The sequence below is a fragment of the Strix uralensis genome, chromosome 1 (assembly GCF_047716275.1).
Source record: "Strix uralensis isolate ZFMK-TIS-50842 chromosome 1, bStrUra1, whole genome shotgun sequence".
In the NCBI taxonomy this organism is placed as follows: domain Eukaryota; kingdom Metazoa; phylum Chordata; class Aves; order Strigiformes; family Strigidae; genus Strix; species Strix uralensis.
In genome coordinates, this window is record NC_133972.1 from 35919926 (window position 1) to 36208283 (window position 288358).

Below are 288358 nucleotides of genomic sequence, written 5' to 3' on the forward strand. Positions count from 1 at the left end.
TCTAACGTGCTTTCCTAATGCTCCTATTTCTCTTCTGCTCCTTGCTCTAGATGTTGGTTTTTCCATTTCTCCAAGCTACTGGATTCAGTGCAGGATTGAGCAGAGAGGAGCAACACCTAGGGAACACAAAAGGTGATCTGTTTCACACTGAAAAATCCCAGATGCCAAATCCCATGGTTACTTTACAGCTGAATTCCTCCTGGTTGAGGATCCTCTCTTCCATAAGGAGCTGCCAATTTGGATTTCTAGGTTGTGGCTTTATCAATACTGTGTAGTAAATGCTTAGAAGCTGGTCTCTTTAAAAAAAACACAAAACAAAAAAAAAACCCAACAACAAAAAAACCCCCAACTCCCTCAAAATTTTAACAGTGCATCAAATACAACTTCAGTATGGTTGAATTATTTGTATAATTCCACAGGACATGAACAATTCTAACAGTTTTTCTTCCTTCAGAGCAATTAATTCACTTTAGAGGAAGGTTAATTACAGGCAGTCAAGCTTCCCTGTAGCTGAACACTGACTTTCCTGGCTGCTGCCCCTAGCCAGGTACAGGGTTGCTGCTTGGCACCCTTTGTTCTTACCATCTTTCTCCATCCCCCCACTGCATGGTGTTGTGCACAGGATAATGCACTGAGTGCTCTGTTCTCCTTGGCCAGAAGAGAGGGAAAAAAAAAGTAGAGATAACAAGTCTTAACCTTATTTCACGTTCCAAAGCCTTTCCTCCTAATATATTGGTGGACATTTGAACAGTGAAGATTCCAGCCTCATCCTGATGGACCATGTCCAAAGGAACGTCTAGCAGGCCTGCTCTGTCTCTTTAGAGCAGGTAAGGAAGAGTTATTTACCAAGCTGAAGACTAGCTTCTTGCTTGTGTCAAGGTGTCCTTCATAAGTTTACAACAAATATAAATAATAAAGTGACTGATGCCAAATCTGCTTGAGGAGCGATGACAGCATGAGTAACCACGGCTGTCTCTGTGTGGCTGGGGTGGCCCTGACTCTCCCTCCGGTGGAGCTGGCTCTCCCAAGGAGTGTTTGATGCCATCATATTAGCTGCTAGTGCTGGAGGGAAAAGGTAGCAAGGGCAAAGCTTCACTAAAAACCAAAAATCTAGTGCTGGGCTCACATTCACAGTGGAACATGAAGTGTAGGGATTTTTTTCTTGCTTTAAAATAAAACATCCTTTCAAAGTCTAGGTTTCAAACAGTCTTATAGACAGTGTGTTTAATTTCCATCTACTAGAGGCTAGAAAGGAACCAATGCAGCAACACATCTGAGGATTTCATAGAAAGGACACAAGAACAGTACGTCTTCAAAATATAAAAAGACAAAACCTTATGGAAGTTAACAACTGGACTAGATCTTGATATAGCTGAGAATGTTCCCTGGAAAGGGAAGTTCATGCTGGGACAGAGTCACCCGATGTAGTGGGAATGTAGGAGGTCTGGATTCAGTTCCTTCCTCAGCCTGCGTGGGTAACCTTGGACAGAATATTTAATCTCAGTTTTCCATGTATGAAGATGAGGTTAATAAATACTCTTCTTCCATAATTTTTTTTAATTTGGCCTGTTCCAGCTTTGGAAGACAGTGGGCGATTTGCGAGAGGATCTGTGAAAGATGATTAAACAACTTTATATAAATCTATAAATAAGTTTATAAAGTCTATGCCAGTACTGACAGATGCAGAACATACAAGAGCGGCCACACGTGCACAGTGATATCCTTAAGGACTAGTCTATCTGGTCCCAAGCAGATATTGCAGCAGAGGACACGTTTTCAGAGAATCCAGTTCTGGAAATAAAACACCAAGAGGTTTCTTTCTCACATGGACAAAGATGATGAAGGAACAGACATCTTTCTTCAGTCCAGGGAAGGGGCTGAGCCCCATTTCTCAGCCCATGCTTATCCCACCCCATCTGATGTCCCCACCCCAGTGCTGTTGGGGAGGGACCGTGGCTGGTGGTGAGCACCTGTGCAGTGCCTGCAAGATGCACATTGCAGAGCAGTTGGAAACACATGCTCAAATGCCAACACTTTTAAAAAATATTACAGAATCCATGTTTTAATATTCCCTTAAACTTCTGGGTTTTAGTGCATCTTTGATCGTACCACACAGTTAGTTCAACTCTCCAAAGCCAGAGAAACCTGGGATCTTTGCTACAGAAATCAGGATCACTCAGGACAGTGATTATCCCTGGGTTAATCAAAAAGCAGTTGTACATCCCAGTCCAGAGGCTGACCATACAGTCTAGCCCACAGACTTCCCACCAGTAGCACCCAAGTGAGCTTAGGCTTGCTCTCCCCTGGCCAACTCCCCAGTGCAGCTGCCCGCTGTGAACCAGGGATCCCTGGGCTGCAACCATCCCCTCCTCCCAAGCTGGGGGGCTGCTGCCACTGCCGTGGGCAAGGCCTGGGGGATCCTCTCTCCCACCCGTCCCTGGGAAAGACAGAGCACTCTCCCATTTCTTTGCTCTCTCAGCCAAAACCAGGGCTGGAGCATTTCTAAGCTTGAAGCATTCATGCAGCTGAGCAGTGAGCAACACGAGCCGGGAGCACCCTAGGGACCCCCACCCTCTGCCCCACCACTTGCAGGGGAAGAGGGAGTGAGAACTGCAGCCCTGAGCCTGCTGGGGACTTAGCAGCTTCTTTCCCTGCTCTGGGGCAGCTCCCAAACCCACCAACCCAGCCATGCTGTGAGCCCAGCTGCCCCAGCGGCTGCCTGGGCAGGTAGGACTGGGAGTAACTGGTATCCTGTTTGGGTTGTGGGGAGGGGAAGCATTTGGAAAACTTGGATGTGGCCATTGAATTTTGTTGTTTCAGTCCTGTGGGAAGGTGTTACTTGTGCTCCTGATTTTTATTTCTTTCTAAATGGCCAGAGGAGTCCAGAAGTGAATGAACAAAAAAATAAATATATTTCTTGTGAGGGTGCCTGGTTCCCACCTCTGAGAGGGGAGCACAGAGGGACAGCCACCCCAGCATCTATGTCTGCTTCTGCCTCCCAACAGCCAGCCCCCTTCCCTCTGTGCTTAACCCCCACCTATCCATGCCTTCCAGTCTGCTACCTTTTTCTTTTCTTTACAGTTTGAGAAAGAGATTTCTGTATTGCACCCGTGGGAGAGAGTCAGCGAAGTCTTCATCCGAGGCACAGGGGTGCTGCAGCACAGCGCTGGCTCCAGGTGAGCCTGCACAGTAGCCAGCTGGCATGGAGGGCGAGTTCCGGGGGCTCGGACCCCACACCCAGGCACTCCCCAGGCTTTGCTGCCAGCCCCTCTGGGCTGTGTCCAGGTAAAATACCAAGTGATGGTTTGACATCTGCTACGTGTACCCCCAGATGAGCAAGGGATAAACATGCTGTCACTGGCTTTCCATGCCCGCATGCATCTCAGCTGTTTCCAAAAGCAGAAAAGTGGAGGTTTTTGCTCAGAGCCTGGTGTGGTGAAACAGCCACGTCAAACCCTGATCAGAGTGGACACGTGAAATCCTGAGCCCTGGCTGGGGAAGAGACGAGAACAGTGAAACCAGGAGGCTGATACCCAACTAGGATGTATCAGAACTTCAAACTGGGAAAACTTTGGATGAAATAATTCTACCTGAGTTCCCAAACTGCAAAAAGAAACAACTTCTCTGGGTAATAGTGGATTTCCAGCTACTCACTGAAATTAAATCTTCATCACCTGTTAGAACAGCACAAGGGATGCAAAGGCTAGCAACCCCCTGCTTCTTCATCTTTTTCTCTGTGACTGCTGCAAGTCTTCTTTGACTAAGAATATCATTAATCAATTTAATTAACTAATGGAGGCAGGTAGCTGGGAAATTGCTAGACCTGTGAAGGACATGCCTGTTTTTTAAATGAAGCCCTCACAGTGGACAGATCCTTGCTTAATTATTTCCTCCTTTAGCTTCTTCAAAATATTTTCCACTGTGGGCATTGTACAGTTCTCCCTTGTTACAGTCCTTGCTGCAGCCACTAGTGTCCCACTTTCTGGGACATTGTAAGCTGTGTAGGAAACGGGAAAGTGGGCGAGGCATCTCTAATGCACAGGAGGAGTAAGTAAGCAAAAATAATGAGAATTAAGTAGATAATGGGACTGGAGTATCCAGGGTGGGGGAAGTGTGGAAGAACCAGCTAAATGAAGACTTAGCTAAAGTTTGCTGCAAAATGGGCAGGTCAAAACTTATCTAAAAGCAAATGCTTTGTTTTCTAACTGTGGACCTATCCCTCTGCAAGGGATCCTGAGCCCAAACCCCATGGAGGAATGATCAGAAGAGCTGATGGTTTTGCACTAACCTGCCTCAGAACATGGGGATTTCCATGCACAAATGTACCTTTGAGGAGGTGGAGACCATTAACATCAGCTTTGGAGCTTAGCAGGGCAAGAAAGACAATGTGAGAGAAGGTTTTTTAATGAGATGGGCACCACAGAGATCTGGAGGAGGCAGATCTTCAGGCATCCTTCAGGCATTGTCACGGAGAAGACTCCTTCAGTAAGGCTAGAGATGAAGGTTAGGTTAATGACAGACAAATAGGAACTGTCATGTCCTGCTCTTAGTGACATCTGTCACTCAAACACATTTCTTATTGCTCCACTGTGACATGAGGAGCAAAACAGGGGCTCCTTTCCCCCTACCCTGTGGTCAGAAAACTGCTGACTGTCCGCAGCAATTGGGACTCATCCTTCCAGGCAGGAGACAGCAAGAGTGACTCAGGAAGCATAGCTGTGATCTGAGTTACTGCCTGACACCCCATGTGTCACTGGGGGGAGGACCCCAGCTTTTGCCTGTCCGAGTAGGACTAAACTCTGCTCCAGCCTGGATTCAATCTCTTTTAAAACACATCTTTGTCTTTTTCTTGACCAGAACATCTGGTGATACCTGTTTTTTAAGGAAATGTTAGTGGTGACTCCCTTTCTTCTGGAATAGGTGCAGTTTCTGTAAATCTCTGACATCTGTTAGTCTGCCGAAACAGAGGTGCAAAGAGAAGGGAGGAGGAGGAGGAGGATGGGAGCGGGAATGTATCCCACCACTCGCTTCCTGGAGACAGCTGCAGCTTCTTCTGGCTCACTAGAGCAGTAGACTGGGAGGTGTGGTAAAACAGAGTGTAGTATTTATTTATGTTCTTATTTTTAAACAAAACTGGTGAAGTTCAGCCATCCTCAGCAAAGTGTTTTTATTTATATAAAGTGTAGTAACCGTCTGAATGGCAATGCTCAGTTCCAAGTCCACATTGCCTGGAGTAATCACTCTTAGAGAGTCATCTCACCTCTGCCTGTCCCTCCCCTGCCCTGAAAAAAGCACTGAACAGTATTTTTAAACCAAGATGTCATGGTGTTACCCTCTTTAAAAAAGTAGTCCACATACCAAATACCCTTTCTGAGACAGTGTCACTGTCTCTCCACACAGATAGGCTGTGTTACCCTGACGATGAGCTGGGCTGGGTTCGCAGAGGATGAGCAGAACAGGTCTGATGGCTTCCCACCTCTGTGCTTTGGGTCTGGAGTCGAGACACTGTTTTGGTCCATGGCTTCCACACAGAGTTCAGGCAGTGTGGTCTGTGATGTTAAGCAAAACTGCTGACACGCCAATCATGTAAGATATCCCCTTTGTAAGGAATGTATTTTTACAGGAATTAAACCCATTGCCTATGCTGATTTTTTTTGGCAGAAGGATGAAGAAGCAGAGAAGTGTCTCAGGAGTGCTCTGTGTGTTGTCTGAGTGCTGTGAAAGTGTCATTGCTACCTTCACAAGTTTGGAAACATACTTGTTGCTTGCAGGTCGTTTGAGTACAGGAGTTCCCCTTTAGTAACATCATGGCAAAGTTTGCACTCTTACAAGAACAGTGCGGTTCCAGAGGTGTAACTGGGATGGTTTACAAGCACAAAGTTACTCGGGTGTTTGATGCATATCACAAGGACATATCACAAGGACACTATAAAATAAAACCCCCTCCAGCTTCTATAAGAGCTTGCTCCCTTTTGGGGATTGGTCTGGGTGAATTTTCCTGCAACACCTTCTCTTTTCTTACCCCTTCTCCCCTTGTCCTGTAAAGCGCACAGAGGGAGGGAGCTCAGGGAGTGTCCCTGGAAGCACCACAGATAGATAGCTCGTTCCTCCTGCCCAGCTGGCCTTCCTGCTCTCCTGGCACAGACCTACAGTCGCAAACCCTCCAACGCCTGTTGTCTGTGTCGTAGCAATCCCTGTCCCTCTCAGGAGGAGCATCTGGCTTCTGTCCCCTGCCCTCCCAGTTCCTCTGGCCGCACAGTGCCGAGGGAGGAGCTGCGCCCCCCCCAGCACGAGCTTGTGAGCCACCTCCACGTGTCACCCCGTGGGTGATAAAATGATGGCTGTCTCTGGCAAAGTCTGTGTCCCAGAGATGAAACCCACTCCCTTCTACAGCTTCGGGAGGAAAAAGTAACTCCTGGCTGCTGCTTCCGTCGCAGCACGCCTCATGGGGAAGCTTAGCAAAACCGAGGGAGAGGACTGTTATTGACTGTTATTGAACTGAGAGCAGCTGCCGATGGATCCAGTTCTGGGCTTCACCACCCACCTACCCCATCGGGACTGGTGAAATGGATCTGGGGAGGTAACCAGGGTCTAAGAGCAGCGTCTCTGCTCGGCTTCCACTGAGCCTGGTGAGCAGCAGAGAGGATTTCTATTCAAATAGCTATCTGAATAGCTAAAATCATCCTCTGCGGCATGTGGAAATATAAACCTTCATTTTCCCGCCTGCTAAAGCCACCTGCTGTTGTCTCCTCCTGTTTTCTACTTTTAGCTCATTAGTTCCACCACAACTACACTGTGATGTCTCGCTGCCTTTTACCGAAGGCACGTCAGAGGCAACTAAATGCATCCGAGCAGCTGTTTGACCCGTTTGCTGCTGAAAAGCAGCACGGACCAGTGTCGAGTCCCTGCTGAATAACAGTCCCAGGGAGGAAGCAGCCCCGAAACTCTGATGGCTCCAAACATTACCAAGATCTTTCTGTCACAGTCTCTTCTCTAACTTCTTCTGGGTGAGAAAGAGGAGCCTCCATGGCTATAGTGATAATTTTATGAGTTGACTTCTTAAATATCAGCATGACAATTGCTCATTGAGGGGTGCTTGCCAGCTTACTTTCTTGACGGTGATATCCATGCAAAAACTTCCCCTAATCTTCTACTAATCAGGAGGAATGTGAGTGGGACTCTGAAGAGCTACCCAAGGAGTTCCAAAATTTCACCAGGTGCATTAGATCAGACTTAATGAGGGAAGGCTCAGCTTTGATTCCCTTCCTTAGCTGGGAAGGTGGTCTTCCTCTCTAACAAGAGAGAGCGTTATCTAAGTCAGCATCGCCTTTATACTCACCTCCTTGACAAAGATGTAAAAGAAAAAGTGTCATGCAGAAGAGATTGAGTTAGTCAGGATTTGCTGGTCGTCTGGGTGTGTGGCAAAAGCTGAATGGCATTCATGAGCTTCAGCGATGGGAAGAACAGTGAACACACCAGAAGTGAAGAGAGAAATGAGGTGTAAGGAAGGTATTTCTTGTTGCTTTGTAAACCGTACTGGAACATGGACAAGGAGAGAGGAAAACACATTGCAAGGCTGAAGACGGCAGTGCAAACTGGAAAATTCAGAAGTAGCTCAGGAAGTGACTGAAGAAGCAGGAAGGAAAAAGGAAAGGAAAGGTATGTGGGGGACACAGGGAACAGATGAAACCGGAGAGCAATGGTTTGTGGAGAGAGGAAATTCTGGGACACACCAGGGGACGATCACACTGAGGTGAGAGCAGGTGGCTGTGGAAATTTTGTGACTGCTGCCTACGGAGGAGAGTGGGACTGAGCAGGATGAAGATGCAGAAGACATTATGCTTGTCCAAGAAGTCACCTCTGGTAGTGGATGACACTACCTGGAGCTTTCTGCTTTATCCACTGTCCGCATTCAGCGCTAAGACTTTCCCTACCTGCCAAGCCCTCTCATGTCCCCTTGTCTCTCTGCAGCACTGAGAACTAAGTCACCTCCTCACCTCCAGCTCCAGTGAAGTTTCTTATTACAGAAAGTTGTTTTATGTTGAATCCATTTGTATGGTATTTTGCTGAGTACAGACTATTAACATTTGAATCAATAACCATGGAACTTGTAAAACTGCAAAACAGCAGAGAGATTTGCAGAGAGGAGAAGGTGATGTTTACAGTCCTAAAGGGTTAGCAATAGTAAAGAAGCAAAACTTCAGTTTCAGGGAGAGCTACAGAAATATTCTTTATTTTTCTTCTTGCAACTAATACCTTGTTTTTCTTCTGGAGTCAGACAACTCTTTACTGAGTGAACAATATGGATTTTTCACTACTGCCCTCCTCCTTTTTTTCTTTACTTTATGCTGGCATGAATTCACTCTTCCTGTCAGACATCAGTTAGTGCAAACCCACAAAGATCTCATCTGCTTTTAACTTCCTCTTCTCGGCTCAGGGTCTGCACTGCTTCTTCTCCAGCATAGTGCCAATTTCTTGCCAGAAACCAGTTCTGCTGTAGCTAGCATCTGCCTGAGCTTGAGAGCACGCTGACCCCAGCTTTTCCGTCGGCAGCAGCTCCCTGAGCCCACAGCTGCTCCACCCAAACCTCTGGTGAGACGTTACCACCACTGGAGACCTACTCACAGGAGATAAGTCATCAAAACAGAGCTGTAAAATATCCAAGCTCTGCTTTTGAAGAACAATCCCCTGGAGGGACTGTTCAAGCACATTACATCGAACCGGTCTCTCATCACCCCTGCTGCTTCTCTGCCCTCTCCAAAACCCGATTTGAACACACAGGGTTTGCCTAGAGCAGCAGTAAGGCTCCAGCAAACCCTGACTTTCACCAAATCTGTTCTCAGAGGCAAGTGGGAGCCCTGCAAATGAGGAAACCTACAGAGGCATGAGGATTGCTTTTCCCCATAGTTCATTGCCTAAAGCACCATCATATCTGTGCTGATGGGAACAAGTGTTGCACCAGCTGCTGCGCAGGAAAGTCTACAAGTGGCGTACAGGTAGAAGGCAGTGCCCTGCACAGGGCTCCCAGGGCATGAGCGGTGCATAGAAATCCTGACAAAAGACTTCACTTTCTGACTTCAGCCTTCTGGCATGGATCAGGATGGTGTCAAGATAAAACTCCTACCAGGGGTCATGGGTACAGATTCACAACAGGACTGAAGCAAACTCCCCTTAAGGAGCAGAGGGGTGGAGGCACAAAATACTGTTCAGTAAGGGGGAGAGGGGAGGGAGGCAGGGACAGAGATGGAGAGACAGGGGATAACAGCTGGGGAAAGAAAATTGGGTGGGAGTTTAAGGTCAGTAGTTGAAAAGGGAAGCGGGGTGGAAGTAAAACAGATGAAACAGGAAAGACATGGCTACGAGCTGGGCAAAGGAAAGTGGACTGGGTATGAAAATAAGCAGCACCAGAGGTTTCTCATGCTTCTTCTGTGTAAACAGTCATCAAACTTCACAGCTAGCTGCTTGTGTTGAACAGCAAAGATCCTGTTGCCCTGAAAACACGAATGCGAAGGCATCAGAGAGGACAGGACTGTATTTTACGAGAAGAGATGCTGAACAGGTCTGCAGTGACTGTGCCAGTACCTCGGGTGTGTTGAATCCAGGCTGTTTGTGGGGTATGGCTCCCACAAGGTGACTTGCTCTCTGTTTTAGCTCTCGCTACTCTCTTCCCTTTGGCTTTTGCTGGAAGAAAAGGAAACACTCTGAAAATCATCGCCTAGGACATTAGTCTTTCTAAGATGAGATTTATGTATAGCACTTGGGAAGGATGGTGTGGTTTATCTATGCAGGGATGTAAAATCCACCTTCTTGGGAACCACACATGTACACACTCTTCCTCTGGCTCCACTATCTTCTCTTCAAGACCACAGCCAAAGAAAATAAGAGAAGCCAGCACCCCTGCTAGGGGCATATGTCTGAATAGGCACAAGCTTAATAATGTCCCTATTTAAATATGTATAGAGCCAATTGTGAATTGTTAATGTAAAGCACGAACAGGCTAAAACATTTTGGGGTGGTTTGGCTTTCCCTTGGTGGCGAGGTTAGAGCACCTTCCGCGAGGTCAATGCAAAGGAAAATATTGGTGTATTCCCTTCTCCCGCTGCTTTGAAACCAGGATCTCTGTTGTTTTTATTCCCGGTCTTTTGTGACTACTGCAAAGGAGCATCGTCCAGAAGGCACCGTGCGCTTGTTCCCCAGTGGCTGCTGCCCTCCCGGCCCTTTTCCAGCCGGGGGCCCCCCGCCGCAATCTGCCAGCCCTCCCCGGCCCCGGCGGGGGCAGCCGGCCTGGGCGGGGGGGGAAGGGGCTGGGGAAGGCTTTCGGTGGGGTGTGAAGGGGCACCGGGCGGGCGAGGGGGGATGGGAGAGCAGCAGGCAGCTGGGGAAGGGAGGGGGGCCCCGGGGGGGCCACGCTGGCGCGCCCCGGGAGGCCTCCCCGTGCCGGCGCTCCCGCCGCTGCCCCCCGGGCGGAGCCGGCCGGCCCGCAGCCCCCGCCCGGGCCGCCCCCAGCCCGCGGGAGCCGCGCGAAGCCCCACCGGCCATTTTTTTGAAGGGAGGGCTCCCCCGGCTTTGTCTGGGTGGCCGGCGGGGGGGCGGCGCGCCCCGCGCTCCCCGGCCATGTGGGGTTTGAGGCTGCGAGCGAGCCAGCGACCCGGAGGGGGAGGGGGGGGGGGGCGGGGGGCGGCGTGGGGGGCTCCCCCACCTCCCGGGGCTCTTCTGCACATCCACGCCTGCGGGCAGAACCTCACACGCGATTTCAGCGCGTGAACCGCACCCCTCTTCCCAAAGCATCTGACCGCTGTTGGAGGGGAAGGGAGCCCCGAGGTGATCCCACGAAGCGCCCGACAACCCCAGAGCCACCTTCGTCCCCAGCAGCCCCGCTCCCCGCTTCTGCTCACCCACCGCTTTCCCCGGGGGTCCGGAGCGACGCCAACCCCGGGCATCGCCGGTGCAGCTCTGCCTCGCCCAGCCCTGCCCTGCCCTGCCTTCCCCGGACAGAAGATGTCTTTCCTGCCCAACTTGCCCAAGCAAGCCGGTCCCCTGCCTCCCCTGACCCTTTGGCAGGTTGTTTAATTGATCCTTAGGAGGCAACTGTTGATCTCAAAGGGGAAAAAAGAGAGGAGAAAGTGTCATCTACTCCTTTTTAAAGCCTCCCCACTCGGTTTTTGGGTACATTGTAGGGTCGTTGCAGTCAATGCCCCACCTACTCAACTGGACATCGGTGAACCCAACTCACCCCAAAGAGTTTTCTGTCCAAACGCCCCGCTGCAGGGGAATGGGGCCGACGTAAAACCAAGTTCCACTACTGCCCTTAAATTATCTGTTAGATTGGCCATGTGTCTGCAGAACCTGTTTTATGGGCTTGTAAACGCCATTAAATCTGTTGGGTTTTAGCAGGTAATGCACATTTCTATCCAGCCTCAATTCAGGGACTTCCATAGTAAAACAGGAATACAGAAAATTTACATTTTAGAGTTAAAATGGTGTATCTGGAGCCACCTACCACCCACAGTACCAGCGTAGATTTGACTCCATCAGTGGGGCATGGCTGTTCTTTTGGAAAAAATACTACATGATGAGTGGAAAAAGGACAATTTCCCCCATTCCCAAAGGGCAGTTCTCTGTGCCCACAGGCAGGTGTTTTGGGATGTGTCAAAGAAAAGGCAGCATTTCATCTGTGATGCTAATGAGCTGCACTGGCCACTATTGCTCTATTTTTCCTCTACGACTTGGTGTCTCCAGTCAAAGGCAGCCCCACCACGTCTATCCAGGATATTCCTTACAACATTACACTGTTCAGCTCTTTTTCCTGAGAACTGTTGAACTTCTTCAATGAAGAAATTTGCCAGAAAGGTACCCCTTCCTCTTTTAGGACAACTCTTTACTGTTAAGAGAGATTATTGGCCACAGCTGAAAGGCATGTAAGATTTTGTGTTAATATAGTCTCTCTCGGTGCTGTTTTCTGGTTAATTTAGTTACATATAGATCAGAGTTTAAAATAGCAGCTAACCATAATGCAGGTTCTCACTCCAAGGCAAGGAAAGGTTTTTATCTGTCACTTGATTAGTCATTGATGGGGATTTCTAATGCAGTCAGGAGCACAGTATTTTGTCATATCTAAAACTTATTCCCAATTTATTTCAGGGATCATGTAAAAAGAGTTATGAGAAATAATGGATTTCCTAGAAAGACTAAGTGCTGTATTCAGTATTTAACTGCAACAAATGCTTCACCTCTCATGCAAAATAACAGAACACCCCTTTTATTTTACTCCCTTGTTACTCTTTCTTGATTTTTTTAGTTTATTTCTTAATTTTAGATGTACTTGTTCAGGATTTAAGAAATGTTTGTATTCTTAAAGTGTATAAAAAGAACATGAAGAATAACAAAAGAAATAATCTATGAAGTTGGTTGTGAGAAAAGTTTTTAAAAAACTTATCAGAAAATGTGTTAGTAAAAAATATTGGTAAATTAACACTTTAGCAAGAACAAATTAATACAGGAGAAAAACTATACACTTACAAAGTATAATGCAGATCTCAAAGAAAATATTAGCTTTATTATTTTAGAAATTTAACAGTTTTAAAAATAAACCCTCGATTTAGTATATATTCTTAAATTTTGACTATGGGTTCTACATGTATGATGTTTACAACTAGAAATAGTAATTTGATAACCAGATCTCAAAGGTGTTCAGAGCTTTCCACTGCTTGACCTACAACTTCAGAACTGCAAAGCAAGTCCTGGCTTGTTTTGCCTCTTCACCAGGCTCTGCAGAAGTTTTAAGATGAGACCATGCGTGCACAGATACAATGTCTTATGCTATAGGTTTCCAACAAGGTGTCCAGTATTAAAAAAAAAAAAAAAAAAAAAAGAAAAAAGAAACAGACCTCAACATTTTGCACAAGAATAAAACTAATCAATTGCAACTTCATTTGCAGCAGATGGAAACAGTGTATGCCTGCACAATAGGGTTCTTGTGGGGATTTCAGGTATAAAACCTCATATCTTTTTTCACTCCCTTTTTCACTCATAATTTATAGAGAAAACAAAATCTTCCCTTAGGCTACAGTTTGTCAAGTTTTTTTTTCTTCCTGCTCAAAACAGTTTCTAAGCTGTCTGGAAGCATGTATGGGGCAAAAAATTGTTTTTCTTACTGGAAAAGAAAGGGTTGTTCCCTCTTTCCTAATTATTAAGACAACTGAATTTTGAAACTTGACATTTTGCTGCTTCTCATTGGAATACACCCGTGAACCTCTTCAAAGTTAGTTTTGAACCTCTGCAAGCTCCTTACAGGACATGGCAAAAACCATAAATTAGGTTGACAGCATTTGCATCCAGAAAACTGATCTGGTTTGTTCTGTTTTTTCAAAAGCCAGCATTTGAAAATCCCATTTGCAGCTCTCAAGCATAACCTTTTAGCCAGGCCAGGGAGCGATTTCCTAAGAAACTGAGCGGGCACCTGTTGGCCTTTGACTTAGCGGAGCCAGGAAACACTTTTGTCTTATTCTTTCCACTGCTTAACTCCCTCTGCCCACACTTTTTTCTTTCTCAAAGTAAATAACCACAACTTGCTGAAAACATACACACATTCAAAACTAGCAACATTTGAGCTAGTTTTAGCTTTCCAAAACTTAAGACAGCATTAAAAGTGTGCAATTAAAATTAAAAGGTCAGGCTATAAAAAAGTTATTCAATCAAATAATTAGACTATAGTACTGATATGAAACATCCCCATTTATTCTTATCATCTTAGAAATACAGAATTAATTATTTTGATTTTTTTTTTTTTACTTTGAGAAAACTCTATTTTTACTAACTTGCCAGCACTGCAGGAATTTTAACTAGAATTTCCTGAATTTCAGCGTTTAACTAAGCAACTTGAACACTCAATTCAAATAGGTTACTTTACATCTGTGTTTCATTGACATCAGAACTGATATTTGGATTTTTTTTGTTTTGAAAAAATAAGATCATTTTTTGACTAGATCCATATTTCAGTTCAAAATAAGAATTTCAGCACTGAGCATTAATATTAGGAACCCACACAAAGCTAAAACAAAAGGGTACAAAACACTTCTGAATTTTTCTGGATCCATCATTTAATGTAATAAAGTAGATTGAAGCATACAATTAACATTTTTTTTCGCCCAAAGAACGAAAACAAATTTTGGCATTTCTTTGCTAACACAACTTTGGCTATATTTTTACATTTTTAGCTGATGGCAAATAAGGTAGGTATTAGCCTTGCCTCTAGCTGTTGCCTATGAGAATGTTTCACTGACTGTTTACATATAGGCTGGGGCTTTATCACAGGTCTGATGCAAGAAAGCTGAATTTTTTCTCTGGCCTCTGTGACCCCATTATGGTACTTGTTAGTGTGCATTCTGTGAGCTCAGCCTCACTCCTACAGCACAACTATACGTTCAAACAATGGACTCAAAACAGACTTGCAAAAAATAGCTTCAAACTAGACTTGCAGACCTAGGTTTATTTAAATATATAATTTGTTTCACATTTTCCTACTTGATTCTCCAACTTTGGTTTAAGTAGTACTTTAAAAGCATTTAAAAGCTCAGATAAACTGTTTACTGTTGCAAAACTTTACAGAAACCAAAAGCATTTCTTGAAGAAAAACTTGAATCTGAAATTTGTACAAACTACTACTTAGTCTAAGATATATTTGTGTGCCTCCAGTTGTATCAAGGATTGCTCAATTGAGATGTAAATTGAGCTTTAAAACAGGAATTAATTAGCATGAAAGTAACGCTATATGTATGCACTTCAATTTTGTCAGACTAAGACTTGTATTTATTTTCACAGGCTATGCCTTATGGGGGTGCAGCAGATTTTTGTTTTACAGATCTCTCTTCTCCTACTTAAATACTTACTTTTGTAGAAGTTCTAGTTACTTAGCTACTTTTGGTAATAACTAGGCTGTACATAAAATGTTTTAGAAAAAAATAAGGTCAAACTTCATTGACCAGTTAACTGTCAGAGAACCGTAACTTGGGGTAAAAAAAAAAAAAAAAAAAGGTATTTCCTTATATAAAAGATTGTGCCAGCCATTTTATGCTGACAATACTTACCCAAATAGATCTCTTGTAATAAAAGTTCCCTAACATTTTATACATAAAAATACGTACACTATATTAAGGTAACCCGTTGCAAAGGAAACAGTTATATTGTGTGGCTTTCAGGAGAAACACAAAAGACTAAGCCTATTTTATTTTAACCAGATAAAGAATAACTGAAACAAACTAATGAAATTTTTCAGATATAAGCACTAATGTCTGCAGGAGGAGCCAACAATCCTGCAGCTCAACCTTCAGCCTCACAGGTAATTTAAAATTACCATATACTCTATAATTCACAGGCTCAACGATTCAGTCTGCTTAAGAAACAGAGCAGAAACAAAAACTTGACTGTATTTAACATTAGGTTGCTTTCTGATCTTGAGAAAAATAATAAGTAGGAAATGATAAAATATATACTGTGTTGGGAAAACACATTTTAAATACAAACATTCATGACCACGTTCTTCAAAGGATACATGTATTAATGGCCAATTTAAACAGCTATTTTCATGAATGTTACACTGAAATTGAAACACTTATTCCTGATGAAATTTGTAAAAGGCATAACCAAAATCTAAACCAAACTATTGCCTGAACTGGAAGGCAATGAATTCTTATCAACCTCAGGCAACAGAATAAATATATTTTAAGATACTCAATCAAATTAAAACAAAAAAATTAATAAAGTATAAAACTTCATCAGCTAGCACCTCCAACTTTGTTTTAATATAACAAAATAACTAATTTATATATTAAAAAATATTTTTTTTAATACTAAAACCAAAACATTGCAGAGTCTCTTCAAAGGCCAGCATTGCACCAGAATTTTTATAGGAAAAGAGGTGGAGATTTTTTCTTATTAATAAATAATGGCTACTTGGAAGGAACTCTGTGCATCAAAATCTAACCACTACCAGGTATTGAAAAGCAAATTTAACATTCCTTCCCTATAACTTTAAGATATGGAAGGTCCAGGGGCTGAATTCACCATAGACCTATGATACTGCTAGCTGAAAACACCACTATCGTACTAGTAAGGCAAAACAGATTCTGGAGAGGAGGGTCTCATTGTTCTCGCCAAAGGGATTTCATGCTTGGGTTGCTGCCCCATTTTACTCCCTTACTGGATATTTTTTTTTCCCCCTTTGCAAAAGATCTCCTTGATCAAAGGAGAAGCAAACAAGAAATATATTCTGATTTCTCCAAAATGTAAGAAAATAAACCAAAACAAAAACAGAACAAAACCCCATCTGAATCGAGTTAAAATACACTTAACTAGTGAGAAACACTTTTACTTCTGAAATAACGCCTTCATTTTCAGTTCTCCACGCCTTGTAAAAGCCCCACAAAATATTTTGTAGCTAGAGGAAGCCATATTGGCAATTCTTCCTGTCACTTGATCAAATAAACTTCTGAATTTGTCTGGCTGCATTATACATGATATATTTATCTTTTCCCTACATTCTCTTTCCACCACAATTGCAAAGATCTCAGGTTTCAGATATCAAACTGAAATATGATAAGTTCTATTCCGAAAGTCCCATTTTAAATCCAGCTGTGCCAAGCAAAGTGAACACTGATGAAAAGTTCATGTATATAAGTATTCAAAAAAGACTGTAAGCTATTTTCACATAATTTAAAGTACGTGATCAGATTTTTGTTTTGCAAGATCTGTTTGCAAATGTTTGAAAGCTGAAAATAAGGTAAATGAGCAATCAGTGTTTGAATAAAGAGATCCCTGGACAAAATGGAAAAAACCGAATACTTACTTTCAAATCAGCATGCAGAGAAGCATTCTAAGCCACAGTCACAATGTTTTATATACCAGAATACTTATTTAGAAATTGTTTGTAGTATTTTAATACCATAATACTGTGATAACACTGCATTACAAAATAAAGAATTCCTGTAACTTTCCGGTGAGCAAAACAGCACAGACAGCTAACCTCTTTAGAATGCTTTTTTATTGAAAAAACCGTCTCGAACAGAGCTGGCTACAATATTAATCTCAAGCCCTAAAACTTCCGATGCAACTGTGTAATTTATTTCTTTCACTTCACGTCAGCACAGCCGGCCGCCGCGCTCCCGGTCCCTAATTCCCCGGGTTTTGCCGTATTTCGCAGCCCCAGCCCTGGGGCCGGAGGGGAGCGGAGCGGGTCTGCGGGCGCTCGACGGGGCGCCTCGCCCGCCCGCCCAGCCGGGGCGGCGAAGAGGAGCCGAGCGGAGCCCGCTCCCCGCCCCGGGAGCCGAACCAGCCGCCGGCACCGAGCCGCGGCCGCCGCCACCTCCCCGAGCCGCCGGGGCTGGCTGGCGGTGCGCGCAGCATAAAGGGCTGCCAGACCCGCCGGTAGCGCCGCTCCAGCGCCGCCGGGCCGCCCGCCGCCGCCATCCCCCAGACCCTGGAGACCCACCGTCGCCCCGTGGCTCCCCAGTCCGGGCACCCCACGGAGCCGGCCCGCCGTCCCCGCTCCCGCTCGGCGCCCGCGCCCCGCCGCTCCTTTGTTCGCCGCCCTCCCGGCACAGTTGCGGAGAGGCGCCCGGGCCCCGCCGCTGAGCCGGAGACCCCCAGAACCGGCACCACCTCTGCGGCGTGGCACCCACTTACCGCCTTACAAAGCCCCGGCCCGCCGCCGGGAGGGAGGGAGGGAGGGAGGGAGCGGACTGACTCCCCCCTCCCGTCCCTGCCCTGCCCGGGCCGGGGCCGCCGCCGCCGCGCCCCCCGCCCCTCGCCGCGCCCCGCCCCCCGCCGCTCGGCCGCCGCCGCCGCTTTCGCGCCACGCGCCGCAGGGGCCGGGGCGGAAGCCAATGGGCGGCCGCGCCGCGGCGGCGGGCGGCGCTGGTAGGCGCAGGGCGCAGCCAATGGGAGCCGGCGCCGCGCACACGGCCCGCACCGCTTTACTACGAGCGACTATGGCCGCCCCGCGGCTGGGCGCGCGCGGGGCCGCCCCGCGCCCCCGGGGCTTGGCGGCGCCTCGCGGCCGCGGCGCGGGGGAGGGGCGGGGCCGCCGCGCGGCGGGGCGCGGGCCGGGAGGGGGCGGGGCCGCCCCGTCCCGTCCCGTCCCGTCCCATCGGCGGGGTCGGCCGCCCCGCGAGGACCGGCGGCGGCTCCGCGCCCGCGGCGCCGAGGGGAGGCAGGGCCGGCGGCAGCAGCGGCACCCCCGCCGTTGTAGCGGCGGGCGGAGGCCGGGAGCCCAGCGGGTGGCCGCCCGGCGGCCGTTAGGCCCCGCGGCAGCGCGGGAGGCGCCCGCCGCCCCTGCGCCCCGCGGTGGCTGCCCGGCCCCCGCTGCCCACCGCGTAGGCAGCCGCGCCTCGGCCACAGACCCACGCGGGAGCCTTCCGTGGGCGGCGGTAATCCAAAACAAAAAAACCAACCCCAACAGCAAAACCGCCCCCAAAAAAGACGTTTGATGGTAAATGTCGAGGCTGCGGACGGTCCAACGTGCTCCACACCCAGCGGGCGCTGAGGGGGGACCCCGCGGGAGCGGGGGGGAGCTTCTGGCCGGGGGAGGGGGCAGGGAAGGAGGGAGGAAGCGCCCTGCCCGCCCGTGACCGTGGAACAGGGCGGGGGACGGACACGGCGGAGGCTTTCGGTGTGTCACCCGGAGGTGGGAAGAAGCACATGGTTGAGTTTTAATTCTAAATGGCAGACTGTCGTAAAAGCCCTTGCTAATTAAAGATTGGCTTTGCTTCCCTGGGTAGAATATTTATGTAAGTATTTTAATGTCTTCTTGGTTTGGGTGGGTGATAAACATAAACATTTGAAATACAGAAAAAAAAATAAAATTTATAATGCCTTTTCTTACAGAGGTGGCTCGAACAATACGTTAACTGAGAGAATGCTCTGGTGTGAGCTCATGCATTTGATTTGTGACTGCCAAAATAAATTACATCTCAAATTGTAAAACTATATTCTCAATAACGTTAAGATTTGGGAGCGCCCAGTTGATTTGAACTGTGTTCATCCACACAGTGAAGCGGAGATTTGTCAGGCAGCATGAGCAAGTTTTTGTTGTTGATTTGCCTTTTTTTTGGCATTCAGGATTTGGATTTACTCTTGAAACCACTAACCAACCCACACTTCTTGACAAACAAAGCTATACATTATTTAGGTTTACAGAAAATATTTCAGCTTATTAGCAAGATGTTTTCAGAGTACCAGAAAAAGAGTATTGCTAATAAGCAAGGGGTTTTTTTCCCAATCATCTGATTACAAAGCGGTTTATGATGTTGTTGGACAACTGATGCATATTGTTATCATGAACTCTCAATCTTCATTTCTTAATTAAAAAAAAAATCTTCCAGCAAAACAGATTATCAAACTAGAATATTAAATGAAATATATGCACCCTCTTTAGCAGTTTTGAGAGGAAATGCCAGATAACGCTATAGACCAACCATGTAGAAATGAGCACATGCAGACTGCCTTGTAGATTCAGTACAAATCACATTTATACAGAATGCCATTATTCTGCAAGAACAGTGACTGATTCCTTTCACAAGTTTAACTCAGAATTCAGTAGTTTGGAGGGGGCTGTTTTTAACTTGGACAGGCAGTTGTTTATTTTAGCCAGACTACACAGGACGGGGTTATGAAATACAAATTCATTTAGGAAAAATGCCACATTCAGCATCGAAAAGTCATAACAGGTTAATACCGTAGGAAAAAAAAATATTTCTCTCTATCCCCAAGATAATTATTTGCCAATTTTCTACAAAATGGAAGTTGTGATTAAATTCTGAGGAGTGGAGCACGAAACACTCGCTTTCCTCAATCGCAAGCTGACAATTAAAAGTTCAGAAAAAACGACACTGAGATTAAACAATGGGTTGAAATCACAAATATTAGTTTTTTTCGGTAAGCCAAGCGCTTGGATGCACGCAACAAAAGGGCCGTGCTCCCAACTGACTGCAACATTCCCCCAGCCCCTGATGATTCCCAGCGGTCTGGGGCTCCAGCCCTCATGGCGAGGACATGTCTCCTTGCATCATACCACCACAGGCGAAACCTTCGCGACTTGCTTTCTTCCCCCGCGCCCCCTCCGAGCCCTGCGTGCCACCACCACCACCGCCACCACCGCCGCCACCACCGCCGAGCCGCCGCGGCCGGAGCCCGGGTAACAAAAGCCGGCCCCCCGCACGGCTTCCAAGGAGATTTAAATCACCCCTCTTTAATTGTATACTTGGTAGAAGTTAGCCACAAAACTAGGAAGCGTCCCTGTTTACTACGGATTCCCAGACGTACTACAGGACATGTGGAAATCCATTCACTGCTCACTAATAAAAGTATTTAACCATTTTCCATGGATATACCTATTAAAACGTACCGCAAGCAGCCTACCACGGAATAAATGAAACCTTCGGCTAAAGTGCGTTGAATTATTAAACAAAACCTACTAGATCGCTATATTAAACACAGTGCTGGCTTTCATTTCCGTATCCTTTCTTCATCTTCAGGCAACATTTTGTTTGCACTGGAAAGGCTCCACACCCCCAAACCCCTCCCCCACAAGCCCACCATTGTATCTGTACGAATGTGGGGAATTATGAATGGTTCCTTAAACCGGGCCGGGGGCGGGGGGGGGGGGGGCGGGGGGGAGGAGGGGGGTCGCCAAATCCCTTTGTGTGCCGTTACCAGCCGAGGGCAACGGTGCCTTCGCGTTTCCCCCCGCGCCGTCCACCATTACGCGGATGGGAAGGGAGCGTGGTCCCCCCCGCCCCTCCCCGGGACGGGCAGCGCCGGAGCGCGGCTCCTTCGTCCCAGGACTCTCCCCTTCTTCATCATCCCCCAACTGTCCTCCACCCCTTTGTCTTTTTTTTTTTTTTTCCCCTTCTTTTCCCCTCCTTCTCTTTCTCCTCCTTTCCGAAAGGCTCAGCGCAAGGGGCACAGCGAGCAATGCAGACACATTACCATATGGGGCTCCTCCGCGGCTGGAGGGACCCTCCGCCCCCGCCCCGCGCAGCCCCCCCAGCACGCAGCCGCGGCAGCGCTGCGCGGGAGCGGATCCCCGCTCTCCCCCTCCGCCTCCCCCCACACCCGCACCCCCCCTCCCCCCTCTTCTTCTTCTTCTTCTTCCCCCTCTTCCTCCTCCTCCTCCCCACCCTCCCCCCCGACCCATGGTGCCGGGGAGCGGGATCGCCCAGGCACGACCCCGATGAATAATCCCCACAGCCTGGCACGGCGGGGGAGGAGCGGGGGGGGGGGGGGGGGGGGGGGGCGGGCATTGCGGTGCCTTTTCCCCTCCCTCCCCGGGATCACACCCCGCTCGCACGGGGGGAGGTGCGGCCGCCCAGCCGTTTTTGGGCGGCGGGGGCGAGCGGAGCGGACTCCCCCGCTGGAAGGGCAGAGGCGGCGTAGAGCGGAGCGAGGCCGGCGCCCACCCAACTCCGGTTTCCCCTTCCCCCGCCTTACGGCCCTCTCTAAACTTGTCCTGTCCTGTCCAGCCTCCCCTCTCCCCGTCCTTCACCCCGGCCCTCCTCCTCCTCCGTGAGTGTGTGTGCGCCCCATCCACTCGCTAATTGAAGAGCTGGGATTCCTCACGTGAGAAGTTGATTTGTAGTTTGAACACGTGGCTCATTCAAAAAGCCGGAATATTCAAGTAAATTTTTTTTTTCTCTCTCCCTCCCTCCTTCCCTCCCCCCTCCCCTTCTCTGTTTTTTTTTTTTTTTTTATACTGAGAGGCGGCGCCTGCACGCACGTAGTGTGACATTTTCATAGTCCGCCTGCTGCTGCCAAAGGGGCTTGGGGGCAAGACAAAAAAAGTAGTTTTTTTTTCCCTCCCCTCCTCCTTTTCCTCTCCTCAGCCCGCCATCCGCGGCCCCGGCGCTGGGTGTTTCCCCCGCGCCCCCCATGCGCCCGGGTAGCACGGCAGGCACTTAGGGCTCCCGTTTGGCTACGCTTTTTTTTTTTTTTTTTTTTTTTTTTTTACCCCTTGAGAGAGAGAGGGAGGGACACAAGCTGCAGATCTGATTTTTTTTTTTTTTTTCCCTGTCCTCTCTCTCTCTCTCTCTCCTTCCTCCATCGCATTTTGTTTTATTTCCCCCTTCCTCCCCACCTCCTCTCGCAAGACGAGGGTTACAGCCCGCGGTGCGCGCCTCCCCGAGCCGCCAGGAAGATGAACAAGCTCTACATCGGCAACCTGGGCGAGAACGTCAGCCCCCTCGACCTGGAAAGTCTCTTTAAGGACTCCAAGATCCCATTCTCGGGCCAGTTCCTGGTGAAGACGGGGTATGCCTTCGTGGACTGCCCCGACGAGACCTGGGCCATGAAGGCCATCGAGGCACTTTCAGGTGAGCGGCCCCTTCCACTCCCCCCTCTCTCTGCAGCCCCGACGGTTCCCGCCGCCCGCGCTCCTCCGCGGCCGCGGAGCCGCTGCAGCGGCGGGCTGGGCCGCGCGGCGCCGCCGGTTTGGGGGGTGGGGGGAAGGTTGGGGAGGGGTGTCCCTGCCCCCCAGCCCCCAGGTGAAGTGCAAACTGTTGTTTTCCCTAGCGGGGCCGGAGCCGCCCGGCCTTCCCGCGGAGGCTTTGCGCGGGGCTTGCGCGGCGGCGGCGGCGGCCCTCCGGGAGGGGCCGGCCCGGCGTGGCGGGGGAGTGGGGCCGGGGAGGGGCGGGAGCCTGGGCCCACGGACCCGCGGCGCGGCGGCTCCCATGTTTTTCCACACCCCACGGCCAGCCCTGCCCGGCCAGGGGCCCTCGCTGCATTGAGGGGGGGGGCGGGCGGCGGGCGCAGTGAGGCGGAGGCGGGCTGCGGGCGCGGAGCCTTGCGCGGGGTGCGCTGCGCTCCGCGGGGCAGCGGCTGCACACACTATACACCCCCTCCCCCCCCCTTCTTGGGCACAGCTGGCCCCCCCCCGCAGCCCCTCGCAGGGGCCGCCTCCCCCCGGAGCGGGCGGGGGCTCCCCGCGGCTTGGCGCAGGCCGCAGGGCTGGGGGCGAGCTGCCGAATTGCCCCAAACTTGGGAGGGGGGGGAGCCCTACCTGCCCCCCCCGCCCTGCGCTGCTCTGCTATTTATTTCGGTTTCTCTTCGCTGCTCTCATGCACCCATCACCGACTCCAGCAGCGCGCCGGCTCCTGGCCCCGACATCCTGTTTTTGTGTGCTTAAAAAAAAAAAAATAAATGAAATTTTTTTCTTTCTTTTTTTTTTTTTTTTCCGCGTCAAGCGGCTTTGCGGAGGTCTGCTGGGAGAGGCTCCCTCGGAAAAGATGGGCTCGGGCTGTGTGCTCGGCGTCTCGTTTCGGCTCCCTTCCCACCCGCTTCCGCGCAGAAAACCGCCCGAAGTTGGAGGCCCGGCGGCGGGGCGGGGGGCGGCGGAGCCCCCGCTCTCCCTCCCGGGGCCAGGGCCGAGCCCGGGTCCCGCACACGGCGTTTCACGGGTCGCTCGGGGCTGGCGCGGCGGAGGGGGCCCCGCTGCGGGCGGCCCCGGCTCCCCCGCTCGGCGGCTCGGCCCCGGGCCCCGTCGCCTTCCCAGGCGCCGGGTCCTCGCTCCGCCGGTGCCCGGGCTGCCGATGAATGGGCGATAACATGTTGCGCTCCCGTTCCCGGCTTTACACCCCTGCAAACCCCTCCGGGAGACGGGGGCGCGCAGCCGCGCTCAGATATTTCCCCCTTTCTGTTTCTCTCTGCAGGTAAAGTGGAGCTGCATGGGAAACTCATAGAAGTTGAACATTCAGTCCCTAAAAGACAAAGGTAATTTATTTTTATTCCCCCCTCCCGTCCCTTTGCCCTCAGTTACCCAGTGAGAAGCGATTGGAAAAATGCTTAGGTTTGTGTTTCTTTTCCCTGTAGATAAATGGACTGCTTTCTTAAACCCACAGGCGTGCACTCTGTGCTGTCCTAGAGGTTTTCTAGAATCACCCCATGTATTTCTAATGTAGCGTCTTGGCCGGGCAGCCAGTGGTAGTATCTAATTATATTTTTTTTTTTTTTTAAAAAAGCCTTTTTGTGGGAGAAACAAGTTATTACGGTCTGATGGCAAATGACTGCAAAGATTTTAAAATTTAAAGTTCCGTGAGAAGAGTTAAAATCTGGGTGTTAGCAGGAAATGAAATGTGGTGCTGTGAACTGCATAACGGGCAAGCACATGAGCTGTGCTCCAGCAGCAAAATCATCTTGTAAATATACTGGTATACATATTTTTTTGATCCTGCCATGTTGGAGTCTGCAGCGTTTTATAGGCACGTAGTAGAAGTCTCATCTGTATTTGAGAGGATTTTTCATCACTATTTTGAGCTGGTCTATAGAAGCAGCAGGAAGAATGACTTCTTCCCAATAAGGACAGGATTTATGCATCCTTAATTTCTAAACGTATGTTTAATTTTTGCAAAGCAGTAATTTTGTTGGGCCTCATGTAAAGAAGCAATACTTACAATAAAGCAGGGTAGTATTTTTATACTGCCTATAGCAATTCAGCCTGTTTCTTTCAGAAATATTTAGATTATAGAAAACCTGGCGTGCACTAGACACTAAAAGCAAAATAGATCAAACTTTCCACGTGCTTGTTCCTGTACTCCATTATTCAATCTGGGAAGTATGTCTGTCTGTGTAACTTTGTTAGAAGGGGCTTCTACTATTTCAGGGTTATTTTTAAAAGCACAGTCTTTTTGAAATAGTTGATTTGAAAAGGTGTAATAGCTGTCTTGATGGATGTTGTATCTTGGTATTTTGAGAATTAGAAGTTTAATCACTATTTAGTCTTAGAGGAAAGCTTCATGTGAGAAAGTGAGGATTTTTGCTCTAGTTAAGGAGGGGGGAACACCTCTCTGAACCAACTCATAGCATGTTAATCTTTATGGTTATATTTATTTGATACTTTTCATTGGAAATTAATATGCTGTATATGCTCTTTCTCATTTAATATGCAAGGTATATGGCTTTGATTTACAGTAGCCTATATTTCAGATCTTTTATACATAAAAATTCTGTTGTAGGTGGAATATATTTTTAGATTTAAGAAGAAAATTCCATGGGACATATAAGAATTGATAATTTCCTATTAGTCTCTGTAATAAATAAATTTATTATCATGCTTATTAATCTTAAACTTGCACAAGTAGTATTCTATTTATGCTGTTGAAAACAAATTCATTTCACTCATATAAAGGTAAATTTAAAATCACCGGTGCCCCCCCACTTTTTTTTAATCATTGTTTAATGTGTTTAAAAGTATTTTCTTGTGCTTTCAGCTGTCAGCTGAAATGGTGTAAAAGTCCGTTCTTCATATTGGGTAGCATGTCTTCCTATTTGTCTGAATTAGCAATTATCAGAAAAACACATCTAACTTCTTGAAAAGAATTCTGCAATGAACTTAAGCACTTTTCTAGGCATCCGTTGCCTATGTATAGGCATACTGAAAAAATTTGGAATGTAATTGTATCAGCATACCCATATTGCTTCTCCCAAAGCCCTTATTCGTTAAAACACTGTTTCATCGTGCAGTATCATCTTGGAATGTATTAGATATAGTTCAGATTTATACTGCTGTTTAACAGAAAATTAAATTGCATTTCTCATAACTGCACTTCCTTCCCCTTTGTTTCCGTTCCCCCTCTCCCAAAATCAAATATAGAAAGCCACTTAAAATTCATTCACTGGCCTCCATATGTAAAAGTGACTCTCATTCCTCTTATAGATGTCTAATACTTTTTTTTTTTATTGGGGGGGGGGTGTGTGTGTGTGTGTCAAAAAGTTGGAGACTTCTTCCATGTCTGTATAAACATTGTTTACTGGGTGTGTATTTAGAGTTGTTAGGTACTGTAAAAACAGAGTTTTCAAATGTTGAGTATTTTGGTAAAACTGGTTATTAAGATGCTTTCAAAGTAACTTATTTGAAGTCTTTGTATCTTTTCACACAAGGGAAAGGTGTCGACACAGCTGGGTGTGGGGGGGTGTTGCTCACTAGGCCCACCCAGTGTGTTTGCATGCTGCAGAGCCGGGGAGCGCTTTCCAGAGAGCCCTGTACACTCCAGTGTGGGAGATACAGTTAGAGAGGTGACGCCATTAAAAAAAAAAGTGAATGTGTCAAGTCTGCCTTTCAGCATGAGTGTACAATTAATAGTTTGGTCAAATGATTACTTCATAAGAGCAAAAGTTGTTTTGTAGTGCACTGAAATTATTCAATACATTGTATTGACCTCTGCTGCTGTGAGGCTGCTTCATAGAGAGTCCTAGCTCCCTTCCTTACAACCTCCTTAAATACGATTTTTTTTTTTTAGTAGAGTGTATATATTATCACTCACAAAGGTAGTTTGTGGGTATCTTTCTTCAGAGGCAGCTGAGGTGCATGGGAGGAAAGGGTAAGGATTTGGTAATCCATATCCTTGTCACATAAAGGAAGGTCAAGAGGTGGTGTCAGCTAGGGTTGCCATAAAGTTGAGCTGAATCCAGAAGACGATGGAGTGTGCCTGGCTTGTTATTCAGGGTGAAATTCTTGGGCCCAGTAGTCACTGCATTCCAGGCCTTGCTGGATCTTCAGATTTGAAATGGGCACACCCAGGTTTGTAAAATTACCTTCCTACCTGCTGTGGAATGGAGAGAGCCGGTGTGTGTCTCCTTGTCTCCTCCCCCCCACTCCCCCCCCCCCCCCCCTCCCCCCTGGAAGCATTTAAAAACAGACAAGGGGATACACTGCAGTTGAAAGAAGGGGCCTGGTCAAGGTTTCCTTGATGGAAGGGTGGAGAATTATTCTGGGGGAGGTGCAAAGTATTTAATAAGCTCGGAGTAGATTCCTGACTTACTATTGAAATCTCAAGGGAATGCCAAAGGAATGCAGCATTTCTGCATTCAGACCCCTCGGTGTGGAGGAAGGCTATTGCAGTATTTAAAGGTTTAGGTCACTTTATGCGAAAGTTGAAGAAGGTATTGTAATAATTCGGACTGGTAGTCATGCTCTGTGAGGGAAGGCAGGGTGCTCTTAGTTATGATTGCTACTTAGATGGGTTTTCTTCTCCCAAAGTAGCAATGTGGGAGGAGGATGGTGGCAACCCATGAAACTTGTGGTGCAAGGCTTTGGGTACTACCTTGCTGCAATCCAAGAGCAGCTGGTATCTTGCAAGGTGATGGATGCTGCAATCTGATTATTCAACTGGCCCTGATGTCACTTGTGTGTGATGAGGGGGGAGGGCAGGTGCTAACTGTGGGCACCTGGGGATGTGCCTGGTGCAGCTTCCTGGCCCTGACTCCCGTGTCCAGGTGGGCTTCCCACCCAGACGTGGTCCACCATGCCTCTTCCTGGGGCCTTCAGGTGCCTAAAATGCTCAGAACACCTCAATTGTGGCAATGATGAGGTATCTTTCCAATTAGAAGCTTAATTTTCTTCCCCCCACCCCGAGGGCTCTTTGTTGAGAAGATAAATTCACTGCATCTCTTCTGGGGGGGTTCGTTTGGGAGAGGAGCAGGAGAAGAGGGTAGCAAAGGTGCATCTTGTAGGTAATGTTGCCTCTTAATGTGCCATGCTATGGGGAGCACAATGACCTGCCAGCTGTGCTTCATCTGTAATACTGAAGTATCCAAAGGCTGATTTGAGGAAAACAGGCCCAAAATCCCTTGTGCAACCATCTCTGTTCTGGGGTGATCATTGTGCTGCTGGATGGGCATCAGATTTTATTGTTAATTTTCAGTATAATGAGGGCTTGTATCTTGTGTGTGCAAGGTGGTGGGAAATGACTTTGGAGGCCGAAGTATGTATGGTGGCTGCAGTGGTCACAGTTAATAAAAAAAAAATAAAATTCAGTGGCATTGATTTTTAGTTTGGTTTCTGTAAATATCAGGTAGGAAGAAACATGCTAAATGTAAGAAGACATGATAGAAAATGTCATTTATTAGCTGTATTTGTGTTCTTTTCTGCAGAAAGAGGTAGAGGACCATGCCTTGGTCCAAACTAGAATGTTTTTGAGAGTGAAGGTCCAAAACTATGCATAGTGATTTGGGGGTTTTATTCTATGTTTCCACATTTATTTTTGCAGATGTGAACAGGAAATTAATTTTTTTCTTTTTTAATCTTTGAAAACTTACAATTAGAGTGGAAACAAACCTGGATACTTGTGATGATTCTTATATAGACAACGAATTGTTATGGCAAGAACAGATAATTCTTCACTAATCATGTTAACTGTTATGTTGTTGGAAGTTTAATTTTTATAAATTCTCATACTGTTTGATCATTTAAAAAAAAATTGTTTCTTGTTGCAGTTTTAAAAAATAAGCAGGAGTACATGAAACACAGCTCTAAAAGCATGTCCTGAAAGGGTGGTCCTGCACTTTTTTCTACCTTCGCTTTATAGAAGGTACCCTGAGAACATACTTGTAGTGAACCTTAAATTGTGTGTAGATACAGTGAATTTTGAAGGGGTGGAATAAAAAAATAACATTTTGGAAGTGTAATTCAAGGGTAGTAAAATATAATCAGGAAATGTTTAAAATTTTTTTATTTCTCCCTTTTTTCCTTCTCAAGCATGGGGTAATAACATTTTCCACATTTCTGAGACCTTGAAGGTGGTATTTTTTTAAAATGGGGCTGTGTTCATTTCAGTTGCTCTTTTAAGTGCAGAGCATAGGACTCTACAGTGCTGGAGTCCTTTTATGGCTTCTGGCTAGCTACTGGGTGGACTTCAAATGCGTAGTTTTGACCCGAAAAAATCTTAAATGGCCTGGGATTTACCTACTTAACAGAAAATGTGAAGCTTCCTATAATGGCCATGAGAGAGGAACCCAGGCGGAATTAAAATACACCTAATACTTAACCACGGACAGGGCTAGCCCTTCAGGGAACCTCACAAAAGAGATTCCTCACTCCTTAAGCCTGCTCCTCTCCTTAATGTCATCTCAGCTTTTAGGATTTTATCCTCCTGGGATTTTGGTAACAAATACATAGTGCCATGGACTACAGTTAGAGACTCTTTTCTGGTGATTTCATCCTTACACAAGCCCCATGAGACGGGCCCAGGGCAATATTGATGTAGGATTTTTTTTCTTGTAACTTAAGAGTCAAATTTATTATTGGAATTTGATTATTCAGAATCAGTAAATAGATGGAGAATGGGTGCAAAAATCAAATGCTATAAAATCTAAGTAAGGAAGATAACTTTCATGTTTTACAGAGGGAGAGGGATAGATAGAAAAGTTTGTATCGGATTTATGCACTTAGCATGTAGTTCCAGTGTGCTTCAATACAATCCTCTTTCAATGTGTGTTCTCTCATTTTGTTTTCATATGCAAAAAGTTTTATCTGCATGTCAGTCCATTCTTTACCTTGAATGATGCAGAGTATAGAATTATGTTATATGCTAATTACTGTTGAAAGCTGAGATAAAACTATAACTCTTCCTTATTTTGTTTAGAAATGTGACATTGTTATCAGAAATACCTGTGTGTTATTTTATAGTTTTAGTCTGAGGCTTCCATTCTTATCTTTTTTCTTTTTTTTTTTTTCTGGGTATGTCAAGTGTATACACTCGTATATCATTTCATTCTGTATCTTTGCTGTATGAGTCTTACATTTGCTGTCTAAATAAAGAAAAATTTTGTTGAATGAGCCATCCAAAATCTCCCCAGATGTCCAGGTTTGGGGTGTGCTGGGGAGATAAGTAAGCCCAGTGCTTACTGGTGCTACCCATCCTCTCTGGGCATGTTTATCCATGTGGGTACTTCAGTGACAGTTATTTCTTCTCATCACCTGGAGTAAGTAATTTGGCTTTGAGAAGTTTATGTATGGCAGCAAGAGTTCCTGTGTGTTTGAGTATGTTTCAGGTAACTAACAAAAAAATATATTATTGTATTCTCTCCTGGTTTTGCTTCTTTCCAGATCTGCAATATAGGTTTGTGAGTGTGTGTTGAAAGATGCACATGTTTAACCACAAAGAAAATCTTCATGTTTGCGGTTGGATACTTAGCAAATAAAGTGTGTTACCTAGGGTCAATATTGGGGTAAATGTTAAAATGCTGTATATGTAATGACAATAAGAGTGGGACCAAAAAAGGTGGTGTTCTCAATTTTTTTTTTTCTGCAAGTACATTGAAACTTCAAAATGGAAAATTATATTAAATTATAACATTAAATGTTATTTTGCTGAAGTGTATTATCATGGCAGCTGGCACAAGAGAAACCTGTAGTATAAATGCTGACTCCTGTGCAGTTTAACCCTAGCAATGTTCCTCCCCTATTGCCTGCCTCTTCATGGTGCAGTGGAATCAGCATCAACTAAAACTATCCTTTTTTTAAATCTGGATGGATGGAAAGCTGCCTCTAACAGGTGAAATAAGGCATTCTGTATTTTTAATTAAATTAAAATTTGGATTAAGAGCACAGATAACAATGAGTCAAAGAGGGATCTGACTCTTCTTGGGTATGGGACTAAATATTAAAACAAACCTGTCTTGAAATGAAAGGTCTTCAGCTGGGAAGGGCCTTACTCCATTTTGATTTTTTTTTTTGGTATCTTGATCATTCTGTATCTTGATCTGTAGTCAGATTGGTGAGGAATAAATGCAGAGAAGTGTTTCAAAGAGAATGTGTATGTGTCTGTGTGTGTGTATATATATACACACACATGCATTTCAGAAGATTATATTACCATAAAATAATTTGTAGTTTAGGAGACCAGCTAAAAATATCTGGAGAATTTATAAAAATAGTAAGGTTGGGGTTTTTTTGCTAGTACTAGTACACTTGAACACAACTGGAGCTGAATGTTCACTTTTGAAAGATTAACTTTCATGCTCAGCTGAACTTTAGGAACGCTATTTTAAAATACGTAGTCCACACCGTGTGTCTAATACATTTTTTCCTCTTTGTGAAAATAGCACTGCTTTATTGTTTTGGTAAATTGGTTTTATTTTTAAATATGAAATGTACAGGTCCTGTAGGTTTTCTGCCAAAAATGGAGTTCCCTTCAGTTTAATGGAGCCTTAAATATTGTAGTGCAGAAATCAAAATTCCAGATAGAGGGAACTCTAGTCTGTGTGAACAAAAATTTCTATTGGAAAAAAAAAGTCTTAAATTATTAGTTGGGTTCACAATTACTTATTTTACTGAAACTTCATGTTAAATGGTGGTTAGGAATGAAGTAAAAAGCTTGTTGCATTTGGATTTGAAATTATCTGTTGAATATCTAGCATGCATGGATCAAGACTGGACTAAAATTATCTAAGAATAAGCAGGGCTGGACAGCTAGCTATGAGAAAGAGGGGGTGAAAAAACAAAAAACCCCAAGCACCTCAAGTGAGTGTTACTGTGCCATTGCTCCACACAGCTTTCATCCTGGGGCCTGATCCTGGGCGCACTCTGCCCCTTCTCCCCTGCCCTCAGAGGAAGTCCCCAGCATGCTGCGGGGAGGCTCTTGGGAAACTGAGTTTGCAAAACTGCTCTAGCTTTGACAGGGAAAATGCATATATCATCTAGCAAAGGCAAAAGATACAAGGGTCTGTTTTCTAAAAGCGGTTCTAAAACAATTACAGAACAGATCATCCAGAAATTTATTTACAGTGAGAGAGTGGATTATTTGGTTTATACACGTAGGGCAGATTCTCTATGTAATGGTGTCTTCCTGGTTATTGTGGAAGAATAGTTCAATTCTTCCTCCTACATCTAGAGTAAAAATTTCAAAACAATGTCTCTTTGGGATGGTACTTGTAAAACATAATCAGTAGGATGTTTGAGGAATTTAGGTAGTAGTTTAATCCAAGATAACAGACTACACTTGTAAACCATGTCTTTTTCCTAATGTGAATTAAAACTCTGGTAAATGTGCTTTAAATGATTTTTCCAGTGAAAGTTTTGTGGCAACCTCAAGTGTGTAACGGTTGGGGGGGAAAAAAAAAATTGTCTGTCTTGGAATATTGTTACTAATCTTGAAATGATTTTTCAGATGAGTTTCCAAACTGTATATCAGCTTGCACAGGTTCCCCTTGCCATCGAGGTGCTGGTCTGTTACAGATGTGTAATGTTGCGCTGTAAAGAGCACACGGGTCTTTCCTGCCAAGGGAACTGGATCCCTGAATGAATCACATCTGTCTTTGTGGAAAAACAGCACTCCGGTGTGCAGAGGGAGCTATTCGTCAGGGTCAAGAGAGGGATTCAATGCTAAGTGTCTTTTAGTGGTATTGACCACAGTGGGTGCTGGTGCTGGTCAACAACAAGAGTTCTTACAGGGTGAGCATTGCATTAATAGAAGTTCAGTTATTTAAGCAAATTCTAGGTGGTGGTGGACAGCTGTGTAACTTGGTGACAGAGAGCTAAAATCTGCCATTTCTAACAAGGAGGTTACTCCTTTTGACCCTAACAGAAGTGTTGGAATATCTCAATACTTGTTTCACAATTGTATGAATTTTGTACCTGCATAGATATTTTTAATGTAGGTTAATTTTAAGTAATGTGCAACTTTCAAGAATGATAAGCATTTAAAACTGTCTACAAATTCAGATTATTTTTTAGTTTTAAATGCTTCCTAGGAGACGATGGTAAGCATGTGCTCTGTAGATTTACTAACACTTAATGAAGGAATTGGAGGATCCTTGGGTACAGTACAGGTATTTAAATTGCTTCTAATAACCTGTACAAAATACATGAGAAATGGACAGCTCTTAAAGCCAGAGCAGAGATCTCTTTAAAATACTGTGTACTCATCATTAAATTTCTTTTCAGAGGTTAATGCTGGTGCTGAGTAGCAGTGGTGTATAATTGCTCTTATACTGCTAATACCGATTCATTCAAGATGCACCAGAATGCTTATTCTATTAAATCATCTTTCTTAAAGACAAGAACACCACCATCCCCCCCAAAAAACCCCCAACCCCCCCACCCAAACACCCTACATTAAGTTATGATAATCAAAAAGTAATCAAAAGACCCTTCATTTATTTATGAAATACTAAGTTTGTTTCTCATTGGTGGTCTGAGTCCTAACAGCAAATGGTAACTTGTTTTGGGTTGCTGCTTATTTTGTTTACATTAACAATGTGTTTGCTTAGAGTGAGTTATTACCTCTACTTAGAAATTTTCATTTTTTCTGTTATGCAGTTGAGAGGGAATTTTTATAAATAATTTGATTTCTACGCTGGCTGCTCTCTTAAACAAGAAGTGACTGTTGACAATGCCCCAAATTTTGCATTTAACATAGAACTGTGAACTCTTACCTGAAGCTGTGGAGTACACCCCCTTTGTACAACTGGACTTGATGACAGTTGTTCAGTTAAACTCAAATCATGAGCAACAAAATTATCTTTTCAGGTATGTAGCATGTGATTAACCCACATAAAGTTGAAGCTACCCATCACTCCTTAAAAGTGGTGATCCCAATCTTGGGTAAAGATTTATCATTATAATTTGTAGAGCCCTTCAAGCTTTTAGATTGAGTTAGATTGCTTTACCTTTATGTTTGACTAGCTTCAGTAATATCACAAAATTGCATTCACTTGCTGTGATTGGCTTTTGTCTGCCTCTGTGGCAAATAATAAGCTTATGTACATTGCTTTTCTTCCTGGCCCATTTGCTCACATCACCTGATCCACACAGTTCACTTACTACGACTGTTACTGGTTTTGCATACGTTGGATTAAGTTCAGCATCTTAACATGAAAATGCTACTTCTGAATGCATGAACGACAGTACAGATCCAGCATTGCACGTGTGGTTACGTCAGTCTCCCGCTGTATAGCAGTGCTGTGTTTTGTACTGCAGCTCTTCAAAATGGCTTTTCAAATGAAAGTTCAAGCTATCTTAACTTTTTAGCTAAAGAGTGTTGTTGGAAATCACACATAGTTCTGTATTTCAGAAAGCTGCCCTTTGACATAGTTCTGACTTGTGTCACTGAGGGTATCATTTTGGGTGGTACCCTTTTTTTTGAAAAAAAAAAAAAAGGGGGGGGGGGGGGAGAAAAGGCAAGGCGTAGAAAAGTCTGTCCAAAACTTGGTCATGTTTCACCACGATGAAGCCCTGCAAGTTCCTGATGAAGAAATGGCGTTTGAGCAGTGATAGTTTTCTGGAGGTGGCTGTGGTGTATGTCCTGCCTGGTGAGGCTTGGGCTAGATGAGGAGAGCTTTGCCTGGTTTGGGGGGGCTGAGCAGGTGCCCTGACCTGTTTCGTTTTCCTCTAACATCCAGCTCCGTGAACTTTCCTTGCACTCTGTGGATAACGTGCATGTGGTTACAAACTATTAAAGCATGTCTTTGAGGTTTGGGGGAGGAGAGGGAGGGAGCGACTGCTTTGTTTTGAGGCTTTTGGTAGCTCTGGTTCTGGTTGTTACTGGTAGTTGTGCCTCATTGTGTAGTCCAGTACTAGGCACCAAGCTGGTGCCAGCATGGTTTGAAATGAGCTGATTTTTGGGGGGTAATGGTGGGGGAGATGAGTGGAGACATACGAACAGCAGTGTTAGCAAAAAACGATCAGTAGCCCCTAAAGAAGGACGAGTACTTTCTGTGGTTGAATATTTATCTTATAACATCATAGTCTTCCTTATGCTGATTTTTTTTTTTGTAATTCTGTATTTTTAGCTTTCTTCTGCTCTTATTTCTTTAAAATGTTTTTCTTAAATCCTCAGTTGTTAGCATATCTATATGCAGATGGAACAGTTCAATTTCAAAGCTTTGAAAGGCATATTTAAACTATGCTAAGCTATGCTCAGGTAAAAGCAACTTGATCTACTAGTGGGGGCAGGTACCACTTAATTTAGGTATCTCTGTTAACAAATCAGTAGTGTATGATTGTAAAAATAAGATAGTAATTACTGTCTTGGTGTGATAATAAGTTTGCACATCTGTATACAAACTAAAGTCGAAGTAATTAACTGCTAAATAATTTATTAAACTTGGTCAAAATTTTCATCATCACTCATATAAACTTTGTTCCTAATCTTGATTTAAATATCTAGCAAAATGTTATGCATGTGAAGACTGCAAGTTACTAAATGCAAATAACCTTGATGTTAATGATGATTACCTTGTGAATTATACTTATGAATTAACTGGTTAGCTGTTGCATGGTATAGGCCTTTTCTCTGCTTTGAAACTAAGTGATCCGAATTCACAATTTTGCTCAGTTTAATGCAGAGTGAACCAAAATAGTGTACATGTTACCCTATGTAGACAGTGAGGTTTTTGGCGCAGAGATGTAAACTCTATTTTTTTGTGCTCTGATCATAAGTGTATTTAAATCCACAGTGACAGTGAAAAAGTCAACGCCAAATGTGATCTTCATTCTCAAAACATGCACTATATTCCATGTTTTCTGTAAAAAAGGAAATGAAAAATAATGAAGTTATTTGAAAGGTGATAGTGACTATCCTGTAATTGCTTTATATGCCACTTCTGAAAGTCATGGCAGTTTTCTTATAGCATTATGAAAGCAGGGGAAATTATTAAATATTAACTGTAAAGGTTACTAAAGAAAATATACTTACACCTCTTATGCAAGTGATTTTTCAGCATAACTTGCCTTTGAAAGAAATTGTAATATTGAGATGTTGCATAATTTAAAATTTGTGAACAATTAATTTTAGCTGTTGATTTTTCCAGTTGAAGAGAATGAAATGATACTCTAAGGCTTTCATCAAGGCCTGGTGTGAAAGCAATCCCCGAGCTTTCATATAATATATGTAGGCCTGTGTGCACTAATCAAAGGTGCTATGGCAAAAGCACAGAAGATTGTTTTGGTAATTTTTAAAAAAGTTTAATGAAAGATATAATCAACAGTATTTCTATTAAGTAAATGTAAAAAAATTGCAAAAGGCTCTTTACACACAAGTTGTGATAATTTAACTATGTCAGTACAAAAAAGGAGAAAATAAGCTTTGTAGACAACAGAAAACTTTGCATTATTACTTTAACATGTTTTCAGAAGTTAATTTATAAAATTAATTTTTTTCCAGTAACCTGTCTTTAGATCAAAACTTAATGTAGAAAATATTGTGTATATGTGCAAAGTGTGTATATTATTTAGCTCTATATCCCAACTGGAAGATGGTGCATTCTATACTTTGAGGGTATAAAATTTTTTGAGGGGAGAGTACACACTTGTTCTAACATGTAACTTTTTGCTGTAAGTACAGCTATGAAATAATTTTATTTGATGCTGTTCTGTCCACACATTTTTTTTTTTTGTGTGTGTAAATGAATAGGATTTCATTTTCTGGGGAAAACTCTTCAGAGAAAATTACTTTAAAAAAATTACAATAATGTCCAAAAATCATAAGCCTACTTTGTTTCTCTTTGCAAGTAATTTAAGTAGAGAAAAGCAAAGGCTTCTTTCTTTTTTAATTCTGCATCTGGTGATATTAAGCATAAAAATGGCAAAGCCGAAGAGCAGAGTGGTCACTTTCTATGACTTTTGGGTTTTGACAGGGCAAGAGAAAAGAAGGAACACTATTTGGTGGTGAAAGTGCAAAACCCACACATTCTAGCACTCCTCAGGTAGAGGTGTTATATCTCATCTGCTTTAGGTCACTTAATCAGTTGAAGGCCATGTGGAATTGCCATTAGTAAGGGCTAGCACTTGAGTGCTATTTCTTCTTGTTGGTATTCAATTAGTTCAACAGAGTGTACAAGTAAAATAATTACTAGAACATCAAAGCAAGAATTGGTATCTGTGCAGTGTCTTAGTTATCATGTGCATCAGTTTATACTTTAAAAGTTTCTGTTTTTTTTTTAAACTTGTGTGAATAAGGTTTATTGTACTGAATCCTTTGAGATCGAGGAACTTGTTTTAAAGCAAAAATAATAGGAAATGTACAGTAAATCTGACATTCTGTTGTAAAAGTTGTGAAGGATTCTACTTAATCTATTCTTGTTAGTGTGGTCTAGAAGAGTTAAAAGAAGCTATTTGTCTTGCCAGTGCCTTTCAAACTTTTCTTGGTTTGTCTTGAGATTGAAGGGTGGAAAGTAGTAATGAGGAAATAGATTTTTTTTTTTTTTTTAAATCAAAATCTTAGCCACATGAGCAGGCTAACTGCAGGTCTTTGTTAAGCTTTTCTAGAACATCAGATGATAAGCATAGTGTATTTTTTAAATGCTCAATTATGTCAGTATAAAGCTGTCCTCTTGCAAGGTTGAGTAATATACATATTTATGAAACAAGTAATAAAAACGGAAGCTTTGGCCAGGATGGATGCAAAGAAAAGCCATGTATGCATGTGCATGTACACACAGACATCCACTACATTCTTTGAGGGGCTTTAAACACTGGAAAGAGCCTGAAATGTGTGGCTGTACATTTGAAAGTGTTGGTTTACTCTGTGGTCTTGTTAACTCTGCTTTTAGTTTATTTTGTTCTTTTAAGCACAAGAACTTTATTCATATTTTTGGTTATTACATAGACAGTAGTCTAAATGAAGTAGTTTGCCCTTGTTAATATCCTTTTATATCATAGAAGAGACTTGAAAATGTTAGCAAGCCTGTCTGTTAGCTGAAGTTTACATATACACTTAAAATCAGACTAAGCAAGATTTTAATTTACTTTAGTTATAGCATATAAGCTTTTTGAAGTTAGATGGTGCTTTCAGCAGCACAACTGTTTCAGTGTGTTTCCATTTCCCAGACCCCACAGGATCTTCGTTTACTAAGATCGTTTTAGGAACTGGAGATTAATTTGTATCATCTTTTGGTAGAGTAGCCTGAGAGAGGCAGCAAACAGGCTTTTCTTTAAAAAGTCTGTGTGTGGGGTGAAACAGCGAGGCAGTGGAGGAGTACACGCTGGGATGAGTCCCTGAACTACCCTAACACCTCACTCAATTCAAGCTCTCAAGAAGCTTGCTCTCAACCTGAAAGGTTTAAATCAGATATTTAATAGCAAAAAAGTAGAGAACAGAGGTCCCTTGCTCTCTGAGCCTGTAGCATGCTATAAGCGTATACACGCAGCAACTCCTGCTATTTTACTTCAAGCCTTCTTTTGCTCCCTCCCCACCCCCCAAACCAGAACTGATTCTGACTGGTTAATTTGGAGCATATAGTGAATTTAAACTGAGTATGAACAACCTTAGTTTCACTTGAGCGTGACCTGAAAGAGACCAAAATGGGTTAGACTCCTTGTCTGTAGCTGTGGCATAGGGCATCTGGAAAGCATTTCCGATGTTCTCTGCAAACACTGGTTCATGGTTGAGGAAGCTGGTGTCAGCAGCATGGTGGCTACTGAGTTTGTCTATGAATGCTGCTAACTTTATTTAGATACTTCAATCTGAGAAAGGATGAATCACTGAGCTGTTGTTAAGACAAGATCTAATCTAGTGCCATACTTCCCATACCAAAAAAAAGTTGCAAAAACTTTTACATTGTACATATCTGTGTCACTTAGTTCCATTGAGTTTCTAACTGATGAGCAAACTTCTGTGCAGTAAGTGATGGTAGTAGAGAAGACATGGAAATTAAAAACACTGTGAGGGTATATCCAGCAGATGCTTTGTGGAACGAAGTATCTTGTTGGGTTTTTAAATTATTTAAGTCTTGGTACCCTTTTTTGCTTCAGAAATGACATAGAAGTATCCTATACCATTTCTTTCTGCTCCCTGAGCTCTTTAAAAGGAGCCAAATTCACTGAAAATGAAGAAGAAGAAGAAAAAAAGTAGTAAATTCCTTCTTTTCATTTCCCTATCTAGAGCTCCCCAGTCCCTAACTTGGCCATGTATTGCAAGGACATCATATGCAAGTTTCAGTCCAGAGCTGCTGCTTACAGCTGATGTAAAACTTCACAGTTAATCCATAAGGGAAATACTGACTGCTCCAGCCAGCAGCCCCTGTGGGCACTAGGAAAACAGGTGAAGGGAAAGAAGAAACCTTTAGCTATTTTGGTGGCCGAAGGAAAGGAGGGATGGGAAGGAGACAGATAAAAGGTGAGCATTGTGTTGTCATTAGGGAATTACTAGTTCATACTGGTTAGGATTTTAAATAGACAATTTTTTGCATGTTTAGAAGCACTTTTGTATTTAAAGATGTTATTTTCAGTCTTCCATATACCTCCTGAGTGTTTTTACTTTTATCCACATCCTAGTTAATTGCAAGTTAGTGGTGGGGTGGGAGAATAAATGGCAAGTGACCATAGCTCTAAAATGTTTGGTCAACAAAATCAGCTCAGTGGTACAATTGTTTAAGGGATACAGACCCCCTGCACTGAGGAGGAGGTGGGAAAGAGAAACTGTGGCACTTAGGAAAAACCTAAACACCACTCCTCTGCCCCCCAGCCTGGGAAGGGGGGAGAAGAACAACCCACCCCAAACCAACACAAACAAAAAACCACCATTTCAGTTTCTCCAAAAAACTTTGGCATGAGTGAAAAGACCTGAAATGTCAGAAGCCACAAAGGTAGATCAAAGTCCGTTTTCCTAAAGGACACTGGAACTTCCCATTAAATTTAAAGCAGTGCTTAATTCTTTAATTAAAAAAAAAATCTTAACAGCCTTCTCTCATTAACAACACCTGGAAAATGAAAGTTTTTTAAAATGAGAAATTCAACATTAATATGGTAATGGCAGAAGCTTTAGAATTTTCTTTTAAAAATGTCTTTCTGGACCACTCAAGGGAATTTACAAATAATGAATATAAGCTTTTAGTCTAATTAGTGATGTGAAGAATTGTCGAACTGAAATCCTGAAGCAAATGGTAATAGATGAAAGCATACTATCTGGCTAATCTACATAAACATAAGAACTACAGTCAGTCTTACACTGGTTGATTTACCGATTTGGTACAAAGTAACTTGGATGTGCCACTATAAATCTCCTGGTTGTGCTTCTTGAGCTATCATATCCTGTTCACAAATATCCAGGTCTCTGTATTTGAGTTTGTCCTGCAAGGAGAGGGCAGGCCTGTGCCCAGTTGTTTGGCAGGTGGCTTCAGGGAGTGGGGCTGTATGGTGTACTGGCCCCATGGACAGCCTTCTGATTGTTTGTCCTGGTGGAAAGTAGTAAGCAGATGCGATGTTTCGCAGGCACTGGTAGGAAATTTGATCATCGGGACAGAGGGATTGGTGAGGTAATCCAGGAGCCAGATTTTCATCTTGAATGCTGAGATAATACACCTCTCCAAAGTGGCTACTTTGGTGGGTTGTATGTGCAAAATGAAAGGGGAAAAGTGTAGTTAGGAGCCAACCATTATGTCTTGTATGAGCTTTGAGAAAAAATTTTCTTTGTCTAAATTTTATGGAAAATCCTTATTCTGAGGGGTAACACAGAGTGCTTTTAAATCCAGGTCTGGGATTAAATAATGAGGCAACACAAAGAAGTATTGCTGCAGTTTGTCTGTGGTTTAGCCAAGCTTTGTGTGCTTGAATTGCTGAACTGGGTCTGAAATTGGAGCAGTAACATTTCCTCTTCAAGTATTCTGCTGTCCAGATCAGTGTGTAAAAATAAAAAGCGAAGTTTGTTAACAAGTCAGTATTTGAAACCATTCTCCTTTCTTCTGTTAGTAAGGCATCAAGATGAACTTTCTGGTTCACAAACTAATGGCCTGATTTGATAAAATACAGTAACTGTGTCATCAGTGTGCCTTGTAATATACACTAGAAATTAATTACCTTTTAACAGGAGTGGTACAGAAACCTCTGTCACTTTTACTGAACCTGAGTGGATTTTTAACAGAAATTCAGTATACCTTATTTTTAGGTAAGGAGTGTGACCCTTTGCTTTTGTATTTATCAGAACTACTTGTTAGGAATAAGCAAATTGAGATATATGTACATACACACACAATTATATATGATTTTATGTATAGAAAAGGATAGCTTAGAATGCACATTCAGTAAAATTTATTTGGATGGACTTATTTGTTACGTGCTTTCAGGATTCAGATGTGAACGACTTAAAAAGACTGAAAAGGTTGCTTAAACCCCTCGTTTGTATGAGGTCAGGACGCAGGCAGAGACTGCAGCACCTCTTACAAGACAAGCTACTCCAGTGGCTTAATCTGTATTACTACCTGTATTTACCGCAAAGAAATTCCCTTCCTCACCTTGTAACTAAAAAACTGCTGCTGATGTTTTCCTCAACTGTGCTAATATGAATTGAGAGCTAAGGATTGTTTGTTTTGTCCTGTAAACCTGTTTCCTCCCCACTAGAAGAGCATTAAAAACACTGATTCACTCTGTTGTGATCAAGCATCAGCTACTTGGAGCAACCTGAGGGGGAGAAACTAATAAACTCTGTGTGTGGGGGTAGCTTTGTGTTGGGTTTTTCTTGCCTGTTTTTATTTTGCTAGCTGCAGAGTAAACAATAAGACACCTCTCCTTCCCTTATAAATTCAGTTGATTACCAACAGTTTTCCATTTGGCTATAGGAGTTGTTAACTTTGCTTCTATGGCTGTTCATGTCAGGACTTTGTATACAGAAGTTGTTTCTTACCATATGGTATTAGCCACAGCCCATAGTGTGGGTGTTTTTTTTGTTGTGTATTGTTATTTTTTTTTAATATTTCATCTCCAGATGTCTATGTTAAGCTTGTGTTGTCAGTGAAGTAAGCTTGAGAAATTATGGGGTTTGTCTTCATGCAGGGAGAAAGAGGGTTGTTTCAGTGAGTGGGTTTACAGGGGCGTTATGTGTATTTGTCAGAGCTGGGGGACTGTGAGCTCGGAGGCAGCACTGGGGAGTTAACAACACTCAGAGCTGGTGGATATTGGCATACTCTGTGTCTGTGCTGGTGGTGTGAGGAGCCAAGACTTTTTCCAGGTAACCAGTGTAGTAGTGCTTACCTAGAATGGATGAAATGAATAAGCACATTCCGAAGAGTGGAAAAGGTAGACCATTTACTTTCTATCCCATAGGTATTGAGTTCAAACAACTGAATGGACTAACATTGCCGATGTTCACTTGATCTCCTCTCAAACATGTTTAACTCTTTTTACCAGACTCTTGTTTAAAAAGAGTAGGTTTGCACTGTGCTGGTTTAAGGCATTAACATTGTGTGTAGTTAATATGGCTGTTGAAATAAGAGACTGTTACGTGGCGTTATTGTTGAGAAATGGGAATCAAGGAGCAGAAGGCAGCAGGTCTCTGGGGGGAATGAGGGAGGATGGTGAGAAGGGTCTGATAAGAGCATGGGTACAAGAAAGTGTGGAAGTGCAGTTGCTTTGATACTTGTATGTGTGCTCCCCTCTGAAACAGTCAAATTTTGACACACCTATGAGATACAAAAAAGTTGGAACTGTGAGCAAAAGCATGATCCTTTATTGTTCTTTGCTTTATAATTGTCTATCTTCTGTGTTTTTTAAAATTATTATCCCTTAAGGGAAGGTACAAGTCTTATGTGATTTGCCTTTGCTAAATGTGAGATAAAAGCATACAGTGAGATTGTACTATTGAAAGTGTGTGAGATTTTATTTAACACAAGGATGCAAAAATGGACAATTTTCAAGACCTTTTTAACCCAAGAGGATTTTGATAGGTTGAAGAAAGTGATGTATATAGTGAAGGCAGAGAGAGAAGGAAAGAGTACATATAAAAGAAAGAATGCTGAAATTGTGAGGTGGTGTCTTCCTTCCTCCCATCACCTTTTTCCTAAAACATTTAGTATTGTTTCTTATGTGTGGAGGGTTCTCATGGGTCCAGAGCACTAGCTGTCTCTGTGCATGTGTTCTCTATTTACATATGAGATCACTAAGATGGCTTTTAGTAAATTATCCATCTTTATGGTGCTTTGCCCTTTCTGTCTCTGTGCACACATGTAGCACAAATATGCTGCTTTCCTCGTGAAGGGGCACAATGATGTATTTTTGTTTTACCTGATTTCATTGTTGCAGAGATTTGCACGTCCCCCAAACATAAGGCTCAATGTCTCAACATCCCCAGAATAAATATGTTGATGTTCGGTCATCAGCAGCGGTTTGAAGTAACTGAATCCAGTTACCTGTATAATACTTGAAAAGAAGAATTGGAATATGTGCAATTCATCTAAAGAAAAGCAAATTATTGCCAAATAATTCCTTATGGACTAACTTTATATAGAAACTAGAGAAGTCTGTTTTCTTCTTACTCAATAAAAGGTGTGTCTTTGAAGAAGAGAAACAAGTGGGAATACCTGTTCACATGCTGTGAACTATAGGTAGCTTTCAAAAACCTTCATGTGATACAGATCACAAAATTTTTTTCAGTTGACGTCTATTTGCAATGCCTATTTAGAATGGAAGAAATGAATGAGGAAATCTGACTAAACTGGAAAAAGTGCATACACAAGACTTATATGAGTCGCATCGAGATACACTGGCAAAGTTTTATTTACTGAAGATTTATTAAGTCTAGGTGAGCTATATATTAAATGAAAATATCATAAGAAAATACCTTCATGGAATTTGAAAGGACTGTTTCTTGTCTTACATACCTGGTATGACTGCAAGTAGTTGTAAAGTAATGAAACTTAAGATTATTTCAAAACAAAATAAAACAAAACTCTCTGTAGGTTTATGCTGCCTGGGATGTGATAGCTATAGGAGCTTTGCATATACTGTACTTTGCTGAAGAAAATAGTTACAAGGAAGATGGAAAACATCCTAAAAGAGCTGACAGTGTCTGAGATGAGAGAGTATTTCCAGGAAGCTGCTCCTATATTTCTCTCTTTCCTTTCCCCACCTATGGTGTAGAGTTTTGTCCCTGTGCAAAAGGATGCTTTCTGAAGTCAGAACCCATCCTCATGGAAGCTGTTGCCACTCTGGTAAATTCAGTCAGACACAGCTTTGTCCCTTTTTCTTTGCTGTACGTTTGCATTTGGTTTGGGGTTTTTCTTGAGAAAGTTGAGAGCTGATTCACGTGCACACAGTAGAAGGGACTGCAAATAGCTAATGCTGCTCTGCAGCAAGGAGCTGTACGGGGCTGCCGAAGTGCAGGAGAAGGACGGGAGGAGCGATGTCTCCGAGAGGAGCTGCGCAGGTTATCGCAGTGTGTGGGGGATTCCGTCTCTCCTCGCTGCTAGCTCAGTGCTCGTTCTGGTCCTGGGAACACAAAAACACTTTTGTCATTTCTATCTATTCTTTCTGTGTGGGGAGGATGGCAGAGGGGGGGAAAGGGGTTACAAGCTTTGTGTATTTTTTAGGTAATTTTAAGGAATATCTTTAGGTTTGTTTGTTTTTTTTTTTAATAGGAGCTGATAGTAACTGAAATGGAGAAGTCTCAAAGGTGCTCGTGATCTTTTATTTTGACACCGGTTCTGTGCGATTCCTCTCTTGGCCATGCAAAGCTTTATTCATTTTTTTTGCTATTGCTAATTGTGATACAGCAATAATGTATATATATATAAAAAAAATGTTCACATGCATCAATAAACACCAGACTTCAAACTTGTGCATTGGGTGACAAGCTGAAATTAATTGCTGTGCAGCCAAGGGACTGATGAAGGTGTAAATACTTTCAAATTAAATGGTTCATATAGCTATTCTTGTATTTTTGAGGTGACCTTTCAGTTTTGTACAATAGGTGTCTCACTATTGCCATAAACTGAGGTGCACAGTGGGACTGTACCCGTTTTGTACTTGGCTTGCATTTCCTTTGGCTCTTTATGAATGTGGTAGAGGAACCGGTAATTTTAAGGTGGCATTTCTTCCTTGGTCCTCTCCCTTCCTCCTCCTCCCCTCTTTCAGGATGTTCAGTTATTTCTGTGCTACAAATGTTGGCTGACAGTTGTTTTAAATTGTGTCAAACTCTTCAGTCCCTCGAAGTCATGTGGGAAGAAGAAAAAACTCCAAACTTTGTGTTACATCCTTTATTGTTGAGTAAATGTAGAGATTGCTTAAATGTAGAGATTGCTTTTTTTGTGTCCATCTTTCAGGTGTTGGGCAATAAAGGAGAAGATATGTAGCTTTTCGTTCTGAAATGAAATGTGAGTTGGCAGTTGTGTGCATGAAATTTGTGTATGTTCTTCTGGAAAGGACACTTCCCCCTCTTCTCACCAGTGGATATACACTTCTCAGTGTGAGCATTTGTTGCTGAGTTGTGGTGAGACCTGTTGTTGGTCTGCTGGCTGGGCTATTGCGCGCTTGGATCTTTCTGCGAGTGGCACTCCTTGCTACGAAACTCATGAATTTTAATTTGAATCTACAAGTGTGAGAGACTAATGGCATGACACAGTTTGAAGCACATTGAATAGCATATTGGCTGCCAATTTTGTGGTTTGGGATTTTTCTGCATTAAAACTTCCCAGTATTTTTAATATTGAATGAACATCCCCTTTTATGTTCTACTTTAGGACCCAACTTTCAGGTTGCTGTGTGAGATTATTTTGGTATTTTAGAGCAGTACATTGCTACTTTAGGGCGATTGTTTTGTAGTGGTATCACTAGCCGAGATTACAGTTTAAGGAAATCTTTGCAGACTTCAAGAAAATTTTCCCCCCTCCCTATTACAGAGAAGCAGCTCCTGGTTCTTTCTTTGCTTTATTGGAAATGAAAGCTTAAATAGGGTTGTGTGCAGTTTGAGTTTTTGTTCTGCCTTCCTCGCCTATTTGTATGATCAAATGCTGAAATTGGCTCTTACTTGCTTGAGAGGGAATGAAAACAGCTGAGAAATGCTGCACAACTGAGACCTGTTCATCTTTTCTGGAGAAAACACGCTTGTCGCTTGATCTTATGGTCGCCGTAGTGTTGGGGGTGACACCTCCATGTGAGAAGTTTGGGCAAGGTGGCTTTGTGCTGTAAGCTCTGGCTGCGCCCCCAAAAAAGCCTGTTGAGAAGAGCATTTCAAGATGTAAAACACTCACTGCAGGCCTGTGTGGGTGGTGGTGGTGTTAGGGAAAGGAGTGTATTTTAAAAGGATCTGAGGGGGAAAACGAAAGCTTTCGATTTTATTGCTAGACAGGAACATCTCTAACTTGTTTTGTTGCAAGATTTTACTGGCCTGTTTAAGTTTAACAAACTTCTATTCTGTTATAAAAAGTCCTTAAAATGTGAAATGTTTTTCTGTGAGAGGTCAGTATTGAGCAATTAAAGCCCTAAGTAAAGCTGAGTGTTTGAACACAAGACACTTTAGCTGCTTTGGTGAACCAAAATGCAGCTGAGATTCTTCTAAGCTAGACCACTCTGTTGTCCCCTCTCCCTTCCCCAGATCTTCCCATGCTAGCCAGACTGACCCAACCAGCATGCCCTACCTGAGCCCAGCTGAAACTGTGTTAATCTACACATTCTTGCAAATCCCAAGGGTTTTGTGGCATCTCTGGCATTTATTTGTTCTCTCACTTTGGGGGAAGGGAGGAGACAAAGGACTTGGCTGTGAAGGCAGCCAGCACACTGTCAGCCTTTGCAGTAGCACTTCAAAGTGAATGTTTTGTTTACTAGATAAGTGAAAACTGATGTAAATTTGGGGTGAAAATACAAGGAATTTACTGATTCTTACCCCTTCCTCCCAATCGGAGATGGAGAAAGTCAACCATATAAATGTTAGAAAATAGGCTGTCATTAGGCTAACAAAAAGCTTAATACTAAAGCAAATGTTTTTATTCAAATTTATATTATCTTCCTTGAAGGGATGTAGAATCCTGAAGTATCATCCGGGTGAATTAAAAGAAAAGTGGAGGGGAACGCAGTAGGAATACATAGGATTATCACACCCATTTATTATGGAGACTGTTAGATACTGAAGGCCTTAACATTGAAATAGAAATAGTCTTCAAGAAAAGTGGAGATTTTATGAAATGTAACAGCTGTCAAATGTGTAACAAGTATTTCTGTAACAGCTCTTTGGACTTGAAATGGTTTTGACCTGACATTTCTCCCCCCCCTACACCCCGTGATTTTTTTTGAGTTGTATATTTGGTTTTGCCCCTCTTAGTACAACAGATGCTTAAATGTACGACACTGCTATGTATAGTCTATCTTGCAACAATGTTTTCTTTCTGTTTTTTCTTAAACTATTTTCTTTAATTTATCTGCAGGAGTCGGAAGCTTCAGATCAGAAATATCCCGCCTCACTTGCAGTGGGAGGTAGGAAGTTACTTTAAAAATTGATATCTGTGCTTAAAACCATGTTTCTGTTTCTCTCTTTATCCACAAGACTTTTCCCCTTCCCCCACCTTTTACTTGCTTTGCACACACCACCCATTCTGTTCTGGGGAAAAATCCTTTGGAAGAGGGAACAATAGAGCCTTCTAAGCAATTCAGATAACTGCCTTCATTTCTGCTCTCCGAGTTAACCATGAAAAATGTTGAAATGGATTCTTTGGTGAATGCTGACTTCCTGATGCAGTCTCTTTGACTGAAAGCTGGTCCGTTTTGGACCTTGCTGGTGCCTGGTGTATGAGTTCAGGAAACTTAACACAAGTTCATATATAAATACCTGGCCAAAACCTTTACAAAAGCAGAAATTTAATGCTGATCATTTTTCTTTGATTTTTTTTTTTCATTTGTGTTTTTGTTTTTCCTTGCTCTTCTATAGTGGTGGCATTATGGCAAATTGTTTGTTCATGCTGTAATGGCTCTCACTGATATATTGTATACTTGCTGTTCACACTCCTCAAATAGTGTTACAATTTTTGCAGTAGATGGGCTACTGTGAGAACGGATCTGTTTACTGTTTTTTCTACCTTGTGCGTGTTTAAAACGTTTTTGCGTTTTGCTAGTGATAAGTCATCCTTTTGCTTGAGGGAGATTAGATGGTGGAGGGTTTGAGGATAAAGCTCTGGTAGCATTCTCTGCGCAGGTTTGGTTTGTCTTCATCTGACTTTTCATCTGCAGCTACTACTTTGCACTGCCTGCTTGTTTCTTAGCTTTGGAGAAAAACAGAGGCACTGCTCTCTCCAACCTAGGCTGTCAACCACTGGGTTCTGTAAGATATCGGCACACACCACCTCTCATGGCTTCAGTCTGTCCTTCTGGTTTGTGCTGTCCATATAAGCCTTTCCTCTGCACTTCTCAAACCTTGTGCTCCCCTCAGTGGAACTGTATCCACCTGATGCCTTTTATTTCAAGTTCATAACTGCTTTTTGTCAAACTTTTGGGAAGACTAGTAATAGAAATGGTGGAGGGTGGCTGATTTGAGGAATAATTATTTTGGTACAAACTTGCCCTGAGGATTTTGTGTAGGAATAGTGAGTATCAGAGCAGAGGCATATGAGTGGGAAAAATGTGAATAAACACCGATGTAAGCACTGTTGAGCAGAGTACATCAAAATGCTTTCACCTGCTTGTCCCTCCTTACATGTATGCAGCTATTACTGCTTGTATGTTACAGGTATCTACCCTGTTTCCTATCTGCTCACTGATTTTTAAATTATTTATCTCTCCTTCTCCGTTGCTGCAGTTTCTGTGGTGACACCTGGTCTCAGACAGATGTTCCCTCTGCCCCACTTTTTGAAACACAGTGTCTTCCTAAAGTTCCCAAGGAAGAGTTAAAATTGTCCCTATTTGTCATACCTTTCCCAAGGTTGTAATCTCAACCTTGCCTAGATGTCCTGAAGTTGCTTGTACAGACCTGGCCCTTTGTCTGGGTGCAGAATTTAGGGGGATGAGGTCCCAAAATAATGTCTACAATACTTTTGCATTCTCTTGTGACATTAAGGCTGCTTGCCAAGTATGGTTTGTCTACAAACTTCCTAAAGATTTTCTTTGTAAGTGCTGGTGTTCTGTCACTTCTGCACTAAGCAGGTAAGTTCTGTGTGTTCTCAAAAGTGTGCTGATGACAAAATACAGAAGCTGGTGATTAAATCAGGGAATTGTCTTATGTCAAGTTTACCTTGGGTTCTGGTATTTATTTATTTTTTTTTTGGTGCTTGTAAAAACTTCCTTTGAGCTCCATAACAAAGTTTTGGATGATTCCTCCTTAAATCAAATCTCTTTTGCAACCAGTTGCTTGGTAAGGAGACTAAAAGTTTATACATACAGAGAGGGATTTATACTGAAGCAATGTTCTTGCATAATGTTTTCTGAGGCGATGGTGTGTGTGCATGCACGTGTGGCAGCTGGAGCATTTTTACTTAAATTGTTTCTTATAGTCCCTCTGTGCCAATCTGCTTGCCTCATTGCTCCTTTGTTAATTGCTTGAATCAAGACTGACTTCTAATGGGTGTGAAATCCTTAAAACCAAACAAAAAAATACCCACTGAAAGATCTATAGGTTACTTCAGTCTATCAGACCTCATGTATGTTTGATATCGAAAACACAATTAGTACCCTGCAACACCTTTCTTTTTACAGTGACATAGGGATATGACAAGAATGGAAGAAGGATTAATGTTCTTGTGAAATTTTTTTCCTAGTATAACTGTTACCAGGACGGCTACCTTATTCTTTGCAGAAGTATTTTATTCAGCTCTGAAATAATTGTCTTGTTTTAATTTTATTCTTTACAGAAAACAAGCATTTTACATGGGAAGCTTACAGGTGTGCCCCTAGCAGTTGGTGTACATGTCTCTAGTTTGGTGTTTTGCAGATGTTCTTGTGGCCAGCATGTCACACAGTGGTATCTGTAAGTCCTGCGCCACGTGGGACTGGGACCCAGCGAGTGTCTCTGTGCACACTCACACCCAACAGAGATGGTTCTTGGCTTATAACAAATCACCCACAAAACCTCTTATTATAAGAAAGGCATTCATAATGTTCTGAAATGCAACTCATCAGGTTTGGAGAAAGTAGGCCTGGAAGAGTGGTGGGGATGCTGGTCCCACAGGAATGCAGCCGAAGTGTTTGTAGTGTGAAGTGTAACAGTTTGGTAGTAGATCCCACTCCTGAGCACCCCAGAGAATAGTATTGCCTCCTGGTTTTCAAAACCAGAAAACCTTTCAGGGACTAAACTGAAGTTTAATCTGAATTGAGACTGTTTTGCAATACATCAGCTGAGGAAGGTGCCCCACTGTTGATAAAAGTGCTTTGTTCCCCACACAGATGGGAGGTGTCTCTTAAGATTCATGAAATGCTGAAGTAAATAAGTTTACTGTGGAAACTTTGAAACTGTTTCACTGGTATACCTTAGCTTTTGAAGAGGCATGTGCACCTATTTAGTAAAATCTAGTGCCTTGTAGTAGCATAGAAGAGAGAAAACATTGAACTTTGGTGTTAAGGAAACCTTGACTTCCCCTTGGAAGAAACTGGGTATCCTGAAGACTCCTGTGAGGTAGGACACTTCACCCATAGTTATTACATACAGATTGGGAAATAAGCAGTGGGTGCAAATGGCCACAGAGTAACAAGCGTTTATTAATAAGACTTCTCATGTACTTTTCAAGTACAGAAATTCAAATTAACTATTTGCTTTTCTGGAGAAAAGTCCTCGAACTAGTTTTCTTCTTCACATATGTTGAAGTTACTGAACAAAATATTGACTCTTAAAACCAGCCAGAGCAATTGGACTTGTAGTTGTTTCCTCTGGGTAATATAAGAGTTCACTGTGTACTTATCAGACTATCATGGTATAAGTAAAAAAGGTAAGATAACCCTTTTAGACCATATTCAGGGCTAAGTGGTAGAAGAAAGGCAGATAATGACCTGCTATAATCTGCTGAGTACTACATTGAAACAAAACCACAGGGTTGCTATATTCAGGAGCTCACTCTTAAAGTGCAGCTGGAAAAGATAAAATTCTAATGTATTCCAAGGCATTCAAGGTTAAGTATATACAAAACTTGCCTGGTAATTAATTTGAACTTCACAAGAATATTTTTGGCAAGGTTCTGCAGATTTCTATACCTGTGGGTTGGGTATTCTTGTACTCCTTGCCCAGCTAGGAGAAACTGGAGGTGGAGGGAAGGCAACATCTCTGTCCGAACCAAGAAAATTTAGGACTCGGACTGAAATTGGGGTCTGGACTGGTAGGGGCTTATCCAGGATCATGTTCTCTACTCATCTAGGAGGTCACTTGCATTTTTCCCTCGTCCATCCTCTGGGTTTGAGGACTCTGGACCAGTTCCATAAAAGCATCATCATTTCTGGAATGCATCTTCTTCCTTTTATTCTGTTTGCATATAAATCACATATAGAGGTGGTTATATCAATTTAGTAATTTGAAGGACATGTGCATGATCAGATTTTATTTTTTTAATTTGGTTTCAGCTGTTATGATGCTTGCTTGAAGCAAGCCATCAAACAATGAGTACACCTTTTTAGTGATAGGTGTGTATAATTCCTCCCCTTTCCTCTCCTTACTCATCAAATACAAAGTACAGATTGATGGTAAAGATCATGATAAGTGAAGGATTTGGCACACCACCTTTTCCTCTTCTCCACACATACCAGCCTCATAGGAGAGAAGTGCCCTGGTTCTATGGTCTCTGCAGAAAAGTAAATCAATCTCTATTACTTTTTCCTGAACTGCAGTCTGCAACATACTGTTTTGAGTCCTAATATGTGACTGCAAGTGATCTCTCACTTAGCTTGTGAGTATTCAGCACTGGAGGTGTATTTACAAGACAAGATGATATGCATTCTAGAAGGAGGTCTAGGTGTGGTGATTTAAAACTGAAGTACCTGGAGTTTGTTTCTGATTCATCGTGATAGGGATCCAAGTAGAGCTCTTCTGAGAAGAAACTGTTATGTGAAATGTTACCTTTCTTCTTTCTTTTAAAACATTTTAAAACTAGCTTCCTCAGTGTAGAAGATGTTTTAAGAGATTTTCTTTCAAATATTTTTTTCCATGTTTAGTGAAAAAAGTGCTAGAGAACAGACTTTCAGGACACAGATGGTGCCAGAAACAGCACTTGCTGGCTCAGCAGGAAGGTAGCTGTTGAAGAGTTCCCACTTATCTTCTGTGGGCTTATTTCCTTATCAGTTTGTATGGAGCAGAAAAACAGATAAACAGATACAGTGTTGATGAACTTCGTAACAAAAAAGGTAGACTAAGAGCCCAGTCTGTGGAGTGTGAACCTGTTGAGTGAGCAGAGAAGTAAGAAAAACATTGTGGATGTGTATTTCTAGCTTTGCCGAGAGACTTGCAGGTTGCTTTTGGGGACAGAAATGTGTGGGAAGGGAGGTCTGATTTAGCTCTTCCAAAGGCAAAAGGATGTTACTAAACAGGGCTTGCTTTTCCTCACTTTTTCATGGAAATGAAAAACAAAGTTTCATAGTTATGCTGAGATGTCTGATGTTTTAGGTTCTCCAAGCAGAAGTAGTAATGGAAAAGGATTTCTGGATCAGGGTTGCAATGTGAGTGCAGGTTCTGTATTGAGATTTCTGTCAATGCAAGAGTGGTTTGAGCCATCTCCACCCATCTGCATGTTTTGTAAGACAACTTTCAGTTTCTGTAAAAGAATTGAGACTGATTCTGATTGTGAATAAATGTTGGTAAGTCTTCTAACAGTGTAAATAACTGTTTGTCCTGAGGATTTGTAGTAGTTTCTGTTGCTTCTTTGATTGAAACAGCTAAACTGGGTGGGGTGGGTTGTTTGTTATTTGTTTGTGTTTTTTAATCTAGAGATGCAGTGTAAAACCCAATCTTGCTGAATGGTTACAATGCAGTTCATTCTAGAATACCAAGGATATGAAGAGAACAGGTGGGGAACTTGTGGGTATTAAGAAAGGAAAAGAAAAACTTGAAACCATTGCAATTAAGAATAAATGAGGATTATACAAAGCAGATTTTGCACATAAAGCAGGATGTAAAGGGGAGATGTAGGAATGAGCTGAGCTACAATGACAAGAATTCTAGAAGAAATATAAATCAACAGTAAAGAGATTAAAAAAGTATTGAAATATGATCTTTCACCTCAAGACTCCTCCAAGAATCCTAACTTAATGTAGTGCTATAAAAATAATGTATAGCTATAAAAATGCTAGCAGAATGCTAAGCATGCACAAATTATCTGCTACTGTATACTAGGTGTGAGAATCTCTAGTAGGGATCTTTGTTTTCTGTTTCTTCCTCAAAGTGCTACATCAGGCACCAAGCTGTACTTTTTGCCATTTACTAATAGTCCTCCTCAGCAGGAGAATGGAGAACATGTTAGTCTGTTTTCTGCAGCAGCTTTTTACATATTTGAAGGCCTGTGATGTTCAGGCAGGGTTAAAGAGAAAGTTTAAATCCTTTCAATCTCTTCTCTGGACTGTTCTTAGATCTCTCACCTGGGAAGTCCCATAAGGCTTCTCCAGAGTTGCTTCTGTAGTTTTATTTTCTGTAGCTTAAGATCACTTTGGGCTCTTATCTTGTTCTCTGGTATATTTGCACTCCATTTCAGCCTTGTGCCATCTTCAGATTTAATAAACAGAAACCTGATATAACACTAGATGTGGTGGTCCCTGCAAACCCAATGAAACAGAGCTCTTTAGTATGACAGTAGGTTGGTAATAACTGTTACCTGGCAGTGATCATGAGGTCAACTTTTCGCCTGCTGTTGTAGTGTTGGTTGTGTTTACCTTATGAGTCTGTTGTAGGGGGACAGTGTCAAAAGCCTTCTGAAGAGAGATACCCACACACATAGACTGTGAATTATGTTCTAATGAGAAACTGGAGAGATTTATCAAGAATTATGCACATCAAACAAAGGTTAATGTTAACTACATTAGAGAGTAGAGCAGTCCCTGGGGCAATGCAGAGCCCCTGGGCAGCACTGCCTCCTCCAGGTGTTGATCCTATAGCCAGGGGAACATGGGGGCTGCCTTTGCTCCTCTCTTGCCAAAGAGAAAAAGAGAGGCTACTGGTCTTTCCTTTCTGCTATCTGCCCTGGCCCCATACTCCAAATTAACTATTTTGCTTGAGCTGCAGGTATTTCCCATGGTCTAGCTGGGCTTAGCAGCAGGTGAGTCAGTCTGACATAGGAAAGTGACCATGTCTGTGTCAGACCACCCAGTTTTGCACTTAAGACATACTGGCTTATGTTGGGATTTTAATTGCCTGGCTTAATTATAGGGGGTGATATTTACAGGTATATGTGAGGTAATAAACACCTTTGCAGGTGTTTAAAATACAGGGTGTGGGAGTAAAGGTCCTTGGATAAACATGCAATAAGCATATTTCTCACTTAGAATGATTTATTCATACGACTGTGTTGGCTACAGCAGTGCTGATAATCGCCTTACAGTTGTTATAGACAAGGGGAAAAATCTAACAGGGAAAGTAATTTTCTTTGAGAATTGTACTACAGCATTTTTTAGTTAAATCGGGATCTTATTAAAAGTTTTATCAAACATTTGCACCCATTTAAGAGTTAATATCCCAGGTGCCCCCAGTGAAGATACTTAGGTAGCATTGTATTAATTAACACTTTTTAAATTTATTTTGGAAGCTTGTATTGTACTAGCTTAAGTAAAGAATAGATGAGTTAGAGGTGAGGTCAGGGCTCTGTTGTGCTGAGCACCTAGAAGATACAAAAGGTGGTCTTCCAACCACAAGAACTCCACATAATGTTAGTAGTCTGCTTCAAAGAAATCAGAAGAGTCACCAGGTCAGAGATGGCTTGACTGACACAGTTTAGAGGTGTGAAGTTTGCTCTTCCTCCAGGTGGCTAAGGTGATAAGTTGAAAGAATAGGAAGTGGAAGATTTTGGGCTTGTGCTGAAGGAAATGTGGTGTTGTGTGGTTGTTCAGGCAGCCACTTTGACTTGTGTAGCAGAGGCAGGAAGGTTGACTGAGCAACTTTTGAAGAAGGTGCTGAAGTGCCACAGCTTTTTGACCAGAATATTAAGCAGGAAAAACTGGCTTCTCTGAACATGCTGAGTAGTAAGCTGCAGTGACTTCAGGGCATGGTTTGTGAGGTGTTGATCAACCTTACTGTAAAGGGGACAGGACAAAGGGTGGAGGGAAGCACCCACTTGGACCTGAGACTTTTAATCTCTTGTCTCATCTGAGTCACACAGCTTTGTGATTCAGGGAGTTGTCAGATCTCCATGTTGGAGTATGAATGCTTTTGGCTGTAATGGGCTCTAATGTCAAAGCACAGAAAATGAGTGAGTGAGTTTTAAGTGTTAAATGTGGCCATTCCAACTAAGACACGCAGGAGCTTTATGTCTTTGGAGACTGCATTTATGGGCCTATATCTTATTTTCCTTCCAACATTCAGTGGGAGGAATAGCTAAGTGAAGGGGTTAAAAAAAAAAAAGATTCAGCATGACTGTTTGATCCAAACTCTTCCCCCCATCCAAATGTGTTCCATTGTCCTGTGACTGAGATGAAGAAAAATCTGTTTTCACGACTAGTTTTTGATCTTCTAGGATAAAGGAAGGCACAACCTGTGATCCCTTAACTTTTCAGAAATGTTCTAATACTTAAAACAGCTGCTAGTGTGCAAGAATTTTGGCATTGTCACCATGGGGTTGGTTGGCACTGTTAGAACACTGTGTTGCTCACAAGCCTACAATAATATGGTTACTTGTTTAACATGTCACTAACAGTGACTCTAAAACTTGAGAAATCTTAAAAGACACACAAAGCTTGCTTGGTTCAAAACACTTTTTGGGAAGCCAGCCACCAAATCTTACTTTTTATTTGCAATTCTGGAAAGGTGTCTGTGAAGACCTTTGTTCAAGGGCACAGCTGTCAAAGTCTTGCACCCCTTAGCTATAATTTTTACTTAAGGAGTCACTTTAATCATGTGCAACCTTTTTATCCAGTGTTGTGACATACCCTTTCATAGAATTATAAAACCATTCAGGTTGGAAGGCAACTCAGGAGATCTGTAGTCCAACTTTCTGCTCAAAGCAAGGTCTTTAGCAGAAAGGTATTGAATTGAAACCACATTGCTTAGGGTTTTGTCCAGTCTTGGAAACCCCTAGGAATGCAGTTTGTGCAACCTCACCTTGTGGTGACCAGTTCGAAGGATTAAGATTTCTGCTAACAAGAATTCTTTTCCTTATACCTGGTGAGGACATCTATTGTGTCAGCTTAAGCATAATGTCTCTTATCCTTCCACCCTGCACCTTTGGGAAGAGCCTGGCTCTGTTTGCTCAATGACCTGTGGGGCAGACTGCTGCTATGCTTCCCTCAAAGTTGTCTGTTCTTGGGTTCAACAATCTCAGTTCCCTCAGATTCTCCTTACTGGTGAGGTACTCCAGCTCTCAACCATCTTGGTGGCCCGTCACTGAACTCATTCCAGGTTCTCAATGTCTTTCTTGCACTGGAGGTCCCAAAACTGGATGCAGTATCTACATGTGATTGATTATCTCCTTTCACTCAGCATTCATTAACTTTCTTCCATCCATTTCCTGTGCCCCTGTTAATACAGTCCAGGTTGTTGCTGACCTTTGCTGCCAGGACACAGACCTGGCTCACGTTCAGCTTGCTGTCCTCCAACACCCTGCATAGTCTTTTCAGCAGAGATGCTCTCCAGCCAGGCAGTCCTTAGCCTGTACCAATGTGCAAGAGATTATTCCTTCCCTGTTGCAGGACATTGCATTTGTCCTCGTTAAGTTTAATCAGGTTGCTGTTGGCCCATTCATCTACCCTGCCTAGGTCTCTTTGCGTGGCAGCTCTGCCTTCTGGCATGTTGACTGTTTCCCTCAGTTTGGTCTCATCCCCAAACTTGAGGAGGGTGTGCTGCAACACCACCTCCAGGTCGTCGACTAAGATGTTAAGCATGATGGGCCCTGGGACAAGCCACTTGTTACTGGCTGCCAGGTAGAGTACTGTCCTCTGAGCCCAACTGTTATTTGTTATAGTGTTATTACTGGAAATTAATCTGGATGTGGAATCTCTGCCAGTTTGTCACCTGCATGCATAGGAGGGGAAACATGTCTGGAAATGGTATTGCATCTCTGCAGATAGAACTTAGGCTGCATGCCATTGCTGGCTAAATTTCCTTAAACAAAAGGATATATTAACCCATGGTTCAAACTACCCTTAAGTGAGACAGCCCGGAAGTGAAATAAGCAGCATCAACTCACTGGTGCTTTATTTCACATGTAATCACATGATCTTGTTTCTCACTGGTACTCTAATAACATAAAAAACAAACCACCAAGGGACTACTTGGTGAAAATTGTAGCTTCTGAAAACTCTTTATGATTTGAATTAGCAAGCTGTAATAGAAGTCCCAAAGTATGTTTTTGACCTATGAAAGAATACACTTTTTGGTAAGAATGTATTCTTATCCCCATCTATTGATGTAGCTTTTCTGTGAGTAAACTTAGTCTCTCCTAATTAATTATTCATGCTGCCTCATACCTTAAAGCTTGTTCATTTTAGTTTTTCTCTGAAATAAGGAACCAGTAGTTCTTACTGGTGTTGGGTCTTTTGTGGAAGTGCTGGTTTTAGATGCTGGGAGTGCAGCCCAAAAATTCCTGATGAAATTAGATGGCAGAACCTTTTTTGTTGGCATGTATGAAGTAGCTGGTAAAGCAACATGCTGTTATAAACAAAAATGCACTTCAAGTGTTGTAAAATTAATGTGATTAAAAAACTAGTTACTTATGTCCTGCTCTTGGAGAAGTTCTGAAGTAATTTCAGTTACCTGCCTTGAAAGAAGATGTCACTAGCAGGGACTGTCTCTTCAGACTTACCAGTTGTATAATTTGAAAAGAATTGAAGGAAATGCATAAATGAGTTGTGCCTCAGGCAATAATAAGAGAAATGTTATGAGCTCTTGTTGATGGTAGCCAAAGGAATAGAAAAATGTTAACTTCAAGTGGCCTCAATGACTCTTTTCTTAATCCACTTAGTTTGTGCATAAAGAATATAAAACCAGCAACACCAGGTCAGAAGAAAGGTTTATGTATAGTCCTGTATCCTACCTTTGCTGTGCCTTGGAAGGGGTACAAGAATAAGGACAAGGATATAGTGATAGCTCACCAGAGCAGTGTCCTCCTGACTTTCAGCATTTTGCAGCCCTGTTAACCTACTGACCCAGAAACGGTGCCTTTGTATTTGAGAAAGTCATCTAGAGTTTCTGCAGACATGTTCCTGGACCAATGCAAACTCCTAACATCCACAGTATACTGCAGTGAAGAGTTGCATGGTTTTAGGGCATGTTGCAGGAAGAACCGTCTCATCTCACATGCTTTGAACTTCCACCTGCCGCCCAGGTTCTGTCTTGGAGGGAAGAGTGAATAGTAGTAGCTCCATGACCTTTTTCTCTATTTCCCTTATTATTTTAAGGACCTTTATTCCTTACCCTTTTCTTTTCCAGGCTGAGCAGCCATAGCCTGCTTAGTTGTTTTTGTGTGGAAGCTGTTCCCCATCCTTTGATTATCTTTGTCCTATTCTTGGGAATTTTACAGAGTGATTTGGAGCTGAGGGACTGAATCTGCACACAGTTATATCATTCATTTTAGGTTATTTCATTTTATGAAGGTAGTTGCTGTTGGAGGCCTCTGTGTATCTCTTTCGTTTTGCTCCTTTTAAAAAAAAAAAAAAAAAAAAAACCAAAAAAACACCAAACAAAACCTGCAGTGAAACAAGTGGAAAGCTGGTCAGAGAATGGGGCTTGCTGCTTATGTCTCAAGAAATCACAGACTTTGACAACCATGGGAAAAATTGACGTTATCAATAGTTTAGATCCTCCTCTGGGCTTGCTGCTGGTTGCCAGGAAATATTACATTTGAATCATATGTGTACCACATGTTGACCTAACTTTATGCAACTGGCTCTTGTGTGGAGGGAGGGAAACAAAATGTGCTTATTTCCAAGGGGCTGGCTAGTTTCAGCTCAGCTGATTCTATAAAGCAATGGTAGTCAGCATGTCTCTCCTCACACTTGTGCTTAGGCGTGTGGGATTTTTTTGTCTTGTTCGCTAAACAAGTAGAAAGTGTCTCTCAGGCTACCTATCTGATCAGCAAGTCTGCTGAGACTATTGCAAAGGCTGTGATGCTGCTGCAGCTACGTGTCTCCTACAGCCACTTGTACAAGCACTCTGCTTCATTGTCTCTGTGTTCCCCTTTCTCTGTGACAGTTTTGGTTGTGGTCTTGAACTAGACCATTCAAGACTGAGGCCCCATCCATCTTTTCTTACAGCTCCTACTTGCTTTCATCTAGTGCTACAGAAAAATGTTGAGTTATTTCTTGGATGCATAGGGAAAAGGAACAAGGTGAGCTCAGCTGCATAATATCCTGCAGAAAGAGGGAGACGCATGACAGGCAAGCAGTGAAGCTGTTGTACCAAGCAAGGGGAAACACCACAGGCTTATGGGAAGGCAAAAGATGCCAACACAATCTGCACCTGCATTCTACCATTTCATCCAGCAGCTAGTGCTTACTCCAAGAGTCTGGATGCTGTGGCAGGTCAGATACTGGCTGCTGGGTTGAGGCCTTGGAAAGTGGCAATGAGGACATGAGAAATAGGTAGGAGATCTTTAAGATGTAGGTGAACACCAGCTGAGCCAAAGGCTGCTGAGCAGGGGGAGGGAGATGAAGTTATGTTAATGTATTTCCTTATTTAAGCTTTTGTGTTATTCTAAAGCCTGAAACTCCCTCTGATCCTGTGTCCCAAATTGGTAGCCAAGTACATGTGGGCAGGGAAAGAAGGGAATGTAACTGGAAATAGCTCCCTTATTTTCAGATGCTTTGGATGTTGTGGCAATCAAAAGGGGGGATGTGACTAAAAGTCATCAAAACCACTTCCAAGCACATGCCTTCTAGTGGAGCAAATGAGCAGGATTTTAAGAATATAATACAAACAGGAAAACACTCTGAAAACTCTATCCCACCACTAACTTGGGGGGGAGGGAAGATACATTAAAACTATCCTTGCAAATAGCTGCTTTGTTACAAAGCCTAATAGGGGATTGAATGCATGTGTAAGAACCAAATCCAAATCAACATTTCTTGGGACACCTTTTATTGGGTGTTGGGTTTTTTGTTGCTCTTAGTAATAGTCAGGCTGTTGTTATGTGAGTAGTAGATAGCTATTCATGCAACACTTTCATTTATTTGCTCACATAGTTCCCTTACTGAACTCATAGTTATCCAGTGTGAGCAGCAACCAGGAGGCCAACTCACGTATGTATTCTTGGAGGGTTATAATAATGTACCAGTGGCTTCTAGGTAGGTGTTCCTTAGTCCTTTGTTGCATAGGATGTGTAATTAAACCTGTAGCCTTCATCTGACTGCATATAGCAGCTGTCACTGTTTTTATATTTGGTCTGAGTTACCAGTCTGCAGTTGATGTTAGTGAGTGCTAGTGTCCTTGTGTGGGTTCAGCAGGCTTTTGGTCTGGGAAACTTTCACATACTGCCTTCTCAATACACTTCTCCTTTTCTTGGCCTGTTCTTTTCTGGTAACTGTTTCTCCATCCAAATGTGTGGAAGTCTACAGGAACCATTCATGTGAGCGTACACTGTAGTGATGTTTATTATCCCAACTACAGGACTTTTTTTTTTTTCTCTTTTTAAATATGGGACGTCTGTGGACCTGTAGCATTCTTGCAGGTGGTGTGACATCAGCTCATTATCCCTAACTTTATGATTTGTGGGTATTGGTTGTTGCACCCCAAATGGTTGCTGGTTTAGGTTACTGTTGCAGGCTGGGATGACTTGTTAAATACTTGAGTGACTGCATCTTTATAGGAAACTTTCTTGTTGTCCCTTCATATCAGCCTCTTACTATATATTCAGTAACTAGTGTGCATTGTAATCCATCAGTAGGTTTGGGTCTCATACCCAGAAGGCATCTGTTCCTGGTGACATCCTGGTTTTTATACATGTAGTAAGTAGAAGAAACAATGCAGTGGTGATGGGATATGGAAGACTTGAAGTGGCTTTGTGTCTGGGACTGCAGCGGGTGTGTGCAGAGGGAATTCATGCTAAATTTGTGATTGGGACTCTTCCAACTGTGCAATCTCCAATGAGATATGATGGACTATGAACACCTTTAGGAATATATGCAGGTAGCTGTATAGCAGATATGAACTTCTCTTAGCTATGCTGTGCATACCTACTACAACCAGCCCTCAGATCTCTGGCCCACAGCTGACTGGTTGTGAAATTCATTGTGGGATCTAGAAGGAGTGTAGAAGGACTACAAAATGTATCAGAAGAGAACCAGAACTTTTGCTAGTTCAGGAGTTGGGGGCGGGGGAGGGAAATCTGATGTTGCTGCTAGGTGTTATAGATAAGTGCTCATGGCTTCCACTGCTCTGCTACATGACCTAGCTTCTGGTCTAAGCCAATGTTCAGTGATGCCTTTGGTCTCTGTAGAAATGCACGTGTTGGCGATTGCTTTGTGTGGCTGTATGTTATGAAAATAATTTCTGTCTTGATGAAACAGATAGGAGAGCTCTCAAAGTAGTGTCATTACCTGACTAACAAAATATGTTAACCTGCTTCATTATGGAAGTGTGAATTTATTTACAAAATAGAAGCTATGCAATGCTCTGTTTCAGCTTGTCAAACTGTGGTGTTGCAGCTTCCCTGGCTTGCGTGAGGCATTGATGTGCTCGCAACTGCCTTTTGCTTTGCTGTTTAAAGTCTGCAGGCAATCCTCTCCTCTGTTCTTTTGCGAAGTTGTCTGTTGTAAAAGCAAAGACAGGAAGGGTTTATTTTCTTACGGGAATACTTGATTTTCTGAGATCATGTATACCTGCATGTCCAACAATTCCCATTAGTTTGCCAGAACCAACCTGTTTAGTGGCCATCCTTCTGCTTGGTTGCTCGTTTCCATTGTGAAACTGTTATTAATTTCTCCACCCTTTAGATAGTGCATTAATACAGCTTCAGAGGTGAGCCAAGCAATGGGTCAATGAGACTGTAACATGTAAGGGATGTTGGAGGCTCAGCCTCCAGTATCCTTGGACTACGTTCAGCATTGCTCCTAATCCTTCTGTGTGGTAGTAGCTTCTGTGGGATTAAAAGCACTGCCCTACTACATGTAGCTTGTTAGATGCCTGTCTTCTGCTTGACAAAGAAGGTACAATACTGTCTTTTGCGTTTTTGTTGCAGCAAGACCAGATGCTTTAGTAGTTGATGGGAGCTTCACAAATGGAGAAAAGACCTTCTGGAGTTGAGATTAGGGAGGGACTTTATCAGGTCTGTCTGTCCATATGTGCTTTCTTGTGCTTGGGGTAGTGGTGAACCTGAAAATTTGCTGCTGGCGATGCCAGGCTGCTGATGCAAAGCTGCTTGGAGCTGACCCCAGGCTTCTGCAAGGCAGGAGGTGTTGTCCTGGGCTGAAGGGCAACAGTTTTCTGGTGGCAGAGCACAGAAGTGTCTGGGGTGCTCTCCTGTCAGAGATCACTTCTGCTGCTCCTGACAGCCATCCCTTGTAGTGCCCTGAGCCAGGAAGGGTCACCATGTGCACATGAATTACCCTGTTAGTGTGGTCACAGGTAAGCACTTCTGCAGCATGAGCATATATCCAAGCATTTTTAAGGCCCATTTAAAAAATATTTTTAATAAACATGAATACCACCAATAAATGAAAAAATCATGGAGCTTCTCATTTGCAGCAGAATTTGCCCCTTTCAGAGAAGCAGGTGGGTACAGGTTTTGTCAAATGGTGAAGTGGAAGTGAAGTTATATACTGCTTTCTCTATTGACACCAAAAAAAAATTGTGTTTGGGGAGTGAGCAGATTGTAGACTGCACTGTAATTAGTGGAGTGACAAATCTGAGCTGCAGTGGCATTTGACACTTGTTCTTTGGATTTCTCGTTTTAGTGGAAGTAAATGCAACCAGAAGTGATCAACAGCTGTTCCAGCAGCACTTTGACTACTTGCTAGTGTGTATGTGGTAGAAATGGTCTCTCCAGCCTTCTTACTTCTAAGCAAATTCAGGTGGTTAGGTTTGGGACAGACGAAATTTCCACTTTGCAAGTAATATGAAAAAGTTGCCTTCGGTCTCAATGGGAAATTTTCAATGAGTAATGATAGAGGTAGTGTGCAAAATGTAAGAGTGGGCACTGCTGACTCTTCTGCCAGAGTGCAGCACGCATGTGCGGGAAAACCCCTTAAAAAAACCCTACTCACTTCTGCAGCACGTTGGCTTGGTTCATTGTTGCTGCTTTGGGAGCAAATGTGCTTTAGCAGTACTTTGTGGTAAAAGTGAAGAGTTTGAAGTTTTTGAAAGTGTTGAAAAAGGAGTTCTTGTTGAGAGTATTTATCTCTTGTGATCTAATTGGAGCAAATAAAGATACCAGTTTACTTCCTCATAAGTTTTCTCTCATTCAGGCAATGGTAAGTTTATAATCAAGCGAGGGATCATTTTAATAATAAGTTGCAGGACAGTGATATCACATTCAAATTGTGACTAACAAGTTAATTATAGATACTGTATATTAGTTCTGCTTTTCTTTTTGACATCTTAAACTTGGCAAAAGAAAAATGTAGATTGTAAAAAAAAAAAAATTTGAAAATTGAAGTCTCTAGTTGAGTTTGAACATCTCATGCACAGTTACTTAAACTTTAAAAAAATGCTTTTAAATAGATCTTCCCAGACTGTTAGTCTGATGCCAGATGAACAGTTCAGGGGTATTTCTATAAATCAGTAAAAGAAAATTCTACCATGAGATGAATCTCAAATTTTGTCTGCAAAGAAGAAAAGTTAAACAAAACCGAAACACCCCCACAAAAAACCAAAAAGCAACCAAAAAAACCCCTTCTTTGCCTCTCTTGAAAGCTGCTAATAAGCATTTTCATAACATTATCTGAAACAAAACAATTCTGCTTGTCCATGAATTATTCTCATTTGAAGCCCCTGCCTTCCTCCTTGCAAAGTATTTGCTATTCACCAGTTCAGTTTCTTTTTTCAGCGCTGAGCAAAAAGCAAGCAGCATAAGCTTCCATTAACTTACCTGTTTTCTAACCTTTCTGATGTTGATGTTAGTAGAAAAGCAAGTGCAGGTGATGCACACAATCCTGTTGCACATGAGTTTGTTTTTTCAGCAGGCAGTTTGGACTGTGGCTTGTAGGCTTTCAAACTGACTCAAACTATTGGGTGAGGCTTTGTACCCGAAGGCTTACTGCCCCAAAATAAAACTCCTAGCCTGTGAGCCAAGGTTCTGTCCTTTTTGGTGGATAAGAGTGCTCTGTAATTTCCATTTTGCTTTTCATTTCAACTCATTGTTGGAGGAAGCTGCTTTCTTCTTCCCCCCCCCTATTCTCTAATCACAGCAGCTACATGGTAACATCCTTATGCTGTATTCTCTGGATACTAGAGATCCTCCCGGGATGTGTAGGACCTGCAGCTTTCCTGGGGCTCTTGCTTCCATCAAAGACCAGGGCAGGGGTAGGGGCAGAGGGCATCTCTTATCCTCGTCCTCTTTGCTGGGGACCAGTGTCCAGTCACATTGGTATGGGGAAGAAGATGTTTTATGAGCTTAAACTAAAGAGCTTTGATTCTGTGCACATGGATTTTTCAGTTTTTGTGATATCCTGATGCCGAAGGTGTAATGCTTTCCAAATCATCTGATAGCAGAAAGCTGGAGGATACAGAGACATCTACCATACCAGCAGTGCTTGAAGATGCATACAGCAAAGGGGTGGGCAATCTTAAACCTATTATTTTTTGGGAATATGAGGAATTAGTAGCTGGAACTATATAATTGTGAGTGTTTATTCTGCAAGAATAGGTAGTCTTTCTGAGCCCTTTGGTTTCTCTTGTTCTGCTAAGAACATGACTTAAAGTTATAGAAACACCATAGTTGTTTGTAGGCTTAAGAAATACTTATGGACAATGTTGCAAATGTTACTTTAGACTTAGTAGATGACTATTTCACTAGCAACTTTGTGGATGCTTTCTATGAATTCAGTCTTAAATTCCTACTTCTATTTCATTTCAAAGAAAACTGGAAATAAGTTTCTAAAATAAAAAAAATTTTCTGTATAACTAGAATTGCAAGGAAGTTTTATATTGTACTGATGAGTACAATTTATATTGTACTGATGAAAGGAGGTGTTCTTAATACAAAGCTTTTATATTCCATGTTAACCCACAACAGGCATCTTTGTGTCTTTGATAAATGTCAGCATGTCTATCAGATGCACACAAGATCCGAAATTATTAAGATTTGATATGTTGTGGCAGTCTTGAGAATAAAGCTATAATCTATATAATACTCTGCCTCTATCAACTGTTTGTGGTCCATTAAGAATGCAAAAATCTACAAAATTGAATATAGAGGAGGGAAGTCACCATAAGTAACCTTACGGCTCCTAATTCTCTGTTACTATCAAGTCATACTGTCCTATGGTTTTAGAAGAATATCAGTTGAATTCTGGGGCGTGGGAGGGAATAAAATAAAAATTATCAGCACTACAAATGCTTCCTACAGAACTGATTGTGGGTTACATGGTTCTGCAAGCCACTTCTGGAATCAAATTCTGGAGGGATTTCTTGCAGTTCTGCAGATGACCTATCTGTTCAGAAAAAGCACGAGCAACGCTTTCCTTGTTTACACTTTTCCAGGTCTACCTTACCTGGTTGTGTTCATAAAGCTGCTTTTCTCACCCCACTGCATGTCTTGTTGCTGATCGTAACTGATTTCTAGTGATCAAAATGTTCTTGCCAAGGTATGGTGATCACCTGAACAGAGGTAACTATGACATTAACATGCATTAACTTCTCTTCTCCTTTATTTTTGCTAGCAATTTAATTCATCTTATAGCTGTCTCTTGCATGCTTTTGTGGCTTTGGCATATCTGACAGCATATCTTGCAGAAGCATTGCTTTTCATTTCCTTCTGAGAGCGATCCAGATGTAGCAATGTTGTCTAAGGAAATCCTGCTGCTTGACTTTGGCTGCAGCTGTAAGGGGGTCATTAACATGGTCTTCACTCCTTTCTGTTGTCCTGTGCTATTGTAGCTGTTGTTTCCTCTGTTGTGTATCTGTTGAGCAGCCCACCCCATTGCAGTTTATTGGTGAGAAGAGCTTTACTCCCGGGAGCAAGAAGACAAAAAAATTGAAGAGGAACTGTGGGAAGCTAAAACACATAGCTTCCTCCTTTCTGTTTCCTTGGGACATAAAATACAGAGTCACTTTTGAGTGCAGATGAATGTTAAATTTGTTTCTTACTCCTAATGGTTATTTCATCAGAATGATCACTGAGTACTGGCAGTACACGTGCTATCACTAAAATACACGACCCACAGAGCCAGCACTTTGTAGACTACACATACTATGGTACATATAGCTTGCACTGAAGTGGTGTGATCCACATTAAATCTGTTTTGAGTTCATAAAGAGTAATTTGAATGAGCAGAGCATTTATTTATTAATGTGTGCCTTGTAAAAGGGTGGTGATATTTCAGTGATTTCAATGGAATCTGAGGTTGTGTGTGGATGCAAGACTCTCTGGAAGTAAAGGTATTTGTCATTGTGGCTTTCTAGTTTGGTTTAGGTGAGGAATAAAATTTCTTTTTTAACATTCCTGAAGTGTGTTGGGTATTTAGACGTTCTTGGCAGCCCCCTGTTGCTCACAAAGAGTCCACATCGTGTTTTGCAGTTCTTCATAGCTCCTTCTGCAACACTCGAGGGATATCTGCACTCCTCGTTTTGTAACCTGTAATACTTCATTACGAAGGCTGCCCACATCATCCTCCCCTGCCTTCTCTGGGCTGTGCTGCAGCTGATGGGGCTTGCCACAGAGATGTGGTTTCCATCTTGGCAGGAGTCCTCTGGGTGGGTCTTGAGGCGTGCAACCCTCCCTAACACCGGCAGGCTCCCTGGGTTCGGCTGAGGCTGAGATGTTCCTAGAGTGCGAATGCTGTATTTTGTGTGATCTGGATTGGGAGACTGCCCATTTGGCTACACCTCTGCCTCTCTCCCTCCCTCAGCGAGGGCCCAAAATAAACATTGCGCAAATAGTGTGTCCCTCAAACAAGCAATCAGTGAAAATTGCTAGGCTTCCACTAAGATTAAGACTAATCAAAGTGGGCAGTGATTGCAGGAGTTGATCTTTGCTCAGAGTTTGTTCTAATGAAGTCTTTGCTGCCCCATGAAGGCACAGAAAAAATATGAAATGACACAACCTACAAAAGCTTTACCACTAACTGTGTTTTATGTTGTTCTGCTACACCATGATCTCTCTTGGTCTCATTTATTTTGGTGGAATGTCCTTCTGGTAAAGAGGAAAATTTTGTGTAGGCTAAGTAGGAGACATTTTTTGCTGTGAGGTGAAACAAAACCTCTATGGTAAATGTACTTTAAAATTGTCATTAGTGAGCAAATCTTTAAAAAAAGAAAAGAAAAAAAAAAAGGATTTAAATCAGTGTATTCCTGTGTGGCTCTAGTTTAAGGGGGGAAAAATAGTTTGTATTGGAAATGTATACAGTTTCATTTTATGAAGTCTAGTTTACTGTGTGAATAATTCCCTATAAATATAGCTAGTGATTTAAGAGATGACTCATTAATGGTTTAAAAGCAGTATAGTAAAAAGAAACTTGGTTGTGTGTGTGAGAGCTATTTTTGTGTAGTGTTTTTTTTTTTTTTTAAAGTTATTTTGGGAGTTACTTCCAGTGGAATCCTTCTAACCATTCTCTATGGTGTAACCATGACTGCCTACCTCACCGGTTTTCTCTTTGCCTTTAATGCAGTGGCAGCAAACTGGGAAATGTTGATGTCAGGAAAGTAAAGCATGGGCAAATGTACAGCTTAAAGGAAGGGCTAGAATGAAGCCAGTCTTAACATTATGGTAACTTCTGTTATTTGTTGCAGTACTAGATCATATCCTGTTACTGTACTGAAGTCATGGTTAAAAGCCAGTGTAATTCTAACTTCTTGTATGTCATCTCAGTGAGTGAGGTTGTTGGCTTGCCTAACTTAATGCATATAGTTTTCCTTCCCTTTATGTTTCAGTGATACCTGGTTGACCAATTCCACTACATATAGGAAAATTCTTCTCGTTGAACACTGGTAGTAATCTTAACAAGAAGTAGTTCAGCTGTCATTAAGCTTGAGAAGAGTTAAAGCTCTGCATCTGTTCTTATATTTGCTGTAATACCAGTTCTTCAGAGTGAGGCTTCTTTTTATGAGTAGTTATATAAATCACTCTGTTTTATTTGGCACTTTGCTGAGAGTATTGGACTTAAAAGCAGTATGCATATCTTCTAAAATTTGCATCAATATAGGAACTAAGTTACACTGATAAAAAAATTAATGTATTTAAATATCAGAGAAGTGTCACTACCTGTTCATTCTTCTACAAAGGCTTGTCTATGCATGAAGTTTCAGGAAAAACAATTAATGGAGGCTGGGTTCTGCACTCGAGCAATGTGTCTCTTAGGAATATTGTTGCCTTCACATCTTCCAATTAGCAGAACTTAATTCTAAAGATAGGCATTTAGGCTGGGCTTAAAGTAACGGGAACTCCAAATTCAGTGACTCGTGGGAGGTTCTAAACCAGTCTGCTTTTCTCAGCCTTGCTTCTTCATGTGTGTATAATCAGGTCTTGAAATCCATAGTGCTTTTCCATTATTTAAAAAATGTAAACGGTTTTGGGTGAAACTTCTGTCAGACCCTCTGCTCATCTGAAAGAAAAACCCCCACATTTTCAGAACACTTCCAATGAAGATTTAGAGTATTAACTGAAGTTTTAAAATAAAACAGTTGCCTTGTATAACATTGTAATATTTTACTGCTATTAGATCAGAAACACTGATTTATAAGCAAGCTATTGATTTGTTGGACACTTAGTTTGTTGACAGTTTTAACAGATGCCACTGAAAAGCTGGTGCATTTTGTATTAAGACAGGTAGTACTCTTAAATCAATATTTGCCTTCTTTTTCTAGGTAAATTAATTCAGAATTAAGAATTTGTTTTTTGAATTACCTAATAGTTTGAGGCAAAGTGGAAAAATAACAAGCATGTGTGTAACCTTGATTCTTTCAACCTTATGCAACTATATACCTATTCCCCCCTATTTTTTTTTTTTTGCTTTCCTGCTGCTTTTCCCCTTTGCTGCTGCTGCTTCTCTTCTCTTATTCTTGCCTGCTCTCCCTGGTCTCCTTCCTAGCAGAGTGAAGCACTGATCAAATTGGCTCCCATGTGCAAACCCCCCTCTCAAGGGGGTCCCAGAGGGGCAGAGCTGGAGGGCCAGTGGCACTGGCAGGCTTTGCTGCTGGCAGGGGATAGCTGTGATGTTGGGACTGAGGGTTAAAGGTGGCCTGGGGTGAGATGATTTGTGCTTTTCGTGATTGGGAGAGGTGGGGGCAGAAGGGCAAAGGTAACCACATGCAATACTTGATCTCAAGGTTTTTAGGGCAACGTGCAGCTAAGCAATTAGTAGCTGCTTGGGCTTGGAGGGTAGATTACCTCTGCCTTTCACCCCTCGGTTTTGTGGGTTTTAGCTGGGTGTTTTTTCAGCAGGAGGACATCCAAAAGCTTAGTAAGCGTTGGACTCTCCAAACTGCAGCCATGTGGATGCTCACAAAGCAGCCACGCTGGACTAGTTTGTTAAAATGTAACTAATGGTTTGTACGGATCACCTGAGTAATAATACAGGAATATGACCACATTTAAGTATTTCAGGAGAGAAGCTGTAGTATGGGGTTTAAGCCTATGTCCCACTTTGTTTAAACAGGCACAGAAATATCTTGTAACTCAGAACTGTTTTTTGGTTTCCTTTATTGTTTCAGCAGCATGTTCTGTGTAATGTGTTCTCTATGAGTGAGTGTTGAAACTGAGGTGTTGTTAGGCAAACATCTGTTCCTATGGAAAATTAATGGGTTTTATGTTGCTCAGCAGCTTATTTACTAATGCAGCCAAAAAGGAGATGCAAGTATCTTCTCCTCTCTGCCTGTGTGCCCCCCGCCCCCTCCAAGTTGTGCTTGTTTGCTCACTTTGCTGGCAACAGTAATTTTACACAGCAGTTCCTGTGCTGTCCTTATTTACTGTTCTTAAGAACATCACACTATGCAGGTAAGTCACAGCATGCAAGGCCATATGAAGCTGTTAAAGCAACACTGTCATTCTGGTAACACTTCAGAGCCATGTCTGTCTGCATCTTGTGATGGCCGCTCCTGTCTTCCAACCTTGTCTTTTTTCCTGATCTTTGTATGTATAGCACTGGATGTAGTTGTCACAGGTACCAGCTGTTGGAGTATATGTAGCCTGGGACCATGCTGGTCAGCACACAACACTTAATGATTCACTATCTTCTAGAGTTTAAAAAGAAAAAAAATTGTAAAGATATTATTGAAAATCTTGTGTAAAGTTTCCTAAAACATAACTTAAGGTAGTATCTCAAACTAGTGAAAACAGATGATGAAGTCAGTGTAGTTGTGAAGAGTTTCTGTACAAGTAGAACATTCAAGCAAACTGGCTAGTTGGGTTGGGTTTTTTGTGGTGTGCTTTTTTGGTGTGGTGTGGTTTTTGTGTTTCCCCCCCCACTCCAGATTCTGTCTTCTGACTTCAGTCGTCCTAGCAGCCAAACAACTTCCTCCATTAGGACTTTGGAGCACATGTAGCAGCTAATGTTGGTATCTTCTAACGAGATCTTTGTGTTTAGAATGATCAGAGGCTACTAATTACCAGCTCTGGTATTTCTGTTCTTGCAAACATGCTGAGGATGATGCAAACCATATACTTACTAAATTATAAGGTTTCTTGGTGGAATAGGCACTGACATAATGAAATAATAACCAATTTTTGGGTACAGAAACTGTTTAGTACCCTTAGGTAGAATACTGCTTTTCTACCTTTGTCCTGTTTTTGTACCTTTGTCCTATTAAAATCTTATTTTGTATTTATTGTTGCTTTTATTGCCATGTTTCAGGTGGCTTCATAGTTGTTCTGTTCATTTATATATGGCATATCCTTTTGCTAGCTTTCTGATTCAACCAGTGAGTGTTTGGCTATCTGACCTTGCCTCTGCCAAAGCATTTGTTTAACTGCTTGGAGATGGCCTAAGCATAGTTCTTCTGGCACCCCTGTGCCACTAGAATGGAGGAAAAATGAACTTACATTCAGTTTTCCATACTTTCATAGCAACCTTGTGCATCTTTTAGTCCTTGTCTTCCTCACTGTATAGCTTATTAACTAGTAAGTGTAAGGATAGTCAGTGAGTCTGCCAGTGTTGCACAGTAAAGAATTTGCTTGAAACTATTCAAATGATATTTCAAATAAAGGACACTTGCTAGTGAAAAATGCAGCAAACTTGCCTGGGAGAGTGATTAGAGATGGTTGTGGGTGTATAGATATTACTCAAAAGTAGAAAGTTAAGCACTGTACTTATTGGTAAAACCTTTGTGGTTTGATAACTATTTCTATTAACAAACAAGAGCTACCAGATGATGCATGGCTTTACAGTATTACGCACTGTGGTCTAGTTTTGGAAGTATTGAATAATACTAGAAATGGTGACCAAGATGATAAGATTTCTTGCTTCCTTTAGATGACTCTACAGACTTTCATCCACAGATGAAACATTTTTCTGGGTTTTTTGAACAGCTGATGCTAGAGGTAAGGAAAAGTTTGAAAAATAGTCATATGTGAAACCTAAAAGAGAAGACAAGTGGGGAATGCAAGGCTTTTTACAATGGTTCGCTACTCTTTTTGGTTTTTTTGACCCTTTATCATTCTTGTTTATCTGAAATGTTTACTCTTCACTTGAATGAAATTAATTTAGTCCATTTGCTTTCAGTTTATACTGCCCCAGTCCTCTCATGCTGCTTCAGGATTTTGAGTGCTATGCAGCCATTTCCTTCTGATATCATCAGAGTAGCACTGAGTTCCGGGGCTGCCCCGGTGAGTCACCCAGTAAAACCGAAACAGTCCCATGAGATTCAGGCTCATCTATCTGTAAATAAGCATGTGCTTGTCTACCTCGTTTTTCCTGTAAACTGCTGAAGCAGTGAAAGTGCTTTCTAGGCATGTGCCCTTGACACACAATGCTAAAAATAGGGCAGTTTGACATCGCTAGAGACTCATAGCCTTCCTAGTTGTCTAAAAAGATGCTCCCCTATTTAAGCAATCATTTGAATGGCCAAGGTTTTTTTTTTCTGAAAGTGAGTAAATACTCTCAAGTACTCAGATGTTCTGGGTTTTTTGTATTTGACTCTAATACATAGAGCTACTGAATTTATTTCTTCAATATCCAAAAATTTAGGTGGCATGTCTATTCATAATGCTCTCAAGTAACTGTATAATCTCACTGGGAGAGAGCAGAGGTTGGTTTCAGTCTTTTTAAGGCATCTGTGGTTTTTCTTTATGATGTTGGTGCTTTTCTGAGCATTTTTAAGCACTGTTATTCTTGCTTGTGAAGTCACATCATTGTCTTTCACGCTGGTTATTGTCACTGTTACTGAAACTACTTCAGATGCAGTTGAAACCTCGTTAGAAGAATAATCAGTTATATTAGCCAAAGCTTGTCTATTTTTATGACTGCGCTTTCGTCACGCCTTTCTTCCCAACGAGCTGAACTAGTTAAGCCCCTGAAAGCATTTCACGCTGTTTTTTACCAATGTGACACCATGTGTATCACGTGAAGGTTGCCATCCTCCCTCAGATGTGTTCCTCAAAACCTGTACTTCGGACCCATGCGGTTTGCTGTGTTACCAAATGGCGTTTCCCCGGGTCCTGCAGGAAGCTATCCCTCAAAGCACAGCTCAGGACTGATTGAAGTACAAAGCCTGCAGTAGAGCCTGAACCAGACAGGCGGCTTGCTGTGCTCAGAATAGTTAGGGGGGTGTTTGGAGCTGGGTGTATGAGTCCTGGGGGAAGGGGAAGGGAGATTTATTTTAACTAATGGTAAGCTTTATGTAGTTTGCTTCCTTCCTTCCTTTGCCCCCTGCTTTACCTTTATGGTAACAGGATACAAGTTACTGTTGCTGCCCAAAAGGAATAGGTGTTTTTGCCCCAAATTGTCCCCAGGGCGCCTGTGACAGGTGGCGTGGTGGTGGTGTCTGGGTGGCACACGGATGGGCAGTCTCTGGCCAGGGGAGAGTGCTAGGGCTGCAGCTCAGCTTGCTGCCCTTAGGGTTGGCTGCAGTGCAAGGAGCTGAGTGAGGACTCGACCTTCACCCCCCAGCATGGAAGGAAAGGAAATGCGGCACGCTGGCAGCTGGGAAACCTTGAAGGCAGTGGAGCATAGTGTGTGGGGATGGGGACAGGCTGAGCAGCAGCACAAAGGGCTGGACTGTGAAAGTGTGGGGGGATGAGACCAAGTGCTGGTTTTGGCAGGGCAGGGCTTCATTTTGCTAGTTTGGTGCTGTTGTTGCTGATGAGAGCAGTGGTAGGGATCTCATGGCCTCCTTGCATTGCCTCGCTGTTCAACCTCCCGTTCCCTAGATGCAGTTGTAGCCTGTTTACTGCTCACCAGATCCACTGCTGAGGTGGAGAAATTCCCTGTGCCCACTCTCTCTCTGCTCCCTTGTATATATCTGCAGATGGGAGACTTCCCTTAGGCTTCTTTTTTGTTGCTGGCATGACTGTAAGTCTTTTGGTTGTTTCTTGGAGGTCATGTTTTGTGGGCTTTGGAGGCCTCTCACTCCTGTGCTGCAGATGCCTTCAAAGCAGTCTGTGTGTTTCTTCAAGTGGTGGCACATGGTGAGCAAGCAGGGCTCTGGAGAAAGACCAGATAGGACTAGCTAGGGAGAGGGAAGAGCCATTGCAGGTTCAGTGCTGGGAAACAGCATTTGCAGAGAATCTTGTCTCTGTGAATATAGTCTGGCTTATTCCAAGCTGAGTGCCTTTGCAAACAAAATAGCTCTTGGTGCTTGCACTGTATCCTGCCTTATACCAACTGTTAGTGTTGCACAGGATTCCTTGACACCTATATCCATCAAACTCGAGTGAATTTCACTTTAAAATAATCCAAGATCCTTGAGAAAATGAATGTTTAGTCTCTGTACTTCATCATTCTCTATTGCCTTAGAAGCAGAACTGAGGAGTTTGCAAGCTGTGCTTAGTCTCTTTCCCAGCTTGATCCACTATAAAGTACAAGTTACTCAGCATTAAAAGACAGAGACCAGGCTGTAAAGCAGTCCAAATTAAGCTGTGCGTTTCTAAATTATGAATAATTCTGAAAACCCTGTTGTATGAGAGAAACGCTTGTCCCTGTTTTGACATTTTTGAATCGAATGCAGAAATGGTGTATGGCTGGGACAAAATAAAGAGGAAGAAGAATGTGACTTGTGGTGCATGAAAATATATTTTTTCACTCCAATCTCTCACAGCTCATAAGCAACAATCTAAAAGGAGAAGAAATACAGCTTTAAAGAAAAAAAATATCCATGGGCAAAAGGCCTTCCTTTGGGAGCCAACAGGTTGACGCCCTTGCTGGGTTGGCTGTACGGACGCTTTGTAAGCAGTAGCATGGCTCACTTGGTGAGACTTGGGGCCAGCTGCCCTCTCCAGCCGCTCGGCCCACGATCACCATCTGCCATGGCTCTTGGCATCGGCCACCGCAGGCTCAGCCGGAGCTGTGGTGTGGAGCCGCGGTGTAGGAGAGCGTGGGCTGCTGCCGGTGGAGCTGCAGGCACACGTCTAGCTCCTGCCTCTGACTTTCCTCCCTCCTCTCTCCCAGTTGTAAGGCAGCCTCTCCCGTCTTGCTGCTCATGTGCCCACTGGCCGCTTTGCACTGAGGTGCATGGGCAAAATGAAGCTCTGCCTGACGTGGCCGCCGTTACCAGGAGATTCTGCATGGGAAGTCTTGAGGTCTGTTTTTTTGTGCTCGTGTGCTGTGAGCGCAGCCTCCTCAGCACGGATGATCGTGGCAGGGCATGAGCTCATTTTCATGACACTTCACACAGCTGTGTGAGGCTCAACTGCTCTGTCTTGTCACCAGCTTTGTGGTCTTTCTAGCTTTTCTGGGGAAGTTATTGTTGTAAACAGGCATGTGCTTCACATATATGGTTTTGTGCTGGTGTTTCTAATGAGGGAAGAACATTACATGCTACACCAGTAATGTGCATTGCAGTTGATATACAGATGGTCATATCCTCACGTGGTCTGTTTCATACTAGATTTACAACTGCGTGTTCATTATTAGACTTGGAGCGGTGTGTGAGTGGTGTTCGTGTAGTTGCCCGTGTATTTAAAGGTTACACAGATACAACTCTTTTTGGTAGTGCCTAGTAGAGGGCAGCTTGCTTCATCTAGCAGCTGACACTTCAGAAAAATTAATCCCAATATACTTGCTGGGGTCTTTGGTTTTCTAAAGCTAAATAACTAAGATTGGACCCATTTTTGAAGGTCTGGAATATTTGCTGTTTCTGCCAAGAAGGGCAGGGGTGCTGTGAGCTCTTCTGCTGACTTGTTCTGGATTAAGGAATTTAACTTTTGACATCCAAGTTGGAAAACTATGCTTTTTTTTTTTTTTGATCTGATAGTTTGGTGGTTTGTAACCACTGTTACAGCACAACTTCTACTTGCATGGTGTAGTTTAGAAGTATACACAATGGAGCATTTATTCAGTTTTTATTATTATTGGCCAGTGTGAGGAGGTGATTGTATTTTAGATGAGAAAACATAATATTTCATCCTCTCCACGCATAATTTACCACTTGGAATTTTGTAATTATGGTTCTAGTTAAGCTTGCAGTTGGTAACTCCAGAACTTGAACCATTTGTCTTCTCTAACGGTTAGAAAATGAGTGTTTAATTTAATGGTTTATAGTGACCAATGTCTTTTTCCTCATGGTGTAACAAATGAAGGACAGACATACAGGTAGGTATGCTTGTAGCACTTCTTGGGGGTGATGGGCTGGTGATGTGTGCTTATATATTGCAGTTTAAGCTTTGTAGCTTTAAAGCTGGAATTGCAAGTTTTTTCCAAACTTTTCTAAGCAAATTTAATAACTTTATTTTTCAAAGCTGATTACAGTTAAGCATAAGGCATTTTGTAGTCCCTGCTAGTGTATCTCAGTGCATCTGTTACAAATGCAGGTTGTCTTCTGTGGCATTGCTACAAGTGATAAGGTGTTTGTTGTTACTTGCTGTTCTGCAGTCCTGAGTGCTAAGCTGTTTATTGTCAGTTCCCATTGCAATATTTATAGACCTGAAAAAAATCAATGGGAAAAAATTAATTTAAATGCAAAAAAAGCCAACCTCCAAACCTTCACTACCCTTTAGTATTTACAGCTCCATGTAACCTTAGCATTCACCAGATCTAGAGCTTTGTTCTCCCTTTTTCTTCAAACCACTGCATACCTACCTGATACTTTTTCAACAACGCTTTTCATCTCCATTTAAGAGCGCAATAGAAAGTAGATTTTGAAAAACTAAAGGGGAGGAAAATGTCTAACTTCTTGTAACATTACTTTTTTTCCTTACATATTTTGTATTTTAACTGCAAGTGTGTTTACACAGCTGCCTGCATTCATGTACATGTCTGCTCCCCCAGTATGTGAACTGTATAATAGATGGATGATATGCCTATGCACTCAAATAGAGATTTGTATTAACAGATCATGTTTTGCTTTATGTCCCAGTTTCTGTCTCTTAATGCTGCATAACTTGCACTTTATATTTGGCTCAAACTGGGAATGAAACTAAGGTACTGTTTCTAAAGCAATAGAGAATGATGAAGTGCAGAGTCTAAACATTCACTTTCTGAAGTCTCTTGGATGATTTAAAAGTGAAATTTATTCAAGGATTTGATGGATATAGGCTTACTCTAAACCAGTTACTGATATATCAAATTATATTTGTAGAGACAGGAGTTTTAGCAGATGATATTTTCCCAGTGCTGAGTGGAATGGCTTGTAGGTATTTCCCTTCGCTTCATACTGCCACTGTCTGTAAGGTGAACATCCTCCTCTCAGCTAGTCCTGTCATGTTAGTCTCTTTAGCCAAGTGTCTCTCAGGACCCCTGGGTTTGCTTTTTGTGTGCCATTGTAAGAAGTATGTGCACTCCTTTGAGGGCATCTCTATAAAAGCTGTGGTGGTATGGGAAGGGTGTCTCTAGTGGTGAGTGTCTAAAGGTCATCCAGACTTGAAATTACTGAGGTATATCTGATTGTACCTTATGCTGTACCTTATGCTGGGTAAAATGACTTGTTTAGATCTTGAATAGCTCTGGTGGTGGTGATTCATATAGCTGTCTGTTTTTGGAATTTTGGGAGGGGATATACCAAAAGTCAAAACCAACTTCAGTCAAAGATCTAATTCATTAGACAAATCTCGGTTCTGAAACCAGGTAGTTGTGGCTGTCATGGAATAAGTTCTAGACCTGGTCTTCCAGCTGCAGTCTTACTGTGGTGTGAACAGTGGTGGTTGGATTGACTGGACTTCAGCAGATATGGAAGGTCATTAAAAGCACTTGAACTTTAAGTCAGTGCTCTTTGGAAGCAGCTTTCACTGTGTCTGTATTGACATTGTTCTCTCTGAAGTAGGGGAGGGGGAAGACCGCAGGTGCCTTAATGTTAGGGTAAGGGAACACATGTACACGGTGTGTACATGTACAGGGTTCGGGTCTTCAAGTACAGGGTGTCTGTGTCTCACGGTAAGATGCACATGAAACCTGACAGTGCATGGGGTTACTATACATCTATACATCTGTTTCGGAATTAGTCATTTTTGGTGTTTCTATCACATTGTAAAACGTCTCCTGGTAGACCTGCTCTCAACTGCTGATTTGAGTTCAAGTCATGTTGTTTTCCATTTTGACTGAGAAGTATTTAATTTTTTATGTCTTCAGGAGGCCAGCTTGAGCTCTATTTATCAAATAGTTTAAGCCTATGATAAGATGCTGAATTCATTAAACAATATTCCATATGTCCTACCAGACTTTGAGATGTCACTTTTTAAATGAGCCAATCATGAGTGAAGTGAACATTATTCATCTTATGCTAATGCTACACAGAGTTCTTTGAGATGTGTGTGCTGTGCACACATCCCACAACCTATATTTTTATGCCTGAAGCAGCTTCTCATATCAGCTTGCTCTTCCATGCTCTGAGTCCTTCTAGCCTTCAAGTGGGCGGGATATGAATGAATATGTATAATGTTATGTGTGTATATATGCCTATGTACACAGAAATATGTAAAGAAAGCTATTTAAACTTTAAAAATAGTAGTAGTCAGCTGCACACATTCAAGCACAAGCAGCTGTAATCCACATCTGTAGCGGTGGTAGTGAAGACAAATGCAGGCATGTGGAGAGAAATGGGGGCTGGACCACCTTTGTGAACAAATCTTTTAAATTATCCTGAGGATGGATTTGCTAGGACTTATGTCTGTCAACTGCAGAAACCAGCTTGAATGTTCTTCTAAGAGGATTCTAGGAGAATGTACCAACACGGTTAATATGACAACTATATTTGTACTTGTGAAGTACTTCTGTTTTCATTACCATACAGTACAACTCGAGGTGAGTAAACCACTGTCTTCATATTCTTCTTGTTAAAGCCTGCTTCTAGCATTTCTCCTGTGATGAAAATCCAGTTGAAGGCATTGGTACCTGCACCTTAACAAGAAGCTGATGAGAGGAAGGGGGTAATGCTTATTTGTTGGCTTTTTTAAAATTAAGGACTTGATTATTTATGTAACATGTAGTCACAAATGTAATCAAAGTGCAGATAAATCATGCTTCCCTTTTCCAGAATTTAGACAGAGATCTCTTATTGTTTCCTGATTTCTTGTCTGAAGGTATAAAAATACCACAAGTACTGAGACTTTTAAAGGTAGCTTTAATGCAGCCAAAACAGTGAGGAACATAATATCGTACAGGCATCTTTGTTCAGAGACCTAAGTTCTCTATCAGTGAGCATTTCTTCTCTAGCTAGATATTAGAAAAAAACCTGATTTTATTGAGCTAATTTTGCTTTTTTACTTTAAAAAAAGAGTGGGGGGGAGAAATGGGGTGAGGTGAGTGATTTCTGATTTTCTCCCCCACCCCCCCTTAAAAAGCCTATTTACTACGTTTCAGCTCTTTGTTATTGCTTAGTTATGTCATATTTGATCTCTGCAAGTATTATTCCTGTTCTTGTAAATATACTGAGAAAAAAGCTTCTCCCCTTAATTTTTAGGCAAGACTCACAGATGGAAAACAAACCATAAACAAAAAAAGCATTACCGTTAGTATTGATGTGAGTTCAAGGGAATGGTTGCCAAAGTGGACCAGTTGGTCCATCAGTACAGAAGGTGGGTCTTTTTCCAATCTAGAAATAGGTTGCTGCCATTTTTGTATGTCCATCCCTGTGATGATTCTTCTGAAAGGGGCAATTAAAAAAAACCCATATAAAATGAAAATGAAATCTGTTTGTCTCCATGAACATAAAATGAACTCTTTTTATAAGTTTAACCTCAGAAGACTCCAGTTGACTGAAATTGGATATCAAAGATTGTATCCAAATGGCTAGCAGAAAAACAAGAGTCCAAGCTAATTTTTAAAAGTTAAGTTTATCTGTGACAATGCCTGCTGTGCACTTCAGGAGCTGCTCTGGGATAGCCAGTGCTGATACAGGTTAAGGGACACCCTGCATTGTACTGGTGGGAGACAATACAAGGAACAAAGCTGGTATGTCTTCATGTCATTATCTATTCGTATTTTCAGAGCGTTAACCCTGGGGTGATTCCTTTATCATACTGGAAAGCATGAGAGCCTTTATTAAACACAAAGAGGACACACCTCCATGCATGTTGTAGTGTGCAGAGGCAAAGTGTGTCTGCCTTAATTGTGCTTTTGTTCCTGAACCCCCCCGAACCTGGGCTGGAGGGTGACAAAGGGAATGTCTGCGTTGGGTTTATTTTTCCCTTCTTCTAGGAAAAGCTAATATCATCATCAAAATATGTTTAACTATCTGCCTTTTTCTTGTGAAAGCTCACTGTTGCAGATAAGGTTACATGCAGAAGTCTTCCCACATGCCAGTTGGGAGTAACAGCAGATAACTTGGAGCCCGCAGCTAAGATGAGCATGTTGGAGTGTCTGTTTACAAATCAAATATCGGCCTGGCATGGCCTGTCCTGGCAGCAGAGCTGTGCTCGCGCTAAAATTAAAGAGGAGGCTGGAAAGGGAGACATTCCTCATGTTCTGGGCTGGTCTCATTGGTTCAGCAGCATGCACCACTACTGCGCTGCTGGCATGGTAGCCAGCACAACTACAGTAGCACATTGTGCGCTGGTGGGTAAGAGCTCAACAATAAGGGACTGGAAAAGACTGCTTTCCATAGAGAGGTTTTTAGAAGGCTGAATATTACCAAAATAATTTCACAAAGCTATATAATCTGAAAAGCAACTGAAGTGACTGCCCTTGATCTGCTGCCAGACCTCATGGGGTATTGCTTTCCACAGGCTGCTGCAGCATACTCGGCCATGTTACCCCATCCCATAATTTTTTTTTTTCTGCCATAGCTGAGCTTACTATTTATGCTAGTTTGAAAGTTAAGCATGCTCTCGGGTAAGCAGAGGGAAAAGTAATTTTACTGTTGCTATGTGGAAGAATGGCCAAACGCTTGCATGTATTTTTGGGGTGGTATAGAGTGTTTAGAGTTTAAATTCTAGCCAAGGGTGTTCAGGTTTCTAAGCCAGCCTCCGTGGCTGGCAGCAGCTCTTCTAGTGTTGTCAGCCCTGCTGCCAGCGATGTTGTGATGTCCTGGAGGGGACAATATGGCAGCCTCTTAGACTGAACCTCTCAAATCCATTTAAAGTCAAAGACCTTAAAAAATGTTGTTAAAAGGTCCCCAAAGCAGTGGGACACTTCAAAAGTTAAAGTAAAAAAAGCATCTGAAAATGGGGTGTCCTTGGCTTCTTCACCCACCTTGCAGTTAGGAGCAGTAAGTTTGCATAAAGGTGCTGTTTGTAGTGCTTCTAGGAGCAGTGCTGGTGCAAATGCCTGTTCTTCACATTCGGTGTCCATATTTTATTTAGAGCTTCTGATGCTTTCTTGTTCATTGGGAAGCTTGCTTCTAGCATCACAGGGGAAGAGGGTGATCTGGGTTTTCATGTTTGCTTTCTTGGCATTTTAAATATTTCTTGTCTCCTCTGGGATGCCGTGCTGTATGCATCTTGTGGTCGTTATTCATAATTTAAGAACCTGTCTTTATAGAAGAACATGTGCAACCGGCCCATCTTTATTCAGTCAACTCTTGTCTGAAGCTCATCATCTCAGTGATGAGCACAGCTCTGCAACACTTTGTTAGAGGGTCTCGTCTGTCATGCTTCTGATTTTTTTTTTTAGTTTTGATCCTTTCGAGTATCTGGGTGATGAAAATCGTGTCATCAGTATTTTGTGTCTCGTGCTTTCCAGCTTGAAGGTGTCTTGTATGTGGCTGCTTTTGTATGCTGAGCTGTTTCCATGTCCTTGAAACCAAGCATTGGCGTGTATGTGTGATGGTATGTAGTTATACAAGAGTGTATAATAGTTGATTTCTGAGGTTTCTGCTACTGCTTGTCTCCATCTCTCTCACTCACATTCATCCTATATTCCCTTACACTCAGAAACTGCTCTTGCATGGTCACTGACCTGGGATCTTGATCTTCCTATCTGCTCCCTTCTCTGACCTGGTTGTGATGCAGCTGGTCCCTAAACTGTTGTCCAGATTTTTGGAGAGCTTTCTTTCATAATGCTCCTCATAGCTTAGAAGCACTTCCAGTACATATTACTCCCGCAGTAGCCGCTCACTTCCCCTGTGGCATTTCCTACATGGCGTAGAACCAGTTCCCTGTGAAATCTCTCCTGGGTACTCTTGCCTCACTCTTCACCTCCATCCCCAGAAGCCCAGGCAGCGGCTGGGCCACTGGTCCTTGGGTTGCTGCCGTGGCCTCCCTGGCCTCCCAGCCAGGCTACACTTCCTTCAGCACTCAGGCTGTCTATTCTTCATTTCTATGGTTGGGCAGGAAGGACAGCCCACTTCACACTTTTGGAGCAGGTGAGACTAGCTGAGGACAACCTTGAATTTCAACCAGAAGATCAGGTGGATGTTTCCATTTGTCCCCCCGCCCCTCCCCAATACTTCCCTGCGTAGTTGTTGCACCCATTGCCTACACTGTGCAAGATCTTTGAGGCGAGAGTCACCCTGGCTTGTTGCTGCTTCTGTTCTGCACAGCCGCTGTTTAATGCAAGAGGTGTGCACCGCTAATGGTTTGAAATCAATTTTTCCACTGCTCTAGCAGTCCTCTACTACCGCTCTCTGCATCTTCTTGCTATGCTCAGCTCTGAATAGCACACGTTTCATTCTCATCCAGATGCCATGAGCAGGGTTTTAAGAGCTGTGGCTCCCTAAATATTCAGCAGGCGAATAACCAAGATTTCTTAGTTCCTCTTACACCGCCTCCTCTTTCTTCTCATGTCAATAGCAAAGCACTGAAGTACTCTTTCCCTCTGTGCCTAAAAATCTAGTTCCCCTTCTGTTGGGCTGAGCATTTCGCTATGAATCAGTGAAAAATCAGAATGAAGTGTACATTCATACAGGCGTATACTGGGGATTTACACTCCCACTTCCCTTATTTTAAACAGTGCTGGCTTTTTAAATGTCAAAAAATTTAAATTTTAAGCTTTTTAAGGAGAACAAGTTGTTTTGACAAGAAGAGGTTGTTTACTGTATAGTAAATGTGAAACTGGTAAATGGCATGCAACTTCTTCGTGCCCTGCAGTATTGTTCACCTTTACTCTTAATTTATTACTACTACAGATGTTTTTGATTCATGTTCAGGGGAATATTGCTGTAGAGAGCTAAAGTACTTTTAGTGGAGGATAGCTTGTGGAGCTACTTACAGAGCAGCAGTGAAATGGGACTGGAGCCACTTATTTGAATACTTGCAGTGCCTGTTTCAGAAAATAAGAACAGTTTCATTGAAATTGAGTGTCCAGGTTTCTGGAAAATAAGTGGGGTGTGTGTTTTGGGGTTTTTTTTGGTGTTTTGTTTTTTTTTTTAAACATATCACCTTGCACCTGGTGTTACCAAACTGCTCAGATGCTTGCACAAGGGTGACTTTTGCAAAGGATAGCTCTAATGGGTTTTTTTAGCTGCTAAAGCCTGACGTCTTGGGCAGAGCTGACAATTTAGTTGAACTGAAAACTTGGCTATGAAAGGCAGAGACTTGGGTCTAAACTTTCTTGTGGCGCCACTGGAACCAGTAAGAATAGAGAAGACCTCTGCTGTGTTGTATTTGATTTCTTGTGTTTTTCATAAGTAGGCCTGAGGACTAGCAGGTGATTTAACTATGTTCCAGACAAGCAATTCTCTTTGAATCAAAGAACAACAAACAACCCAAAAAATTATATCAACCATGTTAGGTGGTAGTCCCTTTTTCTTCTATGAATTCCAGTGCTCATGAGGAATAAGGGTATTTCAGTTTTCAGTTTTGTGCAATCACAGAATATTAATTACTGCAAAGCGAGTGGAACGGAGTAAACTTGCTTCCTTCATGATTGTGTCTTTTGTTTTATCTTTGTAAGAAGGAAAAACATAGTCTAATTTTATAATAATGAGGCTGTACAATAAACTTCAGAGAGCACTTGCTGGTGGTTGAATAGATCCTGCAAGGCTTTGAACGGAAAACTTTTCCACCTCTCATTGTAGAAGGCTCTGAATGCAAGTAGATGGAAGCAAAGATTGCTCTTGAACCACCTTAGGCGTAGTTAACTCATTTAACTATGGCCATTCTCCTTGAATTGTTTCAGTCATCTTACTTGTCATTCAATTGATCCTTCAAAATTGACACTTAGAAGTAATTTATAGTCTGCAATCTGTCAGCTAGCACTCAGCATTCACACTCTGAATTGTTTTGTTTGGGTATATATAGGTCAAATGATATTAGCATAGTGCATCTCTTGCAATCTTAATTTCTAGTTTAGATAATAGATTCAGAAGTTTGAGTTTTTGTAAACATCCTCTTAAATCTTACCTTTCAGATTAGTGCATGAGTTGGCCATAATGCTGGGATACTTTAAGCTAGACTTGGAAATCTCGTAGATTTTGGCAAATGTGTGTTTAACAGAATTTCATTATAATATCTCTAAATTTTTTAAAACTTGGTTTTGAATGTTTTAAATATGTATATGTTTGTTTTTATGACTAAATGATTAGGTAGCTGTTAGTTAATGTGTTTTACCACAGAAATCTTCTACGCTCAAAAATCCTGTGATTTCCCTTTGCTCCAAGGTTCATGTTTCTGCAGCTTGAAGGCTTTGACAGCACTTAATTGTTGTTGTTTGAAAAGCTCTCATCTTTGTATTAGCCCTGTAGAGACCTTTACTGTAGATTTTATTTTAATCCGATTTGGCAGCTCGAAGTAATTAAAATACTTGCAGGTGGTGGTCTTGCTCTACCAAGATCTCTCATTCTTGCTGTTAAGTGTATATAACTTTTTTCTGTCTGACCTCAGGCTTGAATTCTTGAGTCCTGCTCCAGCGTCCTCTATTTCTTTCAGTGTCCAGTCCCCACAGCAGGGACTAGATAAGGTTGTCCCCCTTCCTCCCCTCTCCCTGAAAATAGCCATACAATACAGGAGAAGTGAGTTAAGAAAAACTTGTCTCCTCCAGCTGTTGGGATGACTTTAACAATTTCAGGTGTAGCTGTTACCACTACTCAAGTGACTGAGCTGCCCCATGTGTTATGAGACTGCTGCTGCTGATCTGCATTCAGGTACAGGAGTTTTGTCATGCCAGCAAAATAACTAGGGAGGTGAGGTAGGTGACATGCACTGACATCTTGAGGGAAGGTTTTGTATGAGAATATCCAGCAACCCACCACAAGTGTCTGTAAGCCTCTGTAAATGCAGATAACAATTCCATCCCTTCAGTAGTCTCTTGGCCTCTAAACAACGAGTCTCTGCAATACAAACCTTCTCTTAAATGTCTGGTCCACAGCAATGCTGTCCATTAGTAGGACTGCTGGGAAGCTAAAGGCATAGCATGCACCTTATGGTTGACCAATTTAAAAAGGGGGAAGGGGAATCCTGTAAATATAACTCATGTAAAATGCTTCAATCTTTTTATAGTTTTTCCTGGTTATAAAGAGATCTAAGATATTCATGAAGTGGTTGTTAAGGACTTATCTTTTTCCTGAAAGCTTGTCATCTTCAGTCTTGTGCGCAACACAGGGAACATCTCAGATGTGATCTCCCTCTGAGTTCTAATATACTTTATTTTTATCTGCACTGATCTGTGAACTAAATCCATTTTACAGGATTTTCCTCTACGATTCCCTCTACCATTTTTAGATCGTTATAAGCAGATCCTAGAGAAAATGCTTAATGTTAGAATATGGAACAATCTTCCCAGGAAAGATCTCTGTGGTATCAAGCACTGACTTGGCTCTGTTTCTGCAGTGTACCAGCATACGTGTACCAGAGAAACACTTTTCATACATGTGGCCTCTTCATGAAATTATCCGTGTGCTCTTGTTGAGAGGTTTCTTGGAACCTGTAATTGTTGATCGGTTCCAAAAGATGATTCAAAAATTGATTTTTAGTCTGACAGATTTGTTATAGTTGCAGGTTTCTAACTTTAAAGAAGGCTTTTTTTTAAATGAACGAACTATTATGCTGAAACTAAAAATATCAGACTAGCACCAGCCTTGTAGAGCTGTAACGAAGTGGCATCAAGACTTTTTAATAGGTACAGAAAATAGCTTTCAGAAGTGCCTTTCACACACATGTGCACACACACAGAGAAAGGAGTAAAGTGTATGAGAAATACAATTTTCCCTGATAAATCTTCCAGTTAAAAAGAACATATTTTCTGTAATGATATGGAGTTAACAAAACTGGGAGGACTTGAAAGGTTGAGGGGGAAAGGAAAAACATAACCGTTTCCTTTCTGGTTTTCACGGCACTGAGAAGGACATTGCAACTTGCATTGTGGGGCTGAGCAACAGTCCTCCTGACAGAGATCACTGCTGGGTGCTTCTGTGGGAAGGTGTTGAAACTGTCAATAAAGCACCAATTGTATTTCAATATAGTGCTGCGAATAAAGCAGAAAATTCATCCTTTATCCCAGTGTATTTTCCAAACATTCTTTTAAAACTTGCTGGCTCCCTTGCTTTTGTGTAGTCTATCACTTAATCAAAGTTGAGCAATGGATGCTCACTGGATAGTAATGCTTTTATGGCCTTTTTTTTTTCCTTCCCTTTGGCAAACTACAAATGAGATCGTAGAAGTAGTGGAGAGTGTTTCCACTTAAACTGGCTGTCTCAGTGCAAGAGGAGGCAGATGAACATGAGCTAGTGTTGCTGCTGCTTCCCACTACGTTTCACAACACCCATGTGCCAGCCTGGCATGTGATCTTTCCCTCACACTGAGCCACAGAAATGTCCTGGTAGCCTGTCTGCCTGGGGAGGAGGAGAAGGAGGGGGCCCCAGCAGTGCCCACGAGGAGATCCTGGGAAGGAGGATTAGCTGCTTAAAACAGCAGTTGCTGCCTGTAAGGACTGATCTGCATGATGGTGCTTTTTAATTTTCTGGAAATCAGGATGGGTACTGAATCAGGGGCATTTGCATTAGTGCGAACCTGGTTCATAAACTCTGACGTTATCTGAAACTGCTCTTGAAGTTACACCTTTAGCATGAGGAGAGAGAAGATTAATAAAGTATTGTATCAGATATTGTGCCGTGCTTATTTGCATTCAGATAATGTTGCATAAATACTTATTTCTCTGTGTTTTCAAACTTGTTTTCATTTAATTTAGATGAAGGGTGAATAGAAGCTGCCAATTTGGCCATCTCTGCATGATTCGTTATTTCATAATACCTGTATCATATTCCCTCTCGCTCCTTTCCAAACTGAATTATCCTGCTCCCTTTAATCTCTTTGTGAAGGAGGCCACCCATGCATCTAATAAGGTTTTTTTCCTTTCTCTAAACATTTCTTAAGTCCTGTTTTTTAACCTTGGAGACCATTTCATGCCATTTGTCAACCTTGATGCTATGATTTTTTTTTTTGCATCCCATACCTCCTTAGTGTAATGCACACTAATCTTTCCTCCCTATCACACATTCAGGAGACTATTTTCAGTTTAGGGTCTTATGTGGGAAGTTGCATGAAAGCATGCAAGAACTTTTAGCCTGCTGCATTCAGTACCTGGACTAACTTTGTAGCCCAAAAATTTCTTTTGCAATTTCTTCTATTTTCAGAGCTTCATCAGAATACTCTCTCTGAATTCTTTTCATTGTATGAATTTTTGTTTTAAAAAAAGGAGGGAGAGGGGTTCTGATGCTGATCTTCATCTGTAAGGGTTTACCATGTTGCTTACATTTGTTGGATTCCTTTTAACTTTTTCTGTAGAAGCTAACATTCTTCTATCTGTAAATTATGCTAATTGTACAGGCAGGTCCTTTTTAAATGTTGTTCTTGAATACTAGTGTGGTTCTAAAGCATTTAGTCTTCTCTTTCCATTACCTTTTTATTTTATATATATAGGGGGGTGTGTGTGTGTATATATATATATAAAAAAAAAATTAAATGGTCCAGCAGTATTATCTGGAAATACTTATAAACACATGTGGTATGTGGAGTTGATTACAATAGTTGTAGTCATGGTTACACGTGATGCTCTGCCTGAACCCTATTTTCAGTTGCTTTATATCTTTTGCTTAATTTGAAAAACTGAAGTTGAAATAGACCACATCATCTCTTACCCTCCTTATTTTTTAGTTGAGTATTTTGGATGTTCCATAATGAGAGCAAGGTAGATAGGGACCTACTGTTTGCTCTTAGCACTTACAGGGAGTGATGGTGGCTTGGGCTGGAGGATGACTCTGCTGTCAACTAACAAGTCCAGCGTGTGCAGTGAAGATGACTTGTATGTAAGAGTTGTGCCCTAGTTACCACACACTTTCTTAATTTTGCAGCAAGCCAAGGACTTTCAGGAAGACAAACCCCTTCAGTTAGGGGAATTGAATGCTGCCATGGCAAATTGAATTCTGCACCTTCTAGTCTCTGGTGCTGGGCGAACTATTTAAACAGAAGTTGCCATCAGTTGCTAACAGTGTGACTTGTCTCAGTTTGTCTCATGTGATGAGCCTCAGGTCTCTCTTGCAGAAGTGTTGTCTTCTCCTTGCTACCGAAAGTGGCTTTGAAGCTGTGCTTTGAAAATGCAGACATGCTGAGCACTGTGGAAAATCAAGCCCTCGGTGTCCAAATTGGTCACTCAATTAGTAGTTCCCTTTGACAATTTTGGCTTTGTTCTCTGTGGTTCAACTTTACATTCTTAAAACCCTGGTAATGCCACCTAAACAGAATTGTATTATAGGGTAAACTTATTAATAGTTTTGAACATTTGGATATAACTGTAAGTTCCCAGGAGAAGAATTCACTCCAGGGTTTGTATGGGATGTGGTAAATAAGCCAGAGTTATTGTTTTCAGGCGCTGCCTTTCTGGTGTGTGCAAACAATGACTTCAGCAGCTTCCAGACTTATTTTTCTGATTCTTCCAGACTATGGTCATGGTTTCATGAGACATGGGTATTGGAGGGCCTACAAGACGAAAAACACCATCACCACATGTTGCAATGCATTGAGCCATTGCAAACTGGTGTTGCCTATTCAAATGCCTTCATAAGGTTTTGGAGGAACAATTTTGTCCCAGCAGACTGCATGCTGGTTTGGGTGCTCCATGTCCATGCTGCTCTGCCTTTACAAGGGGCCCTCATGCTCTGACCTTCTTTTTGGTGGAAATGGGTGAAGTTGCAGTGCTCATGCTCTGGCTGGCAGGCTGGGAGGTGTGCCAGATGTCCTGGTGCCAAGCTCACAGGTCTGCCGTGGCCTCCACATAGGTGATGCAGCATTATCTGATTACACCTTTCAAAAATGACTGCTTCCTCAGGGATTTTTAGGGGCTGCTTCTTATTTAATTTTCTCTGTAAAGCTGTGCTAGCCCCATGTTGGGGATGTGGTTTTTACCAATGGAAGGACTACGCCAAACTGAAGGCACTTTGAAAAACCTTTTTAACGTTGTCCGTTGTCAGCAGCTGATGGGGCTGGAGAGCGATGGTGGCTCTGCCGAGGTCTTGTTTCAACACTGAAGTCACAAAATGTCAGCTCTGCTCACACTGTGCTGCATTAATATAATTAATTTAAAACTGCAGGTTTTTTGTGGACTTGAATATACAGACAGAGCACTTGAGGTGTGCAGATGGCATTAGCGGTTCAGCCAGGCTTTATGTCTGGAGTGATATCAGCATTGCTCTGTACCTCCACCCCCTCCTTTCCTTACCTGGCTCTTTCATTTTCTTTCACCCCAGCTCTCCTCTTTTAAATCAAAAAGCCACTTGCACTAACAACTTCTCTTTCCTTATATTGTTGCCTGACTCTTTCTTCCCTCCTTTTTTGTTAAATCACCGAGAACACTCAAAGTCTTTGCAGCCAAAAATCTCCACGTGGTCTTTCATTGAATGATCCTAAGTCTCTTTCTGCCTCTGCTATTTGTGATTTCAGTGGTGTTGTCTAATTGTAACTCCCAGTCAACATACCAGAAGTCATGGAGGCAAGGGTGGTGGTCTCATGGATTTGCTCTGTGTGAGTGGAGGAAATAACTTAAGGTTCTACAGCACCACTGTGAAGTTCCTATTGACAAATGTGTGTGTGAGAGAGAGAAACAATATGGATAACTGTGCTTATGGACCAGACATCTTGAGACTAATTTTCTTACGGTGTAGGGCAGAAATCTTGCAGCACCGGAAGATGATGTGTATGAAATAGTCTGTTCTGAAAGTGCAGAAAACTGCTCCGGTTTGTTCAAAGGCACTACTTTCTAAACCTGTGAAATCTGCATGAGAACCGGGATATTTTAATGTGTGCTCCGAGCTCTCGGCTCTACTGAAGAGTAATGTTTCCTTGTTTCTTTTTTCCTTGTAAAGCAGCCTTGATTTGTGGGGCTTGGTGTAGGGTAATGCTGTTTATAATGAAGTCAGAATTGGCTTTTAGAGCCTCATGAATGAAAGTCCACAGCATAAGACTGCAGCTTTTTGTGAGAGAGACATCTGTGCTATAACAAGAGCAGGAGACCCAATTTAGACAACTGCTAGAAGGAGAGCTCAAGAAAAGGAAAGACTTTTTTTCTAGCTTAGATTAAATATTTGTACAAATAAACTTTTCTTTTCAGCTGCTCATCAGAATTGCTGCTGCACCACCAACTTGGCTTTGAATTTTGTTCTGATTGCCCAACAAGGCTGTACACGAAGAGTGTTACGGAAGAGCAGCTTAAACAAAACATGTTTGTTTTGCAGCAGAACTAGAGGCTTTGGGCTAGAGAGAAAAAATTTGGGGAGAGGGAAAAGACACTGCAAAGAGAAATATGAACAAATGAAGGATGTGATTAGAAACTGGCTGTTGCAGTAAATACATGTGAAGCAAGAAACACATGCAGGAGTTGAGTTCTGTGTTTTGAAAGTGAGTTACGAGAGAGATCTGGCTTTGAATACAGTTGCAATGCCTTCTCCCAACTGGATCAGCTGGTACAGTTAAAAGTGTTCTTACCCACAAAGCTTGCTCCTCACACACATATACCCCAGCTGCTGCTGAAACTTTTTTACTAGTTCATTTTAAATACAATCTAGTTAAAAGGCTACCCCTGAGGTATTGATCACACTTAAAACCTTGTTGCCTGAGACTGATGGTGATGAAAATACAAGCATCTGAGGACAGTGCTGTGGAGAGCAAGTGTCTTTGACCCAAGAGGATTGTTTCTCATTTCGTTTAAAGAAAGCTCCAATCCTTTGAGGAAACTTCTCATAAATGTTTGGTAAAGCAACTCTTTAGAACATGGGGGCTCAAATCACTTGGATTAATGCCCAGATGGACACTGTCTCCAACTGAAACGGCTCAGAAGAGGATTAAGGGTCAGTATAAGTGGAGAACTCCTGGTGAAGAGGGGTGTGATGCTGAATGTGCTACCCTGGGTTATTCCTCAGCACTAACAGCAAAAGACCCTTTTGGTTCTTAGGCTTCTTGGAGCAGATGCAAGGCTAGTGTGTTGAGAAGTTTTTGATGGCTGATCAGAAACATTCTGAAAGTAGTAGTTTTTAGAGAGGATGTAGTGTCTTTAAAAAGTTGTATGGATTTAGCTTTAAAGCATTTATTTGCTTGGTGAAGCTGGTGACGTTAACATATAGGTCTTAATGTAAAGGTATGTTTAGTCCAGAATAAAAATTTAATATGGAAATACCTTACAAATTATCAATTATTATCCAGCAAAGTCTTTTGTTGGTACTGCTGACATTCCAGCTTTGCTCTTTTCCTGTATCATTAAGGATGAAAATGAAATTATGTGATTTTGAAGTGATGCAGCTTTGGGGCAAAGTAGACATGACCTGGTGGTCTGCATAGTTCAAATGTAATAAAAAATTTGTCTTAACTAAAGATGTTAGCTCATGCTGTGGTACGGTCTGCTGTGTAATACAGCATGGGTGTTGACAATATTGTAGGGACAAAGAAATTGCTTTATCAGACTAATGAGCTCTTCAGTATCCTATTTCAAGTAAACATCTCAGAGTGGATCTCCAAGCCTGGGACTTGCTTTGCTTTTCTTGTTTTAAAACCCTGACCCCACCTGAGATTCCGTTCACCTGTTGGTTTCAGTGGTGGCACAATCACTTAAGCTGTCTGTGGAAGAAGGCTTTCCTCTAATCGCATGCAGTGACTCTCCCGGCTTGTGTGGAAGTATGACCCCAGACCTGCAAGACCTTGCCCTTCTGCCACTTGTCTGTGCCAACATTTCAATTTTCTTAAAAGGATCTTCCACAGACTCTTAATTTATTTTAACCCCCTGGAGCATCTCTGTTTCAGTAATATTTACCAATTTCAGAGAAAACTTTTCCTTAGAAAGTTTCAAATTGTCAGATCTGAGGAATGGCAGAAAAATAATTTTTTTAGGAGATTGAAACAGCAAACTCTTAGACTAGGCTAATCTCTACTTGTATGAGGAGAGGACAATTAATAACTTGTCTATGAAAACAAAACAGTTGCCAGGAAAACTTACTAGAACCTATACAAGAAGGATGGGGAAATTCTGCAGTTAGAAGTAGTAATGCATTGCTCAAACTTGGTGAGCAGTGTGTTGCCTTTTAAATACCTGATTTGAAATATTACTGTTGAAATGTCTGCGTGCAATTTCAATTTTAGAAGTGCGGTAAAGATTGGAAATTATACTGATGTAAGTTTTTATTAAGTTTGGCATATAAACTGCAATTTATCTTAACATCTTTTATATTGTAGTAAAAGTATACAGTCCATTAATAAATTATAATTTTGAATTCTTAATCTCACGAGGATATAGACTCCAAATTTTACGTTTTTAGGGACTGGGTTTTTGTGCACACTCAGTTGCTGGTTATAGCAAGTGGAAGCATACTGCAATGACAAACTACACATACGTGGTTTTATGCCTACTGCTTTCCTTCTGTCCCTGCTTCCTCATTTCCTTCCTTTCCCAAAAGGGTTTCCTCCCTTTCATACAGACATTTTGCCTTAAGGGACTGACTGAAGCGAAGAATGGCACTTTGGTCATGGAAGAGATTGCAAGTGTACTTTTTCACTTCTTGGTGTTTGAACTTTTCCAGCATCATTTTAATTCTTGAGACAAAACATGAGGATATGATAAACAACAATGATGTACTTGTGTTCTGTGCTAGTTACTGCCACAGTCACTGTTTTTTGGAACATTATTTCTCACCAGGAAGAAAGTATATACCATGTGAATTTTAAAGTGATACAACTGTGGGTATTTTAATGTTTTTAATGGAATATTCTGACACTTTGATTTTCCAAGAAGTCTCATTGTTTCTTGCATCTTAGTCAAATGGAAGATGAAGAAAATAAAACAAATTATGCCAAATACAACTACTTTATTCAGATTTCTTTTTCCCCTTGTCATACGTTTTTACCTGTTCCTCCTTAATTGGTCATTTGGTAGAAAGCTAATTGTGACCCTCAAATAACTGTGAAGATACTGTTCTGAGAGGTTCCTTTGGAATGGGTCTTTGGGAAAACTGTCAAAATAACTGTGGAACAGCTCTTGATGTGCTGGTTTTTCTGGTTAACTTCTCTATGTAGATAAGCCCCAACTACGTAAGAGAATAACAATTTCATGTATGACCTAAGTGTAATGGAAGGAAAAAAACCCCAAACGCCAAACAGTGGCAAAATTATATATACGTGCTTGGGATAGACAGAAAGATTTTATTCCAGTTTTGCTCTTCTGTAATTCTTCCCACCTCTGCTTTAGCCCACTCTAAGAACAGGGGACTTGGAGGTTTATTTTCAAAGTTTGGGACTTACAGTGCAGTGTGACTTCTTGGAGTTATGTTCTATATTTTCACATTCATGAGGTTTTAAATGCAGATTTTCTGACGTGAGAAGGAAAACTGTGTGCTGGTTCTTCCCAAAATAGTTAAAATTTCTTCCTTATTGGAGCAGATGTCCTGAATGCTCTGTGTTCTGATAAAACTGTTACAAATTTCAGTGTTTTTACACTTTTAGTTTTGTTAATCTGTTTTGAAATTGAAATCTGTAATTTCTTTTACCTCTTGATAGGTGCTGGATAGTTTGTTAGCTCAGTATGGAACAGTGGAGAACTGTGAGCAAGGTACGGCTCTACTCTCAAATTGCTTTTAAATTTGTAGTGGGAAGTGAGTGCACTGGAACTTAACCTCTTTTCAATGTGTTTTCCTCTCTAGTGAACACTGACACCGAGACTGCAGTTGTAAATGTAACATATGGCAATAAGGACCAGGCTAGACAGTAAGTATCTTATTTACTTGTTACTGTTGTCTAACTTGCATTTTGGAAATAATGTTGCAGTTTTATATGCGACTTTGCTTCTGATTAATTTATCGATAAAATGATCATGTAAGCTTTAACTTTTAAGAAAGTCTCTTGGTCTTTCCCTCACCAGGTCTTGTGTGCTTTACCTTAATTTGTTATTTTTTGTCATCAACTTTTCCTGCACTTTGATTCAAAATAAATTAATAATTTTTAAAATTGAAAATTTGGGTAAAATTCCTTGACTGGGGAGGGCAGAAAGTTAGTGATTTGTCAGTTACAGAGGATAGGAGTTATTGCTTAATAATTTTTAGTCACATCCTAAAAAAGCTTTGTGATGCCCTTTTACGGTGTTTGTTGTTCTGTGTCTGTCTTCTGGTTAGCAGCTGCATTCTTCTCCTATTTGTTTCTGTTATTTTGCTACAATTTTCTCCTAAATTATTTTTTTAATTAGAAAATTTAATGCTGCTTCCAGACACAAAAGGTCATAATCTGAATACCTAAAATAACTTATCTGAGCTTTTTGACCTTTGGGTCGCGTATTTTATGCTTGCTTATATCTTCAGTAATTGGTAACTTTTAATATAGATATTAAAATTGAAAAATATAACGCTTAATGGTTGTATATTCTTTTCCCTTAAATATCCATGTTATGTTATAGGTTTCATTTTGCTTTTCCACCACAGGTAGAAAAAGGACTTGTGTGTTCCTTAATTTTTAATCTGGTGACATAAACATATTTTTCCCCTCTTTCTAGCCATAACAGGTTAAACAAAACCAAACCCATGCAATAGCCTACAATGATCTTTTTATTTTAACTTTGAAATTTCTGCCACCTTGTGGCTAACTAAAATCAGCAGTTAAGATGCAGAGTATGCTTATGGTATGCATTAATTCATAATTACAAATGAAATAATATTTGTACATATAATTAAGTAATTATGACTTCTGTGTAACTTGAATGCAACACATGCATTTAATCTGTTTAAGTGTTAGGTTACTTGTTAATGTATTCTAAGCAAATGTGATGGGAAACTTGTGTCAGTGGTGGCTCCTGTGTACACTGGAGTGGAAGGAAACAATGTTCTACTTGAATTCACTATTTAACTTTTCTCATAATCTGAATTGTTCAACAAGTTCTTCTTCAGGTTCTTCTGTTGGTTTTAATTCTGTTGCACAGTAATTAAGAAAAAAGTTGAATTTCTAGTTCTGAAGAAGCTTATTGTGCAGTGTTGAAAATTAATGCTACATGTGCCAGTTCCTCCTTTGAAAATGTAAGAAGAAAGTACCTAAAATACCATGGAGAGAAGCATGATACATATTTTTGAGCTGTTTTTCATGTGTAGTAGGTTCCTGGACTTGTGCACTCGCTTCTGAAGTTGAAAACAACAATGTACAGTTTCTCCCCCCACAAACTGTACTTGCTAAATTTTAAGGTCAATCCTAAGGAAATGCCGAGATAAGACAAGACTCTGGAGAAGTGTTCAAGATAATTTTGTTTTGCATTGGAAATCACATGACAATAACTGAAAACATCTTGAGTCTGCAGCAGGTGAATTAGCATCCAGCATGAATGTTGGAGGAGGACCTGAAGTGACACAGGTTGAATGATGACTTAGTTTGGTTTCCTTGAACAGGTAGAGCAAGAAGAGGAGCCTTGATTTGCTTTTGTGAATGGTTTGATACAGACACAGGGTTTTCTAAGCGGATGAGTCCATTTTCTGTCAGCTCAGGTCGTCTGTGTTCAGGACGCAACCTTGCAACTATTTGGAAACGCCTAAGAGAAAAAGTGGCAGGATGGAGATTTTTCTAGGCAAAAACTGCGAGGAATTGCAATGAAGAATCACTACAGGATCTGTGCGTGTGTTGTTTTTCCGTAGTGACTGTGGTGGTGTTTCAGTTGAATGGTTTTCCCAGAGATGACCTAGCTTTGCTTCTTGGAACTGGCTGTGGTGGAGAGCAGTGACTGTGGAGGGGGAGTGGTATATGGGTGCCTATAGCTGATAAAAGGCAGTGTTGGTCAGCCTATGTAGTACAAGGAATAACAAGAACTGACTTTATTGAAAGCTGTTTAGTGTCGTTGAGCTGATAACAAGCTTTGCATTTTGAAACGTAGCTGTTTAGGTTAAATGATCTTGGCCGTGACTTCTGGAGCAAACACTGTGCTATGAACTTTTCTATGCCTCTGCATACAGTGGGTTCCCAGTTCTAATTGTGCCTTTTCTGTGCTCTTTACAACACATGTACTAATCTCACAAATTAGCAGTGCTGGCTGACAAAACAGGTAGTGTTGATTACTTCCCTGCTGGATAGACTGTGTGGCATTGCTGTGTTGGAGTGTGTACGGGTGATGCTGTGCGGTGAAGGTATTGTAACACAATCTGGAGATATTTTTCATAAGCAGTTCTAAACAAGTGTGGTATGCATTGCTTGGAGGATGTTACTTTTGAACAAAACTTTTGGTTCCACCCAGTTGGGAAAGTGAGCCTTACAAGTCTAATGGTTGTGGCAGAGGCCTTTTATCTTTAGGCTGGTTCTGCAGTTACAGCATATTCAATATAGGGCTGGACCCAAAATTAACTTGGAAACTGAAATCAGTGAAGAATGCTGCAGTCGTTTTGAGAAACAAGTCTTGGACCGAGCACACAGTATGCAAAATCTGAGATGTGCACAGTTACTGACTTCTAGGTGCAATGGAGGTCCGTGACTTTGACCTGTTGTAGTGATGCCTTTCTTTCCTGGCTGCGCAGGCATGAGGCTGTCTTGGCAGGAAAAGTAGGGATGGTGTTCCTTGTCTTTATGTGTCCAGATCAGGGGAGCAAGCGTGGCAGATCAGGTACTTGTGGGAAGCTCAGTAGGTTTGTGGAGAGGTGTACAGCAAGCACAGGGCCGTGCATGGGCCTGAGAAAACCACCCTTCGCTCTCCAGGACTGCGGGTAGCAAGGAGAAGTCTGGGACTGCCAGGGCATCTCTGTGACCCCATCCCTGCCCTCCTTTCCTGCAAGCATTTGGGAGGGGAAAGTGGTGGTCGTTGTTTCAACTCAGAAACTGCCTCTCCCACTATCCTTCCCGGAAACTGAAGTGGGCCTCACAAAGCATGTGCATGCTGCTGTGGCACACGCGATTACTGAACATCGAGGCAGGCTATGGAATATTTGGAAGAGAGGACTTTAGAGGGTCAACGTCAGAGCCTGGAGCCTGTGGTTCAGTGTGAACAACCCAACCAGCTGCACGTAGGTACCGAGGCAGCTTGGGACTTGATTGCCAAAGGGCACCTGCTCTTCTCCCAATATCGATCCCTGATTGCAACCAGAAAGATGTGTTGACTGTGTCCTTGTGACGTGCTGCCACCTAAATTATGTCTGTTATCTTCAAAAGTTACACCACCTCCTCTTTCCCTCCCCAGAATGTTCCAGTGTGTAGGTGTCTAGTGCATGCTACAGGATTTAGCTCTACCCAGGATTTTGGAAGGGAAATCTTGTGCAAAGTTGGCCTCGCGTATACGGTGTAGGTGTATATTGTTTTAGTATGGGCCTAGGGGGTTATTTTTTTACCTTTTTAGCTCAGGAATGAGGGATGTGTGTTGGTTGTGTCTCATAACTGATAGTGTATTTTAAATGCAGGCTGCAATGCGAGTAGCTCAGGATCTGCATCTTTGCAGATATAAGTAGGTATATTACTTTGAGTGTTAAGACACTAGTGGTCACCTTTTAATTACAATACTTGCAAAAAGAAACAATTTTTTTTACCCTTCTCAGTGAACCACAAAGCTGTGTGTGTACGCACACAACACGTACCCTTGATGAATGAAAGAGAGTTCACATAACTAATACTTTTACATGCCATCATAGGTCAGGGCTAATGTTGCCATAGGAACAATAAGAGTGAAAATTCAGTGGTGTATGATTATAAGCTTAGATTTATGTTTTTCTTTGGTTTTATTTTCAGAAATACTAATGAAAACTATATTTTTATTTAATGTAAAAAAAAATCATTATGCCAAAGAAAAATTACCACATATATCTGTCTTCTCAGTATGCAAATGTATCTGTTCAGGGAGGAAAAAAGAAAGGTGGTGTATGTACAAGCTGCATGTGGGAGTGAAATATGTTCTCCATCTAGTGCTTAGTGTCACTGCGCTATCAATGGATGAATGATTTCCAGCACAAGACTCGGTGCTTTTACTGTATTCATTTATCTAGGATGTTTAACCTCCACTAGCATCAGAAGGGAGAAGGCTGGGCAAAGATCATCTCATAGGGAGCTCACCAGAGGATAGTGGTGAGATGTCATTTTGATGGGAAAAACTCAGGTGACTAATTTACAAAATATTTGTTTAAAGGTTTCATTTTTATGTAGGAATCCTCTTACTTCTGGGCAGGTGTCATGTGAGCATAAGCCAGGCTGCTGTACAACTTAGCAGAGTATAGGTAGTAGTCACTGCAGTCACTTAGTGAATTTGGTTTATTAAAAAATTCTGAACTACACTATGAGATTCCTGTGTACCGCTCTTGCTGATATGTGAAATGGAAACATTTTCCATTTCCACTAAATATTAATTTTTTTAAAGAAGATTTGGGGGAGGAGGGCACCTCTTAATGAGGAAGTTTACCGAATTTTTCTCTATCTTTGTCCTCATTAAGTGACTCCAAGACTTTTAGTGCTTGCCTAAAAGGTGGTTTGTGGGTTGTTTCAGCAGGTACCAGTAGTGCACTTTGACAGAGGTAAACTGTATGGCTTTTATTAACTTGTGATCATGGAAGGAGACCCCCAACCCTCTTGGGAAGGCAAAGGTGGTGTTGCTGTGGTTTGGACTTGATTTTCCAAGGTGGTCAGTCAGTGCGAGTATGGGCTTTACAAAAGTAGCTGGATTTAATTTGTGTTTGGTGGACTGCAACAATGATGTGATAACCTTCACAGCACTAGTGGCACCTGTTTCAGTCAAGAACCAGTTGCTTGCTTTCCTCTGATGCTGGCTTTCCCAGGGATTGAGGAATGGCTCTTCTGGTAGTAAGTGCTGTCCTAGATGCTGTTTTACATCTTTTATGTTTTACATATTTTGCATCCATCTAGAAGACAGTTCTTAATCATTCATTTATTTTTTTTGTTTCCTTTTCCTTTTTTTTTTTCTTCCCTTCCCTTCTTCTGAAGCAGTGCCTAGATGCCTCTAAAATTTTGGACTTGTTATGATGCTGAAGGACTACTGAGCCATGACCTTGGCCAATTCCAGCCCTATGTTTTGTGCCACAAAATTGTAAAAATAAGTTCAGAAAGGTTAAATAAAGATGTATGACAATACTTTAAAAACCTAGTGAAAACTGTCAGGTGTTGGAATGTGAAAGCCAAAGTGACATTTCAAAAGCTCTAGGCTTGTGTCTTCTGTAAGAAATGTACCAGAACTGTGTATTTGCTGCATCACTGAAAAGGAGTTATCTTGGCATTCCCCTGTGTGTGCCCGAATCAGTGCAGAATGTGGGACCACCTACCCAGGAAATGTCAGTTCCACAAAAGGCTTGGGAGAGCAGCGTTTAATTATTGACTCTTCTGACTTCTCATCACTTGAACAAGTCAAATTATAAAACAAGTCCACCTATAAAATAAGGAGAACTCTGACTCAGAGGGTGAATTTGTTGTTTTAAAGTTTTCTCTATAAATATCTAAACTAATTTAAACAAGTAATACTGCTGTAGTGTATCTATTATACTAGAGAATCTAGTAGAGAGTTCTACACATACTGTAGTATCTCTAGTGTCTAAAAAGAGAAGTGAACTTTAAAGCAGAATTACCTTCAAATACTTGCTCAAAACCAACCTATCAAATATTTAGTGTGTTATTTTTCCATTTCATCATATAGTGTTGGTGGCCAGGGATTGTTCACTGCTGTGACATAGCTGATTGTCCACAATGGCAAATGAACTTTTCTCAGTTTGCTTTGAATTTAAGATACTTATAGTTATATAGAACCACTTAGGAATTTATAAATTGTTCTTAAGTAGAAAAATTCCAACCTTCTTTCCAAGAAAGTATGGTGCATATATATGCCAGTTGTTGCTGTATAATTTTTGTTGTGAAAACATGATAGCTACGTAGCTTGGTTGCAAACAAAAAGCCTAGTCTTTTCTTCCCCTGCCACTTCTAAGCAAGAGTGAGAAGTCTTGTGCACTCATTTAATGTAAGTTTTTGTATTAGTGCTGGGATTCTGGTCTAAGATGTTTTAAAACCAGAGGAGGTTGAAGCATTTTGGGAAAGAAACAATGTCTGAACTTGTCAAATGAATGCATGGAAGGGAATGAGTTGGGCTGGATGTCAATCCAGAGCCTACCAGCACATTCACAAAATTGTTGGTGCTCGTCTCTCCAGCATCTTGAGGTTTGATTCCCAAAAACCCAGGACTTATGCAACTGCACTGTCTGGTGATGCTGTTTCTTTCCCTGGTAGCAATTCAGCTTTTTGGCCGATTTCAGTAAAACTCAACTCGGAAATAGAGGTCTCTGATATTTGCAACCAGTAAGAACTTAGTATGTTCAGGTTGCATGAAAAGGAAAGGCTCCAGACCCCTTTCCCAGATAGGATCTCCATGGAGAGAGATTTCAGTGAAATGCCTTTCAGACATTGGAAATCTATGCAGAAACTAAAACTTGAGAGACAAATCCATAGGAACACAAGTTTCACTGATCTGGCTGTTCACTGCCCTTACCGTTTTGCAAATATGGCTTTCTGTGTAATAAAATGCTCTTCAAAGTCTATGGAGTAAAAGTTAAGAAATATCAGCTTTGAAATAGCCTCAGCAAATTTTAATCCAGCTCTCTTTTGTCATTAAGAGATTCTTCTGTTATGAGAGCAATTACACTTCTGTCCTGTTCCCAAGGGCCTGTGTCTCATTTGGTGAACAGAAGTATTTAATGAGCAGTGATCAGGTTTTCAATATTTAGTTTTCCTTGTTCATTGACATTGCCTTGAGCCTTATTTATTACCAACCCTTATTAAACAAAGTGCTTCAAAGACACAAATTACTTGTTTTCTCATAAGCTCTTTCCTGTCTGACTGGTGTATTTTGAGGATGCTGGTTCAACCACTGGGAGATGAGGGGCATGTTATCCTCAGTACCCGTATAACACTTTTTACCTGCAAAGCTGCTGCTTGGTTTCAACAGCTGCTTGAGACCCAGACTCAATGGGACACCCAGGAGATGAATAGTACTTTTCGCTGGCTACCTTTAAAAATTTTGGTGATTGGCCAGCATTGTCATTTATCTCTGCAGTAGAGGCAGGAGTACAAGTGTTCCTGAGAGTAGTGTTTGATAAACTGGCAGTAACCACCTGCAAATGTGCATGAATGGAGGGACTGGGTTAAGCTTCTGAATTTCAGAGGCCTTGCTCCAGAGCAAACAGTTATTGGAGCTTTTTAATGAAAATGTTGGTGATTCTCTCCTCACTCCCACTGCAGTTTTTAATTTAAATTTTATCTTTAAACAAAATCTATCAGTAATTTTTGGTCCAAGATTAAGCCTGACATTTATAAACTACCCCAAATCAATGCATGTTTTGATGATATCAATGTATTGCTTATAATCTGAATAACATGCCTTCTGTAGCAAAACTTGAAATGTCTGTCTTGGGCATATGTGTTAATTTTATACTGCTGTCTTACCAGTGTGTTGTGTGTAGCTTAGTTATTCCTACTGCTTCCTGGATCTTTGTCTTGACTGTACTTTGTGAGTGGAAGATCTTCAACTCTCCAGAAATCTGTCATTTTTAAGTTTAAAGTTGTACTCCCTCTGCAAAGAGGAGACGACCAGCAGGTCAGGTTGACTTGCAAACTTGGCCCCACCTTAGTTAGGGGGGCTGGGCAGAGGCAGAACTGAGCGACTGGGTGGTGGTTCAGTTGTTCATGACGGACCATGATGCCAAGGGCCTTGTGTGCAAGGGCAATACCCCTCTGTCATATTTAAGAGGGCTCTGCTTTGCCTAAAAACACAAGAGAACTGTTAAAATGCTTTCTAACACCTTTGCATCTATGAAGAGTTTAACAGATGTGTTGGCTTTAATTTCCTGGTTAACTTTTAAACCTGCTTACAACATGGCTATTTGGTAAGTTACAAGGTGCTGTCGTGGTCTGCTCAGTGGTGTTTCAAATGCCATTGACTGGCTTTGAATATTTTCTTTTTTTGCTGAGAATGAACCAGGAGCTGTCTTTCAAATATTTTTTTTCCCCTTCCCTGTCATAGCTATGTCAGTTATTGCAAAAACTCCAGCCAAATAGCTGTGCTGGCAAAAAACCTAATGAAGGTGCTGTGATAGCAGCTAAAAAGTTTTCCCTCTGGTGCAGCTTTAATTCTATTTGGGAAACTGATTTAAATTAAATCAGGCAAAAGAATGCTTTTGAGTGTATAAGCTCTGTCTTCTGTGAGGTTTTGCTGATAGGATTGCACCAGCAAAACCTTTAAAGTGCACAGAAGCCCAGAGCAAGCAAGAACTAACTTGTAGTCTTTAATATGGCAACTTTAAAAAAAAGTTGTGTAATCAAAATCTTGACTGGAGAATTTTGAATGTAACTTTTCATCTTGGAACCAGTTTTTAGCTTTGTTGTGTGATTTAGAGTGAGCAGAAGTCTATACCTGAATGACTTGTCATTTCATAAGGCCCTGCATGTGATTGTGATTTTTTTTTTTTCCTTCTCTCTCCTCCTCTTTGTAAATGAACAGAGCAATAGAAAAATTGAATGGGTTTCAGCTTGAAAACTATTCCTTGAAAGTTGCATATATCCCTGATGAAATGGCAGCCCAACAACCTCCGCAACAACATCCCCAGGGAAGACGTGGATTTGGACAGAGGGGTCCTCCGAGGCAAGGGTCACCCGGTGCAACCACAAGGCAGAAACCACAGTCGGACGTTCCTCTACGGATGCTGGTTCCCACACAGTTCGTAGGAGCCATTATTGGGAAAGAAGGAGCGACAATCAGAAACATTACAAAGCAGACACAGTCCAAGTAAGTTATTTTACAGAACTGTAATTGTAAGCTCTAATACTGTGTCCTCATCTCCCATGTAAAGGAAACTTGTAAAACTTCACAACTAACCTGTGTGGTCAGAGAGCAAATGAAGATAACAGTGAATAGGAAATCTTTTGCAAGATTTATTTAAGGACTGGATTCTGCCCTTGATGCATGTTCAAATACTAGCTGACTTGTTTCTCTCTTTTCTTTTTTTTAAAAAAAAAAGATATGAGGCAGTATTAGTAGGATGGTACTTGATGCTGGAGAGTTTACTTACAGATGTGCTAATAAGGTTCTGGCACAAAAAGTGAAACAGAAAGAGCTGTAGTGTGTTGGTCTGTGGGATATACAGTCAGTGACATATCCAAGTCTTTAAGTGTTCATTCTAGTTTTAGTTTAATTTAGGGCATTCTTAGGATTATAAATGTTTTCAATTCAAGGGGGAGGAGGGTGGGGGAAGGAAAAAATAACCTTATCTCCTCTTGCTACTCCTTATGCCTCACCCCCATGCATTTCTGGTGAATACATTTGTTGCTAATAAGTTGCAGACCACACCAAAACACAGATTAAGGAAATGCACGGGAGGCAAAAAGCAAGCTGCTAAGTGACCTAAGAAGTGTAGAGCACTAGGGTCGGGAGATGCTGAAGGAGATTGTTCTCAGTGTGTGTTAAATCCCTACCCACAAGGAAAATTTCAGTGCAGATGCAGAGAGAGGTGGGAATCCTATTCAAAGAATTCTTCCAGGATACCCCCAAGAGTGGAGAGTGAAAGATGCTGCTTTCAGCAGTACATTGATATGAGCCCACAGCTCTGTAGCTACATCAGGAAGGACATGGAAATGAGCTGTATGTGTGCGAGCTGTACGAGGGGGGACAACTTCAGTTTTAAGAGTAGTTAATGAGGATAAGGCAGTCCTCTCTAATTACACACACCCCACACCCCCAACAAACAGGTTCCCCCTCCTCCCCCAAACCCTGGATGATCATGATGTGCCTTCCAACCTCTCATTAGCACGTAACCCAGGAGATTATTTGCTGTGTTTAACAACACAGGTTTAAGAGATTTGTGGTGTCCTGACAAGACTTGGTTGTAGTTTGCCTATGGGTAACCAATTTTTCAGGTGATATCTAAAACATCTAATTCTTGGACTATAAAAATCCTGAAAAACTGGCATAAGGAAAGCTTTTATCTCTTAAAAGAAGGCTGATTAGAGCAGAAATAATCTCAGGTTGCTAACTTCACAGATATGTGACTTCAAGAATGATGTTTTCATTGGTTTGGGGATAAAAAAAGAGATGTCATCTACTTCCAGTTGCACCAAGGATTGCCATGGGCTTCTTAGAAAATGTTACATCGTGAAACAAAATTAATTTTCAATATCAGAAAGAACTGGAAAAATAAAGAGGCTTATTGAAAAGCAGCACGGTTGTTTAAGTTTGGAAACAGCTATGATTCAGGGGAGAGGTGAGGGGAGGAAGCAAAAAGCAGAGATGGAGAGAGTATGTGATCTGTAGTTATTGTTAGAGGGCAAATAATATCCAAGACATTGTCTTGATGCAGGTCATAATTAATTTTTGTTAAATTCCTAGAGCTAAATAAGCAGTCGTGTAGACTAAGGCTAGTAGTTTTAGGGTGCTAGAGAGTGGAGCTAGAGGAAAGGTAATGTCAGGACAAATGTCGGGCTTAAAAAGCATAAGGAAGTAATTTTAAGGATGAATGTGAGTACTGTGATGCTACTTGCTACCAGAGAAGTGCTAGGAAACTCTGTTGCTGAAATCGTCAAAAAAGACAAGATGGGACAAAGCCTGACTGTATTGTAGATGCACAGTCATTATCAGTGGAGTGACAGGACTGGTGATAGAGTATTGGGAAAGCTTGATGAAATGTTGTCTTCAGTGGTTTACCACATTGTCTATCTAACAACTCCCCTGAATATCTTAAAGGGAGTTTAATGAGGAAAGGAGATCCCAGTGTCTACAAAGATAGGGTTTAGCTGGTGAAATTGGGGTAGGAGAGGCTTTTCATAACATGCAAAAATAGTGTTTAGGAGATGTTTAAGTTGTTGTATACTTTGTAAAATTAAACCACTTAAATGTAGTCAGTGTTAGCTCAAAATAAATTAGTTTTATGAGAGTTGGAAATATACAAGTCTTTACCATACAGTACATGGTTACAGTTAGTGTTTTTCTTTCTTTCAAGAATTGATATTCATCGTAAAGAGAATGCAGGTGCTGCTGAGAAACCAATTACTATCCACTCAACTCCTGAAGGCTGCTCAACGGCTTGTAAAATTATTATGGAGATCATGCAAAAGGAAGCTCAAGATACTAAATTGTGAGTAAAAAGCATTTCATTGTGGAAGCATTAAAAATTCTGAATTCATGTTGACTCCATTTAAAGATCTAGTCTTTAAAAACTCTTAACGAGTGAATCCGTTGCCATTATCCATATTTAAGTAGGTAAAGGAACTAAGACTTTTTTACCTTCAGGACATTCCACTTGCTTAATTAGCCCCAGCGCACATCTATGTTTTCAGCCATTGTTTGGCTGTGATTTTGAGGTGAACTGGAGCAAATATTGGAGTTTCTTCAGCAACTAATAGCTTTTAATCAGAGTGAGCATAACAAGTTGTGAGCTCTCACTAAAAGCTTTTAAGCTATAGATGATAGTGCTGAAATGTGCATTGTACTTGGACTCATTCTGCTTCTGGTATCAACGTGTGTAAGTGAATGGGAGTTGTAGACATTTCTATGAAAATAAAATTTATCTCTAACATGCATAAAAACTTGCACTCTGGTCTCCAAAAGTCTCACTGGGTGTAACCTCCGTTACAGTACAGAAGAAATTCCCTTGAAGATATTGGCACATAACAACTTTGTTGGCCGACTTATTGGCAAAGAAGGAAGAAACCTGAAGAAAATTGAACAGGATACAGATACTAAAATCACGATATCTCCGTAAGTTTTCGGTGGCCTACTCTTCTGGTGAGATGTCTCAAATAGTAGCAATGCCACTGTGGTACATTCAGGTACAGAGTTCTTACAACAATATCATGTGTTTTGAAGGCTGAGATAACAGCCTTTCAGAGGGCTTTCCATAATGTGGATTAAACTGTTACTTAAGCTCAGTTAAATTTAATGTAAACAGTGAGTCTTCACTGTAAACTCAGTCAAGAGCAAGTCTAAAAATAACATAGGCTATGTAAAGCCTGTGTTAGACTATATTTTAAGCGTCGGTTGTTTTTAACATATTATACCATATGTAATGATGAGTGTTTGAAACTATAAGCCTGGATCAGTTCTGATCTATGTGTGAAAATGAGTGAAACTAGTGATGTCTTAGTTTCTGGTATAGATTAAATTTTTGGACAAGAGGGAAGGAAATCAAATGAATATTGAAAGAGAATTTTTAGTGGCAGTTCTGCCTCTCTTGGCCACTAACAGCCAAACTGGGGTACATCGACTAGTCTGCTTCATAATAGCTTTTAGTCTGTGAGTTTGTGAAGGTAAATGAAACCTGTGCAAATTTAGCTGAGATTAAACAGGAGTTTTCAACTTCACTGGAAATCTGCAAATCACTGATTAGATCAACATCTCTGTAGAAGCTTGGCTGTTAATAGTAGTTTTACCCTGGAGTAATATCTTCAGAGAACCTCCTGTTTTGAACAGCGAATACTCTGGCATGAACTTTCAAGCATTTGAGGGCATCCTGGACTTAATCTTTAGTCAGAAAGGGTGAGAATAAGCCTTATAGGCTGTAGAAAAGGGAGAAAGTTTGGAAGACACACGCAGATGTTCGAAGAGGTGTGAATACATACAGGAGACAAAAAAAAAGTATACTGCAGAAAATAGCTTCCTTGCCTTTATTTGAGCTAAGAGAACTCCTCAAAAAGAACACATTCAAAATTGGGTTAAAGAACCTGAGACCTTCCTTGAAGGTATGTAGACTTTTATGGAATTGGTCTGAGCACGAGAAGTGAATCAATTGGAGAAGCAACACCCAAATAAGTGTGTTTCAAGAATAGGTTTTGTAAGGCCACCATGCTCTCTCAAATGTGTTGGCATGAACATTTTGTTTGCAAACAGTACACAGGCTGTTAATGTTGGTTCTTAAAGGAAAGAAAATATGTACAGGGTAAATGGGATAATGGTCTTCATTCTGTGAAACCAACTTGTCTTCATTGATGATAACAGAACACATTGTCTGTAAACACTTGCAGAATATTTTTTAATTTAGCAAGTTAATGGTTTATTTGCATTAAAATCTTGGCCTCAAGATTATACTTGTCATGCTATGCCTGAAATAGCCCCATGAAGTTGCCTGGTTTAATCGGTGCATAACAGAGAGCATGTATGCCCATTGATTCTGCTTTGTCTAATTAGCCTTTCTCCTGATCTCTTCATTTAGGCTTTTTGGTAAGCTTGTCCATAAAGTTAAAGTAAGGCAGCTAGTTTGGGAAAGTGTTTCCCCTCTTCTTTGGGGTGTTTTCCACCACTTTCTTTCCTGAGGCAGTAACTCAGTGCTCGCACGCTGGAAACTTAGATTGCTTTGTGGATGTGTTTCGTGCTCGCTGCTGCTTAGCTGAGATGTGCAGGTTGCCATGCTGCCTGCTGTGCAAGAAAGCAAGCCTTGCATGCTTCTTCCTCTCTCCTTCCTGCCATGGACTTCCTCACCCCTCCTGCATCCTGCTCTGACTTTTTTTTTTTTTGGTCTTCACCTCTTCAACTCACCTTTTCTTAGTACATAGATAATGTCATGGCTTCCCAGTTGGTTTCTTCCATTTCACCATAGTAGGTCAGCATTTGTTACCTAACAAAGCACTAGTTTAATGCTGTAACACTTTCATTTTCCCTGAGGAGTTACTAATGCTTCGCAGCAAATGTTGACTTGCAGACAGATTTTGGTTTTACCATTATGAGGATTTGGAGGCTCTCCTGCAGTTTCACTGAGGGTCGGGCTTTTTTTCCCCTCCTCTCTCAAGGAAAGAAATGGTCTAATGGTCTGTGTTTCTGGGATGTCTAAAATGTTTGAAGCCCTCTCTCTGTTAGTAGGGCTGGTGTGGAGTGTGAAGCTGAATGGTACTGCACTGCTCTGCAGCTCATGTTCCTGCAGAGCATGGTGGTTTCCATCTTGTGTTACACCTAAGTACATCTCAACCATCTGATCCCAAACCTCACTGTGGTGGTTTTTGTTGCGTTTGCTGTGAGGACAGAGTTTCTCCAGATTCTCTGTTTGAGCCCTGTTATGAATTGATATTATGCTCTTTGGAGAGCAAACTTGACACACTCAGATGTTGTTGCACTTGAATGATAAACCTGGATTACGCTCTGGTATTTGCTAATTAGCTGCGCTTCTGTTTCATTTGCAGATTGCAGGACTTGACACTCTATAATCCGGAAAGGACCATTACAGTTAAAGGCAGTATTGAAACTTGTGCCAAGGCTGAGGAAGAAATTATGAAGAAAATCAGGGAGTCCTATGAAAATGATATTGCTGCTATGAATGTGAGTTGCCTTGTAACATGGGCCCTTTATGGAACTAGAATCACAAAGATTTAGGTGTGAGGGACCTCTGGAGGTTACCTGGCCCAGCAAGGGTGTTGCTCAATATAGGGCCCGCTTTGAGGTTAAATGAGGTTATGTAGGGACTTGTCCACTCTTGAACATCTCCATGGCTAGGAAGTCTGCAGTCTCTCTGGGCAGCCTGTGCCCTGTCTCAGTGCTCTCATGGTGAACATTTTTCCTAATATCATGTCAGAACTTCCCTGTTGCAACCTTCTCTATTGCCTCTTGTATTAATTCACAGGGCTTGGGTGAGTGTTTTTATTATTTATTTATGCTATTTTAATGAAGGCTTTTTCTGGTTTCAATCAAGGGGGATTGAGAAATTGATTTAGATTGAATGAATGAGCATTTCACTTTTTTCTTGTTGCAAAAACCTAAAGGAATGTGTGTTTATGTACTATTGTGGTTTTATGTGCTCTAGTTTGTATGTTTCTTAAAGTAGTGGTTCCCACTCTCTTCATGTTAAAAGCACATCAACATCTGGAAGAAGGATCTCTCCTGCTTTCAAGTATTTAATTTAAGAAGGCTTTATTAAAGTTTTTGTTGATATAGGTGATAAAGGCATTTAGTTATTCAAAGATGATTGGTGATTATAGAATAAAAACAACACACCTCATTAGTTTGCCAAAGTATTACCAACGCATATTGAGAAATGATCCAGTTTTTTGATAAGCTATGAAGACCTTTTTGTGTGTGTATCCAAATCTTATGGTCTAGAATCAGACTGGAAATATTTTTTCAGTTTACGGTAGTCTTTGATTTTCTAGAAATGGTTGCTCTGTGTGGTTTTCCTGCCGGCTGGAGAGAATATTCTCCCTGCTTTTCCACTCCTTCCCACACTATAAACAAATTGCATGACACGAACTACACACAAGGACACAAAGTATTTTATAGTGGTCCATTTTTACTTCATATAGCAAGCAGGAACACGGGGTGAGCTTGAGGCTGCTCTGCTATTTGGCAAAGGTATGGTAAGCAGAAAGCTACCTCTGTTACTGGATGGATTTAAAGTTTTGTTTGTAGTGATTATTAGGGTAGTTTTTTAGCTGGTGAAGTCTTGGGGGTTTTTTGGTGTCTTGTGGTTGGCTTATCTGGATGGCCTGAGATTGTGTTTGTCTCTAGCTGAAACTAAAGCATAGTCATATTACTGGGCAATAATCTGGAAAAGTGAAAAAGGGTACTAACAAGTTTTTCATGGTGAACAAGAAATGCTTCCTACCAAATGATGCTGCCACTTTTCTCAGGTGTGGCCAAGTAAGGGACGTGCAACTTCATAGTTGTTACTTTCCCTGCAAACTCTGGGGGTATCTTACTTTATCTTTTGCAAGGCATGGAAGGGAGGATGGGGTTGTAGTGTGGCATATACCCCCAGTGTATGAAAAGTCAGGGCTTGTGCATGGGCTTTCTCTGTTTATTCAGGGCTGTCTCTTTAATATAAAGCCAAAATTGTTATATTATTTCTCTGATAATTTTGTTCACTCTGAAAATAAACTGTATTATTGCCTGAATTTCTTGCTATAAAGTTTGTCATATATTTACCAATTAAGTTGTAGCAAGTGATTCCCAGCTGCCTTTCCTACTACATGTTTTTAATTGGTCTGTGCATATGTCTAGGAAACAGGTTTGAAGCAGAGTCCTTGGGGTAATGGAAATTAATTTTTTTTTTAAAATAACATATTGACATCTTCTCAAAAGGTTAATAGCCTATGCCAACTAGGATTTTGATTAAAGTTAATAACCAGGATTGTAAATCTTAAATAACTCTTCTGCCATTGCAGCTTCAAGCACATTTAATTCCTGGATTAAATCTGAATGCCTTGGGTCTGTTCCCACCTTCTTCTTCAGGAATACCACCTCCTGCAGTGAGTGTTGCTTCCGCTGCTGCTGCTGCTTCATATCCACCATTTGGGGTAAGGGAAGTCTCTGATTTTGGATGGCTAGTGGATGGTGGTACTAATCTGTACAATGCTGCTATTCAAAACTAATCAGTTTGTTGTATTCTTGCCAAATCACCTCAAAGGTCTGGGAACAGTGTTTTTAGTAGCTGTATTCTGTCAGTTTTCTAAATGTTGTCTGTCTGTATTCCTGCTTGCACACTGAAAACGTTTCATGTGTCTGCAGTTGGGAGCAGACATTCATTGCTCACTTGGTGAAATGCTCAGTAAAACCAGAAAACGGTGTTTCTTAAAGTATTAGATCCTATTTTCTAGAGAACCTGAAATGTTACAGAAGGAAGTCTCATATAAAATAGAATTTTAAAATTGCTGGAATTTGCAATTAGTAATGTTAGTTTGCAATTTTATTCCTGTTGATATGTAAGGGGAAAAAAATTCTCTTGTCATAGAGTGGGGATCTATATGTAGCTAAAATGTTTGTTTGAATGTAGTAGTTTTAGAAATATACAAGGCCTGTTGAAATGCCGTATTCCTAAATATATAGGATTTAAATTCCATGGATTAACTTCCAGAGAGCTGTGATTTACTTGCCACATTGCCCTCTAAGAAATATGTGAAAAAGTTCAATAGGATCTTATTTAAATGCAGTGCTGATTAATAATCATAAATGAGGTCTTTTGCTATGGAGCAGAAGATAAATTGTTGTATCAGAAAGCTCAAGAGTCTTTCTGGAAAGAGATGGTGCTTTGCTATTCAAGAAAAGACAACCTCGTTGCACAGAGAAGGCAATTTTTCATCTCTTCCCTGTTTCCGGTGGTGGTGGTTCTTAGGAACTCAATGGAAGATGAATTATCAAAATGAACTCTAACAAGTAGATGACAGAGCTTTACAAACTCTGACATGGCTGACTTTGCCCTCTTCTTTGTTCAACAGTAACATCTAGAGAGCTAAGTCTGAGACTCTTCATTGAACTAGAAAAGTGAAAATGCAGCACAGCACACTGAACTTTATCAAATAACTCAAGTGGGTCTATATATATTGCACTAAAGGGTAGTTGTTGCCTAAATATTTTTCCCAGAGGAAGAAGCCAAGAAAATGTCACTGCGAGGAACAGGAAAAATTCCACACTCATAGCATTGTTTGTGGGAATGAACAACTTGGGTGTTATGAATGTATTATAAACAATATTGAGTATAATAGTGGCTTTATCAGGAAAAAGTGCTCCAATGAAAACTACAAGGGAAATATGTTTATACTCAGTTATTTTATTGCTAATACCAGTACATCTATGAAAAATAAATTCTACCTGCTCTAGTCCCCCTGCACTTTGATTAGAGTGGCAGACTAAGCTAAAAAATAAAAGTTTTTGCTTCATTGTATTTTATAAAATGCCATCTATGGTAATGGATTGCCTCAATTTATTTCCTCTTTTTTAAGAGAAACTAGAGGTGATTTGTTAACAGTATATAACTTCAGCAGTAATGAAAAGTGTAGCTTTTTCTTTCTTTTTACTCCAGATTTGCAAACTACCTTGCTGTTCTTGAAATTTGTACTGTAAGCCTACAGCTCTGTTCCTTGCTTGGTTTATTTTCTTTCCCACTTTTTCCTTTTGTTGTGGTTCTTTCTTGCTTTTGCTTTAAATATGCACCTAAACAGTGCTGAATTCGGTGATTTCAGTCTTATTCCTGTCTGCCCCTCTGTTGCTAGTGCACTTTTATTCCCCTGCCAAAATGTATATGTTTGGCCTGCTAGGAGCTCTGGCAGTTTCTATGTTTCTGGAAATAGGATAGTGGCAACATCTGGAAAAAGGCATCAAGAAACAAGTGTCACTGTGCCAAAGTGTAGAAACTTTGCAGCTGGAAGGACCACACTATCTGAACTCTCTCTTGTTCCTGTTCATGTTGTTTGCTCAGTCCTCTCAATAAGCTTTCATTCCAGATAGTCTAGATGTATGACAAGCTAACATGCAAAAAGAAAGGACAAACTCACACATTCAGAGGATAAACTCTGGCTTTTGTGGAGGTTGGGGGTGGTATCAAGACAGTCCCTGAGCCTGACAGTAAGGGCTTCTGAAACAAATGTATGAACAATTGAAACTATTTCACCTTTTCTTACTTATATGTGACCTTATCTGGAAAAGAGCAGGTGGTTCTGTGTGCTTCAGGCGAGTCAGCCCCTCAGATTACTTAGAGTAGCTGTGCCTCTCTGGGAAGAGGAAAACAAGGAAAAGTATGAATTTATCTTTTAATGGATGCAGTTTTTCTAGAAAACAGTTTCCTTTTTTTTACTTTATTGGACAAAGACTTTTAAATCTTGTTTGTATATGAAGTTAGTTTCTGTAATTTCTGAGTTTTACTCCTCTCCTAATTCTTTTTGTCTCAGAATAGTTTTTAAGACACTGATTAAATAGGGTATTGGGGCATGTAGGAGTAGAAGGAGCAAATGGCGCTCTTTTAAAGAAGAAAAGGAAACAATTTGAAAGGCTAAAGGTAACTGCAGAGGGGGATCTAGGAGAGTGCCTAAGGGATTTAAAAAATAAAAATCTGTGTGAGTAAAAGAGGTTTCAGGGAAAGGAGGTCTTTAGAAGAAGCATTAATGACAATCACAGAGACACTTATGTTCACTTACCTATGAGCTATTTGTTACCAAGTTCCTTGTTTTGGCAAAAGCGTTTGGGCAACCCAAGTCTCTTTAACTTGTTTTGAGCAGATGTCCTTGTACGCTTGTGAGCACTGGTTAGCTGGCATTGAGGGTATCCCTTTCAGGCAGCTGAAAATTGTTTCTGAAAACATTGCTGGCATCAGGGTGTAAGAAGTGTATCCTGCTGCTGTTCTTGCTTTATTTTATGCAAATTTTACCTTCTGCTCAGAGCTGGACATGGGTGGCTCTTCCCTGTCTCCTGTTTGTTTGACTGAGCAAAGGTGTGTTCCTCAGCAATTTCAGCTACACTATCATCAGGGGCCTCTTGGCATCTGATGTCATTGAAGTCCTTTTGTGAATGTGTGCTAACAAACCATACAGTGAGCCATGGGACCCCCACTGAGATGTGCCTGAGAGATATGAAGCCTTTGTTTGAATACCTTTGAATGTATGGACCCTTTCTTCACCTTGTTGTGGGGATGAACTCACAAGTGGCTCTCCCTTGGGTCAAAAGAGGTAGGTGGGTGAGCTCTGGGGATTTGCAGAAGAGTTTCCGTGTGGAGCTGATCCTTCATATGTATTTTCTAGTGATAAGGTGTTGCTGTGACCTTCTGTAGAACTTGTTCCCAAGGAAACTGAGGTGTCATCTTAATTATTGAAACAAGTGTCTGTCACATTCCTGATACTGCTTTTTTATATGGGTGGAAGGAGAAAAATCTGCATAGTAAACAGATCTAGGATTTTGTTATATTGCCAGAGCTTAAAATGACAGGTCTGAACACCCATATATTATACAGCTGTAGCCAAGCATTCCTAAAACTGAGTATCCAGAGCTTGGGACTGAATAATTAGGCAAGTTTGGCTGTGTTAATGTGACCTGTGTCATGCTTCATCCTCTCTCTCTTCATACAAAACTTTAAGGCATATTTGATAAGAGCATAAACACTGTTGTTCAGCTGCTTCAGGAATAGTCCAGTGTCATGAATTTGGGAGATGGTGATGTTATCAAACACTGGTTTGCATTTAGCTCCTTGGACTGAGTCACGTTCAGGAGAACAATTTCCATGTGACTGAGATACCTCACTTTGTATGGTCCATCTCCATGATGGTTCACACTGGTGTATGACAACAAAGTCTTATTGCATAGAGCCTCATCTAATTCAATCTAATGAGATGCAGTTTGTTTTACTAAGAATCTGGTCCTGACAGTAGAGTCCATGCAGGAAGGCACAGGCTGTCCCGGGTACTTATCTATTTAGATATAAACACACGTGTGTGTGCACTTGTCTGCTGCACATGGCTAACGGTGTCTGAGCACCCCATCTAGTGCAGGCTAACCATTCTCTTTTTTTGTATTTACCTGTCACTAGCAATAATTCTTGATATTGCAACTATATAATTTATTTGCAAAGTCCAAGCTCTTGTTTGCCTGTTTAAAGCACTCATTTTGTTTAGCCCTTTAAAAGGGATGCAATGGAATTCCATATTGTGTTTTGATTCCTGAATTTTCCTATCCCTTTTCGCAAACATTGAAGATCTGTATACTTTCTTCTGGTCTCCTAAAAGACGAGTAAATTGGAACATGTGGGAATCACTGAAAGGTGCTTGAGGAGAAAGTAGGACTTAATAAAGGTCTCTGTTAAGAATATTAGGAGTTAAAAATTATTTTTACTGTCAAACAGGCATGATTTTACTCTTATCCTGGTGATAGGACAAAATCAATGGGGTTTTTTGATGAATGCGTGCCCTTGTGTGACCATACTAAGACCTTTCTGTGCCTATTTGTAGCTGATGTCCTATCCAGCTGCTTTTGGGCCTGGAGAACCACCACTTTCTGCTTACCCTTAAATCTTTCTCCTTAACTCTGCAGTTGAATGCTTGTGTGTATTGCAGTTCTGACACAATTGCAAATAGTTTCATTATTCTGCCTGCTGTAATTTGTAATGAATGTCATGAGCTGAGCACAAAGAATTGGGATTTGTGTGAGGAGAGTAAGATTCTGCAAAAGCGGATATGCCCTGTGCTTGTTTTCCAGAAGATATGTTGCCACAAAAAATGTTTTAGGAAGTATCCCAGCCAAACTCCTTCAGATGTAGTGCTGTACTGCTCAGAGCTGCTTTGGTGAAGTTGTTGCTTCTGTCTTCTGAACTTTGGGGAGAATATGCACATACTTGTGTCTCAAGAATAGAAGTTTGTTCTCATGCAACACTGAATATTTTAAAGTTCCACACAAACAAGAAATCCTTGTCTTAAGAGTTCAACTGTGTACAGTCATGCAATTAAATACACCTGGCCCATCTGGTGGGCTTAACTGGATTGCACCTTTCCTTTTGTAATTGAAACTTTGCATGTTTAATTCTACATCTGTCTGAATTTCTTCTGTAGCCTTTGGGTTTGAAATGTGACATCCCAAGGGTATGGAGGAAGGAGGGCTAACCTGTGGAGAGCTCATCCTGCCCTTGAATGTCCTGAAACAGGGTGGTAGAATTAATTCTCTCTGTTTGTCGCATAACAGATGTACTCAAACATATAGGAAGGTGAGAAGTAGACAACTTTCCTCCACAAGAGGAGTTCACACCAGCTGCTCTCCTGCATCTGTAAAGTCCTGTAAGAGACAGCTGAACTTCTGCTGTGTGAAAGTTAAATAAGGTTAAGAGACACTCCTCCACTCGCAGTAGGACTGCTTTCTCTACTGCTCTTTTTGCATACCTGTTGTAGCTTCTTGAAGCTCTACCCTCAAAATGTGCTCTTCCTTACCTTTTCTTTAGCGTCCCAGTTAATTTTCAGGTTGTGATATGCATAAAGGCTTCTAGGAAGGAAAAAGGGGGGGGGGGGGGAGGGGAGGAAGTAGTTTCCTACAGTAAATAAAACCAAGAAATCAAACCACCTTTTTCTGATAACAAAAAAGTCTTGTACAGCTAGGCTGATAGGCTGCTTTCCTTTACTCTTTTTGCCATCTCTTGAAGCTTTTTGTTGCAGGTGAGGAACGTGTCAATGGAAAACTTTTTCCTTAGAAGATGTTGTGGTTGAGAGAGATTCCTTCTTTATTCTCCAGTAATTTTCTTAAATAATAATAGTAAAGAAGATATCTTCTATACCGCATAGATGTAAGAGAAGAAATAACTGTATTGTGCTTTTGGCAGGAAAGAAAAGTAATTTAAAATGAAAAATTGCTTCATTGAGGGCCTTCATTGATGCCCTGAGCATAGATGAGAGACAAGGAAGAGGAAAAACTGTCCTATGTTTCCAGGTACTTTGACTCTTACTTGGTGGAGTTGGGCTCCTTTGGATGTCTGGGTTTGATAGGATTAGCTTGTGCAACTGTTTTCTCTAAACTACCCAGGGGTAGTAATATATGTACACCTATAATGTGCGTAGTCATAAGTGGCTTTACCCTAATTTGGCTAGCTTGTTAAGCAGTAGATGATACTCAGAGGAGCTGTCCTATAGCCAAAAGAGGATGTGGTTTTGGGGGGTGAAGAAGGATTTGTCGGTGTTTTTAGAAAATGGTTTTTATGTTAGTGAAATGAAAACCATACGTGTACAGCACACAATCTCGACGAGGGCACTGTAGGACAACAACATTGTCTGAAAAAATTACTACTAGCTAATTAGATTTCTTTTGAAGATTGTAACCTCAGTGCCTTGAATACACCTTTCCTGCTGCTTAGTTTCTTAAATTCATTAATGATGTATTTTTGACAACTAAGAAATTTGCTCTGTAGTGCATAACACTGTGGGATTGTTCTGCCCTGTGGAGAAAATGGTTGGTCCTCCCACTGCCTCGAAGTCTCCTGCTCCTACCATGCTGTGTTGGCAGGGATCCATGTCCGGAGTAGTCAGAAACTATTCTGCCTCTGGAGATGGACTGGCCCCCAGTGAGGGAAGCAGAAATGCAACTGGCACTGTATGATGTACAAAGATCTGGCAAGTTGACAGTTGGTATTTTTTCTGAGGTGTTGAAGCTTCTGGTTATTCTTAATAGCTCTTTTTACAGTTCTGAGGTTGTCATAATGCAAATAGCATTGCTCGCTAACTGCTAATGCACACTTTTTAAAATAAAAATGGCTTCTTTGTCACTGCAGGTTTCAATACTTGTAGTGATATTTGTAGTTCCTTGGGACAAGAGATAAGAATTTGTGTTGTTCCCCTGCTCCCAAATGCTTGTCGTGGGAAGAAGATTTAATTGGCGTTCCTTGAACATCTCAGATTCCCAAGCTCTAAGTACCAGGCTCAGCATCTTCTGAATGTTAAACTAAATGGGAAATTTAATTCCTTAAGGTGCCAGATAATATTTTGTTACTAGAGTATGCTGAGCTCCTTCAGGCCAGAAACAAAAACAGGTCAAGTCCTCATTCTGGTGTAGCTGGCTCCATCTCTGGCTTGTTTGTTCATTAAATGTGACAGAAAAATACGTGACCTTTCTGTGTTTTCACAACCTGTTTTTCTTGCAGCTGCCAAGGAATCAAGAGCAGTGTCTTTGTAAATCAGAGCTGATGAGTACCTGTATCTTTCAAAGCCACAGATTTCATGGGCAACTTCTAGGAGTCTGGAGTACCCATGTGGCTGGTGTGTCACAGACACAATCTTTGAAGTGGAAGTTTCTATACATAAACACTTTTGTTTTGGTGATCGTGCAGTGTTGCAACACCAAATACCTATGTTTGCTGCTTGTGAATGACCAGCAAAATTCCTGCTTACGTAGTTTCACAATCTGTTCCTTATGTTGATTTCTGCTTTTGGCTGTCTACTCAGAATAAAAGGTGGCAGATTGCTTTTTTTGGCATTGTGGCCAATCAGATTTTGCGAAAACAAAAAGTTCATGTCATGTTCAGAAATATGTCAGACCTGTTCCTGCTTGTGAAATGCCTTATAACCAGCCTGCCAGAAAATGTTCCTTCTCTGCTTCTGCGATTTCTACCCCCTCATTCCTGGCTAGGTTTTCACATTGGAAACACTTCTGATAGGTGTGGTCCTGTTACTGACTTCTAGTAGTCTGAGGAGATCCCCATGGCTTGCCAGGTAGAAGACGATGGTGATGAAAAGCACTCAAGTTGAGAGCCAAGAAGTGGAGTGAGTAGTACTAAGTGAGATGATTTTAGTAGCATCTCACTTAAGGTACTGACCATTGTGTAATAACCAACTGTGTCTGAGTTTCAGGTGTTGAAATGCAGTAGTCCCCAAACTGGAAACGCAGACAGGGGTTATTGCTTAGGTTTTCAACTGAGATGACCAGCTCAGCTAGTTGGACAGAGGGCTCCCACCTGCACCGCATGGGTGTCCAGGACTGATTGGGGGCGGTGAGGGAGTAGAACTGCATGGCCTTGCCATGGGCTGATTGCCTCAGAAAGGGTCATGCTCTTGGTTCATCTAGTGACACAAGTGTTTCTTACATGATGCAGCAATAACGCGTGCAGGGTAACAGGGAGCCAGCTCTGCTCTGAACACAGCATGTTGCCAGGCCAGGGACCTGAATAGTGGAGGGAGGTGGTGTGATGAGCTCCTGGCCACCCTAGGAGAAGGTTGCTGCAAGTGTGATGCTGAAGCTGCTGTGGGGGAGTTCCTTGTCATACTTAGACACCCTTCCCACCACTCCTGCCTCTCGCATCAATCTGGGGTTCATGTGAAGATGAAGCCCTGGGTGGATGGTGGCAGTGCAGTTTGTGTGCAGGAAAATGGGTGATGCCTCAGGGTGTCCGGAGTGAAGTTAAAAATACACATTCCTTCTTTTAAATTCTGTTTTGCTAGCTCTTGACTGACTGAACTCAGCAGTGAAGAACTCTGTTACCTTCTGAGTGTAGTCCCGGCTCTTCAGATAGGGAACATGGCAGAAGGTTTTAGATTCACAGCATGGGCTTAAATCTGTTCTAAATAAACCAGAAAAGCTCGTTGGGTGGGGAAAGCTCAGGTTTCAGTTTAACTTACCCTGCCAGCACCACTTTAGCTGATGTACAAGATGGTGACCCAAGAGGTATTTGCAAGGATGTTGTGAAACTGTGGATCATGTTAGACTTATCTACCAAGACTTTAAATGTTTTCCTTTAATGAGCCTCTTGTTTCCAATGAAGGCTTAAACTCTCAGCGTTAGCAATGGAAAATAAATACTCTAGGATTTCTTTCACCAGTGTCAAAAGCTTATTTTTTATTAATGCATTGAATCCTACTGGAATGTCTTCAAGGATACTTGGCTTAATGTTGGTTTCCCCTTGCTGCAAGTTTTTATTACTAAATAAATAAGAGCATTTAGTATAGCTGTAGGCCAGGATAATTCTTCACAGTGCATTTCAAAAACATGGTTTGAATTTTGGCTTTGGGTCTGGTAGAGGGTTTGAATAAAAAGATGCCTCCCTTCCTGACAAAGCTTATGGTGTTCTGAAGACGAAGTCATCTGTAAGTCTGCCAGTGGTGGTCATGGCAGTTAGGAAGGGGAGAGTGGTAAAAGAGAAGTTTTTGATGCAGCCATCTACTAGTTGTATATTTTACTTCACGTAGTGGATTTGTTTACTATCTGGAAACAAAAAACCACCAATAACCCACTAGGCTAGATGGTAGTCAAACATTGGCTGAGACTGTTGCATGCAGTCTTAAAATAGTTTTTAATTATTTCCCTCACAGCTAAAAAAACTGATGCTGGCTAGAAATGGATAATGTGACTTTGACTTAAAATAAACACCTCATCCTAAGGTAATTCATTTGCAACACATTTAGAGTAAATGAAAACATATACTGGAGATGCATAATGGCCTTAGAAACCAACAAAGATCTGATTCTGCTTCCATTATGTCTGGCACAAAATCCTATGTACTTCAATAGGTACAATATTTTTAGAGGTTTACAACCTTATCCCAAATGTTGCCATGGATTTACCAACCACATACATTTGATGGAGCAAGGGGCCTGGAGATACTTAAGAACATGACTGGAAAAAAAATTTGTACTGTTGGTAGGCTTGCAGAAAAAGACCTAGATTAATGGTCAAGTTAACACAAGGAACAAACATGTCCCCTTACTAGCCCTGCATTGGGTGGGATCACACAGTCATACTGACTGAGGGAGCTGTGGCCTGACCTAGCAGCCATGTCAGCTGCAAGCAAGAGAGGGGGGTTCATCTTGGGGAAGAACCAAGGAGGTAAACTCCCTTTTTTTTTCCTTTTGTGTTTGTTTTTGGGGTGTGGTTTTTTAATATAATTTCCCCAATACAGTGTCCATTCCCCTAACTCTGGTGGCTTGGGACCTACTTTTTTACCTACCACCATCTGTCTGAAGAATCATAGCTTTATTTTTCCCAGTTTTCATCCTTGCCTGGCCATGCTTTGGCTGTTATGCAAGTGTCAGATGAGGAGGAATGTTTTTACTTCTGATGATCTATCAAGTAAGGGAAAAGCTCTCCTTGTATGTGATTTTGGGCAGTTTGTAGGACTGATGCACCAGGCCTTGGCAGAAGAAATGTTACAACAGAAAGCTTATCCCAAGGGCAGCCTGTTGGGCTCTAACTCTGCAAGCAAGAGTTGCAGAAAGAAGAGTAAATCTGCAAATTTTCTTGGCTGTGAGTCTTCAGCTTCTAGCTCTGGTGTGGAGCAGTAACCCTCATGGTGAAGGGCATGGGGAAGTATCCCAAGGAGGGGAAGAGCCAGCTGAGGAAAACTAAGAAATGACTGCTCTGCTAAGCCAGTTTGTTAAGAGTAAACTATAATGTGGTAGGGATGTCAGCAGAGGAGCAATTCTGAGAAAATCTTCTGTAGGACTGCAGAGTCTGACTGGAGTGAAGGGGACCATCCTGATGATACATGCATTGCAGGAGCTCCAGGCAAGCCCAGTATAATGAGAAAGATGACAGGAGTTACAGGATTCAGGAACAGATTAGGCTAGATCTTGGATGGAATTGATGGGAATTTAATAGAGAAAAAATATTTAAAAAAAAAAAAAAGAAATAGTTGGTATGGGCTGTTAGGCTAGGGACAGATGGCTGGTGTTCAGGGACTTGCAGGAGGTATGGAAGGAGGTGTATCCAAGCTGCTACAGGAAAGAGTCAACTAGTCTAAAATGTTAAGAGCTACTGGTGTGCAGAAGCAGTTGCTTAGCTTCATCCGATGGGGTAGATTAATTTACATCTCTGTTAGATCACTGTTTTCAATCATGATTTAAATGAGCAAGCAGGAAATCTGATTTAAGTTGACTTATCAAGTTTTACATCTGTACTTTAGTTACCTTTCTGAAAGCCTTACTGTAGTCTGTACCACCACAGCTACTCTTTGCTAACATAGTGAATATATCTTTCTATTTAAACAAGTATGCAGTTTACCATTTGCTTTGGTTAATATATTTTTTCCATTTTCTGTTAAAAAAATGATGAATGGTGCTTTTCTTATTTGCTTGATTAATTTTTAACTTCTGATTTTCATCAGGCTACATTTGGATGGAAATTGGAATCCAATTAATGAACAAAACTAGCATTTAAAATTGTTTTCATTAGTTAAATGTGCTGGATATAGACGAAAATTCCTTATCAAGCCTGTTTTGTGTTTAAAGCATACTGATTTTTGTAGAAACAAAGCAAGTATTATCAGCTGTTTATGAACTGAATTAATTGTTTCTGGTTAGCATGCTCTTCAAGAATCTGTTTCTTAGAACTAAGAAATCTTGGTTTCTGAATCTTGCTTTCTGGAGCTCTTTTTTTAAATTCTAAGAAATTTAAGTTCTCCATCTGAGTGAACATCCTGGTGTTGTATGTGTGCTCTGGCTATGCAAGACAAACTTCTCTCCCCAAAGCCATATTCCTCAAGTGTATGCAGGCCTCCCACCTCACCACCCAGAGGAGTATGTAGATTGCTTTATATTGTTTAGACCTGTTCAGTGTTAGGGTGGACTAGTCCTGAGCCCACCCCACCAATATGCTAGGGCAGAGGAGACATCACAGTGCATCACAGACCTCTGAGAGAGTTACTCATGAATTAGGATGGATGTGTGGACCATACATCTTGGAGAACCTAGGTTACTATTTAAAAAGATATTTTTCCACATTTTGGTCAGTTCCCAGGGCTGGGCTGGTCTTGAATAAACTATTTTCTTGGGGGGGTGGGTGGGTGGGGAATAGAGTCAATGGGGAAGAGAAGAAAATTGCACAGACTTCTCCATGTACAGGAGACCTTACTGTTGTCAACTAATTCCATGACTTAATGAACTTTACAACTTCAGTAACTAATGCACACAACTTTTAGATTAAAAAGTATTTAAATTTATAACTATACCGTTAAGGGCCTTAAAATTATGAAGTGTAAAAGATGAACTGCAGGATGCTCTCGAGTCATTACAGACAGATCTTCTCCAAGATATATATACACATATATATTTTAGTTTTTAAATTTTAAGTATATGTTTAAGCAAACTTGGCCTTGTTAAGGGAGTGAACGTTGAAGCTCAGATTCCACACAGTGGGAAATTAGTTCCCTAAATTTAGTGCTTCTAACATATGTTTAAGATCTAGGAATCTATTTCTGATATAACTTATGCTAGAAGTTCCTGGAAAGCTCTATGACTTATGCAGCATGGCACGGGGAAGATTAAATTATAGTTGATTTTCTTCCATCCTGAGATCCTCAGAAGCATCTGTAAGATTGATGGGTGGTGTAGTCATTGCATTACGTTTTGATGTGTTTCTTTTGGAGGATAGTCTTCCAGTAAATACAAAAGGATTTTAAAATTATTGTGGGTAAGGAGGTGGACAGATAATAAATTGAACTTGGTGTTATGATACTCTCTTAAAAGCTTTAGCTAGACTTGATTTCTGCCAGAAGAAAAAAGAAAGAGCTGTTGTTTTTGACATTCATGCTTTAAAACAAATCAAACAGTATGGTTTTTTGAGTGGTTAAAAATCACTGTGGGTAAAGAAATGGACATAATTTCTCTAAATCCTGTGTGATGTTATACTGGAGATGAATTTTGTTTTACGTATGTGCCAGTGTGTTTTGCAGACAAGAATCTGAAAAATGATAATGTATAAACAGTTCAGTATTGACAGATTCTCCACTGTTCCTTAATAAACATATATCACTATTACATCAAAACGGAAGTGTAATATCAAAGAATCTCACTCACACAAATAATAAAAGTAGTCCTTTAGGAAAAAAGAAGTTGAAATGTATCAACAAGTCAAAATTATGAGGAGGGATGAGGGGAGAGTGCTACAGTGAGCTGACTGTACAGTTGGAAAGACACATGTACATCTTTTGTCTTTCATTGCATTTGCTGCCCATGTTTAAGGGTGAGGCAGCAGAAAGGAATTTCAGTGGTGAATTGAATCTAGCCAAGAAAGTGGCTTGAAATCAAGCTTCGGGAAGGAGAGGGGAAAACTGTGCTGCAGGCAGATGGGCAACAGAGGGAAGGCAGGAAATATCTGCAAACAAAAGTAATGAAGTTTGATTTGTTTCTATGGTAGAGAAATGTGTCTGGAGGTGGATTTAGGTAGAAGCTGTGTAAATTCTTGAAAACCAAGTCAGGTTACGTGTTTGATTTGTAGCAGTGTTGTATGAATTAGCTGGAAAGCTTGTGTGCATTAGTTCAAAGTTTACCTGGAAGAGGGTGGCTGGAGTTGCATGTTGGAGGGCAAACTTTGGCAGTGGACTTTTGAGGAGCTGGAGCATGTGTGGACAATTGAAGGCAGTGGTCAAGGAGATAAGTGAGTAAGGGGTGGCTAAGCTGTCTCCACCTGGACTGGAAAGAGGTTACCTCTACATACATTGCAGTTAGTATGGGTCAACAAAACCAGAAAAAAACAAATGCCTCGTGAATTTGTATTAATTTAGAAACAGTTTTCTGAAGTGGTGAGATCAACCAAGTACCCACAGTAGCATTTCCGAATTACTGGAAATCTTGCTGGGTTCACAATGAACATGTAAAAGGACTTACTACGAGTACATTCACCGGACGTTTGTGATAATAGGAGGAGAAAGTGAGTAATCTTCTGGAAAGCGGTTTAACATATATACTGAAGTGACTGGTATCTTTCATCACAAATATGTAGTTTCAGGGCGTAGTTTTGAGATCGTTTTAAACTGATCTGTAGGCAGATTAAAAGGGCTGTTCCCACCTTTTCCCATGCCATGACCTAATTGCTGCTGCTTCCTCCCTTGTTCCAGGACTGCTGCTTGTGTGGCGCTCTGGTTATTTGGGTCAGGGGCCCACTGTGTGCCTTAAAAATCGGCTGGACCTGCAATCTTGCTGGCCCCAAAGCACACAGGGCAGTGGGGAGGCGGGGTGAGGAGGGCTGCAACCTGTGTCTGGGGAAAATGTGGGTTTAAACCAGCATAAACTGACTGAATCCTGATGCCTTGTACGTGTGAAAACACAGGGTAAATTGTGCAACTGTTGCGATCACCTAAAGCGTCTGGCAGAATGTGTTTCTATTCTCAATATCCTATTCTGGGGTTTCTTCACCTGGTACATGGAGCTGTGCCTGGAATTTGTTTCCCCTGAGGTTACAGTTGACTTGCGTTTACCAAAAATACAGTGGTAAAACTTGGAAACAAGCATTTTGTTCTGATTTTTTTTTTTTATGGTTAATGCACTGGGACTTTGCTTCCCCTTGAAATAAGTTACTGAAATTTAAATATAAGTAGAGATAGCTTTTTTAGGATTGCAGCTGGTTTTTGCTTTGTGTTGCATATAGCATATCTTTTTCTGAAAATATCCCAGAAAAAGCTGCTTCGGTAGGCTTTTGTATGTGGGTCTGTGTCCCTACCAAAATACACAAGTGAGCAAATCTAAATGAGCACAGTTGGTCCCACATGCTCTGCTCACTGGTGTTTGGGCTGGTCTGCATGGTGGGCACAGAGAAAGTGAGGATGAGGATGGCTGTGTTGTCTTCAAATACCCCTGCAGGAAAAGGGCTTGTTGGTTTGATCTTGTTGAGGATGAGCAAAGCAAATTTTGAAAATACATGAGGGCTACATAGAGGAAGAAATGCTTTAAAAGAGGTGGGTCTTAAATACCTTCTAGTTCAAAGAAAGGCTTGTGTGAAATGCTTTTGAGAAGTAACCCTGACATAAGTGGATGGATTAATGGTATGGTTGGCGTAGTGGGTACTTGGTGGTGCTCCAGTAGTCCGAGACGAGCTCTTCTGAGGCTGGTAAAATAGTTATGGTTTATTGTGGCATATGTAACCCTGCAGTTCAATCATTGCTATGCAGCATGTAGAGAGGATCTCAAGTGTTATGATGTGCTCTCCAGCTGGGGCATCTGCTTGAAAGCAATAGGAAGCTGTAGTGGTGCCTGATATCCAGTGGGTGCAACGTTAGGGTCCTCTTGCTTTTAAGAACGCCTAATCTGATGTTTAATTTACTAGCCTGCTTGAGGCCTGCTGCCAAGGCTCCAACTGTTGCATAATGTTACACAGGAGGAATCGCTGGCAGTTTTCAAGCTGGCTATCATTCCAGATCACTCCCACACAAAGGAAATTGTAGCATATATGTAACTCTGAGGCTTTTTGTGCCACTCTCAGCACAATCTAAAATTAAAAAAATAACTAGGAAAACTAGAAAGAGTTTGCCTGCTCAGGCTGTAGCCGCTCTGCTTGTAGCAGCCTCATCTGCAGTCTTGCATGTGGAAGAGAATCCAGATAGTGACAGGTAAGAATGAAAGCCTCGCAAAGAAGCAACACCTCAATCATTTTTTAAAAACTCCTAAGCATTAAAATTGTAAGTATTTTATAAAAGATAAAATAATCCTCTTTTGGCTCAAACTCTTCTTTCATGTTCTGTGAACTTCGTGATTCCCAGAAAAAGCCAGACCCTAATATTCAGACATCACAGGACATAGTAAGATTTCCCCCTCATTTCCATGCATGCCTGTTCTGTACGCGTTTTCCTGTCAGTCTGATTCGTAATGTTCAAAAACATTCACTACATATTTCCTTCTTCCCCACAGCAACAGCCCGAGTCTGAGACTGTTCATCTGTTCATCCCAGCCTTGGCAGTTGGAGCTATTATTGGCAAGCAGGGACAGCACATCAAACAACTTTCTCGTTTTGCAGGCGCATCTATTAAGGTATTATTACACTGACTAACTTTCTGTCTATTCTACATGACACTTTCAGCAAGTTTGCACAAGCCATGTTTTCGTGAATGTCCTCCCCCACTCCGTGCTTAGAATGTGATGTGATAAATGGTACATTTGTTTATAAATCATCTTTTAATCTTCCTTGAGACAAGATAATTAGAAGCATGTTTTCAAACGTCTCCTGAGGTGTGAAATATAAGCTGCAAAGAAAACTACTTTGGTGGTCTTGATTTCTTAGAAACAGACTTAAGCCTTAATGATGCAGTGCTTAAAGGCTTTATTCTTGCTTTTGGTAAAGTGAAAATTGGTGAGGTAAATTCCCCTTCTAAAAACAGCAGCACAGGTGAAGTCTCCTACTGCTGTGGACGCTCTTGTTCTGTTCCAGATGGATTGGTCTGGGCTGGCTTGGATGGCTTCACGCTGAAGGGTTTGTCTTGAAATCACCCATGTACTCTAAGCTCCTGGGGTTGGTTGGTTCTTTAACATTATGTTTACCCCTGGCACCCTGCTTTAACATCCAGCTGTTTATGTTGACTGCCTCAATGTAGCTGAGAAGACGATGGTTTGCAGAGGTTGGCTTAATGGTAGCTTAAGTTTGAATTTTAGTCAATTTAGTGAAATCCTCCTTGGCTGTGTGTAGGGTTTGGTACCAGTTGTGGTTTGTAGGAAGGCCTGGAGTTTCTGCTACTAATGCCATTGTAACCACAAGCATCTTCTCTAGATGCTTGAGCTTCTTGTAAATAGCCAGTTCTGCTATTCTGTGCTGTAAAGATAATGTTTTGGCCTAAATTAAAAAAGAAAGAAACCCACAGCATGTAGCTTTGTCATGCACTGTTAGACTGACATTTTCCGGCACAGATGAAGCAAACATTTTCTTCTCAGTTCTCTTTTTGCTCAGGAGATGTGGCCTGTTTAGTGAATGCTATGGCAGGGATCTGCCAAAGGTTGGGGCAGAGCTGGTTGTGCTGAGTTGAGCTTGGTGAAGCCAGTGAGGCTGGGCTTGGCTTGGAAGGTGTTCATCTAAGTGTGCAGAGAAAAATAATTGGGGAACCCTGATGAATGCATCTTGTGTGTGGTTTGCCGAATGCAGATCCATTTACTGGCCAATCAACCAACTGGCACACTGCCCAATTCCATCCTTTATTGAGCAGTATATTAAATAGTTGTTATACTACCCAGATGGTTTATGTTAGTAGAGCACTAATAATCATATTTTTAGGGGAAAAAAATGGAATAGAAGAAAGTGAAAGGTGTTAAATTTTCTTTATCAAAACTGTGTTGCATGGAGGAGTGATGTATCGCATGTATTTCCTCTTTCTCTCTCCATTCCCATAGTTTGTGTCTAAAAATTAAGTGGTATATGGAAAGTAATGCTAGGTGGAGAGAGAAATGTGAAATAACCTGGACCTCCAAGAACCCGTTCAAACTAGTTCTTTAGTTGGTCTTTGGAAGACAGTTTAGTGGAAAGGGAGTTTCCCATGTTTCTCATGCATCTGGCTAACAGTGGCCTCAGGCTTCCTTTGCTGGCTGGCACCCCTCTACTCTACGCACTTAACATATCTGTATTAATTGAAATTCAGTTAAAAGTTTGTTAAAGCTCTGGTCTTTTGTTCCTTCAGGAGGAATAAAGTAAAGACGATTTTTGTGGGAATGGGATTAAATCTTAACAGAACTGTACAGATACAGGGTATGCTTGCTAAATTGGGAAGTTGTATGTATGTTGATCAACTAAAATAAAAATGCAGATTCATCAGTAATCTGACAGAACAGTATGGAGCAGCACACTTGCTTCTGTGTGAAGTGTTAAATGTGTCAGTAGTAACTTATTCAAAACTTCTGTTTTGTTGACCACGTTTTGTTGACCACCTGCCCTTTATCATAACTTTTGAGCAAAATAATAAATTGTGAACCATCAAGGAGTCTGTGCTTTTCACTAAGAGTTGGAGGGAGTGCTGCCTGAGTAACTTTTAACTTGCCCAACTGTAGTAATTTTAGTTTGTGGAGGAAGTGAGTTTTTGTGCACAACACTGAACTTGTTTTGAGTTGTGCTGTAGATTGTTACAGATGAGAACATTTTACATCCCCGTGCATTGTCTTTGTTCTTGTGCTGAGCTTTGTAGATCTGATGAAACTCTTTAGCCACAAAGTAAGGTAAATAAACTGTGTGGATGCACAGGGGTTCGGCATAAGGCTGTGGTGTCCAGCCCATCACTTAAAGAGGTGCATGAGGCTGTTGATGAGTTCAGGTTGCATCCCTGTGCTGGGGGTTATTGCGTGGTTAATACGGGCACCAGCAGATGGAATTATTTGGCAAAGGTGCCAGGCAGAGATTTCTGGGCTGTCTGTTGCCCACTCTGTACTTTAGTGCTGGGAACTATTGACATCATCTTGGTTATAAATTACACCCTTCCCGTCCCTGAAGGAGTTGGGATGACCGTTATAGGTTTTGGGTGTATGAAGTTGTCAGCTTGTGACTTGGCATATGGAAGATAGGTTGTTTTCCAGTTAGAAATGTAAAACTATTTCTCTCAGAAGTTAAAAATTCACCACTTGGATACTATTTGTATGTATGTAACTTCTCCCTCCAAGACCAGACAGACAAAATTCACACTGAAGTCTCTTAGGCTGCCCCTTCAGACATTGAAATATTAGTTGGTACATGTTTCTTTCCCAGCCCTCAGCCATGTTTTACTCCAGCTGCTGAGAACAGGATATTCTAAGATAAAAGCAAAGCAAGAAATGTTCCAGAATACTTAAACATGTGTAAGATGTAATGAAGGCTTGATGGAAAATACTTCTCCTAAAATTTCAATGAAGGTGCTGGTGTTCACTAAGAAAACATGAGGTGACTGAGAGGCAAACTACTATGTCCATTTTATATGAATGGCAATTATCAGGCTGAGCTCTGTTCAGTCAGCTGCCTCCAAATGTGCCTCGAAATTTTGTCTCTCTAAAATACTTGTGTTTCAAAGAATGAATGGATTTAGTCTGTGCTTGTCCTACCACAACGTCATGTCGTATAAATGTATGGCTGTAAAATGAATGTGTATTTTTAGATATAGCCAACTGGAACACAGTAATCGCATGAAAAATAAATATGCAAACCAGATAACTAGTATGTAATGGTTTCTCCATCTTGGGGTACAATATGAACAATTATATAAACTTTCGTTAGCAAAATTCTTTAGTGAAAATGATGCATGGTGACTGGTAATTTGTCTGAAATAAACTACAGCTGTTAAATATGAATAACATCCCTATGCCAACAGCTAAGATGAAATCCTGTAGTGTTTAATATATTGCCCATTCAACAGCAGCTATGTAATACTAGATGCAACAATGGAAATGTCAGTTGTGATAAACAAAAGATTCATCCAGAATGTCAGAGGCTAGTTTGAATTATTTAATGCCACTGGAGTCTGAGAACAACACCCACAGAAATCTTACTTTTGTGGTGACATGAACTGCTAAAGACCCTACAGGCGTCTCTGTCTCAGCTCTGGTGGAGCTTAATTTTTATTTGGGTCACACAAATAAATGTCTGTAGATACAAACCCCTTGGAAATTGTGAACTCATTGTCCAGTATAGAGGAATGTTTTGGATCTGGTTAGTTACAAAAGTAAAGTGATCTTCTGTTTTCAGGGGCACAGATGCAAACTTTTGCTAACGAGCCAAACTTGTTAGAAAGATTGTTTAAGTTAGTGGGTAGGGATGAGAATCTCGGTCTATTAACCATACTTGTCTTTTTGAAGGCTACATGTCTTGCATCACTCATAGCCACATGAAAATGGCTTGTGGGATTTTGCCATATGTGGATGAGTAGCTATGCCTTTAATTTTCAGAAGTAAATTTGCTACAGTTTAGCCAATTTCTCCATATTTCATTATAGCTAATTAATGCACTTTAAAGAGAACAAACCCGTCGTGACTGAAGTGTAATGCTGCGGCTGTAACGAATAATTTTTCACTCTTGAACAGAATGTGAGACTGAAGCGGGGAGGAGGTGGCTTTAAACTATTCCTTCAAAAGACAGCAACCAAAAACTATGTTTATCCATTCCAGATTGCCCCTGCTGAAGGACCAGATGCCAAGCTGAGAATGGTTATCATCACTGGACCTCCAGAAGCTCAGTTCAAGGTACAACATATAAAAATGTGTCAGTCTGTAGTGGCCTTTGGACTGTAACGGACAATACTGAAAACAAAACACTTGGTTCCAAGCACCATTTTATTCAGAAGTTTGGTAAACACTTGATTTTTGCTTTCCTTTTGCCGAAAGGTATCCTGTGAATTTGAGTAATACAGTACTATCACAGGCCACATTCTGGTCACCTGAAAACTGGTGGGAGTTTCATGTAAGTTAGAACCAAGTCTAGCATGAAAATATGGCCATGTTACATTCCTTTTTTCCCTTTTATCTACAAGCACAATAGTTCAGTCTTTCAAGCCTGTTTTAATACATGCAACAGTCTAGTGTGTTTAATTGGAATAACAAAGCTGACAAGATGAGAGACTGAGTCTTCCGAGGTTACTGTTATGTGCCAAACGGAAAATGTTTTTTGGGTAGCTCTGCAGATAAATGCAGAACTTCTAATTGTATTTACACTACAACTGCAAGGAGATACTCAACCTGATTATCCCATTTGTGTTCAAATTGAGTCCTGGAGTGGCCATCTGCCTTAAGTGCCAAGGGGTAAATCTAGTTACCCCAAAAGGAGTTGACTATGTTAGGAGTGATGCAGACAGCTCAGTGCAGCAGCCTGGCCTCATCAGAGATGAGGCCCAGAGCAGGTAGAAAGTCACTTGAGAGTTCATGTCCTGGCATCGTTCTCCTGCCTGTTCTCATTTTTGTCTTTGTATTTTTGCTTTGGGGCATCTTGCAAGAAGGAGGTGCACAAACTTCAGGCATATCTAGAATCAGTTTCATTAATGCCTTTAGGAATTTTGGAGAAGCATCAGGGCAGGTATTTTGCAGTGGTAACAGAGAACTAGGTACATTTGGGATTATTGCTCGGTTACCATATACATTCAAGAAGCTATTGAAGGCAAAGGATAATTTAGAAGCTCTGCCTCCTTGGGGTTTTCTGTGTGCATGTGGGCTTGGCCACAGGGCATGGTCCATACATGGAGTGCTCCTGTGATCTGGGATCGGCACAAGGTCAGACTCTGGCTACCTTTTCTTTCCATCAGATATCAGTGAACTTACCCTCAAGAAGTAGCAGGCCGAAGTAGATTTGGGCATCCCTTATCCTGACTTTTCATGTAGGCAAAGGCTTGTCCTCAGGCTTCCTCCCTAAGATAGAATCAAATTCCCACAGAGTTCTTTTGCCAGCTCTTCTCCCCACTCTGGATCATGCAAGGAGGAAAGTCTCCCATTTCTGCACCCCATACATTGGTTAAAACCATTTCAATCAGTCAATTTGCTACACTTGGACTTCCGCTTGCAAAAGAGGGATCAATGTACTAGCACAGCTGATGCCTCTGAGTATGCTGGCCTTGTGAAGGAGAAGGGTTATGCCTTCGGGCTTCCCTCAGCTCCAGTCCTTGTAGTCTTTTACTACTCTTTGAGCAGTGCCCTCTTGACTGAGATGGGCAGAGGCAGAGTTCAGTCCTTTTCTTTTATCACCAGTATTAACCTGAAGCATGCCCTACAGTCAGGGCTAAACTTCATTAATGCTGTCCTTAAGCTCTGTTTAAGAAAGGTCTTCTCTATCTTTGAGCATAAGCTATTGCTTGTTAGGCACCAAGAATGTAATCTGGGTGCACAACTTGAAGAGGGTATAGGTGCTGCTCAGATGAGTAACCACTTCTTGGAGAGGCGGTGTCATCCCAGAGCCTGTGAATTTGGCATCCTTTCCCTACTACGTTGTGTTCTGCTGTCTGTGATTCATGTCCATAGTAGCTGCAGTGGCTGCACCCCTTTCTTCCTCAGCTGCAGTAGTCTGAGGATGTTGTGGTATGCAGGGCTATTTATTAGCAAGGCAATGGGAAGAGAATATGCCACTGTTTACAGCCTCTGCTGCAGTGCTCCCTAGAGTTTAGGCACACCTGTGACATGAATGTTCAGAGATGATCATGTTGCCTTGGATATGGGACACATGCAAGCAAAGTGGAATCTAGTGTAGGCAACATCTTTCAGCCACTATTTTACTGTGAAGGAGCTGCAGCCCAGTTAGGTGGTTTCTTTTTCTTGAGACTTGTTCAAGAGCTGAAAGATTTGGGATGTTGGAAATACATCTTCTGTCTTTTTAAAAAGTCAACATCTCGCCTTGCTTTATATAATTCAGCAGTAATGCATGTTTTTTTCCTATAGTACCTCTCCCACTGAGCCCTGCAGCCTGTGCAAGTTGTCAAGGTCTTATGCACGTGAAAAGCATTGCTATTGAAATAAAAAGGGCTATGCTGGCTACTGTCTGTCTCTAACAAATTTGGAAATAGTTTCAGAATCTCCAGCTCAAGATGATGGCTGGGAGTAGTGGTTTATCTGCTCTTGGCAAACCCTTTTGAAGTTTTCCTGGAACAGGAATCTTTGATTCTAGGGCTGTAGATGGTGACAGAACATGGTAGTTCTTGTATGGCTTGTCTTTTGTGTCACTGAAAAAATGATAGCTTTTGTCCTCTGTGACAGGGTCCCATGACCTGCAGTATCCCATCTAGGTCAAAGCCATGCATTAGAGATTTTTCCATACTCTTCAGGTGGAGTCTGACTTACCCAAAATACTGAGTACTTCCAGCTCCAAAGTCACAAAATGTCTTACATCTTACGCTTTCTAGAATAGCATGAACTTGAGTAGGCTTTTAGAATGTGAGCTAGAAATAAGATAAAATAAGCTGCCACTATTTAAAATCATTATCACATTGTGCAATCTTTTTGGACTTCTCCTATTTCGTGGCAGTGGTGGCCTGTAAGATGGTTGGTTTCAGCATGTATGCAGTGACAGGGCTGGTGAGTGTGATTTAAAGAAGGTGATAAAGGATCTGAAGTGGAAAGGCTTTATGGTCTTAGGTTTTATGGTCTTTACAGAGCATCTCTCTTCAGTATCTCAACAGAAATGTTCTTCTGATGCTCTAGGAGATGTGGAGTAGAAGATCTCATTACTATTTCTCAAGAATTTACTGATGAATGGCAGGGAATAAGGAAATAAATATGTTTAAAAATTGTCAAGATTCATGAGCTTAGTCTCGGGACATTCTTCTTGCTACCTGGCATTTGCGTGTTCCCCAGAAAAGTGAACTGTGTGCTGGTTGGGGTAATACTGTTCCCATGGTGCTATTTCGATCTAGGTAGTTTGATTTTTCACTTTGGGAAATTGAGAAAGCTCAGATTTATTTATTTTTAAACAGTATGTTGTAATGGATTGTAAAAGTAAGCTATTTGCTCTAATTGGAGTCTTTATCCCATGACTTGGCAGGGTGGGGGGCTGCTTTTTTTTTTAAGCAAAGTATCCTTAAAAGAATGGGTTTCTGAACCAATTGATTGCATTCTGTGTTTCTGGGTGTAATAAAAAAATGACAGTTCTTTTTCCCACCACTCTCTACCTCTATAGAGCTGCAATAGTTTCTTTTAAAAGCAGTATTTCTACTGAAAAGCAGAATAATAATGATCTCTGAATTATTCAATGATTCCCTGGTTTGTCATGCAATCTTTAAAGCTGGACAGTCGGCTTCCTAGTTTACTACAAAGACTTCTTTTAGAAAAATATTTATTAGGGAAAATGCTTTGTTAGGGTTATGTATTAAGAATTCTCCTCTTTGGAATGTCTTGAAGTTAACTAGATTTTAGTAAGCACATTCTCTAACTGAAAGCATTTTTGCAGGCTCAAGGGAGAATCTATGGAAAACTTAAAGAAGAAAATTTCTTCGGACCTAAAGAAGAAGTGAAACTTGAGGCTCATATAAAAGTGCCATCCTATGCTGCTGGTAGAGTTATTGGTAAAGGAGGCAAAACAGTAAGTAGCTGAAATAAAACTCTTAGTGTTGTTCAGTTATGTTTCTTATTTCAGTGTGTGTATACATGTATAAGGTTTAAATGTTTAGCTAACTAATAGCTAATCCTTTGAAGTTATTAAAGCAGGTGCTAGTCTCTTAGCTGTACTTGTTAAGGTTTCCTTTCTTCTAGTGTGGAGTCAAGAGAAGTTGATCTCATAGAATGATTTATTTAATCTAAAACAAAAAAACTCCAGAGTTTAACAAAAATTGGTTAGATCTGCAGGGCTTTTAATAGAAATGTAGTTTTTCTATTTAAAATGAAAACACTCCCACTCAAGACCTGCTTCTGTGAACCTTATCTTATGCCAGATTTTGCAAAAAGATTTCACTAATCTCATGGAACTAAAACTAAATCCAGTGTGTCCAAAGGTGGCATTTCTGGCCAAAACTTAGTGAAAGCATAATTTCTAAATAAGTGGTAGGAAATTGACATGTTCAGACCTCAATATTGGGGGGGGAATTTTTTTTTTTGCTTCAACTTAATTGATGGCACTTCTTAAGCTCAGTTTGTGCATGAAGTAACATCACTCAGATTTTTCAGTCCCGAAAAGGTGTTGGTACTCTAATATTTTTATATGGTTTTAAGTCAGGAGCTAGCTGCTACTAGCAAAGTTCAGTCTTGGGTCTCCCTCCTTGAGTGCAACAGGGTCTTGAAATTGTCAGGAGACAAACATGGCCTCTTTCCTTACTTGCAGTGGTAAGAGGTTTAAGGACAAACATCTGTGAGAAGTTGTTAATCTAAAACATTTTTTGATTAAATGATGCTGTGCATTTCTAAAATAAGATTAGTGTAAACAGGGCAAGGATTCTAACCTTACCTCTACTTAACATTATGGAAGCTGATAGGCTACTGAAAATAATGTGGACACTTCTCATTGTTCTTTTTGGAGTTCTCCATCTTGTGGTGGTTTTTCAAGGAAAAACGTATAAATACTTTGACTTTTTTTTCTTCCCTACATCATACATTGTATGAGTTTTCTGACCTTAAACTTGTAAACTCAACTGTAAACACTGTGGCATCTATTTCCTTTTTTAAGTCATGTATTTTAACGCCTTCTGTGTGTTGTATTTAGTCTTTAAAACACTTCTACAAATCTAGAGAACTTGGTGCTAATTTATGTTAGAGACACAAGAAGCTCATCTTGCCACGTGCACGCTGCTGCACAAAGATGCTTTCTGTTAGTGGGTTTCTTATTTTAAACATAACTTAGAGGATGATGTTTCTGTGGTGAGCAGTATCTTTGAGGCTTGGTGGCTGTGGGATATTTGTTTGTTTAAGATTTTGACTTCTTCTATCTATTTACAGGTAAATGAGCTTCAAAACTTGACAAGTGCAGAAGTTGTAGTCCCTCGTGACCAGACACCTGATGAAAATGATCAGGTGGTTGTGAAAATAACTGGTCACTTCTATGCATGCCAGGTAGGAGGACTGGAATGATTTTCTGTATTACCTTGATGTTTCCATGGTCTGTCTTTTATATCCATGTGCTAGAGCCAAGGGATGGAAGACTTTTTTTCAGGATACAGAAAGCACTGCTTGCCAGGCTCCTCTAGTTGTCTTGGTGCAATAAACTTCCCTCATGCCTTGAGACACATTTATAACAATATTGCACTGTTACATATGTAAAACAATTTTCTTAAATTGTCCTATTGATATATGTAGGCTCTGGCACTGCTAAAACTTTCTGAGGAAAAGAAAACCCAAGTTGTGATTGGACTGAAAATCAGATGGGGAAAGGAGGTACAAGCCTGGCAAGAACTGCACCTATATATGCAATTTGTCCACATTGCCCAATCTGTTGATTTAATATCATAAAGAAAAGGATCACAAGATTCTTTCCCCTCACCACATTCTTAGTTCAGACCAATTCCTTTTGATGCTTTGCTATAGGTGACTTGTAATTCAGAAAGGTGATGGGAGGGCTGGTAAATCCTGTAAGTTTGACCTTCTGGATTCCTTGGTGTGTTAAAAAAAAAAAAAAATATTGTCCACTCTATTAAAACAGTGGTTCTTATAAAACATTAGTATCTTCAAAGCAGTAAAATGAAAGTAGCCTGTAGCATCAGTAATCTTAATGTTGATAGTCATTTTCCTATGCTGATGTTTTCTATATTGCAGATGTGAAAACTGACCATGCAGGTAGGTGTGCTAGGTGGAAAAAGAAGAAAAATTAGAAATTAAGTTGTACATCATGACTAACCCAGGTGTATTTTAACTGATGAGTAATCTTGTCACTACTGGGAACTTAGTTATTCCAGATTTTCTTAATCCAAGTAGCATCTATAGTCAGTTATAAACAGCAGTCACTGCAGCATGGCATCATGATAGCTTGTTTCTTCTTCTTTGTCCTTCAGCTTGCTCAGAGAAAAATTCAGGAAATATTGGCTCAGGTAAGAAGGCAGCAGCAACAGCAAAAAACATTGCAAAGCGGACAGCCTCAGCCAAGACGAAAATAAAGGTTTAGAAAATGGCCCATCAGAGACAGATGCCAGACCAAAGACAGACTGTGCGACAGAGAGACGGGTGGTGAGCACCTGTTGAAGTTATATGCAGAAGATCCACCAAGCCAATCACCTGTTCGAGGACCAGGCAACCGTTGAACGCTGTCTCTGAGAATGTATTCTTTAGGCTCTCTCAAACTTTTGAAACCCAGCTTTAAAATAAGGACCCCTTCACTTCCCTTTTGTTCTATTCTCACAATTTAACATAAACTCGTTAGTCTTTTTTATTGTTCTTATTATTCCCCAACAATTTTAGAACTTGGTTTAATGAAGCTTTCTCTTCTGAGTTCACTGGTTTAAAAAAAAAAAAAGAAAAGAAAAAAGAAAAAACCAACAAAAAAAAAGAAAAGGCATTGCTCTTATAGGTCCAGTTGTAAAAGAAGAAACACATTTGGAGGGTGGGATTGTGGGTGGGCTAGGGTTAGAGCAAGGGTATTGACAAGAGTTTAAGTGTTAGTCCCAACGTTGAAACAAGTGGCATTTTTTAAGAAGAATTTGGTTGCATTTTTACATAACACTGCCATGAATAACCTAAGGGAAGTGTTGAATGGTGTTGGCCAGGGCATAAAAAGATAAATATGCATTTTACTAAACTACCTCAGGCATTTAGTACCTCAATGAGAAATTGTTCCTTTTTTGCTTTTTTTTTGGTATTTTGTATACTTTATAAAGCTAATAGTTCTTGAGCATTTTATTTTTTTAAAAAAAAATTAAAATTTGATCAGCCACCAGCCAGGAGTACTACAGGCTTATCGGGGAAAAATATAGTAGAGCACTTCTAGCTGCTGGCTGATGGGAGTAAGGTGGGTAAAAAAAACATAGCCTCAGATTTTCTGAGGGCTTCAACACCATCATTTGTTTAAAAAAAAAAAATTCAGTGAATGTTCAAAAGATAGTGAATGATGCCAACATTCTGATAGCAGCAATGCCGTTTAGTTTTCTTTTAAGATGGGATGAAAAAGTTTGTGACGGTACTTTTTTGGGAACAGGACAAGGAAGTGATGGCAAGAGGCTGGGGTTGGGGGAAAAATTTAGAAGGCTGCAAGAGGCTGAATTTTTTTTTGTGCTACTTGATTGAATGCATGAACCCTTTGTGCCTTTGACCATCACTACCTAATAATGCTACATTTAACCATTTGCAGCCCATTTGGACTTTGCCATTTTGTTCAAAGAGCAAGCTTCATCTTCAGTTTGATAGAACACTTGATCTGCTAGAGCGTATTTGAGGCCACGAGGGTCTCTGCTGTCTGCGGATCACATCATACTGCTTTCAGTTACCACGATGGGGGAAGGTCAAACAGTGTTTGATCACATTGAAAGATAATGAAAGGCTAAGTTTACATATCCAGCCGCTGTTATGGGCCACACTAAGCCACTTTGAAGGTTTTAAAAATTATTACAAGAAAAAAAAAAAAACAAAAACAACAACCTCTCTAGCCTGGCTTATAATAGATGCAGCAGGATTTATGCACGTTCTGCAACCAACCATTAGAGAAGAAAAAAAATGTCAAAAGGCAGGGATAACAGGAAAGTTACCAAATTTTTTAATTTCCGAATGTAATTTGAATGATGATTGTGGTAATAGTGACACATTCAAGTTTCTACAATAAACTTCAGTCTACCTCAGTTTAAGAAAAAAAAAATGTGGCAACACATGGTGCATAAAGACTGCTGTGTGTGTGTGTGTGCGCGTGCGCGCCTGTATGTGTGTGGTCGACAGAGCCATGCTATTACCTCTGAACCTTTTTTTGTGATGTTTTTTGTGCATGAGATGATCAGAATCACCATGCTGCACTGATTTGAGGGGCACAACGAGCAAAAACATTTGTTTCATCATTTTGTTATCTACCTCTTAGGTTCATGTTGAAATAGAGGCATTACTACATAGACTTAGATAATCTTCCCAAAGATCATTGTTGTACAGATTAGATAATTTTGAAAATGGTCTGAAGTGTTTTTCCTGCATCTCTTCTTTACTAATTGGTTTAAAAACCACAAACTTATGTTGTAGTTTTAGCAATGAAAAATGAGTTTCTTTTCCTTTTTTGACAGTGACCTTCATCTAGCCTTTAGGATAATTTTTTTTCTTACAATGAATTTAAAATTACTGAAGTATGAAAAGTCATAGCATTTTAATTTTTGTTGAGGCTTAAGTCAGTCTGACGTTCCTTTCTTAACGTTTGAGAAGGATTTGACTTCATTATTTTCCATAAAAATTCCTTTACAAATAGGCGCTGCATTTACATCTGCTGATTTAAATACTGTCATCTCTCTTAAATTTCTAGACTTAGTATGGTAAATCATGTTTTTCTTTTCAATTGAGACTTGGTAATTTGGAGTATTTGGGAATAGCTAGAAAGTAAATACTGTAAATGATTTCAATATCCACAAAGTATGGATCATTTTTCATCTGTAATGTGCCCCCCAATGCAGCTCCACTTGCCAGATGCCTCTGAATGGAATAAAGAGTTTAACTCCTATCATCAGATAAAGTTGTGTGGTGTTTTTTTAAATTTGAGGCATAAGGACAGACTGTTCTAAGTATTTGTGGTACTTTGATCAAGTTGGTTTTCTGTCCGTAATAACTGGATAAGGATGAAGAGTCACCCAGAGGTATTCCATAGCTGTCAGGGCATCCAGCAGCCAGGTTACAAAGTTTTCACTTCCCAACACAAGCAGTGACTTCTGTGGCTTACAATTCACCTTCTCTCTCTCAAATAACGACGTTATAGTCTGTGGTACAACCTGTAGTTCACGGTTTCAGTGTTTAGCAGATCACTTAGGCTGATTTGCTGTGGAAGGGATGTGTACTCAACTGCCTTGACCCAGGGCAAACATGCAGGAATATTTAACAGGTTTGAAATGAGATCTGAATCACAGTTAAATTTTTTTTTTTTGGGCGGGGGGCTGCTTTTTACCCAGTCTTTACCTTGGTGCTCTCAGGGTGATTGAAACTCTGTAACAGGCCTAGAAGCTTGGATAGGCAGAACCAGTCACACTAGCAAACAGATGTGATGGCAACCTGTATCTCACTCCCACCACCCGAACACACACCTCTTGCCAGTGAGGCGGTATCACCTCTCCAATTAGATCTTTGTTAATGTTATTTGGAATAGAAATGAGACTAGATGAGCACTTTAGTGTGAGAGGGAAGGGTTGGGGAGTGAAGCACTGTTGTGAATAATATAATTCTGTACCTTTTGAAGAGGAGTGGAAAACCAATCTTGTTTTCCAAACTCTTGAACCCTCCCACTTATCTTTACAGTTCATTTACTGGGACCAACCGGCTGAAAGAGGCAGTTGAAATTATGTCTGTAGAAGACACTGCATAGGGTATTGCATTTCACAGGCACCTCTGTGCTCATTTTTCTATGCTGATATTGAGCTATCTTCTTGGAACCAGCATCACTGCCATTTGAGCAACATAAGAAGCCTTCCTCTGTATTTCTGGTGCATTTGTGACAGCTAAACCCCAGACTGTTTTAAGCATTTGCTTAATCATGATGCTTTTATTTGCTTCTAACCTGTCAAAGCTTTTATTCCTAAGCTGCAATTTCCAAGGCATGCGCTCTTTGTATTAGTTTTCATTAAATGAAGCATGTGTGCTGTGCAGGGCAGTGTGGTCTCAACGTGGTATCAGGGCATAGGATTTTTAAACAAACATGAAAAATTGTGGAGTAAGTACCTGAGCTGGGCTGCAACAGAGATGTTAGCTCAACTGATGGATGCAAACACTGCTTGGTAATGAAGTTACTTGAATATGGGGCAGCAAATTAGTGAAATGATGACAAAAGTCCCACCTTGGTAGTTGTTTCTCCTGTTCATCCCACCATCGAGGCATTCTGCACTGAGCCAAACCTGCATGTACCTCAGTACAGGAGGACTGAATGATGAATCTATAGTCAATGGACAAGCTGCTCAGTATTTTTATTTTACACAGAAATCACCTGATCCATAGAACTGAAGCCTGTTTTTCTTCCAAAAGGGGTTTAACGTTGCACAGTACTGATCATCCAGACCATCTTTGTTAGTTCCTAGGTCGCAGTTTTTAAGAGGCTGAGGCCAAAGGCTCACTGAGGTCAGGCAGGTAACCTGGCTGGGGCACCGCGGTAACTCAGGACAGGCTGACTGCTGCTGTGAAAATGGGGGATGAGGAAGTGCCTTCCTTGAGCTGGCAGTTGTGATTATTTAACAGCAACCAGTGGATGTTCCATATAGCTCCTTTTCACAATGTGCTTTGGCAGTAAATTCAGTTATACTTTTTATTTTCCTGTTTTGTCTCCGCTGTTCATTCTTTTTTTTTTTTGTCTTGTCTTACAGACTATTACCTCTTTTTGGCGCTAAGAGTCCTAGTCTGTTCACATGGAAGCTGTTCCCTATCTCTTACTGTTGTTTTCTGGGTGCTTCTTTTGTTACTGTGCTCTTTGAAACAGGATACAGTATGCATTTCTGGTTACTAGATATGGGTTCATATAATGACATAATGTTTGCTGAACCTGCTTCTATTCATCTAGCATTACTTATCTTCAGCAGCAGCAGTAAAAGACAAATGGTTTCAGGGAATGATCCAAAGTTACTCCTATGTATCCCTCCTAGGAAGAAACACCCAATTTAGAACACATCGCTCTGTAAGATGGCCAAGGTTATCTTTCCCCCATGTGGATTACTTATTGACAAATCTTTCTTTGCAGTCAGACTTACCACCAATACCTTTATTTTGTAGGCAAAGATGTTTTATCTGCATAGTTTAACTACATTCAAGAAACGCTCCGTGCTTAATTTGCAGATCTGTTCCCTTGTATCAGTGAGCAGGTGAGCTCAGGGGCAGTTATTCCTGAAAGAAGAGGCTAGACACAGCAAGAAAACATGACCAGTCTGAAATGAAGGAGAAGGTTTTTTGGTTTGTGTGTTGTTTTGGTTTTTTTTAAAAAAATACACACCCCATTCCCCCTCAACACCACAACCACAGGCACAGAAAACCAAAGACACTTTCTTTGAGCATTACAAGCAGCTGCTGTACAGGGAGGAGATGCAGACAGGGCTTAAAGCAGTTTGCGGGGCTATGGAGGAAAAAAGGTGATTACCCTCAGTATCTACTCTTCCTGCTTCCTGATGCACAGCAGAGCAAGCTTCTCCAGAAGGAACAGATCCTAATCTAGTGATGAAAGCCCTGTCCTGTAGTGGAGAAAAGCATCTTGTTTTACATAGATAAGTTCTGTTACCATCTTGAAGCTCTTCTAACTGGTTATTAGACTGTGCACCAGTTGGACTAAGAACACACTGTGCAATGACTTCTGAAAGTGCCAAACAGGCCATTAGCAGCAAGTAATGCTCAGTGCCTAAGGACTTCCTTTAGGACTCTTGCCCACTTCAAAGGAGCTGAATGTTTACACTGCCAGAGCACGTTGCCTCAGTGTCCTTTTCCAGAAACTAGGTGAGAGGAAAACTAGAAGAGCTGACTGCACATTGAATGTTTTAACATGAAGACAAGGAATTGAAGCTCTTCAGTTCTTTTTTTTATTATTATTAAAAACAGACTTGGCTGAAAAACTGACTTACTGTTCCGTTAAGACACTTGTATTTGTCACTGCTGCTCTTGGCTTTTATGTGCTCAGTAACACCAGTCTGTTTTCTCTCTTCCTTCAACTCAGAACATGACTTGCTTCATTGTGACCAGAAGCAAATGGCTTAATACAAGAAGCCTCATCCAAACTGTACTATTACACATAGTTTTTCCTTGCAGCACTCAAGTCTTTTTTGCACTGCCTCTCCAGGCATGTCTTTCAAAGAAAAACTATTACTGTAAAGTTTCGGTGTAAGTAGCTTAAGTAGCTGTCTTTGCTCCACTCTTCTTGCTACAGGTTCCACTGAGACAGTGGCTCCCCCAAGAAGCTCCTTTATGCTAGGATTCCTTCTTTGATATTTTATGGTTAATCTCAAGGGTCTTTTCCAACCTTAATAATTCTATGATTCTGATAATTTTTGTAGCTTGTTCAGAACTTCACCTAGGCACATCCAATAAATACACTGTTTTGTGCTGATCAACTGTAATGACTATTAATTCAGTAATCACGACTATATGTCTGTCTCATCTGTGAGGGCACAGTCATTTCTCTTTCCACCCAGCAGCTGCATTAAGTTCTTGTCTCAAGCTGATCACTGCTGTTAGGAGTCAGTCCAAATATAAAGTCTTCTGGCAATGATTGTGGAATCATCTGTGCTAACTGGTCATCGTAGGAACCAAGAGTCCATAGCTTCTCCAATTCGTAAGTGTCCCGTGTCTCTGGCAGCATGAAATGTATCACTATGCTACCTGCACAGAACAAAAATTTACAACAAATTAACATTAACTGTAAAGCACTGCTACGCTTCCAGTTGCAGAGTTTAAATCTTCCACCCCCATTGTGGCTAGATATAATGGGTCATCTGATGGAGGTCTCTTCTGAAGTTGCAGATTCCAGTTCTTGAACAGTGTTAGGAATTGGTCAGTCCTTCAAAAGACTCCAAGCCTACAGCCAGGAGAATGAGAGGGACAATATTCTGGTTTAAATTAAAACTATCACGAGACTCCAGACCAAAGAAGTTATGACTTCTAGGGGACAGAAGGACATCAAAAGAAATTTTACTCGAAAGAGTCCCCTCCCTGAGGTTATAGATGGACTTTAAGCTTTCCTATCTGACCAACAACATACAGCTCTAGCCAAGTAATTTCCCTGAGGTGTGTTGCTCACCATTCTCAGGCAGTTTTTATAATGCAACAGGTCCAAACTTTGATATAATAAGGTTTTTCTTACAGGTTTTCATTAATTCTGTGCAAACAATAGGGGAGAACATTAATGCCAGTGTATGTCTAATGCACTTTTTTCTAGTCATGCCTTTAAATTTCAATCTGTTTTCAGTTATAACTATCAAAATCAGTGACAGTAAAGTAACCAAGGCTTAACATCACTGGCTGCAGTGCCCCTCACCCACCCATGCTCTCTTTTAAGCCAAAACACAAAGTTAGAGGGTGAGATTCTAGAGCTAGTAACGAAGGAGAAATGCTTTCTGAACGCAGAGTCTTTTATGCCTGTGTAGAGAGTTTCACAGCTGTAGAATAAAGAATTAAACTCAGTTTCTTAGGACTGAGGTTTTACACTGTGTCATGGTATGATCTGGACAGTAGAAAAGTCTGTTCAACAGTTCACTATGAGGGCAGCATACGAAGAGCTCCCACACACCCAAACAGGCATTACATAAACCTGAGAAAAATGACTGAAGTAGCTTTTCTCTTTCCACTACTGTTATCTTCAATTTATTAAGACCTGTTTTAGCAACTGAAGAGTAGTTCCTGCTTTCTTCTTAGTGCCAGTGACTTTTAGTGAAAATTTATTTAGTATCTCATTGAGTTCAAGCAACAACAACTGGAATTCCAAAACAGCAAAGTATTGTGAACTCTCCACAGTGAGCAGGCTTTACGGTGAGATGCTTCCTTCAACAAAGAGCTCATGCAGAACTTAATATTTGTCAGATTTACAAATATTTACCAAAATCAATGCACAGCCAGTCATCTGTCTCTTTCCCTTCAATCCGAGTATGAGGATCACTTTCTTCTTTGTGATGCTTGTACTGAGAGAAGAAGCAATGGCAGAAAATGAAATACTTTGCATTTATTTAAAAGCACTCGACAGATAAGCTGGGCTTTGCTGAGTCACCTAGAGTTGTTTTAAATCTTAAATGGGTTAGATTACTTCGTGTTGGTTCTGGAGTCTGCACATAAAAAGAATAATATATACTTGCAGCACTGGAAAATAAGTACAGATTTCTCAATGGGATTTAGTATCAAATCTGGAATCCTAGCGCTCAGAATTCCCATACAGTTATCCATGAATTTTATAAGTGTCCATTTTTTCTCAAGATGAATATTGAATACAATTACTTAGCATTAAAGTAGTCTTTCCATTATCGGTTCCCTGTAGCTGCCATTACCACTCAGTTTTATTTCCTTTCAGATACCTTTCATTGTTTGTTTTACATTGGACAGTTAAGGATGCAGAAATAGAGATGCCAAGCTTATCTTCTTTTCAGATGGGAGTGGGGAGAGAACAAGTTCCAACCCATGCTACAAGGAAGGCATTCAAACAAGCCTCCTGTCTCTTGAGCGCACGCTCTCAACACTCAGGTTGCAAGATGGGAGAAAGCACGACTGGCACACAGGTTTCCAAGCTACAAACCACTGTGGGAAAAGGGAGGGGGCAGCTCAAAGCACAATGGCAAACTCTCAGGTAGGGCAAGGTAGTTACTTCCCTATGCAACGTAGTGGCTTTCACAGATGCCAGCTGGAGAGGCTCAACTCTCCCCACCTAGTACAGAAAGAACCTATGCACCCACCAGAGCTAAAGAAATTTGACAACTGGAGGCTTAAGTAGTGTCATTTTGGGATCTGGCATAACCTACTTGTTTCTTTACAAGAAGCATCACTAGAAAAAAAAAAAATGGAGTAAAGTCGACTGCATCTTCACAGACCTTCTTTATTCTACTTTATTTCTAGTTGAAGCAGTCAATGAAAAAAACATGGAAATCTTTTTCAAGCTGAAATTAAAAGCCAAACCAAACATTTATCTCAGCACAAGTCCACAAGGAAACAGAGAGTAAAACTGCATGGCTCTAATAGTTCTTCCTACCATGAAAGACAAAATACAAAGTAACAGGTTGTAACAGCGTGGCTGGCTAGCAAGTGAGTCCCGCTTCGCTGGGAAAGCAATTATCACAAAACACAACGGTTCCTGGTGGTTCCCCCACAATGCTGGCAGCTGGACAATGGCCCCGGTTCTCAAAACAGGATGGAGAACTTTCAAAATGTAATTCAAAACTAGCTCTACCTTCCTTTAAGATAGCCTATGAGATATCCTCAAAAACACGTAATTGTCAAAGACTCTCTGAAAGTCTGGTTAAAATACTGAAGAGCCCAGCGTGCACTACCATCAGCTATGTAACACAGGTTGGAAAGGCTGATCTCTGCTACAAGTTTCCTTCAGCCTTGTCTTTAAAGGCTCTGTAATGGTGAACAGATTATAACAAAGTCAAGGGTTAGTTTCTTCCTCCAACACGAAACCAGACAGGAAGGGGTACGCAGTCCCCAACTACGGACTGCCATTTACAAGCTACTGGAAGAGAAGCAGGACGGCCTCATGCTACACATGAGCCCCTCTGCATTTTAGTGTGAGTAAATCATGATTTACCATAACATTTTAGGTAGTGTAATGGTAAAGCTAGCCAGCTGCCTAGCAGCACTCCTGAGCACCCGCTCTGCTTTGCATCTGAAGCTTCAGCTTACTTTTTGCCTAGAAAACTTTCAATGCCACCAGGCAAGCTGAACCACTCTTGAGTACTCAGCCAGGCTTCCCGGGTTCTCATGATGCCCCGGAGGACGCCACGTCTCCCCAGAGGCTCTGCCCTTGCAAAAGAGCTGCTCTTAGAGCCACCAGAGGGAGTAGCCAGTTGTGGCACAGGCATGTTTTTGCAGGGTGGGTGGTATTCCCTCCTCTCTCCTGCTCTGGGGGATACCAAGAGCTGTTGATTTGAGACTAGCAAGTTATAGAGTACATATTAAGTGCTTAAATTTAGTACATTCAAATCACACTAATACAACTTCTAGTTTGAGGCAAAATTTTAGTTTGCAAAGTTGCATCTTGTGTTCTCTGCAGGAACTGAAACTTCCATCACGTGCTCAGAAAGGCACTGAAAAGCAATTCCATCTCCCCCTCTCTCAAGTAACAGCTGAAACCAATGGGACTGGAAGGAAGAAAGTAAAACCATGAGTCAAAGGAAAAATGGGGTCAGGATGGGAAAGCAAGCGTGTGAAGAGAAGACAAACTACAGATTGAGTACAGACACCTGACTGAGATGGGGGTTGGTCACATACCTCACACTGTACCAAACAGTGCAAGGTTTCTGTGCAAGGATGGCTGCTGCTGCCTCTCCTTTCCTCCTGTACACGCACAGTATGGTGACTATGAACTAGCAATTTGCTTTAGTAAGCCCATGAGGGGTCCCTGTGCCTCGTAACATGCCACCTTTTTTCCAGCCTTATGATACACCCAAGAACCTGGAAATTTTAGGGATTAGGGTTTGAGAACAGTCAGATTAAGCTATTTTGAATGAGTGCAAATAGCTATGAAGCTTGCTGGATGGAAGACAAAACTGGACATAGGTCATCATCACCATTTCACATCACTCTTGTTCTAGCCACCCAACCGTGCTAACGTCACCACTGTTCTAAATACAGAGAAGTTTGTTTTTAAAATATATTCTCTACATTTTGAGTAGTACCACTAAAGGAAAGAAGTACAAGTAGTTGCTAGATGTATTCAGGACTAAATGACATCAGGATGAGTAGTTTCATCTTGTCTGGTACACCCCTATACATGCAATCCTGGAGAAATTCCTTTCACAACAATTAAAGCATTCCCCAAAACCCAGAGAGTGCAGTGGGAACTGTCTTACCATTTTCAGCATGTAATGTGCCATTGCATGGAGATGTCGTGTTGAAGATCCACTCACAATTATAAAATAATTACAGTATTTTATTTCTGGAGGTAGCTGGATGACACAGATGTCTTTAGCATTTTCTTGCCTCAGCAGAGCTACAACAAAGTCAATGTTGAACTTTGGAAGAACAGTACCTGGCACAGACAGAAAAAATAATACAGTGGCAATTTATCTTTTTGATTCCAAAAATCAACCACTTAAGACTACATAAAATGACAATGAACTGAATTATAGCCCAAGATAGTCACTCATTGTGGAGTCTAGTTCCATACTGACAATGCAACATGAACTGCAGATTTTTTTAAATAATTTTTAAAACCATCAAAATGAAGAACTAAGCACTCTTCTGGTAGATAAATAACACTATCACTAGATATAGCAGTTAGCAAACATCAAGTTTCTTTTAGGTAACTTACTTATTTCATGTAGTTAGTACTTAAGAGTCAATGCTATCATCAGGTATTTGTCAATTAAGATGAATGATACCTAAGTACTTCAACAGACATTATTAAAACAACAGACAAAATTAAAAGCATTTCAGAACAATGCTTTTCAACAGGCCTGTGACAATACATGGTGATGAAATTACTCTAAAATCTTAAATAGATTAAATCAATATACTGAAAACAGAGCTGATGTGATATAGTGTGAAGGTACTCTTTATCTTCACATTGAGTAAAGCCACTTAAATTCTTTTTCCCTAGCCTGTTCTGCCACAGAGGATTGTGATATTGCAGACAAAGCTTCAGTCCTTCAACAGTTTAAGCAAGCCAGCTTAAAAACTAGTAAGTTTGTGCAACTACCTTCTGTTCACACCATGAAATCAGTTTGTTTCTAATTTGCTCTAATTATGTAGATGCAACTTGTGTGCATACTCAAGGCATAATCTAAATCTGTCAGCAATGCATGCCTGCCACTGTAAAGTGAACCTTAGTGCAGACTGAGCATCAGCACAAAGCCAAGCTTTGTATTTACCAATATAAAGAAAAAGCCAAACAAAAGAACAATAGTTACATATTATATGCATGAATGGGGATATGAAATTGGATCAGATCTTTGTAAATGAAAGCCTTTGAGCTTAGGGACTCATGCACTCTTTCAACTTTTGCTGTGGTCACACATGCAGAAAATTAGCAGTGGCCACAGCTCCTCTGGACGCAGCAGTTACAAAAGTTAAATATTTGCCTGGTAGCCACATGTGAAGTCTCTAGTGCCTACTTAGAGAACGAATGGTCTAAACAACCCCAGGCACACTCTGCCACACTGCAAGTCATGGTCAGATCTAGGCTAGAGAAGATTTGCAGAAGAGCTACAACAAGAAGCCAGCTCTGTGCACACAATGCTTTATACCCATAACCAGCCATTGTGCTGCTAAACCTGTTACCTGTACAGGGAAATTTCTTTGAGAGTGTACATCAGAGAAACACACCTCCCACTCGGCACCACTATCCTCACAGAAGTTCCTGTATGTATCTACACAGAGGCTTGGTCTATGCTAGCCACCGACTCCCCGCTTTACAGCAGGGCTTAGGAGGCGATGGCAGGTCAGCACAAACGCCGTGACCCGGCGGCCTGTGGTCTCAGCCGAGGTAAGGGCGATTCCATCGCACCAGGCACCCCCAGGATCCCCCCGCAGCTGCAGAATGAGATTCCAGGCATCCCCAGCAGTTACTTTCTTCCCGAGGGGCTACGTTTTGCTCAGGGCACCATTTCACAGAGTTGGGGAGCGCGGGGCAGAGCTGAGGGCCTTCGGTCCCCTTGACATCCCGCCTCACGACCACGCTCAGGCCTGCCGGGCCAGCGCCTTACCTGGCGCCGAGGCCGTGACACCAGCGCTTCACCCCCGCGGTTACCAGCTCTGAGGGCGCTCCGGCCGTGCCTTCCTAGCAGGGGAGGGCACGCGACACAGGCGCTCCCTCACCCGCTGCGAGGCCGGGGGCCTGCGGGAGCCTGAGGAGAACAGCTCGAGAGCGATTACACTTAACAACCACGAGAGAACCAGACCGAAGTACTAAGCGGGAAGTCTCAAGGACCACGACCGGTGTGGCGCACGGAGAGGCCCCGCCGGTTTACCCCGGCAGCTCGGCCCCCTCGGCTAGGCCGCCCTTCGCTGGGCCCTACCTGCCGCCTGGCGCCGCTCCGCCGCCGCCACCCCCAGCGCCCCGGCTCCGCCGCCTCCCGCGCCCCGCGGCGCCGCGCAGCCCCCGCCGACAGCCCCGGCCAGCCGGGGGAACGGCTCCGGCCGGAGGGCGGCCCCCGCCGCGGCGGAGATGGGCCGCAGCAGCCGGCACCCCCCCGCCACCGCCCGCCACATGCCCGCCGCCGCGCTCGGCACCGCGGCCCGCCCCTCCCCGACATACCGCCCAGCGATTGGCCAGCGGCGGAGACGCGCCTCTCCCCTCACTGGCGCATTCTGCCGTCGGTCGGGGAAGCACGTTGGGCGCATGCGCAGTGGCTACCGCCAGGCGGAGGCGGGCGCCGTTGGGCTGTGCCCGCGCGTTCGCGGAGGGTGGGTGCCGGCGGTGCCGGTGGCAGGGCGGCCGGGTGCTCGGGTGCTCGGCTCTGGGGAGCTCCCCTGGGACTGGGCGCCCTCTGAGCAGCGGCTTCTCTCACAGGAACCGCCGCTGGGGCCGCCGTGTTCCGGCCCAGCCCCGGGGCGCCCCCGCTCCCCTGTCGGAGTCCCGGTGCGGGGGTTTGGGTGCGTAGATGGGAGCGTCGGGGTCGGACTCGCCTTCCCCGTCCTCGTTTTGCGCTGCTTGTCAGTGTTTTCTGAGGGGTGCCTGAGCCACGAGGTGGTAAAGGGGAGGGATCGGTGGCAGGGAACGGGACCTGGACACCGGTAACCGGTAACCATCGCTCTGCTCTGATGGTTTATTGGGAAGCTGGAAAGAGGCTGACCACAAAACGTGGGCACTGCCACATAAACCCTAATCACGTATCCCAGTTCAAGCCTTTTGCCCCTTTTTAAAGGCTATGGTTTTGCCTAAAAAGCTGCAGCTGGTTTGAAACTAACACATTTTTCTTGGGAAAGTGTATTTTACATTTGTGTGATTCCCATGTACTGTTAATGGGCGCAGGTTAGTAGTCTTGCTATATTTGTTTCACTACGGAGAATGTTGTCAAGGGTTAAAAATCTATGACCTAGGCAAGTTCAAGCATTTGTATTTACTGTGGGTGAAACCTGTTTCCCTCCACCCCCTTCCCCTGAAGATATTGGCATTTATGCTGACAATAAAATAAAAGAATTACTGTTCAGACTGTTTTTCCCTCCCTTGCTGAGTATGATGGTAAAGCAAAGTTATTAAGACTTAAAAGGCATAATCTTGTGAATTATAGAGACGTGTAGTGATAAAAGTTTTAGCTTTAAAGGAAATTCAACTATGCTGTACAAGGCTGGAGGTGGTCAGTTACGCTAATAGGCCACAGTGTCTGGATGCCTCTTGCAAGGTTTAGTTTGATTCATCTACAATTCCTTCAGGGGCTTTTAGCCTTAGTTTCAGTTTAGAAATACTTGAGGTGAGAAAAAAATGCTACATCTGATGAGTGTCTTAATTGTGTGCTATAAAAAGTGTTCAAAAAGAAAAGGTGGGAGGAACAAAACAAGCAGTTTGAAATAATACATTTTTTAAAGTATTTTTTAACAAACTTGTTGCCCAACTAATGTTTCTGTTTCTCTTGGTGACATGTTTGAAAAGATGTTCTTTCTAAAGATGATATACATTTATGTTTGATGTCATTCTTCCATGTTACTTCTCCAAAGGGGATGCCTGAAACCTGTCGTGTAACATTTGCTGACGTTCACAAATCTGTTGTTTGTCAGCTGTTCTTGCCTTTGAAGGACATGAAGTTCATTTGTATCCTGATCTGTTCTGAAATTGGGTTCCTCAGCTGTTGTCTGGTTGTTAAGAAAGTCTCCTCGCTTCTCAGGCCTGTGGTGCTGTTGCTCTGAGCACACTTGGAGGGAGACTGCAAAAATGGCTAGATAACCCACGGTACTACCAGCTGTGCGTAAGTGAACTGAAGCAAATCCAGTTGTGTTTTCTGGAGGTAGATACTGTTGTGATCGGTAATTAAGCAACTCATCAAGTTTCTTACCTGATGGTATCTCTCTGAGACAAAGGAAATGTACTCTTTAAAGTCATTAGATGGTTTATTTGTCAATACAGCAGTTAGATTCCATTGTATAAAAGTAAAGATGTATGAAATGGAAGTTACAGCTGAAAAGGCAAAATCAAATTATAAAAATTTAATATTCTGATATGGTATTTAAAGGAAGATGGTGCAAGCTATTCTGTATACTTAGGTTAAAGGATAAAACAGTTCTTCAAGTATGCTCGAAATCTGTTCTCTATGCAAAAGCTTAAGATGTCTCTGAGCTCTTAACATGCAGTGTTTTGTTGAAACAAGATGCTTTCTGCATATAGCCTAGGTCAGCGGTAGCCTGCGTCATCACCGATCCTAAGTGTTATAGCTGTGACAGATTTAATTTTTTCATGCATTACAGGTCATCTTAAGCTTTCCATTAAACCCCTCTCCTGCCTCAAGCTAGAGCAACAAATAGAAATTACAGTCCTTGCTGTCAACAGCCTCGCTGATAACAGAGGACATAAACAGAAAACACTTTTCCTCCAAAAATTACTGCCTGAATATTAAGTCAGAGAATAGTTTTAGATGCCCAGTTATGGTTAGACAATGGGCTGTTATGTATATAGGAAGATGGAAGAATGGCAAATATGGTGCCTTTAATAATATAATTGAAATGGCCACACAAGAATTAAAATAATTGGAGAACCTGGAAACAGAAGAAGAAAAGAGGCTGTTGAACATTACAACTAAAGAACTAATCTCACAGGAATGTTTGAATCTGCTTTTTTTATATCCTTAAGTCATTTAAAGGTGTCCGTGCACACTGGGGAAGTGGTAGTGAAGACTAGATTCAGATAACAACAAGCATTTGACAGGTCTGTTAAGATACCAGGAAAATATGATTATGCTTATATATCACCTCAGGAACTGAGAACAGTATGTATCAGAGATGTTCCAAGACACAGTAAATAAGCTAATTATATTGATATATAGATCTTCAAAGAATTCAGTGTTTAGAAATAGATTGCATAAGGTCATTTGCCCAGCCCCCAACTGAAAGTTAATTTCACTTCGATCATAACCTTTAATATTAACAACAAGGCTCTTATGGAACTATTTAAAGCATTTTTGGTCTGTTTTCTCATCTCGGAGAACCTTTTTAGCAACCTCTTCCCTTCTACAAATAAGATGCCCTCCTTTTCTCCTCATCCAGTAATCCCACCTTCAGGAGCTCACTTCTGGTCTTGCACTGTGAAATGCCACGATGCAGAACGATGAGCACAGATGGCTGGAAGACCAGACCACTTGGGAAAGGCCTCAACATGAGGTTTTTAAACACAGAATTGCAGCTAGAGTGAACAAGGGGAGGCACAGTGATTTTGCAGAAGTTTATACTTTCTAAGCATCATGCAAAAGCAGAAATTGGACATAGTGCTTTATTTATACTGAGGTTTTCATATATTTGATTAAGTGTCAAAGACAGAGGGATGGAGGAGCAAGCAGAAATTAATGTATGTTTACAGCAGGAGAGAGAGGAATGAAAAGAGAGGGGGAAAAGGGAGTTGAATGCTACTCCTTCCTGCTAGAACCCTTGTTCTGCTGACCCTTGTACACAGAGCACATATCTGCTCTCTGGGGAGTGGTGGTGCCAGTTCAGTGTCTCAAGACCAATGGAAACAAAGGAGACAAAGACAGCATCTAAGCATTTTACATGGGACTCAGAATAAAAGTTTCAACAGGGAGGGCCAAGCAGATGGGCCTCATCTTGTTGCTCGGGTGTCTGTGGTCTAGTTTATAGTGAGGCTCGTGCACTGGTAGCCATGTCCAGTAGGAAACTAAATGTGTTCAGCCCTGTTTTCTGATCCTGAGGCCAACTGGCATGTAATGAGCTGCATCCATGCTGTTGAACCCTGCAAAACAGGGTGGCTGCTGCCAAACTCCCGGTGGGGAACAGTGCCTCTGGTGGTTCCCAGAATCTGGGGTTTGCTTGGTGGGGAGCTAGGCTGCCTGGGGCAAGACTGGGCTAGGACCTCCTGAACAGTGTAACAGTGTCAGCAGTTCAGTGTCAATGCCTGGGAATAGGCCATGGCACGTTTCATTCCACAGACATAACATGTGCCTGCCCCCCGTGTCTGTCTTTCTAGCAAAGGCATTGCTAAGGCAGTAAGCAGCTATACTGGACTATTTAAGATTTACAAGTTGTTTGTTTGTTTTAAATTAATCTTCCCCCCCCCCCCCCCCCCCCCCCGCCTCCAGATTACAGACCCGATTAGTTTTGCAGGTAGTTAACCTAGAAGTAAGAAAACCCAGATAAGGGAGGAGGGTGTTAGTATATTCTAGATCACAAGCAAGAACAGCAAGTGCTCAAAACTACCTCATTGTTTTCTATGAAGGACTATATTAATATTTCTAATTGCACCAGCGCCCCCAAAGTTACCATCCCATCTCTATGTGCTTTCACCTTACCCCCCTGCTTCTTTATAACAGCAAGAAAACCCCATCAAAGTACAGTTCAGGTATGAGTCCTGTACGTAACCTACGTAACAAAAAGTTTAAACAATGCCTGGTTTGCTTTTCAGCAGAGGATTTCTCTCAGTGCTTGTAGGGAAGAAAATTGCTTTGAAATTGCTGAAGTAAGCAGTTAGTCCCTCCTGGTTCTCTGCTTGTCCTGTGCTTCTCTCAATAGGCTTGTATTGCTTGTATCTCCTGCAAGGAATGTGCACAGTTAGTTGCTGAAAGGCATTTAAATGAAAATCCACATTTAGCATTTGACCAGTGCATAAGAGAATTAATCATGTATTCATCACATATATTCTCCTCCTTCCCACTTCAATCCCATCTAATTGTTAACAGCCATAGGTCAGTAGTGCTGACTAAGGCCTGGTTAATGAGAAGGCTCCATTGCTTGGTGGAGTACTGTTGCTCTGTGGAGGTGTTTCTTTCTCACCACTGACTGTGAAGGTTGAGAATACTCTTGACTGAGGAGTCTCGGTGCAATCTTAAAGTTTCATGAGAAGCATCCAAGCTAATGATGCAGTAACATGTGCTCTGTTAACTACTTTCCTGCATGCCCAGCACCTTTTCCCCAAAGAATTTATTTGTCAATTATTTGATGAAGAATTTTGAAGAGTAATTCTTGATCTGTCAGTCATTCACAAACACTTCTTGTAAGAGTTTTAGAGCTAAATTAAATTTCTGTTTGTTAGCTTTTACTACATATGTGAATCACATCATGCGGTTTGAGTTTGCTTACTGCTTACATGCTTACCCTGGCCTTCTAGTATTACTATTTGTGCTTATGAGCACAGAATGTAATTTTCTGTGAACGTCTTTAACGTTTGCATATTTTCCAATGGTTTTTCAGCTTAAGACAGTAATCTAATTTTCTTGAATATTTGCCAGAATACTTGTGAACAACAATAAAAAAGAAAAAAAATATATCTAACTAATGCAAATTTAAGCTGTTGGTTTTGTTAATTTAAACTGATATTTTTGACAGTTCCTTGAACTGTTTTAATCCTAGAAATTAGCAACTTACTTGTAGAGGACAAAAGCCCCAATGGCGGCAAACACTGCCAACAAACCAAGGAAGATAAAGACACCTTCTGTTGTTCCTGATGATGACCCTAGAGTTCAGAAAATAGTTTGTTTAAAAGTTAGCCTTGTTTATACAGTGAGATAGATTTTCTAAAGAAAACATCATTTTTACTTGATTGCTGTACAGATTGAAGCACACTTGATACTTGTAATATGCTAAGCATTGGAGGTCAGTGACTTTGGCAGGAGGTGGTACTTTCACATCCTACTCAGCCTAATTCTCAGTTCCACCAGAGTGTGAGTGTGAGTTGGGCTTTGCCAGTTTTCTCACATGAGCCATGCTCCTGAGACACATGGCTGCCCTTCCAGCATGGAAGGGAATGGAGGGTCTTGCTGGTATCCCACAAGGTGAGGCTGATTTGCTCCTTGCTGATTGCTCTTACACTGAGAGTTTCTTAAATGTTATTGTTTGTTACAGCCCCATATGCTAAGATGGCAGAGTGTGGCTGAGAGCTTGGTGGACTTAGGATTGTTTGTCTTATCCAAGAGCTAAGGGCTCTGCTTTTTTTAATGTGCTCATTCTAGGAAATTACTTTTGGGCTTTGCCTGTCATTGAAGTCTGCCTTCTGGTTTCCTATCAACCATTTCACTCACACCTACTCCTAATTCCATCATATCTGATGGAAGAAGCCAAATCATTACAAGTATTTTTAAAAAATTTCTGTTAAATATCTTAATTTTCCAGTCCATAGACTGCACCTTTACTGAGTTTACTGACACTGAGACACATTCTTGGTCCTCATATTAGCAACAGTGTTTATACAATGAAGTAACCTAGAGGTGCATGTTGGCTTACCTTTCCAGTTATTAATTTATAATTGCTGCCCATGAAAATTGAGATACTAGATCAGGATTTATCATTTACTTGGTACATGTGCCTCATATATTTCTCGGTTTGTTGATACAATTGTTTGTGAAGGATTGACCTCATTCCTGGTTTACAATATTTTTGCCAAGACTGTAGGGATTTACCTTATTTTATGAATAAAGCAGGTCCTTGGACTAGTTTGCAAAGCAACACATACTGATGGTATGGGTCTAAATCATAGGACTGCAACCCATTCAACAGCAGCTTAAGCAAGTTAAGAATGGATGTTTTGTGCATTGCCTGCATAACCCAGGCACGGTCCTGCCAAATTTCAAGGGCCAGATGTTTAGGCACCAAATTATGGGATTTTCAGAAATTCGTAAATACTTGCCTTCTCTTGAAATGAGTGGAAAATTGTGGCACATGAGAAATGTTTGCAAACATTAGATAGGCTCCTCCAGAAGATGACTCAAAGCAGCAAACTCTCTTTGACCCTAATTCTGCTTTGATTATAGTGGAGGACCCAAAGTACGTCTTAGCTTTGCCCTCTGAAAGAAACCTAGGAAGACCAGCCTTGGGCTAAAGTTAGCCTTTGTGAATACAGTTTTGAAAAATCCTACTGCATGCTTATTTTCATCTTTAGGAACTGGAATGCACTTAGAGGTCAAGCATTGTGCCTTAGTCATCATGAACTGATTTTGATACAGCTAAATTTATACCTATATTAAATAAAATCAGCCAAAAGTACTGTGGCAAATGATCGCAAAGGGTCGGTTGCTTGGCTGATAGTAATTCAGAAGAGTTATATTGCAGTGGGAGGTCAGGAGGGCAATGGAGTGGGAGCAGAGAGACAGAACGATCATTTAGACTTCTGACTGAGGTGGAGTTTAATACCTGGTTCTGTCAAAGACTGCTTGGATAACCATGAGCAAGACACAGTGACACTCATCCAACCAAAGGTAAACCTCCTGTTCTGAAATAGTCACCCTGGGCAAACTCTGTAGTCAATGAATGTTACACAGACCTTTCCAGAATCTGATTTATCTTATCCTTATGTAGAAGGAGAAACCTGGTCAAAGTCAATGGGCTACAAAGAAAGCTCATGGCAGCCACCTCAGCTGCAGACTTTGATTCTGTCTCAAGTGAGCTGAATTCCTCTCCGTTTCTCCTATTTCTCCATGTGTGGTGTAGGCTGGCTGGCATGTCCCCCACCTGCTTTTCTGCTCAACAGAGTTATACTGTAGAAAAATACATTATGGCTTAAGAACTGTTCATATTCTGTGATACTGAAGAGTTTGTACAATTACTCACTGGATCATAAACGTAAATCAAACCAAGTTCTAGCATCTAAAATTGCCATAGGGCAAGAATTGTCTCTTTATCTTTGCACAGACTCTCACACAAACTGATGCAGCCTCAGCTGAAGCCTCCAGGCATAATAAAAATCCCATATAAATTCCTGTGCTCTTCCCCCCTGCAGGGAAATGACCACAGGGAGATGCTATTCACAGATGACCCACATCTGCTCTGTGTGGCCTCACCTCCATTTACTGAAATCAGTGCGCTGGCAAGGGCTTGACTTGTGTCATCCCCCAAGGTGATGTTTATACAGTATGTTCCAGGTTCCTCAAAAGCTCTCCGGATGGTGAGTAAACATTCGTCAGTGACGATGATGGGGTCGCACACCACACTCTTGGACACCTGGCACGTGGGGTCAGAAACTACTGTGCAGACGTCTGTGGGGAGGCTGGGATGGGAAGAGAGAACACACTGCATCTGTGGAGTCCTGTTAGCCCAGTTCATAGACACATTGCACTGATGCCCCAGTTTTATGCTGGTGCCTGTTTACTGAAATCAGTGGCACTATAGTGATTTAAGAGTGTTTTATTGATACATTATATATATATATTTCATACATGCCTATACATTTTATATATACATACATATGGATTTTACTTAAAATGCATATGTGCAATCTATAACATTATTTGCTTGTTTTATATATCATGTAACATTTTATGGTGATCACAGAATTACCTGCTTCAAATCAGCTTATAAAGTCTGTTACCTTTAATACACATCATTAAGAAAGGAATGCGGATTCTTACATGTAGTATCATGTGCTAAAAAAATTAAACGCTAACTTAAGAGAGGTAAATTGTTTTCCAATTACATTACTGAGATGATTTTTGTACTTCTCAGTCCTCTCAAATCTGATTCAGTTCTAGGAGCTAGGAATATTAGTGCAATGTTTTCCTATCCAAGAAATTGCCTGGACACACCCATTTACTTTAAGTGTCAAAAAATCATGGCCAAAAAGAAAGGGTTTCCTTCTAATTTCAGTAGACTGCTTCCCATTTTACAGTAAGTGCTGAAACCTTGTCTTGGCCAGGAAAATATAGAATTGTTTCTCCCCACTATCTAGTTCTTATTTTTACTGAGGTTTGACATTTGTTCTGAATCCTAAGAGCCTGACAGTAACCTCTGTTGCCATAGTTTACAAATGAGACTTGCATTATCTTTAGTTCCAGTCAAGAAATAGAAACACTGCAGTTCCCAACTTTTGTTCATGCAGCTGCATCTAAGTGCAGACAGTGTTCCAGCACCTAATTATTTTTAAAGAGGGAAGATTGACAGTTTCATTCACACACTTACCTCCCTTGGCAGGTAACAACAAAGTCAACCAGTGAGTTTTCAGCTTGACTTTCTGTCATCTGGATGCTCGTCATCTGAATAATATTTACCTCAAGGATTCCCTCTGGGAGAGGAAACAGATGTCAGTGATAGGACACATGACAAGCTCTGAAGTCTGCGTGTACAGAACCTCAAGTGTTTGGCTGATGCTCAGTTCAGGTCTTGCTTTCTATAGTCTCCTCCCTCCCTTAGCACTCCTCTTGAAGGGTTTGAAAGCTGAGAAATTTTCCAGTGCTTTCCCTGTGAGGCTGCTCCTATCTGCTCTGCTTTATTTTTCCAGTATTATTATTTGCTTACTTATTTTACTAAATCACTTCCCCATCCCACTACCCATGACTTCTGTGCATGTCAAGGTCAATTCAACCTTATGTGATCCCCCAGGCCAGTATGCTTCAGGTGTGGCAGGTTCAGAAGCTGATGATACAGAAAGTAGCGATATGGCGCACAGCCCCACCAGCCATTGTCGAGCCTAAATGCCTGGAATCACCACTTGTAGCATGGGGCCAGCCATCAGCAGGCATCCAGACCAAGGCCCAGCCTCATGCACCTGAAGCCAAGGGGCCATAACCTCTGCCACTAGATCCTGGCAGAGCATGTAAAGAAACCAAAGTCAGCCAGTTAGCTGTCTGTACACTAATCTTTAAAGATGTCAGCTAGGTCCAAGAGAAGGATCTTATTGTGGTTCTCACGTAGTTCATAAAAGGGAGTCTAAATAAGCATTATCTCTACTATACATTGTTGTACATTATTAACCTCATCACTCTGTTTAGGTGTTGACCCATACCCTTACCTACAACAGAGATACCAGTTCCATAGTATCCATTTCTGTAAATATGGCAACCTCCATCAGGATTATCTTCCATTGATTCAACAGTGGTAGAAGAGTCTAAATTAGAAGATGCTCCGGTCGTTACTGTTGAGTTGAGGGAGAAAGAATAGATACGCAGCTCTAGAACAAGTTCTGCTTAGAGGCATTCTCAACATGGCCATATGTTTCAACTGCATTCATTACATAGGTCATTAGTGACTTTGGTTTGCAGCTGTGCAGTCATGTATGTATCTCTGTGGGATCATGGTAATAATCCTTAAAGAAAACACATATGCCCAGCTGTAGAACCCTGGAATGACCTGGGTAGCCTCGCTCTAAAAGCCACCTTGCTAGTCACCCACCTCTGAAATAAAAGTGAGACTGCAAGGTTTGATATAATTAAACACTTCTTTAAAATTCCCAAATCAATTATAGAAGAAATCCAAAGGCCAATAAAAAGTTTAAAATGCTCTATTTAAAAGCAGGTATTTTCCTATTGCTCTACATTACAGCTAGTGGAAAAATGAAGAGGGGAAGTGGTGAAAATTATATCTTTCCTTTAATTTTTCATTCTCACTCAACATTTTGGTAAAAGCACATATTAAAATTCTGAAATTTGAAAAATATAGCCACATTTACAATTTAATAGTAGTAGCATTATAACACCCAGGCTGAAACTGAAGGCCTTTTGCAAACCCTCTGAGATGATAAACCAGTGCTGAACATAATGAAAGTTATTCTGAAATATGATAGTGCATAAGTTTAAAGTGGAAAAGCCATTCTGGGTTAATGCCATATGGAGATCCCATATTTGGAATATGAGTAAGTTTTTTGTAGTTCAATCCAATCTCATTTAATTTTGGGTGGAAGTTAATGCAAACCAGAAAGAAACTGGCTATGAGTATTTTGAAATACCTCTTTCACTTAAAATTTACATCTTGCCTCAAAAGATGACCCTGAATAGGCAAGGCTAAAATCACTTGACCTGGTGTGGTAGAGGGTATAAAAACAAATTTGTATGTACAGCATGTCCACCCAAAGACCTCTCTATGCTGTCACTATGGTGGTAGAACTGGATGTGGAATGTGTAAGTGATGCCAACCACAGAATCATAGAAGAGTTTATGCTTATTGATTCCATCTCTAAACCAATTTATAGAGGGTTTGCAGAGCCTTGCAGCTCTTTCATTGATGAAAGTAAAACTCCTAAAGATATGAACTTAAACCAGCAGAATTTAGAGTTTTAGCACAGTTCTAAATATCACTGGTGTTTGATAAACTCTTACCTGCTGAGGTGGGCAGTGGTGCAGTGGGTGTTACTGGCCTGCAAGGTATGGGTATAATGGCTTGGACAGTTACATTCAGAGTGAAGTTTCCTTGCAGAGTATAGGTGTGAGACGTAGTGGAACTGCTGGCTACAAATAAGCCACTTCCATCTCCGAAGTTCCACTTGTAGGAGATGGCAGAATTATTAAGATAGTAACTGGGGTCATGGATCTTCACATCAAATGTGATTGGTGAGTCTTTGATAAAAATGGAGTCTGAGATGTTCCGGTCATGTTTTTGGTACATACTCACAAATATGGGGATTTTGTCTGGAGGGGAAAAAAGAAGTAATAAATAAATGAAGCATACATACCTGACTGCAAACAACAAACAGCTCCAAAGTCCCTGAACAGCAACAGTCAGAACGTGAAACATTTATATCTTTAACACAGGTTTCTACTTTAATTCAATTTACTGATCTGGGGAGTGAATGTCAGCAGGAAACAGTTACCCAGAAAAGTATGGGAATGAATGAGGAATCACAGGCATCTGTGGAAGATTGCATTCCCTCTCGTAAATCATTTTTCATTACAAAGTAGAGGTGTCACAACTGAGCTAGATACAAAGCTAAATTACACTACTCAAGGCAATTTACTAGAGATTCCACATTTATATTAAAAACTTTTCTCAGGCCAATGTCTTCTTTTCATGCCAGATGATGCATCTGCTGAATTCTTTTAACACCTAAACAACAAATACCCCCAGTATTTTATAACAGTTTATTCCAGCACGCTCACCTGTTATAATGTAAGTGGCTTTTGCTCTTGCAATTGGAACGTATGCTGAATGCCCCCTCCTGTAAATGGATACCGCCATTGTGTGTTTGCCAAGAGTGATGTTTGCTGTGTTGACTGAAAATGTTATGGAAGATCGTCCAGTTGTTTGGTGGTACTGACCTGAAAGAGAATGTGAACTTACATGTTTTCCCCTTCAGCCTAGCTACAATTTGTTTTAAGTGAAGTAGTATTTCTGGGACTCTTGGATTGTCTAAATCAATAGTTTAGAATTGTCGTTCAGTTATCTGGCAGGTGTTTTTGGAGGACTGGATACTTTTACAATGTGTTTACTCCCATTATTTCTGTTTTTTTTCAAAGGTGTTGGAAAGATGTCCCAAATTTCACTAATCTAAGAAAAAATTGCCAAGGCATCTGTATCTTTCCAAAACAATTACATTACATTAAGTCATTAGGATTATGTAGCAGATGATGTTACCTCCTAGGCATTTTAAGCTATCTTGTGCCTGTACACTTTCAATGTAGCAAGAAGATATAATACCTCTTGCTTCATACCCTAGATGTATACCTTGTATACATTTGCTTATTTTTGTTTGTAATAGCTGATTGAGGTAGATAAATAGTATCACCTCTATGTAAAATTTGGGACATTATTATCATTACTCATGCTGACACTGCTGATAATACTGATTTGGCCAAGCTAACTTAGGATACTAAGATTTATGTAGCCAATGTCAGGACTAGCCCAACCGTTATGTACTCAGGAGCTGGGAACACTGAAAATCAGCATCTGAGACCAGAGCAGTACCACACAGTGTCTGTTTTCACCCCCCCAGAAGCAAGAAGTTCTGCGCTGTTAAACTGATCTAAAGATATACAGCGCTATGGTCTTTCTTAAATTTAAGAATCTGAAGTGGCAGTGGGCAGTCAACAGATCATCTGACTGACCTGCTCGGACCTTCTGTTTTCCTAGAAAAGGATCTCAAGTACTACTGAAAGGACATTAATTTTCTTCAGTGGTAGTACTGTGAATGCAGATTTAAAGAGAATCTCCTGGTAATCCATGATTTCCAGACCAAGCAGCTGATGGCCTCTCTGGAAAGCAGGGAATGGATTTGGGATCTCCGCTCAAGAGCATGGAATGCTTTTTAAAGGACTTTTAATAAAACATACTCGACAAATGAGTTAGTGTACAAAGTGAATTTGCAGCGTCAGCCAAACCAAGGGATGTGTTGCACTACTAACCAAACGTGTGAAACACGTAGACAAAATTCCTTCTCCTCCACCCAGGATAATGAGGGAAAGGTCTCCCATCTGGGAATACGTTATGGCTGTGGTTGCTTGTGCAGTTTTCCCAGCCACAGTTGTCAATCCATTCAGTCCAGTTGTAGACATAGACTTGCTGATCCTGGGAAGCTGGAGGATCTAAGTGTAGAAATAGGACATGTTCCCGGTCAATGGAGAAATTTGCAGAAAGTCAGGAAACAGGAGGCAGACACCCCAGGTTACAGCAGTTACTGCACTTAAAGAACAGACTAAGTGGGGTATTTTTAGACCGACATTAGTTTTTTTCTAAGATTGTTCTTTGTTTAGTTTTTATTGTAAACAACAAATTGTTCTGGCTTGGCATTGTTTTATTTAGAAGCTTAGAAAAAATTTATTGCCTCACGGGCCAGACACAATTTAAAATTCCTTGCCCAAAATTTGCTGTCAACTAACCAGGATGATACTGTTTCACTGGAGTTAGGGAGGCTACCTGAGCATTTGGCAAGCAGAATATAAAATTTTAAGTAGAAATAGCAGCTGTGGAAGAACTGTGAGGAAGTGATTTAGTTTGTTTTCTATGGCACCTTTAAATAACTTAGACATGAATTTCAGTTCCTTTTTGAATAATAGAAAGACAGTTTCCTTCCCCAAACAGCACAACCGGTATTAAGTAGAGAATGGATATCAGCAGTTAACAAAACATTAGGCAGTCAAAAAGTAGAACTCAGACTGACAAAAAAATTGGTGATATGCCTTGAAATAAAAATTACTTTGATCAGTAAAAAAATTTTTGGAATGTTTATGAATTCTGAAGAAGAAGGTACAACAGCCGGTTTCACTCTAGAGCCGGCAGCTTCAAACGCTGGAATTATGATAGGTTTTTTGCCCTGAGTAACAGTAAATAAGATGAAAAAATGTGATCCAGGATCAAGGATCATGGCTTGCTTGACTTTATTTATTTTTGTAATTTTTTTTTTAATTCTTAAAATGTGGGAATGTGAGATTTACTCTTTCTTGAGGGTTTTTCAAGATGCAGATGATGGTTAGTGAGTTCCACAATTCCTAACTGAAAAAAAAAATCTCAACTTTATAAATTGACATCTTTATAAATTTGGAAGAAAACAGTGTGACTGTGCAACGTTGTGAATGAGCTGCAAAGCAGTAACAGTTTTGTTAGGAAGCCAAATTAATGTCACTGTTTTGGGAAGGTAATTTTATAGTGAAGGCAAATCTTAAATTACATGGTCATTATATATAGCGGGTGTAGAAGAGTGAAAATGTCACAGTGATCTTCTGAGGAAAGAAACTGGTGTGGCACAGGTTAGACACGAGTGTAGTTATCAGTTAAAAGCAACATGGCTGTTGTTCACAGGGCACGCCTCTGATGTTTTCAGAGATTCATGACATGTTCACATCAGCACCATAGTCAGACATGTTTACAGTGCGGGGAGATTGCCATTACCTACCCTGGGTACAGTTTCTCTCGTATATTATGTTGCCATCATTATCTTCTTTCTGGCACTTGGGAAACTGGAGAGTCACAGCAAAGGTCACGTTGGATCCTACCAGTGCTGGGCTATCAGTGTCCAATTTGGCTGTCACTCTTCCACCTGTAGAAAAGAAAATTGGTGTTCACTGTACTAAAGGATGCACCAGAGCAGGAGCTACCTTCAACTGTGCACTATTTACATTAGAAATGCTTTATTGATTCCTTTCTTTCCAAGGGGTTTTGTGCTCCTAAGTCACTTGCGCTCTTATCAAAACCCCAACTTAGAATGATCAGAGGGACTCACCATATCCCTCTACATTACTTACTGCTCTGTCACTCATTTCCTTCTTAGAGCTAAGGATATGGTTTTTTACCCATGGAGGTCAATATATTCCAAAGGAGAGTATTTTTGTTTTTCCCCAGAGATACAGCCTTTAGACCTCAGCTCAGACCAGGTGATAATAAACAGGGTCTTCACAGAAGTTGTCAAACTGAAGCCCACAGTGCCCGACTGAGATAGCAGTTGAAGCTACCTGTCCTCTAGGGTGTATTTCAAATAATGGATTTTCTTAGAGCCCTGGTCATCAATACTTCTTAATAAGTATTAATGTCTGAGACTATGAGTCATGGGAAAGCATTTACTGTAACAACTCACTGTTCTGCTTCCTCAGACAATGTACTGGGAACGGTACCAAAACCAGTCATCTCTAATTTGCTATTCCTTGCAGCACTGGCGGATATTGCACCTGTGAAAAAGTACTATAGCACCTGCACTCTTCAATGAAGTGGACTTTCTGGCCAGTTTTCTCAGTGTCTTTGAAATGCGTATGTGCAATCACCTTTCCAGCAGTCCTTCCATCTGGGATCACCTTCTTCCCAGAAAGGATAAAGCTTTTCATCCCATTTATTTTGATCGCTAGACCAGCCTTGTATCTTCTTGTAGGGTGTAACAGGAGTTATTTCATGGCTCAGCACATCTTGAAAACCTAGAGAGAAAAACAAACATGCATTTTCCCTATCACCCTATAAAGATGTTGCTCTTGTGCTGAACAGCCTTCTTACTACGACTATATTCTTGTACTGATTAGAAAACTCTTCACCAGTAGAAAGTTATGGAATTTTATCATCACAGCTATAAACACATCAACTGTAACCAACATAAAGACAATTCCACCACTGACAGACTGACGTTTTTCTATTTGCACTATTGCAAGCTTTCCAGAGAAAAAATAAAAAGGTTTACAATATTTTGACCATATCAGAGCGATTGTATGAATGGACATAACCCTGCAACAATCAGACTAGTTGTACAGAGGTTGCTTGATTGCTGACTGCTTTGTGCTCACCTGGTAATAGATCTATGAGTAAAAGGCTAACAGGATAAATTCACTCTGTGTCTGAGTTGTGCTTTAGTGGAAGTTATGCCAGTAAAGCTTCTCTGGTGAGTGGGCTGGTGGTTTGGGTGGGAGGGGTGGAAGCAATTGTAGCAGAAGCTGGTCTTTCCAGAGAAGGAAATTTAGAGCTGAATAGTAAACTCAATGTGTTTATAATATAACAACAAAAATATATTAGCTTCATGCCTATTACTTTAAAATGGCTCAGATACTAAATAACTTTAATAACCTCTTTCTTCTCATATTACTACAAATGATGGGCTCAAACTTTTCCCAGACCTTCTAGGATCCCTCTTTCTGTCACAAAGTACACATAATGAAAAGCAAAGTAAATGCCCAAGTAACCTGTAGGAACATGTAGGAACACTGTAGGATGCCATAAAAATATGTTTGTAAGTAGGCTCATAGGCAGAGTTCCATTAAAGCCTGGGGGGCTTTAAACAACTCTGTCATGTTAATCAGGTAACTGCTGGGTGTGCCGTTCTGTCACAACATCAAGGGAGTTAGGATTTCTGCTTTTCATGGCTTTATTTTAAAAGGTAGCTGATGCTGAATGCTTCTGAGATTTATACCCAAGTGCAACAAAGAGCTGGATGACTTCAGGGAAAATGCAGAGACTTGTAAGAAGGGCAAGAATGTCCCTGTGCACTGTAATGTAACTGGCTGTGTTGGAATTTCTCTGAGTTTTGGAAATGACACAAAACAAATATAGCCAGTTTAAGCACGGTCTTTATGGGCATGTGACTCCTAATTTTACTGCAAGGGAGAACCAGAGAAACAGCACTGAAGAAGAAGCAGGAGCTGTTTTCTCTTGATGTTTTATTGTCCAGTGAGATTTCTGCTGGGCAGGAAGGACATCCCTTGGCCAGTCCCATCTCAATGGTCACTCTGAACTGATGCTGGTAGCTGTCTCCCCAGTCTTGAGGACCGAAATGTTTGAGGAAAAGAACAGATTTTGTGCTTAGAGACATACTCTCCCACGGTCTTTTGCCCTACAGGAACTCCCCACAGTCTCATTTAAATCACTTGAAACAAGTCTTTCCTGCAGATTTAATATATTTTGATGTGAGCAAAGCATAACATCATGACTGGTATTTACTTAATGGCCCGTATCACATGCTGTATTGTTTTCAGTCTTGGTCAGAAGAAGAGTTTGGTAATGTCCTTCAGAAACTTTTCTCAGGAAAAAAACAAATTAGCAACTATAAAAGTATTTCACAAAGGCTTATCAAGCTCAATTATATTTAAGGTCATTAAATTAATGTGTCATCTTATTTGAAAGCAAGTGGCTAGGGATTTTTCCTAATTTCTTTTTCGCATTCTCTTTGATTTTATCTAAAAATTATTTTATGAATAAAGATGTTTTGATTTTGTCAGATCAAAACATTTCAATCCTTATTTTTTTCCCAAATGCTCAATTTGTCAAAAAGAGCTGGGGCACTTTTAATTTTATAAATGCTTTTAATTTTGAATTTTCAATAACAATCCTTGAATTCAGAAGTCATTTTCTTGTTCAGTTTTGGTAATAACTGTGGTCACTGCTTCTAAATCACAGGCTCCTTAGGCATTTCTGTGCCTCCCTGATGTGCTTTGTTTATTTCAATCAAATAGAAAACATTTCACAAGCTTCAGGACAAGACAAAGACATTTTTCAGATGTGCAAAGACTTCAGCACTAGTTTCCCTAACACATGGAACTGAAGATTTTCAGTTGCTGAATTTAAAGGAACGAAAATCTTTAATGTATTTCTTCTTCAACAATGTAAAGCACTCAAGAACAGATGTTGGTCATAACCAAAATTAGAGCAATTCAGTTCAAAATAGACAGAGCAATATTACACTCCAAGGAACTGATTGCTGTAATAGTTTTGGTGAGGTGATCATAGGAGAAAAGATCTTATACTCTGATTGACTTTCTTCTTTCTCATTCTGGTTTTCCTTCTGGTGAAAAATGTAGCAAAGTCAAGAAGTTCAGCATTTCCTGTGATAGTGTGTTAGCCATGAAAGAGAGGACGAAAGCCAGTGTTAGAACAACAGCAATAAAAAGATGGCCCAGCTAAAGGGGATGAAAGTGTTTTAGAAGTAAAAAGGCTGATGTTATGGCCAAGCTAAGAAGACAGAAAATAATGTAAACTTTCTAAAGTTACATACCGAAACATAATAAAGCAGGACAAAAAAGAATTTGAGGAACAACTTGCAAGAACATAAAAACTACTAATTAATCTTTTTTTCAAATACAAAAGTAGTGGAAAGCTTGCCAGACAGTCTGGAGGGCCAAAAGATTATGTAGATATGAAAAAAAGCATTCAGGGAAGATAAAGGGATGGCACGAAAGTTAAATACAATAGTTTACATTTTCATTCACAAAGGAGGAGCATAAGAAGTTTCTATGCTAGAATTTTTCTTTACAATGATGGAGAATCTCTCTCAAAATGAAGTGTTGGCACAAAAAAAAATATAGAACAAATCAACAAAATGAAGTTGTCTAGATAGGATGGCTCAAAAAGTATGGAAGTTATTCAAGAGTGAAATAAATGAGCCATTAAACATAGCATGTAACATCTTGCTTAAAAATGCCTCAGTAGCCGAGAAACAAAAGTTGGCAAATGTGATGACAGTTTTTAAAAACCCTTCCAAGGAAGATTTAGAGGATTACAGAAAGTTTGAGGCTTTAATTGGAGGAGCTGGTAGAAACAGCAGTGAAGAACAGAATTAGCAGATACAGTGGATTAATACGATATGCCGTAAAAGGAGTGCATTCCTCACAAATTTTGAGTTTCACTGAGGGAGCCAGAGAGCATGGGAACAAGGCTGACCCACTTGTTATAGTCTGTTTGAGTTCCAGACAGCATTTGATGAAGTCCCTTGCTAAAGGCACATAAAGCAACTAAGTTACCGTGGGATAAGAATGAAGGATTTAACCTGAATAAATAATTAGTTAGGATATATGAACCAAAAGTTACAAATAAGCGGCCAGTTTTCTTAATTGTTGAAATAATTTAAAATATTCGTAATCTGGAAAAGTGGTAAACAGTAAAGTTCTTTAATCTGCTGAAGACAGCATCTTAAAGTAGTAGAGGGGAGGACTGAAAGAGACTCAATGACTCAAGAATAAAACTGTATGAAATTCAGCATAGTTAACTTTACTTAAAGAACGAGGGGCTCTAAACTAGCTATTGCCACTCAGCAATGAGAACTTGTAGCTTTCCAGTTTTGAATGCAGTGCTTACTGGTAGTTGAAAAACTAGTAAAAGGCTAGATAGAGAACAAAGATGAAAATGTCATTACAGCATTGTGTAATTCCATGTGTGTTCACGTCTTGGGTACTGTGTATTGCCCTCTTCTCTGCAGCTCAAGCAGGGTATAAGAGAGCTGAAAATATACAGAGAAAGGTGGCAAGGGTACTAGAAAGGAATAGAATTGCTTCCACATGAGGAACAGCTAAATAGACTGTGTCTTGAGCCCAGAGAAGAGGTAACAGAGAATATAAAAACGGAATCATGAACAGCATGAGGGAAAAAGCAATTTGTCACTATTTCTGAAAGTACAAAAGTTAAGGAGAATCAAAGGAAACCAGCAGGTTACAGGTTCTAAGCACATAAAAGGTATTTCTTCATGTAAAGCACAGTTAAGGTGTGAGATTTCTTGCTGACAGGATGTTGTGTGTGTCAAAAATTTACACAGGTTGCAATCAAAACACAATTGCATGAACGGGTAGAAGAAAAGTCCAGTAAAAACTGCTAAATACAATGACTCCGCATCTGACAGAGGCAGTTCTGGTGCTGTAAATCATCAGAAGCTGGTGAAATGTCCTGAGTAAATACCAGTATACACTTGCCCAGTTATACATCCATTACTGTTTCCCATTGGAGACAGGTACAAGGCTAGGTGGATGCTCAGCTGGACCTCAGCTTTTAAGGTCTTCAGTTTCCTTACTGTAGGTTCTGGAATTTGAGCCTGAAATCCCACTTCTGGGTTCCCAGCCCTGAGCTCAGGGAGTCAACCCAAGACTTGAGCCAAGCTGGGCGCCCAGAAAGAAGCAGAGGACCAGCCCAGTGCCTGCCCACCATTGCTTGAGGATCTAATTCCTTGACTGGGCTCCCTGAGGTTGGGGACCCACAGGTCTGGGTGTCCCAGCAGGGAGCACTGCCTCTGACCTGACCTCCCCCAGTTACAATTGAGCAGAGCAAACTGGAGAAGTCCAGTCTGCATCTGTCTTTTTAGCCATGCCTGAGCTGGGGAAATATTGTTAGAATGAGCCAAGGCTTAGCTCTGGTCAGCTGTATGTATCTGTGGAGCACAGGAAATAGATAACTAAACAGTTCTTGGCATATTTCTCCATCTCAGGTGACATTTCTACCGAGAGCCAGGCAACCCTGAGGTGGAGGTAGCTGTCGCCTACCAGTTCCCAAGCACAGCTCCAGCAACCGCTGCATGTTCAAGGAGCAGCCGTTTTTACCACACTGGCTTGGGACTTCGAACCTGTGGAGGCAGGGAGAGAGGATGGGGTGAAGGAAGCACTCACGTGTGGCGGCAGCACACAGCACCACTTCGGCCAGGAGCAGGAATCCGAGGTGGCGGCGAACACCGCTCATGGTGCCGGAGACCCTGCGTCGGCTCAGCCCGCGCCAAGGAGCAGAGGGTGCCTGGTGCCTGCACACGGTAACTCCGCTGGTCCCCACTGAGAAGTGAGAATGAAGTTTCTCTGCTGTTCTGCTCTCCGATTAAATGAAGGGCCCCAGGACTCATCATGTGATGGAATTAAGCAGAGATGCATGATTGTGTCTTTAGCTTCTTTCAGCTCATGTGCTTATGACTCACTCCTTTTGCTTTCAGCATTCCCTAGGATTTCTGAGAGACCTGTTTAGAGCCACACCATTTACCTCGCAGGCATTTTTTACTAGTTTTGCACTATGATCAATTTTTGTACTTAATTTATTTTTAAATTAGGAATGTTTATTTCCAGAAATCCAAATTAACTCTTGCCCCAGCCTGATTTGCAAGTATTACTGCAACAGCTCACTGCATTTGATAGACCCATCACTACTTAAACATGTGTCTCTCCCCACATGCTAGGCAACAACTGTAAACTAAATGGAGAATGGCCAGTTCTAACACATCTCTGGACTTGGCTCCTGATCAGAGTTGATTGTTAAGGAAAACGTTATTTAAACATTTAGTGGGCACATGCGTGTACCATCTGACCACAGTTGCACAATATGATGTGCCCGTGGTTAGTGTGATCACAGACTATATGTAGTGATGGCCAGACAATATCTAGCTCACAAGTTGCCATGACCTACACACAGCCAAGTACTTCATTGTATATACTTCATGGTGTGTAGAGATAAAGGAAAAATAGACTTTGCTGCCCAACCTAATAATGAGATATAACCAATGGCTCAAGAGGAGTAGGATAATACAGGCAGATTGGCAAACGCTGCACTTAGTGGTTCAGATTCAGGTTCAACATGCTTCACCAGCCCAGGTGTTCTTCTGCAGGCAGTGCAGCAACAGAATTTTGTTGCAGCCCTGGCAGCCTCGTGAAGTTTCTTGCTTTTGTTTGCAGCAAAGAACAAGCTTTGGTGAGACAACATGGCATAGAAGCAAATATGGTCCAGTAGTGGTTTCAGTGATCCCAAAGTAGAGCGCTGACAACTGAGATGCTGCATAGCCACAAATCAGCAAGTTGGGCAACACTAATCCATTTTTATTTTGGGCAGGGCAGGTGGAAGTCTGTAAATCCAAGGCACTGTCAACAGAAAGAAGAGATTGCCCGATGGAAGGAGATTTTAGAACTGTGACTACTTATTATTTTTAATTTTTGTTTTGTTCTTAGTTTCTTCCATTTTTCTAGCATTTTCTGTTAGCTGTGTAAGTTATTGTCACTACCTGGAGTTCCCCAGCCAGCATTTCTCTCAGTAATGCAGACTCTGATGTCCAGTCCTGTGCATCTTGCATATGTAGACTCTATGCTTCAACACCCTCCGGACTGGAGCCAATCTTCCCTCCTACTGCTAGCCAAGGAAAAAGGTGAAGGCAATAGCCTTAGGGATACCAGGCTTGTTTAAACTAAGCCCTCATTATCTGGCAGAAAGGAGAGGGAGCATAAATCAAAGTCAAAGCTGTGACTGACTATGCAAAAAAATCATATGACTGCAGCGTCCTCATGTGATTGTTGCTTTTTTGTTGTTATTAAATCAGCTACATTCCCAGTTGAAATGTCAGATTTCGAAGCCATTCACAATTATTTTTTAAACCATGTGGGACATTAACTTTAATTGCACTCCTTTGTTTCAAGGTTGTTGATGCTAGAAGTGAAAAGTGACCTTCAAACACTGTTTTTCAGCACTGGGGGCCTGATCCAAAGTCTGCTGGGGAGAAAGGGAGTTTGAACGATCATTCCCAACAGGGTTTTGAGAACCTCCAGAGGAAAACTGTGGACAACAAATGCCTGTTAATTAAAAACAAAAATTTATCAGCCTAAAAACAATAAGTTGGTTAAGATGCAGTTTTTTGCCATGTTATTTGATACATGAAATTGTTACATAAATATTGAGTGACACTCTCAATAAGGGCCAGCTGGTGGAAATTATTCAGCATGTTGTAAATACTCTTCAGGGGCACTGAGGATCAGGCCTGCGGTTAGAAGAATCCAAACCCATCAGGGCTGGGGTAATGACTAAAAGGTGGCCGTACTGTGACGCTCCAGTCCTTTGTGTTACCCCTCCTGGGCCTTAGACTACACATTCCTGGAGGGCTGACACAGAAAATGTTTCAATCTACTTGTGCAGCTGATAGCATTAGCAAGAAAAGAGGAGAAACCTGGATAAGAAGGGAAGAAGAGTTAGGAGGAACGGAGATGTGAAAGGAGTGAAGAGAAGAATAAAAAAGCCAAGGAAAAGCGTGAGAAATGAAGACTGAAGGGACCATCCAAAAACTGAGCTGACTTCTGTAAGTGTCCCAGCCGTAACTGGCTATGTCTGGAAATGAGTCCATCTGAAACACTGAAGAGTTGCTTGAAACTGGTTGATCATCATCAGATCTTAAATTAACTTTACAGTTTTTACGTTACTATTCTTGGTCTCTGAGAAGCAGCTTTGCAGTTAAAACAACTGAACTGAATTGTGCAGCTGTAGAAAAGATTTAAAATAGATCCTAAATATTCTCCTAGCAAAGAAACACACATTCAGAGACATTTAGGGCTTAATCTGACAAAGAAGTGGGTGGGTAGGAAGTACTTGGTACTTCACAGCTTTAGCGCCTCAGTTATTAAAACTCATTGAGGAGATATACATCTCTGTTACCTGAAGGCCTGTCAGATGACAGGGTGTGAGCATATCATGTGTACCTGCATGTCTAGACTGTGACAGAGCTGGTATGCTCGCACCACTATCATAACGCCATCGCTGCAACATGAGTACAGGAATTGTTAATCACTGCTCACGGGAACTTTAAAAAAAAAAAAAAAAAAAAATGGATTTGAAGAATTAACTTGACTTTTGGCCAAACTAGCAAAGGAAAATGAAACAATCTTGTTTGTGCAGCCAGGTACTTTTAGGTAAATGCTGTCTGCCATTACCAGTGGTCTCTCGAGGGAACTCTGCTTCAGGCTGGAGTGTCGTGGTTTAAACCCAGCTGGCAGCTAAACACTATGCAGCTGCTCACTCACGCTCCCCTGCCCAGGGCATAGGGAAGCGAACTGGAGAGGTAAAGTTAAGGAGACTCATAGGTTGAGATAAAAACAGTTTAATAATTGAAATAAAATGAAACAATAATAACAATGATAGAAAATACAAATGGGTAATGCACAATGAGATTACTCACCACCTGCCAACCGATACCCAGCCTGTTCCTGGCTAGCGATGCTGAAGAAGTCAAGGTTCCAAAAGTGCAATTCTGGAGGCAAGAGACAAACCCCACTTCCCAGCTGACCCTCTTCTATATACTGAACATAACGTTATATGATATGAAATATTCCATTGGCCAATATGGGTCTGGTGCTCTGGCTCTGCTTCCTCCCAGCTTCTTCTGTACCCGCATGCTGTCAGGACATGGGCAGTTGGAAAGTCCTCTGTTTCTTAGCAAGAACTGAAAACATCAGTGTATTATCAACATTCTTCTCATACCAAATCACATACTGAATCCAAAACATAGCACTATTCTAGCTACTAAGAAGAAAAATTAACTCTATCCCAGCCAAAACCAGGACATGGACAAATTTCCTTTCTGGGAAGAAATCATGTGTGTCTCACTTCACACGTGGCAGTGGCCATCAGCTGACTGAACTGAACACGTAAACAAAGCTACGTTAGCAGTCTGCAGTCTTTCTTGTTGCATTGGGGCGCGGGGGTTGGGGGGGGGGGGGGCGGAAAGCTCTACAAAAGCCCCTGATCAGTTTATGGCACCATCCAGCTCAGTTTGTCACTGAAAAACAAATTAACCCTTGCAACTGGACAAAGAGGCTTTTAGTAATTCCAGCATCTTCAATTTTTGCTTTTGTGGTAGCTGAAGTTATGCATTTTACCATTTTTTATGGGAAGGTATTTACTTTCTCCAAATTCCTGTGCTGGGGTTGATGTTTTCCAAACTTGGTATAATTCTGGAGATTTTTTTTTGTGAAAAAAGTAATTTTTGGCCTGATGTTCTCTAGAGGAAAAACTTAAATGAGCATGCCAGCTCTCTACCTTTTTAGGGGGTGTCTCTCTGTTAGTCCCTCCCTACAAATGCTAAACTCACTGCTCAGTCACAGCCATGTGTGTGACAGAGTGCCCTAAAATGCCTCATAAAAGCAGTTTGTGGGGAAGATAAGGGAACCCAAGAAATCATCTGTAGTGCTTTGACATCAACAAATCCTCATGAGAGCTCAGCCTTGAGATACAGACCCGGAGAGCACCCTAGTCCACTCATCCCCCACAGGTGGACTTGGCTTCCCTGCCCATGAGAATTCTCACTAATTCGTGCAGATGAGCAGCAGCTGATGACAGAGCATCATAACAGATACCAACCCTTCAGGCCACACCATGCATCCTTTTTTAAAGGTGTGTAAACAAAGAAAGTTTATTCAATGTCTCTAGGCAGGTTTTGTGTTTTTTTTAACTGTGGTGTCACTGCAAGAAGGAGGTGTAGCTATCCTGGTAGTCCCAGTTCTCTGCTGCTCTAGTCCATTGTCTTCTAAAGGCCTCTGTAAGTTTCTGGCTCGCTCTGTGTGCAGTCTTGAAGCTGCCACAGTTCATTTACAGTCTGGACACTGGTTTTACTGTACTACTTTTCTCATACTGATTTAATGAACTGTTAGTTATGTGGCTTATATTCACAATGATTCATCAAGGCACAGTCCTCTTCCAATCAGGAAAGCAGGTAATTGCATGATTATGACTGTGTGAGACCCATATTTTACATCATATTATAATGAAATCCATTCAGGCCTCCCTGTTGCTCAGAGAGGTTTTAAAAGATAGGTTTTGTATCATTCAGCTCAGGAGAGAGCAACCAAACTGTTGCTGAAAAGCTCTGTTTTCTCTAAAGGCAGTCACTGATATTTTGGCTAGGAAAAAGAGAAAAATGTCTTCAAAAAAAAAGCAATCCAGGAACAATCAAATCAGCAAAACCCAACCAAAAATGTGACATATCAAAGAGAATATACTTTACATCTGCTGTGTATTTATTTTTGTGGGAGGACACTGAAGGAGAAGTAGTCTTACAGCCAAAGTCTGCTCCTTTAAAGCTTTTCTAAGAAACAATGTAAATAGAATGTACTCAATTCTACTTTAGTCCCTGTATATAGTATGTTTCATTTATTATGGGCTGGGGATAAGAGTTCAGCACAGAAGCTTAGTTGTTTTATGGTCCAGTGAAATTGCATTGACTGCTCAAGAAATAACCTTAGCACTTCCCTGAAATAGGAGTCAGAATAAATGAAAATGCTGGCAGCTGAACTTTAGCATAGTATACCCTTTAATGTGTTAACAGCAAAAATATGGACAAAATTCTGCATCTTTTAGACTGTATTCCTACTGACTCATGGTATTAATTCAGACAGTAATCTCTTCCTTAGAGGCTAGATCCAGCAGTGAATATACAGGCAATGGAGAGAGGAGAAAAAAGATTAATATATTATATAGCAACCAGCTTTCTATCTAGAAGCCCAATTTAGATAGTGACATTTATGGCATAAAAGGAAGGCAAAGCCTGAGAAAGTGGAGCTATGCTCCTAGTGATGCATTGCTGTCACCCTGGGACTTAAATCCACCTGGATCCTCCTTCTGTGGCTGAGAGCACTGAGTCATTTGGAGGTCTGGAGGGAAATAGAAGGAAAAAGGTCATATGGGTTTGGTTTGGGTTTTTCCAGGTTTACCTGCTGCCACTTGCATAGCGTGGCCACGGCTTGCTGGGACCATGGGTTAACCGCTGAGGCACAGGAGGAGCAGTCTGGTTGTGCCATGCTCGTTCCCACATGCACACATGCATCACCACGTCGACTCGTCTTCGGGTGACAGGATCAGGCATGATGTGGCAATACGGCACTGGCAGGGGACGGGAGGAGGTCCAGGCTGGTAATGCAGCTGTGCAGTCCCCAGATCAGCATGGTTTACTGCCCTGGCCCTCTTACGCATGGTTGGAGGGGCTCCTGCTTGCAAAATCTGGAAGCTGCTGTTTTTCCTTCACTGGGAGAAAAGTATATTTTTAATGACTTAGTCCCAAATGCATTACATAATAATCTTTAACAGTTCTGATCACATGTGGGCAGAGAAATATATCATTACATGTATTATATAGGAGTTGGTCTTCTAAGTTTGTCTTAAACACCAATATCCTTTATTTATATTCTCTGTGATAGGAGCAGTAAATTTTCACTGATTCTTTTTAAAATCTGCACTGGAATATGGATATTTTATTTCAAGTTTCTTTGCCAGTACTGGAAAACCTAACATGACTTTATTGTGTTACTGTATGAGAACCAAAAAATTGATTTAATACACCAGTCTACTTGCAATCCCTGGCTTAAGTGAAATACTAAGGGTAAAATCTCTCTGTCTAGCATATATAATGCACTGATCACCAGAGCTATGAGCTCTGGACATGACATACTATATGACTTGATAAGAATCATTACAGAAAATGTGTGAGCATCATGTAACAGAAAAATCTGGTTCTTAGCTGTGTAGTTTAAATTGTCTGTCCTAAAAGAGCAAAATAGCTTAACAAATCTTCCCTCAGCCATGCTGCTTAATTGCAGCTGGTTACTCAGAGCACTACTGTATGCCAGTGGTCTGGAAGGAAGAGAAAGCTCTTCCGTGCTTAGCACAAGGGGTTACATTTTCACTGCAAATGGTTCAATTCTGCTGCACATGGAAAGAAGTTGTACAGTTATAAAAAATAATTCAGATCCAATGTAAGATAGTTGCAGTTCTTCTCAGTAAAGGACATTATACCCAATTTGAATGGTCTGAATTTAATCCTGTACTGTAAGTTCTGATATCAAAGCATAAAAATTGGAATAGTCTTGAAGAAAAGAAAACGAAGAAATGAGAAGTGTAAGTGGAGGAAAATGGATTGTACATTCAGACCTCTATAAATTTACATTGATTTGTCATGCTGCAGTTGTGGTGAGTGGTGTTCAGATGAAGGTAAAAAATTATGTTTTTATGAAATAAGAACAAAATGATAAAATGAAACTAGAGATAATTTGATCTCTTAGTTACCAATTGTTTGCTACATTTCTGAGTACCTAGTTCTATTATTACACAATAGAAAAGAACTTTAGGCAAGAAAATGGGTTATTGAATGGTGCTTTGTAGAATGAAAAATAAAAACATAAGAAAAATCAGTGTTTGCTAAGACATAGACACCAAGGAAATTCAAGTTGTAAATCATTCTTCACTGAGCAATTTTCTTAACAGTTCAACTTCTGTGGATGTTCTGATAACAAATAAAAACTACATCAGATGGGTCTATACCCATGTATTTGAATTTTTTGTATTGATTTGAATTCCATGTATTTGAATTTTTTTCAAATCACAAAGTTTAATCAAGATGTTGACAAATTTAAAGAAATGTAGTATACAGCCCAAATGGCTATATTTATTTTATTTAGAATATAATGGAAAGTCAGAACTTCTTTACCTTGTCATGGTGTTTGTTGTCTAGAATGAAATTCAAAAGTCTGAAGCTGAGAGCAAACTTGATGAAGCTGCTTACCTGTTTTGGCAACTGAATTACTGGATTTCACCCAGAAACCCATTTATGTTCCCTTCCTCTACTGTGCCCCTATACTTTTACTTGGCTCATACAAATGTTTACACTTCTAGGCAGAAATAATCTACTGAGTAGTAAAACTCAGCTGGAGGTCACTGATCAGTGAAAATGAGCAAATGAACCTCACGGTGAGAACACCGTCTGATGCCGTTAGCTGCAGTGATGTTGCCACTTGGCAGCAGGGTGAGAAAATATCATCACTGAGGCACCATGTCACCGGGCTGGAGCGCTGGCAGCAGCAGCCACTTTTCAGATCAGTATTTTACATGGATATAGTTTTCACCAATACCTCAAAAGAAATCCAGCTCTGGGTTCTGGTAAATGTCTTTAACTGTAAGACATCTCAAAATTGTCTTGTTAAACCACAGCTAAACCATCAGAACTGTGAGATCAGTTTGTTTGCTTTAACTTTTTGCTTGTGTCTTAACACTTAGCACAAAAGTGACTTACGATGCATATCTCCCTGTCTAAGTGAATCAAGATAAAAAGCTTCATAGTAAATGCATAGGGCCATGTGACTGAGGGAAGAAGCTAGTGAGATTTTTCAGAAAGAAAATATTAAAAACATCACTACTGTCTGGGGATGCTTTGCAGAGAGTCTGTAAGACAGGGTTCTTCATCATCCTCTATCTCAGCCATCCAAACAGCAAGAGGGAAAACATGATGATGTGGGGTGTTCAAAACATCTTCTGCAGCTGGGAAAAAGCTGCATGAATATGAAGAAGGGGACTGCACTGCCACTGTACTCTTTGGGTAAGGGAGGCGAATCAAGAGGAGGGAGGGTTAGTAACACCTTAATCAAAATGAGGGCTGCAAGCATAACACTATGTAAAAATATCATGCAGCTGTATTTGTAATTATCAATAACCACCATCAGTGCTCTGCCCACTGTGCTGATGAATGGTAGCGTGTTCCTGACCCCGTACATCCTCCCAGGGCCTCTAATATCTTGTTAAGGACTCATGCTTGCAGTGATTGGAGATGTCTGAAGGCAACTTTTATTTATTTCTTTAGTTCATATGAAATGGGATGGTTCTGAGAGAAAGTGGTTGAAAATGACATTTTGGTTCAGTGAAGCAGCCCACCAAAACATCATAAGCCATCTCCCTTTCGCCATGGGTAACCCAGCATGGTCTTCCCAGGAGCTAACACAGTCTTTCCCCAGGATGGACACTACACTGACAACTGGTCATTTGTTTAAGCAGCTAAAAATGTTTCTGGCTATCTAAATTCAGTGGAAAACTGTATGAAAATAACAAAGTATTTAATTAAGAATTTAGTGCCAGGTCTTCAAGGCTCTTAGAGTTATGGTAACTATAAATAAAACAAGTAAGGAACAAACTGCATTATGAAATTTTTGAAGTCAAATGTAGCAAGGCTTAAGGACAATATCTGAGTATCTTGCAAGTCACGGGGAGGACATTTACACTGTTCCATAGTCACATGCTTTGGACATCGGGTGACATTTGTTGGAAAGCTTCAAGATGGTGTGTTCATGCAGATAGCAGTCAAAAGCCCCAGAAAATACAATCTTCTTGAAATTTTTGCTTGAATTACAGAACCTGCCTCTTCATCACAACTCTGTACTGAAAGCAGAGGGACATGTAAACTCAGTCTTTTATTTACCTACAGCAGGTTTTATAGTTTTCACTCCTAGTATTTGAATGTTTTTCATGTGTTTTCAGACTACACAGAACTCTCTCTCATAATGTATTTGTAACAGATATTATTTTTAAATTAAAAAAAAATGTTTCAGGTTATTTACAACATAAGAAAGGTGATTTCCTGTTGGGTGGGAACCACCAAGTCATCCAGAGCTTTGAGATGGCTTCTCCTTAAAACAGGCATCCCTGATACACAAGGAAGTCTTTGGCTTTCTAGAGCTACGTCTGGTTAGAACATAAATAACTATTTAAATCAGAGCAAATATAGACTAAGACAGAGCAGACAGTTTAAAAGAGACTCCATCCCTACTCATTACATACTTGCTGAACAGGTCCTTTGCTTTTGTTACACCTCAGTCTAGGGCCATTTCAATGGCTGTAAGGGCTGTAGTAATGTCTGTAAGGGTCTGTTTCTCAGTAGTGACCTTTGGTTAAGTTCCTTTCTGAATCCTGATTCCTCTGGTGTTTAAGTCAGCCCTCTAATGCTTTTGCAAAAGGTTGCGTGGAGAAAGAGTTGCTGGACTAAAGTTTTTTGCTAATAAGAATTTACAGAGACAATACTGAGAGCAGGCAGCTCTGCGCTTCAAAATACATCACAGTCTTTAGGGAGAGCTTTTAAATTCAGTAAAAAAATGACTGGCCTGGGGAATTATAGTGGAGAGTTTGGGAGGCCAGAAAGGTATTTAATTCTATTTCTTATGCACCTGCAAACCATTGAAAGGAAGCAATTTTGTACCAGTCTACGTTACCTTTCATTTACCTTTAAAGTCTCCAAATAAGCATGTACTGATTTAAATCCTAACAGCTTACAGCAGGTTTTCCAACTGAATAGGGTGAGAAATTATAAAATTTCATAGGAATAAAGAGAAGACTTATCTGGTTAGGGAAAAGGGTTTCTTTGATGTTTTTATCTTCCAAAGTTTCTCTGTAATTAAGAACTGGCAAAACGAACTTGCTAATAGAACCACGTAGTGTTAGTACCACAGCAGTATTTAGCAGGCATAATCAGCTATCACTGCTTTGTGCTAAACATTTCATGCCCATATAATGATCATCCAGACAGCCAAGCACCAGTATTGCAGGACTGTTTTCATGTGCTCTTGTGGTTCTATGGTATGGCCTTGGCTCAGCCAGTCTTCTACCATGTCAGCTTTGGTGCCCTGGATAAACGCAACCCTTCTAAGTACTTGCCTATGATCCATATGATTCATTGATTGTAAGCAAAGGTTGCTCTTGTATTAACTCAAGATCTTGTGGTAGCCATAGGACCTGCAGGTAATCTCTGGTGGCTTCCAACTTGGCCAATACAGGTAGCAATAGCAACACTTGGGAGGCAGGAAGAGAGTGTGGCAGCAGAGAATAAGTAGCAAAGTTACGCCTTTTTTCATATGATTAGGGTAATGCTGTGATGATCCAGGACAGAACCACCAGTGGAATGTATGTGCCCACAGAGAGGAGAAGGTGCATAGAGATACAGTCCTCTACTAGGGACCCAAGCAAACTTTTAGTCATCCTTTTCTCATTATCATTGTAAGGGACTTCTCAACACCTGCTTCCTTGCTTTCACCCTCTCAAACTGCAAAAGGCCACAGCTGAAGGAAGTGGGAAGGAGGCTTTGTTCTCTGGCAGTGCAGGTATTCTAGAAGCAATGCAATAGGGCTGAAAGCTTGATCTAGTGGTTTTCTGCTTTGTTTTCTCTTGTTTTACATGGGAACAGGGAAGTCTTGCTTGAATGTTTCAAAAGTTTTATCAAGCTTTGTATGATAACTGTGTAAGAGGTCACCATCTGGAGATGATGGTATATGAGCAGGCAGAAGCTATGTCAAGTTAGAGGAGATGTGGTTACTGGTTCAGTGGTGGTTCCTGTGGAAAGCCCATCAGAGCTGTGTTCTGGAGTCTGCCCGAACTTCAGTTTACTGGTGAGTCTGAACATTCTTACTTAAACCTGGGTTGCCTTGAATGTTTTGGAGCCTTTTTGAGGGGGCAGCGGTTGCCCTGCAAAGTAAAGGAGGCTACATATACTGACACACAGTCAACTCTCTCCAGTTTGAACAGAGGGAGCTAGTAGTTGGTTGGGATTCTCGAGTCTGCTGTGTGTGATGGAAAAACATCTCAAATCATCTTTCATTCACATTCAGACTCTCCCATACCTTAAGCTTTATGGAGGAAGTTTTGTTAGGTTTAAGATTAGAAGATGAATTAATATGTTGCAAATTTCCTCAGTGGATATTTATAGCCAGCACTTTATTAAAAATAATCTGAGGATATGTGAAATGTCTTGAAAAAATTCACGTGTTTTGGCAGAAATGATATTCTTTGCCAAAGGAAAGAGCAAGCAAATTAATATAGTGTGTCATATGAGAGGATAAAGGGTTAGTGACACAGTAATGGGTGAGTGAACAATTATTGCTAGAAACTGGCCAGAAGGCAAAAAATATTGTAACAATTGTCTTATTTTAGTAAGATTGTTATTTCCAGTTTCATTTAAGCGAAAAATCATTCGTGGTTTCTATTTAATTCTAGAAGCTCTTCTGCAGTGAACCTGTTTTCCCCATAAGCTCTGGGAGGCTGGAAGGTTCTACAGTGGCAGGATCCTAGGAATAATGAGGCTTGAGGTCCATCAGCACAGCTCTTGGATCATGGATAATTTCATTGATTTCAGTTAAGTATGAAATTGGCAACCAGTTAGCAATCCAGTGTGAAGTTAAGAGCCTCAATTCTTTGTTATATTTAAACTTACACAGTATTGCTCCTTGTTCTAGGTTAACTTCATGTTTGAACATAGGAAGAATTTTGCCCTGATATTTGAAACAAGTTGGTTTTGACCCACGGAATGTGCATATGAAAATTAGTTTCTTATAGATTGGTGTCCTTTGTCCTCTGTAATACCCCAATAGGGCAAAAGTCTGGCAAACTACTCTAGATATGAGATTTACATGTGTGCTGCTCAGCCAGCCAGTTGTTAGCAGTATTCATAGCAGCTGAGTTTTGCCTGTTTTCCTTTCAGTTTGCAACATTAATTTTGATCTCCATCTTCATCCAACTGCCAATTCTTACTACAGCCTTGAGAATATTGTCATTTTTGAGACTTAAGCACCTGGAAATTGGCCATGGGGTTAAAAAAAAGTTACTGGTGCAGAAGGAATTACAGACAAATGATCAGACAGTATAATCAAAACCATGTTATTTTCTTAGGAAACCTGCTAAAATTGAGTAATTTTGAATATAAACCAGAAAACATCATGAATTGGACCTCAGCAGTTTTCTGCTCCTGTGCACCATGTTAGAGACTTAAATTGCCATTTGGAAGTCCTGCTTCCATAGGGAAATTTTTAGATGGTTAACAGCAGCATCACAGCTCTGGGGCATCATTTCTAGAGATGGGTCTGCACTGAGGGTCTGCGAGAGCTGAGCAGGGCACGCAAAATACACAGTGTGCACCAGGGCTTCTCGGCTATGGAGTCCTCCAGCTGACCTCGAGGGCTGTGTGAATCATCACAGACCCAGCATCAGAGGTGGGAATGCTGTAAAAAGCAATTTATTTCCTCTTCCCTTACACCAAGTACTGCAACATATACAGATTCCTAAGTAAATGATCTAGGAGGCATAGCTATAAATTACAGCCACACACACACTAACAGATTTTTAAAAACAACAAAAAACCCCACATATTGTTCTCATCTACTCTTTAGTTACTTTATAGGACTCCCTCTGTTCATGACTGTTTCTGTTGCGTTATTGTTGGAAGAATAAACCTTCTCAAAGTAGATCATCATAAGGATGGAATGTGTCCAGTGACCACTTAAGTAGGAGAAAATCTCTTTGCCGCCAGAACCAGTTTATTGCAGCTGCAATCAAGAAGCATCTTATATGCATTTATTTGTTTGTTCTCCAGTACTGTACTTAATATTGAGACACTCTACTAATCTCTTTAATGTTACCCAATATTCTTCCAAACCGAAAGTAGATAGATAGAGAAGAAAAGTTCAGAGAGAGCCCCCTGTTTTTTCAGCACAGATAGGACAGCCTTATGTGTCATCAGATGTTCAACATAACTTGGTTACCTCAGTACAGACCTATTATTGGCCACAAAATGTATTTCCTGCTGCAAGGATTAACCTATATTGCTTGTGTTGCTTGTATAATGTGTGTTCTTTGATAGGCATTGCTCTGTAGTTTTATTGTGAAAAGGGTGGACTTGTGCTCCAGCCATATAACCAAAAGTTAGGATGTCCAGGTTTTTTCCTCTGGCAGTACCATGGATTTCATCAAACTTGCCTGAGTATTTTTTGCCCTTTTTTTCCCTTCTTATCCTCATCCTCTGTACAGTATTGCTCAGAAGGGAAAAATAGGACAAATCTAATTGTTAGCAGATACAGAAAATTAAGCAACTGTTAGCAGACAGATTACAGTCATTATTGTGTGGAGGCCCAGAGGTTCTTCCTCCTTCCCTGGGTTGTACACCTGATGGATGACAAAATGCTGGTGCAGCCTCTGCCTCCACCACACAGCCCGGGAGAGAGACCATCCCTGTAGTACACTCTCTCCCTGCTGAAGTGGTCAGGAACTAGAGGACAAGGCTGACAGGAAGATGCATCCCTGTATCAGTGTTTTTTACAAGGAAAGAAACCTTCTGACCTGTTGCAGATGTTTGGAGAACCAGAAGCACTCTCTTGTCAGGGACAGGGGGTAGCTTTAGTATCTCTGAGTTTCTAGGTGTGGTCTTGAGAAGTACAGGCAAAGACAGCTGTCTGGGAAGAACAGGCAGGAGGAGTTGACCAGTGGTTATAGGTGATCATTGAAGGTTAAGGGGGATTCATTTTGCTAGAGATTTCATGTCACATGGAGTTTGTGTCAGTAAAGGGCACTGATGGGACAGAAGCTTGAAACAGCACCAGCTGGAAAGACGTCATGCTGGAGCTGTATTGATACCTACCTGTGATATACAGCTCTGCTTGTGTTCTCAGGCTGGCTTGGAGGTGTCTCAAATAATTAATTAGTACCATGTCCCAACAGGGTCATCAGCACTGTAGGCACATGTGAATTCTCATGTAGGCTTCAGGAAGAGGCACAGATGCCTGGAGAGGACAGGTTTCTGGTGGCCATTTCCTTTCACGAAACCTGCATGGGGCAGCCAAGGGAGTTGTGTCCCCCAGTATGCAAAAGTGGGGGATCAGGGAGCTTGGGGAGAGTGGGAGGCACACAGGGCAGGGGGTAAAGGCTCCAGGAAGTCAGGTAGGTTAGAGACAGAGATGTCTGAAGCAGATTCCAGGCAGGAGGATCTACAGTGAAATCTGAGACAGCCTTATCTCGAGGCAGGCAGATCTGCCTGCGGGTTGAATCTCCCTTTTATGCTATGCCAAGTTCCTACAGTGAAGTTCAAGCAGTGCTTGGCTTTGTAAGGGCCTGTTGGTCCCCAGCCCCGTGGGAGCTGCTGAGCAAGCATGTGGGCCATGGGAGAAGGCTGAAGGTTCTCTCCTGCCCAGAAGAGTTAACGTATACAGAACACAGAGGGTTCTTCTCCACCTCATCTACTGCACATCTATCATACAGAAACAGTGATACCAGGCTTTTTCTTTTTTTTTTTTTTTTTAAAGGCAACCCATGGTTATAAACTACTATTTCAGTCGTACACAGTTTTAGTTCTATTTTATCATTACAGATACTTAAAGAGAAGCTCATACTTGCAGAAGTAAACTACAACAACAAAATCTCATGTGACTGTAAGAAGTGCTTTCATACTGAAGTGCCTGACAAGCCAGAACTGTACAGATACTTGTGAGGCTGAGAAAAACGCAACAGCACTGGTTAGACAGAAAAGCTAAGCTACCAGAGATCAAAACTGTACCTCATTAGTCTCCCTTTAAAAGTGATGTACTGTGGTTTCACATGCACACATGCAAATGTTGCTTGTTTGATTCATACAGGAGGGTGGGTTTATTTTGTATAATTAGAACTAATCTAAATACTTAGTAGGGCATATGCAATGGGCACATTTCATGTGATTTGCAAAGATAAATCTCCACAGAAGTCTTACAGAAGTATGACTTGATGATGACTAGAAAGCATTTAATTTGCTAAGAGTGCACTGCCATAATGAAACAGAAATTCAGGTGGAACAGGATATAATTGCTGCAGGGACTTTAAAACCACCAGATCACTTTTCTGATGACTACTATGCAATTAGCAACATAACAGATCTGCCTGCTGGAAGGGGTAAGAGGTAAAACTTGTTTCTTATGCATCTCATGTGACATGGTAAGAACAAACTCTACTGACTGTGGAGGAAAGACAAAGTAATTCACATACCCAAACAAAAATGTTGATCAGCCTGCTGACATTTAAATCTTGTTATTCTTGCCCTTCTTCCCTCCATTTTAAGATCTGGTTTTGTTCTGTGGCAGGAGGGTAAGTCCCACCAAGGAGCCCACTGCATGACACAGAGTTGTAAGAACAGAATCACAGAGTCATCTAGGTTGGAAAAGACCTTGAAGACCATCTAGTCCAACCATTAACCCAACATTGACAGTTCCCAACTACACCATATCCCTAAGCACTGTGTCGACCCTACTCTTAAACACCTCCAGGGATGGGGACTCCACCACCTCCCTGGGCAGCCCATTCCAACGCCTAACAACCCGTTCTGTAAAGAAATCCTTCCTAATATCTAGTCTAAACCTTCCCTGGCGCAACTTGAGGCCATTACCTCTTGTCCTATCGCTTGTTACTTGGTTAAAGAGACTCATCCCCAGCTCTCTGCAACCTCCTTTCAGGTAGTTGTAGAGGGCGATGAGTTCTCCCCTCAGCCTCCTCCAGACTAAACAACCCCGGTTCCCTCAGCCGCTCCTTGTACGACATGTGCTCCAGACCCTTCACCAGCTTCGTTGCCCTTCTCTGGACACGCTCGAGTAATTCAATGTCCTTTTTGTAGTGAGGGGCCCAAAACTGAACACAGTAATCGAGGTGCGGCCTCACCAGTGCTGAGTACAGGGGTAAGATCACTTCCCTGTCCCTGCTGGCCACGCTATTTCTGATACAAGCCAGGATACCATTGGCCTTCTTGGCCACCTGGGCACACTGCTGGCTCATGTTCAGCCGGCTGTCAATCAACACCCCCAGGTCCCTCTCTGACTGGCAGTTCTCCAGCCACTCCTCCCCAAGCCTGTAGCGCTGCTGGGGGTTGTTGTGGCCTAGCTTTATTCTGCAGACCAAACTGAAAACTTGCAACAGCATTGCAGATTAAATATGAATATTGCCTAAGGTTGAGTTGCTGAGAAATACCCTGGTTTTTTATTTGATTATTCTTAACAGGAAAACCAGGCAATTGCAAGTGAGAGTTTCAAGACCAAGAGGCACATCCACTCCCAGTGTTAGGGAGCTAATCTGCCTCTTTAAACTCAGTGGAGGGAGGTTCCCTCTTTATGGGCAGCCCCCTAAATCATTCTCAGGAGAGGTGACAGGCACATACAACTGCCTGCCCCAAATGGTCAGCATTGCACTCTTGTCACTCTCTTCACAACTATTTTGGTTCAAAGGCAAGGGATTAGATCTACTTACTTTGACTGCTGCATCTCTGAGGGACACGTATTGTTAGTCCTGACAAGTAGGGATTTGTTTCTAGTGTGTTGGTTTTGGTTTGGCCAGATCTTAACAGAGGAAGAAATGGACTTTTCCAGGTGGGAAACTTCCTGTCTAAGACATCTCTAAGGAAGTACCACAACATTCTGGTTACTTGTCAAAATGCCTTAAAAAAAAAATCCCTTCTTTTCTGAGAGGATACCCTTTCAATAAGACAGTCATCCCATGCCACAGCCTCTGCTTTCACCAATCAGTAATTATTCAGCTCTTAAGTTTCCCTCCTAAATCCTCATTTCCAATCACTTTGCTTGCTCTCTGAATCTCCTTCTACTCATTATACAGCTCTCTGGCAACTGTGTGCTCAGAACTAAGTGCAGTGTTACCACAGCTGTAGGAGATTCCTACAGCTCAAACTACATTTTACTGATCTAAACCATTGTGGCTTCGTATCTCACTTACCGTCAGAATCTTTCAACTCTACAGTTTTCTCTGTCTCTTGGAATACTAGTAGTGTAGATTTTTCCTTCAGCAGCTGGCGCTTATTAGGTCAAATACAACTAGATATCTACTAAATTGTCTAAACACAACCTGTGACTTTCTTCCTATTGTCCAGGTAAATATCAAATCACAGTTCCTCTCTATCCTCCGCATTAGAACATGGGAGGTGGACTATAAACAAAAAGTGTTCACTTCCTCGTCAATGTTTCTAATTGCTAACCCTAATCACTGGTACATAAACATCTGACATCTCTTAAATGCCTGTATCAGATGCCTTACTACAAGCCAGATGATCTGTCTTTAGAATCTCCTCAAATTATTTGTAACCATCAACAAAATAAGTACCTTTGCTTGCTAGAGATATATTATTTCCCCAGTCTGCTAGCACATCCCTAGTGCTCTATCTGAATAAGTATCAGAAGTATAGCAAGTCCATTAGCTGATTCCTTTACTGACTGGTACAGCAAATTAATTTGGACTCTGCTGCAGTAAGCTCACATTTCACAAATATTTTCTTACTTGCCTTTTATCAGTTACTGCATTACATCCTCATTGATTTTCAACTGTCCCTCATTTCAAGTATTCTTTTAAACAGATTTCCACCATTTCAGAGTTATAAATCTCACTTCAGTGCTCCTGTATTAATAGGCCTTTTGTATTCCTTTCCTCCCGGATATGTTTGTGGAAGCTCTTCTTTCCTTATCCTTCTGGCTGTTGTTAATTTATTGTTGTTGATGCCCTTAGCTTTACTCTCGGAGGCTTAAATCTAGTCAGTTGATTATTTGCAGTCCATCTTCCTTCATTCAATGTAATGCTACTTTCCGCTGCATATAGTGAAACTACAGAGCACGTGGCTACTATGATGCTTAGCTTTTAAGACAAAATTATAATGCTTTCTGAGGCTTTTCTTTTTCTTTCTTTGTTACTAGCTCACATTTTGAGATCTCCCAGTGCTGCTAGTATCACCGGGAGGAAAAAAGGCAGAGAAAATTCCATTTGTTAGATACTGGGTTGCCGCCTCTGCTGGGGCAGCGGAGGGTTTTTCTCCTGTATACAGCCAGTCTCAAGTGCTGCTGTTTGAGGATTAATCCATGACCTCTTGGAAACCAAAACTTCAAATCATTCCTCAGATTAGTTGTTTGTACCACACTGCAGGAATTTCAGTGACTCATAAACATGTTATTTCAAAGTAAGGGAAGTACTTGAAAATATTATGTGAAGCTTGAGTGTTCTAGCCTATTTGACAGACCAAGTTCTTCTGCTAATCAGGACATGTTATACCTCTTTGCTTAGACGTTCACCTCATGTTTCCTGTTCACAAACCAGGTACAGTAAGTGAGACCTGTGAGTTTGCTGTCACCCCTATATGTGTTTTTATATGCCAGATCATAATATTATGACTTTCTGGAGAGTAGCCATATACCAAACAAAAGCAGTTGCAAAAAGAAATAGTTAAGAAAAATGAAAGGATTGTAGCTAGAAGGAAGATAATATTTAGCCACCTTTGTACTTACAACCAAATTTGTGTCAAGTATACCAAAAGCAAAACAGGATGAACAGCAAAAAAAAGTTAAATACAGTGCAAACGCTGGGAAAGATTGCTTTGATCTACTGACAAATGGTTGCTTATTTTCTGCAGTTTAGTAAGCCCACTAGAGCAATACTATCTCTTTCTGTTCTACTCTATCCTTATCTCTACTTCTGCAGCCAAATAACACAGCTTGCCTTTTGCTAGGTAAGTCATATCACACCGCTCTCTACCATCTTTTTAGATGCTCAGAAACCCATTTGGGATGAAACACCAAGTCTTACTATCTCTGTAATAGTGGATTTTTTATTTGTCTTTGAGGGTGAGGAAATGATCTCAAAAACTGCATTTGTTCAAAAAATTTGATCAAACATGATTTTTATACTTATTGTAATCTAAATTAGGAGTACCTCCCTTAACCTTTCTATTTCTTAGATCACTTTGCCATTAAGTCTTCAAAATTCCCTTCTCCTCTTAGGTCCCTGTAGGATAGTATGATGTTTGAGAACATCTAGCCAACGTTCTTTTCGGTACGTACAGTAGATTATTCAGATTTTTCATGGCTTTACTTTTTTTTTTTTAAGCAAAAGCACTTCAACTTAAAAAAACGCTTGTGCCCTTTTGAGCCTTGAGAGCTCTTAATAAACCTTTGCAGTCACAGCCAGATGAAATACTCTAAGAAAGACTAAAGGTTTTAGCTCATCGCTTCAGTTCAAAAGCAAGGTGCTTCAAGCTCTTAAGTGGTACAGCAGCTCACACAGTGGCCTTGTGTGTAAAGATAGCATTTAGCAGTCATCAGAGGGAGCATCTGTAACTGTGACTTAGAATGCTCCTTGCTCATTTGTTAAAATAGTAATTTAAGGGGATGAGCATTAGGAAAGAAGCACAAGTGACTTCAAAACTCCTACTAATTTAAATGTAAGACAGAACCATCCACAGGTCTCTAAAGTATGCCATGGGATCCTTAAGATCCTTATGAGCAGGACTTAATTCTGTACCTTTACCCCAAAATACACTCTTGCCATGCTAGAATGCTGCTTTAATACAAATAATAATAAAATGTATAGGAACTTTAGAAAAACCTTATAGCTTTCTGATATAATTGGGTTTGAGAACCACTAGGGCTTCACAAATGAAATATGGGAAAGAGTAGAGCATGTAATAGAATGAGTTCAGGCAGTTATGGAAGTCATCCGACAAACCACAAACATTTTCTTGTTTGTTGTTAAGTACTAACTTCTTACAAAAGTGAGTTTAACAACTTCTGTAAAGATGGAGGATTTCTGCAACTCCCATGGCTTTTGGTATGTTGCCCAGTTCCTGTGTCAAAATCTCAGTAACTGGCATAAATGATCCAGAACTAAGCGAGCCCTGACAGAGGTACATGTCTTAATTTGTACAAGTCTTAGTACTGCTCCCGAGACCTCACTTGGAAAACACGCTTCCTAAGAATTACATGGAACTCTAGGCCAGTGTTATCAGTATTTTGTTTGTGAGTTACAGGAAGCCTGCGCTGGGTCATTAACAGCAATAACAGAAACCAGATGCCTTATTTCATCTACAAAACAATCACCAGAAAAATCCATATAAGCAACCCAGTACTATAACAAAACATATGCAAGTCTGTGGTACATCTACACCAAGCACATGGGCTGAGGTAACTGACTCACAGGTGACAGACGCACGTAGCCAGGTACAGACCACAGAGGAGCCCTCTACCTCCAAACACAGTTGTCAAAGGCTGCACAAACCCTTTAAAAGAAGAGGCGAGAGACAAGGTGGTCCAACAAGTAGTCTTGCACAGCAACTGTTTCTTTCTAGCATTCTACTCACAGTAGGCTGTGAATACCTCACCAAAGCATTCCTACTTTGGACAAAGCCTTTTTAATACAGTTTTTGCCCGGAATTTCAGGGCAAAAAGGGAAAGGGAACTATACATTTTATTTTCATTAGTTCATTTCTTTGATGTAAAAGGTCCACTCCAAAATAACCAAGAAATCATAAAATACAGTGTTCAAATGTTTATACCTGTGTTTATTATTGCAGAAGACTTAGAGATGAAACAAAAATTAACTCAGATGGAAGCATTTTATTACTCAACCACAAAATTGTGTAGTTTAGGTATCAGAGAAGTTACCATAACACATTATTTCAGAATAAACTTAAAAGTCCTAAACTTATAAAAGTTCTAACGGGGGTGGCTTAAGAGGAATCTTTCCCATCGTAAACTTTTTTGCTTCAAATTGTTTCAACTCTTCAGCTGACAATTCACTCTTTGGTGTAAATAACTTCCCTGATGTAGTATTGTTTGTGACTGCAGAAGACGCTGATGTTATGTTATGTCCAGAGGCACTGGCAGTCTGTCCAAATAAAGTACTGCTTGAATGTGAGGGAGAAGCTGCTACTGCTGCATTAGAAGCTCCAAAGTCTGTAAGCGGAGTGGTGCTTGAAGTGTTCACAGCAGAAGAACTGCCAAACCCTGAAAACCCAGAAGTTCCAAAACCGCTAGTTGTTTCAGAAGTTTTAAATGAGAAGGAGGCTGCAGATGGAGCCACCGGGCTGCCAAAACCAACAGAATGGGATACACTTGGAGAGGACGTCATACCAAATGCAGGATTACAACCAGCAGAACTGCTCCCAAAAGCAGGGGTGTTTCCAGATGATGCACTAACGAGACTGGAACTTATTTTAAAGGAGAAGCTACTAGCACTGTTACTGCTGCTGTTCACAGGAAAGTCTGCAATTAAAACATTTATGAAAAAATGTTACAATGCGCACACCTGTGATACTAAACCACTGCTGTATTTCAGTAACGCAGAAGAAGAAAAAACTCAAGAAAACGTTTAACTGTGGGTTCTTAATGCAGGAACTTACTTGACAATCCAAAGCTTGATGTCTGCTGTCCTCCAAATCCAAAGGAAGGCAATGGTTGACTGACTGTGTTCTTTAATTCGGAGAGCTTAAAAAATTCCAAATACATAAATGAAAAATAGATTCCAAAAGAGTGAAATGTGTTTCAATAAGTACTTGAAACAAAAATATAGCTGCCCAGTCCAATTTAATACAACTCAGCCTAAGTCAGACACTGATCACTTTCAGCACGATTGCATACTCTTGCAGCTATGAACAAAATGCTTTAAGGCAATCCATTGTTCTCTGTAAAACACTGCAGAAACACAAATATATTACAATTTACATATTTTTGTCTGTCAGTCAATGAGCTGAACACCCCTTCCAGCTCTCCTTCTCATCTCCTACCTATTTCAGTTAGTACTTTATGACCCTTTCTATGTCACTGCTTTGACTTAAGTCTGTTCTCACTTCGGCACATCTAGTTTTCTGTGCTAAAGCCCAAATCCCACTTCTTCACCTTCACCCTCGAACATACCAAGGGGTATGATCAGATTACTAAAACTTTAATGCACTTCATGCAGACTCCACTTAAGTTACTCTATCTCCCTGATTATTTAACATTGCCTTTAACTCAAACATTCTCTTCCGACACATCTAGATTCACAAGTGTTTGTCACTTTCCCAGGAACAACTAGTCTTTATATCTTCAAATTTTATCCAAACAGTTTCTCTCCCACCTATCTATCAATTTCTCCTTCTGGTGTTACCAAAATGCTCTACTTATCCTAAGATGGCCTGGAGGACAATTCTGGTCTCATCTGCTGATTATACCTTGGAAGAGACAACATCAGCACACGGAAGGAAAGGTGGGGTGGATTTACTATAAAGTAAAGAAAGGTGGGCCTCTTACTATACATGTACTCAGCCGGATCCCAACCTTAAGCCATGGTTACTACTATGTGGCTTGCAATAATAGTATTCCAAACCTGGGTTCCAGCTGCTGCCTTGCTAACACAGAACCATCCCGATTCACTACTTTCCTTAGTTAAAGAGTTTTATAATACCTGCCTGCAATACACCAATTTCATGATTCCAGAGAAAGGTGGATTAAGACCCAAAACAGTATTGACAGACTTTCATGTTCACCTGTCTCAGGCAGTGCTAGAATACTCAGTCACGCTTCTATTGCCTATAAAAACCACATAGACAGAGAGATGGGGCAGTTTTCAAACTGCAATCATTATCCTCTTATGTAGTTCCTCCTTATACCCTTTCCACTTTCTCTAATTTTCCCAGGAGCATTCTAAGATTACTGTCAAGGTCTTTGTGCTGCCAGTCAGCCAAAAGCTTTCATGCCAGATGTTTTTCAACAGTGTCAGAATATAACACGTTATGGTTGAGATTTTCAGAACAGTTCATAGATCTACCATAAAATTGCCAATGAATCTAGGGATCAAACACTTTGTTTGATGTTGTCTCAGCTATTTAGGTGCAAACAAGGATGCCCTAAAAGAATCACATATATCTGGTTGTAAAATATAGTGTATCCTGCGATCTTCAAAGCAATACCTATCACCTATTTATATAAAGTTAGTAGAAGTGTAGTTAAATACTTTGATAAGAGCTGAAGTTTCTATGGAACATTTGCAAGATCTCTTCAATAAAAACAAGGTGACATATTACAACTATCATATCTTAGAAATCTTTGTAGCAGAAATTAACATTGGCATTTGCAGGACAGTTTGGTGAAATGTGTCTAAAAAACCACAAATCTAAGAAAAACATTTGCCCAAGATAAACAAAAAAATGACATCAGGAACAGAAACAGTTTACCTTCATTAACACTTACCAAAGCTGCTTTTGTTGATGCATTTAAAGATTTCAACTGAAACAGATTATTTTTCCATTGTTTTGCTAACTGTTGGACAGAATTTATCTAAAAAGGGGGGAAAAGAAAAGCATGTTTTTATTACTGGTGAAGACAAAAAAAAAAAAGTGATCTGACAACTGAAAGAAAATTTCTAGAATTAGAAAAGAAATTTCATTAAGCGAAGACAACAAGATTTTTGCTTTCCTGAAACTTCAAGGTTAAAAGCTGAAATTTTTGTTACTAACACAGAATTCCTTTCAATTCTCTTCCTATTGCCCTTAAATCAAGTTTTTTACCTCACATAAGATTAAAAAAATGTCCTGGGACTTTCTAAATCTAAGTTCTATCACTATGTGAATTAGGTGCTTGGGACAAAAAAAAACAAACAAAAACAAACCACACAAAAAACATGTACATTTTAAGTTTAAGAGAACAAACTCTTTAATCCTTGTTTTATTTCTGGTTTGTCCACTTATTACTCATTCATTAAGCTGAAGACCTAAGATTTGCCTTAGCTTCTCCCATATTTTCAGAAAAAAAAAAAAATGCCCATTTTCAAAACATTATCATCCAAAACACTTCACAGTGTCATCCTAAAATATTTAGCTTTGAAGAAATTAACCTTAATTTAAATCAGCCCCTTTAATGTGATCCAACAGATTACTGCTCAGAACATATCCAGCAATAAATACTACCTGTGTCTTTCTGATAACTGTGATTAAAGTATTAAACATGAAACTGGAAAGTCATGAAATAACTAACTTTTCAGGAATTTCAAACCTGAATTTCCTATATTTAAGTTCAACACACCTTATTTGAAGCCTGGCCTAATTCAATTTTCCTTAAAAACTAACCAAGTAAAACATGTAATGTCCCAAATGCCTGCAAGAGTGCAGTGAGTAATCTTTTTGTAAACAAATTCCTTAATTTTTCAAAAGGGTCTTACATCACAAACATCAATAATTCTTTTGTGTCTAGTCACATGCTGGAAGATCATGTTGCTTGGTATCAGCTCTTATAAAACAGACTGGAAAATTCAGATTTTGACCCAGTTTAAGAATAGAAACACATGCTTTGGAAAAGACATGTTGTACTTAAACATTCTGTGACAGAACTGTATCATACAGTTTATCATCTGTATACTGAGACTTTCATGAACTTGCTTTCAGTGCTTCAGTTAGGCCACAAATGTTTTTAATAGCCAGGCATAGTGTATTGTTTAATATTTCAGTTTATTTTTTTAACTGAAGGTTTTTTTTAAAAAAAAAAAAAGAAAAATCTTTCTCCCATCGCTGAAAATGCAATTCTGGTAATTCTAAACATGTGAAGCAACGGTGGTGACAACAGCAATTCCTTCTGCAATACAGAACCAAGGGGAAGAGGAAAAAGTGCAATGTAACTTGAATTAGTTTGTCCTTGTGTCTATATAATAGCCCGATTCCTTTCCTGGCACAACACTGAACTGTGGTAGCTTCCTTGATATTGGTAGGACTATGAGGGAGGAACGGTACACATAAGTTTAGAGATACATATAAAAACATATATATTACTTCTTTTCTAGAAGTGTATATACTCCTTTAGAAATATCTGCTATTTTCAGCATTGCCTGCAATAAAGGTATGTAAAAGAACAAGGTCAAATAAACTTCCCTGCTGTTCTACCTAGTGCTGTACATCCAGCTCTAACACTCAAACTGGCTAATAGCATATAAAGTATTAAACTTTTGAGACAGGACTCAAATACCTTCTACAAACAACACACAAGAGCAGGGACAAGACTAAGACAAGGAGTGTCTAGGTTTAGAAAGACCATACATTTAACTGAGACTAGATAAGAGTCTCCACTTTTTGCAGGAGCTGATGTGTCTAAATATTTAGGCCACCAGCTTTAGAATGCCAGATCCAATGGTTTTATCCTGTGATCTCAGACAGAACTAGGAAGTTATGGTAGAGCATACAGACTAGCAGCTATTTTTGCATTCTATTTGGTGCACAGTAATTTAAAAATATTTTGGCATTCTCATAATCTCCTAGAGTTTGGTAATTAATGAGTCAAGAGCTGCCACCTGACAAGTCCTATCTCTAAATGTGTTCCATAAAAAGTCAATATTTTTTAAATACTTACATAGTTCTGAATGTTATTGTTTGCTCTGCAGTTGTAATACTCCAGACGCAACTCTTCTGGAGAGAAATCGTGAAAGCCTGTAAGGAGAGGAATAATCAAAAACCTCCCAGAAAATACATTAATACTTTCAATTGACCTCTATAGTTATGAAGAAATGGGCCTTGGTACATTACCTGTAATAAGTCAGTCACCGTTGGAGACACAAAAAGGATTCATTACAGAACTTCAAAGATATGAACGTCCAAAATACATTTGCCATAATCCAATATTCCTTTCTGTTCCATCACAAGGCAAATTATCACCTTGCAAATAGTTCCACAGAGGTACAACAGTGTGGACAAGCATAAGAAACATCCTAAATAGCAGCAATATGCAGCAGTTCTGAAAACATTACCTACCTGAGACATTCGGCTTTTCTTTCATGGGTGAATAACATGAAAATATCCATTGCCCTGAAGACTGCCAAATCTCCATGTCTTTCACTACACATTCGCTAGAAAAAAAACCAAAATCACAGATGAAGGTGAAATTATATGGTGAAAACAAAACCACCAGAAGCAATTGCCTAATTTGAATCCAAAGTCAGATTCAAATACCTGCTACCATGAAAATTAATGAAGTGTGACACTAGTCAGAATGAACAAGAGAATTACTCAGTTCTCTGCGGAAAAAATGGACTTAACAGGCAAGATACATGAATGTCCCTTCAAAGCATTTTACTTTATCATCTAACTGCAAGTAAACCAAACCAGATCTTAAAAAAACCCCAAAATCCCAAACCACACAAAGTATTTTTTAATCTCTACAATTTAAAACCTTCTCAATACTGGATGATTTTACAATATAAATGAACATGCACAGTATTAAATAGCAAAATACAGAGGAAAAAAAAAAAAAAAAGAAATAAGTGTTCCACGTAAGTTTCTGGAAAAGAATCAAAAGCATAAAAATCCAGACACTACAAAAGCAGAGAAATAGAAGCAACATCAACAAAAGTAAATCCAAATGTAAACAGTGAAAGGATGTTGTGGTTTGAACTCAGTTGGTAGCAACTGCCCAGGTGGCCAGTTGTTTATTCCCCGCCCCCCACCGCGAAATAGGGGAGGGATAAAGAAAAAAATTTGTACATTAAATAACAAAAATTTACTTGCAAAAACAACAGCAATGATAGTAGTCCAAAATAAGTAAAATGCAGTAGTGGCTCACCGAATGGCAGCCAGTACGGAACCCATCTCCAGCAGCGATCTCAACCCACCAGAGAAGCCCACCCCGTTGATCCGGAAACCGAAACCACAACAAACAAGGCACGTGCCCGCCTACAGGCTGAGCTTTGATGGACATGGAATGGTCCAATGACCAATCAGGACCCAGCCCTTCAGCTGTGCTCCCTCTCAGCCCACGGGAAGTTAACTCTATCCTGGCCAAAACCAGGACAGTCTCCACCCCTTATTCCATACCACTGACATCATGCTCAGGTTCCAAATACATTCTAAGGAATCACCACCCCTTTTTTTCCCAGGTTTCACAGATATCATCCCCTCAGTCTATGGGCCATCCTTCCAAAATGTCTGCTGAGTTCATTTAGCCCATAATTTCAGGTTCCATCTGTCATGGTAGTCTTTAAGGCTGGAAGAATGAGGTGAAGCTAGCTCAGTCGGTGGAGCAGAAGGCTTTGGATGTGGCAGAAGGATGTTGTGAGGCACCAATTGCAATAATAGGGTTATTTGACAGTTCAATTCATTGGCTATTTTCACCCAAAATCAAATCTCCTTGAGGCATGCATCAGACTTCTCTGTCCTTCTGCACTACCCACCAGGTGCACCCAGGTCCTTGGGCAAAAGTAATCCCACGCATGGGTTTACCTTTACCCGATACAGGAATAACCCAGACAGTCTTCCCCAGCGTATTTTTCATGTGCACTACAGGGACTTTATCCCCATCTACAGTAAGAGGTTTGACTGAGCAGGGCCAGCTTGCTTGGCAGATCCTCTAGTATTGACTAACCAGGTGGCTTTTGCTAAATGCACGTCCCTGTTTGAAAGTTCCACCACCCATTGCTCTCAGTGTAGTTTTCAGCAATCCATTGTATCGGTCAATTTTCCCAGAGGCTGGTGCATGGTAGGGAATGTGATATATCTGCTCAATACCATGTTCTTTGGCCCAAGTGTCTATGAGGTTATTTCGGAAATGTGTCCCATTATCTGACTCAATCCCTTCTGGCATGCCATGCTGCCATAAGACTTTCTCCTCAAGGCCTAAAATGGTGTTCCGGGCAGTGGCATGGGGCACGGCATAAGTTTCCAACCAACCCATGGCTGTTTCCACCATTGTAAGCACATAGTGTTTGCCATGCTGAGTTCATGGGAGCGTGATATAATCAATCTGCCAGGCCTCCCCATATTTATATTTTGACCATCGTGCTCCATACGAAATGGGCTTTAACAGTTTGGCTTGCTTGATCGTAGCACATGTTTGACATTCATGGATTACCTGTGCAATGGCATCCACGACTAAGTCCACCCCTCGGTCACAAGCCCATCTATATGCTCCATCTCTTCCCTGATGGCCTGAGGAGTCATGGGCGCAGCGAGCCATGAATTGTTCACCCTTATGTTGCCAGTCCAGATCTACTTGAGCCACCTTAATCTTAGCAGCCTGATGCACCTGCTGGTTGTTCTGATGTTCTTCAGTGGTCCGGCTCTCAGCTATGTGAGCGTCTACATGGCGCACTTTCACAACCAGAGTTCTCTACCTGAGCAGCAATATCTTGCCATAATTCAGCAGCCCAGATGGGTTTGCCTCTGTACTGCCAATTGCTCCGTTTCCACTGCTGTAACCACCCCACAGGTCATTTGCCACATCCATGAGTCAGTATAGAGGTAGAGCACTGGCCACCTTTCTCGCTCAGCAATATCCAAGGCCAGCTGGATGGCTTTCACCTCTGCGAACTGACTTCATTCACCTTCTCCTTCATCTTCAGCGACCCATCGTGTGGGGCTCCATACAGCTGCCTTCCACCTTCGATGTTTCCCCACAATGCGACAGGACCCGTCAGTAAACAGGGCATATCACTTCTCATTATCCAGTAGTTTATTATATGGTGGGGCCTCTTCAGCACGTGCTACCTCTTCCTCTGGCGCCATTCCAAAATTTTTGCCTTCTGGCCAATTCGTAATCACTTCCAATATTCCTGGACAGCTGGAGCTCCCTATTCGAGCCCGTTGTGTGATTAATGCAACCCATTTACTCCACGTGGCATCAGTTGCATGGTGTGTAGAGGGGACACTCCCTTTGAACATCCAGCCCAGCACCAGCAGTCGGGGTGCCAGGAGGAGCTGTACTTCAGTCCCAATCACCTCTGAAGGAGCTCCGACCCCTTCGTATGCTGCCAATATCTCATTTTTGGTTGGAGTATAGCGGTCCTCAGATCCTCTGTATCCCCGACTCCAAAACCCCAGGGGTTGACCCTGAGTCTCCCCTGGTGCTCTCTGCCAGAGACTCCAGGTAGGGCCATTCTTTCCAGCTGCAGTATAGAGTACATTTTTAACATCTTGTCCTGTATGAACTGGCCCAAGAGCTACTGCATGGACTATCTCCTGTTTAATTTGTTCAAAACCTTGTTGTTATTCCAGGCCCCATATAAAATCATTCTTTTTCCAGGTCACTTGATAGAGAGGGTTTACAATCTGACTGTAATTTGGAATGTGCAGTCTCCAGAAACCCACAACACCTAAGAAAGCTTGTGTCTCCTTGCTGTTAGTCGGTGGGGACATAGCTGTTATTTTATTAATCACCTCCATTGGAATCTGAAGACGTCCATCTTGCCACTTTACTCCTAAAAAACTTAATCTCTTGTGCAGGTCCCTTGACCTTACCGCACTTTATGGCAAACCCAGCTCTCAGAAGGATTTGGATTATTTTTTCCCCTTTCTCAAAAACTTCTTCCGCTGTATTACCCCATACAATGATGCCATCGATGTACTGTAAGTGTTCCGGGGCTTCACCCTGTTCCAGTGCAGTCTGAATCAGTCCATGGTAAATGGTGGGGCTGCATTTCCACCCCTGGGGCAGTCGATTCCAGGTGTATTGGACACCCCTCCAGGTAAAAGCAAACTGTGGCCTGCATTCTGCTGCCAGAGGGATGGAGAAAAATGCTTTGGCAGTATCAGTGGAGAAAAATGCTTTGGCATACCACCTGGCTGCCTTCGACTCTAGTTCATACTGAAGCTCTAGCACGTCTGGCACGGCAGCACTCAGTGGTGGTGTGACTTCATTCAGGCCACGGTAGTCTACTGTTAATCTCCACTCTCCATTAGACTTTCGCAGTGGCCATAGAGGGCTGTTCAAGGGGGAGCGCGTCTTGCTGATGACTCCTTGATTTTCTAGCTGACGAATCAGTTTATGGATAGGGATTACAGAGTCTCGATTTGTGCGATATTGCCATCGGTGCACTGTTGTAGTGGCAACTGGCACCCGTTGTTCTTCGACCCTCAGCAATCTCACAACAGAAGGATCCTCTGAGAGACCAGGTAACACAGACAGCTGTTTAATTTCTTCTGTTTCCAAGGCAGCTATACCGAAAGCCCACCGATACCCTTTTGGGTCCTTGAAGTACCTTCTCCTGAGATAATCTATGCCAAAAATACATGGAGCATCTGGGCCAGTCACAATGGGGTGTTTTTCCCACTCTTTTCCACTTAGGCTCACCTCGGCCTCCAATACAGTCAACTGTTGAGACCCCCCTGTCACTCCTGAAATACAAATGGGTTCTGCTCCTTTAAAATTTGATGGCATTATGGTGCATTGAGCGCCAGTGTCCACTAGAGCCTTATACTGCTGGGGGTCCAACATGCCAGGACACTGAATCCACATGGACCAATAAACTCAATTGTCCCTGTCCTCCACCCGGCTGAAGGCAGGGCCCCTCTAATGTTGGTTATAATACCCACTGACAACAAATGGGTTAGTGTGGTGTGCATGGATTTTAGTCTCATCTTGATCACTTATTTCTTGTGAATATAAGTCAGAAGTTCTTCACATAGGATCATGAGCAAAGTCGACCTTTCTGCTCTGTTTGGGCACTTGATTACTGGAAACTGGAGCAGCATTTCTTCTAAAAGAACCCCGTTTTGTACTTGTTCCTCCTTTCAACTCACATACCCGCTCTTCTAGGAGGTAGGCAGGTTTTCCATCCCATTTCTTCATGTCTTCTCCATAGTCACGCAGGCGATGCCACAGCTTCCCCCGTGGTGTATACCGGTTTCCTCGAGTAGAGAGATGACTGCTCCCAATAGCCGAGATCTAGTCTGTGCAGGTGGGGAGTAGGACATGTCCTGTTTAAATTGCTGTAAATCTTGAGATAATTTCTCCACAGCCGCAGTGAGGGAGGAGGAGAGACTTTCTTCATATTGTCGTAGTCAGCGAGCCAGTTCATCCACTGTTGGTCCCTCTTTGTCTCTCCAATCCACTACTGCTAATGCATTGGCATATGATGATGGTGTGCTCCGTACAAACTTCCTCCACATGGGCCGGATGCACTGGACTTCATCTGGATCTGTGGGTAGCTGTGCATTGTCTGGGTCATAGTAAACCATCTCCCACACAGCTAGCTCCCTCAAGTATTGAATGCCTCTCTCCATAGTGGTCCACTTACTTGGATGACATACAAAATCTTCCTTGAAGGGATACCTCTCCCTCACATTTGACAGAAGTCGCCTCCAGAGACTGAGATTTTGTGTCTTCTTTCCAATGGCTTTGTCAATGCCTCCTTCCCTAGACAGGGATCCTAGCTGTCTTGCCTCCCTGCCCTCTAATTCCATGCTACTGGCCCCGCTATCCCAGCATGGGAGCAGCCAGGTAACGAGTTGCTCACCTGGATGGCGACTGCAATCTTTTCGCATGTCGTGCAACTCACTCAGGGATAAGGATCGGGTGACTATCACTGGCTCTGCCTCCTCCTCCTGTTCTCGTGATGGGCCTGGTTCATCATCACCCTGTACGCTGGGAGGGGATTTTCTTCTGTATTTCCTCTTATGTGTGGGAGCAACTGACATTGTCATGGGTTGGTTCTCTGGTTCAGCTGCAGTGCCTGGGGTTGGGGTTGTAGTTTCTGTTGTGGATTTTGGAGTGGTTGCACTGTCTGTTACTTTGTTACCAGACTCACAGCCCTTCTCCTCCTCTTGAGGGTGCTGAACAGTGTTTAATAGCACTGGGTAGGCATGGGCTAGGCCCCAGCATGTTGCAGTGAGCTGTGCCTCTCTGGAATTACTCAGGTGACAACATACTTTTTCTAAATATTTTACAAGTTCTTCAGGATTCTGCACCTGTTCAGGAGTGAAGTTCCAATACACTGGAGGTGCCCACTGTTCTAGGTACTTGCCCATGCTACTCCACATCCCCAGCCACTCATAATTCTCCAATCTTGGGGTAGGTTTCCAGGTGATATTCTTAAATAGTTGCTTAACCCTGAACAAAACCTGAACCACTTGCAGGAACACACTAGCTCCTAGCAGTAAAACGACAATGTTAATATCAGCATTCCAAAGGTATCTGAAATTCACAAATTCCTCAAACACAATTGTAAATAGCCCCAGGGCTGATGACAGCACCCTGTCATAGATAAGCATCACATAGTACAGCAAAAACAAGATCTTAACCCAACTCTCACGGACTGTGAGCAACAGCATGGGAAAAACATAATGCAAATTAGGTGATAAAATCTTAAGGAGCCAAGAAATCAACATTATTACCCATTCTGCCATTATCTCAAACTTCATGCCCCACGTTGGGTGCCAAAAACTGTTGTGGTTTGAACTCAGCCAGTAGCAAATTGCCGGGTGGCCAGTTGTTTACCTCCCCCCCGCGGTGAAATAGGGGAGGGATAAAAAAAAAAAATTTGTAGGTTAAATAACAAAAATTTACTTGCAAAAACAACAGCAATGATAGTAGTCCAAACCAGGTAAAATGCAGTAGTGGCTCACCGAACTGCGACCGGTATGGAGTCCATCCCCAGCAGCGATCTTGACCAGAGAAGCCCACCCAGTTGATCTCGACACCGAAACCAAAACAAATAATGCACGTGCCCGCCTATAGTCTGAGCTTTGATGTCACAAGACATGGAATGGTCCAATGACTAATCAGGACCCAGCCCTCTCAGCCCACAGAAAGTTAACTCTATCCTGGCCAAAACCAGGACAAAGGATAAAAACTAAGGTGGACAAGCAGACCACTACACAGTAACAAAGATTCCAAGTATTTCAGCTGTTTGTAACACAATATATGTTTGTGTATGAGAAGCTAAATGAGTAATCTGTTAAGCATTTTCTTAATGTAATCTTAAAAAAACAACAGAAAGCGGTTCCAAAACCCTGCTTCTTCAGGAAAATCACACTGCCTGTTGCTTCTCATCACCTTGAACCTGCTGGTCCTCTCAACTGACTAACATACATGCATGTGAAACCAGGTTTCAATAGTTTTGCTATTAGCAGAACAATTTGTTACCTTAAGTGTCAGGAAAGCCAAGTCAAATAGTTCATTTTCTCAAAGAGTTTTTTTTTAATGGTTGAAATGCTGTCCAAGGGGCTCTGGCCCCTTATTTTCAAGTACTGAAATTTGTTTCCTTCCTTATCCTCCTGACCACAACTTAAATACCATACTGCCTTATTAATATCACAGCTGTCTAGCTGCCCAACCCAGGCTCAAAACAAGGATCACTTTCTTCCTGTGCCAGCATAACTCAAGACAACTCAGTGAAGAGGTGTTTTCTATGGTTCTTACTACACATCCCAGCTTCCTCCTCATGATCATGTCCTCTACATTACCCCTAATAAGTCAGTAAACTTTTAAACTGCTCATTCTAGATGCTTTCAGTAAGACAGGACTATAACTTACAGAAGTCTCTCCTCTTCATCTTTATAGCCATCAGCAATATTTTGACTGTTCATTAACGCAGAGAATCTGTTCTGTGAAAAGTCTGCATTTCTGCTGCTGCCGCCTGATGATCCAAAATCAGAGGAGCCAAAAAATCCTCTTCCGTGATCTCTGCTGCCACCCCATGTATTAGACTTAAAGGTAGATGGCTGAATAACGTTAGTGTATCTCTGGTTGGTGGTACCCCATCCTCCTCCTCCTCCTCCGCCTCCTCCTCCTCCGCTAGTACCTTTCAACAAAAAAACCAAACAACAGAAGTCTTAAATCATTAAGATATTAAACAATACAACATCAGTGAAGACTGTAACTATTCTTATGGTGACAATAAAAAGTTTGGAAAGAAAATGTAGTTTTTTCCTAATAAGTTAACCTGATTATTTACCCAGCTTAACTTAGTGAGTTATCCAGGGTAGTTCTCCAATCAAAGGTAAGTGTGAACTCCTCCTCGCAACACCATGCCAACAACTGGTTGGCACTGCAGAAAAGAGACTGTTTCAGTTTTACTTACACTGTTTCATGAAGTACCTACCCCAGTAGAATAAAAATTAACTCAAAAGTGCATTTACATTAGGGGCTCCTGTCACTATAGAAGTGACTCTGTTGCACTGTCAAGGCCTTCCAAGTTAAGTTTTAAGACCTGAGACCCATCTGTGTGTGTTACTGGTAAACTGACCCTTCTTCAGCAGGTACAAACAACTGCAGTCGTGTCACTGTCTTGCCCGAACAGTATCTGTCTGTTCCCCATCATGTCTCTTGCATACTGAAAGCCTCCAAAGACCCCTATCCGATTAAAATTAACCTTCAAAAAGTACATCACGCAGGTGCTTGGAACTTGCTCACTGCTCTGCTCAGCGAAGTTCCACTGTTATTTCCGCCTGTGGCACCTCGCAGTCCCTTCGCCACAGCCCAAGCCCACAAGCGCCAGAACGGGCGCTGCCGCCAACGTCTGCTGCCAAGGCGACAGACGCAGGAGCAGGGCCGCCGCCGTCCCTCGAAGCTCCCGGCAGCGGCGGGCCGGACGGAGCCCCGGGGCCGGCACCGGGGGCCGCGCCGCCAAGCCCTCAGCGCGCACCTCCACCCCCTGCCCGCCCGCCCCACCGGAGGCCGCCCAGGCCGCCGTCCGGCCCTGCGCCCCCGCCCGCCGGGCCGCCGCGCTCGGCGGTACCTTGGTAGCGGGTCGGAGGGGGCCCAGAGGGCCCGTAGCGCCCGCCGCCGCCGCGGGGATGCTCGTTCCAGCACCTCTCGCCGAAGCGGCAGCGGCCCTGGAGGAAGAACTGACAGATGGCCATGGCTGCCCCGCGCGCCGCCGCCACGCTGACGTCAGAGGCGGGCGCCGCGCCGGGGAGGAGGCGGAGCCCTGGCGGGAGAGCGGGGAGAGGGCCGCCGCGCCGCTAGTGGCGAGGCCGCGGACGGCGGGCAGGGCCTCCGTGAGCGCAGGCCCCGCTCCCTCGCGCCGCAGGAGCCCGAGGAGCGTGTGCGAGGCCAGGCGAGCACGGCGGGGCCGCGTCGGTAGCCCAGTAGCGGTGAGAGGGGAGGGGAGGGGAGAGGAGTATCGCCTTCCGCCCCCCTCCCGTCGGGCAGTGAGCCGGAGCTCAGCGGGCAGCCGAGCCCCGGGGCCGGGCGCGAGGTAAAAGGCGAGGGAAGAGGAACTCCCCGGCTTACGTTAACACGAGTACTGTCACTTGGCACAGAGATTGCGTCGTGAAGAAAACGTTACAGAATCGTCTAGGTTGGGAAAGACCTTGAAGATCATCCAGTCCAACCATCAACCCAACAGTTCCCAACTACACCATGTCCCTCAGCGCTAACCCTCATGTCGAGGGGCGTGAGGAGCAGCAGCGCGCAGCCCTGCCCCCAGGGCCGCCACAAGCTACTTCTCCCACGTTCTTCTGCATACTTAGAAGTTTTTCAGTAGCTTAAAAAGAATTATTAATCCCTTGAAAATAAAATTCGAAAAGGGTGCTTCATAATTTTAAAAGCAAATATAAAAAAACCGAGCCTGTACAACCTAAGAAATGCACAGATCAGTTTTTACAGTGTTTTAGAACTAAGGATCAGAGACACCAGTGACACATTTGTTTCATGGCTCAGAAAAAGGGAAAGGCAAGGGGGAACAAGAAAAAAAGTTCTATAGCACTCACTCACTACTGAAAAAAGAACCGAGTTGCAGGAACCACTATTAAGCCCATGAGTGTATCTACCACTTTCTGTACATGCAGAATGGTTAGGATGAGGAATAAAACCAGGAGGAAGTCAAAGCAGCACCGACTTTGAAAAACGAAATTTATACTGCTTAAGAGAACTTGGAGGATCTTCAGAAATAAAACAGACTAAAAATCCACACCACCAGCAATGCACAAGGTACAAGTAGGCAAGCACCAACTTTTTAAGTTAACTCGATAGTCTCATAGAAACAGATCTGAAAAAACTAGCAAGTTAGAAGAGAGGTGACAAAATTAGGATGAATATATTAATAAACTCATGGGAGCAGGACAGATGTACATACATCATTTGTATAGTTTTGCAGAAGTTGGAAGATGTACACAGTATTGACACCGATAGTTTGACAAGCTGAACTTCTACACTGGAAGAAATTTACTATCATGTTGGCTGGAAACGTTTACAGAACTATATGCTTATAAACCAGAGATTAATAACCATGTGCAACTTTAGAAGACTTCTATAAAGTATCTTTAATGACTTTGTTCATGCCATTTTAAAAACAGTAATTTTCAAGAAGAAAATCAATACATTTGTTGTATTGACTTTGCTTTCCCATTCCTATTCCCATTTTTGCTAATCACTTGGCATCCACAGTATGTACAGTCTGATGCCTGGGAAGATATTGAAAATTAATGCCAAGTTTCCAACTTGCTAATTATAGTGCACAATTATTATTGACTGCCCCCACCATCCCCCTACCTCAGTATAATAAAAAAATTTAAGTCTTTCTGTGAAAGCTTCCCAAAATGCCAAAGATGTCAATAGCAAAGTGGTTTTTTAATCTACGTATATGGCCTGTCTAACTTTAGAAATTGATAGGCAGTCAGTCATGCAAATGATGGAAGAAAGTTACTGGAAGAGGGCAGCTATCAGGATCTAGAGAGCTGTATAACCTATCCCCATTCACCACAGGAATCTTTATTATACTGCTGTCCTTGGTCTTTCCTGAGGAAAAGTCTTCATTGCATCCTGGTAAGATTTCTGCAGGTAGGTATAAATGAGAATAATTTTTGCTCTTTTCTCTCATGACCCAAGCTGCATTTACTCACCTTTATTAAATGAAGAATCTCTGCAACTGAGCTCAGTAAAGTGTCATTTAACCAGAAATCTTATCTTCATCAAATGCTTTTGAGTTCTTCTAAATAATTGGATTTGGTCTATTTTTGACAAGGCCACACACAGAGTCCTTTTAAAGGAAGATGCCATATGATCTCAGCTAGGTAAGTGGATTCTCAAAACACATCCCCATCTCTTAAAACAGACAAGAAAACGGGCATGACAAAATCCATGTTATACATTATGCTGTATATACAAATTGAAAGACTGCATCTCAGTTTTTCCTATTACTCAGTTTAACAAGAATTGGTAAAACATGGAAGCAAAGCACCAATAGCCATCTTTCCCCAAGTCCTTGAAGAATGTCTCAACATCTCCTACAGGTCTTCAGGTCTCTAAAGTTTCTTCATTTGCCCCACAAGTGTCTACAACACAGATTAAACAACTTGTCACTGGGAAAGCACGGACTTTGGAGTTGGCTATCCACTTGTCTGTTTCAGTATTATATTCAAGAATATGCCCTAATCGACCAACACCCTGAAAACCAGCCAGGACATAGACTATAGATCCCACAGCAGCACACTTCACTGTTACACCTTTCCATGGCATTGGAGACACCATCTTCCATTCATTCATCTTGATATCGTAATATTCTACATTATCAAGGCCACCTACAAAGCAATGAGATAGGTAACTGCTTATTACATTATACCATATGGACTGAAGTAGAACATACAAATGCTTTGTTAAACTTAAGTCTTTATTTTCAAGGTTTAGATTAAAAAAGAAATCCTAGAGTAAAAACAAACAGGAAAAAAGGCCACAGGTTTCTAAACTAGCAGTTTACCCTTTTATAAATACAGAAACAGAGAAAAGAGGAGGCTGAAAGCAAGATGCAATAAATTTCACATTATGTGCTGTCTAGAGATTCTAACATGAACAGAAGAAATAACAATGCCAAATTTCTCATGCATTTGTGGCTAGTGACTGAAACTCAGGAATCCACTTGAAACTTCTGTATAAGTAAGGGCATTTTATTCTAGAGGGATCACCAGTACCTTTACCTAAATTAGTAATTTATTGATAGAGGATGTCTCTCCACTGTGATATTAAAATACAAGCTATATTCTAAGTCAAATATTCCAACTACCATAAATAGCAATTAATAAACCTCACAGAGGAGAATTTTCCATTTGGAAAAGCACTTCAGAAATCCTGTGTAATTAAAATTCAATTATCCTGGAAAATAAACTATTACTATTCTAGTTTTAAAGACAAGGAGATAGGCAGATCGTAAATGACCTGCCCAAGACAGTAAGTCATATTTCAAAACTAGGGCAGTCAAAAAGTTCTCACTTTTTCACATTAAAATACCTGACTAGCTGTAAGTCTTTAGACTGAAGTTCCTGAAATAGCAGCTACGCCTTTGCTTGTCTCTCAAAAGACTACTAAAATCCCTCAACATACATAATGAATAACTAAAAAAATAAAACCCAATAATATCTTTTCTTAGATGACTGGTTTAACCATATTAACTACTGCGAAACTGGGCTACAGTATGGGTGCATGTCTGAATTTGACAGTAAAAAGATACAGTGAAGGAGGGAGGTGAAAGAAGGAAGGCAACAATGAGGTGACAACAGAACATGTTTTATGGTATTGCTCAAAGTTTTTCAGCTGAATAAAGTGGAATGAATTCTTTGCAAAAGAAAAAAAGGGTCCCCATGAAACCTCGTGGGGCCAGCTAGAGAATTAATAGAATTAAAGTACCTAAGCCATTTTGTCCACCCACAGCAAATATTTTGTCCTTTACAAACACCAGCCCATGGTTCTTCCTGGCTTCAATCATTGGACACAGCTCAGTCCACCTGGGGAAAAAGCAAACCAAACGAAACAGGAAAACTCATTATTTAGTTCCTGGAAAGTAAGTATAGAATACGTAAATAAAACCTAGCATTAAGAAAATGAAATATGGAAGAAAGCTGCTTCAGAAAAACTACTTTTTAAGTAGAACTACAAATAACTGATTTTTTACTGCTTAAATCAGGAAAATTACTTACCACATCTTTCTATTCATCTGTATTTCAGTTATTCAAAGAGCAAGCAAAGCCACGAGTGACCAAAAATAATCAGAATTGATACAATACTTACGTTTCTGTGGCTGGATCATAGACTTCACAGGAATTTAGGACTCTTCCAGAAACATTGTTCCCCAAACTTCCTCCGCATACATAAATGAGACCATTCGCCTCTACCATGCCATGGCTGCATCGCTGAGTCAGCATGCTGGGCTTTGTGTGCCAGCTTTCTGTTCTTGTGTCATAGCATTCAAATAAATACAGTGCAGAATTCCCTTAAAAAAATAGAAACCCACCAAAGTGGCATTAATTTTTATGGTTGTCTTTCAAGAGAAGAGTCTAATTATCAAATTGATGCTTTATTTGTTAGTTGAAAAGGGAAAGCTGCTTTCCCACCTCCAAAAGCAGAACTAAGCAACCTGAAACTTGGGACTATTCAGAAAGTACATACTTGTAATTCTTTTGACTCTTGTTCCAAAATATGCAAGTAAGTTTATAAAACTGCTATTTGTGTTTAAAAACAAAAAACAAGCGAGGATTTTTTTTTTTTTTAGGGGGGGAATAAACACTGAACAGAGATGTATATGAATTACCAATCATATTGTCATCATCTCGTGCTACTCTCACTACTTGGAAATCATGAACTTTCAGATGTGAAGATGAAACCAGCTTTGTGAACTTAGTACAGATTCATGTGAGTCTTTTTTTCTCTAAGCAATGTGACTTGCCCAATTCCCAGAACACTTGTCTTTGGAATTAGATAGCTTGATTATGTCATAACATACTCCTGAATTATTAGCAACCACAAGACAGCTACCCCTCGCCATTTTACTTTCTTCCTGGGGACCCGTAGATACTTATTTTCTGGAAGTGCAAGGTCTGTGTACTCCTCCCTCAATGGCCAAAAAAACTATCACTGAAATAAAAATGCAGATAGATGGGAGCTTAAAGACTTGTGCTCAGGTAACTAGCTGAACCATAGCCAAAGCAGAGAAGGCTGGATACAACTTTCTCATCAAAGAACCAGGATCCTTCTCCCCTTTGTTTCAATAGATATATTCACCTAGAACAGTTAAATGCAAATTTTCTTGTGCCTCTTGTTCCTTGTCTTTCTACTTCTAGAAGTTAACTTTGTCACACTAGCAGCACTCACTACCAGCTGAGGATCTGAACCCTCAAAACAGTGCTATGTTTCCAGACCCAAAATACAGGAGCAGACTTCTATAAACTGTCCATTTGTTTACTCCTACCACGTAACTCTCAGTATCACTAAGAACTGTGTAGAGCGGGACATATTTTTTCCTTGATGTAAATACACATCCTTATTGATCTGAAGTTGAAGATAGAAAGTAGAAATTCTCATCCATGGGAAATGCAGCAGAACTGTCTTTAATGTCTTTTTCTTTTAAAAAAGGTAAAAGCTTCCATATTCAGTATACTGTCAGTATAATGTTAAAAATTTTTCCTGCACTTAAATATAGTGGAAGAATTTGCTATGTTTAGCTTCCAGACTCTGCGAGCTATTGGAAATAAAACAGTACTCCCATCAATTCAAAAAGGGGAACTGAGCCCTGTTTTCTGTAATGGACTGGCACAGCAATTTGTTTTCCAAACTGTTCAATCAATGCAAAAAGCATGAAATTTTTAGATTTGTCTACAGCTAAACACACTGCAGCATTTTACCCAATTAATGGTTTCACATAATTACCTGCTCCAAATTAGAAAATACTAGATTTGGCATAGACAGACTTTTTCAAACAAGCAGTGTTCACTGTGTTCCAAAGAAGAAAAAAGTATGGCAAAATAAACTCCATTATTAATTTTCAACTTTTACTATTCTGTCTTAACTAATATTTATGGAAAGCAAAATGAAACTGTGCAGTAATGTGAGCGTAGATTTAAAACGAAATTAAAATTTCCATTACAGTTGTATTAATTACAATGTATTAGAAAAACTATACAAACAAAATTTGTATCATACTCCCTCATGAACTGACATATGGGAAACTAGGAAGATTTGAGATTTTGTAGTATTCCAAGTTTCCCAATGCAGCCTTAGTTAAGCCTATTTCCAAGTAACAAGGAAAGGTGTTATTTCACATTTACCACACTAGGTGGCGGCTACGAACTGTCTAATCTGCTGCTACATCAGACCTCTTAAAACATTTTATAAGTCATGTAATATTACCTAAATGTCACAACTTCCCATTAAGTGACTTATCAATGTTAAGCACAGATTATGACCCTTTTTTCTCTGCTCACTTCCCTCTGCAGCAAGGCAGATCTCAAAAGGATCTACTAGAAAATTTCTCCCTGGCTCTAGGGTTTGGATTTTTTTTTTCCTTTTTTCTTTTTTCCCCACAGCACAGCTTTTTTTAAAGCTCAGTATTTTTATGGATATAGCACACCTACATTCCAACTTTTGGTTTGTTGATGATGCATCAGATTTAGACAAAATGCATTTTAAAGTGTTGCTATAACACCAAAGTATAAGTCACCCACTAGGTTTTTTGAGGAGGGTTTTTTTTTACTATGACAAGTAATGACAACTAAAGTAGTATTTTTCCATTTACTGAAGCAAACCAACAGAATAACGAACTAACAGAAGATAACTTCTGTCATTTGACAGAAAAAATGGACAAATTCCTTTACAGGGCCAAGTATGATTTCACCACCAGAAGCTTTTTCTCAAAAAAAAAAGCTTTTTTCACTTTTTTTTCCCCCCTTAAAAAACCCTCATTAGGCCCGACATACATTATATACAAGGAATGCCACTGTCAAAACACAGCTATTCTAGCCATACATTGCAGATAATTTTAAACCACACTGAGTTCTGTAGATTTATACAAGTAAGCTAAGAGCAGAGTGGGACACCCAATATATTTGCTTGTCCCTACTTAACTCTTAAGAGTTGCAGTGTACATTATGCTCTAATTAATGTAAATATTAATCATTTCAATAAGTGAAACCATTTTAAAAACACAACAGAAATAGGTTGCTGGATTGTGGGGAGGATAAAATCCTAAGTATGGGAAAATAAACTCATTAAGCTAACACGGCAACGTGCAGTTTCTTTTCAACAGTCATGCAAAAACCAGAAAAATTTCCAGGTATCTTTCTTTGTGCTTTTTTTTTTTGGTTTGTTTTAAAGATTTTTAGTGTCTTACCCACTTCTGAACCACCAGATGTATAAATTTTGCCCTCAGCAGCACAGGCTGCAAGGCTATCTCGAGGTGTTGGAGGTCCTAGCTTGGAATACCAGCTATCCTTCACCACATTGTAGCAGTCCATTCGCTTTATAGGGAAGAGCTGGGAACCACCCAAAATATAAACTACGTTGTCCCAGAAGACACAAGCTGCATCCCTGCGCTTTTCAAAGGGACATCGGATGTCTGTCCAGCTGTAATCCTGCATTACAAAGAACAGGTAATGTCTAATAGATTATAACACTTACCTGCACAGCGAGTGTTTTTCAAACAGAGCTTTTCATAGAGATTTAGATATGGTCAGTTTTAAAGTTCCTTTTCAAAACAAACATGAATACTCTTTATTGAAGAATACTCCTCAGGCGTACTCTTGAAAAATTCTCTTAGACACAGACATAGTTAGCTGCAATGAACCATGACATTATGAATTTCTATTTCCTCATTCCCTGTGTGCACCCAGTACAGCTTCCCTGAAAAACAGATTTATTTTTTTTTTTCCAACAGAATTGACCTCCTGCTGCTATCATGTCAGAAACAATGCATGTGATCAATAAAGTACGATTGCATTTTCTTTTCTAGGAATAGAAGACATCTTACATATAGTAACAGGTTCTTTCTAAAAAAAGAATAATACAGAATGTACCAAACAAAGGCGATGGAAAAAAGAGAAGATAATATCCAAATTGACAAGCAACTCGGTTAAAAAGCTCTGATACATACTTTATTACCATGACAACTAGAAGCTTATTTACAGAATTTACAAAACACAAATGATCTACAGCTATCCACAGTTGATAGCATGAGAAATAGAGTAATGCTCCATCACAAATACTGGCAGTCATGTTGCCTAAAAACTGATTTTGCGTGGATTAGCAAAACCGGCAAGTATCAAATACGGGCAGCAATGCTACCCAAAGCCTTAAGAACATAAAACTCAGCAACTGATGTCAGACCAGGATAGCATACAGCACAAGAAACACTTCTTGAGTAATAGCATCTCACATATTCCATGAGCATAGCTTGTATCCTATACTGAACAGGAAAGTACGTGACCTTAACTGTTATCTGTGCCACCTCAGGATGGTCTAGCTCAACCTGCTGAATGACCTTCATTGTAATGGTTCACACAAGACGTTACATCATTACATTTTCTTAGCAAGGACATACTTCAAACACCTTGGTCAATGAGGAAGAACAGTGACTCCTACATGGGGGTTCAAAGAAAGAGAGGCAGAGCATGTTATAGTCCAAAACATCTTACAATCTTTTCTTGTAGCATCCCCCATATCAAGAAGAGCTGGCAGGTGCATGTGGCCCTTTATGATGAGAAACAGGTCCTGGGGCATCCTAGAAAGGAAAGCCATACTACAGCATGGCAAAATAAATAGCTGCATAAATCTTAAGAAAATGTCTTAGTGCATTGTGCAAGATCAACATATTTTCTAGCTCAAACGTCTGGCACTTTTACAAAAAAACCTGTTGTTTTCCTTTACTGTTATAAAGGGCTGTGATCTGACCCACTTCTATGGTTTCAGTTCATAGCTACCATTTCATCCACACCTTTATCAAATGAAAAGCCATAACTGAGCATACTCAGCAGTATCCTCCTCTTTCATCAGTAGGCAATTTAGGTCATTCTCTTGCAATGCTCTTCAGTGGCAGTCTGCACCACAGAATTGCTTTCAATTTCTGCATTCTGCACATTTAAGAATTATGCAGAAGAGTTGCTTTATGCCACAGTCGAGATCCACACAGCCCTGGGCAGTGACAAGCCTCATTTCTGCAAGGCTGAGTAGGGAAAGACAGAGCAAGATAGGTATATGGTGACACTTTCCATGATGATCTTTGTTTTTAACAAATTGTGATGCAGGACACCAGAGGCAGAAGCTGTATCTTTGTTTTTAATTGAAAGGCTTTTTTGTCTTTCATGAATTTATTTAATAACTTACTAAAACTATCTGAACTCCTAACAGCCACAAGACCCTGTGACAAGAATGGCACAAGTAATGATGGGTCATGTGAAAGTATCTTGTTCTGTTTAAGACTTTTCTCTCATTTTCAGTTGATACCTCCTCTTCCAAGTTTGTCAGGGTAAACAGCAGATGTGCCCAATATAGACAACCTCCCCACTAAGAGCTTATTAACTACAGCTCTATCTCCTCATGAAAGATATTCTGATTCCTTTAATAATCAAGAAATAGCGATGCCAGGCATCTGTAACTTTTTACTTGCCACTGCTGGATTTTGCACTATTAAAAAGTTAAAACTTCCATACATTTCTGTCACTAGAGACAGCAATTTCAAAAGAATAAGCATATTGCTGCCTCAAAATCCCACAAAGTCATGCATAAATTTTTATCAAGAATTCATAAAACAGTAAGTATTTTCTACCCAAGTTGGGGGAAAAAAAGAAGCTTTTTAAAAAATATTCTCTGGCAAATTTTACAAGAAAATGCTTCCCACCACCATTAACACATCTAGGATTTCTAGTAGTATTCTGAAAACAAACACCTCTACTCAAAGCAGTGCCAAATTGCTCCACAAGTTTTATGCCCGTCTGCATCTGTCCTGTTGCATCATTTTGCTCTCTTGATGAATTACATGCATCAGTAGAAGTATCAGTTACAGTGCAACAAAGACAACAAATACAGACTTAAAGTAATACTGCTAACAGTCTCAACAAATAACATACAGTAGCCAATCCATTCTTATTTAAAGAACCCTTTCTGACAACAAGGAAATGAAGATCAACATTAGAGACTAATTTTGCGTGCAAAGCAATCAGTGAAAATCAAAATTTTTTGCAATAGTTTTATAGTGTTAGAATTACTGAAATTTATATCACAACTGAGAAACATTTTCAGGAGAAACATAACATTTGTTTTTAACTGTTTCTTTAGCTGACATAAAAATTTAATTAAATTATTGAATTTAATTAAAATCAAAAGTGAAGGACTAAGTCACTATTCAAGCAGTTCAACAGACAACAAACAAAACTTCAATTCTTTCCCAAGGTCCTAACCTTGCAAAAGTATGTACACAACCTTAATTCTCTGCTCTGTGAAACTCCCATCATCTCTTGATGAAACTAATTAAAGTGAGTTAAACGTGATATAGTCTTTGCAGCATTGGAGCCTTACATCCCATCCTTATTTTGCATGCACAGGATGCTAATCCCGCAGGGGTTCTGGATCCTTAGTTTGTTGCATTTAAGAAGCTACTGTCACAGTTAATTAAAGATCAAACTCGGATACTCAAGCAAAACATCCAGAAAAGGACCTTTAAATAGCTTAGAGTTGAAATGAAGTAAGCAAAAGCTATTCAACAAGACATGACAGGCTAGCTAAGAATACCCAAGAAAGCATATAAGCACTAGGAAAACATTCAAAGAAGACATGCTTGTTAGAATCAAGTTCTCCAATTACCCACTTTTTTCCTTCTCCTTCCCTGTCCCCCACCCCTCCCCCCATTAATCCACATGCAAGGCCATAAAGCTTGATCAAGAGGCAGTTCTGCAAAATTTCTTCCAAACTCGGTTCTTTTTTGGTGTTATACCTGGACCATTAGTCTATGAAAAAAAATAAGCTATTTTATCCTATACTTTGTGTGGACTTATACAGATACAACTTTTTGTCTACGAAACAGACTTCTTCGTAATATAGTTTAGGTCTGACTGAAGACCACCTACCTACATATATCATTTTCCTTTTAGTTGTAAGTCTTTGCCTGTTGCTCCCACTCGGCATGCACCGAGATGATTATTTTTCAAACAAGATTAAGTTTTCAGAAAATACATGGTGACAACTCGGGGAGCTTATATTAGTTTATAAAGAGTGATGAAGCAACATCTCCCATCTTTTGAGTTCTGACCACCACTGACATTAGGCACTCATGGAGTTTAACCTATCAGTTAGGTTGGTAAAGAGACCACATGCATGCTATGCTGGTAATACCATTGCCAATTAATGCCTGGGACAATAAGTCTCAAAGCTCGCTTCCATCCTACCTAAAATCAGCTTTGTTCCAACATAAGTAACTGGAAATTGAGAGAGAAACTTTGATCTGATTTCCTTCTAATATAAGAAAGGTCAGGGCATATTGGGTGAATTACAACTTGTTAAAATGCCAAAACCAAGTAACTGTTTGAAAAGGATGAATACCCTGATCAAAGGCTTTCCCAGCTCAGACCTTGAAAAGAATTATCTGCTCTGTTCCCTTCACCTCCTCACCCTCAGTTGAAGTACTGCTTGCTTTCTTGAGTATGTGTAAGAAGCAAAAAGGTGGTCATTATTTAGGGATTTGGAATTCCTAATAAAAACACATACTAAATGTCTCTCTAAGTCAGCAAACCTGGTTGGTTTTTTCTCCAGACTTAAGTGGTGCTCAGAGAAGGTAGCTTCAATTTTATCTTACATAAGGGAATGTGAATGATGAGTTCAATCACATCCCAAGAGCTCATTCATTCTGAATTAGATTTGACAGGGCTCACACTGACTACAAAATTCACACAGATAACACACAAAACTGTTTGAAATTATAACAAGCATTTAATATGCTGAGTTAGAACAACCAGAATTTCTGCAACAAAATATTACTTGTATGTGATCTCATAACTTAGAGAGCCCTGATATTTATGTAGCAACTTTTTTCTGTATTAGTGCATATGTTTGCCTGGTAAAACAGAGTATGGATAATCCTTTTGCATGCAGCTGATGTTTCTAAACCATTTAGTCTGCATAGCTGAAATATACACCATTCCTGTGGCTTGATTTTATTCAGAGAACATGGAAACAAATTTCAGGCAAAGCTAGCTAGCTTGCTTGCTCACTCTAAATTGGCCATCTCTAAGTTTTTTGTTGTAGAAACTCACTCTTTTCCACTTACAGAACACCTGGCTCCCAATTGTTCTCCTTATATACTGTTAAGAACTCACAAAATTGTGAACCATTGGGATTTAGAAGTGGCTACATATTTATAATAAATGCACTGAAAAACCACCTTGCCCTCTAAAACTGGGTTCTACACTAACATACGAGCCAATAATTTAACTTGTGCTAAAAAGAAATTGCTTTGAGTTATTCTCTGAACACATACACATATGTGCATGCACATGCATACAGACTTCCATATATTCCTAACCGATTGCTTGATGTTTCGGTGACCTTTTAGTTCCAGCTGTGGGATGCACATATCAATCAATTCTCAACTCAGATGGATTTATCAGAACTCCGTATCTAATATTGCCAACAAACACATAATCATTCTATTAAAAATGAAGTATTACATCTAGGTACACAGATTTGAAAATACTCAATTAACCATACTCTTCCAACTGTATACCCAAGAGGCAGGGAATACATCCTTCCTAGTACTGTTTTGTAGGTCATTATGTCTTAGTTAATATCATCAGTAAATAAAATACGTAAGATTACAAACAGTGAATCTTAATGCATTTTGAGGTAACGATTACCTTTGGATTAAAATATCGGCAGGACTGGGGCTGTGAGCCTCCAAACAAAGCAATGCGATAATCATGTTTTTTCCTTCTTGGCCTTGTACCTTCTACTAACTCTTCTCTGTCTTCTGGGGAAAGTAGATGGTAGCGCATCCCACCTGGAAGGAAGACAACAACTGTTTGCAGATACAGTGTAGTTCATACATGGAAAGGGATGTTTCACAGGCAGGGATGGGGGCGAGAGGGAAGGGGAGGAAAAGGGGGGAAACCAAGTTTCTAACTTAAACACCTATACAGCTTTGATTTAAAAGGGCAGAATACACAGCAGCACATGAGGATGGGAGCATACATCCAGATTTACACCCTATTTCAAACTGCCTGCTCCATGTGAAAACAGGACATTGATATAGACTCACGTTATATACCAATTGATTGATCAGCTCATTTAACCAATATTAACAAGCAACTAAGTTTGTCATATTGAAATAGGCAAAAGGAGGCAAACCCAAAGAAAAGGAACAGCAGAACTAGAAGCCTAAAGAGGACAACCCTAATATTAAAAGAAGGGACTTTAACCCAGTGAGGAGTCAACCACGCCTGCCTCCTCATCCCCCAGTTTCCAATTAATAAGGCAGGCATCTCTAGCACACTGTACCTCATGAAAACTCCTCACTTTTGTACTTAGCTTGAAAATGCAAAATATTAGTTACAATTGGTATAAGAAAATGGGCATTCTCCTAAGAAACATTCCAAAGAATGCAAAAATATTAGTCACATTACAAGCCACTAAAACCATACAAACAAAAATCCTTATTTCTTAAACAATGCACCCAACTCCATGTCACACAAGAAGTATGACTGAGATGCTGATGGTCAGCAAATACTTACCAACATATAGGTTAATCTGAATCTTGCTCATTGACAATGGAGGAAAACAATTGCATACCATTTTTTAGATCTACACTAAAATAAAGCCAACTAGTTAACCGCTACTGAAATGAAAATATTTCTTTCCAGAATATTTATCAACGTCTAGGCTTTTCTTTCTTACATGATCAAATTTCTCAAATGGTGTCTGAAAGTAAAAGGGAAGCTTGTTCTCTATCTCATCTGCACCTTGAGAATGCAACTGTCCGTAGGCTCAATGGTCAGTATATATTAAGAGATAAAAACAGCATAACATATGCTTAACATTCTAGTTTGCTTACGGAAGCTATATAATATTCAAAATTTTGACATAAAACATTTTTTATTAATTCACTTACAAACATGAACAACACTGACCTAGCCTGTTCCAAATGCACACTAACACTTCCAATTACCCTAACAACGCATTGACAAAATCTCCATTCCATTACTTGTCATGGAGTTCATGTCATTTGCTAGGAGGAAAGAAATGAAAGTCACACTGGGTTACATAAACTGGGTTTTATTTACATATTAATCTGCTAATCCATCTTCAACTCAACACAGCATCCTAGCGGGAACAAAGTCAGATGAATTTAATGTGAAAATGTTGTCAGAGCATTTTAAAGAAAACAATTTTCAAGATTTCCACAGCATTTTTAAAATTATACAGAACATTAAAGATTTCATCTAGAGGTCAACTTACTGATCACCATTTTAAGGCATTCTGGGTTATCCTGAATAAGTGGTTCAGCCTGAACTGTTTTACTTAAGAAGTTCTTTGATATAAGAGGAAATCGGACTTTAGCAAGAATATCAACCATGTACGGCTGGCGATTTGGCTCATCATACTTCAGCCATCTGACTGCTGCATCATAAACCTTAAACAAGAGAGGAAAGAAAAGCATAAAGTACATCACCACACAGTAAGACAAATAACCAAACCTTAATGCTCCAAACTGATTCTTGTGCCCATTGGTGAACTTATACTAAAATTTTAGTATGTGGGAATCCACACCATCTTCCAAAGAAACCCAACAAAACAACCAACCAAACCCCAAAGACGACAATGCTCAGACATGAATTAAAATAAACACACAACCAGAGAATAAAATCCATCTACAAACAAAAAAACCCCTACCCACTACTTCTACTATGTAACCTTTTTCTCCTCCAAATGGGAAGCATGAATCTGCACTTCACATTTATGTGGATAACCCCTGTACCAGGTTGAGTCTAATATGCTTCAAGTTCCATGCCATAACACAGGTAATACTTCACCAGAAATGTTGAAATAGCTTCTACTTGATATAGTCTCCTGAGCTGACAAACTGCTTCTGTTACCAAATCGTAGTGTTGGGAATCAAAATATATTGCTATCGTTGTGTCTTAGGGGACCATTTGAATAAAGGTTTTCAGCTGCAGACTACCATAAATTTATCATTTGAAGAGTCTCCTCTCTACCTCCTCTACAGGAAAAGACAATGGTTTTTCTCAGGGGGCAGGGAAGACAGAACAGGGAAGGTAACAAAGAAATCTGCTCTATTTATGACTGTCTTCTGGGTCAGGAGTGAAATGAAAATCCAGTATTACCTAAGATACTTCCATGCTGCTCTCAGACCTAGCAAGCTTATCTACTATGCTGCCACTTCAAAGTCAGCACTAACTTCATTACAAGTGATAACACAGTCAATACCTACTCCTGTAGCTGGAACTGATCACAGTGATCAGTGGTGAGTGACTGAGATATAATGTGGAAAGATATTTAATGGCAGAATTAGAGTTATTCAGAAGGACTGCTGTCCTGGTTTAGCCAGGATAGGGTTAAGTTTCCCCAGCAGTGGGGGGGAAGCTCTAGCCGGGTTATTCATATATCATGCTGACGTCACATCCTGGCGCGAGCGCGGGAAGAACCGGTGGACGCGTGGGTTGGCACAGCCGGTTCTCTCACTGCTGTATCGGTATATACCTTGCTCTGTTCATTGTTATTACTGTTATTGTTATTATTGTTGTTTGTTTTGTCGCTGTTGCACTGTTGTATTAAACCTCTCCTTATCTCAGCCCCGGGGCTTTGTATTTCACTCCCTTTGTGGGGGAGGGGCAGCGGCCGTGTGGTCTCAGACCCCGGCAGGGATTAAACCATCACAACTGCTAAACCACCTCAACTATAATTCTGCAAAATGATCAGGGAGCAAGGGAGAATAAAGAAATAAATATTTAAGGCTCAACTCCATCAGCTAAGGAAATTTAACAGAATGATTGGGACAGGAACATTTTATCCCTTCATCAACAGAAACATTACTTGCATACAGGAAAAATAGGACAGTAATTAAAGCTACCTTCCTTTCTTTTGCTAAATGTAAATATGCTTTACACTAATACAAAAGTTAGAGTATAGTGTCAACTTTCTAGCAGTACTTCTGAGAAATAAGATTACTATAGTATCACTGGCAAACTTCCACAGTTTCATACTGCATACTGCCACTTTCCTAAAGGAATTTTAATGATGTCATGCTGCCTACACAAAATTTCTACCACTGCCACCAAGTTAAAGAATGCTATCCTACCTTACCAACAGAACTTCAAGAATGTAAATTCCAAAGTGTCATTTTGGCTGCAAGCCAAACACCACTTCCAGCTTTGAACCTGTTACCCTGTGACCTTAACTTTTCCCAGCACCTGGCAAGAATGTTGAACTGTGACATAACTCATGTTTATACTTGTAACTAGCCAGCTATCATATTCAGTCACCTGATATTACTCCCCCACTCTCAGTAATTCTTATTTTCATTGAAGCTTTTTTATTGCAATTGATACATTGAAGAAAACACATTCATTCTCTGAAAGCTAAACTTCACAGTCAGGAAAACATCCTTTTCTATCTAAGTGGATACATATACCATGTTGGCTATGAGATCCCCCTGTTGCACTTCAAAGGTATGAGTCAACTCATGACAACATAGCCAAACAAATTACTTAGTTCAAGCACCAGAATAGCATAGCAAGAAAGACAAGATTTCCGTTTGTTTTCAACAGATTTGACTAAGAAGCTACAAGAAGTACCCAGCAGCTACAATCATGCTGCAATCACCTCTTTGGGCTGCGGTGCAGACATTCACATACTTCCTATTTTCCTGCAGCAGGAAGAACCAGCTGGTGAACAATCACTCAGGGCTATGCTATAAGCTGAATCAAACTTTCTGAATGGGACACCTGTGAATGTAGTTTCTACCACAGGTTACAACTTTTGAGTGAAACTCCAGGCTCCTTTCAGCCACCTAAACTTTTTTGTGTCCCCTCCCTAAATACAGGCCTTCCATCGATCCGTCACTGTCAATGCATCGAGCTTTCAGTGTTTTGTTCACCTTGCTTCAAAGCCCCTCAGTTCCCCAAGCTTAACTTGTGTATTCCTATGTTTCCATCAGAAGCAACTCCTCTCTGAAATAGACTGAGCCCATTTCCCCAGGTAGACACATGCAGCCACTGAAGTGCAGTTTGTTTACTACTTTGAAGTAGCTCATTTCAGTGATAGCACAGGAACCCCAATCTAAGAGCAACTGCTATAACACATCCAACTTAATTCAGCTCATGCACTATGGAATCAGAATCTCTATAGCTATCTCAATAAATGAAACTGTTTTGCTTACCCCCTTTATGATTGCTTTCTTCCCAGTTTGCTGAAGCAAAACATACAATAACCACACTTGAAATGTGGATATTCATTAATATTTGGTTTTGACCAAGCTAGGCTGCACCTTTTATTCTAAAATTTAGCAAGCACTATGTGCATCATATACTGTAGGAACATCGGAAGTGAGATACTTTAAACCAATTCTTGATTGAAAAAGCTGTATGAAACAGGGACCTCACCTGGTCTTCTGCTCTCACTGTCAATGTATCTTGGTTCAAGAGATGTGTCACACGCTTAACATCAAGCTGAAGAAATTCATCTGTCTTGTAAACTTCAGTGAAATGCTGATGGATAAAGTCATCTGCAGTGGCTTTCAGTTCGGGACAGTCTAGGCATTCTGCTAACACACTTATACCTATTAAGGAAAAATTAAGAAAAAACCCTTCCAAATTTGAATTGCAATTACCTTTATTATATTAAAATATTTCAGTGCTACTTGCAACCCCAGTTTATTACTATGCTTTTTTTTCTTTAACACAGGTGCTGTCATAACTCATCTGCAACTCAAGACAAACTAAGATAAGCACAAGCTCCTGATCCCTATCCCTACTGAACAAATTCGAGAGTCGGACCTGCAGCACTTGCTGTATTAACTATCTCCCCACCACTATTTCCTCGCTGTTTCTTTACCCATTACAAAGCAGGTAACAGTACCTTAACCAGGTCTGAGCCATACCACAATAACAAAGTCTAACCAGAACAGCTTGAGAAACTCGCTCCAGGTTTTATGACCTCCCGACCTGCCCATGCAGCAGCAGTCATCAACCAAGCCCAATTTCCTTCAACAGTCACAGTGAACTAAGACTTCTGTATACAGATTAGCAGTCAGCTGCTGACTAACACAAGAAGGTCAAGCTGATGCTGCTGCAAGGGCAGAAGGTTGGCATAAATAGCAACTGCTACTCAGAAGCACCATTTCCATTCCCATTAGAAATCAGGTAAGCACAGAGTTTTTCAGCAGATTGTGCTACAATCTTCCTCCTCTTTCTATGGAGATGGCGGCAAGTGGGGTAGAAGCAACTCACCAACCCATGGGCTGCAACTAGCCTGAGCTGCTCTAAGCAGTAAAATGCAAACCAGAAAGATAAAATCTGAGTGTATGACCTCTTGACAAAATATCAAGAGTTTCAAAATAAGCCATGGTTTCTTTCAAATACAAAAAAACCCCCAGTGAACTGTGGACTTGCCTGTGAATCTGCACAGAACAATTTCAACTTGTAAACAATGCCTTGAAGAAAAATTGATTGAATCTTTATGTCCTTTTTTGCTATAAATTAGCAACAAAGAATGCAAGTGTTAGAGACCATAATTAATCTTCTAGTTAACAAAAACTACAGAGGTTTGCCTCAAAGCAAGCATAAGTGGTATCTTCCTTAGAAAGTAATGTCTTTCTTTCAGCAGTTGTCTCAGAGCCACAGCTGCACTGCACTGAAGTGTCAGTTCAATCATTGTAATTCAGATTCTCTGCAAAACATTTCTATTGATATTATAAACATCTATAACATGATTGAGAAGTTTCTAGAATTACATGACAAATGTCAGTAAAACCCTATAAACAAGTTTATTTTTAATCTTTGATTAAATAAAGTGCACCAAATCTTAAGCATGAAAAAGCACTTGGTTCTACTTGTTTACCTTTTCTGTAACACTGAGTTCATCACATTAGGGCTACAGAACATATTCAATATCGAACCTGCCCAGGTGACATTCATGGATATCAGTCAAAATGAAGAGCAACTAAAACCAAAAGTAACCTAAACTTATCCTGTTCATACTTTTAAAAGCTATGCTAGTTTTGTAGAAATTACAACTCTGTCAAATTCTGTAACAACAACTGAAAGCTCCACCTTGCTAAACAGCTGAGGTTCTCTAACAAACAAGAAGCTCCAGGGTGTTGCCAAGCTGGGATGAGACCTAGCACAGTCAGTGGACCCTGATACTGGCAAGACAGCTGTCAGTTTATTTTGTCTATGGCAAGGGACAACAGTTCAGATTCAGAGCAAAATTATTTTTACATGCCTGGATTTAGCCAAATATTACTGCCTTTTAGACAATAGTATCTGTTTTTCAGGAACAGCAAAGTTAAAAAATGAACAGTAAATCTATGTACGCATTTCTCTTACCAAGACAATTGGAAGCATCAACTTGTTCCTTTAAAAAGTCCACACACATTTTTTTCACGGGTTCAATTTGATATTGGTTTGCTGCATCTAGTAAAGACTGAACATTATTGCTGTTAACTGAGATTCTGCAAAACAGAAGGGGTAAAATTGGAATCACTAAAATTACCTACTTTGTTGTAGTAAAAAAAAAAAGCATTTTACACCAATTCACATAAATGGAAAAATTATTTCCCTGCTATTTATCCAAGAATCTTTCACACACAGTCTGAGGACACAATTTCCCTTCATGATCTTTCCAAACTGCTTTCATTTGCTCTGCTTTACTGAGGAAGGGCAAAGGGTAACCAGTCCTGGATTCTGAAGAAATAGCCTTTAACACAGGCCCTCTGCAGTACCATACTATTGCTCTGACTTGTGTGATTAGCCACTTTCACAAAGCTGAAAATGAATAGAATTTTTTTTCTTTGACAGTCTCCTACTTCCAAACAGGCATCAGCAAAAATCTGTCTAAACTCATTGTCAAGACTGCTCTGACTGATTTGCCCAGAGTGCACAAGCAGAACCACCAGCCTGGCAGTGCTTCAGAGAAGGTACAGAGCCCACAGACAAGGGCTTGGGCACCAGGGAAGGCAACCATACTGCTGGGGTGCTGACACCGACTGTCTCTCACCACTGATGGAGCACACAACAAGATTCCTCTCAAAGAAAGGAGAAAGCCTTCCTAAGAAGAATTAATCCCATTAGTACAAAGATGAAAGGCCTGTCATCCATCAGTCACGAGAGCTGATTAAAAAGTACTGTTGACAATCCTAGTCATCTGCACAAGCTGCTTAAAAAAACCTACAAAAACAAACACCACCACACACACGGACAACCTGAGACAGAAGGGAAATGCTGTTCACAGAACAGTTATCCACCCTGCCTGTCCTGAGATAAAGGTATAACTCCTGGAAATGGTTCTGTGTGATAGCTACTATTGGCCATAAAGAGAAACTCTGCTGATATCAATAAGGGCCTGAATTTCAGAACAATGGGAAAAATCACTTGACTCCAACACTCAAGTCAAAAGCTTGAAGTGCTCTGAATTGCTTTCTGGAGACAACTACTGTTCTCTTCAGTCTGTAGGGCTTCCTTCTGATTAAATAAAAAGGAAAAGGGAAGAGGATATAAGGTCTAGTCACATCAGACTTTAAACAAAGTAAAGAATTGTAATGGTAACAAAACTGGTGAATCATGAAAGCATTATTTTCCGATTTTATCGTTTACAATTGGCAGGCTTCCTAGAAAAAGTATCAGCTTTAAATAATGAAACTACCTTGCAGTGTAGGCAAACTCCACAAGCTGTTCAATAATGTCAGGTTCTGCATCTTTTAGCTCCACTTCAAAGGACTTTGATTCAAGCATATTTGCTGCAAATAGATTAAAAAACAAACTACATCAATAAGCCACTCTAGTTACTATACGTTTTGCAAACAGTAGAAAATAAAGTGATTATACAACGTGGGAAACTGCTAAAAACTGCACACAGTTGATTGCTGTTTTCCCAGGATTACTAACGCAAGTCAGGAAAGAAAGGAGGCAGTGGGACAAACAAGATAACTGGTGTGTGCACATAACTATTATGTAAATTATGATAAACCATATTAAATAGAAAAGGTCATAGATGCTGTCAACTGCAGTGCAGACTGCCAAGTTAGCATTACCAAAACCAGGAAGCACAAGCACTGTCAAAAGCTATTTCCACATTTAAGCTGATAACAATAGAGACAGTTCTGAGCCCCCCACATCCAGACACAGCACTGTAAGTCTGTCCGCAGACAGTTACAAACAGACCATTGGAAGGCATGGTTATTTTACTTCTATTCGACTTAAATGTGTGTTTAAAATAGTACAGTAATTTTACAATTCATGTCTAAGGCATAAAAAAAGTAAGATAGATACTAATCGAATTTGTAAAGATAGCATAAATGCAAGAATATTGACACTTCTGAAAGCCCATTTTGTATGTGGAAGAGACTAATGGCGAGAAGCAATGGTGCAGACAAATTCTGTCATGGGAGTAAAAGCTCCCAGTTTTCAGGTTAACGGAGGGGGACCAATTCTAATACAGTGTATGGGCCCAATTAATAAGAGACCTTACATATGAAGTAACACTTAACTGATCAAAAGAGTTGAAGGGAAAATGAGGGGAAGGGTAAACAGATAAATGAAGAAGGACACAAAATGAGGAAATCTTCACTTATACTTATCCCTGAAATTAATCACTTTCATAAAATAAACAGCTTGTCAGACACTAGTCTAACAGGATATAATCACGAAAGCTTATAATTAATCAATTTTGAAAAGACTTACTAGTAAACATCAAGTTAAAAAAATGACTGGCTGAAGCAAGCACAACACGGTGAGCTGGGATTTTTCTTTCTTGAACCATAAGAATGACATCACATAGAGTCTTCTAAATGAGAGAAAAACACAGACAAAAAAATGTGAAGATCAGCATTTTCAAAAATCTTTCAACAATATTTCTTTAAAAACAACTTATGGGAATTCATTGCTTTTCTTAACCCACACAACTCAAGAGTATTATGTAATAAAAAGATTTTCTGAAAGTCAAAGTTAAGTTGAGTAACCTGGAGAACTGGCAAACTTCAGTTTACCTATGAACTTGTACCTTAAGGATGGCCACAAATAATATATGAACTCTGATTAAAGTTTTTTCCTGTAGCATTTACATCAGCCTCCAATAACATGGGCTCTGCAGCATCTAGCAGGGGATGCATTTATGTTACCCTCTTTTCATCTATCTGTGGCTCTCCTTACTCAGCTGTTGATTTTCAGAAAAACTCATAAGAACTTCATATCTGAAGACCACCATCATACTGCCCAACCAGAGTGAAAGTGATGAACAAGCTCAAAGCATTCAATGGAACATTTTTAAGAAAATGTATCCCAAAAACATCACTTCTATGGAAGGGTTTGACTGGTCACACTTGATAAGCAATTAACTGCCAGGGAAAAAAAGCCTTTATTTCTCATTTGTTTGATATTTGTATGTAAGCAGTTAGTTTCTCCCCTACATGTGAACTGTCATGCACTAGAAGGAGAAAGGAAAGTGACAGAACTTACAAAAGTTGTCAGGAAACATGAGAGAAGAATAAGGGATTGGGGCAAAAACACATAATTTGAAGAGAAAGGATATCATTTCAGAATCTAAGAACATATTGACTGAAATAAATTCACACCATACTGCAGTTAATTATAACATCTTTATTAAGAAAGAAAAACTGAGCAGCACTGCTTCCTAAAAACAGGAATTCATTTTCAACTACTACCTTAAGAACATCTACCTACACCCATCCAAGTAGTAACCCCAGAAAAGAGCATCTCTACTCTGGGAAGTACATACTTGCTTAGAACATTTTCCTCACTGTCACTTGTGAATCTGAGTCACTTGTCTCCCTCGTCTGAGCGGGACATGACACCCATATAGACAATACTATATAGGGCACACCTTACAAGGCTGATAATCCATATATGCAGCCCCTTCAAATAAACCTGTTTTTTAGTTTCTTGAAGGAAAGGACTCTCAGAAGCACACACTGGACAAAATACAAATAATACATTTTTAAAAAATGTTTTAATTAGGGGGTGACATACAGCTTCCTTTGTACATCTGTAGCTTTAAACCATTTAGGATTGAATGAGCAAAAAAAAGAGACCATTCAAGAAAAGTTTCAGAGGAAATCCTCTAAAGTTGAAATTCCTAGGGCATCTTGTTCAAAACAAGTGTCAGAAACAAGCAGTACAGGATACCATAAAATCCTGTGGCCAAGCTTTGCTAAGACTTGCAACTGTTGCCTGACCTCCATGCTGTATTTCTAAGACACATTTAGTGCCTCAGCTCAGCATTTGAAGCACCTCAGATATTCTAAGGCCTCTCTGAGTGCAGGAGGAAATATTTGCCAACGTTCATTTTCACCTGGGATGTTTCTGGGTGTGACTGTTCCATTTCAACTAACACTCTTCTGAGGATTTCTGTTCTTCTTTCCAGAAGGACCCAGTGGTGTCACTGAGTCACCCCAATGGGGCAACAGATGACTGGTGTTACATTAACCAAAGGACACACCCAAGCATGAGCTTGCATTAGGGTGCTCCACCTTCCAAATAACAGGTCCAGCAACACCTTGCAACTCTATCCCAGCTTCATTCTCAATTACTTCACTTACGGCTGACCTCCACTCAGCTGCAAAGTTGCAACAAAGGATTTATGCACATGCTGTCAAATAGCTCCATAAAACCCACAAACACATGGGCCATCTCATGTTGGAGATGAGCAAGAAGTCCTCCATACACTAAACACACTTGCCCCCAACATCTTACCAGTACTAAGTACAGGTATGTCCACAGTTTACTCTGAACTCCCATACTCATGGAGGCCACCTCTAGATCTGAGCTCACACAAAAAGCAGCCTCTTTCAAATTAGCTGTACTTTCCAACCAGCCCATCCTCCTACAGCATTAAACTAATGCATTTAAATAGCTAGTGCTCCACATGCATGCTGCTATTTCCATCCCAGGAAATTTTTAACTCATATCATATTTAGGTTTTATAACCACAGCATAGTTCTTGACTTAGCAAAATACAAAGTCTATAAATCCTTTAAACTTTAGCACAACTAGTCAGCTGAACTAGGACATTTTCCTCTGGCTCCTGCTGACTTCCTAATTTTATCCTATAAAATCACACTGTCCCCCAAGTAATAGTTAACTTCTTACAAACAACTCCTAAAAGAAGTGTGAGTGTCATGAACTATACAAGAATTTCTGGAGCAGTCAGGTGGGAGATGCAAAGCCACCATCTGAGGTCAGATTAGAAGCTTCCAGGAAATGCCAATAGCAGGCAAAATTCAGAGTTGCACCTCCCTGGGCATAACAGATTTTGAAATTTGAATCAGAAGTACACACAAATTTCACAGCACTTAATCCCGATTCTCCCTCTCCCTGTTTAGAGTTAACCCACAACTAGATGAGAGCTGGCACTCTATTATACTGAAAGATGAGTTCTTACACAGAACAACATGGTGTCACATACTGGAGTAGTTACATGGTAAAGCACTGTGATTTCTCTGTGCTAGGGGCTGTACATATATCTAAGGGAGGGCAGTATTTATCTACTTACAAAGCATAACAGCATCTGGAATCCCCTTGTCAGCAATGACAAAGGTATGAGCTGAACAGTAATGAGCTATGAACTCAGCTACACCTTGGAATATATTTACCCAATTAGAAGAGAAACAAAACCTACATGAAAAAAGTAGATCATAGGCTTTAAGTCTCAACTCCTGTACCTGAAGTCTTGAAACCAATTTGTTTTTTCATACATAGGAGCTTTGTTGCATGAAATGGCTTATGCAGACAACAGAACTGGCTGCGTATTAGTGAGAGAAGAACAGGACTGAAGTGCTGGAGAAAAGCAGAATCAACACTGTGGTATCACTTGCTAGCCCAGGACCCAGACTGCTGATGACCACATCACTAAAAGCTGGACTGAGCCTTTGGCAAGACTAACACTGGGAGACAAACAGCTAAACCCTAGAAGGTACAACACATGACAGTGCCAAGTACAAAGCCCCCAACTGTTCTTTAACAGCTGGCTTCAGAGTCAGCTTTAATTCTGGCTCCACATCATTTTTTAAGATAACAATAGTACCACAATCAAGCCAGCTCCTCCTCCTCAAAAGATTTCTTCATATGCAAGGAGTTATACAGATCATCCTTCTGCTCCTGTACCAGAAGTCTGAGCTTTTTAAGGGGGGAAAAAACCCATAAAAAATAAGAAAGCAGCATTTCTTTCAGTTTGGACAGCTCAACTGAAATCCACTTGTATAATTAGAATTTTGGTTACCACTCTTGCTCTATTGGTAAACAGAAGAGTCACCTTTAATAATAATTAGACTATTAATCTAAGAATCTGATCTGCCAGAAAGGTCAGAATTTGTAAAGATGAGGTCACCAGCCCCCTATACTGCCACTGGCTTCTTAATGAGATGGCCAGACATATTTGGTATGCAGCACAAGAAGAAATGCTACCGGTGAAACCGAACCATGGTTCCAGTCATCCCTCTCCTCCCACTTCAGCTTCACTATACCGATAGTGTTCCCAGAGGCACACAGCCCATTTGTTCAGAGAAGAGTTCCTGATTAAAACCCATCATCAACATCTTTACTCCCCTCAGGTTTCTGTTTGAAAAGAGCTACGTAAATACTCTTAACTGGAGAAACTCAGCCAAATTTTTTCACAGTGAGAACCACCAGCCATCGGACTAATCTCTCCAGGAAATGGTGGAATCCCCAACATAGGACACTTTTAAGATCTGGTTGCACAGGGTGCTGGGCCATCTTGTCTAGACCGGGCTTCTGCCAAGAAAGGCTGGACCAGACGGTCCTTAAGGTCCCTTCCAACCTGGTATTCTATGATTCTATGATCGAGCGCAACTTAACTTCTGCCCTACCATAGGCAAGGTGCTATGAGATAAGGAAGTGGATCCACTGTGTCTTCTGCCTTCAGCACCAACAATAAGCCATCGCAAACAAGATCTGAACCTGCTACACTTGCCGTGTCAGCACAGAGCAGCCTTTCTGAGTTACCCTTCCCAGTGGCCAAGGCCCGCCGCAGAGGCTCAGGCTCCCGGCACCCCGGCTGGCCTCAGCGGCACCGTCCTCCCAGGGGTTCACCGCAGTCAAATGCGGCGCCGGGAAACCCAAGCAACCCTTCGCCCGGGAGGCGGCTCTGCCGACAGGGCAGCGCTGTCCCCCGCGGCAGGCAGCCCCGCCGAGAGCCTTCCTGCTCGGCTCCGGGTCGCCGCAAGCCCCGCGGCCCGCAATGGAGCCGCCGGGCGGCCCCGCCGTACCGGGGCGGGGGGGGGGGGGGGTGGGGTGTGAGCCGCCACCGCCGTACCTGCTTGCGCATGTTGTTCATCACCCCCATGAAGCTGGCCAGCAGCTTCGCCTCCTCACGGGCGGCGAGCTTCTTCTCCGTCTTCTTCTTGCTGCTCTTCTCCGACCCGGGGGCGGCCATGCTCCCCCGCCCTCACCGCCGCCGACACCGGCCGCCCGCCACCTCCGCCGCAGAACATGCGCCACCGGGGCGACGCCCGCCAACTGCCGGGCGGCGACCGACGGCTCCCGACACCGGGGAGCGAGCAGGCAGAGCGGCGGCAGGCAGGGCCGACCGCAGCCGCGCCGCCGACACCGGAGCGACGCCGGCCGCGGCGGAAGCGGGCAGGGGGCGGAGCGAGGCGCAGTGACGCCATCGGCCGGCGCGCGGCCCCCACGCGGGATAAACAAAGAGCGGAGGGGCCTGGGCGCGTCACGTGACGGGCGGAGGGATGCGCCTGCGCGCCGGGGGGGCCGCGGCCCGGCGGGGTGTGCGGGGGGCAGATCCCGGCGGGGAGCGGCGGGCGCAGTCAGGGCTGGGTGCCCGGGCCCGGTGTGTTTTTAGGGATCCTGCCATGGCTGGGGCGGGGGGGGGGGGGGGGGGTTGGAGGCGCCCTGCCCGAAGGGCTGGCGGGGTCCTTGCCCTCCGTGTGTGTGAGCGAGGGGCGGAAGGTGACGGCGTGCGGGGGGGGGGAAGCACATCACCTCCCGCGGGGGCACTCGGCCCGCCTCGGCGAGGGGGCAGCGCCTCTGGGGCCCACATGGGCCGGGAGGGGAAGCGAGCGGGAACCAGAGGCACCCACTCCTGGTGGCTGCATCCACCCCGCTTCCAGAAATAATAATGTGTTGACCAAAGTATTGGGTGCTTCGATCCCTGTTTTTTTGAACAGGGTTGTGACAGCCAAAGCTGCGTTTTTGTGTAAATTTGCTGTTTGCGCGTTTGTGTGATGCTTCCAATTTTGATCCCACATACAACAAGGTCTTGAACAGCTTAATGCTGTGACTTGAAGGGAGAGAAATTTGTGTGTGAAATAAAGTGAGGCTTTGTTTTGTTAAAGGAAAGAGTGGGTTTGATCTTGATATCACATACCTTACGGTAAGCCTTAATAAGATGGACTTTGATATTATGTGGTTCTGCCATCTAACAGTTATTACTACATGTAAGTAGTAAAAATTTTAACACATTTGTCCTTTATTTCATTGAAATAGACTGACACAGCTATCACTTAACTTTTCAGATTTTATTATATAACAGTAAAAATGAGAAATCTACACCTCTCTTGCCATAGTGATAGCCTGAAAAAACTGAGAATGTACATCTGGCCAATTTCAGATTTCGCGGTGTAAAGAATTTACCTGTAGAGTTTTAATTCCAGGTCAAAAGCAACCCTAAGATGCCTGTTTTATGCATGGGATACACAAAAACAGCCATGTTGTGCCCCTGAGTGCATTCCCCTGTTCTGGGAGCTTAGTCAGCTGAGTTAAGGAGTTCAGCTTGCTGTGTCCAAGGTCGGCTCCTTTGCTGATAAGAGCTGTGGTGAGGAAAGCTAAAAGCGAGGGCCTGCCGCTCCTTTCCCTGAGGAGCAGCCTTTAAGCAGGGAATTTACCGATGGCTCCTATTACAGTGATAGACACCATGTGAGCACTTGAGTTCACAGGTACCACTTGAGTGTTCCCTTCCTTCATACTGCGCTATCCCTGGATCAGGCAGGATTACATGACCTAATAATTAGCATTAGTATGTAGCATCAGTCATGCAGCATAGTCGCATAGCATAGTAGCATAGTCCTATACCTTTAGTCATAGCATTTGAGGAGATGTCCAGGGAGGTGCCTGTAACACAGGCAGGCAGCTAACATGATGTCTGTATCCAGATCAGGCTCAAATGAGGGGTCAGCCATACCCAAATCCTGCGAGCAGCTTCAGTGGGATTTCAGACTGAGGGTAACCTGTGATGCAAGGAACCTCTGTGCCCTGTAAAGGGCAATGTACCACAAGGCCAGTTTCTTTCATGAAGTTTTCACTACTTCAGGCCACAGTAGGAGATGAACAGTTTGTGAGGGAGCAGTGAGGGCTGGCTGCTCCGAAAGGGATGGTGAACTGGCAGCAGAGTGTGATACCAAGGCAGCTGCTTCACCACCAAGGAGCTGGCATGCAATGTAAGAGCATTCTAGATTTACTTTAAATGCTTTTAAGATTAAATATCCTTTTAGCTAAGAATCTATATTCCTTTTTCATGAAAACCAGCTATCATTTGTGTGTGTGTGTGTGTGTACATATGTGTGCATATATGCACTGCCATGTGTAATTAAAGCCACACAGGAAGAACATGTCAAGATGAAAAAAAAATCCAAACATATAGAGGTCCTAGATCTTAGGTCTAAGGTATCAGAATCTTGGAGGGATGGCAGAAAACACTGTAATCTCAGAGACAAAAATCTCTTATTCAAAATTCTGAGATGAGCATTGGAAAGAAGAGTCAGCTTCTTGTGAAATCTGAGAAATTAAATTAAAATCATTTAAATGAATAGGCAGTTTGTAACATTTAATACAAATGAAAGCATCATAACGTGGTGTGTCTCTTCTAAACACGTTGTTATTCCCAAAGCACTCTACCAACATTAATAGTTTAATGATATCCCTCGATTCACAAACTGAGGTTAAAATTAAAAATGGAAAAATATTATCCTCTTCTCTAAAGCTCATTTTATTTTTGAGTTTGACAGGGAAACCATTGGTCTGGCACAAACAATACATATCTATTGTGGTTTTGAATATCAAATTAAATTTTAAGCAATCACCTAATGCTGCTAAACAGTCTGGTGCAGGACAGCTGGATATCCTGAAATGTTTTAGTGAACACTGTTTGCTTAATCCAATAATCTCTAATGCATAGTGTGGTAGAGATATTACCATCAAGAAGCCAAAGTAATGAACATATCATGCTGAAATGTAGCAGATGAGCAAGGCCTGGCTCTGCAGCACAGATTCAGAATGTCACGGAGTACCGGTCATGTTCAGCTCTTTATGAAAATTAGAATATTTACAGCATCCTTTTCTCTCAGGGGTGCATGTGCTTCTTTGGGCAGGAAGAATGCTCCTCAATTACTTTGTCAGTGGGGCGAAATTAATTCCCCTTGGCATTAATAATTTGTTATATACTGTCCATAAATAGTAACAGTTCACCTGTCTTGTTTTTTCCGATTCAAAAAACAAGACAAAAAGTAGAAGTTCTGAGTCTGAATGTATGTGATACCTCATTATGTCACAATGATATGGACTCGCTTATGGAAACTGCTGCCACAATATAGTTACCTTTGTCATTCCAGTTTTGTGTCTTTTCTCTTGAGCCTGGGTCTCTTCTTCATTCAGATGAAGCAACACTGCTCACAAGGCCTCTCCCTTCTTTCCTTTGCCATCCTCTTGCCAGCCTTTTGTGGGCAACGTGTGCATGCTTGGGAAGATGGGGAAGCTGAGGAGAGCTGTGAGTCCTAGTAGGAACATGAGAGAGAAGGGGAGGGTTATGCCGGACATGGAGAACATCTCAGGCCAACTTGCAGTGCAGCTTTGGCCATGAAAGAAAGGCTCCAAAGGGAGCCCCGCGCTCCTCCCACGGAGATCAGGAGAAATCCCTCCTTCCCATGCCAAGCCACCTCCTTTCAAAAGCACAGTGATCCTCTCTGAAAGATTTAATGCTATGGTGACAGTTAGTTCTATTCTGATCCTATTTCTGGCAGTACTGTAGCAAAAGACTCAAATGCCTTGGGTTAGCTTTTATGGCAGGTCAGGTGCCCTCTAATTACTTCGGCATGAATGACTGGCGGGTGCAAGCAGTGCTGCTGTCATGAGTAGGGCTGACACCAGGTGAAGCAATGAAATCAAACAGAAACCTGTGAGTTGGGATCAGTAACAGGCTCCATTCAGTGTATATTGACTGAAGAGGAGCTGGCACATCCAGCATGAAGGACAGATTGCCCAGATGAGGCCCTAATTATATATTTAACAGACATCGCTTTTAAAACCAATTCTCCTCTTGAGTTTGTGATCAATTCATATTCAGTGGATTAGAGAAATATGAGCCAACATGTCATAGCAGAGAGCAAAAAGATCGATGACAAGCACTCAGATCAGACACTACTGGGTTAGTGGAAATATGACATCAGAGATGAAAATAGATGCTTAGTTGGGGATAGTATAAAACCAGGGATTGTCAGCAGGTGTGATTTTTTTAAGTGGACTGCATGTGGGTCGCAGGTATATTATCTAAGAAAGTGGCAAAATACTTTCCAAACTGTGATGTTTCTGATTCTTTTCACCTAAACCCATCCCAGTTGGTTTTTTTTAAAAAAAAACAACCTCAAGGCTTTTCTTCATTTTTCCAGACTAGTCCCTTTTTTTGCCATAGAGCTACATATAGGAATTTTAACTGTGTTATGCCAGAAGGAGCACCAGGACAAGTCATAGCATTGATGCTCACAGGAGGCATAAACTTCAAGGAGAAAATGGGCTTATCACTATGTTAGCCAAGGTGCTTTACTGTATGCATTAAGGAGATCAAATGTTTGTTTTGTTGTACTCCCAAGAGCAGTGGGAGAACTTTGACTTCCTGAAATCAATATTCTGGTTTTGACTGGCACATTTTAAACTGTTGCTGCTTGTCTTAGGAGCATGCTCTTACTGGGTGCTGGTGGCCTCTTCTGAGCAAGGACACCTTGTCCCATCTTTTGTCAGTCCCTCTGAACTGTGCCAGAGCACAAGGGGAATTTGGTCTGAATGGTTTCCTCGTATTTGATTCCCTCCTGTACAGTTTACTAGAGGTCCTTCTGATTTCTTGGCTTGGAGAATTGTTTTAATGTCTTGAATTAAGGCTTTCTTGCTACTTGTTTCTCGAGTATTCTTTTCACATGGCTTAATTTCTTTTTTCTTAATGAAATTGTTCCCTTTTATTTTCTCTCTCATTTTTTAGACAAGTTTTAGACTTGTGCCTTCAATGCTAATGGAGTGGGGAGACTCTCATTTTCTTACCGTGCTGTGAACTGTAGCTTACAACATCCCCTGGCATCCCAAATTTTCTGTTTTGATAGATGTGTCAGTTGCATTAATCTTTAAAGGCAGAGGGAAGAGAGACTAAAATGGATTTATATTTTATTTGCTTATTCATGATGTAAGGAAGTTTGGGGGTTTTTTGCTTCCTTTTTGCATTAAAGTTTAAGGTCCCTTTTGAAAACCTGGACCATGAAATAATTTACAAGCGAAGCCCCAAATGGCAAAGTGATTCTTTTTCACACTGTGTAACTTCTGTATGCACTGTTTAATTTTTACTGCTTGTTCACCCAAGCAGTAACGCTTATCTCAAACCAGCACATTTGTGCTGGGGAGCAGGAAGAGCGGGGCTGCCCCAAAAGCAGGGCTGCCAAGGAGACCCCAGCCCAGTGGGCAGAGTGCCATCCCCCACATCCAAACAGGGCCAGGGTGACAACAGGGTCTGCTGATGGTCCAGTGGTCATCAGAGGAGGTGAAGTGACGAGAAGCTCCGGACCCTGGGCAGTGGGTGGGGATCCTGGGTGAGGGTGGTCAGGGCACCACAGCCTGCCCGTGTGCCCCGATGGGTTGGATGAGGAAGGTTCTTCCAGTGAGACAACACCTAATGTATTTGGTTTTGAAAGTGTACCTCCTGCATTCTCCCAGACTGAATTTCATGCTCTTTAATTGCACTGATGTTGTAATATAACTCATCTGTATTTCAGTGGTGAGGCTTAGGACATGATGGGTTAAGGAGCGAGTGCAGCTTTGTCCTGGCAGCCCAGGTCTGTACGTGCCTTTTGTCAGGCAGTTGTCCTTTTTCACACTGACACTTCCATTTTAGCTTATTGTGGAATGATTTACCACCAGAGCCAGCCAAAGGAGGCAACTGTGACAAATGCACGTAAATACTCTGAAAACAATCTCCTTTCGGGAACAGATAAACAAACAAGACAAGGAAAGCAGAGGACTCCCTGGATCCCTGTTTGGCTGACCCCAACCAGTGGGTGGGTTGAAGTTAATCCTGCCATAGGAGGCGTTGCATGAAGTTATTAACATCTGTTGTAGACTGAATACATCTCCTGGGTTTTGGTAATGTTTGGAACGAATTCCAGATCTTTTCCTTCATTTAGCTTTTCTGATCTGAAGAACGATAAATATTTAGGCTGTCTACAATACAATCCAACTCACTTCTCTGCCCCTTCCTAAAGGAAAAAATATTTGGTGGGTCTTCAAGCCAGTTCAGTAACTGCTATAGCATGGGTTGTAACAACATAGCAGTAGAGCAGCTGAACATAGAAAGCTTGTCTCTGAAGTATAAGGATTTTGGGCTGGATTCTCCTTCTGCCAGTAGCACAGGCTGCTGCCGTCCGGAGCTGAGCTGTGGGAGCTTGCCAGGGACTGGACCAGCAGAGCCTGAACCTACAGCCGAGTTTCTGCATACTGCAAAAGCCCTAGGCTTCCTTGCCCGTGAGAGGGAAAAGCAGGTAGCCCCAGCAGGGGAGAATCACAGAATCATCTAGGTTGGCAAAGACCTTGAAGATCACCTAGTCCAACCATTAACCTAACATTGACAGTTCTCAACTACACCATATCCCTCAGCGCTATGTCAACCCTAAGATTTTGTAGCAAGGTCATAATAACCATAGGATTAAAAAAAACCGAAGTTCACAGGGGAATGAGTTGCAGAGAAAAAAGTACCCTTCTTTATTTTATTGCTTAAAGTTACTGGGTATCAACTTGATGAATACTTAAACATGCGTTCTTTTTAGTGAGTGTGAAATACCATAACCTTAAAGTGACAATATACAATAGGATATTGCCAGTCTTCTTCCAGCACATTCTGCCCTTCTGCATGTTCTAGCAACCAGAGCCCCTCCCAAGGGCTGTCCTCTCCTCTTGTGAGAACTAGTCTTTTCTTGGGAGAAACTTAGAAGAGAAAGGATTTCTTGCACCAAATAGCTCCTATTGGGGATGGCTCTCAGTGTTAATAAATTCACTTGCTAAGTAGGGGAATTCAGGCAGTATGTGTTTAAATGTCTGCCCTTGTTTAAGCTCGCAGCAGGTTAACCTGCGACCTGGAAACAGGATCAGGGAGTAGTAGAGCTGTTTGTGCAAAAGTCCAAATCAATGGGTAAAACTGCTGCCTTGTGTTACAGAGAGCATCAGTCTCTCCACGACTAAGGTTTCAGCAGTTCAGGGATTTATTTTCAGCCAAATAATAAATGTTATCTGACCTTCCAGTAAAAATCTATATTTGAACTCTTTGAATGTGACTATTTTCCACATGAATTTGTAAATCAGTAGCTTTAAATTTCTTTTTTTTTTTTTTTAAAGTAGGAATGTACAGGACAACGTAGGAATAGTTAAGCCAGGGACTGAGTTTATCTGAATTACCTTTGTGAGCATTACCCACAGCAAAACTGACGTACAGAAAAGGAGCATAGCAATAACAGTTGAGCAAAGTTTATGCCGTCTCACCTACCAATGAAGGCTCACAAATGCTGGATTTCAGCAACAGAGAAAGGTGTTATCAGCAGTTCCATTTCACAGATTTTCACCGATTTCCCAGGGTGTACAAGGGATATTCCTGAGACCCTTCTACTTGAACAAGCCAATTAATTGCTTCTTGTTCAAAGACCAAAAAAAAGAAGAAAGGATTGCCCTCATGTAGGGAAAACCCTTAGGGGGGCACAGTCTTAAATTTTTTGTAGCAGCACAGTAGGAAATAGCAGAACTGTCTTCATGCTGCTGTTGGATTCTATCATCATTTAAAGGAACTCATAGCTTCTGCACCCTGCCAATACACGTGATGATAGTTGTCTATATACATTTTTAAACAAATCACATTTTTCCATTCGAAATGCTGCCTGGAATGGGATGCCTTCAAGGAAACGATGTGTGAGTCATCCTCAAGAGACGTGCATTTGAGGCACCTCCTTTGGAACAAAGTCTTGTATATCCAGCTAAAATATCCAATTATAAACAGTATTGAGTTACTCACATAATTGCCCAATGGCCTTAGAAGCAATCTGGTTTTTTTATGACAATAAGAATTAATGCTGAGTTGTTGATGTTAGAAGTTAGAATAACATCACATGAAGATTAAAATGCCATTTCAGTGATAGTTCTGGATTATGTTAAGAAAGGAAGTATCAGCCTGTGATCATTTAAGAGTCGTAGAACTTTTACTCCTCATTAAACACTTGTTTGAATGTCTGAATGTAAAAGATACTTTCTGAAGGTTAATTCTCATGGGAACCTCAGGGTGGATGGAGAACTCACTATGGATTTTGGTGGGTAAGGTAGCAGCACTCGCAAACTTGTGTGGATTGGTTTTTTTATATGTACCTTTCTGTATTATGAAAATACTATTATAGAACAGATTTTTACAAATTTCCAGTCATACGTGGGCTTAATGCTGGCTATGTTTCTCAACCCCTTGGCTCTAGTTTTTAGTTCTCCCACTCTGAGAGGTATGAGAGAACTAATGCAAGGAGAGAAAGGTTTGGGAAGAGGTAAGTATATGTTAGAGCCTGCTCGTTGCAGGTGTGGGATAGATGGTCTCACAAATTATAAACAAATGGTATGGCTTATTTAGGAGGAACAAGATAATTTTGTGTGACCTGATGCATGAAATTCAGGGAGTACGGTATCCATACATCCAGCTAGCAGGCACCAGTTTGGCTGTAATACTTTCCTGTTATTGCTGCTGTTCCATCCTATTACTAGAATAGGTTGTGTTGCTCTCTTCTTTCCTGGGATAGCATGCGTGTGCCATATGGAGCTAGCACAAGAGTAAATGATAAGCTGAACTTCACCCACTCTCCAGAGAACTGACAGGACTTAGGGTGAATAATAAGGGCTGTAGAAGGGAACGCAGAAAACACTGGTTAGTTAGCAAAGTAAAGGGACTACACAGACAAGCTTTGTCATTTTGGCATTTACTCAAAGAAAATAAAAAACCTAGCCCCTCTAACTCTCCTCTCCCCAGTCACCCACCGGGCTGAGTTTTTTGGAGACTTTTTATAGCACTGAGGTGGGAGACCCTGAGAGCCTGGTTGCATCCAGGACTCTCAATGACTGGTGAAGGAGTAGTGATCCTTGGTGTTAGTAATGCATGTGCTACTGGGAGTAACTAGCTTTGAGGAATCATCTTGGAATGACACTGATGTATTTGTCATGTTCATTTGACTGTGTATTTGTTTTGTGGGTAGGAAGAAGCTGGTTTTGAAAGAAACAATGATGATTAAAGGAAGCTGTTCTGCAGTCGATGGTAACTGCTGTCTGAAGCAGATCATAAGGGTTGCTGGATTGCTGTCTTTCAGTGAGTCCTCCAGTGACAGTGGTATCTCCCTATTTCCCTACCTGTAATATTTTATGCCTTTCCTTTTTAGTGTTCTTCCTCTTGGAGCTCTTAACTATCCCTATTCAACAATCCTACCTGTTTAATTTTATCTTCCTTTATTTTGCCTGTACTTTCTCAAAGCTTTTGATTACAACCTAGCAATTCTCTTAGAAGTATGAGCCAAGGTTATGCAGCTAGGCCGTATCAGATTGGATCCTTGGCACAAACAGCTGAACTCCTGGGCGATGACAGAGGAGGTGACCGAGAGGGGGTTGAAAGATGCACTAGACAGGAGGTTATGAGATGCAGTAGATCTGTCTGGATCCAAGCCCAGACGGTGCTAAGTGAGTATATGTTGCAGGGATGCTGGGAACAGTATGTCTGCTTTGATTGGGGTATCGAAGTATCCCTTTAGAAAATAATCTGAAATTCAAACAAATTAATGAAAGTCTTTATGTGTATGTAAAGGTCAGACAGTGTGTTACACACTGACCTATATCTCACTTCTTCAGTTGTGGCAATCTGTCGATACCTCCCCAATAATAGACCTGCAACTGGGATATAATAGGGGCTTTACGGGTTTCCACTAGGCAGTGAGCAGGGCTACGACACAATCACCAACCCACTTTTATCTGAAACAAACAACCCTTCTCTCTCCCCCACTGCAAATGATAAGATTGTTAGATCCAAGGCCAATTGCATGTTGTTGTGAACAGCTGCAAATCCACTGACGTCAGCAGAGCTGTAACCACTTAGTAAAGCAGCGAGTCCAGCTCGTGGTGGTTTTCCAGAAGAATTTCAGTGAAGCAATTGCATTCTATCTATCCAAAATTCTCCTGAGTTTTTCTTTAGATGGACATGTTTTTTCCTGCCCTGTGTAGTGCTGAAGTGTGCTGTCAAGCAGCTACTCGTGCCATGTAAGTGATTCTTGCAGCTCTCTACCTTACAAAGCAGATTAGAGTCTGCCTGGATGAACTAGCTACATCATGGAAATGTATGAGATAGATTGTAAAAAGAGAAATAAAGCTTTGTATCTCAAGGGCCCAATAAACACGATATCCCACAATGCAGGAACTATGGAGCATACTAGAGAGGTGCAGGCACTGCATGTCCGGCAAGAAGCATGACTATAATGTTCAAAGGGCTGCTCAAAATAGGCTTAATCTTACGAGATGCAGTACACTCTGGCTTGGTCTTGAAAAGTGTCTAAAAACATTAGTCCCATTGACATAAACCTTGAGTTACACAGATCTAAGTGAAGCAGAGGACCAGCACTGTAGAACAAGCTTAAGAATGGTGGCTGTTGCAAGGACTTATTTTTTCTGTTGAGCTGAGAAAAAGGGAAACTCTAAATGGAAATGGAGGAAGTGCTGGCAGGGGATAATGATGTCTGGTGGCTTTAGCACCAGCTTCCAGACCAACAATGCTGTGCCTGAAGTACAGTGGAGCAAGTTGTTTGACCTTTGGTACAAGAAATTACTTCTGATAGACTATGTCTACATTAGGTTAGATTGTGCTGATCCTATTACCTAATCAGGGCAGCTGCATGGGAGTTGCACTCCAGTTCTTCCCACTGAAGTTGCACCTGTCTCAGGAGTTTGCATTCTCTGTGTTGAAATGGTAGATAACAGAATCTTTCAGGGGAAAAAAAAAGTATTTCTTCTTTTAATTTAGTCAAAACAGGTTTCCGTATGGACATTTGTATAAGTAAGAAATTCTGATAGTGTAAGAATGTTTACAGTTCTGATCTTCATTTAAGTTATACAATGAAGTTTTTACAGATTATTAAGGTGGACTTTCTAAGGCTGACATGAGCATAGTACAGCATCAGCAATCAGGGTCTATTGATGATGTTCTTTGTGCAGAGTCATGCTTATCTTTGATCCAAACAGTGTGAATGATGGTGGTTTTGGATGCTTACAATGGGTAACTGACAAAAATGAGATGTAATAAAATTCTTAGCACTGAGATGCAACAACTTGTTGAAAGATCACGTCTGAATCACTGAGGGAAAACGTTTATGTACAGGATGAATTCTGAGTGTCCCATCTTTGTCTTGCTTAGCCTGAGGCTGTGGGAAGAGCAAACAAAGAACATGTAATTGTTCCCACACAAGAACAGACAAGCCTACATTGAAAAGACAATGAGTGAAACTAGCAGGATTCAGGGACATTACATGCAGTCTCCAAGGAGAAACAAACTTCAGTCTGAGACCTTGAAGATCAAAAGGAGTCAAAACACTTATAAACCCTTTGAGAAGACACAGAAGGGGAAGATCACCTTTGAGAATCTCCCTGTGGAGACAAGCTGACAGAGACAGGAGAGAGATTGTGAAGAGAATTTAAATACATCCAGCATTCCTAGACCAGGAGGATGGCAAGCCTAATAGTTGTATGTGTGGACAGTTTCACGGTTTTAGAGATATCTTTATCTTTCATATGCAAGTAACAGATAATAGGGTTTAAACTGGCCATTCATTACCTCTGTCATTGATACTAGAGAAGACAGAAGTACAGTTACATATGAAAGACTAGGGGAGTCATAATTAATAGTCTAGAAAGTGCAGACAGGGCCCCAGCAGAAAGCAAAAGCATCTCGATATTTCATCACACACACAAACAAGATGATAGCTAGAGGCTTGGGATGTGGGAATAAACCTGCTCAGACTGAGGTCAGAGGTATTTTTCAAGTATAGCAATGCTAATAAGTAGTTTTCCTCCTTTTTAGAAAAAAATGGAGTATGTTCTCCTCTTCATGTCTTCTTCCTACTCTGTATCTGTGGCTTTACCTTTTTCTGTCTCCTCCTCCTTTTTGATAAATATAATCCTCCTAAGGGTAGTATTTTATGTATGGGGATGTTAAATAGTTGCATGTACTAGTAGTTCTTGTAACTACTACTCCAGCTATGTGGGGAATGTCCTTCAATGACAAGGCACTAGTGTTACCTAAAAGTGTGATTTAACTTAATCGTTGGCCAAGTGGAATTGTTTGAAGAAGCCTTTTGTAAAATCCTTTTGAAGCGTCTTTTTAAATTTTTAATAGAGGTACGTTATTTACTGGGGGTGTGGTGGTTTTCTTTCAGCTGTGTGACTAGTACCTTTCAGCACGTTTCTAGTCTGCCAACCCTAATACCTTGGGCAGTAGATGGCTGCTTTTAGCAGCGGTCATCTACTGCCAAATTTGCCAATGCTCTTCTGATTTCTAGACAGCTTGAAATCCAGGACAGGCGTGCTCAGAAAGTTTGACAAAGGGCACATCAGGCTTCCTACCCATTTGTAGACTAAGCAACTGTTCAGCACGGGCACTTCCATGTTGGCATCCCAGCCACAGACGTTGTTTCTGTCCAGCTTGTCCTGCATTATCTCCCATTGCTGTCAGTAGTGAGAGCTATTCTTGCAGTTTGAATCCTTCAGTGTATCTTTGCCTGTTGCCAAATTTAAGATCCAGGGCCTTGCTGTCAAAGCCCCCTGTGATACCTACACTAGTCTTATTTCCTCTCCTCTTGCTTTCCACCACATTTCTCTTACCACTGATGCCAGCTGCAGTGATTCCTTCCTGTTATTCTTCTGTCCTTACCTCTCTCCATTATTCCAGAGAATTTTCTTCATGTGGAAAAATTTCCTGACTTTGTATATTGTGATTTTTCTGAAGAAATCATTAATTTCAGACCACCTGCTTATCTGCAGGCACCTGTTAGTGTTTTGCTTCCTTCACGTGAAGGAAAGGAGGACTCCAGGAGGCAAACAACCTTCTTTTGTTAAATTAAAACCTTTTTTTTGTTAGGTTTTTCCAGTGAGTCTGGGTTTGTGCAGTGTTAGGCTGCTGGTTTATTTGACCGGGACTGGTTTTCTTTGGTTTGGTTTCATGGCAAAATCTGGCCCGGTTGTGAGAGACGACTTGTAACTTCCCGAAACAGGGCCTGAGAGAAACAGGCCTACGAGAAAAAACAGTCTGAGAAAGAGATAAGGGATGGGGGGGAGCAGAGGCCCTCTGAGCCAAGGAATGTCTCAAACACTTGCAAGTAATGGAGCTATAGTCATGGGGTGGATAGTGTGGAGGTTGAAGCTGGTAAGGCTGCCTGGGTAGCATGGGATGCAGCTGGAGGAGGGAGTCCTGTGGAGACAGGACGGTTCTGCATTGGTGCATCTTGTAAAATTTCAAGGGCCATCTGTCTGGTGAATGACCTTGCTTCGTTATCCACGAAATGCATATTAAAGTTGACACCCCTGAATATGCTAATAAAGATTAACAAGATCATGCTAATTACATCATTCCATGAAGCACCTTACCCCTTCCCATACATGGGATACATAGGTACGTGGGTCAACCTAGGGGATGGACCCAAGGAAAGTGTGTATAAATTGAGGGAGGGGCTGAGGAGTGAAATACAGAACGAAAAAAGAAGTGAAATGAAGAGAAGAAGATGAATGCATCCTTGAACCCTTGTTGGCAGGAGCAACGCAGGAACCTGAACTGGTGATTTCTGTTTCTATCTCTTTCTCACTCTTCTTTTTTTTCCCCCTCTTTCGTTATTTTCAGTAGGTAACACAAGGCATACCATATCTCTTGCCATACATAATCCGTTATATACTTAGTCAATTATCATGTATCCAATTAGTATATTGTAGGAAATTAATAATGTCTGGACTTTGAGACTTGTCTCACTGTTGTCCAATCCGTTGGGGATTTCTGAATCTAAGCCACTTGTCACCATCGTTTGAGTGGGACATGACATCGGTGTGTGCACTTCTTTCCCGGGAAATTCTTCTATAAACTTATTCAGGAGCAACAGCCAGAATCCACATGTGCCCTCTTCCTCCCAGACACAGACTGAGCCTGCAGATATCACCTGCTAGCACACAGCATCATTATTTTCTGCTCCTTTCCATTGAAAAGGAGCAGAGTGAACAAGAGGACAATAAACTTGGCACTTGTGGACCTTCTCAGGCTGGGAGGAGGCTGCCGAGGTGCAGCCATAATCTAGCTGTGATGAATAGGCTTAAAGGAAAACACATGTACTTCCTTGCAAAATTTTATTTTAAGAAATAATTTTGAATGGTTGGCAACTCCAGTTTCATTTGAACAAATTGCAGAAACTCATTTCCAACAAAAGAAATTAGATGTGATGCTTCAGAAAACATATTCATACTCAATTATTCTTTTCAGTTATTGGGAAAATCTATTTGCATTTGCAATACGAAGCAAAAATGTAGCAAGAATATACATTACTTTTTCATGCAAACATATGGTATTTTTATTGCGGAGAAAATTAAAAACCTTACATGTAAAGCATTGTATATATTTTCTTTCCAATTTATACTGTTTTGCATAACTGATTTCTAATATCTGTTTTAACAAACTTATGTTTCAGATTTACATATATTTGGAGGTCCACAATAATGCATATTCTTCTAAAGTTAATGCCTATTTGTATCTTTCAAGAGATATTTACCAAGCTTATTTCCTTTTCATGTAATAATTTAAAATTATCTGGCTGGGCCATTTTTATTTACACGTATTAGATGAGGTTTGAATAATTTCCTCTAATCCTTTTTTATCATGTATCTCTTGAGAGAGTTGCAATTTAAAATATCTAGAACATTAACATTGTCGTGTTGCTTTCCACACATTTCAATACTGTAGTAGTTCTCAGTGTGTGAATTTGCACCAACCCTGCCGATGTTTAGAAGCATTAACACTTGGACAGAGAAATCTGTGTTCAAACCTATCCCCTCCAGTAGATGTCATCGTGACAATGGAGAATACTGCTGGGGATACTGGTGATGAGACCTCCTGTGCCAAGGCAGGAAAAAAAGATTTGCTGTAATACACTTTGTTTCTGTCAAAACGAGGTAGTTCTCTCAATGCTTAGCATTTATAGAGAGCTTTTCATTTCTATAATGCTTTGAAAAACATGGTGACTATTAAAACACAGTTGCCAGTCAGGTCACACAGGGCTGTGGTCCATGGCAATGGTGTCTATGTGCTCTGAGGGTGGTCATAAATATAGATATATTTATGGGGACACATGCATGTGCAATACTCAGTTTGTCAACTGCTTTTTTTTTTTTTTTTCCCTCAACTATATAGTTTCATTTATATGACACCCCTTGCGCAAAGCCATCACATCGTTTCTGTTATACTTTCCCTCCACACCCCAAGCCTCTTTACAAGTAATTTCTCCAAAGGAAAACCCAAATCCTCCTACTTCATTTTTACCAAGAATTAATCTCTCCACACCCATCAGCACTTGAGCTGCTGGGCATCCAGTCACTTTTAAGGTTCATAGCTGCCTGAGTGAGCGATGGTTATTGAGTGATGAGTAAATCCACAACCCTATGTTATTACTAGGTATGCTTTTAATCTCTCAAACAGAGAACAAATCTCCAGAAAAGGCAAGAGACAAGTCAGTCACTGGCAGTTTTACATGCACAAGGGCTGCAAGGTTGTAACATACACATCTACAAAAGAATTTGGAAAACATGCTGAAAATATGTTTAGCTATTGTTAAGCAACTGAGTTTCTCAGGCAAGATCATGAAATTCTGGCTTAGAAAAAAATATCAGACACCTTTTCCCACCTTGGAATTCCCAACAGTTTTGATTGAATATGTGATACGTATCTAGTGTGTATGTCCCTTTTTAGTTTCAGTCAATGCTACACCTGTGTTCTTCCTGACAGAATGCTAGCATGTTAAGATGTCATCAGATAAAGTAGTCCACAAGTTGAGCCAAGTAAAGCAAGAAAGCTGCTGAACTGAAATGTGACTTTGTGAAAATCAACAGGGTGCAGCTATATCAAATAATAAGTCCATAATTTGAATGTTCTCTTCTGTCTAGGTAATAGCCCTATGAATAATAACGCTTTTTTTCTTTAAAATGTCAGGCTTTGGGGCAGTAGACAGCAAGAAAGCAGAGCACTAATGGCACTAAAGAGTCTGCTTCTCCTCCTTAGTCCAGTCTTTGAGACTGAAGCAAGTCTCTGCAATCAGCATTATAAATTCTACGGAAAAGGGCCAAATGATTGTACCAAATTTGTGACCTCCCACACTAAGAGGAAAGCCAGTCTTATTGGCAAGATTTTTTGTATTGTTCACATTCTTAAAAAAACCTGTTGGCTGCAATTTTGTCCTTGACCAAGTGGAAAGGCTCTCTGCTGGCAGGAAAACAAAGTATTTAATCAAAACAAAGCAGCTGTTGCTCTTGACAGAGCAAGAACAGATATCTGTCTGGCTGTTCCGAGTATGCAAAACCATCTAAGATAAAATAGCCCCATAAAATTCTATTAAAATAAATGGGGTAATGAGAGGGGTGTGAAGAATGTACTTGATTATAAGTTATCATCTCATTTGGGCACTGTCAAAGTAGTATAGACCTGGAGATAAAAAGCATGTCTATCCTCAGGAAATTTAGTGTGCTTTATTATCAAAGTTAATAATAAAAACAAGCTGTAAAAAAACCCACAGTAACATTTTAAGAACTAGGAAGAAATAGCTACCAACTATAAAAGCAAGAGACAAACTTAGCTATAATCTGTCAGAAAAGGTAACAAAGATAACTACCTACCTCATGTTTGCTTCGGATTTTGCTTCAAATACGTGAGTTTTTTGTTACACATATATTCCTATTTAAGAATATCTATGTTCCCATTAATACTGTTCCCATACTTATTCTAAAAGCATTTCATAACACTGTAATTTAGCACTCTGCATTTCACTTAAGTCTTAAAATATTCAGTCTGTAACCCGTTACTTTGAGAGGAGAGTAAGCATGGCTGGTAAAAGCCCAGAAGACCAGAAGATAATCACGAAGAGATATCACTCAGTTCTCTATACCTGTCTTAAAGCAGGGTCAAACATACCTAAACTGTTCTTAAAAACCTGAGCTGATGGTAATTCCACAATTTCTTCCAGTGATCTGCTCCAGTTGCAGTGCTATCTGTACAGTTAGAGCAAGACTTCCTAATGCCTACCTTCTGTTTCCCTTGCAGCTTAGCCCTGTAATTTGTCACTCTATCTGCTTTAAAATAAACATTATCCTCTCTCAGATTTATGAAACTTAGTAATGTAGCTGAAACCTTAACTTTCCCTGGGGGAATTGCCTGAAATGTGGAGTCTTCAGACCAGTGCTGGTTCTTGTACGCTGGAAGAACTACAGCTGGGATCGGACAAGGCCATGGCAGTTGAATTGGGTCAGACCAAAAAGATGTTGCTGTACGGACACACTTGATGCTGCTTTTCAGGGCTGCTTCCACTGGTTCTGTATGGAGCCAAGCACAGTATATGTGCTAAGGGCTTACTAACACAGGCCGAGTGTCAGTGTGTCCAAGCAGGACATCAAGCTTCTTCTCTGGGCTAGCAGAAGACACGAGCACTTTGTAGACTTGGATCTAGACTTGGGTTTTGGGGCTAATGGGATTACATCAGAAGGGAGGTCTTCCATTATAAAAGTGTTTGCATGTTCTTCTAGCTCTTGTGACTCAAAGGAAAAGCTGACAAGCATGACCCAAGAGTAAGCAGTAATGAAATGTCAGCTGGGAGCTCTGAGCCCAACCGCACCCTCTTTATCAGCTAATCACATGCCAAGGGAGGAAGTGGTGAGCACGGTTGTGCAGCCTCATACACACTGAGCACCATTCGGGCTGCAGAGCGGCCCCTGCTGCAGGGGGACAGGGCTTCTCATGGGGGAGACAGGGGTTGGTTTGCTCACTGGGAGACAACTCATGACTGTAAGCATCTCCTGAGAAGAATACGCAGCTCTTTGGCTGGTCAGAGTGTCTGATAGCCCTTGTAAACTGAGCTCTTCATTTTCTGTAGTCCAGCAGCAAGACAATAAATACACACTCTCAAAATACTGTCAACATGCCCAGGCACATGTGGGCTGAGAGAGGAATTTTCAGTAGGAATAACAATTCGTGAGCATCTGAAGAACCATGAAAATGTAAAAATCCTTGGATTGCCTTGCATCATTTTTTCCTCATCTTTCTCCCTTTTACTTTCACAGCATCCCCCCCAGCCCTCCCTACTCTTCCTTGTTTATACTGCAAGGAGGAACCCCTAGTCAGGCACCACAAACAGTTGTGGTTAGGGAGAGGAAATCCAGCTCAGCTGTGATAATTAAAATAGCTCTGATACTTTAACTGAGCTGCTAATACCAATGTAGGGATGTTGCATAAAGGCCTGTTAATTAGCAGCATTTGTTTTGGTACTTCACTAAGCAGGGAGGACTGTAGAGGTGCAGGGGGAAGGTGCTGTAGGACTCCCAGGATGTGCTGTGGTGGATCTTTGTCACCTTCTTCCAGCTTCCCCCTCCTAAATACAGCCTCTTCTGCTCTCATTTCTGTCACGTGGTTGTGTATTTGGTTGTACTTATTATAAGAGCAATCTCCACATAGTCCTCTGCCCTCCTTTACCTCGAGGGCTTGTTTCTCAGATTCTGGATGACATGGGCTTTGATGCAATGCTTGTGTCTGTCCACTGAAACAATTAATCTTGTGAACTGCTGCACTTACCAACCTACATACATGCTTTTAACCTCTGCTTTTAAAGTGTGAGGAGGAAGTAATGGATTTCCTAGATCTTGTGTAGTAAGGATAGTTTATACATTATTTATGTTTATTATGACTTGGTTGCTGTGTTTTTTAAATTTTGCCTTACATTAGTGGTACAGTAAGAAAAAGCTTCTTCTGCTATCAAATCCTCATAGTAGCTTCACCTTAAAATTTAATCAAAATCAGGAGCTATTACCTTTTTATTTCCTAGTGTTGTAAGCATCATCCCTTAGTGCAAAAAAATGACTTTAGAGAACTGGGCTTCAACAGCAAGTCAAACTTGGTTTTAGATTTGAGTTACATGAATTTAAACTTTTGGAAAGCCTTTGACTAGTAGAATAAATCAACTATTTTGTTTTTAATTCTACTGCAGTGTTTTTGTAATAAATATTTCTTTGCAATATTAGCAAATCAAGGCTTAGTAGTGTTATGCTAGTGTGTAAGTTTTGCAAAGAAAAACTAAGAAAGGAGACCTAAGGAGAATGCCAGGTTGCCAGGAGAACTCCAGGTCAGTAAAAAGCATAAGATAACAGCTATCTTTATTTAGAGTAAATAAAACATATCATAAATTGTGAAGTAAATGAAATGGGTTTTTTATAGTTCTATGCCAATGTATGGGTTTTTAATTTGAAGTTCTATTAAAGGGACTTTATTCAATTAATTGACCAACAAAATGTTTATAGACGCCTTCTTTCTTGAACATTTTCCTTTTAAGCATTTTGTGATAAGAAATTTGAGACTGAGATCTTCAGTGTTTCAGAGTCAAACAGATGTTAGTGATTTTTCACTTTGCTGGAAGATCTGGTAAAGAGATTTCAGCTGAAGCCATTTTTTGTCAAAACATGGATTTGATAAAATGTAACTTTCTGTAGGAAGATATCAGTTTCATTTATGTTTTCAAGAGAAAGCTATCAAAATATCTTATTCATAGTTGAAACTAGAATATTAAAAGGAAAACCATAAGTCAAAACTGAACATCTGACACTGTCAAAATATTCTATTTGTCTTTTGTTTCAGAGCTCCCAAAATAAAAATTGCAGAATTCGTGTTTTTGCACGAAGTGCAAAACTTCTTATTTCTATTTGAAAGGAATTTTCAGAATATCCTTTTTTTGTTCCTACGTCAGCATGATTTTTCCCTGACTTTTTACATGCTTTGGTTACTGAAAGGGTTTTGATGGAGGCTGTCAGACCAGGAATCTCCAGAGCCCTCTGGATTTGATACAAAGCTCTTGGAACTCTGCTGACTTGAAGGACGACTCGACGCTTCATCGTAGTTCCAATTAGTGGAGTTATCAAAGGCTCTGTGGGAGACCAATGTGAGTTCTGGGCATCTTTGAAAATGTTAGCTGAATTTCTAATCAAGACTACGGACCACTCTCAATTCTGCAGTGAGCATTACTCCATCCTAACTGAAACAGAAGGCCTGCTCCACAACGGTGCTGCCATCCATTTAGCAGCCTGTGCAGTTGTTATGGTCACAACCAGCCTGGCCTAGGCTGGCACTGGGACAGAGGACCAGCAAAATGTCACTTCTGGAATTCTGTCTCTTTCCCTAAACAGTGCCCTTCTCGGTGTAGATTTGGTATGAGATCAGATGACTAGAAATAACTGCTATTTTTTTCCCAGGCTCCAGATGTACTATCTTTTAAAAATGGACTGTGTTGAATTGAGCTTTAAGAACGTGGTCATATGACAGAGATTACAGTTGTTAAGTATTTATTTATCAAGGATTTCTATTTTTAAAGAAGCTTACGACTCCATTATAGTTCCCAATCTAAATATAACAACTTAAAATGAAAAGTCACAGACCAAAAATAATGAAGCAGGCAGAAGCTGTAGGTTCTAAATTGTGTTCCTGAGCAATGAGAACGCTTTATGAAATCCAGAGGAAACTTCTTCCTGGAATACTGTTTCTGAAACAGCACTGAGCAGCCCTGAGTGCTGGGGAAGTAGAACAAAAGTTCTGATTCTTTGTAGCCCTTCTCTTAGAGGGCAATTTGAAATGGATTGCTAATGGCAAAAAAACCCGTCATAAACACAAGACTAAAAGGCAGTAAGTGATGAGCAGATCTACGCACAGAAATATAAACACAGTCAAAAGAAAACGTATAGTGTATGGTTTAGTGCATTTAGAATATTAAAGGCTAATGTGGTGAGAATGCCCTAAACACGAAAATAATCCAGGAGTTATTAAAATTTGTGGAAGTAATATAAGGTGAACTATTTTCTTTTGATAATGTGACCTGACATTGCAGAACTATTAATGTATGTCATGTGCTTCATGGGAAGAATTTGCCTGCCTGTTGTTTGTGGATGATTCATTACTTTTACTAATTGTTAGAGTCATAACACATCAATAACAGTAAAATTAATGACAGTGTGATCTCAGGACATCTCTTTGCAATTATCAGGGTCACTTAGCATGTCATCTGTGCCACAAGCCACATCAGTACCCAGTCTCCCTCCTGACACTATGTGTACATCGGGTCTGAGGATCAGGCTAACAAACTTCTCCCGCACTGCTGTATCTTTGCTGCTGTTGCTTGTCCTTTGGTCCATGCTGCTCTCAGAACTGTAGGACTGAGCAGTAAACCAGCTCAGGGAACAGAATCGTGTTTAAAAAACTTGTTTTTTCTGCTTGGTTCTCTTCAAACTGAATTGATTTGGTGTTTTGTGTAACTGTTGGGTCACAAAAACCAGAAGGGTCTCAGGAATACATACAGGCAGCAGGTGGGAAAGACATTGTGATGGGAGCTGCTTATGCCTGCACTGTTGTTGGTAGGGGTGGAAATGCAGAGAAACTCAGATAAAGAGCTTAAAACCCAAAACCATTAAGTATTCTGGCTGTGATTCAGATGTATATTCTTTCTAAGGTAGAAATTTATTATCTCACTCATAAAGTTCCATTTGGTTGTTCCTAAGATTATGGCATTTAATTGTCTCTCTTCATTTTAGTAAAATAATGAAGCTCTTTTACACCTTTGTTGGAACTAATATCATCTTTCTTTTCAGGAAAACAGACCTCTTTTATCCAGTGTCATAGAAACTGATGCCAGAATGAATTTAGACCATGACACAGTGGGAGTATTCTAAAGACAAATGACTTAGTAAGAAAGACATTTATATTCTAAAAGCAGGTTTTATGTATTATGATTTGTGTTATGAAAGATAGTTGAAAATAACACAGATATTTTATTGTCAATAAATTAAAGTGTTATACTAGATACCTATGGAAATGAATGCACAAGTCTAGATACAGCTCAGACAGAAAGATACTGACGTACATAGAGAGGATGGCCAGGAAATCTTGAAGAAATACACGGAACCTGCACTTTTCTCAGGTTCTAGGCTCCAAGGAAGTCAATAAACTTTTGTGTGAACACATTATCTACCTGTACACAGTCATTTAGAGAATTAAGACTGGTGAGGCATAGAAGAGCATGGCTTTTAAATGAATAATTGTATAGGACAACGCTTTGTGACACTAAGTGTTGGTGGAGCTAATTCGGGCTCTGTCATGACATGGTATTTGACACTGACCACCAAATCACAGTCTCTTCGCCTCGGTTTCACCACACAGCAATTAGATTACTGATTAATTTAATCTTAATCCTGAAGATTACTATAAGCATGTGCTTCTGAGTATTAAAACTTAATCCTCAAAGCATACTTGCAGAGAAACTCTGGTTGTCACAAAAAACATAAACTTTAATTAAAACAATGACCTTTAATTAAAACAAAAAGTGGCTAATAATGCAGTATTCAGTTTTATTTCAAGATCATTCTTCAGCGCAATCCAAGGATGAAGTCAGTAGAAAAAAAACCTGCAAAAAAGAGTACTTGTAATTGAAAAAGGCCTTAGATTGCTGTGGAATGAGACTTGCCCACATTTGCTCCACTTTGGGAAGGCTGATAAGAATCCAGTATCTAAAGAATAATAAAGACACGCCTGATAAAAATTAAGAGGCATTCAATTATTCTCACTCAGGTGCCTGGAAACGTCTCTTGCAGAGCTGTCGGCCAGTATAATCGTCTCTTTGTTAGGGCTGGGGAAGTTGAAGACTATTTTGCTTTACAGTCTCATTAGTGAGCGTATCGCCAGCTCTATTTTTATTTCTAAGCGACGGTAGCCGGGGGGGTGGGTGGGGTGGGGGTGCGTGTGTTTTCGGACAGCGGTGTAACACACGCATCTGGTGCCGGCTCCCTCAAAGCCAGCCCAAGCGCTGCCGCTGCGTGTTTTGTTCCGTGTGACAGCTCCCACCAGCGCTCGCAGGGCAGTTTCGAGAGCGGGCGCTTCCCGCTGCCCCGGAGGCAGCATCTCCCACCGGGGCACGACCCCCCCCGGGCCCCGCCTCAGCTTCCCCGCGGCCCGGCCGGCTGCTGCCCGGCGCTGGAGTCACGCTCCCGATTCAGCCCCGGCGGGGGAACAATGACTTCTTTTCCGCCCACCCCCGGGGCTGCCGCCGCCTCTCACGTTCCCCGGCCTGCGGCGGCGGGACGCGGCGGTGACCCCTCGCCCCCCTTCCCTCCTCCCGGGGCGCCCTCACGGACCGGTGGCCGCCGCCCGCCCTCGGAGCGGGGCAGCACCACCCATTGGGGGAGAGGAGGGCGCGGGCGCCCGCACGGTCCGCTCTGCCGTTCTATTGGCTGGCGTGACCGCGCTTCGCCTTCCCATTGGTTGCGGCCGCCGCCAGGCAGCGGCGGGGTCGGGCGGTGCCAGCCCGTCGCTGCCCGCCCTTGCCGCTGTCGCTCCCGGCGGGCGAGTAAGTCCGCGGGCGGCCGGGGCGGCGGAGGAGCCGCCGGGCGGGAGGGGTGAGTCTGAGGAGCGGCCGCTCCCCGCGGAGCTAACTTTTTCCCGCGTGGGGCTGGGGTAGCCCTCCGCGCCGGCGGGACGGTTGCGGCCGTTGGGCAACTAACGGCTGGCTGAAGAGAGCCCCTCAGGCGCCGGGTCCCGCGCGCCGACTCGGCGGCGGACTCCCCCGCCCCTCCCTGGGGCAACCGTGGGCGCCCGGCGGGAGCGGCCGTTGCCCGGCGGGCTCGCGCATGGGGAGGGGAGGGGGCGGCGGTGGCGGTGGGCGACGGGCGCGTGGCGGGGGGGGAAGGGGGCGGCGGAGTTGCCGTGGCGGGGCCGGTGCCCGGGGGCGGCGGGGGGCGGTGGAGGGGCAGGGCGGAGGGGGGCCCGTGACGGGCTCGGCCGACCCACTCCCGCCTTGCCGGGGGAGCTGGTCTCAGCCCCCGGTGCGGGGCCGGGCGGCGCTCCAGGGAGCGGCTTCAGCCTCCCCGCTTTCGGCGGGTCCCCCCTTGGGGCGCTGCCGGCATCCCGGCCGCCTCTGGCCGCCTGCCGGGGTCCTCCCGCGCCCAGCCTCTCGCTCGGCTCCCGGGCGGCGGTCGGGGCGGGCGGAGCGGCGGGAAGCGGCGGCCTGGCCGGGGCTGGCCGGGCAGCCGTTACTTGTGTCGCCTGGAGAAGGCGGCCGGGGGTGCGGGCAGCCGGCTGCGGGCGAGACAAAGGAGCTGCTCCCGCTCGTCTCCCGGAGCAGGGGCAGGCAGCGCGGTGCCTAGCAGCAGACTTCCCGTTCCTTGGGCGCGTGTGCCTGCTCGCGGGAGGATTTGGGACATAGTTTAGTGGTGTGCTGAGAAATACATTCATTCTAACCCATCTCTAGGTCTTTTTTTTTTTTCCTGCCGCGTTGACTTCGGTGTCCGCGGGTAGGGATGCGAGAGGTGGCAGCAACAGTTATAATTGCCGAGAGTTTGTGGTTGAGGTTTGCAAGTAGGAAGTGCCGCAGACTACAAGGGGGTGTGCCGGTGTATAGGCTTCGTTATTTAACTTCACGCACGTTAAAGTGAAGGAACTTCCCATGTGCTTTGTGTTTTAAAGGTAGTGGTAACAGCAGAGGTAATGCTCGTGGACTTGTCTTGTTCCCTCTAATCCTGAAAGCCATCACGTCTGTTTCCTGTCCAATTGAATTCTAATTCTGTCCCGAAAAAGTCTTTTGTTCACAAGGAAAAGATTTGTATACTCGAAGATTATTAAGTCTTGTTAGCGTTGATCTTTCGTAATGTTTAATATACACTGCTAGTGCGTGAGAGGATCACTACAGAAGAAGAAAATATGAAAGTTTTAAAGTTTTTTTTTTTTTTAAGTGATTGCTGTTAGATTTGTTAGCTGCAAATTCAGGTTTGGTGATTAGGTTTTCTTTTTAAAGGCAAATTGAATAAATGACACTGCAAAGAAGCAAAAAGCAGTTCTCTAGCAAAGTGTAGAGTGACGATGGTGATTGCTTTTCATTGCATCTGAAAGGCTTTTCTGCAGTTTTTCCCTCCAATAATGTAGCTAGATGCTATAGTGTCTTTTCAGAAGTTTGTGCTTTCCACAGAATGCCTTCGTCTATGACAGTGCCTTGCTTTTGTTGCCCTCTCCACCTTGCAACAAGTTCTTTTATGTTGTGAAAAGTAAGTGGTGTTGTAAAGCTTGGTCAAATTAGCTTCCAATCTATTTTACTTTCATTGGTGAAATACTTTTGGTAAGAGTAATGTACTTTGAAGTTGAGTTTTAGATCCATTTGGCACTGTTCTTGGACATATTTTTTTCTTCCAGAGTAAGAAGACAGTATGAAAATACTACTTTTGAAATGCAAAACTCGGCTGCTTCTCTTCTGTGATAATCTCTTTGTGAGACAAGGTACTTCTAACAGGCCTTTTATCAGAGGGGTGACAGTTTTGAGGAAGTTTAGTATTGCTTTGAATGATTTATTAACTGTAGCAATTCACTTTCAGTGTTGAGCTGTTCTAAAGGTACAAGTTAAAACTATTCAGAATGCTTCTTACAAGGAAAAAGGCTTTCACAGGCAGAATCGCATTGAACTTCTGCCATAGTCTACTGAATTGGGAGGGTTTTCTTTCACTTGAGAGAGTCAGTGGTAGACATGTTCACAGGCATAGCTGGGTAGTTAAGTCACTTGGAGTCTAATTTTGCAAGGACTTGTATCACAAACAAGCATGTGCGTGAGATATTGCAAGGCTAGGCACTACAAATGGTCTGTGTCATCTATATTTTACTTAGCACAATGGAGCTGGCTCGAAGCTGGGAGAAGAGCCCATTTACTGCCGCATAAGTTATGACTGTATCAAACCTAATAGTAAGTCACTGAGTTAAAGTCTAAATTCTTTGTATGCGTTAGTGTAAAACCCCACTGTCTTGAATCTTCTCTGTATGTTCACGTGAGGAAATATATTTTCATTAAATCCTGCCTTAAGGTAAATATTAGGTTCTCTCTTAACTTGTCACTGACTTTCGCACATGCAATGTGAAAATCACCTTCTTCATTCTGGAGACTTATATTGTTAGTTATCAAATGTTAGCTAATGTCTGGCTATTTGGATTAGAAAATAAACATACATTTTATGGCCTGATGTGAAACCATTTTGTTTCAGGTTGTGTGGAAGACGCATAGTTTGAGAAATCTGCATGATTTGTAAGAGAAAAGTTACAGTTCCCAGGCTTCCCTTTGGGACTAAGAGCCTGTGGACTACTCTTTATGTTTGAGGCTTTCAAATGAAACTTTCATGAGGCTCAAATGTTCATGTTGATGAGAATATTAAAATGCAGTAGCACTTGGATTCTAAACAAAGATCGCCTGGGCATTCCGCAAGCATACAAAGCCTATATTGGGAACAGCTTAGACTTAAATCCGTTAGGTGGATCACCAGGTCAGGTTTCATTCCCAAGCCTTCACTTAGGCAAATGCGCTCTCTGTGTAACCTGGCATGCTTCCTCCCTCGCCAACGCAAGGTTGGATACGAAGCTTACACTTAAGTCTGACATAGGGTTTGTGCTGGTAGTTTTGTTAGTGTAACTGGAGATCATGCCTATGAATCACTGCACTTGTGTGTTACTTGCAGTGTCACCAGTTACCAAGCACTCAAGTCTTCCAGGTGCAATATGCATGAAGTTTAAGCAGGATATCCTATCATGCTGTGTAAGAAATGAGAAGCCTGATGATATGACCTTCACTGTGTGTATGCTCTGTCTTCTTTGAAGTTAGGAGAACTAGAGTCTGAACCTCTTACGCTTTGGAAAAACCAAAGTCTGCAAATTTCTATTTATTTTCTGAGGTGTAATAGCTCGGTGACTGGAGTGCCTCTGTGTAATCTCTAAGACTTCTTCCATGGTATTATGAAAATACAATGTGCTTAAAACCTGCATTTTGTATGCAGCGTTTTTCAGTGTGTTGGTTTTTACTTGGTAGGATGTGCTTGAAAATATTTGTTGTTTTACTGGAATCTGATAGTTTTCCTGCTCAGCAAAATGACAGTTTTTGATTTGTCAATGCTGTGCTGTTTAATTATGCAAGTATAAAAAAACCCCACCTTAATTAGAGTTGCAGGCATGATATCTTTTCTTTAAATCTATATTTTCTTTCTTTTCCAGAAAAAATGTCCCTTTTGGCAGTTCACTGCCCTCAGTTGCCAGAGTTGAAATGGTGGCATATTGAATACACATTTAAGAATGGAGAACGTATTGGAATTAAAACATTTTTATGTTAGCATCAGTTAATTAGGAACTTAAACTGGATTAATTTATTTGAAATGCTTCTTGAGATAATCTTGGAAGGCAATAACAAAGTGGTGTCAGGATAAGGACTGAAATTTGTGTCAGATCAGTGACATTAAAGACAAGGAGCACTAAAGTATGAAAATGTTTTGAATGTGTAGCAATTGCTGCAAGGCCATGTAAAGTTTCCAGGCTGCTCAAGCTCTGCATGCCATTAAAATGTTTTATTAGCTTCTGCATTGGCCAGAATCTTCTGTATACTCTATAATGTATAAGTGTGTGCACACACTTTTAAGGTGAAGAACCTCTGTATGCTCTCAAGATTTTCTTTATAAATGACTGACATTTAAAAATATTTGAAGTTATTTGAATATGGTGGTGAAAGTTAAAAAGTTTTCCATGAGGCTAAGGGGTGAAATGCTTCTGCATTTGTTTTTAATGCAAATCATGAGATTTCTATCAGAATTTGTGCTGGAACTTTGTTAGCATGAAAACTCAAATACTCATGGATTAGATTTAAAAAAAAAAAAACACAACAACAGCATCTGAAAGATCCAACAGCTGTAAATAGTTCTCAATTTATAGCACATCTAAAATAATGCAGGATATAAAGTGTTTCCTTGTACTTCTGGTGAAACTGTTGTGAAGCCTTTGTCCTAATTAGGACCATGTTCAATAGCAGCAGAATAAAAATAGAATGTCGCCTTAGTCTGGGAGGGCAACTGTTATTTACAGTGATTTCTTTAGACTCATCCCCACATGAACTTACATGCTTTGGGAACAACTGGAAAGGTAGTGAATGAAAGCAGTATAACTTACAGCCCAAGTGAGTACTGAAGTTGTTTGAATGTGATCCTTTCTTGTCATTGCCGTGCCAGAAATGGGAGGATGTCGGTGTATTTGTTTGTGTGATGAATTAAGGGCTCTGTTTATAAGGCTTCAGTGTATCTTCTAAATAGTCTACAAATGTAATACAAGTGGGTTCGATAAACAGTTGTTACTAGGAGTATTATTTACTAGAACTGGAATCAATAACGCATGTGGAATTTAGATATTTAATCATCATCACTCTTCTGTGTGGAGGACGCAATGAAAAGTGCGGGTGTGCATGAAAACATTTCTTAGTTTATTTTAAATGGCCAGCATTGCTGAAGAATCACCTGATTATTGAGAGGAAGACTGGAAACGGATTATCTCTCCAAAACAGATGTATGTGTTCTTCCATCTCTAACCTCTGATGATATGAAATGCTGTGCAGCAATCAAAGCATAACAAAGAAATTTAGGTAAAAGCAATACCAGCTGAGTAGTAAAACACGCTTATTGTTGATGCAAAAGTCACTAAGTGTTTGTATTCCATCCTGATTGACATAAGAGCTCTCATTCTGACTTAGTGACAGAAACTGCATATTTTGGGCACTTTTGATAGCTATTAAAGATGGCTCTCTTGGGTAAGAGATAAGATATCCTTTACAATTTTGTTACTTTTTTCTATTTGGAGGCTAACCTTTAATTAAAAATAGCATAATATGCTCTGAAACTGCACTGGATACTAATTAACTCACTTTGGTGCTTAAAGCCATGCTGCCTCCTAAGGTTTCCTGCTGTTTGCACTGGATAAATATTTATGCTTCAGCAAGACATTAACTTCAGCCTGATGAATAGTGCATACAACTTTAGTATTTTTGTTAATACTAAACACCATGATTCAGTACTGTTACTGTATTTTATTGCAATTCTTTTTTTAGAAAGGGGGGAAGAAGCCTGTTACACTTTAAATAGGTGATAGAATTAAATCTAATACTTAATAATTAAACTGTCTAGCAGTCGTGAGTATTGTACAGAAGCTAGTGCTGGATAATATAAGGTCTTCATGAGTGTCTGGTTAATGGACAAGGCTGTACTATATCATTGTGGGTTGTCTTCAGGTACTTAAATCCTGATCTCATACGTAAAGACAGTTGTTTCCTATTTTTAATTCTTTTTAATCTTACAGTATTTGCAGTATTAAAAGAAATTACTCCAATATGTGTAAAAGCATTAAGTTGGACCTATTAAATCTTAAAAAAATGCATTTAACAGGTTTTTAATACCAGCCACCATCTCTGAAAATTAGGATACGGTGGATATTTTCAAACAGTCTATCATGTAAGACATGCTGGATATATTACAGTAGCATCTCTCTCTGAGGAAGCAGGTTATAGGATCTTCAGGTACAAAAATGAAAACTTTTTTCCCCAGTAACACTCCTTCTCAGTGTTTGCTGACTGAAGAAAATTGTGTTACTCTTTCAGAGTTGAAGTCGGTTGCAAAATCAGACTGCAACATCATATATTTTGTGTTAGGCTGATGAAGAGAAACGTTTTTGAAAACGTGGGGAGGAGTGATATTAGGGAATTCCTTGGCTCTTGGTACTTAGTGCTAAAGCAACAATTTTATGTTCCTTGCAGTAACTTTACACTGGATTTTGCCGTTGAAATTCTGGGTATTCTCCTATGGTTTGTAGTTAGTAGCACATATGGCTGAACCTATTACTGTCTTCTCAGTTAAAATAATATCTTACTGACTTGCTTTAGGTGCCAGAATACCTACCTGCTTCATGTCACATGCTGTGGACATGCTACTGCTTTTCCTCGGTTAGAGCTTTTAGGCTCAGTAAGCTGTAGTCTTTCCACTCACATCTCATGCTCCTAATTATATTGACTCCATAGGTCATATCTAGAAAGACTAGCAGGCTCCTGCATTTTTTTTTTCCTGCTTTGAACTAAATTCCCAGTGCAGCAGCGAGAGGAGCAGGCGAGAGGCTTTTGACAGTAATTCTGCACACCCGCTTACACATGCATTCTGTAGCTTTGCCAGTGCTGGTATAATACTTACCGATTCCTGCCTGTCTTGAATGAATGTGATTTACATTTAATTGTAAAGCTGAGGAAAAAAAATTCAAGTTTTTTTCCCCCCCTCCCTGTTTTCTCAGCAGCATTTTGTGTCAGTGCTGTAAATGATGGGTATTTTCACCACAGCGGTGTGATGAGACACTATACTTCAGACAATCAAATTTGTCATGTTACTTAGTGAAACACAACAAAGGAAACATCTGTTTTGCGGAGTACTTGATGATACTGCTTGATGGATCAGGATTCTGTTGTTTCAGCTAGAAGTGGTTGAAGTTATGTTGAATTTTCAGCAATGTGTGCAAATATAGTAGAACTACTCTTCCAGCACTTTTGCGTCATGTTAGAGATTGGCTGAGTAGATTTGCAATCTCAGCTACTTTTAATTTTTTTGCTGCCTTAGTAACTTTTGTTTGGCATACATATTTTCAATATCATTCCTTTTGTCTTATGCTAAAATTTAAGTGTCTGAAGCATATACATTTACACTGGTTACCAAGAGTTCTTACTAGAATGTAATGGTTATTTGTGCAGTGATGTTTTATGCCAAACTGTTGTTGTTGGCAAGCTGTAGCTGTACAGGGAAAACTGGTAAGGATTTTTCCACCTGAAACTTAACACAAGCAGGAAAGATCTCTAAACTGTGCAGTTCCTTTGCATACATTCATTCATTCTTTAAGGGAGTAATGAAAATCTTTGATTTGTTCCCATTTTACTGGTATTTAAAAGAATCTTAGATGTTTAGTCCTATTCTGGCAAAAAAGTGGATGATAGTTCACCTATGTTCACAAAGTTGCAGCGATCCAGTGAAGCAGTGACAGGAACTAACTTAACTATTGACAACTGCTTTTTGGTGTGGTAAAATAAAAGTCCTGTATAAATTCGGTAGCAGCAGTTGGATGTGGGTATATTGAAGTCAAGGGAAGAAGGATCACCTGGAAGGTCTCTGCTTGTACAGTAAAACATAGGAACTGACAAAAGTGTGAATAGGAAGATAACTGAGTGATGAAACAGGAACCGAATGATGCCACATTGACCCTTCAACAGGTTTGTTACATGTGTCTACTGATTTTAAATGACAGCTGTATGATCTTTTTGTGTTGTGGAATTAATCCTCACCCCTCCCCCAAATGTCATACTGTTTGTAAAGCGGCTGTTCAATGAGATTGTATTTTTTTTCCTCCCATGTGATACAGCTTGCTTTGTTCTTGGTTCATTGCAACTCTGCTTTCCTATGGATATGACAGTTTTTACAAACATAACATGTTGCTTCCTGGGCTTGTTAAGCTGTATTGATTTCTTTCAGCTCTGGTTCATTTGAGTCCACTGTGTCCCAAATACATGTATAGTCAGGGACCAATTTCCGTGTATTGTTATAACTGCATCTGCCATTCAAGTGACTTTTCAGTTGTCACTTGTAAGCAGAATACACTAAATCAAGTTCTAAGTTCATAGACTTCAGCTTATTATAGAAATAAACTTTGACTATTTTGTTGTTAGGCTACAGAAATACTTGTCAGGCTTTAAATAGTGAAGTCTGTGCTCCAAACCAGGGCTCTAAATTTGTAACTGAGTATTGAAGTACCCCTTGCTTGGCCTGGAAATGCTAGATATCTAGGTCTTGAAGAATGCACTTGGAAATCAGGCCTGTCTTGAGCAGAAGACATCTTGGGGTTTAATTAGAATGCAAATAAACAGGAAAAGAAAATGAATGCATGCTCTGCTATTTTTAATCTTAAACTGTTTTGTGCTACCTAAGTGATATTGATATAAATTCTTTAGAAACTTTCTGTTGTTATGGCATTGGAACAACAGCAGATTACTTGGTGATACCATTTACCCTGAAAATCTGTATGTGAGTTCCTCAAACAAGAGTCCCTCTAGAACCTGTGTAACTTGAGTTTTATTAGATTTATATTTCTTTCTTGGAATAATTAATATTCTGAGCTTTAGATGCTTTCATGAAGTAGGAACTTTGTACTTGAGGTTTTTCATCGAATATGAATTCAACCTAAATTAATATGCCCTACGATGTAAGACAATTAACACCTTTTTTTCTGCTTTGTCACTATTATGCTTTTGGGATTGGACTTTTTTTAAAATTACAATACAGAGCAAGACATAAAGAGTAGTAAATTGTCTGACACTTCAAGTTGCAGACATTTTATACTACAGCATTGAAATTATATGTGGCAAGAGACTGTTTTATGTGTTGTTTTTATCTTTTCTGAATGAGACAGAAGTGTGGGTCCTGCAGTTACTTTTTTAAAGTTTCAGTTAAAGAAGTCATGTTTTTCTGTTGCTTATAAAGTATGTAAAATACACAAAGTTGTTCTTAGGTGCTCTGAAATGTTTTTCAAATTAATATGTCCAGTCTTGTATAACAGGCTTGGGGGAGCTACAGGCAGGGATGAGGAAGAATGAGAAAACTGCTATGGAGAGATAGGATGGAGCATATTTTTCCTGAAGCTGTTTAACACAGCATTATGTGCATGTATTGATGAGTCATTTCAATTCTGTAACTTAACAGGGAGCAATTGCCAACCACTCAAAGCAAACTAAATCCTGAGATTTTCAGTATTGATGTACCCCTCCTCTGAAAAATGCACCTTCATTTATCTTTTTTCTGTTAAAATGAGCTACTAAAACATATATTGATAGACCACCATAAACCTCTCTTTGCTATAAAATCTGTGGTGTATTCCTAATAACAAGGTTCCTGCTTTTCTCTCATGATCTTTGGGGAAATGATAGAATGGTGTACTGGAGACAATATATAGCAAATACTAAGTTATGCTAATGGTCCTGCATTGGTAGAATTAGGGTGATGGGATGTATCATAGCACTCATTTAAAATAAATGCTCTGGAGTAAAAGTAAAATCAGACCCTTCCATTGCCGTTGTATTTGATCACATCTGATGTTATTACACTATATTGTATATCTAACCTGGGTAAACACACCATAATGGTTATTCTTGAAGTGTACTAAGTTCTTTAGAGTCTGTTTCTGGGACATCCAAATCATTGACCTGTCGTAGGATTTATGCCAAAAGCATGATTTCATGCTTGTTTCAAGTATAATGTGTTGGACTTCCTTAGCTACAAGCGAAAATTCTTTGAAAGGATTGTTCATATTTGTGGGTACATGAAAACATGAATGCTTGCAGAGTAGGAGTCTGGGTTGTAGAGGGAAGTTTTAATTGGACATATGTGACTGTCTGGTGAAGGAGGGTATGATTTCAAAGCAGACAATTATCTTTAAATGGCTTTCATGCTAGTAATACTATTTTTAAAAAGTTTTTAGAACTTTTAACTTCACTAATTTTTGGCAAATAAGTCACTTCTGAAGCACCAGTAACTTCTGCAATCTAATTCTCAGTCTGTGGAGCTCAGAGCATTTTGTGGAGGCAGGAAGGAAGATTAGGTTGAAATGAAGTCCCAAGAGCTGCTACAAAGTTTCTTCTTCATTGGGCTTGTGTTAGTATCTTCTAAAGTCAGTTTCTGGCACGCAGGTAGGCATCTCTGCCTTTCAGATTATATGAGGTGCAGATACTTCGAATGGGGTTAGAAATAGGCAGAATCTCCCGAAATCTCATTCTCAGCCAGTGGAGTTGGGAAATTTTGTCCAAAAGAGTTACATTCTTAATGTTACTACTAGAAAGTAGAAGGTGAAGAGTACTAAAAATGGAAGGTGAAGAGCCTGCTCAGACTCCTGTCCCTACTTTGTGAGCTGAGTCTTTTTCATACTAAGTCACTGCTAAACTACTTGTCAGATGAATGCTTCTCCGCTTGCTCTAGCTGAAACTACATGCTGTAATGGTGGAAGGTGTTGGAATTGGGCCTTTAACAGTTGATGCTCAGAGGTGAAGTACAGCCTCTGCTCAATTCTCCACATGCTTTTTAGGTCATACTCAAGCTATTGTGCAGCATCTGCTTATGCATGCTTTACACTGAGAGTCTTTCCAACAGCTGAATTACCTGACACCTTTCTTTTTGATATGTGGCTGAAAATTCTGAACAACCTCTTGACTTGAATTTTCACTTAGAAAGGAAAACTCATTTTTAAAATAAGCTCGCAGCAAACAGACTTCACAAACAGCTAGATTAAATGAATAACTGCTAGTACAGGTATACTATAGTAGCACTGAAGTTTGAGGAGGCAAGGAACTAGATGTTGCGGTGCTGCTAGCAAAATAATGCGCTGTGCTCTTGAAGAGACCATTGGCTGGTTCAGGACTTGCGTGCAACACTGAAATGAGAACTACAACATAATTATTCTCTCTGCATAGTTTATTCTATTTCACCATTTCAAATTTGTCTTTGGGTTTCAGGGAAACTGCCTGACTTCATAGGGGTGTAGCGCACTTTGGGCTTAGGGAAACTAGGGTGCATGAGAACGATAGGTTTGCCTTGTTTAGAGTTCTGTAGAGAGTATTTCTTGTAGGTGGATAACTTCTGCAGCACTTCTGCCTTACAGAAGTGGTAAGAGCACTGTCATGTACTGCAGTATTGCCTGCTTGTAGATGCTCTTGACAGAAGTTACAGGAGTGCTGATGCATAGAAAACACAAAATTTCTAAAGCTTTCTAGTTTGTTCTTATCAGAGCATAAAGAAGATACCTTTATTTTAATACTATGGTATTTTGTGGCTAAAGAAAAACTGGAAAACCTGTGTGAATTAGGTCGCTTTTGTAGTATTAGCACGCTGTTCCCTTTTACACATTTCTTTTTGTCATTTCAGTTATGTCTGTTTAAGCTTGTGGTTGTACTCACTTTAATGTTACTTTAATTTAAATTCTATTTCCTTATGATGCATATAGTTATTACCTTGATTTTTCTTTGTGTATGTTAAACTGTTAGCTATATTAATCCAGAGTAACTAAGAACATACTTTAAGACAAGATTTTTCAACTACATTTATTTTATCTAAGGCTAGGCTGTTTATATCTGTTCGCTCTTAAAAATTTAATAAGATGCTTGTGTGGAGTAAAACAAAAGCGGAAGCGAGTATATTTCACCTGCTAAGAAAAACTGTTTTGAAACTATATTTCACCTGCTAAGAAAAACTGTTTTGAAAGGAATAGTTCTCCTTTTTTTTTTCCCTATAATGAATGTAACTATTGGTGTAGAAAAGCTAACACTTGAGGTTATACTGCAAATGAAATATCTTGAGTAGGGCTTCTGCAAGCTGGAGTATGGGATGTAGCCAGAGTAAGTTGGCTTACAAGTGGTCAGTTTTGACTGACTGTGGTTACCAGCATGGCAGTTGTGCTATCAGTGTGCTTTTGTGCAGAAGGCAGCAAGAAAGAAATAGTAAAGTAGGATTAAAAAAAAAAAATCAAGCTGTGGAAGTTACTTCATCTTACTTCAGTTTTGCGCTGTACTGCTAGGGCTGCTTTTGTACTACTTTAACAGTATAAATCTGACTTACTATGGCTCATATAAATTCAAGTGGATATAGCAACGTGTAATCTCCTATTTCTATCTTGGTGAGTTGTTTACCTGGCATGAGTCAATTCACTGTCTTGAAAGAGTTATCCCCTTGCTAGTAAAGGGCAAGTACAAGGTTAGTTGCGTACAAAGGTGGTTTGTAATTGTTGTTTGCCAATCTTAAGTTGAGCAAATATAATTGCCAGGAGTCAAAGATCAGGATTAAAATATTCAAAAGCCTATGCTTATAGGGATCCTACTTTCCGCTCAAGACTTTTTAGAAAACTTTTATCATGAATATTCTGGGTCGTGTATACACATGACTATTTGCCAGCATTGTAAATGGCATTATGATCTCAACTGTAGGTGTGTGTGGGTTTTGTTTTGTTTTTCCCTATTGACAGAATTTAAAGGTTGTAGAATGCTGAGTTATAGTTCAATATAAGTCAAGTATTTATGTGTAGGTTTCTGGGCTGCAAAGCTTCAGTATTCTGTGGCACTGGATCCTTTGCACAAGAAACAACTGCATATAAGACAGTCATTTATAGTTTCTTTACAGTCTAGTTAATGTACTCTTTTGTTCTTTAGAGTAACGAATTTTTTTTCCTTATTTGGTGTCATCAAAACTGAATTGAGGACTGTTGCCTGTGGCTGAATATCATTAAACCTATGATTTAAAATGTAACGGATAGCGTTCAGGAGGACTTTTCCATTTGATGGGCAAATATCTATCACCTTGTCATATCCTAGGTGTAAACTGTTCAATAAGCATACGTGCACATGATCAGGAAATCTTATTTAAATCTATATTATGGAAGAGTCCATTGACCCCTGACTCTTCAAGACTGACATTCCACATTGTGATTTAAAGCGTAAGCTGTAAATAAGGTGGTTTCTTCTAGCACTCATGGGGGGTGGGGGGGAAGAGGGAGCAGGGAAGCAGCAAAACTGAAAAACGCCCTTGGCAATATGAATTTAGAATTGACTGCAGTTTCAGTTCCCAAGGTTTAGTAACCTTTACAAACCGCTGGGAACAAACATGTTCAAAACAGTTATCTTTGTGTGGGTACACTAGGTATTGTGAAGAAGACTGCAGTAATGACCGTACTGAATCAGACCAGAATTTCTGAAACCTCATTGTCTAACAGTGGCTGTTAATAGAGGCCTAAAAAGGAACTGATAGGGGAAGCTGGAGGTGTGTTCTGGAGGAGCAACATCTGACTTGAACTGTCTGAACTGGAAGAAGTGCCTTATATATTTAGTGGCTGTGGATGGATTCTTCCAGGAATGTGTCCAGGCTGCTTCTTTTTCTGTGTGTTTATGTAAAGTTCTTGTACTTGGACTTGGGACTCAATGCATACTTTCTTTGCATTGTTTTTGGTAACTCGTCCTGTTTGTTTTAACCTGGCCCCTATAGTTTCACTTAATGCTTGTTAGTTCTCTTGTTAGAAGACTCTAAACAGCCATCTCTTGTCACTTTAGGAATTTACTTGTGCCCGAGTCGGTGATGCTTGGTGCACTGTAGCTATCTTGTTGACACTGCTGGATTTTACACTGAAGATAGCAATTATCAGAGAATATTTGATGTTGCGTCTTTGAGCACTGCTTGCATTGTGTATTTGAATAGAGCATGTGACTGTTTCAGGCTTAGCACACTGGGGTTTTTGTTTCTTTGTGCAAGTTTGAAAAATGTCAAGAAATCAGACCTGGCTTTTGTGGTTTCTGAAACTTGCCAGAGTGTTTTTTGGAGTCCACAGTAGCATCGGTTTCTTTTCACAAGGGACTTCAAATGATTTGCTATCCATTACTGCACCTACAACTATCCGTTTGTACAAGATATTTGACCGTATTAAAAATTGTGTAGTAAATGAACAGATCACTGTATCACTCAAATGAATTTTGCATTAGCATCAGGAGAACACATTCTCTTATTTGGCAATTCATTCAAGAATACACTTGCCTGAATGCTGTTTCCTGTTCTGAGGCTTACCAAGGATTGTGCCTTTCTCTGAAACAAGTGGGGAGATAAAAGGGTTCAGCAATGTGAATTTTAAGTATAGATTAGTCCTTAAGTGAACTTGATGTATGATGTAGAGCTGACTAAAAAGTTTTTAATACCACTTCTACCACTTCAAATGGTAAGAAAAGTTCAGTCCTAACTGGCACTTCCCTACTTTTGTATACAAACTACTACAGAATACAAGATCAACATGTACCAGGAACTTGATCTCTTGTGGGTCTGGTACATCTGAGCAGAATGCTTACAAGTTTACTTTGTTCCTCTTCTGGGATGATTTGACAGATTTGGCTGATGGTTCATAAAAATCTTAACTTCCTGGTCCATGTTTCCCATAGACAAAAAAAAAAAATAAAATCTTACCAAATAGTACAAACTTCCAAGCGGATACTTTTCAGATTAGGTAAGGACACAGTATATGCTTTCCCTCTTCTTGCAGCAATTCCCAGAGGATGGGACTTCAGCAGTTTTTGGCTCCTGGTTTTGTTTTTTCCAGCTCTGACTTCCGCTAGCGAATGCCTGATACTGTGGTTCCAGAAGGTCAGTTCTGCAGAACTCAAGAGTTCATTCTTCATCCAAGTCCAGCCTCCTTGTACTTAATCCAGATTTCATTTACACACATGCATTCTGTGGATGACTTCTACAAAGGCTGGGTAGCTGTAAAGAATAGGAAAGCCACCTATCATGAGAATTTCTTTTTAAAGAACAACCTGCGCATGTGTTGTCTGTGATTTCATTCAAGACCATGATTTAATATTATTGTATTAAAGTCTTGAGTGACAGGTATGAAAAACTGAAGGCATTAAAGTAGATGGATCCATTACTAAGTTTGCCAGAGAATACATCTTAATTCACCTTGTCTTGCTCATCACCAGCTCAGTGCATAGCAACTTTCTTCCCCCTCTATTAAAAACAGCAAGTTTGGTAAGTTCCTGTTATATTTGTGCTATAATGGAAACACGAATAGTCTTCATAGAGACTTTGTAGAAGTCTCTTCTGAGCAAGACTCACTTTTGTCAGATAAACTTGCTTCATATCTTATTCCAGTTGTACTACTCATCTTGAAACAAAGCAAAAATTGATATTTCCTATGTAAGGAGAGTTTTATTATAGTGTTAGAATAGAGCAAGATCAATTTACAGCTCTCGGAGGCTGCTTATTACTTGGGAAGAAATCCAGAGAACAGTCTTGCCACAAGCTGTATCAAAACGGATTGCAGACTTGGAGTGGAATGTAAGTTAGACTTTTTCTCCTCTTGTTGATACTAGAGTACAAGTTGCATATGTCCTAGGGTTCCAGTGTTAGAGATTAGTAAGGGCTGTATGGCTTGAGGTACGCTTACTTTAAATAGATGTTCTATTAAGAAAGCTAGTTTGTTAATTATTGTTTGGTATAAATTGTATTTTTTGCTGCTAATCCAAGTTGAGATTCTTGTGGAAAATACTCCAAAGTGCTTTAAACTCCCAAAGCATAAACACACAGATAAATTTGCCATGTGTTAGTTGGGCTGCAGTAGCTATGCATGCTTGTATCATGTGGCAAATGTGAACTAATGTGATAAGACCTGCAATGAGGGAGTGTCACCTGAAGTTCCTTTACTTCATCTATGATACAAGCTCAGAAGATATCTGTGTCTAATAAAAGTACAACGGAGATCCGACAACCTGACTGTTACTGAGATGCATCACACAGAATTTCGTGGTATCATTTGAATCTTTGAGACTTCTTTACTGCAACTGTTTTCTACCAGGACATCCAAATGACTCTGCCTCTTAATCTCTTGCAATGAGAGGAGCATGGGGATGTTCAAAGCTGCTCTTCAGTTTTAGTCAAAGTATTGTTTGATTTTTGGGGACAAAAGCAATTTGTTTTTAAAGAAATTCTCAAACTCCACTCATCTGAACTCTTTGCAGGGACTTAAGAGGAAGACACCAAGGAAAAAAGTCTATTCAAAGGAAATTACATGCTGATGTACCTTAAAAGAAGACTTTTTTGGGGAAGTGTGTAGTGCTAGCTGTATTGTTTGAATTTTCATTATCGTTTTTATTGTATTTATAAAGTACATTCTCAATATAATTTTACAGCTTTTTTTCAAAGTAGCATGTATTTATCCATTTAATGTTGCTTTAATTCCATAGCGACTGGGGCATCTAATGCTTACAGTGGCCTATATTTTGCAGTTGAATCCAAACAGAGCTGTAATTAAGGCATTCTTTTTAATCCTTTTGGGATTTTTTTTCTGTAAAAGGTTAACAGATCCTATAAATTAGGCCTTATTTTGGCCTACTTTGTGTAAAAAAAAATCAATTTTAGAGTTACTTGTGTAAACTTTCTATGGGCTTCAGAAAAAATGGTGATATTAACTGAAATTTGTTAATCCTTCCTTTAGAACAGTTTTGGATTTGTTGATTCTGTCCATACATTGTTGCAGCCCAACTTGATCTATTATTTAACTAGCACAAAATGTGGCAATCCTCAGCAAAACAGTAGATTATCTGCCTGTTTTAGTAGACCCCACACACGTGATGTGTGGAATTGAGGCTGCTTTTTTCTTCTAGGGAGAGACCAGTCTAACAGATAATCTTTGTCTTCAAGGAAAGTATACGGTTAGATTCATTTGTGACACTCAAATGTGTGTTGCTGTGGATGCATATGTGCTTGAGGTTAAACAGTGTATTCAGAAGGGTATATGCATTTTTTAATGCATGAAGGTAAAATAAGGACAGTCTATATTCTGTTCATCTCAGCTGCCTTAACTCTCAATAGAATGCCTCTGCTACTTTAAAAATCAAAGACCTGATCAGGAAAAACTTTGTCCTGTTTCTTTTAGTTCAGCTTTTTATAGATTTCATTTCAAAAGTTCATGTTTTTGCCAAAAAAAGATTTGCCTTCAAATACACAGTCATAAAAGCTTCTTGAAGTATTGTCCTTAGTCCAATGGATAATGCCAGCCAAGGATGCCCTTACTGTTTTTACTGGTCAAACGACTCCTGTGTTCTCTGTAAGCCTTTAATCTGAAAATAATGCTCAATGGATCAGTAGAAATAAGTGGAAAAAAATGCATCTCTTGGATAAATGTGGTGTCAACTGTGGACTTGGAGTGTCCAGGACTTCTCTGGACAGTTAAATCGTGGGTTCCTTGCTTTGAACAATCAATATTAGCACAGGCATTTGTGCTATTAATGGGACTCAGTAGGGAATGGTTACTATTATCAACCCTGCTGAAGCATGAGACATTGCAAAAGCCTTTGTCTGCCTTCACAGGAATGAAAGACAGACTAGTAGATGGTGTGATTCTGTAGGAACTGATGAGGTTGTTGCTTCAGTAGTTGTAGTAGGACTAACCTTTGTGTGTGTTAGCACACAATATTATCCGTAAAAGCCTCACTTCACAGCAGGGTTTGACACACAATCTGTACCATTCAGAGGCCACTAATCCGTGTTGTCATCATTATACCTTTAGAGACCATCAGTGCTGGTCAGAAAGAGTTGGTATTTAGCTGGATGAGTTTCCTCCATGACAGTCCTTCCTATTTCTTTGTTGATGCAGGATGACAGAATGGATGAGGTTTCAGTGGACTTCTGGAGATCGAGTCCAACCTCACTTGCTCAAAGTAGTGAAAATTGGAACAGGTTGCTCAGGACCTTCACATCACTGCCCAGTTTTTCCATGTTTGTAATAATAATGTTCAGCAGTGTGACTGCCCTTGTTAGCTCCTCAGTAACCTCTTTCAGGAAGTCATAGTGCACTCCTAAAACCTTCTGGGTTGCTTGTTCTGTGTTGAATTGCCCTTCTGGGAGATAACAGGGTAGTTCGTGTTCCACATGAGGACCAGGTGCCTGTCAATGTGAGGCTGTTTCAGTTGTGTAAACAAGGTCTCATATATTTTGTCTTGGTCAGGTGATGAGTAGCAGACACCTGCCCCAATGTCACCTGTGTTGGTCTTCCCTCTCATCCGTAACCCATAAACTCTCAGCTGTTTCATCGTCCATTGCAGGGTAGAGCTCCATGCATCCCTGATGGTCTCCCAAATAAAGGGCAGCTTTCCTTCCTCGCCATCCCAGACTGTCCTTAAAAGAGCCCATATCCAGCCATGGTCATGTGAGCTGTGCTGCTGTGTCTCAGTGATCCCACTGAGATCGTAGCCATGCAACCTCACGCAGACCACTAATTCCTCCTGCTTGATTGCTGTGCTGTGTGTGTGTTGGTGTATGGGCACTCCACAGAGGCACCCAGTGATGCTGATTTGCTAGAAGAGGTATTAGAGCTTCCACAGTCATGCAAACAGCACTTTATATATGTGGTTACATTTGAAGTGGGGCCCTGGTTAGCTCTGGTTTTTTTTTTGTTTATGAGGTCTCTCTTCCCTTACATTGCTCTTTACCCTTTGCTTGCCAACCCAGTCTGCCACTTCCTCACTTGGCTGTGGGTTGTCATCTACCTCCTGTGATGTTGCTGGTGTCCCTCAAGGATCTGCCCCAACCCTCTACCTTCCAGGAGAAGCCTTTTAGTGGAGCTGCTGCTGCATTGTACCTCCTAGATGTTTACAGCTACTACTGCTGTTTTCTCCAAAAATTAAATCTAGCCCTGGGCATCTTGTAATTCCTTAGCCTTTCCTTATTCCCCTTTCATCCTCAGAAAGCACTGTTGTTGTATGCTTTGTGCAGACTTGCATATCTTTCTGGGGTTGTAAGAGGAGAATTTCCTTACCTGGTTCCCCATGGTTTCACCTGAGCAGGTCCGTTATTTAATGATAGTGCTAGTGAGGGGGGCCAGAAATCTCTGGCTGCTTACGCTATTATTGTGTTTTGAAATGATTTAAGAAGTTGCTGGACAGCCTGTTCAATTTTATTTGTTTTGCTGTGCATGTCTGAATAGTCATTTCCTCACAACCAGTTCTATGCTTTGAAAGATTTTAGTTGCTTTCTCTTAAGTAAAGCCTTAATTTTTATTTTTTTTTTTTTGCCTTGCTCTGGAGGGTTATAGTGAGCTCTCGCTATTATCACGTCTGGGTCTTCTCCTTTTAGGCGTCTTAAAATTCTCTGGATATATTCCACTACAGTCTGGATTTCAGAACAAATATTTGTATTGTGTTATACAAGGCAGTTCTTCCCTTCCACTCTTTTCCTTGCTTGTCATTCATGAACAAGGCCATACCTGGGTTTCAGTACTTCATAACTAATTTTAAGCAGACAAAGCAAAACTTGTTGGGATATCTCACATGACTGAATATTTCACCAAGTAAGTGTTAATTTTTTCCTCAGATGAGTATTTAATTTTGTCATTGTTTGAAATCCATGGTTGCGCTTTGGGTAGGCTAATGTGTATTGTTGAATAGTTTACCTACACCTAGGATATCCCCCACAGCATGTCCTTTTAACTTTTGTATCTTAATGATATGTTGCTCTTTGTTTCAGAATAAGCCATTCCAAAGGACAGTTGTTTTTAAGTGTTTTCTCAAAAACAAAGAGAACTCAGAAATGAGTTTCAAAAGGCACTTTGCATCTCTTGTGTTCAAGTCTTAGTACTGATGATCTTGCTCTGTCTGAGATTGTGTGGGATGTTGGACAGAGGAGTCCATCTTAGGCTACATGCTGAGGCAGCAGGCTTGTTGTCTTGCAGTTGCCATGGGTGGGGGAGGATTGAAAGGTTTTCCATCAGTCTTTATTTCAGTGACCTTTTCCAAGTTAGGAATAGCAGTTGACTAGGAAAAACCTAAACAGTCATTTCTCTTCAGTGAGTCCATTCAGTTTTCTCTCAAGTTCTGTAAGCTGAAAAATAAATTGAAATTGAGAAGGTAATATTTTCTGTTTTCAAAATGCCATTTCTGCAAATCTCTGACTTATTGAGCTTCCCACGCAATGCATACTTGGAATTTATTAAACTGCTGCATGTGAAGACTCCCATGCTTAATGCTTCCAGCAGCTTGTGTAAGTGAGGTAGAATAAAAGTTCAAAGTAATGTCAGGATGTGAAATGTTAACAAGTAAAAGCATGATAAGATTCTTTAAATATTCACATGGACTTAATTTTCATCATCTGCTTAATGCAGTGACTACATAGTTTTCACAAACTGTGTTTTGTTTATTCTTTCAGGCTGAAGGTTTTAGAACGGATGTTGGAAGATGTTAGCTGTGGATACTGGGGTTGTGGAGGAATGGTTATCAGAGTTCAAGGTAATATACTCTCAGATATTTAGCCAGTAGTGTTTGAACTGCTGCTGGAGCGGTATGCGAGTGCTTGATTGATGCAGAAAATGAAGAAAAATAGTAACCTTGGATTTTGCTGAGATAATATGATATATGCAAATGTCTGCTTGAAAGGATTTTTTTCCTTGTCCTCTTTGGGATTACATACTTCCTGATACAGAGCAGTGAAAATGTATATCACAGAATGGTCTTGTTGGTTTGAGTATGAACTAGACTTGACTATAGGTTTTGCTCCTGATCTGCTGAGATACACTGGGAATGTGTTTTCCTATGTGTATGGTGGAGTATGATCTCCTTTGAAGGACTGCAGGTAAGAAGTACTGTAAGAGCTATGAATAGGAAGTTTAAATGTACAGCTTCTGAAGGGTTGTTAAAAAGATTAGATTTTTAACCTCTTAAGTACTGGCAGAAAATCCTGCTTAGTGTTAGAGGAGAGCTGTTCATGTCAATTGGAATTTGTGTTCTTCTAGAGTTATACTGCGTCCTGTAATAATGTTCACTAGCTGTGTACAGTCAGTCTTGAGAAAACTCTTTAAAGTATGCATCTGAAAACTGTTAAGTTTCACAGTACTGAAATTTCACAGTGAAATTTCACTGGGATTGTGCCTGTGAAACTCTAGGGTTTTATCTATTTTCCATCCACTGTCATTATATTCTGTATGAAACTCTGCAAAACGATAAAATGCAGTGTGTCTTCTGGCAATTTTTTTGTTCTGAAAACATGGTGATTTCCATAGTAAGGATTTCTTTGTGAAACAAATTTTAGTTTATAGTGAGCTCTGATAAGCAGTAACTTGTAATGGAAAGTTGTTGTTGAAATAGCTATTATATTTTAATGATAAAAATATTATAACTACTAGAAAAAGCAATTTCTATTTCAGACACTGCCAGAAGCATCCATATCCAGCTATGCTACAAACTTGAAGGACAAGAGTGCTTTGATTTCATCTCTTTACAAAGTGATTCAGGAGCCACAGAGTGAAGTGAGTATATTGAATCTTTCACATAAAACGTCTGCCATAACACCAGCAGAATAAAATAAGAACTTGTGTACCACTTAATTGTGCTCTAACTATGTGGACTACAGAACTACATGAAGAGTCTCTGTCACAATGTTTGTTCTTAGCAATGACATACTACCATGGAAACAATTCATAAGTTTGGTAACCTAGTGATCATAGGTAAGCTTGTAGATTATACTCATGAGCTTCAGGACTTGGGTATAGAATTGAGAAAATGTTAAGGAGTTGAAAAGATATTTGAGACTGACAGAATTCTTTCTGTAATTCAGTATCACTTGAATGTGAATCTGTAGCTGTCAGAAGCTTGTCTATTACAACCCAAGAGAACAATGTTAGATAGGTTTGCAATTATTTTAAGTTATTTCTTAGGTTTTAGGGGTTTTGTTGTTTTAAAGACATGCAATCTAAATATATGCATTTATACAGTGGATGTACCCTTGCTGAAATGATGGCAAAAAAAGAAAAAAAACTGGGGGGAAGTGGGCAGGTTTGCTCTCTACTTGTGCCAGGTATGGTTCCATACCCCATGACTGCACTTGTTTTAGTGTCCAGGTGAGTTCAGAACATACTGACCTGGTTATAGTTGTGTCTTGTTAGCTGTATTGTGTTGCTTTCTACCATCCAGCAAACCTTCGTGTGTTATTTTAAAATTGCACCAAGTCCTTAATTCTCTTCTGAAAAAACGCAGCATAAGGAACCTTTCCAAAGTTTGAGATGAAGCCAGTAGTCATCACAGGATAAAATGCTTTCAGAATATGCATTTTTAGTGAGAATACTGGTAGAGAAACTCCCAGGTTGTCCAGCAAAGAAGAAATGTAATTTTACTTTGCTCAGAAAGGCATTTTGAGTCATTCCAACTACTGAGTCAAGCATGTCTGGTCTTCAGAATATGTATCAACATGTAAATTAATCTGATGAGTCTCCCTGTTGATAGCTAAATTGATACTGTCATATGTTCTTTGATTTCTTACTACTTCTGACTGTCACTAGGTTTCTCAGGGACCTTAGTAGCAGGGTTGTCAAGGCACTGCAAATTCTGTTCAAAAAGTTGTTGGGATAATTCAGGGGACAAGATATCGAAGATTTCCCTGTTAGTGAAACTTTGAATAGAAATGGTAAGCCAGTGGTGACCCTGAGTGGTGTGTGATGCCTTGGGAGAACAGTCCTAAAATCTATTTGGGTTGTTCTCCAAGTACCTGTCACTTTGGGGAAAGGGCTACTTGGAGCTTTCTGCACTGTGAAAATACTTACAAACTAGCAGTTAAAGACAAATAATTTCTCTCAACTGTTATTTGAGATCTATTAGCTGCATTGTGTAATGACAACTTGCTTTACAGTGTAGAGCATGTGCTGTCCTTTCTTATCATGTATGTAATGCAAAGGGCAAGGATTAATGCGCAAATGCTACAAATACTGTTGAGATTAAAAACAGGCAAACAACCCCATCTGTATACATTTGAATATTTGTACTTGTAATATAATAATTATCAATACCTTAAAATTGTGCTTTTGAAAAGTAATCGTGTGTATTTGCATCTCTGACTAAATTTTCCTGCTGGTTCATGTTTGCTTTTCATATTTTGTTTTTTGATTGCTTTTCTGAAAATTTAATACTCAATTTGTGAGATAAATGAACTACTTCTTTGCTATAGCAAAGAAATACCCAAAGTAAAGACTTTGTTAGTTACTTTTGACGTTCCTAGGCCACTGATAAGTGAAAAATGTAATTCAATACAAGGAGAGTCTTCAGTAGATGTGCACATTTAAAGGACTTTTAACTGAGTCGGGAGTCCAACAGTGAATAAATAAATAAATACTTTTCTGAATTTTGTATCTTCAGAGGTTGTTTGCTTTCTACCTAAAACACTGTTGCTGTCCTTTTAGACAGTTGCCATGCAGGCATTACGTTAGGAAAGTGTTTGGAGTGTCTAATACATTTGGATGCAGCTTAAAAGGAAGGGGGATGAAATTGCTTGGACATTCTTCTGTTCCAGCATTAAAAATTTTTTCAGTCTAGATATCTTTTACAACTGTTTTAGTGTAAAACAATATCTTGAAACAGCAGCAATCATTAGTGCATTTTGATGTTAGGTTGTAGCATGTGGTGGCATTTTGAGGAAGAAAATCTGGTTTTGTACTGATTACACATTTAAATGTGCTGATATAAAGCTGTCTCAACTGAGATAACGATGTAAATGTGGATACCTGTCATAGTTAGTTATGTGCCTTTTAAAGTTCAAGCACATCTTTCTGAACTGATACTTCATTAAAGGAAGCATGCAAATTCTATGAAATATGTAATGTGAAGATGGAAAGCACTTGTGCTGGTAAAGTTTTCTAGAAGGAACTTTGATATTCTGCTCTTCAAACTGACTAGTTTAGCTTGGTGAGATTTTTTTTTTAATTTATTTTTTATTTTTTTGCCTTTGCTGTAGATTTTTCACAAATGTTTTTTCCAAAGAGAAGCTGTATCTGTCAGAAGCTGAAAGTTTCTCTTTTATTTTTTTTTTTAATGGATCAGATTGTCCCAAATTACTTTGTAAAAAGAACTAAAACTTGGTAAAATCCTTTGGGTTTGGAAGTAACTCTGGGAGGTGAGAAATGTTGACTCAGCTTCCTTTGTAGTCAGGAGGAAAAACTTAGGAAAGCAAACACATTTTTTTTTTTCTAGCATGCTCATCTGGTGGTGGTGCCTCCTTTGCTGCAATAAAGGGAGGAAAATACGGAAGAATGGGTTTCTTACCTTTTTGAAAGCTTGCTTCATTGAAAAAAATGAAGATGTGACCTAGACAAATAGCAGAAGAACTGAGTGTTGTAGTTAGAACAAAATGGAAAACGTGATCTGCGTCTTACTAGCAGTAAAGTACATATTCTAGTTTTTAAGGATTTTCAGAAAGGTTTTGAGTAATAATTTGCTTTCTGAAGTGCAGTGGCAATTCTAATGATTATGGTACCTTTTCTCAGTGCAATCTCTAAAATACTCTAAAATGCATGTCTGGTTTGAATTCCATCATTTTCAGGTTGAAACTTTTGGGATTTTGTGCAGGAATACACTTCAGTGAAGGTCTGTTACTAGCCTGAACATTCCTGGTTTTGAAATGAATTTAGAGTCTATTTTTGTGAGTCATGTAGATGAACTGTTAAGACCTTAAATCTTTGTGGTAAGAAACAAGGTAGCAAAACTAGTCCTTTATGTGTGTTACATTTGAATCCTGTCTTTTGGAGATTTGCAGTCAGAGAATGTTGCATTCTATGTTATGCTTTTTTAATATATACTAGCTGGAACTGATAAAATGAGTTCTAAATAGCTGGCATCTCAGATTTCATTTTGTGAAGTTCACTAATATAAATGCTTCAACTGCCTAGATTCTTTTTCAGGGAGTAGTTTCTTAGATGTTAGGGTCCTCCTAATTGTTATTACTTGCAAATAAGCGATTTGGAAGATTTAATTGAAAATCCCCTTTTTCCCTTCCCTAACCTGCTTTTTTTTTTTTTTTAGAAGAAATCAGTTTACAGTTCCAAACTCTTATTGATGGTTTGCTGTGTTTGCGGTCAAAAAGTATTTTTGAGTATGTACTTTTGAGTTTTTGCTTGAGAGTTCAGTGTCCAGTTCAGCTGGCTTTGCAAGTGTCTGCTGGTTTTGACAGTATTTTCCACTTGGGTTAGGAAATCTCCTATCTAGGTGACAAAATAAAAATATAACTTCCATACATTGACACGTGATGGTTAACACTACGTTTCGACCTCTAGCAGAGGTAGGTGATAGCACAAGAATGCACATTAAATCCAGAAACACAGTGCAGCTGATTGCTTAATTGGTTTTAAGTCTTTTTTTTAACTTGTTCTAGCTCAGTGTATTACTTCCAGTCAATGTATTACTTCCACTTGTTTCAGCTTAACAAATTTGATTGTAAAATTACTCTTGAGGCTTCTTACTTCTGTCTCAAACCTGTAAATACACTGAAGTTTCTAGAAGATTTTGAGAGTGGAAAAGTGAACTAATTCTACTGTATACCAAGGTACTGTAATACTTTGAATTTGAGTGTTATGCAGCTCTTCTGGCTTCGTGAGTAAAAGCTTCTAGCAATTTATGTGTACACTGGTGGAATGCTGGAATAGCAAGACCTTTTGTTCAGGTAATTCCCTGCATATTAGTGATATTGGGGGCATGGTATGAGATGTGGTGATAACAAGTATCTTCTATTTATGCCTTTGAGGCTGGAGGAAGTGATCCAAAAATGAGAGAAAGAAGCCATTGGAATTCTTTCTTGACATGGGATGGAAGGTCTATTTTTATCATCTGAAAGTATGTTATAAGGGATGAAAAGTGTATAAGATGACCTGGGCAGTTATTTCATCAGTCACTCCCTAATAGCTAAAATGTAACATTTATCAGTTTACAGTTTTGTCCAAAGGACTGATCCACGCAAAGTTGCATTTTTGTAATGTTTTATTCACTCACAATTGTAACTTATATTTCAGCTTCTGGAGCCAGTTTGCCATCAGCTCTTTGAGTTCTATCGCAGTGGTGAGGAACAATTGCTACGATTTACTCTGCAGTTTCTTCCAGAATTGATATGGTGCTATCTTGCTGTCTCAGCCAGCAGAGATTTGCAGAGCAGTGGATGCATAGAGGCTCTTCTCCTAGGAGTCTATAACTTGGTTTGTATTTGCATGTAATTATTCAGGGCTAAAAATGTTAGTGAGATTTTGGGGGATAATATAGAGTATTTCACTGGGGAGTAATTAACAATTTTGTTTCCGAATTAAAATGAAATGATTGAGTATCTCAGTTTTGTCTCTTCAAATTGGTGTCCTTGTCAGAAATCTGCAACATGAACTTTTATTTTGGTCAATTTTTTCTCTGCTTTTTTTGTGGTTCCTGAAAAGTGTTAATGCACTAATAGTTGAAGGAGACAGAGGAGTCCCCTTAATTTTTTTTGTTACTTAATTACATTCTGCTCAAGAGCTTTTGGAGACACTACTTTTGAAGTGGTTGCCCATATTTTCTGGGGTATTTTTACTATCTTGACCAGAAAACACAAAAATATCACTTTCAACAAATACTTAGTACTTGACTGCTGAACAGATTGCTTAGCTTTGAGAAATTAAAGGTCTCCTTTCATTTTGTAATAATGTTGACATTTTTTTCGTATTTTATATGAAAAGATACTGTTTATTACTGAATTACTGCTTTGGAGAACAGAATTATGAAGGAACCTTGAAGAGCACTATATTTTAGTTAGCATTTAGTCTTTTTATGGCTATTGTAAAAAAACATAGTGTTGTTACGGCTATTGGGATTCTCTTCAGTGTAGTTTGTATGTTCTGGATGTTTTAGGAAGGTGCTTTGGGAAGTGAAACAGTGATGAACTTCAAGTTCCCATTTTGAAAATCTGGAGAAGGCAGCTCCCATCCTTCTTCTAAAAATAATCTCACTCATGCCAAGCAAGTGAAAATATTTCTTCACCCAGGATTCTACTTAAAAAGACCTGAGGCCTTATATTCAACTCTTCTTTAGGCAGAGTACAGGCTTCACGTGCTTTCTGTGTGCTTCGTTGTATCTGAGAAGAAAAACACTCTTGGAATGCATTTGGTATATCTTATGCCGTAAATCAATTCACTCCTTTATTTTCTTGATGAATTCCCCTAAAATGGTTGCTGGATGTGGCTATAATCACTTGTCTTTCTGCTAGAAGAGATTACATTTACAGTTAAGCTTGAAAGCATTCCAGTAACATCTTATCCTAGCTATGAACATTTTCTTCCTCAATTAGTAACATAACCATCCATCTCCAGCTTCTTGGGATCATAAGAATTTTACAGCAAGCCTCTGTAGGAAGCTCTAGATCCACCTGATTTTTGGAAACATATTCTGCTCCCCGCCCTTCTGCTTTAAGACGTAATGAATGCTTATGCTGAAGTAGCGCAGCGTTACTGATGCTGACTTCTTCCCCTGTCGATGTTGTATCAAATTTGTAACTTAATCAAAATGGTACTGTTCTTCAGTATGCAAGGTTGAAAAGGTAGTAGGTGACCTTCTTAGATCCTTATTTTTTCTTTAACCAGCTACTTTATCTTTTCAAAAGCAAGAGGAAAAATGTAGCCTAATACAAATAGTAACCCTGCAAATATGCGCGGTAGTCTCCTGGAATTTGAGGGGCATAATGTGCTTAACAGTCCTGCAGTTTCTTACTGAAAGAAATTGAAAAATTAAGTATTGCTCAGAATAATTTTAAATTTGCTATGTTGTCAGAGGTATGGAATTATTGCGGCTGAACCTTGAGATCATGAACTGTTTTGTTCTACCTTCAGCTTGGAGACATTCAGTGGTAGTGCATGCAGTTGATATTTTTGGCTTTTCTGGCTGTAGGTATCATTTTTTTTTTTCTAATAGAGATCTTGAAATGCAGTCCTGAAACTTAATTACAAGTCTGAATAGAATGAATAGTCAAAATATTGATAATTTTAGATTTTAAAAGTTTGGATGTAACCAGTTTCTCTTCCCTTCCCCCCCCATATATTGAGGAAACTGTTTTCCACATGGATGTGGAAGCAATATTGAAAAATAACAATGGCTTGTGGAGAGTGGAGGAGCTGTATAACTCTTCAGACAGAACAATTCTGTATGCCTTTTTGATACTTACCAGTCTTACTTTACCACTTCATATTCTACTTGAAGACATGGGTTTTAATAATTACTATGTGAGGTTAAACCTTCAGCCTTCCAAGCCGTCGGTCTTAGGAGACACTGAAGGTCCTCTCTGATCTCTACCTTTGATATATGAAATCTGCTGCTGAAATTTAGAAAGAAAAAGTTCTTGTGTGTGTGGTGTTGGTTATTGGTCAGTTCTGCTTCGTAACCTCTAAGTTTTTTTTTTTTATTTCGAAGTACTTCAGTGCTCTTCTGCGATACACAGGCACATCTTTTTTTTTGCCTTATCTATTAGTCTTGCGCTAATTTACAGGAGTGAGAAGTCTGCCAACATACTGCCATGTGGTATCTTGCAGGAAAGTCGATTCTCTGAAGCTTTGCATCCATGCTTCTTTTAACTCTATAAGTATAGAGTTACCGAACTTGGGCTTTTGCAAATACTATGATGTCAAACCATATGAGGCTGCACATTGCAGAGCTATAATATTTCAAAATAAATTACTTGTAGAATCATTACTTAATGGCTAAATAGTTTTCAGAACAGAATTATTGAGCATTAACCTTCACAATTAGCAAATAGTGTATAATTATTAAAAGATAATACTGTTATCTTTTACAGTTAGTGTATTTAAAGTAGACTGTGTATGCAAATGCATGTGCCCTTTGCTAAGTCATTTGAATACTTTTCAGAAACAAAGCAAATGCACTGTGATAGAAAGCAAATACAGAGATAACTTCTAGCTTGTAGCTTGGATTGTTATAGTATCCCTATCTGTCCCTATAATGATTTGTTGGCTTTCTTTATCCATTCACCCCCATCCAGCATTTAACGTTTTTGCATGTCTGGTTTCTGTAGTACAGTGTAACCATTGGTATCTCCTGTCTTTTTCAGGAGATAGTTGACAAAGAGGGACATAGCAAAGTGCTGAGTTTCACAATTCCGTCTTTGTCCAAACCTTCAGTCTATCATGAAGTAAGTGACGTCTACAACGTAAAGTTGTTGCTGATCGAGAAAGGCAGTATGCTTTGGAGACCTGTTCATTAAGAATAAAAGTGAAAAGTAGTTTTAATGTGTTGCATGATGACATAGGAAAATATTTCTCGGTCTTCTGCGTACTACTAACTGGTCTCTGAGGCTTCATCAGGAGTCCATAGTCATAACTCCATAATATCCATGCACCAACTATGTCTTTCTATTCTGAAGTCATGTGCCTTATCTGGAGTAAAATAACTTCTCAAATCTAAGACAGTGGTCAGATGATAACCTTAGCCTGTTGAGAATTTATGTACAAATGTAGTGATGCTGATTGCTGTCTGTTTTCACTTGCATTGTAGCAAGACTTCAGGCAGACATGTTTTGAATGACCCTTTTTCCTTTAGCCTTCCAGCATTGGCTCCATGGCTCTCACTGAAGGAGCTTTATCGCAGCATGGCTTGTCCAGGGTTGTATACAGTGGACCTCATCCTCAGAGGGAGATGTTAACAGCACAGAACAGGTGAAATTGTGTAGTAGGATTTTGCTTGAGAATCACTAATGAATCTTAGCTTTTTATAATCTTTAATATAGTTATAGAGTGGAGGTGGATAGGTGAATGTTGTAGTTTGTGGTGGGTTTTTTTGTTCTTAAATGTAAATGTAGATGAAGAAAGATTAGCAGCATGTATTACTACATGAAGAGGAAAAGCTCGCAGAACTAAACTACGCAATTGTCAACTTTATTGAAGTGGAATATCAAATCTGTTCAAATAACTCTTGCAAATTTCTGTGTAAACTTGTTTTTTTCAAAAACAAAATTGGTAATGTAATTCTAATGTTTCTTGTAAATCCTAGGTTTGAAGTGCTGACTTTCCTTCTGCTCTGTTACAATGCTGCCTTAAGCTACATGCCTGCAGTTTCTCTTCAGTCGTTGTGTCAGATTTGTTCAAGGTAACTTCTGTAGGTTGATTTACACTTAAAATAGCATTTTAAACTTGACTTTTTTTCAGAAATGTTTACAGCTGCATTGTTTGTAAAAGCTTATATAACTTTGGGTTAAGATCTCAAAATGGGGAAGCTTTATATGCAGTGCTGTTAAGAGAAGTCAAATCAAGGGAACTGTTTTGTTTTTAACCAAAGTAGTTGTAGGTGTGTTAAGTAAATAAAATCAGAAATGTCTTCTAAAATCTTGGTAAATTTTGCATTGCAAGCTTACTAAATATATTTGAATGCTGTGCAAGTTGAAACTTTCTTGAAATTCTAGTAGATTTTGAAACTAGAAATACATCTGTTCTTACAGATACTTTAAGTATTTCCAAAAACTGCTGTTACTTCAAAAAACAAACAAAAAACCCCCCTATATCAGCTTTAATTACAATGTCTATTTTTGATCCATTTCTTTTTTCAGAGAGGAAGAGCTGGTAGTAAACATGTCTATCTCCACATTTTTGAAAGTGGACTTTGGGTTAAGGAAAAGAATTAGAATGCTTTTGTTAACCCAGGAAACCCGAGAGAGACTTAGAAGTCAACTACATCAACTTTTTACCAGTCATAAGATTCCAGGTTCCTCACACAAGCAAAGCATGGTAGTGGATGCCTGTAAGATTCTCTCCTCTTTAGAAGAAGTGAGAGAGCATTGGAGCACTTGGCAATATTTACAAGACTCTTTAGAAGATCTTTGTTAGGTATGCTGGCCTAAAATTTAAGGTAGAAAATGCTTAGAAGCTAAAGATTATGGGCAGGAGACCGGTGTTACTTATTCTACTTGATTAGGTTTTGATTGTATTTGGGATAAATAATTTTTAAAAAGCCTCCAAAAAACCCTAAGCAAATTACCAGTAGATGCAAGCAAGTCTTTCTACTTTAAAATCTTGAATGTTTGGATACTGAATTATTTGATATTATGCAATTTGACTTTTATCTTAGTTCTTCATTCGCTACTGGTTTTGGCATCCATGTTTCTCTGCTTACTGAAAATCTCGCCCTGACAGCATTTTAGGGATTCAAGGAAATATGTGTCAGAAGACCAGAATATCTTTCAATATCCTGTTTGGATGTGGTGCTGACAAAATTCTTGGAAGAATCTGTAGAATAACTCCTTTAGTTGGTTTGAGCAGTGTTGAATTTAGGTTTCTTTTGGATGATCTATATGAAAGCAATCAACAATGAATGTGCTTTTTCCTAGTAAGTCTAATTAAATTTTTATGGCTTTTCTAAAGAAGCTAAAGCTTCTAGTACTACTTACTTACAAACATGAACTGTAAATGTGGCAATTGCAGCACAAAATATTTTGTGCTGATCTCAAGTGTTGTAAATCCAGATTTTTTGCATTTGGGTATCTTCAGTTACTAAGTCTCTTTCCATAAGAATATTATCTTACTCTGATGTAGAGCGAAGTAGTTCCCCTGATGTTATTATAGCCTTTTTAGAGGAAGTAACTCAGGTTAGAGTAGGACTACTTAAAACTAATCAATACTGGCATTAATGGAGTGTCTATATTAAGGTCTTTTCTATGTAACTGTCAGTGTTAACTGATCATGTTCCTACTGTGACTTCACTATTTTCCCCCCAAAATACCTACTGTATACCTGTATAGTATCATCTGATGTATAAATAGATACATCAGCATAAAAATGACCTGGTTAGATGATTTTTATGTAAACTAGTCTTTTCGTTTGAAGTGGACACTTACTTGCTGCTGCCTCCACTCCTTAGGCTTTACACAGCACTGAAATGTTTATTTAATGGATTGTAAGTGTCATTTTGAGCCAAACCATTAGCAGAAATTATGGACTATCTGGAACTAAAATGTTGCCCAAGTTGCATAATAATAGCCTCTTCCGGGGATAAAGAGGAGGAAAATGGGATGGGATTTTTGATCAACCTAGTTAATTTCAGTAACTGGCTCATGTGGTATAGGACTAGGTAAGAGTCAGAAAAACAGCTTTCATGCTTTAACTTTTACCATGTATGGACAAAATTAAATGGGAGAGGATGAACTCATTTAGTTCTAACATCCTAAGCATATTTAATAGAAGAGTCAATTTGGTTCACTTAACTGGAAGTAAGATTTTTGGTTTAGCTAGCTGTGCATATACTTTGCAGGTGAACTCTATGTATTTTAAGATACAAATTTATTTACTTTCTGGTTTCTAAAAATTTAGAGTTTTAAGCCATTTGAATAGTGAATGAATAAGCAAGGAGTACTTAAATAGTCTGTGCTTCTGGCCAACAGCAATATCAAATTTAGGGGAAAACCTGTGGTTAGGTACAAATTCATATGTTTGGCTACTCTTGAAAATCAAAATTCAAAGCTAAGCAAAATTTTTTTTTTTGTTTTAGAAATAGGATTTTGAATTGTTGAATTCAGTCACTTAAATCTTGGTTTAGGCCAGTCCGAGAGGTTTGTATTTAGGGTTGTAAATTTCAGTGAGAATTATGACTAAATACTGATGGTCAGAGCAGCAGTTGATGAACTCTGTAAAGTGGCAACACAAGCCTAGGGTTTATGGAATTACCTTCAATACCACATGAGTGCACAGGGGGCTGGTATCCTATACCTACAGCTCCCTTAACCTCATGAAGTTCATCAAGGCCAAGTGCAAGGTCCTGCACTTGTGTTGGGGCAATCCCTGATACCAGTACAGACTGAGGGATGAATGAGTTGAGAGCAGCCCTGTGGAGAAGGGCTTGGGGATACAGTGCAATATACACTCGTATCCCAGAAAGCCAACCGTATCCTGGGCTGCATACAAGAGAAGCGAGGCCAGCAGGTCGAGGGAGGTGATTGTCTCCATCTACTCCACTCTCATGAGACCCCTCCTGCAGTGCTGTGTTCAGTAAAACACAGACATGGACCTGTTTTGTGGACCTCTGGGTCCAGCAGAGGGCGATAAAAAAGGCCAGAGGGCTGGAACACTGCTCCTATAAAGAAAGGCTGAGAGAGCTGGGGTTCAGCCTTTTGAAGAGAAGACTCCAGGAAGACCTTCTTGCAGCCCTTCAGTATATATAAGGGAGGCTTTAGGAAAGATGAGAGAGGCTTTTTACCAAGACCTGTAGTGACAGGATGAGGGACGGCCACAACTAAAAGAGGGTCAGTTTAGATTGGACATAAAGAAGAAATTCTTTCCTGTGAGGGTGGTGAGACACTGGAACAGGTTGCCCAGGGAAGCTGTGGCTGCCCCCTCCCTGGCGATGTTCAAGGCCAGGTTGGACAGGGCTTTGAGCAACCTGGTCTAGTGGAAGGTGTCCCTGCCCATGGCAGGAGGTGTGGAAATTGATGATCTCTAAAGGTCCCTACTGACCCAAACCATTCTGTGTTTCTTCCTTTATAAACATCTTATAATGTTTTCATTTCCTTGCATGTTGTCACTAGCATGGCTTCCTGTCTTTCCTGAGGTGTTTAAAATCTTTTTTGTTTCTATTTGGAGATATGGTGATATGAGCATGAAGAATCAAATTTAGATCATACTAGGTACAAAGTACATACTGGGAGAGTTGCTGAGCCACAGAGATCCTGGGGGTGCTGTCTGTGTGGTTGGTTGTTTTTTTTTTTTTTTTTTTTAAGTAGCCAAGGCAGAAGATAAGGTGAGGGATAGAGAAGGAGAGGAAAAACGTGCAGAAGTGGAGTAGATTAGTGGCAAAGTTAGGATTAATTAAAAAGTAATTTGAAAGGTATTACAATACAATTTTAACTCAATTTTTTTCCAGAAAAAGTAGATTTAAGAGGAGTTTTACAATCTCTCTGGTATTGATGCTGAAGAATTGAAGCTTACTGAGACTAAACCTTTTAGTTTATGCTTTGGAGAAGGAAATACTTCAATTAATGTCATTAAAGGGCATTCCAGAAGTCCAGTAATAGCCAATGAATTGAATAATTAACTACCCAGTATCTTTGATTTCCAAAATGTTTTTGGACTACAGAACTTGGTGTGGAATTTAGTTTGAAACTAAATTCTAAAGCTGACTT

The 288358-nt window shown here is 40.9% G+C and overlaps 6 protein-coding genes across 15 annotated transcripts in view; 2 read left to right on the top strand and 4 right to left on the bottom strand.

Moving 5' to 3' along the window:
* The first annotated feature begins 21781 nt into the window (after positions 1 to 21781).
* Positions 21782 to 138490, top strand: IGF2BP3 (insulin like growth factor 2 mRNA binding protein 3). Of its 2 annotated transcripts, none has more exons than XM_074862871.1 (15): positions 21782 to 22361; positions 23697 to 23757; positions 46891 to 46939; positions 93145 to 93196; positions 93288 to 93351; positions 102077 to 102361; positions 104568 to 104702; positions 105203 to 105325; positions 107737 to 107872; positions 109711 to 109842; positions 125389 to 125508; positions 129583 to 129657; positions 133337 to 133468; positions 134815 to 134928; positions 135864 to 138490. In XM_074862871.1, the coding sequence occupies exons 1-15, from the start codon at positions 22187 to 22189 to the stop codon at positions 135963 to 135965; spliced, it is 1755 nt and encodes a 584-aa protein (XP_074718972.1). In that variant the 5' UTR covers positions 21782 to 22186; the 3' UTR covers positions 135966 to 138490. The 2 variants fall into 2 exon arrangements, with proteins under 2 accessions (XP_074718972.1, XP_074718963.1); XM_074862862.1 differs by having other exon boundaries at positions 22048 to 22361; positions 109711 to 109794.
* Positions 138491 to 139920: 1430 nt separating this feature from the next.
* Positions 139921 to 148898, bottom strand: MALSU1 (mitochondrial assembly of ribosomal large subunit 1). Its single transcript, XM_074862744.1, is given in 5 exon segments — positions 139921 to 142323; positions 143537 to 143618; positions 146496 to 146674; positions 148662 to 148871; positions 148874 to 148898. Coding segments are annotated over 5 exon segments (675 nt in total). The 3' UTR covers positions 139921 to 142144.
* Positions 148899 to 152791: 3893 nt separating this feature from the next.
* On the bottom strand, positions 152792 to 169335 carry GPNMB (glycoprotein nmb). Its single transcript, XM_074862733.1, has 11 exons — positions 169266 to 169335; positions 164187 to 164333; positions 163325 to 163468; positions 161838 to 162017; positions 160596 to 160754; positions 159819 to 160127; positions 158516 to 158638; positions 157687 to 157789; positions 156573 to 156778; positions 154165 to 154252; positions 152792 to 153332 (listed from the first exon to the last, which is right to left on the bottom strand). The coding sequence occupies exons 1-11, from the start codon at positions 169333 to 169335 to the stop codon at positions 153179 to 153181; spliced, it is 1683 nt and encodes a 560-aa protein (XP_074718834.1). The 3' UTR covers positions 152792 to 153178.
* A 20944-nt stretch (positions 169336 to 190279) lies between these two features.
* NUP42 (nucleoporin 42) lies at positions 190280 to 204362 on the bottom strand. The gene is made up of 7 exons (XM_074862885.1): positions 204208 to 204362; positions 203004 to 203271; positions 195512 to 195606; positions 195114 to 195190; positions 192969 to 193055; positions 191141 to 191225; positions 190280 to 191003 (listed from the first exon to the last, which is right to left on the bottom strand). The coding sequence occupies exons 1-7, from the start codon at positions 204329 to 204331 to the stop codon at positions 190444 to 190446; spliced, it is 1296 nt and encodes a 431-aa protein (XP_074718986.1). The 5' UTR covers positions 204332 to 204362; the 3' UTR covers positions 190280 to 190443.
* A 1348-nt stretch (positions 204363 to 205710) lies between these two features.
* Positions 205711 to 231072, bottom strand: KLHL7 (kelch like family member 7). 2 transcript variants are annotated; one of them, XM_074862839.1, is made up of 11 exons: positions 230739 to 231072; positions 226133 to 226235; positions 225096 to 225189; positions 223781 to 223905; positions 221837 to 222012; positions 218673 to 218847; positions 217076 to 217218; positions 211567 to 211807; positions 208473 to 208674; positions 208092 to 208189; positions 205711 to 206992 (listed from the first exon to the last, which is right to left on the bottom strand). In XM_074862839.1, the coding sequence occupies exons 1-11, from the start codon at positions 230856 to 230858 to the stop codon at positions 206709 to 206711; spliced, it is 1761 nt and encodes a 586-aa protein (XP_074718940.1). In that variant the 5' UTR covers positions 230859 to 231072; the 3' UTR covers positions 205711 to 206708. The 2 variants fall into 2 exon arrangements, with proteins under 2 accessions (XP_074718940.1, XP_074718950.1); XM_074862849.1 differs by lacking the exon at positions 230739 to 231072 and having other exon boundaries at positions 225096 to 225212.
* Positions 231073 to 254270: 23198 nt separating this feature from the next.
* Positions 254271 to 288358, top strand: part of HYCC1 (hyccin PI4KA lipid kinase complex subunit 1) — a 50609-nt gene continuing 16521 nt past the window's right edge. For 3 of the 8 annotated variants that reach the window (XM_074862759.1, XM_074862824.1, XM_074862814.1), the window contains exons 1-7: positions 254369 to 254449; positions 274625 to 274704; positions 275619 to 275720; positions 280242 to 280421; positions 283307 to 283387; positions 283795 to 283910; positions 284245 to 284340. In XM_074862759.1, the coding sequence (XP_074718860.1) occupies positions 274654 to 274704; positions 275619 to 275720; positions 280242 to 280421; positions 283307 to 283387; positions 283795 to 283910; positions 284245 to 284340 (626 nt within the window). In that variant the 5' untranslated portion in view covers positions 254369 to 254449; positions 274625 to 274653. Of the gene's footprint in view, positions 254450 to 259456; positions 259477 to 262109; positions 262129 to 269741; positions 269762 to 274624; positions 274705 to 275618; positions 275721 to 280241; positions 280422 to 283306; positions 283388 to 283794; positions 283911 to 284244; positions 284341 to 288358 lie in introns of those variants that run through there. The other 5 variants (XM_074862768.1, XM_074862785.1, XM_074862777.1 and 2 more) reach the window with 5 other exon arrangements.

Excerpts from the sequence above, each read along its gene's own strand:
- NUP42 (XM_074862885.1), bottom strand. The coding sequence starts at position 204,331 with ATGGCCATCTGTCAGTTCTTCCTCCAGGGCCGCTGCCGCTTCGGCGAG. Across the intron at positions 193,056-195,113 it reads ACAATAACATTCAGAACTAT|ATAAATTCTGTCCAACAGTT; the intron begins GTAAGTATTTAA and ends CCCCCTTTTTAG. Across the intron at positions 191,004-191,140 it reads ATCAAGCTTTGGATTGTCAA|ACTTTCCTGTGAACAGCAGC; the intron begins GTAAGTTCCTGC and ends TTTTAATTGCAG.
- KLHL7 (XM_074862839.1), bottom strand. The coding sequence starts at position 230,858 with ATGGCCGCCCCCGGGTCGGAGAAGAGCAGCAAGAAGAAGACGGAGAAG. Across the intron at positions 226,236-230,738 it reads TGAACAACATGCGCAAGCAG|AAGACTCTATGTGATGTCAT; the intron begins GTACGGCGGTGG and ends TCTCTCATTTAG. Across the intron at positions 208,190-208,472 it reads TATGATCCAGCCACAGAAAC|GTGGACTGAGCTGTGTCCAA; the intron begins GTAAGTATTGTA and ends CTTTTTCCCCAG.
- GPNMB (XM_074862733.1), bottom strand. The coding sequence starts at position 169,335 with ATGAGCGGTGTTCGCCGCCACCTCGGATTCCTGCTCCTGGCCGAAGTG. Across the intron at positions 158,639-159,818 it reads ACCACTGCCCACCTCAGCAG|TAACGACCGGAGCATCTTCT; the intron begins GTAAGAGTTTAT and ends TCAACTCAACAG. Across the intron at positions 154,253-156,572 it reads ACTGATTTCAGTAAATGGAG|GGTCATCATCAGGAACAACA; the intron begins GTGAGGCCACAC and ends TCTGAACTCTAG.
- IGF2BP3 (XM_074862871.1), top strand. The coding sequence starts at position 22,187 with ATGAACAAGCTCTACATCGGCAACCTGGGCGAGAACGTCAGCCCCCTC. Across the intron at positions 93,197-93,287 it reads AGTGGAGAACTGTGAGCAAG|TGAACACTGACACCGAGACT; the intron begins GTACGGCTCTAC and ends TTTCCTCTCTAG. Across the intron at positions 129,658-133,336 it reads CTCCAGAAGCTCAGTTCAAG|GCTCAAGGGAGAATCTATGG; the intron begins GTACAACATATA and ends GCATTTTTGCAG.